Source organism: Lonchura striata, chromosome 13 (assembly GCF_046129695.1).
Source record: "Lonchura striata isolate bLonStr1 chromosome 13, bLonStr1.mat, whole genome shotgun sequence".
In the NCBI taxonomy this organism is placed as follows: Eukaryota; Metazoa; Chordata; class Aves; order Passeriformes; family Estrildidae; genus Lonchura; species Lonchura striata.
The window spans coordinates 9,775,389-10,033,441 of record NC_134615.1 but is presented as its reverse complement, the minus strand read 5'-3'; the positions used below and the strand labels follow the sequence as shown (position 1 = coordinate 10,033,441).

At 40.8% G+C, this 258,053-nt stretch overlaps 9 protein-coding genes across 17 annotated transcripts; 5 read left to right on the top strand and 4 right to left on the bottom strand.

The window, feature by feature from the left end:
- The first annotated feature begins 15,382 nt into the window (after positions 1-15,382).
- Positions 15,383-26,485, top strand: DNAJA2 (DnaJ heat shock protein family (Hsp40) member A2). The gene is made up of 9 exons (XM_021540332.2): positions 15,383-15,559; positions 18,242-18,301; positions 19,233-19,453; positions 20,758-20,838; positions 21,160-21,293; positions 22,484-22,680; positions 23,964-24,108; positions 24,283-24,410; positions 24,870-26,485. Exons 1-9 carry the CDS (start codon positions 15,482-15,484, stop codon positions 25,056-25,058), a joined length of 1,233 nt encoding a protein of 410 aa, XP_021396007.1. The 5' UTR covers positions 15,383-15,481; the 3' UTR covers positions 25,059-26,485.
- A 712-nt stretch (positions 26,486-27,197) lies between these two features.
- On the bottom strand, positions 27,198-33,693 carry CDCA8 (cell division cycle associated 8). The gene is made up of 10 exons (XM_021540345.2): positions 33,507-33,693; positions 33,119-33,247; positions 32,122-32,162; positions 31,712-31,772; positions 31,002-31,069; positions 30,254-30,321; positions 29,573-29,611; positions 28,388-28,520; positions 28,084-28,170; positions 27,198-27,355 (listed from the first exon to the last, which is right to left on the bottom strand). Exons 1-10 carry the CDS (start codon positions 33,664-33,666, stop codon positions 27,308-27,310), a joined length of 834 nt encoding a protein of 277 aa, XP_021396020.1. The 5' UTR covers positions 33,667-33,693; the 3' UTR covers positions 27,198-27,307.
- Positions 33,694-35,826: 2,133 nt separating this feature from the next.
- On the bottom strand, positions 35,827-61,934 carry GPT2 (glutamic--pyruvic transaminase 2). Its single transcript, XM_021540357.3, has 11 exons — positions 61,204-61,934; positions 51,472-51,561; positions 49,907-50,015; positions 46,206-46,339; positions 44,115-44,358; positions 43,321-43,400; positions 42,630-42,766; positions 41,773-41,947; positions 40,839-40,994; positions 39,772-39,884; positions 35,827-38,526 (listed from the first exon to the last, which is right to left on the bottom strand). The coding sequence occupies exons 1-11, from the start codon at positions 61,528-61,530 to the stop codon at positions 38,436-38,438; spliced, it is 1,656 nt and encodes a 551-aa protein (XP_021396032.2). The 5' UTR covers positions 61,531-61,934; the 3' UTR covers positions 35,827-38,435.
- Positions 61,935-68,357: 6,423 nt separating this feature from the next.
- On the top strand, positions 68,358-79,537 carry C13H16orf87 (chromosome 13 C16orf87 homolog). The gene is made up of 4 exons (XM_021540475.3): positions 68,358-68,501; positions 72,035-72,131; positions 73,386-73,568; positions 78,988-79,537. The coding sequence occupies exons 1-4, from the start codon at positions 68,436-68,438 to the stop codon at positions 79,104-79,106; spliced, it is 465 nt and encodes a 154-aa protein (XP_021396150.1). The 5' UTR covers positions 68,358-68,435; the 3' UTR covers positions 79,107-79,537.
- Positions 79,538-79,638: 101 nt separating this feature from the next.
- MYLK3 (myosin light chain kinase 3) lies at positions 79,639-123,819 on the top strand. Of its 8 annotated transcripts, XM_077786310.1 has the most exons (14): positions 94,022-94,628; positions 106,868-106,933; positions 107,863-107,953; positions 109,188-109,626; positions 111,672-112,216; positions 113,398-113,503; positions 114,542-114,635; positions 114,924-115,033; positions 115,670-115,811; positions 116,545-116,615; positions 118,053-118,181; positions 119,179-119,331; positions 121,094-121,226; positions 122,124-123,819. In XM_077786310.1, the coding sequence occupies exons 1-14, from the start codon at positions 94,449-94,451 to the stop codon at positions 122,193-122,195; spliced, it is 2,331 nt and encodes a 776-aa protein (XP_077642436.1). In that variant the 5' UTR covers positions 94,022-94,448; the 3' UTR covers positions 122,196-123,819. The 8 variants fall into 8 exon arrangements, with proteins under 8 accessions (XP_077642440.1, XP_077642436.1, XP_077642435.1 ...); XM_021540376.3 differs by lacking the exons at positions 94,022-94,628; positions 106,868-106,933 and adding an exon at positions 101,668-104,845; XM_077786314.1 differs by lacking the exons at positions 94,022-94,628; positions 106,868-106,933; positions 121,094-121,226; positions 122,124-123,819 and adding exons at positions 79,639-84,153; positions 90,956-91,076 and having other exon boundaries at positions 119,179-121,032.
- A 651-nt stretch (positions 123,820-124,470) lies between these two features.
- On the bottom strand, positions 124,471-130,341 carry ORC6 (origin recognition complex subunit 6). 2 transcript variants are annotated; one of them, XM_031505854.2, is made up of 7 exons: positions 130,266-130,341; positions 129,703-129,832; positions 128,761-128,924; positions 127,612-127,701; positions 126,405-126,517; positions 125,119-125,190; positions 124,471-124,773 (listed from the first exon to the last, which is right to left on the bottom strand). In XM_031505854.2, the coding sequence occupies exons 1-7, from the start codon at positions 130,328-130,330 to the stop codon at positions 124,607-124,609; spliced, it is 801 nt and encodes a 266-aa protein (XP_031361714.2). In that variant the 5' UTR covers positions 130,331-130,341; the 3' UTR covers positions 124,471-124,606. The 2 variants fall into 2 exon arrangements, with proteins under 2 accessions (XP_031361714.2, XP_031361715.2); XM_031505855.2 differs by having other exon boundaries at positions 125,119-125,187.
- Positions 130,342-130,467: 126 nt separating this feature from the next.
- Positions 130,468-154,787, top strand: VPS35 (VPS35 retromer complex component). Its single transcript, XM_021540485.3, has 17 exons — positions 130,468-130,524; positions 137,276-137,374; positions 138,723-138,819; positions 139,297-139,420; positions 140,886-141,068; positions 141,383-141,596; positions 142,313-142,396; positions 142,839-142,948; positions 145,943-146,039; positions 146,131-146,279; positions 146,763-146,970; positions 147,477-147,632; positions 149,262-149,384; positions 150,253-150,432; positions 151,588-151,827; positions 152,535-152,678; positions 153,901-154,787. Exons 1-17 carry the CDS (start codon positions 130,522-130,524, stop codon positions 154,078-154,080), a joined length of 2,391 nt encoding a protein of 796 aa, XP_021396160.1. The 5' UTR covers positions 130,468-130,521; the 3' UTR covers positions 154,081-154,787.
- Positions 154,788-155,806: 1,019 nt separating this feature from the next.
- On the bottom strand, positions 155,807-160,672 carry LOC110475975 (histamine H3 receptor). The gene is made up of 3 exons (XM_021540505.3): positions 160,447-160,672; positions 160,214-160,380; positions 155,807-158,114 (listed from the first exon to the last, which is right to left on the bottom strand). Exons 1-3 carry the CDS (start codon positions 160,670-160,672, stop codon positions 157,230-157,232), a joined length of 1,278 nt encoding a protein of 425 aa, XP_021396180.3. The 3' UTR covers positions 155,807-157,229.
- A 19,795-nt stretch (positions 160,673-180,467) lies between these two features.
- Positions 180,468-192,128, top strand: SHCBP1 (SHC binding and spindle associated 1). The gene is made up of 13 exons (XM_031505852.2): positions 180,468-180,561; positions 181,066-181,254; positions 181,752-181,867; positions 182,507-182,715; positions 183,506-183,598; positions 184,313-184,546; positions 184,653-184,818; positions 186,065-186,185; positions 189,134-189,265; positions 190,110-190,228; positions 190,937-191,023; positions 191,447-191,588; positions 191,809-192,128. Exons 1-13 carry the CDS (start codon positions 180,468-180,470, stop codon positions 192,126-192,128), a joined length of 2,022 nt encoding a protein of 673 aa, XP_031361712.2.
- Positions 192,129-258,053: the final 65,925 nt, after the last annotated feature.

The window sequence follows — 258,053 nt, the reverse complement described above, 5'->3', positions numbered from 1 at the left end:
CAATAAAGTAAGAGGTATTATTGGAGTCCCTAAGTCAACTAAAACATGATTTTGTTATGGAATATTTTTAACTGGAACTACTACTAATATAGTATTGCCCCAGATTCTGGCCTCAGGTACAAGGACTAATACAACAATGAAGCCAAAGATCCCCAAACTAATAAATAAAAGCAAGTGCAACAGCAGAGAGACATGTCCTGATTCGTCACTGTGAAAGCATACCTGAAAACTGAGAAGCTCCTTAAACAGTTTAAAAATTGGCTAATATTTATAAGGAATACAACTGTTTGACTGGGGAATATAAGACAAACAGAATCAAGCATGTCTGACTGACAGCACTGATAGAGTCCAAATTAAAATACTCATCAATGTAAGTGGATTGTAAATTATATGACAAGTTCAAATGCAAATTTTAATTAATTACCCAAATTTTATATATTTTAAGTCAGCCTTTAAGGATAGGCATTTTCTAGGAATTTCTTCATTTATTGGCATCATGGCAAACTGACCACAGGGACAGATAATATGGTGGGCTGATCTGGTGTACTGACCATCTAGGACATAAGAGCACCTTAGCACCTTTCAGTAGGCAGGCATGAGGTAACATGTTGAAAACAGTCTTGTGACAAAGAGGAAATAGGGATTACTCTTTACAGCTGTTATTCAGAGACTCTAGAAATTCAGTATGAAAAAAGTGAAGCATGGATCAATTCTTATTAGGTGCCTCTCCTTACAAGTGACCTGCTGATATCAAGTTAAAAATGCCTTAACCAGGTTATAAAGGTGAAGTTCAACTCTACAAAATACCAGTTTAAATCCCATGCACCACCTGGAGTTTACACAAAAATTTAAGAAGCACACAAATTTTGTGTCAAATTCCTGCTCAGGAATCAATTTTGCCTTAACATACAAAGCAAACTACAGTGAGAGAAAGGTTATAGCATAATATTTAAAAGAAAATATGACATTCAGAAAAAAGTAAATATCATCATAATCCCTATGGACTTCACCTCCTCACTAAGCTGAAAATGAATAGGATAGCTATCAGCTATCAGTTCACTCAAGAGGCATCTGCATAATACACTTGAAACAGATGCACAATTACACTTATTTTTATATGAAATCCAATTTTTCTACACAAAGAAGTTCTAAACACAATTCCAGATCACATCCATCTTTCTTTGTTGGAAGCATAAAGAAAGGAAAAAAAAACCAAAATTCTAGAACCATCTTCCTCCTAATACACCCTGCCAGAAGCACCAAGCCAGGAGGATCTTCAGATGGATTTGATTGCAATGATCCTTTAGATGCAATATTCAGGTGATCTTCAGATGCAAGATTGCAAGATTTCAGACATTTTTTTTCATTGCTCAGACTGACAACATGAAATGAAGGCAAAGAATCAACAAGCTAAGGAGCTACTTTAAATTACATTGAGTTTTGACTGCTAATACAATTGTACATGAAACCAGCTGAAGGCTTTTCACTAATGCAGGCAAAATTCAATACTGCAATATAGCAATAAGGGCCAAAGGGCAGGAGGAGGAATTAGTGGCCAGGCCATTATACTTCTCATACCTAATATAAAAATGTAAACCACTCAGTCCTCCCCCATTATTATCTCCAGCAAAAACTTAACCTGAACAGTATTAGTATAAATTTATATTAGCAGTATACTGGTTAGAGAGTATAAATTATTAGATTTATTTGTACTGGAAGGAAAATTGGAGCATATTAAGACAGAACAAATGCACATTATGTAAATCTTACTATCGATGGTGATACTGGGTCAGAGCGGAGAGTAAAGTAAACCTGGTTGTTCTGAAAAACAAGTTATTTATTACTTATGTAGATGTGTTTGGAATATTAGTGCATAAATACAAGCAGCTTAGTTTAATTGTTCAGGAGAACAGCAGATGCTAGGATTAAAATCCTAATTTACAAAACCAAAAAACCACATACAGGCACTCTGAGCATGCTCTTTAACTTTGGAAGACTTCATGAGCATACTACAGACTAGAAAAAAGATCCTCAATACTTACATAGTTATTTCTATTTTATACTCAATACTTGTCTCTCAGGATTAATACAGAATGTTCCTTTTCTAAAGGATGTCTAAACCATTTTGTAAGGGATGACTCCCTCCTCTATTGATCTCCTCTAGCCATATCACACTTCTTTTGATACAGCTCTGGCAACAGTAGGAGGAAACTATTATTTGATTTAGCTCATCTTGCTGCTTTGTTGTAGGCAGGCTCTGTGCCCTGTGTCAGCTCAGAACCAGCACTGAACTCTCCTTCTCCCCCTGTTAAGGCAGTGCTTGGCTCCCACAGAGCATTAGCCAAGATGCTTCCTGTCAGGAGCACTGAGCTGTTATTGCCCACATGTTCCCACACTTGACAGGAACAGGCAGTGTTGAAGGTAGAGTGTTTGTGAGCTGCAGCAATGCTGGAGGGCAGCTGGGCTCATTACTCACTTCTCCAGCTGGAAATAGAGTATTTATTGTTGTGAGACCTTACCCTACCAGGGCATCTCAGCCCCGAAATTATCAATAGATATACTCAGCCAAAGTCAGCTGCTCACTTAATTGTCAGTATGTCAGAACCATGTACTGTAATTTTATTACCTGAGCTAGAACAGCTTGGTTGATTAATTGTGATTGTTCCCGGGTTTAGCCAATAGAACTGAATGAATTAAAAGCCCCAAGGTTTCAGATTTTTTCCCCCTATATAAGACAAACAATTTTAAAGCTTAATAAGGCAACGACCACTTGGCAACACACAGACTGTTTTCCCACAAGCAGGTCAAAAACGCTCCTCTCTCCTGTTCAGTGAATCTAGTTAGGAAACCAGTTTGCACCACTACAACACCAGTTCTATGCTGAAATACCAAAGTAAAAAGCCACAAATCTTAGCTTCATTGTTATATAGGTTATAACTTATGAAAGAGCAAAGCTGAGCCTCTTAAAAGGATGCATTTTTAAAAGTCTGCCGTGAAACCTGACATCCCTTGAAATTATACCTAAGGTGATGCTAACCTACTTGCCTAGAAATAAAATTTTTCACAGCAGATTACTATTACAAATATATATACATATATGCACACATTATATAGTGAACTATATATGCATAACTCAGGAGGTTACCTTAAACATGCTGACATTATTAATCAGAAATAAGCAATATGGTTTCTACAGGATATTTTAAAATATTATTGGTATTGTTACTACATTCTTTTCTTAAAATGTACACACACAAAAAAAAACACCCTAGAATTTAACAATTTGCATCACCCTGTTTTGTCCTTCGACTTTTACTTTGCACTCTCTGGTTTCTGCCATCCAGTGACCTGAGAGCAGAGTGTTTTATCTCTGTTAAATGACAGACTACATTCCTACAGTCAAGAATACTACAGAAAAAGCTTCTCTCAGTCTCTTTTGTACTTTAAATAATGAAGTTTCCCCTTCAGCTTGTAATCAGAAGCTCCAGGAGTATTGCCAAATGTGTGTTTCTTGGATACCAGGCAAAGGCTTCCTGTCTACCATTTATTTCTTTAGTTTCATTTTCTGAGTCAAGATGAAGGCTCCAAAAAACATTCATTCACAATTTAAAGATTTGCAGAAAGGAAAAGGTTGTCTTCACTAACTCTTAGAAATCAGTAGGAAAACAGAAAATTTAATTTTGACTGTTTAAGTTCAAAATTCTTTTCTGATTAACTATTTCACGAAAAAGCACTGAAGTAACATTAAAAAGATCAAGGAGATACAGACCTTGTCATAATTTGGATACCTAGGAAATAATCTCCAAACTTATTAAAGGAGTGAATTTTCCTTCTTGTTTCCTCAAAAGTGAATGATTGGGAAGTAGAAAATTCACTTAACAAACAAGTTTGATTTCTACTGAAAGACAACACGGGGAGTTACAAATCCTAGCTATGATCCTGAGACACTCATGAGAGCTGGTTGCACTTCCCATGAAATGAAACAGAAAAGTGGCCGTGGTTGCCACTCTCCATGACACAGCACTTGCCTACACTGCCCTGTTAGTGCAAGATCTATTGCAAACATAAGCCATCCTCTGCTTTCAGTTTGTTGGCCATTTACAAATCTTTTTTTTTTACCCTTTTCTGCTGTTACCTGTAGGTTTCAAAATGTATTATTTTCCTTTCTTTTTGAAAGCATGACTTTATTCTTCTCACTATTATTTCTGTTACCAGGTCCAAACTGGAAACACTGGATTGTATTCAAATTGGTTTTCCCCATACTAAAATATAATCAACTTCAAGAGCTATTTTAACAGGAAATACGGACCAGATTTTGCTGAAAATTACAGTTTATTAAATTTACAGAAGTCCTATTACCAAAATTATACCAAATTTAATTTACTGTCAGTTTAGTAGATTGTGTTTCTAAGCCTCTATTTTCAAGTTACTATGGAAACAATTCCTGACACTTCTATCCTAACCGAAAATCTGAGATGAGTGATTTTAATGTAAAACGTTTAGTGCGCCGAAGTGAAGCTGAAGGGGGGTTAAGCAGGATTTTAGGCGTGAGCACGGCGGAGGCAGGTTCAGGTGGGAGCGGAGTCATTTCCCGAGCAAGAGCTCCCTCGAGCGGCCAGAGCGGCGGCGCGGGGGCTCCGCAGCGAGCCGGGCACACACGGGCCCAGCTCCCCACGAAAAAGCATTCCTTCAGTGAAAGGAGGCAATTAAGAGGGACAAGGAACACACAGGACAAAAGGAAGTTCATAACCTTAATTCTGAACCTTAAGAATTCAGCTCAGGTCAGCTGCATCTTCAACTGTCACAGACAAACAGAATATATATATATATATATTTTTAAAGTCACCAATGACTTTAGATTTGGAAAACTGCCACATTTTAAACACCAGGCTTTTCTCTCTTTCATTTTTTATTTCTTCAAGATTTGCTGATAAAAATGAGAAAGGAACAAGAATGTTCTGTAAATTGCATGCTTCAGTTTTAACTGGAAATTAAGTATGCCCATTTCATCTTACTTGAGGTGACTAATTTCTTTCCAGATAAAAAGAAGATTTCAAATTTCAAATTTATCTGAAGATACTCAAGATGAACCACTGTAATTGTTCTTCTAGGGTGCCTGCTTCTCTGGCAAGCATGGCAAAACAGGAAGACTTCAGCAAGGCACTGCTTTCAACAGTGCATTCGCACGGCACCAGGAGTAGCCACAATCCTTATCACAGATCCAGTCCATCTCTGCTTCGCCGCCACATGGGAAATTTCCGGCATGCAGGAAAAAAGCAAATAAGCCGCAAGAGAAACGAGTTTAAAGTCCTTTACCGCAGACTTTTCCTAGAGGGTGCTGCTAGCATGTAACACAGCACAAAGCACACCCTGATGACAGCCATCGTTTGGCACACGGTCTCAAAGAACTGTTCCCAGCTTTAATCAGAGAGGGTTGGAAAGCATTCCAGGGCGAGCTCTGGCCTTGAGAAAAGCCGGGGTTTCTCAAGCCTCTGACCTCTAGCTAAGAACTATTTTGTCAGTGACTGCCACCTCCAGTTCAACAGAGCTCAGCCACAGCCTGGCTGCGGGAGCTTCCCTGGCCGCGGCTGTGCGCAGGAAACCCGCCGGGGGTGGGCGCAGACGGGCAGGGGGCTGCAGTGGGTGCCCCCTGGCAGAGATGAACAAAGGGCAACGAAGCATTTCTGACGTTTCTCTTGGAATTTTTTTTCACAGGCAGCAGGTGCCAAATTCCTACATTCCTTCATTCCTTACAGCGATGAGGGAGGGAAAAAAAAAAAAAAAAAAAAAAAAAAAAAAAAAAAAAAGGAAGAAATTTCCAATACTTGTCTAATATGCTAAGTTGCATGTCCAAAATAATACAGACTATTTAAATGACATTTAAAGGTGGGAAAATTGAATACACAAAGGAAGATTCCCATCACAATACCCTTTTGTCTGGACTCTTCCTGTTTCCTGATAACTTTGCAAACCAGATCTTAGCTGGAGATGCAGCATTTAGCTCATGAAAGGAAGAACTACTGTGCCCTATTAGGAGCATTAAGCAAAGCATCACTGGGGCAAATTCTTTAGAATAACAACTTCATATCACAAATAATCTTAGCTGAGAACAAGGTAGTCTGACCTTTATTTTTGGGGAAGTTTGATTAGATGACCTTAAAACTCCCAGTCTTATATGTGAACCCTGTGATCAAGTCAGGAGAGCCATCTTTGAATATCTTAGGTATTACTGTTTCTCACAAACCCTTTCATTATCTTTTATTCAGGCCTTTTTTCCCCACTTCGAAATTAGAAAAAAAAAAAAAAAAGTCATTAAGTAACACAGGAAGAGATTGTATTTCTTCACCTTTCCCCCTTCCCAGACCTCTCAGAAGAAGTCAGAAATGAGTCATTATTCAAGAGGAGTACAATGATGATAACAAACTACAAAGAGTACAAAGGCAGCAGATGCATGAATAGACAATTCCTGCTTTTAATACAAGAAAGGATCTGCAAGTAAATTTTAATATTTCTCTCCCCTAAGTTCTGTATTATTCCTGCAGACTAAAGAGATTGATGGTAGCTGAAAGGCAAAAATCTCACTTTCAGATACTCTGTCCACATTATTAGTTCAGTGACAGATAAAAATACTATTCTGATTTTAACTTGTTATTCAAACATGTTTCAAATTGGAAAAGATCATACTCTCATTGGGTAAAGCTCCAGACTTGCACTTATGCTGAAATCAATGGTAAAAGTCAGATCAACTGGAACAAGTCTGAAGCTAAAATTATGAAATAACCTTTGGAACTACAACAAATAATGCAATAGGTATTGGTGCATGGTTAAACAAACTCATAAAAATCTCTTTATAAGGACAGATGTACCCTTTAGTACACAGCTCTGAAACAGAATTCTTGAACTAGTTAAGAATTACTGCTCCAGCTTGTAGAAGTGTTTCATGTTAGAAAAGTTCAAATGTGACAATCCTCTACATTTTGTCTATGCACAAAGATCTATCTTGTACATAAAACTTTTATCAGATGCACTTCTTCCAAAATAGCACATAACTCTAGACATCAACATTTTGGCTATATAAAGGACAAGAAAAAATGCAGATACCTTCCTAACTTAAGATGAAATATTATTCCTTGTTGTTTTGTAGTCTTTGCACTCACAAAAATAACTAGTGAAATATTTTGTGTAAACCAATTTATCTGTGACACAATGTAAACTGGGAAGTGTGTGTGCAAGAGAAAATGGAAATGTAGAAATCTGATATTCAGCAGTTTCTACTAAATTCCTTATGCATTTCCTAAGCACTGACTCTGTGTGTTGGTCTATTAATAATTTGACTTTTAGCTATAATAAAATTACAAATACAAGCTTAAAGCATAGATGAAAGAGTCACAATTCATCATCAACTGGAACTCAGTAACAGCTTTCAGGAATCTCTTTACCTGTTGAAGGACAAGACTGACAAAAGCTGGGCTGGCTTTGTTTAAGATGGTTTATGGGTAGGCTTATGAGCAGGTGTGGCTTCCTCTATAGAATAAATAAGTTATTCAGTGAACTGTTTCTACAGAATACTTCCATTATAGTTGACACATATCCTAGCCTCAAAATAAGAGGCACCTTTGCTGTCTCCTTTCTTCTCAAAAACTATGTTGTACAGCAGATAGAGCTTCAGAGGCAACTTATTACCTGCAGAAGCCATATTACTGTTGGTTTTGGGGTTTTGCTAAAGCATTCTTAAAATAAGTAAATATCAAACAACTGCTGTTTGTCCCCAGTCACCTTCTCTAACAGTTTCTTTCATCCTGGTTTAAATCTTTGTACAGCCTGTCCAGCATTACCTTACCACTACTCTCCACAGCCATTCCCCTCTCCTCCTCCTTTTAGAGGGCCTGGTTTACCTGTACTAGCTGCAACATACTTCTGGAAAATTAAAAAATATCTAAAGGTGTAGCAACAGGATCTTTACATTTATGTGACAGAAAAAACTCCTTGTTACTCTCCTTTTATTGAGAACAGGCCTTTCCATAAAGAACAGATATAATACAAAGTAATAAATGACAAAACGCTTTTTTTCACTGAGAATGTTTCCACCCATTACAGAAGCCAGGCCCTAAGAGAAGAGACTGTTAAAAGCAGATAGTTCAAAGAGATGCAAACTTTAACTGAATCCAAATTTTAAGCATGAAAACACAATACCTGCAGGAATTCCATCACCACAAAAACCTGTGCAAATCTGTGTTTGCATGCAGAGATGGTGGGGTTGCAGGTGTTTGTACCAAAGGTAGCCTTCATCTGAACAATGTCTGTTGTTCTAACTCCACACGGAGTTAAGTGCACACAACCAGCAGGGCTTCAGAGTAATACTTGTGAACAGTTCCTACAGCGTAAATGAACTTGAATTGTCAGTAAAATCAAAAGATTGCAGACTTCCAACTCAGGGACTTTCTGCACACTGGGAAAAAAAGAAAATTCTCATATAAAGTTGTGACTGAAGGAATAACACAGTTACACTACAAACCCTGGTAACTAAAAGGAACAAATAACAAGGCCACTTCTTACATCTCAGCTGTTACATTCACTGTCACACCCTAATCAGTTGAAACACTTTTTCCAAACACAAACCTTAATAAAAACATTTTTGTCTACTATCATTACAATAGCATTGAGATCTTTAGGAAAAGAAGGAAGCTGGACTTCATTCAGGATCTTATATAACAGCAAGACTGCAACAGGGCTGGCTGATCTTTTTTCAGCATTTATTTTTATAATTTTTCTCCAAAATCATGTTTCAGCAAAGATGCTTTGGTTTTTCTGGTTTTATATATAAACAGTGGGAAATAAACTTCTCACAAACATTCTCAAGTCTTAAGTTAGGATCTTTGAAAGGTATTAAGAAAAATTTCTAAAAAATCACTCCATTTTATTTAAGGTAAAACATTGATTCCTTACAGAAACTAATTTTCACAACACCTTTTTTCATTATTGATATCTATATAGCATACCTGTGTCACACCTCTGTTGCAGTAAGTTCTGCATTCCATAAAAATCCCTCAAAGTACAGATTTAGCACATCACAAACAGCAGACAAGCCAAACAATTATACAAGGTGAACCTGCCAAATAATACCAAAAATTATGATTAGAATAAAATAGTAGTGTGTTGATACTTATCCAGGATTAAGACACAGACACAGAAATGCACAGACTGTTCTCAAACATTGCCTAGTACAAAGCTTCCAGGGAAATCAGTGATAGGGGTTCCAATCAGCTGCAATTCAAATGGAGAAGGAAGGTCCTTGCAATGTCAATTTTTCAATGTGTATATGCATGCACACACTTTTTAGCTTTTTATATACATAGGTGTTTTTTTCTTTACTCATCCAGCTCTTATTACAGAATAAAATAACTATCCTTTTGAGCTTTTTCTTGAGCTTAGGAAAAAAAAGGTTTTCATCTTGCTAAAGACCATTATAAATTCAGCCTGATCATCTAATTTAGTACGTCATAACTTCAGCTCAGACCCCGTATGCCAAGCTGTGTTGAAACTTTCAATTTATCTTGCTCTGGCTCGCAGAGGAAGGTTTGTGACCAAAAGTTTATTAGGAAAAGATAAGGTTAATAAATTTAATTGGTATAGTTTTCTGATCACTCCCAGTCTTGAAAAAGTTCTATACATAACTCCTAACACTGTTCATCTCACAGAAATCTCTCACTGAGGAAGAAATTTAATCACTTTCCCCCCAATCCATGTCACTCTGTGATCCCCAACTCTACACCCAAAATTTCCAAAACCTAAATCCAAAATCAAAACACTCTACTTACAAAAAAAAAAAAAGGATTTGCCGCATGTCCTTCAGATGGAAAAAATCCAATAAAGCCCAAGTGCCTTGATAGCTTGGCTTTTAAAAATGCAGAACTCTTAAATTCTTCGAGCTAACTCAGAAAGAAAATCCCTTAAGCCGTCCCCTCCCTGCTCCTCCTTACAGATCCCCATAGTGCAGGCTTTTTAGCTTGTTTTGTACTACCTGCCAGTGTTCCCCTCCTCGCTGATGTCTGCTTTAATTTTGTAAGGAAAGCATTTTGTAATTTTGAAAGGCCCAGCACTTAGATAAAAAGTAAGTAACATTCTGATTTTTTCCTCAGTTATGCTCAGTTGGGGTTGCAGGCAAATGACAGACCAGGGAGACGGTGTTGGCATGAGATTCAGTTAACTGAACAAAATGTGTGAAATTACTGACATGACATTAAAAAATTCACTAGGAATTACAAATAACAGTATGAGGGGGTGCCAAAGTTACAGATAGTGCTGTGAGGGCAGCTGGGTGCCACAGGTGCTTAAGGAGGAGTTAGAGCAGAAACTGTCAGACAGCAGAGAGAATTGGAAGGGACTGCCAGGGACATTCCAGGGACTAAAGTCATGCAAGGTCACCACCTCGGGGTAACCATGTCAGTACCACCGTATAAGGCTGGGATTATCTAAGTAACCCAAATCTGAGTGCAGATGTAGCAAAACTGGGGCCAATGTGGAACAAGTCATTAGGGGTGGATTGTTTATCTGGGAGGAGCCTGCATTGGAAAAACAGAGGTGTAGTGACAGCAGAAAACAGAGCCAGGAAATGGCAAAAGGAACAATGTGTGCAGCTCATTCCTGGTGCTGCCCAGAGGTACTGTCAGGCAAAGCCCTGGCTTTCATCACCACGCCCAGGCAGGACAATGGGCCAGACCTGTTCTGACCATAGCAAAAGCTCCAGCCTGCCCCCCTGGTCAGGAGAACAGGGAGAGGCAGGCAGGGTGCTCTCCCTGATCAGGGAGGGAACAGCTGGCTGCCACTGCTGGTTGTGCCCTTTAGAGCTGCCCACTTCCTAACAGGCTCTTCAGAGTCCTAAAATTCTCTACAGATTTCATGTCCTTTGTTCTTTACTGGCTTGCTAAAAAGGTCCAGAAATCAGACAGTGGGCAGGATACACTAACTGCCTTATCTCATGAAAGCTAATACCAAAAACATTTCATAGAATGGCCATATAGTCTCAGCAATTTTTTTTTTTTTTTGCAGTGTAACTGCATTCTTTAACAGCATTAAACAGAACAACTTTTAAATATTTAAATCTGATCGTTTAGTAATAAAAAAGGAGTTAGTGATACCAAGTCATTCTTTCATGAACACATAAAATAACTTCATAAATAAGCCTGAACAGGGGTAATTTCATTTGCATAAAATAAAATTGATGTCGTTCCAATTTTTGAGTGATGAACATGATTGATATTATTTTATTTCTAAGAAATCATCATTAAATAGTCCATTTTAAAAAAGAAATTAAATTTGTTTTATACAAAGAATGAAAAAAAAAAAGGCCTGAAACAATAACTGAATTTGAATAGTCCTTTTTAGTGCCAATGTAAGGCTAAAACAATAGCCCAAAGAGCTGAGAAATGTGCAGTCTATTTAGAAACAAACATTCATATATCTACTGCTTTTTATCACATTGTGTGATAGTAATAACATTAGAACTAAATGAAAAGCTCTTATCTAAAAGAAGAATAAATACATTTTTTAAAATTAAAAATACATACAAAGAGAACAAAGAATGTGCAAGTGATACCAAAAGACGCAGGGGAGGACACATTTTTGGACTTCAAGGGAAGTCTCAATTTGAAGGTATTTTGAAAACAATTTAAATGTGAGATAAGGCCAGCTGTGTGTCTAATGCATTCTGTCAGTACAGCTCACAAGTCTATGGTAAAAGCAGTGTGCAGGAAGAAGCACCACCTTGCTCTTCATCTGCATTTGAATTTAATAAAAAGCTAATCATCCCAGCTTACAATTCTTTAGCTCCACTTAAAAATAAAATGTAAAGTTTCATCCCAGAGGAGTTTTCTTATTATTTATTGCTTAGTTTGATAGTGCGAGATATAAACCAGGCCTGTAGTTGTTGGAACTCAAAACGTCCCTCAGACATTTTTGGATGTTCTGGGCCCAGGTCAGAAGCATTTGAGACCTGGCAGGCAGATGGAAACAGCTGTGATTTTGGATTTGAATCATGGAACGATTTACCAACCTCACAGGAAGAACAAGAAGTCACAAAAGTTTAGATATTATAGTAGAAGTAGTCACAAAGTAAAGGGAAGAAGTTTTGAGTGCTGTACAGGAGGTTTTAGGTCTGTACATGTGGGTCAGAGGTTTTAAGATGGAGGGATTTGGGCCTGCCCTATCCTCCTTCTTTCTTCTTCCTTACCTCCATGTTCTTGGTGATGTTGGCACTCACAGATTGGTTTAGATTAGAAAGGCACCATTTAATATAGGTAATAGGCATTGGGGAAAAACTATAAACATTTAACATGTAATGTATCATATAAAAGAGAGCAGCAGTCCTGGGCAAGGGGAGAGAAGAAGCAGTCGGGGTCAGAGAGGATGTCAGGGTGTGTGTGTGCCTCTGTCTGAGCTGTGAGCAAACTGCAGCAGCTCAAGAAGAAAATCTTTTAGATAACTTACAATAAACTACCTTGAGACCGGACGACTGAAGACTACTGAGCCTTTTTTGGAAGCTCGGGTTGGAGGAGAGACTTTTCCACCACACGGAGACACCCCTGACCCGGGGTGAGCTCCAGCATGTAGCAACAAGACTGTTTTGGCAGGGAGGAAGAAAGTAGCAAACGCTGCCCTAAACCTTGGCCTGTGCTGCAGCTGATACCCCGAGCTCACCTCTCACCCCCACTGTCCAGCACCCCTGGCTCATGGACGGGGTGCCAACGTGGCCTCAAGATGCCAAGGGCCTTCAGAAGCCATTCAACTCCCAGGACAGGTAAGTCTGGGCTGAATCATACTTTCAGTGACCTTCCTCCCCATAGGCATAGATAAGAATGGCACCCCACTGGTTTGAGCAACTCACCTTCTTAGAGCTTTAGATTTTTATTTTTTTTAATTAAAAAAAACCAAACATAAATGCTATGGTATGCTAAACATTCCTTATATGTTAAATATTGCTTATATCAGTCCTTCTGATTCTGATTAACACCTAAAGAAACAAATCTGAGCTGTAAGGCAAAGAAGCAATCCTTCACACACTTCTTTCTTCCTACTTGACTGCCCACTAAAAAGAAAAACCTGTATGATAAAAAAAATCTTCTCTAGAAACATATCAATCTGTCAGCAAGCACAGTCTAAAATAGTCAAGCCATGTATGCACAGCAGACAGTTTTTAGAGTAGATTCATTTAGCCTTACCAAAATAAAAGATGAAACCAATTAAAGTAATGCACAGGTAAACCAAATCATTATGCCTTTCTGGCTCCAAAAGTTAAACCATGAAATTCCCAAAGGCTGTACAGGCAGCCTCCAAAAACACCAAAGAAAAATACCCATCCTGACAAGGGCTTTTCTTTCTGTGCATCTCTGAACCAGACTAATAATTACAGTCCATAGGATTGTTTCCCACCAACCATTCTCTGACCTGCCACTCTTTTTCTCCCTCCAAAACAAGTCTCCATTTCTTTTGAAACTCTTGACTGCTGCCACACCTGTAACCCCAGAGGCAGGTATTAACCATCATGTACTGAACCAGATCATTACAGGCCAAACAAACACATTGATGGAATTTAGGGCCCAAAAACACCCGCCCAACAAGCAGCAGAGAAGCCACCAGCAGACAGTACTTCCCGATCCAGCCCCAGGATTGTGCAACCACAGGCTGTCAAGATGAAGGGTGCCCCTACAAAGAGGGAAGAAGCCTTCAGGCACTCAGATCTGTTCCCCTTAGGCAAGGGACCTATTCAAATCTCTATGCCACAAGCACAACAATCTTTTGAAAGGGCCTTTTCTGTGTTCTCTCACATGTCAGACCAGTAATCTGTTCCCAGCAGCCTCTCCTCAGGACTCAGCCTTGCTCACCTCTTCCTCAGGGAGCATCCTCTCTGAGGCACAGCCTGGGTTAACCAAGACAGAAACCAAGAAGCCAGTTTTGGGGTTTGCCCTCATACAGACCCCATGCTATCACCCTTAGGATGCACCTGCCACAGCTCTTAGAGCCTTCCAGCAGCCCCTGCCTAACAAGGGGGTAACAACAAAGAGACTACAGCCAAGGAAGGGCTCTCCTAGCCCAGCTTTAAGAGACAAACATCTAATTAAACACAACCCAGCTTTTTATTTGCCTGCAAAGAGTGATGCCCAGCTGGGGCCTTGGGGTTGGTGCACTTTGTGAGTCACTCCGGGCCTCACACAGTAACTAGTGCTTCAAATCCCAGCAGTGGAGCAAAGCACAAAACCAGAGCAGATGGGTACCAGTGCTATTTCTAACCACTAAGCAATATGTCCCTGAAGGAACACCCACTAGTGCCTGAGGGCAGGTAGCAGCTTGGTGTGTGGGTGCCCCATGCACCTCCGTGACAGGCTTGGGGAGGCAGGAGCTGGGGTCCTGGGGGACATGGGTGCACAGACAGTGGTGTTTCACGTTCAAAATTCCAGGCCACAAACAAGTGTTGGCATTTCAGGCTCAACAAGACCAAGTGCCAGTCCCACCCTTTGGCCACAATAATAGTTTGCAGCACTCCAGGCTGGGGCAGAGTGGCTGGGGAGTGTTTGGTGTAAAAGGACCTGGAGGTGCTTGTCAACAAAGGATGACCGTGAGCCAGCTGTGCCCAGGTGGCCAGGAATGCCAATGGCCCCTGGCCTGTATCAGGAATAGTGTGGCCAGCAGGAGCAGGACAGGGATTGTCCCAGCGCACTGGGCACTGGTGAGGCCAAACCTCAAGGGTTGTGTCCAGGTCTGGGCCACTCGATTCTGGAAGGACATTGAGGAGCTGAAGCGAGTCCAGAGAAGAGAAAATGGAGCTGGGGAAGAATCTGGGGTACAGGTCTGATGGGGAGCAGCTGAGGGAGCTGGGGGGCTCAGCCTGGAGAAAGGAAGCTCGGGAGTGAACTTAACACTCAACAACTCGCTGAAAGGAGGGTGCAGCTAGGTGGGGCTCGGGCTCTTTTCCCAGGCAGTAAGTGACAGGATGAGAGAATAGTCTTAAGCTGCACTGAGAGACGGTCAGGTTGGACATAAGGTAGTAATTTTTTCACAGAAGGAGTGGTTAGATATTGGAACGTGCTGCCCAGGGAGGTGTTGGAGTCACCGTCCCCGGGGGTGTTTAAGAAAAGACTGGACGGGCACTCAGTCTGGTTGACATGGAAGGGTTCAGTCATGCTTGGACCGGACGATGCCAGAGGTTTCCGCAGGCCCGCAGACCCTGCGCAGGGACAGGCGGGGGGCGGAGGACGGCGCTCCCGCCCCGCTCCCGCCCGGCAGCGCCCCCTGCCGCGCCGCGCCGGAACTGGGTCAGCGGCGCCGCGGGGGCGGGGCCGCGCGCCTCGCGCGGCGCGGCGCGGTGACGCAGCGCGTGCGCGGTGACGTCGCGGCCGGTCCGTGTCCGTGTCCTGCCGCCGGTCTCGGCCCTGCCCGCGCCGCCCTCGGCCCGCCCGGCCCCGCTCGGTCCCGCCGCCGCCCCGCCATGGCCAACGTGGCCGACACGAAGCTCTACGACATCCTGGGCGTGCCGCCCGGCGCCTCCGACAATGAACTCAAGAAGGTGCGGCGGAGGGGCGGAGGCCGGGCGGCGGGGGGAGGTGGGCCCGGCCGGGCAGGGCCCCGCGGGCGGGCGGCGAGGGCAGCGGGGCCGAACGGGGCGCGGGGGCGGCCCGCGGGCGGCGGGGCCGAGGCTGCGGCGCGGTGCCCGGTAGGCCGCGCCCGGGGCCGAGCGGCCGGAGGAGGCCGCGGGCAGGGCACGGGCCCGGCGGAGGAGGCGGCGGCGGGGCCCGGCCGCGCTCGCTGCCTCCTGTCCCGGCGCGTCCCGCGTGGGCTCCGGGCGCGGGCGGGACGCGGCTCGTCCCGCCCCCGCGGCACCGCGCCGTGCGCGGCCGCCGGGGCTTTTTGGGGCTGGGAATCCCTGCGGGTCGATCCTCGCCGGTGCCATTGTCTGCTCCACGTGCAGGCCTTGGGAGGACTCGGTTTCGCTCATAGATGCGCTTCCTCCCAGGCCGAAAGCGGCAAGGCGAGGTAAACAAAGAGGGGATGTGAAAACTTGGAGCCGGGTCATCGCTATAGCAATCTTGCAATGTAGAAAGCACCTTTTTTTTCTTTTTTTTTTTTTTTTCTTTTTTTTTTCTTTTTTTTTTTTTCTTTTTTTTTTTTTTTTGTGTGTGGAGGCCTTAATGACCGTTTACACGTGAGGGAGGAGAATGAACCAGACGGTTCACTAGCAGAGGCTTCCGCGGGTGGGTGGTGCTGGCACCAACAACTGCGCCTTACCCGTCATGCACGCGGCAGCCTAATTTGTGCAGGGATAGGCAATTGCAGTGTTGAAATTGTGCTGGAGATGGAGGGCAGGCAGTGAGAAGGTTGTGTTTCGTATACAGCACTGTCCACCAGAATATTTTATTTTATTACAAAGTTCGCTTAAAGCTATGTGTGTCCTCTAAGAATGCAAATCAGAGCAGTTTTCTGCTGGGATAGCCTGCACCACCCAGTATTAATTACCACATATTAGACTAATCATGGAATGTAAATTTTCCAACTGTCTGCAACACCAAGGAGTTCCTGTATATCTTATTGTCATTGAGAGGTTTCATTGGTCCATTGAAATCTGCTATTTTAACATGTATAGCAGTATAGAAAAACTGAAAATAAATCTTGGTCTCAAGGGGCTGAGAGAACAGGCTTTTACAGTGGCTAAATTAACTTTTACTGAAGTTATATATATTCCCAGTGTAGACTTTGATTATGGATTTGGTTCAGATACAATAGTGATGTCTTCTTTTAGGGCCATGGCTAATTGTAAGAGTTGCTCTCGGAAAAGATGGGTGGGGCTTTCTCTTTTTAAAGATCACCATTACAAGCTCCTTTTTTCCTGATTAGATAATGTTACTTAGGTTATTGGTTAGTGGTGTTTTGGTTTTTATCTTGGTTGTAGTACTTAAAATATATGGGGAACATCCATTATAGCATAGAATGCACAGGTCTGTGGAACATTACACTTTGTTCCTGATGGGTGATTTGTCCAGTAAGATGCATGAGTTTTGCTTTTTACACTTATTGTGCTTTAGAATATTAGGCTTGTAACATCAACATTGTTTTTATTTCCCTAGTTCTTTATCATGTCTTGGTTGCATGCAGTGTACAGAGTGTTTCAAGGTAAAATCAGTAATGAGAAATAACTGTATGGATATAAAAAAGGGAAATTCGTTAGTTGAGAAGTTGTGATTTCTGTAAAGCTTTGTGCGTAAAACTCTTTAACATTGTATTTCTAGAGAGTTAGTTTAGGTGCTCAGTTACTCAGAAATAAAGTGTTTGAATAATCCTCTCCAAGAATTAATACTTCAATTTTTTGCTGTTGCATCACTGTAGTTCTTTCAGTAGGTGCAATTTCAAAAATAAAAAACTATATACAATGTAACTTGTTAATATCTGTCCCCTGATTGCTTCTGAGGGGTGTTGAGGTGGAGTAGAGGAAGGGTTGAAGTTTTCACTGTCATTAGCTCCAGTGGGAGAAGTCTCTGCCTGCTGTGTTGCTTGCTTCGATTCTCTCGAGAATAAACAGAACAGATGAAGGGCTGCTGAAGAACCAGTGATGGTCCAGAGTGTCAAAGTGCTGGTCAGAAAAAAAGCAGTTTGGAAAGTCCCTTCTGGGGATTTGGCTGTACTCCTACTGATTTACAACAATTAACTTAAATAAAAGCAGTGCTGTGTACATTTCTGTAGATGTAACTCATATGCTGAGCTTAAGGTGAGGTGAACTCTTCCATTAGTGACAGGTAGGGAAGAAGGAAAATTATTGTTGTGAGGAGTGGTTGTAGGGTTGAATGGGAAGCTGAGGCAGCCATTTTGTTGTTGCTGTACTGCTGTGGTCGAGGGCAAAGACAAACGAGTTCAAATTTACTGTTGTGGTGTGTAGGGTTTGAGTGGGTTCTAAAAAGTAAGTCATTTTAATGAAAGTCAAATGGGATTCTCCCTCTAAGTTAATGAAGATAAGCAGGAAAACTAGTTCTAGCTATTGTGTGCCACAGCTGTGTGTGAATGCAAGTCTGGTTAATGTATGCATGTAGCAATGTTACAATTTTTTAGGTCATATCAATGTATGAATGACTTTGAGACACTACAATATTTCCACTTTACTTTATTAGGATTTTCTTTCTTTCTGGGGACATTATTTGAGTTTCTTAGAAAAGAACTGATTAATGGCAATTTTAAATAATTTTCTACCTCTTTCAACTAGGCATACAGAAAACTGGCCAAGGAATACCATCCTGATAAGAATCCAAATGCAGGGGACAAAGTAAGAAAGACTCATCTTTTTTTTTTTTTTTTAATACCTTATGCTTGCTTTTATAGTAGCACCTAAGGAACTGAATACAGGTGTTGGGGGCTTGCTGTTTAAGTTGTTAATCAATACTGTGAAAGGGAGTATTGTCTGGTCAACTTCTCCCCCATGTCAAAATGTGCCAGTGTACCTCATGACAAAATGCAGCAGTTGGCTCAAATTGGTTGAGAAGGTAATGCTGAGGGAAAAATTGCTTCTCATTTGCTGACTTAATGTCAGCTGGCATTGGCATCTGTGTAGGAATTTGAAAATGATTGTTAATTTTTCAAGTTTTTCCAACATAGAAAAACATATGTGTGGAGATTCTTAAACCTGCTGCAGCATAAAACAAATTGCTTATGTGGGAAGATTGAATTAGATTTGTTATGCTAAAAGTAATTTAAAAATCATCAATTAAGTTGACTCAGCTGGTTATCTTTAACCAAATTGAAGTTTGATGGCTGCTTAGAGGTGAGCAGAGATGACTGTGAAAAGATGCTAAATATATTAATATGCCTTTCAGTAAGCTACTTAATTGTTTGTGTATTTTAAGTGCCCAGCATCTTGAATTCTTTGCTTTTAGTATGTAACTGTTGGGTATCTTGCCTTTTGACTTCTGCAATATTGTGTACTTGGGATTTTTTTCAGTTGGATTTTTTTATTTGTAATAAATCTGTATTATGCTAGTAAAGAACAAAGCCAACCAAGTTTTGCAGTAAAATGTCTTATTTTATGGTAGGATGTAACAAAACCAAATCTAAAGTATTGCTATGTTAAAATGAGGATGGAAAAGTATTTCATTGTGTACCTTAATTGCTAGGTCTTCATGCAGGGAGAGAAACTTATAAAATGCTGCCTTGAAGTTCTAAATTATCATGCATTGTTTTGCCTCTGTTTCCTTTTCTAGTTCAAAGAAATAAGCTTTGCCTATGAAGTATTGTCAAATCCTGAGAAACGTGAGCTGTATGATAGATATGGAGAGCAGGGGCTCCGGGAAGGGAGTGGAAGCAGTGGCATGGACGATATTTTCTCCCATATCTTTGGTGGTGGATTGTTCAATTTCATGGGTGGCCAGAGTAGAAGTCGCAATGGTAGAAGAAGAGGAGAAGATATGGTGCATCCACTCAAGTGAGTACCTTGAACTTTGTGCTTTGTAGCTTGTACTTTGAAGCTTTCCTGACCATAGAAACTGCTGGTTTCTGTTCTTGATACACTTCTCAGCTGAGATCCTCTGAAGTGTGCACACTACTCTTCAGAGCTGCATGTTGTATGTTGAGCAGGGGCCAGTCATCTGGAGTTACTTTCCTTGGTTGGTTAATCTAGAAACTACCACATACTTTGCCAGGTTATTTGAATTATGTACTTTGTTAGCTTTATTTTCTTTGTTTTGCTCCTTAATTATGTTTGGTAGTTCTAATCTGGAAAAGCCTTCAACAGCCAAGTATTACTCACCAGGCAGATTCTGGTCTGTGGAGGTGCTCTGGAAAGACTTGAATTCATAGGGCAGTGCCAGCTGGAACTATGGTTGAACCTTATAATTAATGGAAAAGTGTGTGTGGTGGCTTTGGTTTTGGTTTTGTTTATTTATTCAAAACTGTTCTTGAATATCACATCTGTATTTTAGAGATCTCTTCTTGCAGTCATGGCTGGCTTTTTGCCTGCTGAGCAGGTCTCTTCTAAGAACTTCAGTTAAGCAACATCTTTCCTGTGGTTGGCAAACTGCTTGGTGAAGTCTATTTAGCTTCACATGCTTGCTTGTTTAGTAGCTAATACTCTATGGTGTATTATTAATGAGCTTTGATTTTATTGTTTTTTGTAAATACTGGTGCCAGGCAACCTGTTCTCAGTATAACTCAATACACTGAGTTGAAATTTCTATCCACTAACAAGCCCTTTTAGGAGAAACACTAAAAAGTTAAGTGGCCTTGGGGACATGCTAACCCCTCCCCAGTAAACTCTCTTGTGTAGAAAACCCAATACACTAGTAAGTACTCTATATGTGTTCTTATGTGTTTATGCAATAGACAACATAATTGTTTGGAGTGTTTACAGAGGCTTGTTTCTCACCTGCTCGGTAGAATTAAAATTACTAATTAATTATGACTGTATAATAGCACAAAATTCTAGATAACCTTGTTTCCTATTGAGAAACATAACCAATCCTATCTGGTTTATTCTGATTAAATTACAGCTTTTCTCTTAAACTATGTTCATATTTACAAGTGTATATTGATATGTATGAAATTTTTTTCAGTAACTCTTTGGGGAAGCCAAAATGGTGCTTAAAATCTTATTTTGATAGCAGATTTAGTCTTGTTAGTAATAACTAGTTAGGTTGTTTTTAATTTTTTATTTGCCCTGGGCAAGTATTTTAATTGCATGGGAAATTAAGTTGTTAAATGATAACCCAGGAGAAATACTTTATTTTATAGAGTCTCTTTAGAAGATCTCTATAATGGAAAGACAACTAAACTACAACTTAGCAAGAATGTCCTTTGTAGTGCATGTAACGGGTAAGTATGTTTGTATTTTTGAGTTCTCTGGTTGCTTTGTCGGCAGACAGTGTAATGAAGGATCTCCTGTGTCAGATCTTTATCAGTATTTGACTTACTGGAGCCTGCTTTCAGACCAGCAAATTGTTGAACTTGAATGATGCTGTTAATGGAGCTGGAACTATTCAAGGGCTTTGTGTGGGGGAAGGGTGGGAGAGCAGAGAACCTAACTGTAATTGGCAGTGCATTTGGGCATGTAGGCATGCTAACCTACTGCTGGAGGGGGTTTCTGGGTTCTTTTTAAGAACTTCCTTTTCATGCAACTGGTGCTTTGTGCTGCAGGCAGGGAGGGAAGGCTGGCTCCGTTCAGAAGTGCAACGCCTGCCGGGGCCGGGGCGTGCGCATCATGATCCGGCAGCTGGCCCCGGGGATGGTGCAGCAGATGCAGTCCGTGTGCTCCGACTGCAATGGAGAAGGTAGGCCAGGCTCTGTTCTGTTACTAAATGTGCTTGCTTGCACCCAGCCTCCCGCTCAAATCTCAGGAGGAACTTATCCAGGACACTTCTGCCCTTACCCAGTCAGCTGCATCTCACTCTGGTGGCAGCATGGAGAAATTGTTTCACTCAGAACAGCAGCGACATTTACAGTGTTTAATGTACTGAAAAGCAGCCTAGAAGTTCAAGCAGTAGGGATTGATTACCTTTAAGAACACTTAGATGTGAATATTACTTACTGCTGTTACTCTTCTGTTAAAGTAAAAACCTGAGATGTTGCTGTTTTAGGAGCTATTTGTCTTTTTGCACCTCCTGATATCCAAGGACAGTCGTAGGTTAAAATGGGAACCTAAAGTTGAATTTTTAACTTCTTCAGATTAAGATGATATCTTTGCCTGTTTAGGGGTAGCAAGTTCAGCACTTCACATGATTTCTTTTTATGTATTCTGCAGTTGGCAGAATAATAACATCACCTTGTGAATGATTTTACTTGTCACAACACTCAAGCTACAAAGAGTTGTAGTTTGTGACTTGTCAAAACATTTAATAAATGATGTTGTCTTTAACAGTTCATATGCCTAACCTACATATTTTGTAGTTTCAACTTCATCATATTGTTATGCTTTCTTTCACAGAAAGGTGGTTTAAGGTGAGAAGCTTAATATTTTAAGCCCTTTGCATCTGCTCGTGGCACTTAGTACTGAAATCTTACAGTCCATGTGCCCTAGTTCTTTGGTTACTGTGTATAGAGACAAGAGCTCACTGGAAAAACAAAGGTGAGGTAGAACAGAACATAGAAGCCATTTTGGATTGTCACCCTTCAGTTTGCTGGAAACAGTAATTGCCTTTGTAGGGGTGAATCTGATGTGACAGGCTCTCTTCCCCATTTTTGTATGCAAGCATCTATAGATCTCCTGGCATTTACTTAGGACTATCTTGTGGGGATATTCTGGGAGATGAGGCAGTCAGGGAACTTTTTTATTTTTCTTCCTTCCCCGTGTCTCAGCTAGAGTAAATGAAGCCTGGATTTCCTCTTGTGAGGAATTCATAAAGCAACATTGCAGTCACTACTTGTGTTGCAGAAATTCTTCGGCTTGCTTTCAAATAGTTTTTCCTAGGAATTGGATGTGACTGTGTCAAAATCTCTGAACTCAAAATCTGTCTCTGTTTAGGTGAAGTAATTAATGAAAAAGACCGCTGTAAAAAATGTGAAGGGAAGAAGGTGATCAAAGAGGTAAAAATACTTGAAGTCCATGTAGATAAAGGCATGAAACATGGGCAAAGAATTACATTCAGTGGAGAAGCAGATCAGGCTCCCGGCGTGGAACCAGGCGATATTGTCCTTTTACTCCAAGAGAAGGAGAATGAGGTAATGCTTTTGAGTTTATCTTTTAAATGCTTTTTATTCCAGTTGTTAATATTTAAGTTATATGGATGACCATTCATTTAAAGTAATTGATACAGTTGCAGCTCTGGGAGAGATGGGGAATAGCTTTTAATAGATTTATATGTGTAACACAGCTTTCATCCTGAGCCAGAAAAAACTGGGCAAGGTCTTAGCCAGGGGACAGGCAGCTTTGTGGTGCCTCCTAATGCCAGCAAGAGGTAGTTTCTCATATAAGCGCCAATTGACTTCAGTGCAGCAGATGCAGTGAGGAGCCATTCAGGATGTTAACTTTAATCTGCTTTGCTCGTGACACTATACAGAATTCTATGTGTGGCTTTTTTCCATGTCTTGTGACATGGTAGGGAACTCCCAGATGGTACTTTCTGTGTGTGCTGCTGTGGTTCTGGAAATGACACAAATCAGTGATGTTGCTGATTCACTTAACAAAATAAACATTATTTTATATTAGTTCGGTAAGACTTATGTTTAGTGTAGTCTGGACTATATAAACTGCACATTGGAAGTAAATACTGCAATTTATCTTCTCCTGTTAAAACTCATGTGGGGCAGAGTTGAGGTGACTGCTCCTTCTTTAATTCCAATAGCTAGAATGAAATAAGGAATAGTTCATGTGTTTCACTCGAGTAGTTTTCTGTTGTGACAGAGTAGCATGGGGTACAACTTTAAACTACAGTCATATATTAAGGATGTAATGTTGGTTATCTGCTAATTAGGTAACAGACTGCTAATCTGCCAGTCTGTCCTAGTCAGTAAAACTAGATAGCCTTTGTTCTTAAAATTTCTCTTGAGACCCATGGGTCTGCCGGTGGACAAATTTTAAGATTTACTCTGGTTAAGAATCCTGAGTTATGTGGCCTAAAGATCTCTTCTGACAGCTGTGGACTAAGTGATTGAAGTCCTGCTGTAGGTCAAGAGTTGAAAAACAAAGATGTGGTTTATATACTCCAGTGCAGGTGAAACTGTGTCAAACTGTTGTCAGTTTTGTTTATAGGTTGATCATGTGGAAGATGTTGGGGCTGCTGTACAGGCCTGGTTTCATTTGAATCTTACCTTGGCTTATTTTAGATGACACTTGGTCAGGTACAAACATACCAAGCATCTGAATTAATAGAATCAGGTTCACTTCATAGAAAGGCTTTTGTTCTGATATTGAATTTGAAGGATAAATAATAATGAACTCTCAATAATGAGTCTGGTGGAGTTGTGATTCTAGTACTAGAAAGGATATCTCCTTTGTTTCCCAGATGTTCCAGCGGGATGTGAATGACTTGCATATGACACACAAGATTGGACTTGTTGAAGCACTGTGTGGATTTCAGTTCACATTTAAGCACCTTGATGGACGTCAGATTGTGGTTAAATATCCTCCTGGAAAAGTAATTGAACCAGGTAGGCTTGACCTGAGAAGGATTTCTTTGATTATGCTTTTGTGATTCTTCAGCACTTAATCCCACCCTTGTTCTTCTGTTAACTGAACGTAGGCTGGGAAAACAGAGCTGTATGGAGAGAGAATGACTCTGCAATAGCACTTTGCTGATTACTGTGCTTCTCTTTGAATTCCAGGTTGTGTTCGTGTAGTCAGAGGTGAAGGAATGCCACAGTATCGCAATCCTTTCGAGAAAGGGGATCTCTATATTAAATTTGATGTTCAGTTTCCTGAAAATAACTGGATTAGCCCAGAGAAGCTTTCAGTAAGTAGTTGTTCAAGCATAAATGTGGTGTTTTGCTTGACAGAGTGTACAAAAGAGCCTATGTTGTACTTCATGGGCTTACTCTCAGTGCTTAAATTCAGATACAAGTGAAGTTCTTTTAACCTTTTTTATGGGCCATGTGATACTTGGAAATACCCCTTGAAATGTGAAGCTGTATTAAGCACTGTGCAGATGGTACACAGAGAGGGCAGGAGGAGAATCTTTCTGTTGCTGTGTGATAAGTTTATGGAGTGCACCTGTATTTACTGATTGCACTTTTGGTTGATGATATGCAGAGCTGTTGGTTTTCTTGAAGTGGTGTCTTCTAATTGATACAAATACTTCTAAATGACTTTGCTGTTCAGGGCTTTCATCAGCATAAACTTAGTTATGGGAAACCAGTCACTTTATTTAGGTCTTCTAGATGCAATACTGAATGCATTTCTTTTTTTGGGGCAGGAACTTGAAGATCTTCTGCCAGCTAGACCAGAATTTCCCAATGTAATTGGTGATGCAGAAGAGGTAGATCTTCAAGAATTTGATACCACTCGTGGTTCAGGTGGTGGCCAGAGACGTGAAGCTTATAATGATAGTTCTGATGAAGAAAGCAGCCATCATGGACCTGGGGTACAGTGTGCCCACCAGTAAACATTTGTCTAAAAAGTTGCACAAGGATTTTCTTTCAAATTTTGCCTGACTTGTTTTCAACAATCCAGCTGGATTGTATAAGTAATCCAGATGAACCAATGGACATCTATTGCTGTATGTGTAACTTTTAAATTGGTCTATAGTATCTACAGAGTGTAATTTAAACTAACCACAAGCTTACATCTTCATTTTGACTGTGTAGCAGAATAAAGCACTTGAAAGGAAGACAAGACTCCTTTTCACATGGGTTTTAAGTTTGTCCTCGTATCTGTGCTTGATTTTTACCAGTTTTGTGTAGATTTTAAGTTTCATATTTTAAATTCAAATTCTACATTGTAAAGTTTGTGTACAATTTGTCCTGAGGCTTGGTATTTGGCTGCACCTGCATAAGCTGCTACAAGTAGAATCAAGAATTTCATAGCCTGTATCTATCATCTAGATGCATGGTAATTGGGCTTTGCACATAATGGGTTTAGAGCTGACTGGGAACAATGAAAGACTAAATTAGAAGTGGTTGTAAGTTTTTTTTTCTACCATCTTGTGAACGGTTTCTGAAATGAAATAAAAGCAGTTGGTGTATAATATATTTCTTTTGCCTTGAAACTCTTACTTTTCCAGTGGCTTTAACTAGTCTGTGTATGAAGAGACTATGTAGGTGATAGATATTTTATAAACAGGGAGGCTGAAGCTGCCTTAAGACTAGGTGAAGGTGAGATAACAATTGCGTGCCAGATTCAAGTCTCTTAGTGAAATGAGAGATGACTAAATGGGCACAGGGAAGGCTGCAGCCATGTCCCCTTTGTGTGAAGATTACACAAGGATATCTGAATTCAGTCTAAAGAAAACAAACCCCTTAAATGGGGAATGATTAAATTTTGAAATAATGGTGTCTTTCTCTTAGCCTTTGAATTCTGTTCAAGGTCTGATTCAGCCTCACTTCCTAGAGAAATGTTTCCAGGTTAAAAAAAGAATTGTTTAACCTGGAAACATAAGAAATGTAGATGGTTTTGTTACTTTTCTAGTAGTTTGCACTTTGGTTTAAGTATGAAGATATAAAAATCTCCAGCTGCAGTTCTATTTACTATTAATTGGCAAAAATGCCAGAGCAAAGCAAAAATGTGACCTTAACTAAGGAACTGTTGTGCATGAACAGTGTTGGGTTGGTAAGCTGCCTCTATAGCAAAGTTTCTCTCCTGTTTAAGTGAGAAAGTTGAAGCTCTACTTTTCTTTACAAATCTGAAGTGTGACTTGTTTAGTTATTTTTCTGATAGTTGTTGACACTTTATTGATGAGGTTGGAGGGACAAACTCCAAGGATTTCAATGTGCTTGGGTAGGCATTGGCATTTGAATGTTGCTGAACATCCTTGTTATAGACTCTAAAAATGAAGCAAAAATAAATACTGTTTGATCTGTATTTCAGTACTGACTTATGATGTGGCCTTCTCTAGTGAGTCTTTTATTTTCATTTATTAACACTTGGGGTTGCTTTTTTGTGAAGCCATGGTTACATGCTGATCCTTTGTCCTGACTGATGTCACAAAGGAGTTAGTCCTTGTAACCTGCAATGCTTAAATAATTACAATGCCTGTCTTCTGCTTGTAAGTCCTTGCAAAACAGTAATGCTCTAAACCTTTAATCCCCATTCAGATTCTTGTTTTGAAGGGGAAGAGAGGAAGGGATTCACAGTAACTTTTCAGATAGCTGAAGTGAAGGGGTGGAGGAAGAACTGATCACTGTAGGGTAGTTCTGCTTCAGTCCTCAGCTGGCATTAATTTGGGCTCCTGCCAGCAGCACCTGATAACAAATTCTAATTTTACCTGTCATCTTGCACATGTCACACACAAGAGTGGAAATAAATTTTATTCCCGTGTTAGATTCATATATGCTAGCACATATCTAAAGTTATTAAAGTGTCTTAAGTCTGTTCAAAAATTTAGTGCCTTGTATTTCAGTTTGTGAGTTGATATTAGAGAAACTATTTCCTACATGCAGTCTCTTACTGTTCATTTTGCTGTGAACTTAGTTAAAATCCAACCTAAGCCTTTTATAAAGAAAAAGTAGCATTTTCTTCTGCTTTGGTATCCTGCATAACAGGAATTTCTAAGACACATCACATGATATAAAAGCTTATAAAAATATTTACTGGGCAGTATAAAGCTTTATTAAGACATAATAGACGTGATTTCAACAGTTTGGAGGCAGCAGGCCAGAGCAGTCACCAATGTTCTGTGGTCACAAGACAGTTCCATTAACTTGGTTTAGGTGTTACCTTTCCACACAGTACAGTCAGCTCACTCTGAGGGGGGGAAAATTCATTTTAGCTCAAGCAACCCAAAAGAACTTGGACGAAAAGTCTCTACTCTTAAAGCAAGCAGTGAGCGCTGACTCCCCACTGTCTGCCTACAGAGGCAGAGCCGTAACAGAAACCACAGAACAGCTCCCAGACCTTTAGCTAGGCTCAGCTGCACTGGTCTCTATACCTGCACAACTGCAAACTGGTTAATATGTCTGGATAGATTTCCAACAATAGCCCAGGTACCCTCATCTTCAGGAGGGTTGGGCAGTATGTGCTATGAAGTTCTGTTCCACTTAATTTTGCTTCACAACCATTAAGGCAGTTCCTGTTCAACTGCAGCAGAGACCTAACAGCTGACTTAACTCAGCAAGGGAGACAGAATAATGGATTGTAAGAAGACTCAAGACTGAGCTGTAGCTTTGTGAATGAGAGATAAGAGAATGGCAGTTTGCTCACATGGCAGGACAGCCACCAGAGCACTGCAGAAGGAAGAGTTTATGCTCTTGTGCCCCTCCAGCCTGTCACCAAACTGCACGTGCTTATTTAAGTGTAGTTACTTATACACGTGCTCCTTGTGCAGCAGTTCTCCCCTCCCTCCAACTGATGCCAACCAGTTTAGACTTAAACTCCAAAGAGTTGGAATTTGCATTCATGACAGGATCTGACATGAAACCCTGGGACCAGGTGTCTGAATACACAGATCTGTAAGTCTCCTAGTTCAAGCTTACCACCAGATTATGGATGTGCTGTACTGTATCCTGATTTAGGAGCTGCACATCAATATTACGGAGGTCTCCACCAGCTGTACAGAGTGTCTGCGAAGAGAAGCAATTATAAGGTTAAAAGATTTTTCTTGCATGCCCAGCTTCTCTGAAACTTACGTGTTCCCCTGTACATTGCAAAACTTTGGCAACCATTTTTCCTTCTGTTTAGCAGCATCTCATTGAGGAAAACAAGAGCTATCACTATCAGACTATTTGCACTGATCAACTACTGTAAGTTGAAAATGTTTGTTTAAAAAAAAAAAGATACCTGTCCATCAGCCAGGGGGATATTGACAAATGGAACACTTTTGTGTTGGGGTACCGATTTACTTCTTTTTAACATGCCTTGAACTCTTCCACTTGCAGGTAAAGTTCTTGAGACAGTCTGTTGTAATCCAGCACTAGAATACAAAGAAAGTGTTACTCAGAGGTTAACTTTCTATGCTCTGCTGGAAATTTTCAAGCATGAAGCAAATGCCAGTAGTAGGAAATACACCTAGGAGAGAGGCAGGCATGTTTAAATTTTTCCAGTTCTGCCAGGAGACTACCGAAATCTAAGCATGAGCAGCACTTACAGGCACTGCTGGGTAATGTTACGACCCTGCCACTGCAGTAACCTTGTAAGCCTGTGACACAAGATGACATTTTGGCTACTCAGTAATAAGAATATCCACTCTCCAATATCAGCAGTGAATGTTTACCGTTTTGGAAAGAGGAAACTTCGTGGCTCAGGGCTTAAGATAAGACATGTGCTGTATCTGTCTACTACAGAGGGACATATCAATAAATACCAAAGCTGCTCCCTCTCAGAGACACAGGGTGTGCCATATGCCATGCAGAATTCCTAAGTTTTCATTTTACGACAGTTATTATTTTACTTTAAAAATGTAAGATTTGGGTGTGATTGCATAGAAACAAGCCTCTGATATTTCTAGCAGGCCAAGGTGAAACTGAACCACTTACTGGTTTCAGGGCCCATTTAAGTTGCTCACCCCCTCACTTCAGCTTTTGCCAAAAGTGTAGTGTATGCAGAATGATGCTAACTAAAAATCTTGACTATTCAAGATGCCAATAACTGATTATCAGTGTATTTCATTGAGGGGTTTGTGAGGATTGGTTTATTTTTCTTTTAACAAAGTATTGGTGACATTTTAATCAAGGCTGGGCTCTGAGAACAAGTTTGAGATGTAAGTCTGTAAACAGTGAGTGAGAATAGCATTTATACTCTAAATGCTTTTTTTTTTTAAACTGACTTAGGCCATCAAATCCTGTGCCTCCATGATAATGTGAGTTAACACCCACACTCAAAGCAGGAGGTGTAACTTGTTTGGCACCCCTGCTGTCACATTTAGTGGCAGACCACAAAGATCTGCTACATCTAGACTGATAATAATATATAGTGTCTTGGTATTGAACAAAATTATTTATTAAAAGCATACTGAAAACCACTTACCTTTTAGCTACATTTGGAGTGGCTTTGAGATTTGTGGCACTGCAATGAAAACAAAGAGACTTGGCATCCTTCTGCAAGCTACACTAGCAGTAAACACTAAAAAAAGTAGTTACTGGCTTTGTGTTTTGTTGAGGGTTTTATTTTGTTGGTTTACTATTTTTATTTATTTCCTCCTCATCTACTTCTACTGTAAAGTTTTAGCTAGGATGAAAGTAGACAGAAGTGGAGAATCTGAAGTGCCCCGTGACAGGGATCTAGTGTGAAAAAGCCCTCCTGAGGTAAACGTGACATAGTGGGATCTAAAACCGTACAAGAACACAATAATAATTTATGTTACTGAGCAAGGGAGGGCTGCAATACCCACATTAGGTGTTTATTACAGAACAATTCAGTAGTACCAGCAGACCAAAGATGCTTTCCTTACATGCTCTCTTCCATTAGTATTGTTTGAGAATCTGTACTGCTCCCCTAAGTTCAGAACTGTGCACCATTATGCCTTCATCTGCTACAGGTGCTTTTTTGTTCAGGTTCACATCACCACAGTGCATCTTAGGTTATGGAAGAATCCTTATCAGATGTATTTCCATTGGGCTCAAATCTCAGCTACTATATTTGAAAATAATTGTGTTCGGCACTCAAAAATTCAGGTGAGTTAAATAAGCTATCAAAGATCAGTCTTACCTAGGATGAGAGTTCAGTTTGCCACTTAAACCAGAGGCCAGTGAAACCAGTGACCTGGTTTTGGAAATCTAAAAATTTATATATAAAACTGCAGTTAAAAGAGATGGCATTTGAAAGCAAAATTATAGGTATTTGCAGGAAACAATACTGTAAAAGTTTCTTGTTGAAAAAGGGTAGCTAATCCCCATGTGCTGCCTTTTATATATATTAAATACCAAATATACATTGTAAAAACAGTTTCATAATGACAAAACATACTTATTCCTACTGAAGAATCTTTTTTGTATTTGTTGTCATCTTGCTACATCAGTGTCTGGCTGAGGAGCTACACTGCCCAGACAGACTGAGGTGGCAAAACTAAAACACATGATTTGGTTTAGAGACAAGAACACACTACTCAGTTATAGAAAAGCATGGATTAAACATGAGGTTGATTTAAAAAATAAAGTTTCAACAAAATATGGTTCCTCAAACCATCAAGACTTACTTGCAAGTCAAGAGAGAATGACTATGCCAGTACTTGCCAGCTAGTGTGAATTAGTCATTAGAAGTGCAGACATCATATTTCATTATGAAAATAATTTACAGTTAGCCTTGCTTAATTTCAAAGATGTTATATTTAAAATAACTGACTTTTCCAACAGACAGCAGAGTACTGGCCTGCCTTGTCATGGATCTAGCAGGGCTTGTGGCCGCTCAAAACTGATTAAGTCCTTATGTTTTTTGAATAAAAACAGAATAAACTTACTTTTTTAGTTATTTTCTTTGCAGAACTGTGCTTGGTATCTTCATATTCAACAATTGTAGTTACCTTAACTATAAATGTATTAGAAGACAAGGAAAATAAAGAGCTCATGAAGAGCACAAAACACCACTTCAGCCTCGTGTTTGAAGCCTATTTTCCCCTGTGGACAGCTTTGGCCCTTCTGCTGTTTATGTCATTCACTTGGGACACAGGCCAAAGCAAACTCTGTGTGTTCATCACAGGCACTGGGACACACAGGACAGCTAAAAGACCCCAGATAATCCCTCAGCCCACAGACAAAACAGAATTACACCCCAGTGGTAGTATCCTCCTTATTGATATTTGGGGATATGAAGAAAAATGGTATTTTTCTTACAAAGCTTAATGGGCAGAATTAAGGAAAATCAAAGAAAAGAGGAGTGACTTTCCTAGCTCTCCTGCTGTACTGTAAAACCTTAAATCTGTCTCTTCTCACCATTTCCCCCGAGAAATACAAAGGACAGAAGCTCTTATCTCATGCTTTAAAGTACCTCTACAGCAACACAGCTCATGATCCTCCACACTGAATGCTAGGGGGTCTGTTATGCACTTTTCACTCTTGTATTCTTCAGGCTTAACATTCATTTTACAAATACTCAGTTCAAACCAGTTAACAAAAAAAAAAAAAAAAAGAAAGCAAGAATCACAGGATATATGTTAATGAGTTGACCTGCCTTTTTTGCTGTTGGTCCTCACCAGTTTGGGATTTGGTATGTCTTCTACAGAGCAGTCAGTCTAAAAAAAAATGTTTATCCAACAAGGGAAGGTCGTCAGATTTTTCCTAGTAGATGCATATTATATTACAAAAGGCAGTGAACTAAAAGGGCATGAAAGCAACTGACAGAAAGTGGGACTGGCTAAACATCAGTTGGTTTTTTTTGGAAACATCTGAGTTTCTGCCAGCAGGTGACCCTAAAACTTTAGGTAATGTGCATAACTGCACCGTGGCTGGCTGCCTAGTCTTTTCCTATCATCTTCTATTTAAACACACAGCCAAACAAAATAATTTGTCTGAAGTATTTACAGCAGGGAGAGAAGAAATCTATTCAGTAAAATATGATAAGATTTGAAAACACACACTTACCACTGCAGCAGCAAGAGCCACTTCCTCCCGTCCTTGCAAATCTGTAACTCAAGAAATGATAACTTATTTAGACACTATTACTGGCATAACTTTTATCTTCAGATTCTTATGGGCTCAGAAGCCAAACTAGTAGTTCAGGATTACAGTATCCTTAGGTCAGCATATGTGTTACATTTGAACAAGATTCCAGTCTTGTAGGACAGTCACTCCTACAAAACAACAATGAAAATCTGAGGCCATTTCAGTGTTTAATCCTTGAAAGAATCTTGAGTGTAGTCACAGAGTATCCCCCACATTCAAAGAACCACCACATGCACACATTGCACTGCAGACAGCTAATGGTCTTAGGCAGGAGATTCTCCAGAAGGACACCAAAATACATAATCAGGCTTACAGTAAACTCAAGTTCTTCAAGAAGTTCAGGTTTGATCTCTGTATGGCCCCTACAATTTCCAGCTGCAAGGTAGATTCCAGATACATCAGTTCTCACCAGAATATACATCTGATGCTGAGCGTACACATCTTAAACTTCTGCATCAATGGGAGTTAAAATTAAACTTGTTTGCTTATCATCACAGGTATATGATTAGATTAGAATGGCTCAGGAGAGTTCAAACTGACAAAGAGAAAGTAATCTCAGTGGCTAAGGATGAACAGATTCAGATGAACAAAAATGGTTGGTTTTACACACAGAAAACACTGGTTTTGTAATTATTTCTTGTCTCTTCAGACTTTAAGTAAGATTACCTAAGTGCACACGTAACAGTACTTTCCAGACTAGTCACCAACTAATTCTATACCCTGTGTTACACAGATCAATCTACTTGAACAGGAGTGCTCAGCGAGCCTCTGCTGGGTAACAGCACTGCTGATCTGCTTAAAATACAGGGCAGGCAAAGCAAACTTTTTCATGAAAGCCATCAGGTTCCCAGGTTTTCTCCCGCAGCCCCGGGCACACCTCTGCCCGCATGCCGAGCACAGGGCCGCGCACTCTCACCGAGCACATCTTTCCTTTTCATCTTCCTGACGGCAGCCGGCATCGTCAGCAGCTCCACGGCAAACGCCTTCTCCGCTGTCTGCAAAAGCGAATCCAGCTCTTTCTTCATCTCCTGGATGTGCTCCTTGGCTTTAAAACAAAACGCGCTTTTATTGCCGTGCGTGTTACATGTTTCCAAGTATAAGCACTGCAAGACCGCGCTATAAAGAAAGTTAAAACAGCGATTATTTATCCGCAGAAATGGAGCGGGGAGTCGGAGCGCCTGGAGCCTCCATCAGCCGCCAACCTGGGGCGCGGGGCAGCGGCCCTGCCCGAGGGCGCGACCCCGGCCGGGGCGCTGCCGGCCCGGGCCGCCGTTCCCTCCCAGCCCGGGCAGCCCCGGCCCTACCCTGCTGGTCGAAGTCGCTGAGGAAGAGCGCGATGCGCTGGTCCCTCTTCTTCTGGGAGAGCGCGGTGCGCTGCTCCCTGTCCCGGGGCAGCGCCCCGCGGTCCGGCTCCACGCCCGAGTCGCTGCTGCGCCGCCGGCACGGGCCCTTCCCCGGGGCCATGGCCGACAGCCGCGCCTGCCCTGCCCGCAGCCGCCGGAGCGGGGCCGGCCGGACACGCCCCGGGGCGGGGGACGGGGGACGGGGGACGGGGGACGAGGGACGAAGAGCCGAGCCCGCGGTCCCGGGCTCTGCCTGAATGGCGCGAACGCCTGAGGGGAGCGGGGTGGGACTGCCCCGTCTCGGAGGTGCCTCAGGCGCTGCCACCTGTGACAGGACGAGGAGGAACGGGTACAGATTGAAAGGGGGGAAACTGAGGTTAGATAATCGAGAGGAATTATTTACTCTGAGGGTGGTAAGACACTGGGCTCCAGGGAGGTTGTGGATGCCACAACCCTGGCAGTGCTCAAGGCCAGGCTGGATAAAGCCTTGAGCAACGTGTGGGAGCTGTCCGTGCCCAGGCGGGGGGGATGAAAAGGAAAGATGTGCTCGGTGAGAGTGCGCGGCCCTGTGCTCGGCATGCGGGCAGAGGTGTGCCCGGGGCTGCGGGAGAAAACCTGGGAACCTGATGGCTTTCATGAAAAGGTTTGCTTTGCCTGCCCTGTATTTTAAGCAGATCAGCAGTGCTGTTACCCAGCAGAGGCTCGCTGAGCACTCCTGTTCAAGTAGATTGATCTGCGTAACACAGGGTATAAGAATTAGTTGGTGACTAGTCTGGAAAGTACTGTTACGTGTGCACTTAGGAAATTTATTTAAAGTCTGAAGAGACAATAATTACAAGCTGACCTTTAAGGTCCATTCCAACCCCTCAACATTCCATGACTGTACGATTTAATGATCCTTACGCCCTGGCAGGAGCTGGACACACGTGAATTGCTGTTTTGTTCCCATTTTGGAGCTGCCTGGAGCAGGTGAGCATTTCCATCCCGGGGCTGTCACCGGGGCCGGGGTGCCCAGGGCTGGCCAGGCGGTGCCTGTGCTGCTGGGAAGCCTCCGTGCTCCCTCGGAGTCTCCCTGTCTCAGAGCTCAGCTTTGGGTTGAGCTGAAATACCGCTGTTCAGTGTGCAGAGCATGCAGGCTTTCAGAGCTAACCAAGGGAATAACCTGCTCTGTCCAGTGCAAATGGCCACAGCTTGTGCAAATTCTGATCAGGTGAAGACAGGAATCAATAAACACGTCGTAACAGGGAATTAGAAAGGCGTGGCTACATCAAGAATTGAATATATAAAAATGTTCAAATCCATATCATTAAAAATAGAATTCATTGAAGAAACTTATCTTGCATGTATCTAAATTAAAAAAAAAAAATCCCAGAGGTATGAGTATCTTGGTTTTCATACAAATTGGAGCAAGGGACTGTGTGCAAAAAGCCATTTAGATAATGCTTTAAAACACTAAAACACATTGCTTATATGGATGCTGCAAGCTCTCTGAAATTAGTAGCTTTTTCTGTATCATATGCATCTGGCATATCTCCTGAGCCAGATGGGACAGACTAAGTCACTCGTAAAGAGCTGTAAAAAATCTGATTGACAATTCATAATATAAGCATTTTATATCAGACCATGTTCTTGTTTATAAAACAAACAACATACTCCACTTCCCACATCACCCAAAAAAACTCTTCCAGACAAAAAGGTAAGTGTTTCTGTTCCAGAAAACACTCAAAATCCTGATATAAAGAAAATAATTTCCTGCTTTTAGTAGTTCTGGCATATCCATGTATGTTTACAGAAGCAGGACTAGTTTCCCTAAATTTTGTTTTCTTTGAAATTATCAAACACCACTAAAGTAATTCTGAGGTGTCACTGCAAAAAGTCCAGATAGTGTTGCTCTGTAAATTTAATCTCCTACAAGCCATGTAAGAAGTTTTTTAAAAAGGGAACTGACAACACCTCACCAAAGCTTTCAGGACACAGTTATCAGCCTCAGCTGCCTGGCTGATCCTCTCTGTGAAGAAAGAAGTCTGGCTTGCTTGACTCCTGGTTACAACTCCTTACTTATAGAATTAATTATGAGCATAAACTTGCCTAAGACCATCTCTATTTACATTCCTGCACTTGTAGGGAATAGTTTTGTGGTAATAAGTTGGAGTGATGCAGAAATTAATGATCTGGAACATGGGTATTAAATATTAGTAAATATTGGTTTGAACATGGGATTAAATGTGTCATAGTGCAATCCAGCTGGTGTTGCTCCAGTGACATAGAAAATAGAGAAATATTACAATTTTTTTAACATGTGCTTTATTATTTGGAAGTCTCATACATCTGAAGTTATAAGGAGCACCTGGAGGAAGATCAAACCTAGAAGCATGCATTTGAAAAGAAGAATTGTCTGTTATTAATGAAATATTTCAAAGACATGGAAAACAAGCCTTTTTGTCTTAGGTTTACAGGATTGTTCCACAAAAATGCACACTAACCTTATCACAATACATACAAATATTGTGGATGGACAATAGAAATCACCACCCTTCCATATGAGATGCATCAAGAATATATTGTTATCCCTTATAATGTCAGAAACAGAAAAGGCACCATAATAGAATGTTTAGAAAAAACTCAGTTTATGCCATTATATTTTGATTCAAAAGTGTAAGAATTACTGCCCCGACTTAAAACAAAAAGCCTTTCACACCTGTAAATTATCATTATAAACTTGTAAACCTTTACATTTTTTTCCAGAAGTATCAGGTGCAAATGCAAGGCAAATATAAAATCTATTGACTTATTAGATTACAAATACTACCCCATGAAAAAGCTGTAGTTACAAAAATATAAAAAATATTCTAACTCCCATTGTTAGATCTTAGTTTCAATCTACACTGCATTAAGAGTCCAAAACCAGATCTGATTTGGACACACTCCTAGGGTAGGAAAGTGCTGTTTGTCTTATCTTCACATCATTATTCTGACCTCCTCCCATGATTTTGCTTCCTGGGTTTCTTTTATTTATTAGTGCATATTAAGGATGCCAAGTGGTGAGTGCTGGCAGGTCGTGTTTTTCAATGGATGGTAGCAGCTTAAGTGCTCTCACTGTGCTCTCCCAGAAGCTCTGAGGAGAAAAATGTCATTTTTTCTCCAATCCTCCACTGTAGCTTTGCGTAGCAGCCATACCATTTTCATCCATAACCTGTGACCCCTGGCAGGTGATTGAGAGGAATAAATTCTTCTCACAGGCCTCAGTAAGGAGCTGAGAAGTTCAACCACTGCTAGTGCTGGGTCATAGACAGGGAATGCTGTGGCAAGGACAATTACTGGCAGCATCCCCTCTTCCTCACATGAGAAATTGGCACAGGTTTATCTGGATGCTGTTTCTCTAGCCCTTGGCTTTAGTAAGCTGGATCAGCACAGGGTGTTGGACCAGTTACAACAGCAGCCTCACAAAGTGCCAGAAGACATGAAAATGACTTTACTTCTAAATAATAAATGGCTAGATTCAATGTGATATTCTTGATGAATAAACTGTAACAGATGAGCCTAAGCCTGACAAATGCTAATGCTGTCACATCTGAATACTGAAAGCTCTGTTCCTTTAGCCCTTTATCAGAGCTAGCAGAAGGTGTCCAGCTTCCAGCTCTAGAGAAACAAAAGCTGTCCTTTGTTTTGCAGGGAAACTGGCAGGGATTAGTGGAGTCACTCAGCTGGACTCCTAGATAGCCACCTTGTTCAGCTGGGCTTTGAGAAACACTCAGGATCGTTCAGACAGCAGCAGGGCTGTGGAAGATTTAAGTGTCAGCTGTACTATCATTATCCTTTATGCTTGGTACAAGACTTTTTCCTTTAAATACCTTCCTCTTCGTTAGAAATCAGCCCCACATTTCTCCTGGTAATAACGTGTCAGTCTTTGCAAGTTCCAGCTGGATTTTGGCCAGCTCGAGGGGCTGTGTGATGTTTGCAAACAAATGCTCCCCACAGACAGAGCGGTTCTGAAAGGGCTGTGTTTTACCCTGCTTGAAAGGATTGACTGTACTCACATCTGCTTTGAGACACTAACTTTGTTCCATGTGTATAAAAGATGTGAGTTAATAGGAGACTCCTGGAGTTGTTATAGCAGGAAGTGTTCAGTGTTCTTATGCTGGGATCCTGGGATCATGTGTTGAATAGCACAGGAAGAAGAAGATTGTATTCCTTATTATGTTTCAGTTTCATAAAAATATGGTTCAGGCAGACACCACGTTCATTCCTCTGATCAAAACTGTATATTCCATTTCAGGAAATGGATTTCAGGCAGGATTTCTTTTCAGCAGAATTTCAAAGGTATCTGCACACATCTTCTAAAGATTTTTTTAAATAAGCACGCTGTCCCTCTATGATTGATCAGGTTTGGAGAACAATTCACACTTAACAATGAAAACAACAAAAATTAAATCAAGCAATACCTATAATGTAGGAGGTTTGATTTTTGTTTAGTAGAATTTTAAGATGTGAAACAAATTCCTATCTAAACAATTGAACTTGGCATTTCTGTTTTGTAAAAAAACCCACATGACAGTAGTAATTTTAATGAGCAATTCCCTTCCTCAACCTATTGAGTCAAAAGTTCACAAATGTAACTTTCAATCAAGGCACAAAAACATTTACTGACTCTTTCTTCTCACGATTTCTTACATTCTTCCCCTTCCCCTTAAAAAAAAACTTGGTGTAACAATGTCTTCTACACTAGACATAACTTTAATAGTCCAGTAAGTTGTAGCAGTATCTGAGTCTGGTTCTATCTATTTTAAATTTAGTTAAATTAGATAAACAGCACATTCTCAGCACATCATTGTTCATTGTCTGCATTCGCCTTGAAGGAGAGGGGATGAGGGGGGAAAAGCCACAGTAGTTTCATGCATATTTCTCAAGAAACTTTATGTGGAAATCTTTCACTTTCTCCAGTAGGATCTTCAGCTTCTCTACTGGAGGAAGAATGGTCATTCTGAAAAATAATATTTAAAGAAATAAAAATAAAAAAAAGATCCATATTATCTTCAGAACCAACTAAACTGTGATCTTTGCACAGATCTTGATTAATTTCAAGGCACAGCAACTAACATGTTAAGTTTAACATCTATTTTGATGTGATTCTCTCTTTCTTTGCATTATACTTTAATTGAACTATACTATTAAACTAGAGCAATTTGTTTCTACTGGTTAGAATACAGGAATTCAAGAACTGTTATTTTCTGTTGAGTGCTGTAGAAGACTAGCAGTAAGAAATAACACCAACTCAGTTTCCACCGTTGGGCATTTATGCCTAATTATACCCAGTTTTTTGAGCTTTAAGAGTTGTTAGTTATGAGTAAATGTACATTTTTTTTTTAATTGAAAACTGAGTTCAGAAGCATTAAAACAATCCAACATCCAATTCTGCAGGTTTTAGTCCCCCTTTTCCCTTCTTCTGCATACCCTGAAAATCTCACAGGGTGTGGATGCCAGGCTGTTTGCAGGACCCACAGAACACAACGGCTTTCCCACACTGGTGCAGGAATGGACTCTAGGTTTTTCCTGGAGCTGTATGTACCCAGGGATCTGACCCAGCTGGCTGTGCTGCACAACTGCCAAGGCTAAAGATACCCTCTGCTGTGTTGTTTCACACACAGAAACAGCACAGCAGAGGGTGATGAAGACTAAATTCCATGATAAATTCTAGCTATCAGTGGTTTGGCTGGAGCAAAGTTCTGTTTATTCGAAGCAAAAGCAACAGTTTTGGTATTAGAATATTTAGTTCATCATCTTGTTTTGGTAAAGTTATACAGAGTGTTTAAGGAACAGATTTATAGGGAAGATACTTTATTTTTAATGTAGTTTCGCCATATGGAAACACAGTTTAACCCCCTCCTCCCCCCAAAAGAATTCAGGGCAATTTGTGTAATTCCAGAACCAACTTTAAAATTAAAGTCTAAACTATTATTATTGTTTGTATTCCTGGAGAAGTCATTTCCAATGCCAGTATGTAAAAATAGAATAAAATTATGCCAGCAAGCTGTGAAAACACCATGAAAACTTATATATCTCATCTAGCAGACCAGGTCTTTGACCTTGCTGTCAGTTCACAGAAACTGTCCAGTGGAAACTGAGACAAACTTAAATAAAAATCCTTGTATTTAATCAGAAGAGATAGAACTGGGATGATACTTTGTTTACTACTGCTAATTTGCTTTTAAACAAACAGAAACTGTACCTGAAATGGTAGGTCCCTTCTCTCTGGCCAAATCCACTTCCAGGTACAACGCATATTCCAGTCTCTTCCAGAAGTTTCATGCAATAGAACATATCAGGTGCCATTTTATGAGCCTAAGGGAATGGATGCCTTGGAATTATTGAAGTCAAAATATTCCTAATATATAGAATTTAATGATTTAATGGGGCAGTTCACACTGAATTAAGTAACAGTACTTCATGGAAGAACAGGGCTGAAGAACTTACACAAAAACTCACTTCAAAAGAAAGGGTTTAGGTAATTTTGTTATTCCCCTTGACTTGCTTGTAACTTTTCTCAGAAGTCTGAAAGTTGTACTTGGAAAAATCTAAGGCACTGACATTTGATAAGATTAAATTAATTTGAGAACTGTGTGTTCCAGTTCTGTTGGCAGTTACTATTTTTTCCCCCCAGAATAATCTGCTCCCTAGGAAGTCCCCTGATTAATAACTATGAGATGTTCTTAAATATGTGCAGGTTATATACCTAATCAAAAAAGCAGCTGGAAAACAGCCCTATTTTTGTTCTCAGCTGTGCTAATAAAATTCTCTTTACAAAATGAATATTACTAATTAGGTTTCAGAGCTCTACTTAGGAACAGAAAGACTTATAATTTATTAACATAGGTTACTGTCCCAAAAGCAAAAGGGTGAAATCTGTAAGGAAACCTCCAGCTCTCTTTCCCATTCCTGGTGAATGGGGCTTAATGGGGCTTCTCTTGTAGGGTCAGTAGCACACTGCCACTCACACATGCTGGTCTGCTTAACCCAGGCATGGGCAGCAATTTGGAACTGCACAGGGTCAGCTCCTTGTGTGATTTAAACACCAATGTCCTTGGGGACACTCAACCTGGGAGCCTTAGCACTGGGATGAAATGATCTGCTCTGTTTTCCTCTCTTCGAATAAAGGCCGTGTTAAATTAAAGATCATACACAGCCCATGAAATACTACTTTTGTACTCCATCTCCGGAATCAAAGCTCATCTTTAGAAGTGGCAGGCACAGGTGAGAGGAGGTTAAAATGGATTGGGGTAAGAATGACTGACTGACCTTTGCTTCCTCAATGGCTTTGGAAGGAATAAAGATCCGAGGGAAAGCGTACATAGCTCCTTGAAGGGGGTTACAGTGAACTCCTGGGATCTTGTTAAACATGTCTTCTGTTAGTTTGGCTTTTTTGGCAAGATTGTTCAAAACAGATTCCTTCTCCTGTTTAAAAGGAAGGTGTTCAGTTGGACACATTTCAAGTGGCAATAAAAACACCAGGAGAAATGATAATGTTTCAAAAGGCCTTCCCTAAATGAAACACTGGTACGGCTGTGCTGAGCTGTTAGAGCAGACCACGTTCCAAATTCCAGTTGGGCTCTTAAAAACAGCAATGCAAAAAGGCTTTAGCAGGGTACACTTATAGTGTTGCAGACAGACAATAACCTGCAGAACTCTCTATCTGTGTGCCATGTTCTTACAGTCTCCTTCCTCAGCATCCACTCCTGGCATTTTTAAGAGACAATCTTATTTGAACCTTTGATTTGACTTGATAATGTAATATCTTAAGCCAGACTCAGCTTCACTTTTACAAGTGAGGAATTATATATATACTTCAATACTGATTTTCATGTTGTTCAGTATATAGAGACACTGGATATTTAAGAAAAAGATTGATTTTATAACTTTATTTAAACTTATATGTCTGTTTAGATTTTAGTAACATCAAATCCTATTTAGTAAACCTTTTGTCATATTAAACACAGGAAAAATGTTGAATTTATCAGCAAGAAAGCTGATTTGATAATGCCTACCTAGTATTTTTAAATGTCATACTGAGTTAATTTTCAATATACTGCATAGTTCTGTAAATTGGTGTTTATACCAGATTTTCCAAGGAGAAACGAAAGAAGACTCTTTGGTCTCTGTACAAAATTTGAGTTCTCAATACTTAGGATAGGTTTGGCAAATGCACAAAAGAACACAGCACGTTATTGCTGACCTTTATAAACTGTGCATAAGATTCTTCTCCAGGTACTGGAGGATTCACCACAATATCCATGGCTGCTTGTCCTGAGACTGGAGGACAAAGACGAACAGAAAGCAGCTTAACGAGCTGTCCTTTGATTTCTGGGTGCAAGTTTATGACCTCCATGTAACCTCCTCTGTAGCCACATCTGTGACAAAGTGAACAGAAGAGATTGGTTAACTTCAAGTCTATAAATACAACAAAACAATGAAAATGACTGCAGAAGTGGAAATACAACAGATGAGAATATCACAATAGGAAAGATACAGCTTGTTGAAACAGCTGCCACACTGATAATGGTTTAAGATGGAGCTGCATGACATGTCATTAAGTCCTAGTATCCCATACAGAGATAAAGGGGGACATGCAGCTTCCCTGGTAGGCAAGTTAACAATTAACACGGATCTTTTATCTTCAGAACAAGAGCATATGGCTGTAGCAGCATACAATTAATCAAGAATTCTTTTTCTTCCATGTCCTCCTCCCCAAAACAACCAAACCCAAACATTTGTGATATCCCAGTGATTATTGAGCTCTTCCCTTGAATGTTGGAGGCCAATTTTCTTCTATCACAGGTCCAGATTGGGACTGTAGGATTTCACCTTTGTGGGACTGAGGCATTAGGTGTCTGAATACGCTAATTATTTGGTACTTTAAAAACCAATGAGTTAATCCATTACTCTGTGCTTGTTTTTCTTTTCTTAATAGTCTTTAATTAAAGTTAATAGAGGATTAATTATGGTGGATTACCTTCAGGTCAGTAATATGAAAGCGCTGTCCCACCAGATTAATGAGGAAGATGAAATAAAAAAAAACTAAATCAGACTTACTCGCCCATGTATCCCTTAGAGGTGGAGTGAAAAGAGGCCAGCTCAACATTGTTATAGTACTCGGGTCCCATCTCATACAGAATCTTTTTGAAAGAATGAAACTGGCATCCTTCAGAGTACACATTGTCCTGGTAAACCTGAACAGTCAGAAGACATTAATGTGCTCTGTTCCCCCAACTAAGGATAAAACACGGCCTTTTAGAGGCAGATCTGGACTGGAGAAACAGTCCTCACACTCAAAACTTCAAAGCTGTTAGAAGACACAAGGCTCTTTGTTAAGTATAGTTACTGTAATGATACTTTTTATCCGATGCCACCCCACTTAAAGGCTGGGCCTTTGGAGAACAGTGTGCTTCTTTGGATGACTTAACTTTCACTTGTATGTTTAAATTGATTTTCCTTCTGTTTCTTCCATTTGAAGTGCTCTGAGCACCATGTAGGTTTTTAGGTCTGTTCCAGCAAAGTTCTTCCTTGTGTCCCCTACACTTTCTCTCTAGTTCAAACCCAGATCAAGCCACCTGTTATATTGAACCTTTGACAATAAGAATCTTGTATGTCTCTTCATGTCTTAATATGATAACAGAGAGTCTGTTCCCTGTACTTAAAAATACCACTACCACACATGGAACAAAATTATACCTCATATGAGTACTCTTAGCAGTGCTTTTGAGAGAACACATTATTTCTTTACCTCATCAGCCAGAAGAAAAAGTTTTTCTTCCCAAGCAAAGTGTATCACATCTTCAATGCACTTTCTGTTTTGCACCTGTCCTGTAGTTTGATTTTTAAAGCAAGAAGAAAGTTAGTGGAGTGTACACATACAAATCTTTTCACCCACACCTACTTAGATTACCAACTTTTCAAGAAGATATCCCTCTTCTTTAGAGAAGTGCTATTGACCTTTAGAATTCAGTTGACTAAGTATGAAATTAAGGAGCATTTTTGGAAGCATTATGGTACAAGGTAACTTAGTCCATCTCAAGCAAGGACTTATTAAGAGTACTCTTTGTGATGATAGCTAATCATTGTAAATACTCCCATGCATGATGGTTAGAAGGGAGCTAGCCTCTCACCAATCAACCTCAATTACTCAAAAAGCTAAATTCTGAGGGAGGCTTGCCACTGAGCTCTGAGTTATTACAGTCATTGCCTCTCAGAAGCCAAGAGGCTACAGGTCATGCCAGAGGCAAGATCTTTTCTAAAGACCAAAAGTGACTGAAAGTCATTCCACAAGTCTGGAAAACTTCAGTGGAAGCAGAGGCTTCAAATGGGATCCAGTGAAGTGAATCTGCTCCCTCCTTTCTGGAGTTCCAGGACACTGAAAATGTGTTTCTAAAAGTAAAGCACACTGTCCTACTTAAAGCAGTGACCTCTGGAATTCAGCTTGATGTATTTGATATGTACTTAGGATTTGCCTGCAATGTCGAATGAAAAAGGAAAGAAAATGGTCTCAAAACCCCTTCATTAAACAAAATTCCTGCAGACCTGTGGGATTTCCAGGGTTGATGATGCAGAGGACTTTTGGATTGCAATATGCCTTAGCTTCATTCAAGGCACGGCGAAGTTCATTCACATTTAGAGCCCAGCAATTTTCTTCATCCAAATAGTAGTTCACCTGGATAGCATCCAGTTCAGAGATGGCTGCTGAGTATAAGGGATACTGGGGTATAGGAATCATCACTCCTGTTCGGGATTTGCCACCTCCTGAGATCAGGATCTTTAAAATTGCCTGGGGAAAAAGCAGGAATTAAAAAAATAAAAAGTGACACACCAGAATTAATAATATTCTCTGGAATAAGTTATTAAACTTCCTAAAAAAGTGTGGAGTTAAGGTGGATTTCTGTCCTACAAGCAAATACTCAAAAAGAGTTATTTCAAGTTGTTACTGAGTGAGGATGGTCTAAGCTTAATGGAATCCTCTCATGTCATAACTTCCAAAGATCATGCCTGATCAACTAGAAAATTTAGGAAAAACATTTTGAGCACAAGGCTAAAGGGCAAGTTGGAAACTGGAATATCAAGATCATGATTTTTTTGCTGTGCCCTATTGTAAGTAAAGAAGCTTTAGCTAGTTCTTGCTTATTGCTTTCCATTAATTTTATCTCATTAGCCACAAGAGACCAATAAATAAAACAAGAAATTAGAACTGGGGCCTGTGCAGATTCTCCCTTGGAACAGAGAAAGTTGTTTTACATCAGGAGCAATTACATTTTCATTTTCAAGTAACAGAACAGACCAAAGTCTGCATGTCTTGGGATGGAAATAAAGTCATATGTAGCTTATGCCCAGAAGATACAGGCAAAAGGTAATGTTTGTGCTAAAGTCAGTCCAGACAATTTCTTGTGCCCAGTGGCTGTGTAATGTGAAGGCTTTTTACATATGAATTAAATAAAACAGCACAAAAGGCGCAGAAGGCAGAGAGATTTCTTGCCTTTATAACCACGGGAGAATTCTGAAGTACAGGTGCAATCAAAGCAAGCATCCTTATCAGCATGTAATTGGCATCTAAATCCAAAAATATCTTTTCTCTCAGCAGCAGTATGCTTTCGTTTCTTTGTGGTTCTAGTACCAAATCTGCTGTTCTGTGCCTCTCATCACATACTCAGCTGCTAAGCTAATGATTTATAATCAACATAATTTTGTACCCACCACTAGTTTAAAAATACCAAGCATCCAAAACATATAATCAGGACCAAATGCATATTTAAAAACTCCTTAACACCCTCTCTCCCCTGAGGTGTGAAACAATAGTTATTTTATCTTTAGAAGAGCCAAAGAATGAAACTTGTTGTAGTGCTGGCTTTACATCAGTGGCGAAATCAAATTGTCATGGTGCAGATCAGATGTGCTGCGCTGCCATTCCTGACAAGCTGCCAGTGTCAGAAACTCTGGAAAGCCAATTGACTGCAGGCCTCTGGAGAGCTGCTCCTGCCAGATCGCTGTCACTCTGAGCTCTGCCACTAGATGTCCTTTAAAAAACCACTTTCACCAACACACTGTCAAAGGCTGCCTTCCTAAGAGCCACACTGCTGCAGTACTGTCAATGTGTCTGTGTAAAGGAGCAGTCTGACACACACTGGTATTCCCATCTTAACTGAGGACCATCTTTGAGCCTTGGTTGAACCCAAAACCTGAAGTTTTTCTCAAAGTAAAATACACAAAGAGAAATAAATCTTTGGGATTTTCACTGGCATTGATCTGCACTAGCAGAGTTTACTTGGAAGAAGAGCTGAGAGTTCTCACCTCTGAGGTTCACTCCCTCTTCCCTCTTCTACTGACTGATAGCCTCTAATCTTCAGTCTTTATGTGTACTTAACCACCGAGAACAACCATTATTTGGCCTTAATGCACTGAATTTTCTAAATTCATATTTAGGCACCTGTAGTTAATTTCATATTACCTCTACAGAAAGGGGTTCACTGCTTTGTTCACAGGATTGGATATTCACTGAATGTGGCTTCAATGTCTGCCAGATCAAATTCACAGGACTTTGTGAGACCAGAGGTTCAACAGGGATCTATCTGTATTTGTACCAAGTTTGTACCAAGAAGGGACAGGTTTCATTTTAGCACTTACAGAAATGCCATCGCTTGCCCCAGTGGTGAGGTAAATGTTATCTGGATCTGCAGGAACCCCTCCATCTCTTCTTTCAATATATGAAGCCACATCTTCACGAATGCAATTTATACCTTGACTGGCAGTGTAGGATCCTGTGAAAAATACAGAATGAGATGAGAATTGAGTGCAATGTACATCAGATTTTCTGTTACTAGCAAAACTCCTGAGTAGTATGGAGTAGTTTCTATATATGAGCCATATTTATTTGGATCCCCAGGATGGGTTTGCTTTTTTTTTTCCATGGAGTAGGAAAGGGAGCTAGTTTGTTTGTAGAGTAAAAGAATTAACTTGGAAGTAGACAAATACAATAAGCATCTCTTAAATACAGAAATAACATACTGGATTGGTAAAAAGAGTGATTTCAAGCCTATTTTGCAAACTGGGATGGCATTTTTACTATCTTTCAGTTGCTTTCTTTATGTTGGAAGCACTCCTGTATGTAAACAAACTCCTATTTAAGTAATGGGAACAAGGAACAGAGGTAGCATGTGCAATAGAAAGTAATTTCTTTTAATCCATGATTAATATAAAGGTTTTATTTGCAACATGAAAATAATGTATCATTTTCTCCCACAGTCTGAAATAAAAAAAAATCCTAAACTACTTCTATCCTTCTCCCACAGCATCTCCCACAACCACTTTTCAGCAGAAATGTCTAGAATCTCTCCAATATCATGTGCAATTTACAGAGCACAACTAATAACTGTAAATAAAATGAGATGTTAGATGACTGTGTGCATCACTGCTGAGACTGTGCAACAAACAAAGAGTAAAAATAAGCCTAGGTCAAACAAAGAGTAAAAATAAGCCTAGGTCAAGGTGAGGAATGAATTCAAGCTATGAAGCTGGAATGGACAAAGAAGTGACAAGTCTTCATCTATTTTAGCACACTGTCAGGAAGCTGCAGAATCTTCTTGCTTGTTGGGTGGAGTGGAATAATTATGCCTGACTTAACTCTTATCACTCAGTTATCTGCTAGTAGTCTGCCTGGTAGGACTTCTGTGAAAGCATGATTTAAAAAGACAGAGAGCCTTTGCAAGTACTGCAAAATTGCAGGGGACAAAATGGTGATTCAGGGCACAAAGTTCCCTGATGTCCTAAACATTCACTTTTACAGGACTAGAAGTTATACTGGGTCTGTACATGGGTGTTTGACCACAGCTGGGAGGATGTTGTTAAAGGAGGAGAACAAACCTAAGCTGTCCTTCTGTCTTGTGCTCCACTGGGTGCTGAGTCCTACCACTCTCAGGACATACAGAACATTTAATTGCACTGTACTTCTACACTTACTTGTACTCAGTTGATGGCTTTGACTAGAACCTGTGTTTGCACTGTGAGATGCAAATAAATAAACCCAAATCAAAAAGCTGCATATAGTACATATTTTTATATATAGCAGGATGTCTCAAATGCCTGGAAAGATATTCCAGTTATCCCACATGCAGAGTAAGTGGTGTCAGTAGAATCCCAGAGTGTCTGGACATAGAGAAGTTGAGGACACATCTGAGCCTTCATACATGGCCTGGGAGTAGCAAGACTCAAAACCATGAGTAGGGGTTTGCCAAATGGATGTTCATTGGAAGTGAGGGCATTCTAGTTCACTTCCAGAGAGAATTTCATATTCATATTAACTTCACAATTAATACCTTTAAATAGGCTGGTATAGATATGGCTGCAACATTTCAATGACTTTGACCATATGTAGTGATTCCACCTTTGTGTTGGATTGACAAATTTGTTGAAAAATAAGGTTTTGAACACAACACAGCGGGGCCAGTTTTTCATCTTTGCTTTTTCACAAGAAAGACAATTTCTCCTTCTCAGCCATGAAGAGAACAGCAGTAAGTTGTCAGACTACCAACAAAGGGATAGGGGTGACTTCCACTCAGCTGCATGTCCCTGTGCCTCTGGCTGTGTGTTTTGGGAGGCTGAGCAGAGGCTGATGAGCTCCAGAGACCAAGAGGAGGGGCTGACACACCATATTGGAGCCAGGGAGGGTGGAGAGGGGGTAGAAACCAGTACAGCACATCAGTAAAATCTACAGTGGTTTTAGTTGACAGGAATTTAGAGGTATAGTTGCTCTTGGCATAAATAATTTCAACATTAAAAACATTTAGACTCTAGTTATTTACAGAACCTCAATTTAGCCACTGAAATTAACAGTGTGTATTCAGAATTATCATCTTATTTGAATACTGCAATTGTTTAGGTCTATTTCAGAATCTATTGAGCTAACAGAAATTATGGGAAATGTGTGATCTTCTGAAAAAAAGGAACGTATTTCTGAAATAGTATGCAATACTGAATTCTTTACAACATGGAGCTGTGGTGTCCCATGCCACCATGCCCTTAAGGGGAAGGGAGCACCAAGGGGTCAAGACTCCATTCTGAGAATTCCTTCCACATCCCTAAATTTGTCATTCACTACAAAGAAATACTGAGTCAAAAGTCAAATGTAACCCCAGTAACTCCTATGTGCCAACAGTACCATGTGGATTTATTGTTCCAAAGTAAGACAGGAAATGGATCCACTGAGTTAGAGGACCTTCTCAGTTTCGATAATGTGCTTTTAATGGTCTACATTAAAAGACAAACCAGTACAAAATAGGTGAAGATAAAATACATTCTGTATTAGGCTGTGTTGTCAAGTTTGAAATACTGCTAATGCAATCACTGTTTATGTTTAATTTTATTATGTCTGGTTTATTTTATTAAGTTTCACAGCACCTACGCTTAAAATATACCAATGAAAATAGGCACTGCAATCACAAAGATTAAGAAATATGCCAATTACTGTAATAAGTCCTCTGAAATGTCACTGTTTGCCTACTTGAAAGAAAGTGTTCCAGATTCTTTGCTGCACCCAGCAGCTGTAGCAGTATCTGCAGAGTAGAAATTCTCATGGCACTTGTCAGGTACAGGTAGGCAGCACAGTCACTAGATGAGAAATAAATTGTCTCTTCCATTTCCTTTCTAATGAATATGCAAAGTTTGTACTTCTGTGGATATGACATGTACACACTTGTAGGAACAGTGTTTGAAGAACAGAGCTCTGTAGCTATTTCAAGAGTTATTTTACCTTGAAGAAATAGAGCTTTGACACTTCAGTTAAAACTATCTCATCAAGGTAAAAGACTTTCAGCAGTGTAGCTTTCCTTTTGCAGAGGATTATTACCTTGGTACCTGATTTTCTGATATCCCAGAAAACAAACTGAGGGCTGAAAATTAAGATCCAGAAGTGTGCACTGGATCAGCTGAGATGGACAGACATTGTTTGTTGACACCAGCATTACAGGGACAGTGGACTCCCTGGCAGAGAAAGAACTGGAGAAGGTAAAACTGTAAAACCCTCCACCCAGTCTTAGCAGGAGACAAAGAACCCTGGATTAAGAGATGTCATACCAACAGAACAGAGACTCATTAGTACTCTCTGCCACTTTCCTAGTACTAAACCCCCTCAGCATTCCATTTAGAGTTATGCCTAGATGTTACAGTGGCAAGGGCTCCATAGATGTATAACCCTCACCCTCTCCTCTGCAACAAGTCCCACCAAAAATTCACACCATTGGTCACCTGCAGGTCACAGTGCAAAGCTGCCCCCATCAGCTGCAGATATTGAAACCCCCTTTGCTCTTTCCAACACCAGGACAGAGCCTTACCTAAGCTGTTTCCTCCACAGCCCTGCAAGATCCGCCTGGCGCGCTTTTTGGCGTCTTCCGGAAAGCTCGGGCTGTCCAACAGGTTTGGGTATGTACACAGGGCCACTACCTGCAGTGCCAAGAACATGTCAATTGGCCACTTTGCAGTGGTTATTTTAAGTTGATGATATTATGTTAACTTCCCATGGAAATGAAGATCACAAGTACTGGCTAATTTAAAACACATGTTATTGATGAAGAGTTTGCAGTTGGTTTTTTTAAGTGTTGTTCTCATAGAAGAGAAAAAAATCTCATCAGGTTCCAAGTTAAGCTGATAAAAACAGTTCTAGAATTATTAACTATTTGTATTACAGACAGTGAAGATTCCAGGTCAGCTAAGCATAGTGCAAACACAGTGAAGCACAGTTAATTATTCCTGTGTTATCTCTAAGCAACTCTAGCCTCCACTAGCCCACTTTTATTGACAAGAAATCAAGACTTTAAATATGGAGCAGAACTGGGAAATACAATCAAATTTTGAAGTCATAGTGTCATGTTCTAATAATCCTTCCCCAAAATAACTTCTAGTTCTTACTGATTTGAATTAATGGGAAATATTTAATTAAAAACAGAAGTGGTCATAAAGAACATAGAAAAAGTAGAAACACAATCCAGCAGAATTAAGTTAATGAAGGAATGTAAGACACAAATAATTGAGATGTCTCTCTTGAGATCAGCTTAATTTATTCAGTCTCTCTCATTTTTATGCTTAAATTGTGTAATATGGATAGGCTGTTGTCATCTTGTGGGACAACGACAATGTTGTCCATATGTGCATACAGTCATGGGGAGAAAGGATTTCCCATTTTATTTAATATCATTGGAATAATTTGTAATGCATTTGAGTAATTTATAAGAAGTTCAGGTCTCCCTAGTCTGCTGCATAGCTTGATTTTACAATCTCATCACCTGGACCCTCAGTTTGATAAGGCTTCAGTTTGTCCTGGAACTCTGATTTTACATTATTATAGACAGAGGAGTTTACATGAGAGTGTGAGGGAGGCTCAGTAAATAAGATAATATTAATTTTAACCTTATTTGTGTTTTAGGAATAATATACAAATACTAATTCTGTTGTAATTTTCCTAAAAGTTACCCTACCAATTAGTTTGCCCAGAGGTCAAATGTACAAAATGAGACACAGTACAAGTAGCTGAACCCAGCTACGTGCAGATTTCAAAGTATTCTCTCAGATAAAGAAAGGCTTTTGTTTTTTTCTTTAAAGAGAACCACTTCCTTTCTTGAAGAGCATTATTGATAATGAATGTGCTGACTGATAACACAGAAGTGGCAGGAAAAAGTATGGGTGGGGAATGATATGGAAACTAAGGAAAGCTACTGTGTTAAAAGAGGACAACAAGCAAACAACAGGACTTTGGCTCAGAAATGAACATTTTAAATTCTTTACAAAAAACTATTTTAAGTCTAATTGCATTTAGGGAATCAATTATACTAATACCTATATCAGACAGCTTTAAGGCATTCTAATAAAAAAAGTGAATACTAATATTTGATAGTAGTCTTACCTGACGGAGGAAGGTGATTGGTCTCTGTCCCATTGCATGTGCATCTCCAATGTTGGCTTTAATCACTTCAGTAAAAGGTTTCTTGATTCCCTAGAAAGGGATCATTCAGAATGTTTTGTTAGGGTGTAGTAGAAGATTCTTTTTTAGCATCTGTCACGTGGCTGTAACAGTGTCTGATCTCAGAACTGATACAGTGTTTAATGTAAAGCTTAATGCATTTCTTATAGAATACTGCCAGTAAATCTTAAATGGTTTACAGAAATTTTGTTGACAGTGACATATTTTTAAATGATAGGTTGGCTTTTATTTTTCTGCTAGCTGCAAGTAGGAGACTGGCTTGGCTGGAAACTACATATTGAAGTGGAAAGGATGAAAAAAGGCACTTTGAATTGTCAATATTAGAGCAACTTCTTTGAGACACCTAAGGGAGGGATGGATCAGTCAAGAAGCTAAAAAGACTTGAGGATATTTGAGAAACCACCAACAAAAGAAACCTCGAGACCTTTAGTTTTTTGAGAGTAAAAATAGAAAAGATACTTATTGCTTATTTATTTTATACTTAGATTAAGTATTTCTTTTATGATGACCCCACTTTTCCATGTAGAGATGTTTCACAAAATATATTATAGTGAGGCTCTGCATGATAAACAGAAGTGCTAAATAATCACCATGAATATTTAAAAGCTTCCTAGTCTCCAAAATCTGAACAGACAGCCATTTTTCCTGTGAGAAGCTGAATACATCATGAGAACACAGGGAAAGAAGCTAATGAATGTTGATTAGCAATCACATCTCTTTAAAAAGCAAAATAAAATAAGGACATAAAAAAGGCAAGGCACTGCCTGGTTAAAAAAAACAGTAGTGGTTTAAACAAAAAAGATTAACTGAAAGGCCAATATTACAAGAAGAATAAGTGAGAGAAGCAATAATAAATTTAGAGTTGTTCTAATGTATATTTCAGAGATAGTAGGGAGGCATCCTAACAGTTACAGAATTGTCACATGGACTAAGGAACTGCAATATCAGACTGATTAGTTTTCTGTAGAAAATTACCCATAGCAACTTGCTCTGGGAATGGACTCAGAAAGCCTCTTCTTGGTCCATGTATTTACAGCCAGTTCCTGGATTTGGATATAGAATTTGTAGCTGGCAAGCCTTAACTAACTTCTGGTTTTCACCATGGACTATGGTATTGGACTTCAATGACAGACCAGAAGCCAGATGTGGAAATAAGAATAATGCAGGTAGTCACCAGGGATACAGATTCCCAGATATGCCAAGATTTGGAGGTTTAAGGCTGCACAATCCCCAGTACCTCACTGGATGGATCCAGTCCATCATTTATGGATGAGGCTTTGGAGGTTTTTTTCTTTTAAAATTAAATATGTGTTTAGAAATGGCATTAGGACCAGACAATTGGGCTTACATGATCCTGATTCAAAGGGTCAATTTTATATGGCCTTACATTTAGCAGCAATTGAGAAAAAAAGTTCACTTAAAATAATTGAAAGTGACACACTGAGTCCATCAAGTCATTTGCTTTTATGTTTGTTGACCTAAGTGAGTCCCTAAATTAAGAGCTGCATTTCAGCTCTAAATAAAAAATTAGAAATAGGGATGCCAGATAGATATTACATTTATCTTAAGCTGAAGTTTAGTAATTTATGAGTAATTCAAACAGCAAAAATGTTTTCTTTTCAAGCTACCTGGGGTCCCCTGACTGCACAACACTGTTTCATTCTAATTACAAATAAGTAGGAAAAGTGTATGCAGAACAAGAACAAATTCCATTTGCTTGAAATGAAGAAAAATTCCCACTTATTTTGGTTGCATTTGGTCCTTACAGCAAATTGAATTAGTTTCACTAGATTTTCAAAGTAATACAAATCTGTTAAGGAACATGGATGACACTTTCTTTGCCTAAAGTTAGGCAGTCTGAGATCACAGCAACATAAAATAGAAATACTCCAATTTATTAGATTAAACCCAAAACAAACCAACTCACTAATAATAGAAATACCTTACATTAGACTAATTACATTTTTTGCTCACAAATACTATTGTGCTGTGCAATTTAAAAAAGCTGCTTCTTTGGTTAGTGAAATGCTGAAAGGTGGCATTTCATAAAGTACTTATGGAGTTTTTATAGTGGTACAGCCTTTAAAACAAGGGTAACAGACCTTTTTGGTGTCTATGCCACATTTATCTTAAATAATGTTGGAGCTTATTAGCACTGATGCCATTTATATCTTTACTAGGGCCAAACTCAGTAGTTTTGCCATGACTGCAAATATAGAATCATCACCTACTCCACAAACTCCCTTTGCTTCTCAAATGATGGATCTGGAACAAATAGCAAACCATACAAATAGTTCTCTCACCATAAAATCTGGTTAGAGAAAGAATACTACATTTTCTGTGTGGTACACACAGTTCCCACATGGACTTAAAGACACATGGTTCTCTTGACTAATTTGTAATTCTTGGTCTCAGCTACAAGAGCTTTTGTCTTTTTTGTCTTTCAAAAGAGAAATGCTTTTAAATAACTGGAACCTTTTCCTTCCCTGACAACAAGTTAATATCAGCTTTACAGCTGTCTTCACAAGACTTGCTATATCCTCTCCTAGTGAAATCTATACAAAAATTGCTATGGCCACTTAGTATTTTTCTATTACTTGATTTCCAGTCTCTCTATGGAAAATAAAGGAGTATCAGACATTGTTCAGATTTAGTTTAGAACAAAAAGTTCCAAACAGATTCTTAAAAAAAATTCTAAAAAAGTTTTTTAGAACAAAAAGTCCCATCTTACCATTTCAAAAAGAAGGATCAGAAAACAACAACAGGCAAGAACAAGTGCCAAATGTTAATGGGTCAAAGTCTCAAAGCAAGGGTATCAGAAGCCAGCATCAAGGGGAGTCTAGACAGTGCCTGAGACTCTGCAGATGGGTCCAAAGCAGAATTCTGCTCAGACCCTTCAGACACAGCAGAATCAGTCACCTGCTACTTGTGTCAAGGTTTCTCCTGTGGTGATGGGTGTGGGTATCCAAGGGGAGGGTTATGCCAAATACTTTTTGGAAGGTCTGTGGAAAGATCTGTATGAAAGCAGGAAATGTGAATGTGATGTTGATAACCTCAATACCAAATTGCAGAGCAGCAGGAAAAGGGCTGCAACAGGTCATCGATTTATTTCACTGCAGAAGGCTAAGCAGTCTTCAACCACATCACCAACACACCTGAGCTGAGACAATTTATGTCCCTGCAAGCCAAGGAACACACAGGGGGACCAGGAACTGGGCACTGGAGTTGGTTTGCTCTCCTGTAGGGACACCCCAACACTTGCCAGTGTCTTATGGCCTCCCTCTCTCTGAGTGCAGGCAGGCCTGCAAGGTGTGCTCCAGCAGGCAAAACTTTGCAAAAGGGAAGATTGCATAACAGGAGCTCTAACAAACTTGTAAGCAGGAACTCCTAAGTTCCAGGCTGATTGTCCTGCCTTGTGAAGAGGGTATAAACCACATCAAGGAGGAGAAGAAATGCCCAGCCCTACAAAACAAGCTCTGTTCCAGCCTCCTGCCTTTGGCGGCACCTCACACTGTGCTCACAACATGATTCAGCTTCAGCTCGGAACAAGGCCAGGCTCCTGCCACTCCTCTGACAGTCTTAGCAAACAGATTCATGATAGTAGCCCTTTTTTAAAACTGTAGAAGCCATCTTTCACTTCCACATGGAAAAGAGATAATATAAAAACGTACTGTTTTCTAGTAGCCATCTTCTGGATAATTAAGGGATCTTAATGGAATAAAAGAATCTTCCAGGATTTGGAATATGCTCTTTCAAAATTACTTCCTTCAACTGTTACTTCTGTCTCTCTGCTCTTTTTAGAGGAAATGCATCTTTTAACAAACCTGATGAAACCTGAAGCAAGCCAGACACAATTATTCTAACAACTGTATCTAAATATCACACAAAGTTGGGAGAAGGCATTTTTATACATGAACTGGAATTCATTGGCACAAAGTCAACAGAAATCTTTATGCAGTTAACAGGTTTGGGGAAGTTTCCTCTTCCCTATACATCCCCAGAATCGCAGGAAACCCATCAGGAAAGGAGAACAGTATGAAATGATGGGCTGTTTCTCAAGGAGAGAGTCATGATGCAAGAAGTGTTGGGAGAATTGCTTGATCAAAGAAGCAATGTGATGCCAGAACATATCACCCCAAAGAACTACAATGAGGCAATGCCCTGCCAGCAGCTGCTTTGTCTCTTAGGAGTTTTAGTGTACCTGGAGGTTCCATTTACAAAGGTACCAACTGAGAGTGCTGGCAAACTGCAAAATACCACCGTGCCCAGAAAGAGTAAATAAGGGTACAAACTGACCTGACACTGTCTTTGTTAAATCTTCAGCAAATTTCAAAGGAAAACCATCACTCTGGAGAGAGCATGTGTGGATTTGGTAATGGCAATAGGAAAGAATTGAAAAGAGTTCCCTTGAGGAGGCCACAAAAAAAATGAGCTGCTTTTAATCCCAGAAGAGAGCAGTGGTATTCTAACTATTTCTGAATTTCATAATTTACCTGCTCCTGGCTGCTCCCAGTTGTTTCATTTTCATCGCCACTGCTTTGTGGCTCCTCTTGATGGTTATCAGGCAATAATATCACACTATGAAACACTGTACTATTTCCTTGAGACTGCTTTTGCTGTGACTTGCATAAACAAGCTCTACAATCAGAGCTGGCAAACCCAAACATTTCAGCATAGCTGAGATCTACACTGTAGTAGCCAAGTTACTTGCTTGCTTTTTTCTCTCCTCCTCTCAAGAGGCCAAGAAAGCACTGCCCAGAGGCCCTTAACTAATAGGGACCTGAAGACTTGAATTAGCATTCCAATCTTTTTATTAAAACAGCTCACAGCAGAAAAATAAATCTGACATGCTTACCACGGAGTAAGGCTTGGAGTTTGTATTATGCTTGTGTAATTCAAGCTGACATGGGCTGTTTTGGGGATGAAGGAGAAGGCAAATTCTGGATTTTGACTTAAAATGGCAGTGATTACTTGCATGCCCCCTCATATTACATGAGACAATTGGTGGGGCTGACCATTAATTGGCAGATCTGATTCTGAGATTACAAACAGGACTTGTCCTCAGGTAACTTTTGCCTGACACATTGATCGAAGTGGATTTGCATTCAAAATTTTTGCCATCCAAAATTTATGGATAAACCACTAGATTTCATAACTGAATTAAATGACAGAATTAAAATAATGTTCATTAGGAAGTGATTAGACATTAAGACCCTCTTAACTTGAAGAGTTATCGGAAAAGGTCTATTTAAGAATAAATTTTGCTAATGTATTCAACCAGAAAATATCAAAAACTGGATTCTGTGGGTGGTGAGCTAATGAACACATGATTTTGGTAATTGTGCTCTTGAAACCAGTTTTCTTTCACCTTCATCTGCAGTAGTTTTTGGCCTCTTAAAAACCATGGGTTTTACTACAGATTCACTTATGTATGCAACATGTACAGACAGCTGAGGAACAACAGTTCTGTCTTAATGAGGTCAGATGCTCTTGCCTGAAAGATACTTCCTTCGTGTGCACATAGTCACGTATTCAAAGAATTCAGAATTCAGAAAATTATAGGATGGCAATTTAAGCTTAACATCTTTCATTACTGGCTGTACCAGTCAATCTTGTATCTTTTTCTTGGCACGTTAAATTATATTTCTGCATGTCATTGTCTAAATTGTTCTTTATCTTTCCAAAACTCACAGGGACACAGTCAACTTGCATTTACAATTAAGGCTGGATTCTAAGTCAGATTTTTTCTATTAAATTTAAAAGTCTGATGAATTAGTGAGGGAAAAAAATAGCTCTACAGTATTTTAATCAAAATACTTTAGCAGAAGCTGCCTGAGATTTCAGCTACCTAAGTAGAAGGATTTTGGTAGTTTTATTGTCTAAATAACAATGTAGGTAGTGAAGAAGTGGCTTGAATAAACGTGAAACAGGAACCTATTTGCAATAGTTATGCAAATAAAAAGTGTGGGCACAGGAGATGAATGTACAACCCTTTTGCTGTAAAGCCAACAGAAAATAGGGGCTTCAGTGTATAGAAACTGTATAATGCCACTGAAGGCCCATGGCTCCAGGCCCAGGGTTGGGATGTGTTGCCCACCTGTGCTATCTGAAGGAAGTTCCTACATGCTACCAATATATCCCTGCACACCATCCCTCTACCCCTTTCCACCCTACAATTCTCTTTCAGTAGCTTGAAAGTTTGGAAGGACCTTGCGTGCCTTACACTGGGCCAGGCCCTGCTTCCAGTGTCACCTGAGCTGACCTGCACATCCTGAAATGCTGGTTAATAGGCACACACTTTGCAAGGAGATGTAAGGCAACTTAACCTAACACAGAACTTGGCATTGTGTAAAACCCAATCAGGAACTGGGGAGAAAAGGAGAGTATAAGTGAAATGTCAGAATAACAGATATAAAGGGATTTTCCATAGCAAGGGCAGTTAAAATTCACATGAATGCAAAGCAAGAAATCAGGTATGTGTCTTACCTGTGTAAACTTAAGTTAGTTTGTTATTACTGATTAGGTAAAGAGAGGGGCTCTCCTCAGAGCTTGCTTTATTCCTGCATTGAATTTGTATTCAGGAGCAAATTTCTAGTCTGAAATGTAGCTAAAGTCAGTACTTGACACAGTGGCCATTTGTTACCAAGTCTATACAAAGGTGGTAGAAAAAAGGTCTTGTTTGATTGATTCTATTTAGAGTGTAATCATTTATTTAAAAATGCCTGTGCTCTAGCTTGCTTTAAAAAGTTACCAGAAACACCAAGGAAAATGGTTGGAATCAGTTATTTCTGTCATCTTAGTAAGTCAGAATCAGCTGATTGCTACCAATAGCAAAGAGTAAAAGAAAAAGAGTTTTCACTTTCCAAGCATGACACAATTTCAAAATTAGGAAAAAAAGGCTTAGGAAAGTAATTAAATCACTGATTTTGCATTAAGATTTCCATCTTGAAAGACTTAATGCAGATCAAACCCCTGATTTTCCACCTAGATGAATACAGGACACAAGCCAACAAAACTTGTGAAATCCAGGTACAGCATGCCCCACCTGTATTGGGCAATCAATCTTAATCTGCTTGAATTTAGTATTTTACTTGTCATTCACATTGGCTTAGTCCCAGGCACGAGAGCTAAAGCTAATGCCCCACTTTTATTTGTTCTTTTAAGGAATATCCCTTCAGTTGTCCAGTCAGAGACTTCTTGAGCGACATTTTAGTTCTTATTTCTGTGTGCATTGTGGAGTTACAGCTCCTGTTGGGATCACTTGCAGTTAATACAGAGAAGCAGCAAGTGCCAGAGAGAATAACAGAGGAGCTGCTCTTTGGGACCTGAGACAGCAGAACAAATCTCAAGGAAAATGAAAGCTTACACTGTGCAAACAGCTTCAAGTAGCTGTTTTGTAGTCTCCATAACAGCTGTATGAGTATTAAAAAGTATGAAGAGTATCCAAATGGAACCAAGTCGAAACAGGGAAAGCCTTTATCACATCTGATTAGACAATTGGCTGCATTTAGGGTGCTTTTAGTTGAGAAACAAATTACCTAAAGGCATCTGAGCAGAACAGGACAAATGCAGATTTACTGCCATTGCTTCACCCCTGCCTGTTCTTGTTACCCCCAGCCACTGCAGTGCTTCCATCTCATACCAGGGAGCTTGTGCTCTCCTGCCTATGCAAAGCTCCTTCCCCATCAGATGTAGAAAAGTTGTTATGGGGCAATTCTTGCTATTAGTGAAGAGTGGCCATGGATCTAGAGATGTGGGGCATCTCCTTCCTCTTCTCTGAAGTGGCAACCACTTCAGCCTCTTCCCTTTATCCAGCAGTGTTAATTCTGCTGGCAGTGTTTGGCCTAACCCTGTGAGCTAAGGTTGAGAGGGATGGAAAAAACTTTACAACTTAATAAAAAGGAAACAAAGAAGTACTATTGATGTGTGAGCACACAGAATTAAATTTCAGACATGCACATGCAAAAAAGAGACAAATAGATAACCTACAATACTTTACTTATAAGGAACCTAGGTATTACTCAACACTGTGTACTTTAGCAGACAGCTTGATTAAACAAGAGAATGAATAACAGTATTTTTCTCAGAAAAGCAAAGAGAAATGAGTAACTTGAGATGTGTAGAAGCAAGTAAAGGATTTCTACAGAAGTTGATTACTGTTGTCTGTAGATACACTGTCTCAACTTTTGCAGTAATTTAGTCCTCTTTCCTTTCCAGCTGGGAGGTTTGTTTGCCTTGGTTGTGTTAAAGCATAGTCACCTCTAGGAATGTTGGTAGCCATTATCAATGGCAAACATTATTTCATGAGACTGGTTCCAGGAAAAAAAAAAAATTAAATGGAAAATGCCACATAAGTAGGCACAACACAAAACTGACATAAAAATCTTTTAATAAAGCAATTTCCAATGATTTGCTGTTATATTTTTTCAAAAGTGAACAGTAGATTATTCTTTCTGCCAGTGATTCAGCTGGTAACTGGAATAAGCAGAGAAGCTGGGAGGAGTTTGTGAAAGGCCTTTTATATTTGTTTTGTCAAGTAATATCTCCTGCTCTGTGATGTTAACTTGAAAACAAACATACTCAGTGAGAACACTGGAAGATTTTATACTCTGGAAAATGCATCCACTAGAGAACCTAGTTGCATAAACACAATGACACCTTTATAAACAAGTTTTAAGGCAAAAATCAAAACAGATGTTCCAAAATTAATTCTCCATCACTACTCTGAAGTTTTAATTTGAAATTCTAAAAACAAATAGTAATAATACGTTTGTATGTTTGAGTTAGACATAAATAGCTGATGCATATACTGCAGTGAGCTGAAAACATGCTAAGACAAGGGGAACCAGGTAACATTAAGAGTGAAGAATTAATCTCATGGTTAGAATTCCTCTAGCACGTTTTTGTTTAAAGCACTTTACATGAACTAAAAAAAAGGAGCACATTATGGATGATCTCCTTGGACGACCCAGAGCAGCGCTGGGTGAGGCTGCAGAGCAGCAGCTGGGAAAGCCGGGCCAGCTCACCTGTCAGGAGCCCGGTGCCTCCCTGCCCCGGCCAAGGCAGTCTCTAAAATCCTCATGAAGGACTTAAAGGCTCTATCAGTATGATGAAAGCTGGTCACGCACCCCCTTGTATAACACAAAGCACACGGGATTGCAGCAAAGGGTCAAAGTGGCGGGAGAAATGTAAACACTGCTTTATGGGGTGTCCCGTATCTGCCTCAGGCAGCCAGTGACACCAGATAAACAGCAGCCGGCCGGCGGGTTCCTTTGTTTGCGCCTCCCCGCCTCCCGTGGGAAGGGGCGCGGGGCCAGGGGCGCCGCAGCGCAGCGGGGCCGGGGCCGGCCCGGGCAGGGGATGAGGCGCAGAGCGCGTCCGGCCACGGCTCGGGGCAGCAGAGGGATGGGAAAACGCTGCCGTGCTCCGAGTTTTTAACTTGGTAGGAGGCACTGCAGCGGCACTCGTGGTGCCTCCCGCTTTCCCGAGGCTTCCACGGGGTCACGTCTCAGCCCCGCGGGATGTCACGTCCCCGCCGAGCCCCGCGACACCCCCAGCCGGGAGCGGCGGCGGAGCAGCGCCCGGGGCAGAGCCGGTGCGGCTCGGGGAGCGCGCCCTGCCCTGTCCTGCCCCGCCCCGCCGCCCCTGCCTCACCTTCCGCAGCTCCTTCTCGATCTCCCCGGCTTTCAGAACGATGGGGCCGCGCACCGCGTATTCCACCGCCTTCACCTGCGGGTTCATGGACTCCAGCGTCAGGATCTTCTCCCTGCTCGCCTTCTCGTTGATCTTCACGGCGGAGGCCTTGGCAGCGCTGCTCCAGCGCACCGACCCCTCCCGCCGGGGACCCCGCGGCTGCCGCCCGGCCGCCAGCGAAGCGGCGCCGCGCAGAGCCACGTCCGTCCTTCCGCCCCGGCAGCCCCCCGGCCCGCGGCCGCGCAGCCCTGCCGCAGCTTGCCTGGCAACCAAGACAAACCGATGCATGGTCGTTCGGGTAGCTCCCAAAACCAGACGAAGGATACAAGCGCTGGGGATCGGTGTATTTAGTAGTCGGAACCGGGCGCTAGTCAGATGCAAGCTAGCAGGAGGTGCGGTCAGGAGAAATGCCGAAGAGCTGGCACAGTTACACGTACACGCTCGATCTTCTCATATCCAGATCCCGCAAACTTAACTGCAATGGATACAACTGATCTTGCAGTGTTGCGATGCCACCACAGGAGCAGAAATAGAAATAGAAACCACCATTGCATCCAAATAACGCTGCAGCCCCCAGCCCCGACAGAAGTGCCCGCGCTAGTGCTCTGGAAGAGTCCCGGGCAAACCCATCCTTTTCCCAGCCGGCGCTGGCCCCGGCCCCGGGGCGTGCTAAGGTGTGATTGCACCAGCCGGGCTGCGGGCGCGCTGCCTGGCGGGGGCTGTAGTCCCGGCTGCGCCTGCCCACGGCATCAGGTGATGGGCAGAGAACTACCGCACCCAGAGGCCTCCCCGGGCCGCTCCCGCATTGTCTGCAGGGCGGGGCGCGCTCCCGCTGCTGGGGATGCGGGGGGAACCGGGGTCAGGGCAAGTCCTGGGGATTTTCCTAAGGGAATGGCAAAGCCAAGCGTCCTCGGTGCTAGGGAGCGCTTGGCTGCCGCTCGGAGCCCGCGGTGCTGCCGCCTGGCCGCGCACAGAGCGCTGCCTTTGTCTGGGTGTGCTTCTCTGTCAGGGTGTGAGAAGCGCAGCGTTGCCCACGCTGGCTCTCCGCTGTCCGTGGGGAAAAGCCTGCGCTGGGCTCGCAGCCCGGCGTGGCGCTGGTTGTGCGGCCGGGGTCGGTACCTGTTGCGGGGCTGCTGGAGAGCGGCTCTGGAGTCGGGCAGGTAGCGAGGCTGAAGGAGCGCCAGAGCCCCGTCCCTCACCCTGTCACTCTGCCAGGGGAGCATTTGCTCCTGATCCTTGCCTCCCGCAGGAACAAGCCGGTCCTCTTTCACAGTTTCCTCATTGTTTCCAGATGATGAAAATGTTTTTATCTCCCGGGTTCAGTTCAGCTTTCACAGCAAATGGCTGGAGGTCTGCCATGAAATACAACAGCAGTAGAATTCAGGAGAGAGGGGGTAAATGCTCTCTCCTTCTTGCTGCCCCTGGAGAGAAGAAGGCCCTTTTTACCCATCCTGGGTGCCCAGAAGAGCCCCCTTGTTTGTGCTCAGAGAGTGGAATAAGGGATCATTCACACAGGAATATTCCTATGACCTAACGTTACCTCTCTGAGTAGGAGCCTGGGCTGTAAATCAGCCTTATTTGTGAATTGTTTTTGTAGAACCTTCTTTTTACTTTCTCTTTTGCACTCAGAATATGGCAAACCAGATTCCTAATTTTAGATGCCTAAATTAGATGGTTTGAGACTTGGGTTCTGTTCTGTTTTGGTGTTTTCCTCGGCTGATGAAAAGCAAGGAAGCTGTTTTTGGTGTGTCTGATTTTATTTCATGTCATACAATTATGTCTTTAGCCTTCTTTCTATCTGTACTATTTCTTCTTTCTAACAAGCGTCTACTTGCCGTAATGTTTAGTTTCACTAGTAATTTGCTCCAGTCCTTATTCTAAGTGCAATATTTTGCAGCACTTTCTTTGTGCTAATTTAAAAATAATTCCTGCTTGAGGATTTTAGTCAATTCATAGTTAACAAAATAACAGAGATGGAATTTTTTTTTTTCTGCTGAAGGAACATTCTTGAGGTGGTGCAGAAAACTCATTTGTTTTTTGTTTCCAGTCATTGTACTGATTTTACTAAGAGCTTGTTTACTGTTCAGTTTGTGAAGGCCACGTTGAGTGTTTCTGGCCCTGCTTGTCCTCCCTCCAAAATTCTGCCCACAGAATGACCCAATGGAGTGCTCCGTTGGAAATTCAAGTTCCAAGAAGTCCATTTTTGTTTACTTGAAGCCACCGCAGCTGTTCCAGGATATCACATCTGATTTTTTTCTCATATTTTAAGCCTTTTTAACTTTTGAAGTGTCATGTTTTGGAGCCTGTAGGTTTTGACACTTTACTTTTAAAGTTGTCATCAGTCATGTATCTGGAAAGCCTAGTACTCTCTCAGTCTGGCAGTTCAATAATTAACAGTGTCATGGTCCCTTTTTTTAGGTTTGATAAAAAGTAGTTCAGAAGAAAATTTTTCAAGCTGTGGTAAGACATGTCAAGGTTGGATTTATCACAAAACCATATTGGATTTTATAGTAAGCTTTTATCAGATGACCTGAAATGTTCCAATTATTTTAAATTCTAATAATTGCATTCAGTTGATACAAGTAGACTTCCCAGGTATCTTAATTCAAGTGTATTTCATGGTTCCTTAGAACTCAAGGTTGAAATGCTATGCAGACTATTAAAAATCAGAGTTTGGATTGTAATTGGGAAATACTAATTTTGCTGTGGGAAGAGCACAATTTAACCTTTGCTCATGGTCCACATGCTGCTGTTCCACCCCCAGTCCGCCCCCCAGAAAGAGCTGGCCAGCAGAAAGTGTCCAGCAGCACTGCCCCCGAGGCTCCCATTGATCCCTCACAAGTAAAGGCACAGATCCCCTGACATCTCTGTCCCTGCACTGGTGACAATCCAAGCAGCCCTGAGACCTTGCTTGCAAATTCGGTAAGGCTGCTGGTTAGTGTGTAACACAGGGCAGCCTTGGATTGAGGCTCAACACCTGCAAATGCACTTGGCACCAGCCAAAATGTTTTTAGTAGAACATTGGAATAAATATATGCAAAACTGGAATTCAATAGTCTGGGTAATTTCTTAGAAATGCACACAGGAAATAAATGGGATGAAACAAAGCCTTTCCATTGTAAATGCAGCATAAAGTGGTTTTAGACAAAAGTATCTCTCTCTTTACACGTGGCAAATGTATCTCCAAAGGTTACTTTAATACAGATGCTTTCCTGAAAATAAATAGTGTAGGATGAACTTGCAATGTTGAGGCAAAATTGTTCCTAAATGAATATGCAAATCATATGAACACATGTTTCAGACAAACCAGATATTGAAGTGGACAGTGCTGCTTACCAAGGTTCTTTGATGTCCATGTTGTGTTCCACCTCTAGTCATAAAGAAACAAGTTGCTTTTCTTGCAGTTATGAGAAGCTAAAATAATGAATTTCATGTTGCTGGTTCCAAACTAGAGATACAGAACAGCAGCAAATGCATAAATACATGGAAAGGGAGATGGAGACGTGGAGAAATAAGGGCTATAAACAGAATAACAGCTGCTGTCACATGTTTCCATTCTGACAGACCTTCAACAAGCTGCTTTGCCATGAATAGTTGCATAGTTTAAACCCCATGATTACAATAATGACATGTGGTAACTGAGTATTCATTCTGCTGCTGCTGTTTCATTGAAAGAAAGACTCTGCATAGAAAACTGCTCTCAATAGCTTAAAATGCCAAAGTGTTTTTAATGATATTTGAGAATCTTTGAGCACACTAACTAAATGGAAACCACATTAGGAAAATTACGTTTATTCAGACAAAAAGAGAAAGGTTTTCTGTATTCTGTGTTGTACAAGTAAGGAGGGTGTTTTTTTTGTTTTGTTTTTTTTTTTTTTTACTGTGGACTACTGTTCATGATAGCAGTTCAGAATATAAGGAGCATCTTCAGACAAGTGACTGTTTCTACTATTCTCCAAACTAAACAAAAACTTTAAGATTTGGTGTAAAGTTCAGTGCAGTCCACTGCAAAAGTTAAGTGACTTCATACCTTAATGTTTAACAACTCTCTATCTCATGATAAAGAGGAAGAAAAAAAAGCCCAACCTCCTACCCAAAAACCAAAGTCACATGGAATGTGTAAATTAATCTATTGAATTCTCTTCACAAGAACTAACTGAAAAGATGCTCCATGAAAATAATGTAAGCTTTTGGTGAAACTATATTCATTGGTAGAAACCCAACTGAACACCATGTGGATTTTTATAAAGTTTCCCACAAAAAAGGCCTAATATGTGAGAATAAAATGTTAGAAGCCTTTTCTAAGGGAACAGTAGGTGCTACTGCTATTAGATAGTTTAAAGTATTGCTATTTTAAGAAAAGCTTCTTTTTAAAATCTGAGGCTGTGGCCTTTTTTTTCTCAGGCAAGCATTAATGTGCTCAGCTGAGCCTGAGGCAGGAGCCAGCCTAAGCCTGGGCTTCCTAACACCGAGAGGCATCAATGCTTAACAACATTGTGAATTGAAAAATGCTTTGTAATTGGGAAATACTCAATATTTAGCTGTACTTGGAGAACAAAGCCAACATTTGTGCCACTTAAATGTTGGTCTTGCCCAGATTCAGAGTAATGGGATCTCAAAGGACTTGTTAGGCACGACTCTGCCTATGAAAAGACTCAGAGGGGACTCAGATTATAGCTATCCTGAAATCTACTGGTGATACAGTAACATTATTAAATACTATAAACTATTGTTATTATCAAAATTACCAAAATCAGAATAAGAAAATAGGATTGAAGCTTGTCTGTATAACCAGTGAATTTTTTTATACAGTACTTTCTTCTTGCCAGTTGAATACTGTCCCATTACAACTTCAATTCTTTCATGGTAACATTGCAAATATTATAATTTAACTCTTCCTATTAGTTGTAATTTTGCTCTCATGCATCCTAATCTTGTATTTTAGATATAATTTAAGAATTCTCTAGATAGTACTTTGGCTGTGGAAAGAACAAAACCCCTGCTGACCATAGCTGACTAATTAGGAAGTTGTTACTTAACCAGGATGTGTTTTATAACCTTTTTCACACAAGGTTGCACAGCACTTTAGGAATTTAATTTCTCAGTTTGCTGTGTTTTGTCAGCACATTGGGGCTGACAAGAGCCCAAGGCTGTCAACTCTCCTAGGGGACACTACAGGAGAGTAGGATACTTCCAAATTGCCTGGAGTGCTGAGCAGAAATACAACTCAGGAGTGCTTCTCTCTCCCACTCTAAGGTGGATTGGGTGTGTGACTTGCTCCTACTTTAGAATTTTTGTTTCCTTGTAAAATTATAGTTGCACACCAAAATACTGCCATGTGCAGGCAGCTGATGTTCCAGGCAGTGGAAACATCTCAGGCCATTCAATTCAGCTGGAGCCTTTGGTGACAACAGCAAAGAAAAGGAGCTATCAGGTACTTAAAAACTCATGTGTAGCTTTTCATAAGATAGAAACATTGCATAATTTTCTTATTTTCAATTTTAAATTGGTGTAAAACACATCTTAAGTGAGGCTTGGTCTTGCAAAGTGCCTCGACTCTGTTAAGAGAGAAAGTAGCTGTACCCTTAAAACTATATTTCTTGTTTTTATCTCAGTGCTGGATTAAGCCTCTGAAATTATGTAAAAGAAATAGTTTTGGACTTTCAGAACACAAAAGTTATATGTTAAAAATTAGAATAACATGAAAAATACTGTATGGTAAATCAGTTTTCTAGCTAGGAACTGTCTTGTTTGCATTCAGTAAGGAAAACATTTTTGTTTTTATGGAGTAGTTGAACAGCTGACTATTTGCTCTATGAAGAAAAGCAGGGTATTGTCATAGATATCTGTGAGCTCTAGTCATTAATTTATTTACAATATACTGTTACTATACTCAGCAGAGCCCCCTGCTGTTATGAATCCTCCTCAAATACCTTTCTGTGTTTGGCTATGTCTGGACCTTATCAATTAAGGAAAAAAAATTAAAAATCCAAATGTAAGCTCAAGGTCCTGGTTGTTTGGATTTGTTCTGAATTCAGGAATTAAATCCGGATGTTGTGCCTACATAGAACATATTTGCATTTTGGCATCAGTCACAGTTTATATGAAAAATAAACCTGTCTTTGTTGTATCTCTGGAGAAACACCTGCGCCAATGGACTGGTATAGGCTGGAGAACAGGGAAACAAATCCACCCTCTGAGTCATAACTGCAATACTGAGGAGGAAAGGAAAAGGGCAGACAAGGCAGTCTGGTACCCGAGCACACAGCCAGAAAACAACATTCACCTGGGAGCCCCAGTGCCCACAAGGACAGCAGGACGTGCCCGTGCCCTCTGCGGGAACCGGGCTCAGGGCAGAGACTGGTGGAAGGGGAAGAAAAACAATCAACAGCTTGTCCTGGCACAGGAGAGGACATTGCGAACACTGTTTGAGTCCTTATTCATCATGCTGTATTCATAGGTTGGAGAGGGCTGGTATGACAATCTGGAGGATACTCGCTAGGACATAAACGCAATTTATGTGTCAGAAATTAACTGAATAGCTGTTCCAATGGCTGTGGTCCTGGTCCTGATAGTGGCCTGGCAGTAGCACACTGTTGTCTGAGGGCATTGTACTCGAAAACATCCCGTTTGTGACGGAACCCTCCAAAAGGCACGGCCAGACACCCGGCTCTTGGACCAGCAGTGCAGCAGGCGATAAACACCCGCCTCTGCTGCGGGCTTGTCTTTTTCTGAACTGAGGCGGACACCGGAGAAGTGGTGTTTGGTGCTTCCTGACGGCAGGGACGTTTCTGTCAGCTCCCTCATTCCCGCTCCCCCCGCCGTTCCCGCTCCCCTCACAATTCCAGCCCCGGGGCCGTTCCCAGCGCGGCCGCCGGGGGGCTCCGAGCGCCGCCCACGCGCAGCCAATCCGGCGGCGTGGGCGGGGCCGGCGGCGCGCGCGCGCGGAGGTGGGCGGGGCTTGTTTTCTGGCGGGGGCGCGCGGGGCTCCTCCCGCTCCTCTCGCCGGCTCCTCACTCCCGCCCCTCACTCCAACCGCACCTCCTTCCCCCGCCCCTCCTCCTCTGGCCGCCCCCTCCCGCTCCTCTCGCCAGCTCCTCACTCCGCCTCCTTCCCCCCGCTCCTCCCGCCGGCTCCTCCCGGGGCGGGCGCTCCGCCGCGGCCGTGTCATCCCAGCCACGGCAGCAGCGAGCATGTCCTCCAGTAGGGCCAAGAAAGTGAAGATGGCCACCAAGTCCTGCCCCGAGTGCGACCAGCAGGTGAGCGGCTGCCGGCGGACGCTGGGCTGTGCAGGGGCGGGCTCGAGTCGGTGTTCGTGTGAACCAAATGGTTGTTGCCTTTGCAGCTTCTGCATGGAATGCGGGTTGAACGCCGCGTCCCTCCGGCAGGGTAGTGGAGTGGTTGTATTGTGCTGAGGGGTGTCTGCGCGACTGCAGAACCTCTTGTTTATGTGCTGGTGTTGTTCAGTAACTCTGTGATGTGTTAAAAACACAATGAACCGGGTGATGTATATAATGCAGTTTGTCCTTTGGATGACTGGTGAGCCCGGGTCTCGGCGGGAGAGGGCTCAGAGGTGTTGTTTTCTCCGGGGGTGGTCGGGGAGCAGCGAAATGGAGACCTTTGGTGCAATTGCTGCCCGGTCCCCGAGTGCCGCCCGAGATGCTGGTGTTGCGGGTTCCTGGCGTGCACAAAATGGAGCTGCTCGCACATACAGAGCTGTGCACCGCTGCCTTGCCGTGTCAGGAGCTTGTCTGGTTTGCTGGGAGTGATGTGAGTGCTGGAAGCAGCCGGTTCGTGCAGCCGAGCCCGAACAATGGCCCGGCGGTGCCGCGGGCTCGGCCGGGGGGCAGCGCCTGTCACAGGGACCCCGGTGCTGTGACCCCGAAAGTCACCCCTCTTCACTGCTTTAGCCACACCTGGAAAAACATAAACAGCCTCATATCATTTTTCTCTGCTTGCAGAGCTTTAGAAAAAAAATGGCATTTTTTGTTCTGACTTGCATAGTTTTTGCAGTATTGCTGCTCATCCTGGCACGGTTGGGAGCGCTGAGCTGTGTGTGGGCGTCCTTTCATGTTTTAACCAACAGAGCAACCGCTGCAAATGCACGTTAAGCACGTCACTGAAATGCTATTTCTGAGAAAGAAATCGTGTGCCAAGTTCTGGTTATTCAGTTGGTGAAAGGAGAAACGAAAACGAGGGAGAAATCATACACGAGAGTGGTGGTGTTTTTCTTTTGTTTTCTTTTTTTTTTATAAATGTAGTGAATGTCAAACTACCAACAATAAGTAAGGAAGCACTGTAGGATTTTTTAAGCTGACGTGAAAACTGTCACTTTGTTCTGCACTTACATGCATATCATGTATTTTAATTTTTGTCAATGTAGATTTTCTGTTAGGAGCTCTTCCATGGCTTCCATGGATTTTATGTGCTTATATGTCCTGCCCTGGCACACATTGCTCATAGGACCTTGTTTTCCACTGCCAAATATTTGAGAGGGAGCAAGGAACTAAGGCCAACAGTACAAGTCAACCCTTTGCAGATTTTGAGGAAACTCATATAATCCTTCTCTGACTGTGTCCAATGCTGGTGTTTCTTAAATGCTTCCATGAGCAAGGGCTTAGCATTTTTTTCTGATTTTTTCAGTAGAAGTGACATTAATGGAAATATTTAGACAGCCACAATTATTGGAGCAAAATATTGAGTTACACTTCTTAGACTTCAAAACATTTTTCTGTTGTAATTTAGATAATAAATTTCAGTATTTTCACAATCAAAGCACAGTTCCATTAAACTAGGGAGCCTGAAGTACTTGTAGGCAATCTGAGGAAACAATAATCACTTTTTAATTTAGCATCAGGTAAAATGTCTTCTATGAGAAAAATTCCCTTTTTATTAGGAAAATGATGAACAATGTGAAATAGTGTTTAGGACTCTTTTGCCTTAATTATGATGCAGGATGTTATCAGTGTGGATCTTCAAAGGATAACTGATAGGTTTCAGTGATAAGCCCCTTCCTCCAGGCCCCTTCACCCTCAAGTGCTGCACACCCCTACGTGATAAACCTGTAACACGAGAACAGTATTGTTCTGTTAAATAGACTTGAGTTCGTTGAAAAATACTAAAATACTGACCCTGTTCCAATCCCCTTGGGTGGCTTTGCCAAAGTTTTGTGGTTTTTTGTTTTGTTGTTTTTTTTTTTTTTTTAGGCCAAGCCTGGAAAGGTAATTATTGGTGAGACCCAAGTGTTCAGAAATGGATTTAACTGGAATTCTGTATCACTTTAAGAACACACACAAATTATCAGTGAGATAGGGGGGCTTTAGTACTTCTACACTGGCATATGAACCAGGAGACAAATGTGCACACAAGTCTGCTAAATTCTGGCCTTTAAAGTTCAAGAAAGCTCTATTGGACTCGTTTTTATCACATCAGTGTCTCCATAAAGGGAGTTAAAATTTCTAGTTCTGCAAAACCCATGTCAAAAAGTCTATCTGCAAGCTTTTTGTAGGATGAAATGCAGGAGTTCAGATGTGCTACAGAAAGCAAAATAACTTGTTTATTTTGAGTAGCAGTTAAGTTCCCCTGTACAAATTCACATACTAATTTGGCAGGGGTTTTTGAGTCAGTGGAACTTTGGAACTTGGTTCTTCCTCATGTCTGGTTAAATTGAGGGGGCAGTTGTGGTTCTGTGCTCCTGTTTGTTCCAGTGGGTATTGGCAAACTTGTAGTGACCTGTCTTAAAGAATTACATTTGAGAAATTGCCTCTTTTTTCCCCTCACTATCATGCTTCAGCATGACTCCACTGTAATGTGTGTTACTTAATCTCTTCCAGATCTCTGCCTAAACTTGCTTTGATTTGTGTTTTCAGTCTTAAACCTAATCAAAGCAACATGGTGTATTGCTTAGTACTCTAAAAGATCTTAAAAGATCTTGGCACTAAGGTAACGAATTTTGTAATTTATCAGGTTTTTTTTTTAATTGCACTGAGTGGATTTTTGTTATTTTTCATATTAAATATGGCATTTCTTGTTTTACATTGTCATTTTCTGGGGGAAGCATACTGCTGCTGTCTGCTTAGCTGATCAGAGGCACTGTATTCTCTCAAACTCCTGGGCCTGCAGTCAGTTCTTGCCTGCCTGGGCTGGGTTATTTGCATTTTCAATTAAAGAGGTCCTTCTGTACCCACCCGGCCTTGTTGCCTTGTCTGCAGCGCTGGAGCAGAGCGGGCTACAGATGCATCTGTTTTGCTTCAGGCTCTATTGTGCCTCTAAAGCTGCTCCTCTCTAAAGGAGCTGCTTTCAAATGCTGCTGGAAGTGAACGCATTCACAATGTACTGATGGTTTTAACTCATAATTATTTTTTTTACAAGTATATAGAGGAAGCAAAACTGGAAATGTCTGACTGATTTGCGTACCGATATTTGAGAGCTCTGAAAAGAAACTGTAATTCTGTTTTAATTCAGCCTTCTTTTAATGCTCTCTACTTTCCCCCACCCCCTTCCTGTCAGTATGGGGAAAAGAAGTGCAAAGCAGTCGCAACAGCTGTACATTTCAAGCTTGATTTTTAACAGCTGCATAAAGAAAAGGCTTTAAAGAAAGGTGAGTGATTTACAGCAGAATTTAGCTTTATGTTTAAATACAGTAACAGGACAGGCTGTAGTTTGCAGTACAGACTGAGTTTAAAGAGTTATCTCTGAGGACAAAATGTGAGTTAGTGTATTTTTTTCTTCATGGGACAGGAATTTTGTCATAATTTGAAATTTCTGAAAAATTTGTCTTTTGTTTTCCCAGGTTCCTGTTGCATGTAAATCATGTCCCTGTGGCTACATATTTATCAGTCGAAAACTCTTGCATGCTAAACGTGCTGAGAGATCACCACCCATCACAGGTAATAATTGCAGAGGAGAGAAGAAGGGAGCAACAGTTCTTTCCCCTTATTTCCTGGAGACAAAAGATAGTGGGTTTTATTTCTCTGTGTAAATTGACTGTTGTCAGTTCACTTTCCTTCAATTTGTGCATGGTAGACTTTGAATATGTTAATTTTTCTGGAATTATGGGGAGAGGAGGAAAGCTGGTGTTTTCAGGCTTCCTTTGTCCTCATGATGTTAGCATTTATTCTGTGTATATTCCAGCTGCACACATTGAGCACTATGTAAAATAACCCCTTACAGAATGCTTTGTGTTAATCCTGTTTTGAAGCTAAAATGTGTAGAGGTCCCAAAAGGATCTGATTTCAGAGCACATGCTGATTGAAGCTGGATTTTCTGAAAATAAAAATTGGTCATAATGTTTTATCTAAAACTGGGTGGATCTTGATTCTCTCTCCATGATTAAATTAAATAGTGTTTTTTTTGTGCCTGCCTTATGTGTCTTTTGTTGATGGACACAGTAAGAAGTCAGTTGAATGTGCTTTCTGGCATGAATAGCATTCTCCTTGTGTTCATTTATATCGCTTCCTCCAGTGCTAGGAATTAAGTCAGACAAAGAGCCTGACAGGGGAATATATGTATTTAAAAAACCCCAAAAAACCTGACCCAAACCCAACAAATATCTGATCTATAACAGCTATTTTTTAAAATTATCTACCAGATCTCCACAATGGAAGTCAGCCATTTGATGTTTTGTGTCAATGTTTTGAAGGATAGCTGTAGATTACCACTTGTAGGAATTAGGTGACATTATGCAGACAACTGAACTTTCAATGTGTTGGAAGTTAAGAAATGTCTCCGGTAGATTGAAAGTGTTGATCAATTTTCTTTCCTCCTCCTTCTTTTTTGATAAAGTAATTACCAAATGAAGCTGAAGGCCATCATCTGGTTGTATAATTCAGTTTTGCACAGAGGAAATGCACCAGGGGAGGCAAAATGGAAACATGCTGCTGGAAGGCAGCTCTTGAAAGTGCTTTTTACTGTGAGTGTGACCAGCACTGGCAAAGGTTGTCCAAGAGGTTGTGGAGTCTCCATCCTTGGAGGTACTCAAAAGCCTTCTGGAGATGGTCCTGTGCAGCTGGCTCTGTAAAGGTATAGGCATCTAAACACGTGAAAAGAAAAGGTTGATTGGGTGGGGTAAGCATTAAGAGTGAATTAAGAACTAAGGTGGTGAAAACAATCCTGGATCATGCCGTTTCTGTTCATTTGCACAGAAAACAAGAATGAGGCCAAAAGGAGGCGGACAGAGAGAGTTAAGCGAGAGAAGATCAATTCTGCAGTAAATAAAGACTTAGAAAACCGAAAAAGATCCAGGTCTAACAGCCATTCAGACCATAGCAGACGAGGAAGAGGAAGACCTAAGAGTGCCTCAGCGAAAAAGCACGAGGAAGAAAGAGGTATGAGAGCTGGAGAAATCTGTTTGTTGGATTTTTCTATTTGTATCTTTTTTAATTAGCAAACCTTTACACCGTTCAAACCATTTAAGTAGAGTAGTTTAGCCAGTACTTGATACCTTAATGTTGGGAAGGGACTAATTTGCATATGTAGAGACCTCTGGTTTTATGTTTCAGTGTCTGATGAAACTAACTACAAAGATCTAAATCTGTATTTTTAGCCACTGTATCAAGTTTCAACATGTAGGTTGAAAGCTATTGGACTGAAGTGTTAAGTAGGTGTTGTTTGGTTTTTGTTGAGGTGCTGCTGCTCTGTATCACAAGGAGAAACCATATAATGATATCTGTTGTCAGAGAGGGGATTAGGATGACTGGATTACTTAAAAAGTTTCTGGAAAGCTTTTGGAGGGCTAAAGTAAAAAGGGCATCTTGAATCACTACTATGACCTGAATTTTTGTCCCGTGTTTCTGGAGGAAAGAATGATTCCTTGTCTGTTAAAGTTCCTTGGTGCCCTGTTGTTTTAATCATTTTACAATAAACAGGCTGTTACATAGCTCGAGTATTTCTAGAACCTCTCAAGAATGTAACTGTCGCTTAGGGTTCCTCTTGTTTTAAGTGCATTTTCTAGCTGTGTTTTTTGAGATAGTAATTTTAGACCTGAGTTATTATGAATCCAAAACTTAGCATGGGCTTCAGAAGGTTGGAAGGCACATAAAAGCGGAATGACAATACTTCATACAAATATTCAGCAGATATTGTTCCCAAAACTCCTGAAATCTTGAAGTATATCAGTGGCATAATTCAGAAATGCAATTATTTATTCCTTTCCACCTTACAAAAAAAAAAAAAAAAAAAAAAAAAAAAGCATGTTAATCCATGTTGAAAATTCCTTCAATTTGACTTCTTAAAACCAAGTTTGCTATCTCTGCTGTTTAATATAAATCTGTTTCTTAAAAAATCCAAGTATAAATTTGGATTTCATTGGGTTTTTAGTGCTTTCAATGTGGGAGGAGGAGGTGGAATTTAATTTCTGTATATTTTCCAGATGGCAATTGTTTTACTGAAGTAGAAATGCAGTTTGTAGTATCTAATCTCTCCACTACTGCATATGCCTTATTGATGTGTGTAGCTTCCCTATTTGTTACTGACCCAAGCTGGATTGTCTGGTAGCTTTAGGATCCTTTCTAGGCATTTAAGTGCCAGTCTAGCTCACAAACAGCTTAAAATTCCACTGAGCTGGTTGGATTGCCCTTTAAAAGTGAATCTTCTTTTCTGTCCCCTGACGAAGAGGAAAGCAACCTAAGCAACCAAAGGAAAAGATCCGTTTTCTTAAGACATGTTTTATAGTTTTCAAAAAGCGAGAATTTGACAATGGGAGAGATATTAAGAGAACATGTTTTCCTATCTAAAACTAGGGTGAATGTTTCTAACCTTTTGCTGCAAACTCCAAAGTGTGACAATACTGCAGTGCTTGGAGGTAGAAGACACAATATCTGGATATAGTGGGATCTTGGCATAAGTGTGTGTGTGTGGTGTCCCTTTTCTTAGTGTTTCCTTAAAGTTGAATCTTACTTCATAAGATTGCCTTCATCTTCTTGTGCTGTTTTTACCGTTCCTTTTCCTTGATCTTTTTTCTTGTTTTGATGGCTGTTTCTTCCTCAGCCTCCTGTGTAGGGATTTGGCTCACACCCATTTGTCATTGTCTTTGCCCCAGTGTAGCTCATCTTATTGTTCAGGAGTAAGTAGGCTTAGAATATGTTTTTTTACTTCTGGTTATGTCAGGTTGTAATGTGTGTAGACCACTGTGCTGATTGTCAGGCAGATTAAAAAAAAATTTACGTAAAAGGCTGCCATGGCTATAAAAATAAATTCAGCAGGGAGATAATCTTTTTGTAAGTAATTACTAAAACAAGTTAACATTGACCTCTTCCTTTTCAAGTTCCTTACAAAATTGAAACTACTGTATGTGGAGTAATTAGTGGGAATTTTAGAAATATTATTCCTTTACCACATGTGCTCCTTGATAGTGTTGTTTGTGTATATTAAGGAACTCTATTTCTACTACAGTTAAGGTGTTTTTTGTGTGAGTGGTTGCTAGTCCTTGTAGCAGTCTGTGTGTGTTGAAAGTCAGCTCTGGAGTGCAAGATGTCATGATCCTATTTCCTTGCCTGTTGTGTGTCTTGAGGATATTTTGGGTACGTGTTACTTGCCACTAGAGGTTGTGCTTTTACCCCAAAGACTTGAAAAGAAGCCCCTGCTTGCATGGTTTAGATAGTTGGTTCCTAATGCATTTGTAGATGGAAAAACAGGCAGACAGAAAACACCTCGTTTGTATTAACATGGAAGAGCAGATTATCTGTACATTTGAAGACCATCCAGCTGTGAAGATTTCTTTCCTAAAGACCCCGATGACATCTGTGGCTCTGCTTCCTTGCTTGTCATGCAATTCCATACACAGTGTGCTTGTTCCCAGTTATGTCTGTGCCTTTGACTGGTTCTTTTGTGTCCTTCGTGACTGGCTCACATTAGAACAAAGAGCTGCAGCAATTAAGAATAGAATAAGCAAAAAGGCTTTTTAAAACAAGCTATTTTCCCTGCAGATTTAGCAAGAAGGAATGGAGGGGGAGGAAAGAGGAAGCAGATGTAGATTGAGGGGATATGGCAGTACTGGGACCCAGAAAATTATGCTATCACATGTTTCAGAGCCATGTGATGACCCTGGAAAATAGGAACTCCTCTCTGCAGCCTTGGCTTGTCAAAATTGTAATTTAATTTCTTTGTCAGATGTACTACAATGTATTTTGAAAATACAAGCACTCAATAATAATTTGATTTGGTTGTGGAGGTGTGTTCTTTCTTTTACTCTGTGGGGCTGTGACACACAGCTAGACTGATTCCCAGGTTGCCTTGTTATCTGGGTAAAAACTCTGATTGTATTAAAGCAAACAAAAACCTTTATATGCTAGAGGAAGTGGTAGTGGTTGTTCTGAAAAAGGTTACCAGCAAGTAAGTCTCAGTAAGAGTAGTAGACTTGCTAAAGCAGACTTGTTACTTAGCAGGCCAAATCTTCATAAAGATACATACATACATTTCAGTATCCTAATAAAACTTAAGCTGAATACATTTTCATGATGCAAGTTTTCTTTTTCCTGTAATTTCCAGCTGCTTTACTCACACATTTGCTTGCCCAGTGTGCGTATTTGAAGTAACTTGCTATCTTGAAAAATTAATCCATAAAAATTTTGTGAAGGGGGAGGTCCATATGTGAGTTATACATAATCGATGTTTTAAGGGCTGCAGTATAAGGGGGTTGCAGGAGATCTGGGGATACAAGAGATGTGATCCAGAAAAACTATTTTTGCCTAAATAGCCTCTTAGCTCTATAGCAAACCCCCTATTTTTTAATGTCTTAACTGTCTTGTACAAGCACAATACTATTTTTCTTTTGCTCATAATAGAGAAATTAGTCAAAACTACTCAGATAAGACTGAAGTGGAAAGTTTTCAGAGTGTGTGTGGAAGCTGTTGTATCCTAGGAGTAGTGTAGGATAAAATGTCATGCAGGTGTGAGCTCTTCACTTATTACTAATGAGAACTACAATTGCCCTGAGAGTGCATGAAGCCTGCACACCTGTTAATCCCTCATACTCTTTGATACCAAGATTTCACTAAGCTGAAGCCTCAGAGTGATGCTGATCTGGGAGGATGGGGAGGAGGGGAAACTAAGAAGTCCACAGTCTGTTAACAGCAACCAGGGTGTGGTGCAGGGGGAGTATTTTTAATTTTGCTGGATGCTGATTTGTTCAAGTTGTGGCTGGATTCGTTTGGATCAGGAAGTATGAAACAAAGGGTGGGGCATAGATATGAAAATAGAAAAGGTTAATGTGGAATAACCAGTGTGTGTAGTGTCTGTACTCAGAACTACTCCCAGCATTGTTAATTTTTAAATGGTGAGAGGGAGGAAGTGTACATACAGAAGCTGATTTGTCTTAAACTGTGGGGTAGGAGTGGTAGCAAAACTCACTTTCAAATCCATTTCAAGCTCAATACTCTAGAGGTTATTGCCTTGCATAGCCAGGAAGTCAGCAAAAAGCTGATTTCTGGTGTTTCTGTGTCAGTATTAAATCAAAACACAGTGGTAAAGGATTTTGGAGCTTCTCCCACTCAGTTGTTGAACAATTTGATTTCACACGGAAGGCAGTGTGCTGGAGTTCTCTCCATAGCTATAACACAAATGTGAAGCCAAATCTAAAGCCATTGTTATGAGTGTGAAACCATTGAAGGGTAATTGTGTGGGTAAGTGGAGATAGGATCTGCTGGGATTTTTGTTCCTGATTGTGCTTTCTGTAAGTTTACAGTACTGCTTTTTCTTTGGCTTCCCCATGCTAGTTTAGGTGTCTTGGTGGAGCAGTTGCCAGAGTGTGGACACTGTGACTGTGTGTTAGTGAGACAGAGGGGTCTCTCAAGTGAGCTTTGTGTTGTAATTGGAAATTAGTCCAGGCCACATGGAACCTGGATTAGAGATGGAGTTCCACAGCTGAAAGCTCTGCATGTATTTCTCTCTTCCTTCTGTCTACAAGCCTGGTCTTCTGCTGACAAAATAGGTTTTTTGTTGGCTTTATTTTCTTAACCATTTGTGTGGCTAGCTAAACTGGGAGAGAACTAGTCAGGATCTGGAGGAGGTGGTATTTATGCAAGTGGTATTGCTCAAATTTTATGAATTTTTGTAGCATAACTTAGTTTATTTGAGCGTTGCAGTATGGAAACTTTTTGATGGCTTCCTGTTGTGTGTCTGTGGCATTCAAGCAAGCCAACATCAGCAAAGGGGACTCATGGGCTTTTACTTGCTCAATGAGGTGTGTTAGCATTGTTCTACAGCTGGGATAAGATGGAAAGTCTGCAGTGTAGAAAGTCCAGAAATATGCACAATGATAAATTTGGAGCCTGACTGCATCCAAGTATCAAAGGCTCTTTGGCCTTTGACCCTGTCGTTAAACTCTAGGATTTCTTTCATGTAGTTGTAAAGTAAGGGGGCAAATCTTGTGTTTAATGAGGATATTGTGAAATAACTTTGTTTTCTTGGATGGGAGGTGGTCATAGAAAAAACCCAAACCACTAAAACCAAAAAAACCCTGAAGGAACACTTGAATACTTGATTATCTTTATGTTAACAATTCATTCTCCCTTCAGTTTTTAAAGAAGAGAAATTCAGTCATGCTTTTGGCTGACTCATCCTGTGGCTCTTCCAGCACCTTTATGTGCATCTGTTCCTTCCTCCTCTTTCTCACTCCCTCTGTGCATAGGAGTCGATTGTCTAACTTAAATTCCAGTACTTCACATAATTTATTAATTTCTGTGTAACTTGCATTAACTTGAAATAATGGAAAAGGCTTCTAATAGTGACTTTTTTTTTCTTCTACAGAGAAACAAGAAAAAGAAGTTGACATGTATGCTAACCTTTCAGATGAAAAGGCCTTCGTATTTTCAGTGGCCTTGGCGGAAATAAACAGAAAAATTATCAATCAAAGACTTATTCTCTAACTCGTGAGCACAATCTGATGCAGTTTTATGCAGGATGGCTAGCAGATTTCCAAGGTGCCATGGACTCTCGGAAAGTATGTTGTCTGCACCAACAAGGACCATAGCATTTCCTGTTAAAAATTCTACTCCTGTTCTTGGAAATCAAATTCTGTCTCTACAAATCAGAAAGAAAGTGGTCACAAGATTGTGCTGTGAAAAATCAGAAAGCAGATATGTTTCACGACTTGAAGACAAATGCTAGACAAATGCACAGAGAGACTGCACCCATTCCAGAGCACTTCTTTTGAATTTGCTGCCAGAAATGCAATATTTTAAATATTTTCAGAAATAAATGATTTTCCTTTAAAATTATATATTTCAGATTTTTCAGCTATATTGCAGTTTACGTATGTACAGTTCACATAACTTTTTAATAAATTGATATTCCAATATTTTATTGAATGGAGAATTAAGTACATTTGTGGTACTCAGGGTGTGTTGGTTTAATCCTTTTACAAATATGGTATTCATGCTAGGTATGACTTCAGTTTTACATTTTTTAATAGGTGTGATATGCTTCTGGTAGGAAAAAAATAAAAGTGGTTTAATTTGGGAGTATTATTTTGTTAGACAAAGAATTATTGCTAGAAAAAAAAAATAATTCTTGCTCCATAGAGTTGTTTTTTAAAAATCATGTACTTAGGGGGTCAGACTCCTGAGGTTTGAGAGCCAAGAACTTGTTCTGTAACAATTAATTGCTGAGTATCTGCCTTGTCCAGCTGGTAAGTTCTTGTCCCATACTTTTTCTTGGCTCATTACTTACTGGAGAGGGAGAGGAGACATCAGAAATGTAGATCTGCAGTTGGCATTCTGTGACTGGTATTTCCCAAACATGATGTGGTACTTCCTTTTACTCCCCATAGCTTTTTTTGACTGTCTTTTAAAAGTAAAATTCTTACTGGTATTGTGTTTGGATTGTTGACTATAAATGCCAAAGCAAAGTCTACCTGAGTGTGCAAAAATGAGCTGTTTTGATATAAATAGTTCTGGGGAAGACATTCAACAAAGTAGTCTTTCTTAAAGTGGTATAGTGGTTAGTCAACTAAAACTCTTCCTTTAATAACTATATAGGGACTTTATTTTACCAAGAAAAAACCCCAAAGCCTCAAGCTGTGTGAAATCCTGAGGGAGGAAGTGTAGGAGATAATTACATTCACAGAATCTGACACACTGGGGTTTAGTCACCTTTCATTTGCTGTATTCTAGGAGGGGGAATGCAACTAAATGTCTTTTTCTTCAGTATTACTGGTGGTTTTTCATATGACATTGAGTAATGAGAATTGCCTAATGAGGTTCAGCTATAGAACTGATCTCTGGGTGGAAGCCAAGATGTTTATTAATCAAGCTGGACTATCAAATACTGGCTGTTTATTAGTTACTGATTAACAGAAGGAGCTGTGATAGCTTCAAGTTAAGCCACAAGACACTGATCAAATGCAAACTCTGTAAGTGAAAGCAGGAAGCATGGAAAGGTTTTTTCACTCCTTAACTCCTAAGGAATAATTTGCATCCTTGTTAACACTGGATAAGAGAGATGGTGTGCAGATGTGGTTAAGCCACTAAAACACATTTGTCTTTATTCCAGTAAATGAGAAATTGCAAATACAAGATCTACTTCTCTGCATCATTGAACTTGTGCTTCCCAGAACTGTGGCCTGTCACAGATACCAGTAGTAAGGACAGATGAGTCTTAAGGATAGAGAATACATTTACATGGTAAGTTACAAGTCCCAGTGACAAAAGGGAAGTTCTGACTTAAGGGTGTGGTCAGGCTGGTGTTGCTTGTGATGCTGGAATGAGATGTGCTGTGTTAGGAAGGGAGAGAGGGAGCTGCCAAGGCAGTCTCTTTGGTTTCTGACCTGCTTTCCTACAGGTTTCTGTCTCTTTCTGCTCCTGCACATGGAATTGATTACCGTCACAGGACCAAAATTAATGTTGGATGTTACAAAACTGTAAATTAATTTCTACATTTAGATTGGTGCCTTTTCTAATCAGTACTTTTGAAAAACACATTTGTACCTCTCAAATGTGCAAGGCCATTTATTCTCCTTCATTGGTGGAGGTTCTCCTGAAACAGTGGTTGAGTTCTATTTCGTTATTTCTTCTCTTTGTATTCCCGAGGTCACTTCTGTCATCTCTTTCCCACGTATCCTCAGGCTACTTTTCTTCCCCTGATGGCTTCCAGTTTCTTTGAGAAAGCTGTGATGGAAGCAGGTGGCCTTGAAAACACTCTGGGGAGGGAATGGGTCTCTGCCAGGGGATCTGGCAAAGCAGGAAACCTGACTTTCTCTTCCCACCAACCAGAAACAAGCCATTCTTTCCTGTATAGACAGGACATTTCGGCCTCTTCCAAAAGCCCTGGTAACTGTGGTGTGCCAAGACAGATTTCTTGGAACATATTCAGTAACTGAACTGGAAAGTGTCTGCTTTGTACAAAATAGGCATCAACATGATGGATCTCAAGAGCTCTTTCTTTTGTGTGCTAGAGATGATCCATGGATGAGACACTGGCAAATCACTAGATTATAATTGTAAATTGCATTTGTTCTCAGTTTATGAAAGTAAAATAAAGCCAGTGACAGCTGAATGATGAAAGTAAAATTCTATGTACTGCAGCTCTGACTTGCTTGGAAGCTGCATGGTTTATGAGAAGCAAGAATAAATATGGTAAGGCTTCAGGAAGTTGCTTACGTGAAGGTTTTCTTGTTACTAGTTTCAGTGTAAGATTTTAGGCTCTGCTTTTGACTGTCATTGTGGTTCAGGCTGACTTCATTTATTTCACTTCATTTTTTGTAGCCTGCAGCCTCACATGGAGAAATACTCTTTCAGAAAAATTGAATTAGGCTGCAGTTTTTTAATGAAAAAAAAGATAAAGTGCAGTACCACTGCACCTCTGTACATGTTGACTTGCCTGAGTGGATAAACTGTCGTGAACCAAATAATTTAGGATTGTATTGGGAACTGTCTGTTTGTAAACCACCTTTTAACAAATTCTGCTTTCTGCCACTTCTTAGCCATTTTTTCCCTAAAGATCTATGCTTCCAGTGTTTATAACTTTGTGTAATAACATGTCTGACCATCAAGTGGTCTCACAGTTCAGATTTTGGCTTGAGATTTCTCTGCATTTCCTCTGCTCTGCTCCTAGATGGCAGCCGTATTCTAAACAGCTCGCTGGTGTTCAGGCATTCTCACCATGGAGACCAGGAAAAGGGAGTGTTTATATTTCAGTGAAAGCAACCTGAAAGATCATTTTTCTTTAGAACATCACTCCTACCTAACAAGGGAAATTAAGATCCTGCTAATGGGTATTACAGGCTGTCTGCACTGAAACATTGCTTCATCAGTTGTGTGGGACATCAGTTCTGGAGGTGTGAGGATTGGTGGAGTTGGATAATTTGTCAGGACCAGAGAATTCTGAACTTTAAATTGGCAATCAAATAGAAAATGGTTTAAGGAAACCCTTCAGCTCTCCTGGAAGTCCCCTGAAAGTTTTCTTTGGTGAAATTTTACAAACATCGTTTAATGGTCCAGTTACTTTTATTCTGAGACTGCTATGGTTGATTTAAAAAAGGTGAAATTGGGACAAGGTATTGAGGAATACTTTGCAGATTATCATTGTCCTGTGGCTGGGCAGGGTTTATTGAGAAAGAAACTGAAAATGACATACTGGATTTGAATATCAATTTCCAAAGAAGGTCTTTAAGTTGGTTTTATGTAGTGCTTTTTTTTTTTTTTTTTCTTTTGTAGTTTTTTTACATTTTGGGGTGTTTTAGAGTGAAACCGTGATCACGTAGGCTATTAGCAGCTCTGTGTCTATTCCTTGTATCTTGGACTATACTATGAAGGATGTTTAGCATCTTACTGCCTAGCAGGACATGGTGCTTGGCTTCTGATAATCTTTTAAGGTATTGACAACCTGTGATTAAACAGTGTGAGCAGAAAGCTGTGTTAAGCCACAGTTTAGTTTGGGCCTGTTTGAGAAGGATCCTGTGTGTGCATGAACAGCTGCAGGTGTGTTGTACCCCCTGGGTGTTCTGTGCAAGTGCTTTTGCTTGCATGGGGAGTGTGTGTTCCCAGCAAATCTCATGGTACTCTGCACCTCCAGTGCTTAGATTTCATCATGGACTAGTCTTGGGAAGCAGGACTCTTCCAGGAGAATTGGCCTGGAAGGTTGTTCAGCTGTCAGTGGGTGTTTGGTCTGCAGGACCTGGACTACTTGTAGCAGGTGCTGGGCTCTCAGTACCAACTGTTCCACTCCACAGATCTCCTGTGCCTCGCTTCCTGCTTGTTATGGAAATACAGAGAGCCAGTGTTAACAACCAATGCTTTCAGGTGAGTCTAAAAGCAATTTGTCCTTCAAAGTATTGACAGTGCTGTCAGTGTTTTTGTAGTAGGCTTCTCATTAATTTCGCTGTGGGTTCTGGCAGATAACCTCTGGCAAATGTAACTGCAGCATTCCAAGGCATTGCTTTCCCCTGTTATTTGCCTACGCTTTAAGGAGGTTGCCACTTTGATTGCAGTGGTGGTAGGACAGCTCTAATATATAATTGAATAATTTTATTTCCTCTTTTTTTAGGTTACTACTTTCAAAACAGGTTACAGAATTTTAAGTCTGGTTGTCCCAATGTTATAAATGATTAAGCAAGCTGTTTGGTTGAGATAAAGATCAGTTTTTCTGCATTATGACAGATCAGACACTGTGTGATTTCCACAGATACTGTGAGTTCATAATGAAATATACTATAGTGTTTGGGGTTTTTTTTTCCCTTCACTTACTTTAAAATGGTTTCTGACACTGCCAGCTGTTGGTTGGGATGTGCCATCTAAGTAAGAGGCAAGGAATTGATTACGCAGGAGGCAATGAAACTAGATAAATCTCTGTATTTTTTTTTTTTTCTGCAGAAGAAAACCTAAACCTGCTTTCACCAATGTTATTTAAAATTTCAAGCCCAGAACATGGTTCACATGAATCATGTGGTGTCATCATGCAGCATTTCCCCAGGAAAAGGTCAGGTACCTCTTCTTCATCTTCCCCTCAGTCTCCCACATAAGCTGCATTTTTTGGTGCTTCTTAATATTTTGTATGTCAAACCTGAGCTCTGTCTTAGTTTATTGCCTTTGGTCTTCTACTAATTGTTATTTCTCTCAATTACAACTTACTAATTTTATTAATCAGAGTTAAGAATTAAATACTATTTTTAATCCTGGACAGTGTTAAGGACTATAAAATGCTGTTAAGAGCAGTGAGTGTTCCAAATACCAGGAGTACAAATATTAATTGTCTGGCAGCTTACCAAGTTTCTGTGGGGTTTTTTTGTCTTGGGAAAAAACAACTTATGAATATTTAATGGAAAATACCATGCTAATAAAGAGAAATCTTCGGACTGAGGTCAGAGTTGCTTTATTTGGAGAAGTTGTGGAGCAAAACGTGTGTCTGGCTGTGTGAGCAGGTGTAGTGATGGAAGATTGGAGTGGTGGAGTTAGAGGCTCTGCTGTGGAGTTGCTCTGGGCCCCAGCTCCTGGTTCTCAGCAGCCCCAGAGAAGTGTTTCAGGATCAGTGAACTCGCTGGAGCAAGAGGTGACCCAGGAGTTCTGGTTTGCAGTAAAATGAATAAATGATTTTTTTAGCACAGCAGTGTGTAGTGTATTTGAAAGTAATGCTTGTTGTAGAAGTTTACTTCTTTGGCAAATAAAAAATTCTGATGTGTTAAAGGACATTTTTAAGGAATGGCATACAGTTTATTAGCAGCAGAGTTCAGGGATATTTAGCTCTAGACTTGTCATGACCTGCATGAGAGTGCAGGAGGTGTGAAATCTGTGAAACCACACTCAGTGTCGTGGAGGTGGTATGGGTTTTGTTGTACAGTCAGAGGAAAGGCATGAGTGTAAGAAACTCTGGAATAGAACAGTTGTTTATTTTGCATGAGCCTCTCAGCTAGGGACTATTAAAACTGTGAAACATTGATGTGTAGCTCAGGTGAATGAAGTTAGAATAAGGCTCAATTTGTTTTAAGTTCACCGAGGAACTGTGGACTGAGGCTTAAGGTAAAAGTGGTTTCACTGTAGCTTTCTGAAATGGTGGAGGACAAAGACTGTTTCCTGTCATCTTAGAAAACTAACAAAGATCTCTGTTCTTCAGGACAGAGCAATTCCAAAGGAAAAGTGGTGCAGGAACTAGGAAATGCTTAAGACAGAGGTATATTGAGTCTTTGCCAAGTACTGATTCAGAGCCTGATTCTGAGGTAGTTTTACCTCTGATTGTGTTACAAAAAAGAAACTAAACTAGAAACTATAAAAAATGTGTATATAAATTGCACAACTAGAATTCCTTATTAAACTGTGTGAACAGATGTATCTTAAGGTTAGAAGATGAGCATTAGAATTTAAGATTTTTTTACAATGGCAGGTCTTGACATCTAATGAAAGGTTTTCAAAGAGGTACTTTTAAAACAAACTTTTTATTTAGCTGAATGATCACAATTACTATCTATAACACAAAGAGGAATGTTTTGAAAATAATACCTCAAAGCAGCATATAATGGGCTGAGTGGAAATTGAGCAAGAAGCCTAATTTAGATAAATACTAATAGCTGCATTCTGAAATACAGCCTGAGTGTTCTGATGGGGAGAAGTGTCCTGCAGCGTTAGGATTACTCATGAGTCTGGTCATCTCCAGATCTATTTTTCTTTCATTGTTGCTCACACCCATTTTAAGAAGACTGGGAGTCTCATCCAAAATATTTAGCTTACATTTCTTGACGCTGAGCGAATTCCAAACGTGGCAGCTGTGGTGCTGTTGCTTACAACAGTGGCAGGGCAGGCTCTGGCACAGTTACTTAGCAACAGGGAAGCTCACGTTTGCTTACAGCTCCTGCGTGTGCATCTAAATGTAGTTCTGGAAAAAACTAAAAGGTTAAAGGACTTTGGAAGGGGAAACAGACACTTGAACAATTCATACTGTTCAGTGGTTGAGACTGATGGCGACAGTACATAGGAAAATTATTCTCAAGATATTTTGTCTTTTAAAATCTTTATTAGACTGTTAATATGTTGCAAAAAATTGAAATCAAAATGAACAGAACCCTACTCCTACCAACTACAGAAAGATCAAAAATAAAAATACATCAAATGGTAAAGAGCAGGAGGATGTGCTTGTTTTGAATGCCTGTGTTAAAAATGCATTCCTTGGAAATAAGACAATTCATTATTTGAACATTGGGAATCTGAGGAAGTAATAAAAATTATGTTTTGTGAGACTAACAGATGGGTTGAGATTATATTAGATTAATTACTACTGATTGTTGATTGTTGCTTGTCAGTTCACAAGTGCTTTTTAGCTGATCAAGCTGTGAAATCTTAATGGGTTTTTGACAGCTTGCACTCTGTGACTGCAGTAATACTCAAAAGCACAGTGACTTAAAAGGGCAGTGTCAGACTGTTCTTGGATTGTGTTATGATTACAGTAATCTCAGTTTCTGGGGTTTCAGGCATGCAGTTTTCCTTATTAGCCAGCACTGGAGCTGCAGTGGGGTTTCCTTATATAGCAAAGGCAGGAAGGTGATTGCAATTCACTCCAGACGTGAGGGGGAGGCAGGGACCAGAGAGAGCAAGCCTGGGGTGGAGAGGGTAGGAAAAAGGCTGGATTTGGCTAGAGGATGGAGAAAGGTCTGATGGTGGGAATGAATAATGAGTGTGTTCAGGCTGTTGGGGAGAGGGATGTGGAAATCTGCAGGATATCACTGAAGGAAGCAGTGCACTGCTTCAGCCTTTGGGAGCTGGGAGGAGGAGCAGGGCAGTTTGGAGAACAAGGAGAGTGACTGGAGAGGTGCTGAATTTACAAGAAGTAATGATACTGCTATTCCATCTGCTCCCAGAGTTGTGCAGTTCCTTTTCCTTCCTAGAAATTAAGTGGTTGCAAAAAGGAATTCTCCAGAGGCTGTGTTCTTTTGTTCCTGTGTTTGGTCTTCCCCATCTGTACTCTTACTTACGAGTTTACTGGACTTTTCTGTGGGAAACAGATTCAGACATGATATGGAAGGTGAACACGATCTCGCCACCACTGGGAGTGGGATTGAGAGTGTTAGTCCTTGCTTTTCAAAGCTGAGTCAAAATGGGGAAGCATCTTGTGAAGGAAGTTTTTAAGGGCTAGAATGAACCTGGTTAGGGGACAGTGATTTAAAAGATAGGGGAAGAAAGTCATCAATCCAGGCTGCCAAAGTTAAAGTCCAGCTAAAATATTTACCTTTGAATTTAAAATTCAATCTAGAAGATTCTATAATTCTGATTGCCACATGTATATTCATGTGCTTCATGTGTACTGTACGGGGCTTACTCACTTAAATGATGTCTGCCCTGGTTAATGGACCATTAAACGAGAGGCTGTAATTACCACCTCTCTGGCTGCCTCAGAGCGGGCAAGAGAATATGTGTTAATTCTTTATAAAAATGACGGGATAGTGCATCTGCAGAATAGGAGCTTGATAAAAATCTCTCACCCATGCAGGTGACAGCCTACTCATCCCCTGGAGAGTCTGCTCCTGTCCCTGCTGAAGGTTTTTTAGAAGGCAAGTAGAAGAATGCTGTAAAATAACTTTATTTCCAGTTACCTCTCCATGTTTCAAACTAACAGGCTGTTGAACATGAAATCTGTGCTGCAGCAACTTTTACCTTTTGTGAAGGTAAAATGAGAAAAGTTTGGTTTTAGTTTTGCTGTTGATTCCTTCGGTAGTGGAGATGAAGGATGCAGGTGCTGTCAGGTTGACCTGTGTAACAAGGCTTGGGGTTTCACAGAAGGAGTCTGCTACCCAAAAATTGGACCCCATCCTTACAGAGAAGGCTTCAATCTCTTCTCTTTTGGACCTTTCTTCTGACCATCAAAGCCAAGTTTGCTGTGTACTATGATAGCTCTCAATGCAAAATCATCTACATCACCCATCCATGTTTGCCAGGAGACAAAGTACATGGAGAGTAACTTTGTCTTTTAATTTGGTTTTTTTAATGGTAGTTGTAGCTATTTTCAAGTCTTCCCTTGGTAAGTTGCCCTTTGTGAGTTTATTCAGCTGCAGACATTATATGCACTTGCTTTAACAATTGGAACAAAAGCAGAATATTGACAGAATTAAAATTTGCTGGCAGTTGTATTTGTGCTTTGCAGACAGGATTCGTTGTAGTGCAAATCTTTGTGGGCTAATGAAGTTAAGGCAGGGCTTTAGATAGTATTCTTTTCAACAAAAGCAGCTTGCCTAAAACTGTCTCTGCTAGTGTTTTCCTTCTGAAACAATGAGACCGAATGCTGCAGGTTTAAAAATGGAATATAATTTATGAGGCATCAAGCCATGGGTATGAGTCCTTGTGTAACTGGAATTTAAAGTCTAAAATGAATATTAATGAGGTGGGAAGGGCTGCAGACCTGTCCTTTAATACTAATCCATTGTGAGTGGAGCAGCTCTAGCAATGAGCTGATACTGGCACAGGGACAATCAGGAATTGACTGCTCTTAGAAAATGCCTCATCAGTCAAAGTCTTCACAGGCTCCTGAATACTTGTCCTGATCAGATACAGAGAGGCACCTGGACATTTGTGGTGTCAGTGCCCTGCCTGCTGATCTCCTGTGTGCATTTCCCTGGGGACACTCCTGTGCTGGTTTCAGCTCTAGCTCATGGTGTGGATGGAAGCGTAATGGAAGGGTAAGTTACCAGTGAGTTTGGAAGTACCTTTGGAAGAGAACTGGGAACCTTCAGGCTGATGTTTAGGGGATAGTCATGGTGACTTAGACTGGGTGACATCAGTGTTAGAAGCTCCCTGTCCTTGATTATTAATGACAAGGTTTTCAAATACTTAAGTGATTTCATAACTCTTAAGTGTGTGTAAAAGAAATGTGCCAAGTGAGAAAAGCTTTCCCTCATTTTCAGGAAGGAAGATACTTTGTATTAACCATTTGATCCAAGTAATGTTTAGATTATAAATTCCCTGAAAATGGGATGTTTGTGGACCAGTGCACCTCCTCCTAATTGACAGAAACTGGTGCTGGGAGATGAGCGAGGTCACCTCAAAAATGCTGAGCCCCTTCATTTTACTCTGTAGTTAGGGCAGGAATTGGCAAATCTGTCAGTCACTGGCTGGAGAAGCCAGTTATAATAAACCTCTTTGCCTCTTTCCTTGTCTTGGACTGTGCTCCAATGTGCTGCTAACATCTCTAGTTTGAGAGAGGAGTTTTGGAGTGAAAGTGTAGCAAATTTGAAGAGTTCCTCTAAAAGATGAAGTACTAACCTTGATTTCATTTGTTGTATGTTATGTGCATGAATTTTGGTAAAGTTCTACATTTATTCTATAAGTAAATGGTATCTTGTGACACCTACAAAGCCTATACTCAGAGTGATGGCTTTCCTTGCCTCTAGCTCAAGGGCAAGGCACCAAGATCTGTATTTCTTTATATGTAAAATCCATTAGACTTTACTCAGGTACTAAAGATAATGCAGCCCTGTGTCCATTGCCACAGAAATACATGTAACTTTGTGAAAAGTGGAGTATTTCCTTGTCAGGGATTGAAAGTTACATAGTTTCTACTAAATTGTTGCCTTTTAATACTCACAGAATCACACAGTTCAGATTTTGTATTGTAAGATTGTAAATTAAACTGAGGGAGAGAGAAGCGCTAAATTAATTATTTTTCAGAACCTAAATGGCAAAAAGAGCAGTCAGTGAAACTCATCATAATAATTATATTCTTAATATTAATTAATGCAAATACTGCAGGAAGGTGTTGTTTTACACTATGGTTCTGTATTTAGATCTGCTAATGGAAGGCTGCAGGCTGAGCATTGCTCATTCCAGAGTTCTTGCCAAAGTTTCTAAAGGATTCTCTTTGTCATGCAAGCCTTCCCCTGTGGCACAGTGCTTGCATGCTGTACATGCCTCTGCTACCACATGAAGTAATAGTGTCTCTTTACTAAATCTAGAGTAACTGCATGGTTATTTGTGCTATTGGAAGAAGTCACAAATATATAAAAATACTTCTTTCCCTCCTTTGGGTCTAGGATCATTTAAGCCCTGCACCTCTTGAGCAGTTCTAATATTTCTTCTTTTCTTAGGTACTGGAGTGGGGGTCTTTAATTCCCACAATCAGTTACATGGTAATAAAAAAGCTGAAGGCAATGTTCAAGAGCTTGGTGCCCATGTGGATGGTCTCCTGTTCCACTGAGAGTGGCTGGGTGCTGTTCCCAGTGCCAGGAATGCTGCTGGAGGTGCTGCCACAAGGCCAGCAGCATCCCTGGCCTGTCCATGAGAATGGCTCAGTAGGGCAGGGCTTTACACCATGAGCCACTGTGTCCCTCTGCCACTGCATGCACCAAGCTGATGGGTCTTAAAAGTCTTGGGGCAGTTTTGACCTAGAATTTATGGTTTACCTCTGCCCTTTAAAAGGACAGAATGGTACTAATAGATCTTAAAGCTGTGAAAATATTCTGTAAGACAGGGAAAGTTTAACTGTGTTTTACAGGTGGAAAGGCCAAGGCACAGAGATTGAGTTAGGAATTACCCAGGGGTCTGGCAGTTGAGACTGGTCTCATCTCTGGAGTCCAGCCTCAGTTTGCCTATGTCCCTTTAGCAGGATGTTACACTACTAGCATCTCTAGAGCTGTGTTCAAGTCACCCCAGGCCATGCCTGTTCTGTACTTGTTTGTTAAATAGCCTAAAAAACATTCCCTGCCAGGCCGTAAAGCAAGCACAGGCATCTCCTCCCTGGCTTTTGATCACTCGCCTGTTTCTGGTTTTGTCTGTACTAACGTTGGTTTCATTTCATTTTTTAACAGCATATTTGTTATTTTGCTGTACAAACCCAGCTGGAAACACACCACTTGCTGCTGTGAGAGGGGCAGCCAGCTCTGTACCCCCACGTCTGGACCTGAGTTCTCTTAGATCATAATGCTAAAGGTACAGTATCTTATCTCCATCACTGGCCTGATTGTTTCAGGGGAGGGTGCCTGTGCACCCATCCTGTGGTGGAACAGGCTCCTGTTGGGATTGCAGCAGTGAAGATGTGGCTCATGCCAGGCCCTGCTCCTGCTGCCTGAGGTGCTTGTCCACCTGCTCAAAGGCAGGGCTGTAGTGAGAGGCTGTCATTTTGTGTGCCTGTGCCTGATGGATTCGTCTTAATGCTAGATCACTTGCAGCTTGTAATCAGAGATAATTCTATTACAGCTTGTTGGCTGAGTGGGAGAAGAAGGCACAGATTAAAACTGAAAGCAGATTTGCTTCTACTTCTCTAGAACTAATTTCATTCTTAGGTCATCCAGCATCTTGGTATCTGTTCTGTTTGTGTATTTATCCTCCATGGACACAAACTTACAGGTAAGACCTCTGTTAAAGCATATCTTACACAGGGCAAAGTAAAAAGGAATTCATTGGCTGAGAACTAAATGCATGAGGAACATCATTTGGGTGCATTGTGGCTGTGTATTTAACTGTGTAGGTAGAAATAAAACATCCTAGGTCTAGGGGTTTCACAAATATGCCTACATGGACTTCATGGCAACATACACTTGTGCAAGTCAGGTATTCTAGAGGTTCTGTGTGCATAGCATCAGATGTAGAAACAGTGCTTAAGGCATAATAGGTATGTGAATTCTGATGGAGAATGAACCCTCCTGAATGGTCATTTTTATGTCCATTCATTGTTCCCTCTATTCATGTAATTAAGAAATTGGACATGCAAGAAATTCTCACATGTGTTATATTCATGTTGTGTTGAAGCCAATATCCTGGAGCAGTTGCCAGTGTCACTGAAAAATAGAATAGCACTTGGATAAATTACTGTCTTGTCACTACTTGGCTGAAGCCAACGTGCTATCCTTAAGTTACAGCTACAGCAAAGTAAAATTGGATTAAAATAAGCAAAGGAACAAAGAAAAGCAAAGAAGGGACTGTTCAGTGGCTCCAGAGGTCTGGCTGTCGTCTTGTACTGTTTCCATGCCCTGGAGTATCTGTTATCAGTGGTTCAGGAAGTGAACTGCTGGGATGTGGATAGAACTTAGTACTGCTGATAAGGCAGTGAAATGATTGAAATGCCTGGTGTAGTGTCAGATAAGATGAAATGCCTGGTTTATCACACAAGCAGAATTCTAGCAAGATCCAGGGAGGCTGTGCAGCTTTATTCAGTGAAAGGCTGCAGTCTACCAGGGTGACCACCAGACAAGACAAACAGAATGGGGACTTTATATCAAGAATCTGCCCTGCACAGATCCCTACGTTTGAGCATGGGAGGATTTTGTGTTTCAGATTACATAAAGAGATTTACGGTAAGGGACCCCTTAGTGCTTTATTGTGAGCCTGGTTTGAAACAGGAAACTTTCTGGATGGCACAGAATTGGTTTCTGTGCCTTTTGTAACATGCTGTATGTGTTTGACATTCTTGGCCAGGTTGTGCAGCCTGTTGGCTTGCAAAACACCTGCCAGCATCAAGGAGGTGTTTCTGAAATGATGAGTGCAAGCTTTACCATTGTAAATAAATTTACTTTTCATGGGAGCCTTGGCACATTAAAACTTCTATTGTGACTAGAATATTGGTTGTATTGGATTGCAGACTGACATTCAAATTACGTAGAGGCTGGCTGTTAGTGCTTTTTGCTTGGCTTGCCATATGTCTGTGAGTTTTAGGACTGTGACTCTGTTGGGCAGGCTGACCCTGAGGTGATTTAGTGAGCAGCCAAGTTCTGCATGAGCCCATCTGACCTGCTAAAAGCAGTGCAATCACCTTGAGTGGTGGCACTCAGTGCCTCAAAGGGTGCTCTGGGGTAGTCCTGGAAAGCTGTGAGATCAGAACCCCACAGTGCACAGGTCTGAGGAGCAAAGCAAGAGAGAGCTCTCCCCAGAGCTGAAGCCCTGGTGGACAGAGCACAGACCCTGTAAGCACAGAGAGCCGTGGAGAGGAGAATGGGAATCTGCTTTTCTGCCTTTGTAAGCTACTCATTAAAACCCACTGTGTTTTCAAGCTGCCTCTGAAGTTCAGTTTCAGTTGCTACCATGGTAAAAGCCTAGGAAAAGTATTTGTTTTCAGCAGCCTGTTTGCATTTACTTAATTTTTGAGCTGCTGAAAAGACTAGTAGCAGAAAATGTACTTAAGCAACTTTGAAAAGAATTCCATGGACATATAATAATGCTCAAGGAATTAAAAAAAATGTAGGAGTTGCATTTTAATTAGAATAGATCAGGTTGTTGTGAGTTTTTTGAAACTGTTCTCTTTCAAAATTTTGAAGAAAGGATTTCCTCATTTGTTTTGTTCAATAATAGCTGTAATGGCTTTTCTTAAAGAGCTTGTATTCATAATAATCTTTGTGTTTTAAAGAGCCAGTGGAGGAATTAAACTAAATCAATAGCAATAAACTGAATTCTGGCTCAGTTGAAAAAAGGAAAAAAAAATTACTGATTTCAATAAGTAGGATATTGTTCCAAAGCCTTAAATTCCTCTAATGTAACAACATATAGTGGATTTAATAGCCAGGTGTATGATGATTTTTTAAATCATATCTAATATAAGAAACAGGCTCGGTTGACCAGACACAGTTCATATCCCCATGACTGCATGTTTTGTTGTCTATTTATGGCAACATAGCAGAAAAATATTTTGGTCTATTCATTTGAATATACTACTCATCTGTTGTTCTCGTTGAAGAAGTAATGATGTGTTTAAATTGTTCATGTTCAGCTTTTTAAGTAATAAATAGCCTGAAATACGTGAGATTTTTCTCTTGGATTTTGCTGAAGGAGTGCAAGTGAAAGATATTTTCAGGACTACAGAAGGTGACCCTAGAAACATAAAAACAAATGAGCCAGGATTTTTTTGACTAGTCATGTCCTGGGGGCAAATAAGTCAGTACTGCAGTTATCTGTCTCCGTGGCATTCTGTGGCTTGGCTCTGTGCAGATCAGAGTTAGTGTTTTGCAATGAAGACTATAATGAGATTCAGAATATCTTGTTTCTCTGTAATTGATCTGTTGGGTGACTGAGTAATTATTTCATATTCATTACTTCAATTTCCTTTTCTGTAAAATAGTGATAATGGTACTTCTCTTCTGGAAATACATTAAGGTCCACAGGTGAAAGTTACCTTAAGATTTATTTTGATTTATTGGTTTTCCTTGTCCTCAGTGCCTAACAGTCAAAACCAACTTTGTTTTGGATGTCTCGCATTGGATTACATCACTTTGGCCAGTTTACCAAACTCATTATGTTTATCTCTTGGAAAATCATCCTTTGTTTTGTTCACAAAGCTAGTACTCAAATTCATGGAGCACTGCAAAGGGAAGGATGCTTTTGGAGGAGGGGACTGTCAGAAAGCACATAAGGATGAATAGTCTTGGACCACATGTGCAATTCTTACTAAAGCTGGTGAGAACTGCTCTAATGTGTAAGTTTAATATTAACCCTAGGAAGAGCTCTCTTTTCCAGGTGTCAGCCTACAGGTCAGGTTTGAGCCTGTCCCAGCAGGTGAGTACAGTCCTGATGTCAGTGCTTGCAGGAGGAATCTGTTCTTTGTGTGTTTCTGGGCTGGAGTCTGCTGGTGCAGTTCCTGAGGCTCTGCCTGCTGCTCTCAAACAAGGGGCTGGCTCAGCTGACTGGGCTTTTGGAAGGACTCATAACCCCAGGCAGCTCTGCAACAGTGCCCTGCATGTTTTACAGATAGATTGGAAATCTATTATTGCTCAGAGATACAGTGGAGGGGGGAGTTAGTCTCAAGCAATAAGATGAGACATTTTTTTTCTCTGAAATTAATTGGTCTCTTAGGAGAGGCAATGACAGGAGTATTCTGACATGTGCCTGAAGATCAAGGCACTTGTACTTCCTTCAGGCTTTTCCTTTCTGGAGCTTTGATGTTCACCTACATCAATCCTTTTAACTTTAGTGGTGCTGCTGTCTTTCTTCTGATTTGCTGGACTCGGTTTATTTTTTATCCTCTTTTAAGACACAGCCACTTAATGAGATACTCGAAGTCACCTAGTCATTCCTATAAGTTAATCTTGATGCTTCTCTGCTCATTCAAGTTTGTGACTAGGGGTATGTGTCCCACTCTGGGGTTTTTCTGGAGGGGCTAACATCTTGCTGCTTTTGCTGCTCAGACTAATTTTTCTGAGTCCTATGTAGAGTTATTTAGACCTCCTCAGATGCTGTTGGTTCACATCCTGAGCTTTGTGTTCTTGCACAATTACCTTTAATTTCTTTAAACAGTTGTCTCCTGTTTTGTGGAGTTGGTGCTTGGACTGCAGAGCTGCTGATGGAGATCAGACCTTGGCAGCTGCAGTTCAGGCTCCTGCTTACCTGGGGGTCACTCCTCTCTCCTCAGCAGAGCAGCTCTGGGCAGTCCATGTACTGCAGGACCCAAACAGCCCTCCTGGGGTCCAGGTTCTTGGCAGGCTGTGTGCACACTGCTGTGGAGAGCTCACAGAGGCAGACAGACTGAAATAAATGGTTGGAATTGGTAAACCGTTCTGAAGGATTGGGATTTTTAGAAAAATACATGATTGAAGAATTTCTGACCATCTCAGTTGCTAACACTGTCCACCCAGGCTTTGTGGGAACTCAAGAGGAAGATGTCATGTGTTTCAATTTAAATTTTGTACCATAGTGGTCTGCAGGCTAAATATACTCTATTGAGTATCCTTTCAGACAGTTCATATCCCAGAAACTAAAGTAGTAAACTATATATAGTCTCTGACATTACAAACCAGGTTTGTTTTCACCTTCTCCGTGGCTGAATTGAGATAGCAGGAGCTAACAGGTCCTCCTGCTGTTGTCTTCTATATTTGTGGCTCACCTTTCACTCTCTCATTTGTGTCCTTGTTTTGTTGTTTAGGCTTGAGCAGCCCATGTGCTTTGTGGCTCACCTATTTTAGGCATACTTCTGATTTCAGGTCCTGAATGCTTCCCTTCAGAGACCTGATTCCTTCCAGCACTGTCATTGCACGATAGATACAGTGTGGGGCTGGACAGAGTTGAAAAAAAATGTCCTTTTTCTATCAATAGCTCTGTTCTGGATGTTTTCTTGGTGGGTTCCTGTTCCCAGTTTCAGCTGAAATCCCCAGTGTGGGAAGCTTCAGGGTTCTGGTTAATTCTCAGCACCCCTTTAGGAATCAGCACAGCTTAATTTGCATCTTCCTTAACCTGTCTTGCTACAAAAAGAAAATAGTTTGCTACAGATTTCATGACTGACTGACCTGCTTGTTTCTGGGTTTGCTTTATGCAAAATTGTCAGGTTTAGGTCCAGAAAACTTCGGCACAGGCTACCAAATGGCTGTGGGTCATCCCACCGTGTGAGGCAATTGTCACCATGGGCAGCAGGGATGGCTTGGCTTGGCAAGCAGCTGCCAGTCATTGCTGTGGGACACTGAACTGCTTTTGGGGCACTTTTATCTGTTTTATGGTCAGTGCAGAATCCACTCTTCAGTTTATGCAAACTTTGTCAGAATTTGTGGTGGAACAAGAACATGAGACCCCTATATTTCACCATTTTCAGGATATTATGCAGGGACTTTTGCCAGCTGTAATTTGCTTACCTCTCTGCAGAACATGGCAGCAGTATTTTCTAGCATCCAGCCCTCTGTTTTAACTCCTCTCCTAATTTCTTGCACTGAGGAGATCTTGATGCACTGTTACTGGATTTCTGGCTGGCACTGCCCTGCTACCCATTAGTGACAAGTGCTCTTGGTATCAGCTAATATGAAATCCAAACCATTTATATCCTGGATCTTTTATCAGCTCTGTTATTTGCTTGCTTTCCTCTGAGTGATTTTGGCTTTGTGGTGCCAGGCCTTGGGGCTGTTTTTGTGGTCCAGCACTGATAATCAGTGTGTCTGTTTACACTACAGCTGTCTCTGCAATGCAGCTGGAGATTAATTTGTCACTGATCTAACAGCAGAATTCCAATCAATGATTTATTTGTTTTAATTCAGGAGCCTCTTATGAGTGCAGAGAAATGTCTGTGTGGTTGAGGAAAATGAATGCTCTGGGGTCTGTTGACTGCTGATTTAAGGTGGCGAGGTGGTTCAGAAGCAAAACTTCCTGAGTCCTGATAGAAGCTCTGCAGAGAAGCACTGGGGGGTACTTGCTGTTTTGGGAGTGGAAATGGCTGTACCAAATGTATTCTGTTCTTACTGGATATCTGTGCTGGGATACTAGTCCTTGATGGACAGATGGATCACTCTGCTTAATCATACCACTGGAGCCCTAATTCAAGGCTTCTAATTCACACCCAACTTTTTAGAGAGATAAAGTTAAAAAATTACCTTCTCATTCCCTGCTCTGAAAAACTTGATTCCTGTTGTTAGTTGCTTTCTACAATTCCACTGGCATGTGGTATAATGTTTCTTTAGGGAAGCTTTTCTGTAGATCACATTCTTTTTTTTGTTTCCTGTATACTTCTCCCAGCCTGATAACAACTTTTGTAAGTTTAGCTGGAGATGTTTTTCACAGCTGAGATGGATGCAGCAATTTCTCTGCTTTTTGCCAGACATTGAAACATTCACCTAAAGGACAGCAAGTGGCTTTTATGTGAGCTTTGATTACTCAGAAGAGTTTGCAAAACCACTGCTTTTTGTAAACCAGTTCTTTTATTCTGAATCTTTTCAAAGCAGTTTGTGTCAAGACTGATGGTTATTAAACCTGAACTGATGGTTATTTGTGAATGTATTTGTGATGGTATTTGTGAATCATGTCAAAGCAAAGTGTCAGAGATCTAAATCAGCAGGTGAATATAGCACATAACAGACTTCATTATAGGGCAGATAAATTCTAAAATTAATGATCTAAAATTTTGTTAACGTGGTTTGGGTTTTAGTGAGAAATACCAATGTCAAAAAGTTCCTAAAAAATCCCCCCACTGTTAAATTCCTGTAAAGAGCATTATCAGCAAGGAGCAGCGAGTACAGTGTGTTGTACCACAGCTGGGGGCTGTCAGGTGGGAACGTGGGTGAGAGAAACAAATCAGGGACTGAGACCCAGCTTCCACAAGGCCTGACATGATGGCAGGAACTGCTTCTGTAAACTCCACCTGGGAGGAGTTTCTGAGAGTGTGGCAGTAGCCAAGGGATGCTGAGTCCAGTTGGCTGGTGCTGGAGGCTGCCTCTTGCAAGGCTGCCTGTGAACACTTCTGTCTCTTAATTCTGGTGCAATCCAGCATGATTTGAGTGTGTTTTACCTGTCAAACACCTAAACCACTGCACTGTAAAATTGTGCTCTAGGTGCTCATACCTCAGTCAGGATCCATGAAGGGGGGCTGGAGCACAGAGGTCTTGCCTTTCAACCTTGGGAATGTAAGTGGAGGAGCAAAGAAAATAGCATGATGTATTCTTACAACAATTGTCAGTCATGGTGGTGAGAAAGGTGAAGGTGGAAATGATAGTTACAAGTTAACAAGATAGTTCAATTCTGAGTGTGCATTTTTGTTGTATCTTTTCAGACTTGAAATTAAAACGATCTTCTGAAATAGGAAGGGAACAGAAATGCAGCAAGTGCAGTTAGGGGATTTGCATCTTCTCAAACAAAAGCATGTTGCTGGCAAAGTACAGGCTTTTCTGAGGGATTTGATTTGAAGCCACTCAAATTTCAAGTCAGCAAGAACAATTGTGCTGGTTTGAATGTGTTTTGGAGCAAACTCTGGATTATGTAAGTTTGTTTTCAGAAAAGTTGACTGTCTAGAAATAACTCTTATGCAACAGGTCTGTTCCCTATGTGTGTATCCTAAGAGCCCCATCTCATCACTTCAGTGAGGAGAATTTGCTTTTCCTGGTTTTATTCCTGTTGGCATTCCTGCACAGCCAGGGCCACTCTCCTGTTGTGGCAGATCCCCACTGACACAGAATTACTTGTACCTGAGCAAACTGCCATTGACACAAGAGCTTTTGGCAAGTGTCAAGAGGGCCTCAGGGCTCTCTGCTGAGCTCCCTGTGGTACTGAGAGAGCATCTTAAACGTGAGAGGCTTCTTGAATCTGAGAGAAGCTTTTGTGGCTGACCCTTAAAATCAGCAGGCTTTATGAGGAACTGACTACATTAGATATAAACCCACTGAAATTCAGAGGAAGCAGGAACAACATGACTTCTTTGTTCAGTTTCCAGAGGAGAGGTCTTTGTTGGAGAGTGTGGAGGAGTGCGAGGGTGAATCCTTACCACCACACTGAGGAAACATTCTCAGTTAGCACTCCCCTGCTCCAAGTTAGTTAAATAGCTTAATAGCTGCTGTAAAAGAAAGTAAATTGAAAGGATGAAAATTTCAAGTAAAAAGCTTTTAAATGTAGTTTCTATGAGTAACAGACTTGGTGGTGAGGAATAAGCTCTGGGGTCAAGTGAGTGAATGTGGATAGACAGCAGGTGCCCTGTTGGCATCCTGAGAGGCAGAGTAACCTGCTGCAAGGACTGTGGGCAAATGGTAAACAGTGTTATCTAGAAATCTCATCACTTTGATGTAAATGAAATGTCATAATTGATCTGTTCAGCTCTCTGCTGTCAGCTGCCTGAGTGAGATGCATTACAATAGTGCACATGATATCAGGCTCAGTAACCTATCCTTAGCCCTGCTGCTGCCTGGAGACATCCTTAGATTCAGTTGTCTGGAAAATAATGAAATGGAAGTGGGGAAGGAAGTCAGGACTTGCAAGGGTATTTCCTAACTGACCGTGTTAGCATTTTTCTCTCATTAAAGACATGGAAACCCCAAGTTTCCACAGTGATTGTTGGGTGTACCTGGCACCAGAGGTATGTTGTGACAGTGGCAATATTGAGTTGTCCTTGCCAGGGTCACTTGGGCGTACCAACAGTGTTCCATAGATCCTTTTACTGGGCAGGTGGATTTCAACCAGCAGGGCATGACTGATGCATTAACTGTGGGGTTCTTAGGTTCTAAAGCAGGTGTGGTCCAGTTCCCAGAGTGATCTGGTCCCAGCAGGAAGGCTAGGTGGATTTATCCAGGCTGTATGGCACATCTTGCCTTTGGAAGTTATTCCTCTGAATTAGAGCCAATATCTCTGTTGTGTTTGCTGTTGTTAGAATTGGTCTGTTGCTGCAGCATTACCCTGTGGACATAATAAAATCACCTTTTATGCTGTTCATGAGAAACTAGGTTTAGTATTTCAAAAATTTAGGTACCCTGAAAAGGTTACCATTTAATTTGATGGAGAGAAAACTAGGAAATGTATGTTAATGAGCTGCAGCAATTAGATGTAGATTAAGTAGATTTCCATTATAACTTGAAAAAGCTGACATCTGGTTTCTAAATATGTAAAAAAATATTTGTAAAAAAATTTACTTTTTTTTTCTTGCCTGAGCAGTGTTTATCAGATGTAGCCAGACTGCTTTGAGCTTATTTGCTTTGGTTTTTCCGTTTGTAATCTCCTGATGTTTTGCCACATTGCATTCTCCATCTCCTTGGAACTCCATTGCACTGCAAACTTTTCCCAAAGCCTTTAAGTTCTATATTTAGCTTTGGCTTTTTATAGGCCATATAAAAAGTTATTTTTTCATTTTCTTATGTATTGTCAGCCATCTCCAGTTTTACAATGTTGTTGGAAGCAATGCAACAATCTAATGAGATGATCTGTTTGAGCAGCTGGTTTTAACCTCTGTGACATTTCTCATTTGGAGTATAAGTCTCTGGTTTCACTTCAGCACATGGTGTAGATTTTAATATTTTGTTTTCTATTCACTCTGTTATTGAGGATTTTTTCCTTCCTTTGGGTCAGACCTTGCAAGGAGGAATTGTAAACTAAACTGCCATGTGATAGATTTTCTGTGTTGAATCTGAATTTTTCTCTTGTTTTCTGACATCTCTCTCTCCAGCTGGGAGTGTGTGAAAGGTGTGAGCCAAAGAGGAATAAACTCTTCTCCCCCTTGAGAATAGAATTCTCTTTGGCATCACTGGTTCAAGGTCACTTGTAGCTGTGTTTCTCCAGGATGCATGTTCCTTTTCTCTGCATTCCTGAGATACCTGATACCTTGGAGGTGTTTTAAAGGGATCAGGAAAGTTCATTTCAGTCCAGCAGACAGAGGAATCCTGCACTCTCCAGATCCCAGTGCTCATTTTTTGTTACCTGGAAGAAATTGGAGACCAATTGTCATCAGAAAGTGTGTTCAAGTTATGTCCAGACAATGTTGGAGTCTTGTGGGTCACCAGTTTTGGCAATGGCAGCAGGGGTGACTGGACATGACTGTGCTCTCTGCAGGAGTGCTGCAGCATCCCCTGGTATCTGTTGTTCCTACAGCACTCTGTAAATTTGGGGGCTGAAGATGAAGCACCCTGTGTTGTGGTATCTAAATGCAAAATGTCCTTGTAAGCAACAGCACCTCACAAAGCAAAAGTGACTTTGAGAGGCTGTGGCACTTGTCACAACAGCTGTGCTTTTTGTGGCGTCAGGCATTTTAGGATTTTTCCCTTATTTTTTGGTAACTGTTGAAAGACTTGGGACTAGCAATGGAAATAAATACTCTCTGCAGGCTGCTCAAGCACTGGGCACTGAACCAATGTTCTGAACAATTGTCTGCTTTTGTAATTCAAAGCAAAAGGAATAAAAGGGGTTTTGCCAGTATTTGAGCATATTATCATCCTGAAGGCAAGACAAGCTATTAGACTTGCCAGAGCCATTTTTTATGGTTGTGTGTTTGTCAGCAGTGCAAAAGGGGAGGGAGTGGAGGAGAAAATGGAAAGAATAAAGAATAGCTGACCTTAACTTTGTTACACATGTTTAAAACTTTTTTACTTTGGTGCAAATGAGTTTCCCTCCATATCCTTCATCCCAGCTGTAACTTTGCAGTTGTTTATGGATGGACAGTTTGATGTAAGTAGTATTATAAGTCAAACAACTGTATCAGAGTAGGAGGCAGTTATGGCTGTACCTGCCCTGTTCCTCAGACAACACTGTCAAGGAATATTTGCTGCATATTTTTAGCAAGAATTCTCTGTAGAGCATTATTTCAAACATCTCTGTGCTCTGTGTGAGCAGTTGGGTGGTGAAATTCCATGTGGCTGAAATACACAGAGCATGTGGCTGAATCCAGAGGAGAAATTGATGGGAGTTTTTTTTTTTTTGAGCCCCACTTTTTGATTTACACAGCATTTATCACAGTCCATTGTACGTGAGGAGGATTAAATCAGCAATTACATGAATAATGACACTAGATAGTAACAACTGGGCAGCAATCACGCTTTTTCTCTCAGTTGTTAAATAACTAAGACAGCAGTTCAAGGTTTTGCAGGACTCCTGTTTGGCCCCAGGCACAGCCAGTTGTGCTCCTGGTTGTACTTGCATTGTTTCCTGGCCTGTGCTGTGCCTGGAGTAGCTTCAGTTCTGTGTGTGCAGCTGGGGATGGCTTTCTGTGGCCGAGCTTCCTTGTTGAAGTATTTGCTGCAAGTTGTCTGACTTTAAATACAACACTCTAATGACTCTACCACTTCCTTCTTGTACCTAACAGGACAGCATTCAGCAGGTACTCTTGATTTAGTGAATTATGTTGGTTGTTTTTATTTTTTGTCATCAAGCATGAAAGAATTCCTTGGAGTCATTTGGCTAAAAACTCTTGATTCTTTAACTGCAGTAGTAGAGTTGCAAGGCATTTATTGCCCATGTCCTACACCTTCAAGACAGAGCTGTATATTTTACTGTGTTGTATGGGATATCACAAAACTTACACCATTCTATCCCAGACCACTGTGAAAACACCAGTCACTTTAAAATACCTTTTTGGTCAGGAGAAGTGACTAAGTGCTAGGTTTTCTTCTAAGGTCATTGCTTGGTATTCAAACTCTTCTGTGAAGGTGATGAACAGTCCAAGTCTCACAGCTTTGGCTGTGTTTGGTAAAGCTGATTATTTGCCTCTAAACGTCACAGAACCCCAGGGTGGCTATAATTATATGATGGCCATATAGTTATATGGTCGAATTTTTTTTTAACTGTAAATAAAAATTCTCATCTTACAGAAGTGACAAGGATTAAACATTGTCTTGAGAGGGTAACTTTAATGCTGCTGCTACTCTGAGGGAAGGGTTTTAATGTCTAGAATGTCCTATGTCATACAGGAAATTCACTTTGAGTGACATTTTCTTTCCATATGCCCTTTACAAAAAAATGAGGAAGGGACTGGAGGCTGAGGGGTGCTGGATATCCCAAAGGCTTTGCTGTGGTTCCATTGTTCCTCCTCCCTGCTCTATGCTCATCAATGTGACAGTGTCACAGCTGGTGTGGGACAAAGTGCTCTCTCCTGATGCCACAGTTCATCCTCTGTGGCAAAGAACTGACTCCCCTTCTGTGTGGTATTGTAAGGGTACATTCATTAATGTTTCTAAAGCATTCAGAGCTGTGGCAGTGGAGCCTGTGCAGTGTGAAGTGACTTTTTCTGTTCTCTGTGACTGCAATTTGTATATTAGATATGCTGTGATTCAGAAGTGAAAATCAAGTCAATAACAAATCCTTTAAGATTTGTAATTTAATAATTTAATTGCTAATAGACTAATTCTGTGCTGTGTCTTTGTAATGATAATTTTTTTTTTTACTTGGTTCTTTTTTATAACCTGGGAGAAAGATTTAATTTTAGAAGTTTCAGTTGACAAAGACATGCTGGTGCTAGATAGGTATTTCAGGTCATTGTCATTGTATTCTATTTTTAAATTTAAGTACCAGCCAACTGAAAGAGCACCCTGTATCTATGCTGGGTGTTCTGCATCCGTGCTACAGAGCTGAATTCTTCCAAGCTTCAGCACAAGGCCAGACAGTTTATTTTTATTTTTTTTTTCCTGTTTAATGAAGGGAAATGTTCTAGCACCTTTTCATTATCACAGAACTAAAATTGGTCATGAAAACAATCCCCCTCCCTCCAGAGGCCTGCGCAGGCATTGGCCATTGTTAAGATGCTTGCCTATCAACAGCCACTCAAGAAAGAATTTTAAATGGTTTTGTGACGTCAAGGATGCACAAAAAAACACAGTCTGGTGCCAAATTGCCTCCATCATTGAAAGCACACAGTAAGAAGTAGATAACACGGAAATAAATCTTTTGTGCAGTAGCTATCTCACTATAGGCTCTAGCGGCTCCAGTAAGTGAGCGTGTCTGGTATAGGAATAGCTGAAGAAGATGAACTTTCAGAGCCTCATTTTCTAATTTATGATTCATGCAAAGCCAGCCTAATCTGTCTGACTTCCTGCTGTCTGGACACAATGTCTGCAGGGAGCTTGGACCTCGCAGAGGGAAACGCCCTGACAAAGTTTCAGCCTGCAAAAGTGAACACTTTAAGTACGGTGGACAAAAAACTGTATCTCTTGAACGAAAAGGTGGACAAACTGTTGCATTTCCAAGAAGACCTGACAGGCAAACTGCAGCGAGTGGACAGAGGCATTGCTGGTGTAGAAAATGGCATGAACAAGCTGACAGTATCCCGAGCAGCTCCTGCTGACACAGAGGCATTGCAGAAAGGCCCGAAGGAACCGGAGAGCGCTGCCCAGGCTGACGTGCAGAGCATGTGCTCAGAAGTCTTGAATTTGATGAGAGCTGCCCAGCTAGATGCCTCCAAGCATAAGGAGAGGCTGGCAAAGATAGAGAAAAGGGTTGATACACTGGATAAAGTTATTACATTTGTGGGAGAAGTATTAAAAAATTCTAAAGTTGTGGATTTCATTCTTAAGGGCATTGTGCCCTGGAAGAAGGGGAGTCTGCTGGAAATCCCTGTTGAGGTTGGTTTAGTTTTACTGTTCTTCATTTCACTTTATGACATAACAGGTCTTTAGGCTCTCCTGTCAATCTCTTGCATTATGTTGAATTCAAGTTTTCCTTTCTGTATTGCTGGTACAGGTTACTGCTGGGAACTTTGAATTGCAAGACTCTTAAGGCAGGGAGCAAGCTCAAAATAGTGTCTGAGGTTTCTGAAGGGTGCTGGGCAATCCTGTAATGGCTGTGAGAAGGAAATTGCTACTGGAAAGGAAAATTCAGTTTCTACCTGTGCTCAAGGCTCAGCAATGTCACCCAAATCAGTGACTAAATTGAGGCCCTAGTGAAAAGTATGAGTAGCATACTAGAAGCTTTTGGGGTTTGTTTGAGAGAAGCTTCTCTTTCCTTGTTTGTTCACACAGCACCAGTTCCTGAGACCTGTGCTGAGTTATGGTCATGTTACTGAGCAGATTTACACATCCTTAGACATCTTAGCTGTCTTCAGCTACGTTTTTGTGATGCAGCTGTGACTTCATCAACTCCATCAACATCATTTACTCCTGAAATCAAGTAGTTCTTGTGTTTGCAAGTTCCCAGACTTCAGTTCCCAAGCATTTCTTAATTATTGTGGACAGTGAGTGAGGAATAGGCAAGACCAGTACTTAGCTGATACGGTGTTTTAAAGTAGATCAACCTTGTTTTTTAACAGTGACAGACATCTGGAATTAGTTCTAGGTAATGGGAGTTTCTGTTTTTCACTGTGGCTTCTACCCCACCATGGGAATGAAAGAGAGGAAAACTGCAAGAGCTGGAATATGTTTATTCATTACAAATCTCCATGTATGTAGATATGTGATTACAGTAAGGAGAATTTAGCTCAAATGAAAATGTCCGTTGGTATTTTCCACCAAAGCTGTAAAATCCTTTGATGGGAAGATACATCTAACCCATTAGAAGAACAGGGCAATGCTTGATGGCAATGTACCTTTCCAAGCTTTCAGTGCTCTCCTGGTCTCCCTTTCTTAAGTGCCAGAGGCTGACAAGTGAGTTGGGCTGTTAGGAGACAGAGGAGTTTATTAAGTGCTTCCATTAGTGTTGAGAACAATAAATAATGCATTAGTTATCAACCTTAAATCTGAATAGAGATAAAGCTCATACTTGCAGTTCCAGCTTCAGTTCTACAGGTTTTTGGAGAAATGGGAAATTCTGATGTGTTTTTTGTAAAGCTGTGTTATTGCAGTCACTGCCTGCACTCGCTGCAAAATGCCTGGAGACAGATACTGTCCTTTGCTTGATTTTGTGGATAGGTGGATAGAGATTGAGGTGAAATGTCTTGCTAGTGACAGCCTGGTGGAGTGGGAGGGGGTGGAGTTCTGTGTCCCAGGCTCTAACACGTGCCTTGGTTGGAGAACAGTCAGGGTGTAGTGGGTGAGCACCTTTATGGCAAACTCCAGTTTTGCAATACGACCATCATTGTCCCCCTATTTTGTCTCTGGTCATGAACACTTTTTGAAATTGGAGCATGAGGTCAGTTATAAGACCTTAAGTCTGTGCTTTGATCACAGACTGCTGAGTGATACCTGAACTAGGCTCGAGTTAGATTGTGTGTACGTGACCTGGCTGGGAAACGTGGAGCAAAGCACAGGTGAACCAATTACCTTGTGCTGAGCCAGGGCCTGACTTGGTCTGGTTTTTGCAGCCTGTTGTGTGCCAGCAGCTCAGACATGTCCAAAGAGCTGCACAGTTGCAGGGGGAGCACAGAAAAAGAACTTGCTGCCTGCTTGTTCCTGTTTTCCAGCCTTTGCTCTTTGTACCAGAGCTCTACTTATCAGGGGCTGGGCTGGGAGCGGGGAGGTCGTGTTTGCATTTCTGGGTGAAGCTGTTTGTGGCAGCATTCCAGGCATGCCTTGGGAATGCTTATGGAAGAAGTTTTGTGAGGTTGGAGTTAACAAAAAACTATTGAGCTTCCTAGGTTCCAAACCTCTAACTTCTTACTTAAAAACACCAGCATTAAACTGTCACTTACCCAAGGCTTTCTTTGCATGTAGGATTGTGCCAGAATAATGTTCACCCTGGTCATTGTTGCAGGTTTGCTTAGAGCTGTAATAAAAAGGGTAATGATTTTTTCCTACTTTTACTCTTTGGGTGCCTTGATTTTTTTGGAATGGGGAGGTGGGGAGGCTCTGTTCAATCTGTAGGGCTGGTGCATGAAATCCTTAACTGCTTTTACTAACAGGTGAAGGGCTGATGTGCAGATGTCTTCTAATCAGTTACCTGCAGAAATACTTTGTGTTGCTTATTTGCTTGTACAAATCAGGATAGGAGGCTAGATCATCACTAGATTTTTAACTGTATACCAGCCACAGGAAATATTATGCCTTTTCCTAATTTTGTGTAATGCTTTTTGCTACATAGAAGTCAGTTGTAATTTGATTTCACATGTATTGCTGTGTGAAGTGTTTAGTGGTCCTGCTACAAAATATCCCTCCTCTCCAAGTAATTGGGAGAGAAGCACTGCTTAAAGATAAAAATCTGCTTCTGTTTTTAATCATTCCAAATGTGACATGTGAAATGTCAAGTACATGCACAAGAGTTGATATAAAACTAGACATTATTTTTTGGTATCACCTCTTATTGGGTCAAATAATTAGACAAATATGTTTTGACAAATATATTTAGAAACATTGTTTTTTGTTCTGTCACCAGCCAAAAAGCAACAGAAATACAGCATCATTTCTTTTTCTACTGTCTCATATTTCACATGTCATACTTTTTTTTATCAATGTGAGTAAAGATGACAGGAGGCAAAAACCCCGACAAGTGAAAATTTTGGAAAGCAGTGAGCTAATGTATTAATCTGTTATGTTGTTTTAAAAGGATGCCTGCCTGCAAAGGCAGGGAGAGACTGGAGGAAGGAAGTAAACACAGCACTGACTAATAATTCAGAAGAGGTGTAACTGTCCATTTTTCAAAGTCTGAACCTAGTGGGAAATAGACACTGTTAGCTGTAACTGTAATTTCTGTGTTGCCCTGTCATTTTTAGGCCAAAGATAAGTCTGAGGAGAGTGGTGCAAAACCTAAGCATGTGCTTAGTAACAGAGGAACCCAGACTGAAAGCAAGAAGCCTCTGGAAGGTATGTATCACTCCAGGCATGCTGCAAGCGTTGACTCCAGAATGTGCAGCAGACTAACTGGAAATTAATAGCCTGCTGTTTCCTACTACCTGAATTACTTAGATGTAATTCAGTAACTTTGCCCTCAGTATACTGAAGTAGAATTGTTCTCACCACCTTCACAAGATTATTTATCCCCAGGATCAAGCACTACAAAAGGCTAAAAGACACAGAAATTAAAAGGAACACTTCTGTTTAGCTGAGGTTTTTTGAGTTGGGTTTCAGTGAGCTGAATTCAGAGAGCAGAGCTTGTTTGGAGATACTGTGAAGATAGTGGCCCTATCACATAGCAAACCCAGTAAGTTCTTTTCCATTAATACCTCTGAAGCAGCCCTCCCTCTTCCCCCTCTCTGAAAAAGGGACGTGTTGACACTGGAATATCTTTTTTTGATCAGCAAGCTTCACTGGTGTGTCAGGGCCAGATTCCTATTTAGGGTGCATCTGTCAGGGCATTGCCCTGTTGCATCCACTGTCAGTGCCTGTGGCGTTGCAGCAGGGTGAACATGATGTTGAGCAGGCCCTGTCATGCTGCTGTCTTCACAAATTGTCAGTGAATCCCTTGCCTTATGGGCAGTCCCCTTCTTAGCTTCATGGCTTTGGAAGTGACTAAAACAAAGCAAATGGTCACAATTCTGACTCAAAAGCTACACAGAGTTGTGAGCTAACCTTGGCTGCTGGTGATCTGGGCATGCTGAATGTTAATAACCACAGCCACTGTCATGGGAAGGCAGTGGAGAACCTTTTAGTCCTTTTGTGGAAACTGCAAGTGGGCTCTGTCCTGTGCCTCAGAGTCCTGCTGGATGTGTCTCTACCCCTCTAACTGGGGAGAAGGCTGTAGTGGGATCAGGAGGGTCCTGCAGGACCTGCAATGCCTTAAACTACCTGTTATATTTGCCCACAGAGTGATTTCAGATTTTAGATACGATGAACTTGAGCCTTACAGGTTTTTTGTTTCCTTTAAGGAATCCAAGTCCAATCTGTGGCACTGCTGGAAAGGCACCAGAACAGGTGAATCTCTGAGCATTAGTAGTAGTTTGAGCCTGATGGTGTAAGGATTTTAAACCTTTTGGGGAATTCTTGCTATCTTTTCAGGTGTAACTCTGTAGGTTATTTTGAGAGGTGTGTTGCTTTATTCCTCCTTTGTTTTGCCATCACTTTTGCCAAAGATTATTTATTAATGGATTATTTTATTCAGAGACAAAAAGCGTGAAAAAGCTGGATGAAAACAAGGGAGCATGTGAGAAGGTGAACACTTCCAGTGCTGTAGCCCACAAAGCTGACTCCAAACCCCAGCTTAAAGACAGGACAGCACAGCAGCAAGGGGTAGAAGGTGCTGGCAAAACACAGAGCTCTAAGAGCTGTCCACAGCAAAAGGACATCGATGTCAAAGCTGTGAATCAACACAATGGTCTTCCCTTCGTACATCAAGATCATGCAGACAACCAAAATGCTCCTGCTAAAGCACAGAAGGTGGACAGAGCCCCAGGCCTTGATGAGTGCCACAGGCAGCTTGTTCATCAGAAAGCTGGGAAGAATGAAAACAAAGCTCCAGCATTGGGTGCAGCATCCCGGGAAGCTGTGCCCTCCACATCCCGGGCCGTGTCTGACACGGGCTGTGAAGTGACACATACCAGGTAATGGCCTTGTGGTGGCTTTCTGTGGGACCTGAAACCTTTCTAGGTGTTACAAGGGAGAAAAGCAAAGCCAGGCCATTAAAGGAGACAGTTCCTGCATGGTGGGACCTTACAGGGGTTAAGGCAGAAGGCACAGGTGTAAAGTTCTGTGCAGCCCAGGGCTCAGATGGACAGAGGGGTTTGAGGCATCAGCACTTCTGTGTGCTGACATAGAAAGGTGACCACACAGAGGAGCTCAGGTGGTTATAAACCACTCACTCAAACCACTCACTCCCAGATCCTTGGTTTCTATAGCTATGGGGATGAAAGGAATTTGAGATATTTATTAGTGTATGTCAAAACAAGAACTTGTGTTTGTTGTTTTCAGTGTTTTGGTCACCTAAAGATTGTTCATGTATTATTCTCTATCGGACTAATATGTTCCTCATATAGGTGTTTCCTAGTCCATTTTCTTCTGGATTATTTATCTAGTATTTATTTTAATCCCATTTATTTAAAATTTGAAAAGGCCACACAACAGAAAACAACAAAACCCACAACCAAAAAACCCCTCCCAACTAAACCCAAACGAATGGAACTTCTGTGGCAGATTTTAACTGCCAGTACTTCTCTGTCTGGGTGGGTGGCTGTAAAGTGGTTTATATGTGTCTATGTGGGGGTGACAGACACTCATCCATACACACCCACAAATGTATGTATGACTTGGGGTGGGGAATTTCTCCATTGTTCATGTGTACAAATTTGGTGTTTGAGCCCCAGATTTTGATTTGGGGATGAGGGAGGCCAGCAGGTAAGTGGAAGGCAGAAGCTGGAGTAAACCCCACAGGCAGTTGCAGCCCAGGGCATTGTCATGGTTTGGAGTGTGAAGTCACATGAGGGTGGTAAACACCTCTCTAAAATGGATGTGACTTTTAATAAAGTTTGTAAACCCACACAGAGGCATCAGAGGAACATTGTGTTCCCCAGTTTGGAGAAATGCCCGAGAGTCCCACTGTGTTCAGGCTTGTCTAGATAGCAGAGGAAGTGTTTACTCAGAGCTGGTTTCAGCTGCTCTCACAGCTCACACCAGAGCAGCTTAGATCCAGCACAGCACCAGGGTGTTAAAGTGCAGAAAAATGAGACATTTCAGACTCTTGTTTTACAAAAGCAGAAACATTTTCTTCTGTAACATCTTTTGTAATGAGGTTGCTCCACCAAAAGAGGCAATTATCTTTGTGAAAATGAGGTGTGTTCTCTCCCAGACATCAGAAGCTGTCTTCATTTGCCATTGTATAAAATCTGCTTTACAGCTTCACAAGTTTCAGTTCAGCCTCACTAAAATCAGACTGCTCGTGACAGTTGGAGCTGTAACAGTTGACTCAAACATTATCACTCAAATATCTTTAATGGAGTTTAGGAGCACAGAGAATTGGTTCTAACCTGTATTCTTTTTAGGCAGCACAAGAGGGGAAAAAATCATTAAACTTTTCCAATAGTTAAAATGCCAAGGAAAATAGTACTGATGGAGTGAGAGAGTTTGTCAAAGTTTGATTTTTAAGAGAAGGCTGTGGAAAGAATGCTATCCATCAGAAGACCCAAACACAGATGGCTGAGTGTGCAGGTCAGCCAGCTGAAAGAGGATACAAACCATCAGATTTGTGGAGGCATATGAGCAGCCAGCCATTTAGCTAATCAGCCTGTAATTTGTGAAGGCAATCACTATCCTCGCTCTGCCCAGATGATGATGTTTTATTAGACCAACCATAATAATTGCAAAAAGTGGGTAAGTTTTCAAATGTGGGATTAACTCTTTGCAGGGTGAGGCATTTTGTTCAGCAGAAGGGCAGACATGTAGAGAGATGAGGACACAGAGAAAGAACCAGCATGCTTTTTGGAGCTCTCCCCTTAGTGTTCATGGGTTGTTCCCAGCAAGATTGGTGCAGTTAGGTCTTATCCATACTATAGAAGTGTTCAGGTTCGGAAAAGTACAGATTTTTCTTCCCGAAAATTACAAAATCCAGCTGGCCACCTGCATCAATATCAAATGTCTCCTGTTTGCTCTCCAGGATATCCATCAGTGTACATATGACTGACATGAAAGAAAAGATTGAGATGGCCAAGGAGGGAAATGTAAGTGACAGCAGAGGTAAAAGTTCCAAAGTGAAATCCACATCAGCAGACTTGAAAGGAGTCAAGCCTGACAAATTAAAACTTCAACAGGGTCCTAAAAACATCAGCTCCAAGCCAAATTCAGAAGTTAAAGGGGACAATAAGCAAAATGAACTTGCACCTCAAACAGGGAAGCAAAAGCCATTCCTGAGCAAACCCAAACCAGGTGAAAAAGCTGAAGAGAAATCAGAATTAAAATGCGAGCCCATAACCTCACAGAATACCTCTGCAAAGGAGCCTGTGAAAGATGCAGGGGTAAAAGTGAAAATTCATCAAGAAACAGCAAAAGCAGAAAAATCCCCAACAGATACCAAGTCTGAGAGGAGGGAATCTGAGACTGCAGGGGGAAGCAGACACGATGCTCAGTGTACAGGAGTGGCACCAGAGAAGACCAAGTCTCTGGCAGCTGGCAGAGCTCTTCCCACTCTAGGAGAAATCATTGGTAAGTTGCTCAGAGTTACTCCTGAAACTTGTGTGTTGAGGATTTTGTGCTATTCCTGCCTGTTGTGTAGACAATAAGAGCAGGAGCAGTGCTCAGTGGAACACCCATGTCTTACACTTCAAGGGCATTTTGTATTGAGTACCTTTGACTATGTGACTAACAATTCACAGATTCTTTTAATAGTAACTTTCCTTTTAAAGTGTGTTTTGGGGAAAAAATAATTTGAAATAAAATAGCATGAAGTGTAGGTGTGATGAGAAGTGCGAGAATTTTGAAAAAAATAATTTTGTTTACATGAAGCATTTGTCCCTTCAGATAAGAGTGTGCAAACCAAGCACACTTTAGCAATTGAGCACAGAAAAGTACTGCAGGAAATGTTTCTTGTTGTGGCCTGTTGTGTTATTGGCCATGGATCTCTTGGTTCCTGAGGGAACACTTGGGTGCTTTGTCTCAGAGAATGCTTTGTTTCTCTCCTGGCAGCACATGTGTGTGTACATTCCAGAATGTACAGACATGGGCAGATGACCTGACTGCTCTGGCATGCTGAGCAGGGGCTGGAGATGAGTTGAATACATGTTAAATTGCAGCCTGAGATACCTGGAGATTAATTATAAAATTGCTTTTACTGGGGGACATAAAAAATGGGTTTGATGAAGCTTTACCCTAGAAAGCCTTGGATATTAAGTGATCACAGTTAACTAATTTAGCTTACCACAAACAGACTAAACTTAGTAGTTGTAATGCTAATAATTTTAGATTTAATTTGGAAATTGTCTGCAAAATTCTTGCTGCTAAGAGGAGCCTCATGATTTTATCAATCACTGTCCTCATTCCTCAGTGCTGTGTATTTCTGCTGGTTTTTCTGGCTGTCACATAACAAAAGATGTGTAATTTTTTTCAAACTTTCGGGTAGTAATTTCTGGTGGCCCTTTCTGTTAATGCATAAACGAAGATGTTGTTCTCCTAAAGGTGTCCAGTGGGTTAACTCCATTAAAAAACCAGAGTGGAGGTTCAGGAGGTGGGATGCTGATCTCAGTTCTGGGACTGTGTTCCTTGTCTGTAAAAGGCATTTAGGAGGGAAAGCCCCTCACATCCTGTGGGGTGAAATCCGTGGTGTGAGGAGGTGGAAGAGGGCAGTGATGAGTGCAGACATGTCAGTGAGCAGCCTGTCTCCCCTGCAGATGACAGCCCCTCTCCTCCAGCTCCCTTTGAGCACCGCATCGTGAGCGTCAAGCAGGCGGAGGTGACCACGAGCTACTCCGTGTGTCGTCACGAGGTGCTGGGGGGGTAAGTGTGGCTGTCCCCACTGTGCTGTGCTGCTGGGGAAAGGCAGCGAGCTGCAGGCTCTGCAGCTGGCCCCAAGGTGTGTGTGTGATGGACAGACTGCAGCCAGAGGGGGTGGGTTCATCCTGGAGCCCTTTGGGTGATCACAGCTGCTCCTGCATCAAGGATGTCCCTTAGATGGCTGGTTTCTGCCCCAGCCCCATTTTCAGATGCCTCATTGCCATCCTGGTGACTGTTTTTTTAATTTGTTTTAATAATCATGGCCTCAGTGTTGTGAGAAGAACCTGCAACCTTAAGGCAGGCAGATTCAGAGCATTTGAAAAGTCAGCAAAGCCTATTAGGTCAGGCAGCTTCCAAAATATTTTTTTTTTTCTGTGCTGAGCTGCAATTACAGAAAACTAAGGAAAAGTTATAATTATTTTTACCTTATGTTTAGTTTTCACTCATAGGAAGTCTGCAGCTGCTTCAGCTTTTGTATTCTAGTATCCTTACTTATGTGACAAGAAGGCTTGATTTACACATTGATCCACATACAAATATGGCTTAATAAGTATAAGCAATATGATGCAACAGCAGGGAAGATGGTGCTTAGGACTCATCCCAAGGGGCATTAACATATCTGTGTGGCATGGAGGAGAATTTACAGAACGCCAGAAATGCAGGCTGTGGAGTGGCTACAGTTACTGGTCTTATGGTCATTTAAAAAGTTCTGGGATCAGGACAGAAATACCCTTGTTAATAGACCCACTAACATATCCCTGAAGGACAGCAAGGGGGTCCAGTTACAGAAGGGAGCCAGAGCATGGCCAGGCCATCATGCCTCAGCAGGACCAACGGGGCTTAATATTTTAATGTAAGCACTGAACAACTGGCTGGAAAGATAAAACTAATCCTTCATAAGCTGAGAGAAAGAGGAGCTCTGTGCTGCTGGCCACCCGACTCTGTTCACTTTGTACTGGGTTATTTTTGCTCATGATAAGAATAGTTCCAGGAGAGGATTCAGTGCTGAACAGCTTTCCCATCTTTTCTTTGGATCCACAGGGGGCGTTTTGGGCAAGTCCACAAGTGCACGGAAATATCGACGGGGCTCAACCTGGCAGCCAAAATCATAAAAGTGAAAGGAGCCAAAGAGAAGGTAACCACACTGCTGGGAGCTCTGGCCCTGCCCTCCCTGCCAGGGCCAGCATCCCTGCCCTGAGCTGCCCTGTGAGGAGCAGCTCATCCTTGGGTACCATCAAATACTGCAAAATCTTGAACTTGCTGTGACTCTTCATCATCTCCTGTTTTCATTATTAAACCCACAATCCCCTTGAGATTTGTGCTGTAGCTGTTGTTGGGCTTTATAAATAGTTCTGTTTTGGTATGTTGAAATTCAAGGAGTCTATTTTTCTCATTTTTTGTTACTTTGTTATTTTTTTTTCAGGAGGAAGTAAAAAATGAAATTAACATCATGAACCAGTTAAATCACGTGAATCTGATCCAGCTTTATGATGCTTTTGAAGCCAAAAATAATATCACTTTGATAATGGAATAGTAAGTTTAAATCATCTCAGGAATTGTCAGGTGTTGGGGTTTTCTCAGGTCACTAAAGCAAATAGGGAATGATAATTCTGAGCTGTAAAGAAGTGAATGGTTTCCCAGCCTAAGAGAGAGTTGATCTCATTTTCAGAAGGAAAAAACAATGTTTTAAAGGTAATTTCTTCAGGTTAAAAGCTTGTCAGAGCTTCACCTCTGAGTAATTTTTTTTTTCTGTGCAGAATTAAGTTCAGTTGTCAGCTCATGTGAAACAGCTTTCAGTTTGAGAAGTTCCATTTAGTAAATTTTGTAGGTTGAAGACTTATTTTCCCATGACTAGTAAGATGAGAGAATAGCAGACACTTTAGTACTCCCTGTAGGTTCTCCAGGTCCCACAGGATCACTAGGTCATGTGGGTTTGGGTTTGACATGTGTCCCCCCAAATACTAGTGCCAACTTTCCCGTTTTTGAATTTAGATTGAAACTTAATTTCAAGAGCAATAAGTCTCTTGAAGTCACTGAGGCTGCTGATACACTTTGTATTGGATGTTTTGTTAGGACCCTCAGTTACAGAGCCTAATTCCCAACCTGAAAATAAATCAGGCTAATGCAAGATTTTAGGGGTTTTAACGCTTTCCTGTGTGGAAATTTCAGTCTTGATGGTGGGGAATTATTTGACCGGATCACAGATGAAAATTACCATCTGACAGAGCTGGATGCCATCCTGTTCACCAAACAGATTTGTGAAGGAGTCCACTACTTGCACCAGCATTACATTCTCCACTTAGATCTGAAGGTCAGTTGTTTGTGCTCTCTGTGCTTTAGTGGTGCTGCTTTAGGCACCACAGCGTCTCTGATTACTGAGGAGTAATTTCCTATTTCATGGACTCACCTCGTAAAGGAATAGAATTAATAGCTGCAATGAATGGAGCTTTAGAGATTGATTACTTTTTTCCAATGTCTGTTCAGTAGCTTGCTTGGAATCATCAGGATCCCTGGGCTTTTGCCTGTCTTAAATGAGAAATTTTTCATTCTCTGTAGCATTAAACAATCCCTTTTTATCATGGATGAAAAAAACCCCATCCAAAACCTCCTTGGCTAGAAAAGCCCACAGTCTTCCCTCTATTTCCCCTACCCTTTTTTAACAGTGTACAAATACCTGTTCAGTCATCTTCTATAGTTTGTACTTTTTACTGCCTGGAACCAACCTGCAGCAAAATTGCAATGTTTTCCTAATGGTCCCTTAATAATGGATATTTTTAAACAGAAATACAGACTTTTTTTCCTGCCTGTTTATTTAGCACCTTACGTTTAATGACATTAAACCAGGCTGGCTCATAGGCAGTTCTGCAGCTGGACCAAATCAACTCCCACATCCCACCTTGAAAAACATTCTCACTGGGAAAATAATAATTTTGGGTGCATTTGATCTGTTTTTTGTGGCATTTTATGGAGGGAATTTTATACTATCTTTTGCTAGATATCTCTCTCAAACATTTAACTCAAAATGCCCTCTTCTCTTTTTGTAGCCTGAAAACATCCTATGTGTAAATCACACAGGAAACCAGATTAAAATTATTGACTTTGGATTAGCAAGGAGGTAAGAAAGTTCAGTTATGAATTATTTTAAAAAACAAAACCAAATCAAAATCACCAAATCATATCTCTGATATGTTTCTGGTAGTTCTTTGGTGGGGGGTTGTGTTTTGATGGCTCTGTAATAATTCTGTGTGAATGAGTTAAGCATTATGCTTTTGCAGGCATGAGCTTTCTGCTGTGTGCATTAATTATCTAATTACTTTTTCAAATAACATTTCTCTTGGATAAAGCTTTACTACTGTTCTAATTATCTCAAAATTATTCCCCATGTAGAGCTTTTACTCTAGGGACTCTGTGAAGGCTCCCAGAGACTTCTTGACTGCAGGGTTTCATGGTGCAGGTTCTAATTGTAGAAATTATCTGCTAAACTCTCTAAGTAGCTACACTGATTGAAGGAAAAAAAAAGGAAAAAGAGCATATTTGAGCCATCCCATGTGAAACAGGAAACCTTCAGAAAAATAGACTTTTCTGCATTCTTTTACTTTGCTTGCATGAGTTTAAAGAAAAGCAGTGAGAGCGTAGGTCAATTGCCTTAGAATAAAAAGGAGTTATTTCTATTATTAGGACAATAAGAACAATAATATTTCTGTAATTATTTTCTAAACCCTTTAAGATTTTCCTTCAGCTAAAAGCTGGTACATTCATGCTTATATATATTTATGTGCTTGTATATAAGTGTCTGTTCAAGGACTTTGTCTCCATAAAATGCTTGTGAAAGAAAAATATATACATTGAATTTGGTTTTTTTTTGGGCTGGTTTTTAATTTGGTTGGGTAAAGATACAAGCTGCTACTGAAGCAGTTTTGGGAATAAAATCATCCGGGAGAAAGAGATTTCCTAGCAATGCTGTAGTGGTTTGTTCTGTCTGAACACAGATGTGAGTCCAGCTGCTGTCAGTGGCAATTGTTACTGATTCAGTTTTGTAACCTTTCCCTGTTTTGCAGTAGCAGAAAGAATGGTAATTTCCCCCTATATGGGGATCACTGTTACTTGGTCCCAAGCCCAAATAATCCTCTTCAGTCCCACCTCACTTACATTGTGTTCATATCTGTGATGCAGATGCTCACCCTGAGCTGTAGCTGGGGACATCCCACTGATCAAATTCTCTCCAAATCTTGTATAGTCAAAACTGCTTCATTTGTTTAATGGATTTTGGACAACATCTGCTGGAAACATCCTCTGCTACCTGGCAGAGGGTACAGCTGCTCCCACTCTTTGTGGGAGCCCTTTGCAGGGTTTAGTGTCCTTGTTCTTCCTGCTGGCTTTGCTCTGGCAGAGGGACAATGATGGAATATTCCCCTGGGCTCACCCCAGTGCTGCCCTGGCTGCCGGGCACTCGGCTCTGCCCCCCTGCCACGCTCCCAAAAGCTGTGCCTTGCTCTTCCCTTGGTGGGATCAGCTCCCCAGCTCCTGACTCGTGGCTCTTTTCCTGGTACAGGTACAAACCCTGTGAGAAGCTGAAGGTGAATTTTGGGACTCCAGAGTTCCTGGCTCCCGAAGTGGTGAACTATGACTTTGTTTCCTTCCCCACGGACATGTGGAGCGTGGGTGTCATCACATACATGCTGTGAGTGCTCCAGGGGCCCTGCAGGGCAGGCTGCAGCAGCCTCTGAGCCCATCTGGCTGTGACCACTCCTTGTGAATTCTGTTAAACCCCCAGCTTTCCATGCAGAGGTACCTCTCTGTGTCCAAAATTCTAAACAACAAATGAGCCCTTTGATAAATGTGTAAATGTTCTTCTCCCTTATTATTATAGCAAAGTAATATAAATGGGTCAGGTATTTTTTTTTTTACTCTGAAAAGTTGCCCGAATATGTGAGAATTTTAATTTTGATTGTGATTTTGAGGACTTGAATTAACTTTTAAATTTGTAATCAGATAATTTTATAATCTTAGACTTGGTGTGCATCTGCTCAGGAGAACTAATATTGTCTGTTGGGCCATGGGTCTAAGAAATGACCTATCATGAATAGGCCTAAAGATTTCTCTGATATCTGTCTGTCCAAAGTCTCTACCTTCTGATGAGCTTGTTTTGCATTCCAGAATCTTTCACAGACGTTTTCCGTGAACTGGATAAATTTCTGGTTTAAATTTGTATGTTATCCAAAACCCAACCGTATGAAGTAATAAATGATGGAAGCAATAAAGATGGGCTTAGAGACTAACTGTAAAAAGTAATTTATTGCTCAGAATTCTGTTTAATTGAAGCCACATAAGGATATGGGCCCCAATTTGGGAAAGCTCTTGAGTCCCTCTAGCTTTCCTGTCTGGGAAAGCAATGAAGAATGTAACTAAATCCTCACTGAATCCATTCCTTGGGGATCTGTTAATGGTGCTCCCTGACCTGAGTGAACTGCTAGGGGGTAACACTAAATTACAACATTTAATTGCCCCTAACTGTTGCCTTGTCATAGCAGAGACTGAGAAGTGGAATCCTCCATAGCTGAGAGCTTTTCCCTACATAAGATAGCAGCAGTTAAAAAGCAGAGGATTCATACAAGGAAAAACACACCCTGCACCTGCTAACTGCTCTTCTCCCCCCACCCCATCTTTCTTTTTTTAAGGCTTAGTGGCCTGTCCCCATTCCTGGGAGAGACTGATGCTAAGACAATGAATTATGTAGTCAATTGCAGCTGGGATTTTGATGCAGAAGCATTTGAACAGCTCTCAGAGGACGCCAAAGACTTTATTTCCAGACTGCTTGTGAAGGAGAAAAGGTACCTGGGTCTGATTGTGAGAACAGTGGCACCAATGATATTAAATTCTTATCAGCCAATTGTTTGGATTGCAGCCAACAATGAGAACTTACTATGTGACTTTTTTGTGTGCTGGCTCTGGGCTTGCTGGGCAGTTCCTCAGCAATTCAGAAGTCCCTGTTTTAAAGGAAAATGTCTGTGTACCCTGACTGAGGAAAGTTGCTTTTCACAGTAGCATCAATGCAGGCAGAACACAGGAAATCTGTAAGGATTTGCAGTATAGAAATCTCTCTCTAAAGATTTTGCTTCTCTGAGCAAAAACTATTTCTATTGTTAGTTTGGACTGTCACAGGCCTTGACAGAAATTGCAAAAATGCCTCTTGAATGCCATGGAGGATAAATGGAAGCTGCAGCTGTGAAAATATGCATTGTTCTTTTCTAAAGTGGTCTGCAGGCTTTTGGGAGACATTGGGGAGCATTTGGGACTCAACTCTGCTTGTGGCTTCTCATTCTTGGCTCTGCTGGGATAAAAAGTGATTGCACATGTGAAACAGTGCAGAGAATGAGGATCAAACTGATGTCAGACCATGGCTGGGGAGTTGGCTGCGTACAGAAATTTTTCTCTTGCTGAGTAGTGATACAAAACTAATCAAATCAGGAAATGATGCATACAGTAAAACAGATTGTGTTTGAGGGGAATTGAAAGGAGTGCTTAGAATATTAACAACTTCCAGATCATTACCTAAATCAGACAAATCAGTTCTAGTACTAATTCCATTTTGAACAATAGGTTACTATGAAAAACAAAGAATTAGCTGAAATTTAGCATATTGCCAGCAAGAGAGATCTAAGGATTTTTAGTCAGATTGTAATGATGATTTGGTGTGAGACTGTAAACTTTTGAGTCTTCAATTTTTCTGTGCAATAGGATTAGGGTATCCAGAGGGACCCTCTGCAAAATCTGGCTAGAAGTTGTGAATTAAATGAGTATGTGAGAGAAGAGTGTTGTCAGTGAGTTGCAGAGAGCAGTGATTAGCTGGCCCAGTTGTTCACAAGGTGTGTGGCAACCTCTGCTCTCCTGCAGCCCAGGCACCTTTGCCCTGCTGGGACAGTGGGTCTGGCCTTGGGCAGGATCTGCAGCCCCCTCTCCTGACTGCTGAAATTGGGGTGAGCAGGCAGGAGCTTCCTTTTCATCAGCTCAGTGACAGCTCAGACAGAGCTCAGGAGTTAGACATAAGCTTTTGATTGGAAAAAAAAACAAAGTAAACTTTCTTCCCCAACATCTCTACCTCAAGATTTCCTCTCTTATCATATATTTCCCAAACCTTTTAGGATAGGCCGTGGTATTTGGGCCCATTGTTGGATGTCAGGATATTAAGTATGCTTAGCTTGATCCAAGTTTAGGGTGAATAGACAATTGTGCTTTTTAAATATGAGGTACAGAATATGCTTTTTAAATATGAGGCACAGCTTGTGCAGTCAAGACAGACAGATAACACCACAAATGTTACTTTTCTGTTAGCAAAGTTCTGAATTTGCATAATAAAGCGATGCATTACCCATGAACTTAAGCACAGCTCAGGCGCTGCACTGCAGAGCCAGCAGCAGTCCTTCATCCCGCTCACCCCTCCTGCTGGAGAGTGCAGGATGCTGGTAGGATCACGGGCATTTGCTCTGGTGTTCATCCACTTGAGGCAGTTTCTCCATCCCTAACAAAGAGGAGCACAGGGCCCTAGGAGGGGAGCAGAGGGGTTTGGCTTCTCACGGAGATCCCTCCCTGCAGCTGCCGGATGAGCGCCACGCAGTGCCTGAAGCACGAGTGGCTCAACAACCTCCCTGCCAAGGCCCAGAAGTGCCAGCGCCGCCTGAAGTCCCAGCTGCTGCTGCAGAGCTACATGGCCCACAGGACATGGAAGGTAAATAAAGCTGCTGCCACAGGGATCAGCACAGCACAGGCACAGCCATTCCCTCCTCCTGGTGCCCACAGGCTGCTCGGTTGTAAGAACCAGCTGTGAAGTCTGTTTGTACCTGTAAAGGAAGCGTTTTGTCCTGCTTCTATCTCTAGCAAGTTCGGTTTCAATTTTCGCACTGATTGGTGTTTAGAAGTTGTTTGCATCTTTCTTTCTGCATGTTCAAAAACTTCAGATGCAACTTTGTATTAAAAGTTCATTATCTTTATACTGTTTCCAGTGCTAACAGTTGCATTGATTTCTTGTCACTAAGGAGTAGGGATATAATTTAAGGCAGTTTGTGCCTCCCACTGCAAAATAGAAGTGTGGGAGAGAGGAAAAAAAAACTAGGCTTAAACCCATTGAGAGAATACTTCAGGATCTTACTGATAACCCCAGGCTCCTTCTGAACTAAGTTTTTATGAAGTGATAGGTAGTAATTTGTGTTTGAGTCTCTATTTGATTGTAGATAATTGATCCTAAAAGGTGAACATGGCAATCTCGTTAGAAAGAAGCCTGTGGAATTGTGAGGCAAATTCAGTGAGGACCATTTCCTTCCCTTCTGTCACTGGGGAGTTGCATTTCCTTGCCAAGGAGTTAAACCAGAGGCTTACACTTTTTTCAGTCCTGCAATGCTTGAGGCAAACTTCTGCATTTAAAAGATGACAAAATCTAAAGACCCATCACTGTTCAATTCATAGTAACACTGAAGAACCTCACAGTGCTGTGTTGGAACCACTGCCCACACAAGCTGGGGGTCACTAGAGGAAAATGGGTTTACCAGGAAGAGAAATCCCTGTCAGCTGCAGAAAAATTCCTTTGCTTGATTGCACTCACGCTTGGACCGTTCTGTTCTATTCACAGAAACACTTCTATGTGGTGGCTGCTGCTAACAGGCTGAAGAGATTTCAGAGTATGTCTGTCAAGCTTTCATGAGCTTGTGTGAAACCTCCACCACTCCTGGAGATGGACTTGAGATCATGGAAGGAGGACTCAGTGTCTCCGAACATTTCTATCCCTCTTTTATAATGTAATGTTTTGGGACTGTCTTCCTCAATTATTTTGTGTGTTAGTGCTGTGGTTCCAGAAGAGCCTTAAGGAAGAAACACAAGATTTCTAAAAGCAGAAGCTACTTGGTTTGTTTTTACAAGTTTTTAGTTGTTCTATACAGTGGTGGAAAAACGTGGCTGTCACTGGGGCTGACTTCTTGCTGAAGGCTTTGATTCTGCAGAGTATTGATGGTGTGTTTATAGCAGAAAACCCCTGGCAGTTTTCTGCTCTCTCACACCAAGCATAGGATCTCTAAAGACTTTCTTCCAGACTGATGTTTCTGAGCTACCAGTTTTAGGGAACTACCACACAGTGGCACAACTTGTCCCTCAGGTGTTTGTTACTTAAAACAAAAGATACAGACATTGTTTTCTTCTGTATTTCTTTTCAAAAGGTAATTTCCCCACAACATGAAGATGCTTCAGTGCAACTCCAGCTTGGGTGGTTTTGGTTTGTTGTTTTATTATTCTATGCTCTCCTTTAAAAAATAGTCACTGCATAGTTAGGAACTATGAGGAACCTTGGTTTGAAGTAACTTAAGTCAATCCATTGCTGCTGTTTCTTAGGGCAAGTTGAATTGAGCTGAACCGATTGAACTTCTGGAAGGAGAGGTGTGAAACTGCCATGCATACAAATCACCTAATGACTGTTGGGTCTGTGTAAAAAGATCTCATGTTGTAGAGAAAAGAGGAGAGTTCCAGGGATTTAATGTTTTTAAAAATTATAAGTGCTTTTCATTGTCTATGACTGCAGCATTTAAGTTGCTAAGTTTTAATTTGAGGATTTGTTTCTCCTCTCTGGAAATTTTAATGCAGTATGAGAAGCTGGTATGGTGTGACATGCAAAACAGGTTTCATTTCTAATAGTTTCAGTGACAGGGAGACAGTGTGTTGCCAGACTCTGCCTTCAGTCCAGTTAGGAGGTTGAAGCCCTTTGAAACCCTTTTTTCTCCCCTCACTTAGCTCTTGAACATTAAACTTTTCCTTCACAATATTAACTTATTTTGGATTTTAAACTCTTTTCTTATGCATAAAGTGGGAGTCACTTACAGTCTCTCAGATAAAAGTACAACATTATTTATTAAACCAGTGATTTCCTCTTCTGGATTCTGCAAAACTGTGTGAACTGGATGGGCTTTTGGGAAAAACAGAGATTAGTATTACTAAAAGTAGCTTTCCAGCAAAGGCATCTGTAAAGTTCCTTTGAACTTTATGGACTTTCACACCCCTTGAATTTGCAGAAGTGTTGGTTGCTAATGATAAGGTTTGTAAGACTGCCTTACTCTGGTCTAGCTATCTTTTCCACTCAAGTGCTTCTCACTTTGCATAGTCCTGACTTCTGCAGCATTTCCAGAATTGGGGCAGAGAAGAATCTTGATAATTTATCACCTTCTATGAAGGCCCACTTTTGTTCATGTTTTCCTTCCACAGTGTTTCTGCATGCTGAATGTCGTTGTATTCATTGGTCTGTATATTTCTGAATTAATACTAATAAATTTCATGAAAGTGGAACAAGAGTATTCATCAACATTGGTTTAAGCCCTGCTGCCAAGCAAACCTGAAAGTATTTCTGAGTGGGTCCAGAGATACAAGCCAGAAAGAAAACATGCATGAGAAATGGAACAAAGACTTCTTCTCTAAGCTTATGACTGTGAGACATAAAAAAAAATCTATTATCCAGTCAACATCCTTTTCCTCTGGATATCTTCATTCTTAAGGCACAGGCATCTCCTCCATGTTTCTTATTTTGTATTCCAAGTACCTGTGCCAGCCAAGAAATGTCATAATGCAAAGCTTTTCCTTCCAGTACTTATTGTTTCTTGGAGTATTTGGGACCCTACAAAAGCACAAGAGATTTCATTCCTATACCTGTGAAAATAATCAGATTCATTGACTGAACAATATTTATTTAAAAAAGCCCAAAAAATTAAAAAAATGAAGGCTTTATTTCTCTGCTGACTTTGCAGTTTAACAAGGCACTATTAGTCCCCTTCCTCTTATTTTACTGATTGCTTCTAGGCAGGAGCCCAAGGCCCTGTAACTTATAACTTATTTACACTTAAAGTAGCATTAGAATGTTACCTGCTTCTCACAGCAAGAGAATGAAGCTATTCTACCCCTAATGCCACAGCCTGGTGAGCACACACACACTTCCTGTAAAATCCCATCACGCCGTGGTGTCATTTATTAAAAAAAACATTCTTAAATACTTAAAACCTAAATAAAATCAGCTGTCTGCCAGGCAGCCACCATTCACATGCTACTGGATCTCTTGTTAAAGCAGAAGGAGAGTTAAAATTAAGAGCAAGCAGCAGTTACATTACTGGCTGGTGTTACAGAGTCAGTACTCCTTGTCTCTTGTGCCTTAGCAGCATTTTCCAGGATTTTCTTTTTCCATTCCTCATAGTCCTGATTTGTTTCAGTCTTTAGCTGTTTACATGGGAGTTCCTCGTCCTCTTCAGAGCCTGTGAGGAAACAAGAAATCCCATGAGAGGCCATCATGGGCAGCATGCTGCTGGGGTAACAGGTAGTGAGCAATCAGCAGGAGGGGGCTGTCCCTGTGCTATCCAATCCTGCGGGTACTGCTGTCCTCACCTGCTGGGACAGTCACCTCTGCACCTCTGTGTCTGAACACAGCAGCTGTCCTTCTTTCTACTGGGACTACTCAGTGGGAGCTCCTCTGTCCTGCCACCTGGCTCTGTGTGCTTCCACAGTTTGCAGGATTGAGAGCTGCTGTGTGCTGGAGCATCGTGGCCATCACACAACTCATCCAGTGAGGTAATTTTCACTCACAGCTGAACACAACTTACCATCTTCCTGCTCACACTGCTCCAGGGTGCTCTGCAAGCTGTCAGGTGTCTCTGCAGCCAGTGGAACATCTTCTAAAAAAACAAGAAAGTTGTTTTGCTTTTGAATGGTATTTGGAGCTCCAAGGATGTTGACAGCAGTGCCACCTTCCACAAGTACTATTGTCCAGTCAGAGCAGTTCCCTGGTCCAGACTGATGCTCAAGCTCTAGAAGTGGTGCCAACACTTCAAGTATGGCATGGACTGACTGGCTGCTTTAATTAGCAGGCTGCTAATTAGCAGCAAACTGCTGCTGCATTGGTAACCACAATGATGCACCATGTTGATTGCCCCAAACCACACTTCTACCCTTCTAGGTCCCTCAGGCAGGATTATCAATTATTTCTTTCCCTTCTATTCCATTCCCACTATTTTCATAGATAACCACAACAGGCTGTGCAGTTATACAGATGCACAGTCTTCCCTGAATTCTTCAGGAAGTTCCCAGTTGTCTTTAGTTGCTTTAGCACTGGTCTAATGCTTGGGTTTTTATAGGGCACATGCCTAGGAGAAAGTAGGAGCTTTTGGGGTACATTTAGGCAGCATGTTGCAGAAATCATCAGGCTATGAAGAGACAGTGAGAGGATAACTTTCAGTGGGAAAGTAAAAATTGAAAGCTTGGGAAAAGAAAAAGGAGAAAGAGGAGGCAGCAGAAATACAAGGACATTAGGGCACATATTGTATTTCAGGCTTTCTCCCCCATAAAAGGAACAGAGAGAGCTGCAGGCTCAACAATGGGCAAGAAATATTCCTGACATCTGTATGAGGAGGGGTGGTGCCAGGGAATGGCTGAGTTGGTACCAGAACAGCAAGGCTTAAGCTTGTTGATCTTGCAGTGGGGGAAAGCGCAGGAGTGAGTCAGCCTGAGAAGATGTTTGTGATAATCTGTGTGCCAGGTTACCATGTTAACAGGATGCAGAAACCAGGCAAGAGGGAGGAATCCAAGATAGGTCAGGTAGTATGGGAGAAGCAAGGAATGAATTGCAGCAGCAGAGGCTGTAAAGAGCAGTGAGCATTTGAGAAGAGAGGAGAATATTATTTTTGCCCTTGCCACTTTTCCCTGGTTTGTTCTTGCTAAAATACTGCAACTTCTCCAGAAGCAAGGACGGGGAATAGAACTGGGCTGCAGGAAACACGTTAGAATGTAATGGATGGGCAGATTTGGCTGAAATCACCAATGGAACAGCATGGGGCACTGTGAGGCCATGGGATGGGTGTGCTGTTTTGCAGGGACAAAGCCAAAAACTTACTACTGAGTTGCTGGCTTATCTTCTCCAGCTGATTGCAGAGCCGGTCAAATATTGTTTTTTTCACTCCAGATGTAGCCACCATTTTCGTTTTGTCCACTTTTAGCTTCAAACACCTACAAGAGAAAGTTATCTCTGTACAAAGCAACACTCCAGCAACTATCACTTAGGTGAGGTGATAAATTACTGTACCAACACTGCCTGTGAGAATGAGAAAGGCAGACCTTTTAGTCCCACCTATCCTTGTCTCACTCAGAAATAAATCTGGTTAAAAAATAGACCCTTATGTCACTATAGGACATGTGAAAGCACAACGCGAGCCACCTGCTATTTGCAAGGTAAGGAAGAAAGTTTATTCTCCGACTCCGACTACTTTCCCAAAGGTGACACTGGATTGGAGAGTGAATGGGCCACCTCTCAAAAGACATTGGACAAACCACTAGTACATCAAGTTTCTCCACCCCCATAAAAGAATGTAAACAATATGTTGTTTACAGAAATTGTGTGGGAAAGTTCTCCAACAGAATGTAAACTCAGAAGGCTTTAGAAAATCTTAAGAATCAGGGCGACACCCCTACACTCTTCAGTCAACACAGCTCAACTGAAACTCAGGATGAGTTGAACTTACATATGGAATTGTTTTAGGAAAAGGTAACTTTTCAGATTTTCAGAGAAATCAAGACAAAATGCCACTACAACAAAAAGCTGAATGTGAATCTTTGTCAAGAAAGCCCTTGTCAGGAGCTGTGCAAATAAACAGCACCTGTACTGCTGAATAAGACTGTCACAAGGTGTAATCTTTGCATACAAGCAAATTCTTCCCAAATGCTGGCTGAGTCACACACCTCTCTTAGCTGACATGGGCCTACAGCTATCAGAGCCATCTCCCAGATGCTACAGCATCCTCAGGATATGATGGTGTAGCTCTTGCAGTTTTTCCTGCTTCAGAATTGCTGCTTCTTGGTGCTCAGAAGCCCTTATTGTACCTTGAGCAGCATTTCACCAAAAGCCATGTAAGTTTTTGCTCTGTGCAGTGCACATCAAAGACTTCACTATGAGGAAAGGTCTGGTTTGCTCCAGCTGTCTCCCTTTGCAGGAGCAGGGCAGCAGGATATGCTAAGCAACACCCTGAATGAATGAGCTGCTGGCACTGGCTGGTGTCTCAGCAGGCATTTCCTTTCAGCCTGCAGGTCTCCCAGGCTGCACTCACCTGCAGGCAGTGCACAGAGCAGCTGTCAGAAACAGGGGTTTGGAGAAATCCAGGTCTGCTCGCTGTGCTTCCGAGAGGCTGCACTCATACCTGGGGAACACAAGGGACACCTGAGCATTTGCCTCACAGGAAGCTCTCAAATCCATCTGTCACACCTTGAACAGGTCTGTTGGACCACCTGGGCCTCTGCAACCCAGTCAAGCAGAAACAGCTGCTACTGCTGAGAGAAGCAAAACACATGAGGGAAAAAATGAGGCTGGGATGACCTTCTCTTCTGGAATTAGAGGTATTTTAAACTGGGGATCTGGATCGAAGCATATCAGTAAAATCTACTTCTTGTGCTCCTGATCAACACAGCACTTTTAGCTCTCCCTAACATCTTAAAATTTACAGTGAGGTGCTTTCCAGGCATCCTACAATAGAAGGCAGCATTACAGTTTCTTTGATTCCTGGAATATGTATGTTACAGATAAATGGAAAATGACAAAGTAGATGCACAGCACTGAAAAATGTAATTTTTTATTGTCCACCTGCCCCAGGCTATTTTTTCCCAGTTTGTATTAAGTGCCACCAAGCAGGCACAGCCTTTGTGCACTGACCTAACAGCATTAAACCTGTGCTATCAGGATGACAGCACTGCAGAGCAGAGCTCTTCTGGGACTGCTCTGCTTAAAGCAGCTCATACAGAATGGAACACTTCAGTTATCTCTACTGAATTTCCCCTGAAATGTTCTACCTATTGGTGTTACAGGTAGAGTACTGTGCATTTTAGGAGATGTGTATCCCCAAAAGGGAGGATTTATTTCTACTAAGCATTACTTCTGAACTGTGCCATGATCAGCAGTTAAATGGATGACAGTGTGATGCTATGGGCAAATATAGAGATTAAGAGTCCTATATTTTTTTTACACTACTCCCAGCTGAAAAATTCCTAGTTGAACAATCAGTTGCTGAGATTCACAGACTAAATCTTTCTAACAGGTATTCTAAAAAGTGGCCCAGCTCATGGCTGGATTCTCAGTGCTGAGAACTCATCTCAGTGCTCCAATGAGGAGATATCTGGCCCTTCCAAATATCAAACTCTTTACACACCTAAGGAGCTAAGAACCTTACTTGTGGTTCCCAGTGTGCCCACAAGAGCTTCCTCACCTCTGCAGGATCTCTGAAGCCATGTTCACTGCCTCTGAGCAGCAGAACTGCACAGCCAAGTCTCGCATCCCCAGCTTTTGGTTCACCCCTAGCAAACACTCCAAAGACTTCATGGAGCTCTGGTAGGTGGTCTTGTTCAAACCAGAGAGTTTAACACAATAGCTCTGTCAAGAAGACAAAGACAAGCCCCAAGAATTAGCAAGGGTCTTTTCTGACATCTTAATCAGGCAACCAACACAAGCACTAAGTTCAGCTGCTACATTAAACAAATTTGTGCAGTGAATAATGTATGTTTTGACTGCACATAGATTATCCACATAGGAATGCCACATCTTTTAATGCAGTGATATTTTTAGGCTGTTTCACTGGAAGTGAGGTTTGACATTTCCACATATGACATGGCCTCTTCATTACTACAGGGTAATTAATGGCAAAATTACCAAAGTCTGGGTTGAAGACATGAGCAACACCTTCATGGAGTCAGGTTCACTTAAATCCTTCCCTGCTGTAAATGGACAATCAAATAGGTTGTACCAGGCATTATTTTGACAGCTCAGTGCTATTCACCTGGCAGAATTACAAGTGGAGGTTTACAGATACCCCTACAGTGAGAAGTTTCTTAGAGCAGCTGCTTTCTTCCCACAGTAAAAGAGACAGACCTTAAATTTAACATCCTTGTTGGTAATCTATTTGCTATTACAAGAGTTGAAATTAAATTGCCATTATACCAAAGCAAGCTTAATTTGTGATGGGACTGTGATGGTGATCTCAATTTTCACTGTTTCAAACTGAACTAGGAATGGTCTAACACAGCAAACTGCAGGATTGAGAGGAAAATTAGTTACTGTTTCCCATTCCTGCTCCCAACACACACCACAGAACAGTGGTTCTGTGGAGTCAGGCGGAACGCACCGGCCAGCCAAGTCACACGCTCTGTCTTACTCTGTCAACTGGTTGTTTCATGAAACTCGCCGCCAGGTCCAGGCACATCACAGCACTGCTCGTCGCCGTCATCTGAGCCATTAACCCCGTGCACTTCACCTGCGACAGCCGCAGGTACTCCTCAGCTTTTCTGCAAAACACCCAGAACACAAAGCCCTCGTCAAAGCCACAGCTAGGAGACAGAACGTCCCACAGGACGGGACCCGGGGTTCCGCAGTGGGGCTGCAGCTCGGCCGCAGGGCCCGGGGCGCTGCCGGGGCACCGCCGCCCTTGCAGTGCTGCCGTGATGCTGTGCAGCGGCGGCAGCTTCGCACCGCAGGGCCGCCGGTGCTTCACCGAGCCCCGGGGCTCCAGCACCGCCGGCAGAGCTGGGTCGGGCCGCCGGTGCTTCACCGAGCCCCGGGGCTCCAGCACCGCCGGCAGAGCTGGGTCGGGCCGCCGGTGCTTCACCGAGCCCCGGGGCTCCAGCACCGCCGGCAGAGCTGGGTCGGGCCGCCGGTGCTTCACCGAGCCCCGGGGCTCCAGCACCGCCGGCAGAGCTGGGTCGGGCCCCCCGGCCGCACCTGAGCAGGGCGGGCTCGGCCAGGCCCAGCCGCGCCGCCATGGCCCGCACGGCCCCGCGCTCCATCGCCCGCCGCGCCTGCCGCGCGCGCCGCCCATTGGCCGCCCGCGCCGCCAATCACCGCCCGCTCCGCCAATGGGCGTGCAGCGCGGCGCTTCCTCGGCGCGGGCCAATGGGCGGTGCGCGGCGGCGGGGCGGGGCGGGGCGGCGCAGTCACATGACGGGGCGGCGCTGGCGGGGGCGGCGGCGGCGCGACCATGGTGAGGGCAGCGGCCGCGGGCGGCGCGGGGCCCCCGCCGCGGGCGGGCCGGGGACGGGGGACGGGCCCGGCCCGGGCAGCGCCCGGAGCGGCCACGCCGGGCCTGGCCGGGCCTGGCCGGGCCCGGGGCTGCAGCGGGCGCGGAGGCCGCGCGGTCCGGGCGGGCGGGGCTGCGGCGCGGGCCGGGCCCGCTGTGCCGGCGGCAGCGCTGCCCGCGGCCTGGGCCGGGTCCCCGCCGCGCCGCCCGCTCGCTCCTCGGGCCGCGGCGGAAGGCGGTGTTTTACCGGGAATCGCGGCCGTCCCGGCGGTCGGCTCCGCTCTCTTCGGCCGTGCTGCCCGCGTTAAACCCGGGCTTGTGGCATTGCCGGTTGTGTGTGCGTGTGCCGTGGCTGTCCGCTTTGCCTGCGCTCCGGTCCCTTCTAGCCCTCCAGGACCGCTGCCGTAGGCTTCCCGAGTAAAGTTCCTTTCTCTCCCGGCAGAAGAGGTGGTTGTGCATTGGTGGGCGCAGCTCCTTGGCGCTCTTTGCCGCAGATGTTGGAGATGTTGGTGTTTGTTATCAGGGAGGCGAGGGGCAGCCCCTTCTCCCAGGCAGTTAGCCGTACGACAGGAGGGCATGGCCTTAAGATGTGCCCGGGGGAGGTTCAGGTTGGACATTTGGAGGAATTCATTCACAAAGTGAATGTCTAGGGTGACTAGACATTGGAATGGACTCCCCCCGGAGGAGGTGGGGTCGCGGTCCCAGAAGGTGTTTAAGGAAAGACTGGACATTGGACATGGTACTCAATGCCATGGTCTGGCTGACAAGGTGGTGGTTGATCTTTCCAACCTCATTCATTCTGTGAAACCTGAAATTTTCACATGGAAATAATGTATACTGAGAAATACTTTTCAATCTTAAATGAAAATAAGGGGACAGGCAAGTTTCCTGCTAAAACCCAAATACCTTTAATTTGCCTTCAGTGGTGTGCAATATTCAATAAAATTTTAAGCAGCACTTGCTGTAACCACTGCAATGTGTAATTAGCCTAAGTGTGGCGTGTGAGCAGTACTAACAGTATATAGATAGTGGGACAGAAGATAACTGAATGCTTTATAAACAGGGGATTGCTAAGTTCTTAGGCTCTTGGAACAGACTTTTTTAAAAAGTTGTATTTATGTTGATCTCTGTATCTTTGAGGCTGGGCAAAACCTGAACTGTTACTTGAAAGGGGAATGTGAAATACTGAATTGGGTGAATGAGAAATGCTAAATCTATATAGCCACCAGTCTCTGTCCCCCACACAAATATTTTGTAATAGTCAATTATTCAGCAATGAAACTACTTTTCTTTGCCTGTCATTTCCACATGAACTGGCCAGACATTGTCTGGTCTCATGGCTTCTTTCTAAGAATAGCTGTTGTCAGGTGATTCAGAAAAAATAAAGTTACAGATGTTGAACATGGGATAATCACAGGTGTTAAACATGGGATAATTCCCTCTACCAAATTAGGCTCCCCTGTGATTTCCTGTGGCCGAGCTTGGTTTAAACCTTGAAGCTGAATGCATAAGTACCTTTAACATGACTTGTTTTAAGAGGGCTCTGGCTGCTTTTGATCATACCCTGAATAAAAAGTCCATCTCTTTAATACTTAATAGTGTCTTGTGGCTTCCTGTAGCAGTAAGCACCAGCTTCAACACGTGAAAAATGCTTTCATCTCTCTGAGCTCCTGTACTGTGAGATAGAAGTTCTGGAGCCTACAGTGTTGCAGAGAAATGCTTCCTGCATGGTATAAAATGTTTATGCTTTGGGTTTGTTTTTTTTGGGGGGGAGTAGTTCCCTCATTATGCTAACCAGCAGGGCACTGTGTGCAGCCAGGCTTCAGCTGTAGGCTGGCAGTGCCTTGATGTGCTGCTGTAGCTCAGCCCTCCTGTGTCTGGGGCAGCCTCGCCTGAAGTGTCTCAGCAGTGATGTGTTGGCAGTGGTGTCAGTAGCAATGGGAGGAGGCAGGAAAGCCTCCTTGGGTAAATGCCACTTGTGGTGTTCAGTAGAGGCAGTGAGCAAACAGGAGGAAGTGCCATGTGGAACAGGCTGTAAGCACATCAGTTAACTCAAGAAAAGGACTTGAGGAGATTAGATGAAAATGCACCTCAGAATGGAATGGAAGCACAACCATTATTAATACTCTGCATGCAGCTTGAGGCACCTGTGTGTCAGAACATGAGCTTTTAGACTTGACAAGCTCCCTGGAACTCTGCTCTCTTTCAGTACTGTGTCATTCTTGAGTACTCCAAGGTACCAGGTTTTTAAGTGAAATAAGTCAGCACATTGGTTATTATTTTGGGCCCTCTCTGGAGTGCAGCTCAGTGTCAAATACAGAACTAAAAATGAATCTATGGAGCTGGTGTTAGAAAATGAGTAAATCTTGCACAATAGGTGCAATATTTGGTTTGTATGTTCAGGAGGAATTGCTGTTATGAAGATAGTCATGATCTAGAATAATGTTTGCTGCTGCAGTAATGCACTTCCCTAATAGTTATCTGCAGGATAACTTGTATAACTATTCTGGTCAGCCAGTTTCAAGGTGTTTTGGGTTTAAAAAAATGGTTTTCCAAGGCAACTTACAGTTTAGTTTACTAGCCTTTATTAAAAAAAAAAAAAAAAAGCCAAAAAAACAAAACTTGAAAGGAACGAAAAGTACACCAAAAAAACCCACACCAAAAGCTAGCTTTCCTCACCCCCTCCCCCCACCAAATTAATCTGCTGGGAGTTTTGGCTTCCATAACTTGCATGTTACCCTGTTAGCCCTGTGTTCAAAGCTAGCAAAAGGCTTTTGTCTCCTGTGCAGAAGCTGCTGGTACACCTGGGGAGGCAGTTCTCTGTCCCTTCTCCATTGCTCCTTGCTTCCTTGTTGCCTCAGAGGAGAAAATGAGTAAAGCAAAACTCTTCACATCAGCTGTCCGTTTTTCTACAATGTTGGCAGCGTATCTAGTGTGGGTATAGCTCAGACATTTCTAAAGTGTAAATAGCTGCATAATTGAAGCTATAAATTGCTTCTCTTGTGCTCAGGCAGGGGTTTGTACCTTATTATACATGTAGTTGACAAGGCATGATATTCTGTACTGCTGCTTTTGCCTGGGGTCAAAGTGTCTTCCTCTTCAAAAGCTGATGTTCAAGATTGTTTTTGTAGATGGACCTAGGACTCCACAGTTGCTTTTTTGATAAAATGACACTTGAAAAAACAGTCTTATGTTACTAGGTTGGTAATTTAAGTGTAAGATACAGAACATAAACAGCTTTATTCGATATGGAATCTGACAGAACTGTGTTCCGATTCTGTGTGTGTCCTGCTGGGTGTCACTACTAGGCTTTTGCTCTATGTTCTCTTTCCTTCATTTGCTTTTTACCACCACATCCTCAAATTTCAGGCATTTGTTAGTAGGATATGTGTGTCTTGATGTGATCTTGTGTATCACTTGATAATAACCAGGTTATGTTTGGGAGCCCTTGCAGTTCTGGAGTTGAAAGCAGCTTGCCTTCTGAAGTTGGAAGAAAAGGGTAAGCTGATACATATTCAGACTTGAGAAAGTAAGAGTTGGAACTTGTTCACTAGTGCTGCTGTTAAGATGTTTTGTATTCCTGCAGAAATGAAGCTGCTACAAGCAACCCCTCAAGTGACACAGCTGCTCCTGTGGTAGGCTTTTGACAGCAGTGGAGGTTATTGTGCTACCCGTGCCACAGTAGATGCTGCAGTTGTCTTTTCTTCAGACATGAAGTATAGTGCCCTTGTAGTAATTTAGTCTGATCACCTTCTCAGTCTTTAAATCAGCACACATACAAACTTTCCTCTCTTAATTCTCCTTATCTTGGAGAGATATGGAAGAAATAAATTAATATATTGTGTGAATATGAAAATGCTTCTGTTGATGAATTCAGTACTTAGTCCCAGTGTTGAATACAGTGTGGGACCTGGCTGTTCAAATTTAGAGCGGAAGTGGAAGTATTCTCTGTCTTCTGTTAGTGCAGACAGTTTGGTGTGCAGCTGACACTAAATGAATGGAGCTCCCAACTTTTCCCCAACTGCTGCTAAACTACAGTGGCTAAAGATCTCTAAGATACAAGTGTATCTGCTGGGCTCATAGCTGGTATCATGAAAAGGATAGTTCAGAATTTGTAGCTGTGATTCTACAACCAATGTGTTTGCACACCCAAAGTAAGGAAGCCAGTGCACATGGATTCAGCCAAATACTTCTTGGGGTTATATGTATATGTTTCAGTAATGCTTTGGCTTGGTGTTGCTGTTAAAAAACCTTCTTTTCACAGCCCTGCTTTTAGTGTTTTATGTGGCTCTAGGCTGAACGGGGTGAATGGTAATCTATTAATCAGCTGGGCTTGTCTTACAGATTTTTTGATGGTTTACAGCCTAAACTGCTCTCCCAGCACTGACTAGCCTTGTGAACAGCTGAGGATGGAAAAGCAGGGTTGGTGGCTGTGTAAACTTAATGCCCATCAGTGCAAAGGGGCTTAAGAAATTGTGGTCACTGTTGATATTGCTGTATTGTTCCTAGCTGTGCTTTAATAGAGATTTGATATGGTCAGAGCATATGGCATTCAGCTCAATAGTGATTTATTTTCTCTAAAGCTCTGCTATGGATTCAGGGCACTGTTAAGTGTAACCAATGTTCTGGCATAGACATAATTCAGAAAGTCTGTTATGTGATGTTCTGATATTGATTACTGCACACTAGTCCCTGCACTGTAATGTTATGTTCCTTAAAAGTCTGATCTGCCATTGAATAATTGAAGCTTAGCAATTACAGCAAACTTCTGCTGGCAGAACATACTTGTTTCACAGTTTGAGGTTGTCTAAGGGTTTGTAGCTATTGAATTGCTTGGGAAATAGGTTCATCTAACCACGGTTGCTGCTTTTTCCATATGCTTAAATCATTTTTAGAAGACCTGGACATTTATTAATTATATATAGAGAGAGCTTTGTAAGAGGTGGAGTCACTAATTAGCAGAGATGGATTTTTCTGCTGACTAAATACACTTCTTAATTAGTTATTGTGCATAGTTGGAATATTACTGAGGCACACAGACTCACAGAAGTGTTGGTTGGCAGGAACCTTTTTCTCATATAACATCCTTGAAGCAGCTGTGTCACCAGTGTTGGATCAGACCAGCCTTGGTTTTGTCCAGCTGGGTAATTGAGGAGCTTCAAGAGCAGAATTTTGTTAGGACATGATCAAGGCAGGAACACTATTGCAGAGCATTCTGTTTTCTGTATGTGGGAAAGGATAGTGGGGAGATTTCAACTGCAGAGCAAGAAGCCTGTTAAATATGGGAAATAACAGAGGTGTGAAATGCTCTATTACCATTAAATTGGTGTTAAACTAAAACTTCCCTGCTTTAATAAAGGCCTCAATTTTAATCTGTCTTCAACAGATACTTCTGGGGACTCCTCATATGGGGCATGTGGGAGTTAGTACTGAAGATAGAGTTTTTAAAAACATTAGGGTGATGGAATTCATGGCCATGAATTCATGGCCCTTCCAGCTTGTTTCTGAAATGTAGTTAAAAGGAGACCAGGGACCTTCTGAGCACAGTGGATGAAGGGAACAAGTATAAATAGCTGAGAATTTACTGAAGGTGAAGGCTCAGAGAACCTGCTGTGCAAATGATTGTGCTTGGTATTTGTCATGACTAAAGAAGATGTAGCTGAAAATACCACATCAGTGCATTTGTCTCCAGCAGTATTTCAGAGGCCATCTGAAAACAAGCTGCAAGACTGAGAGAGGTGGAGATGCTCTAATGAGATGAAGGCTGGTCCTGAACAAGAGGTGGATGGCACTGTTTCCTTGTAAAGCCTTAGGGGGAAGGCTGGGTGCAGGTGGGGACAGCAGTAGGGGTTCTGATCTAAGTTTGGACATCTTAGCAAATATCTTAAAGATGCTTGTAGAAATTGATCTCATTATTGTGGTAGAGGGAGGGTAGAAGCTGTAGTAGGAGAAGGCCAGTTATAAGTGGATTGAGGGGAAGTATAAGGATGTAAGCAATAGATTTATTTAATATATTAGGCAAATGCAGTATGAACCTTGGAAAGTCAAAAGATAGTGAAAGTTTCAGTTGAAGGTATAGAATGTGTCTCTCTGAGGGGAAACAAGAGTATCACTCTGACAATGTGACTGGGACAAGGACACATGAATTGTTGTTTCTCTTCAGCTTTCTGATCCAATCTGCGAGTAGCTTCTACCTTCTGGAATGCAGTAACTGTACTTTATCCTTTGCTTATCAGAAACTTGTCCTGAATGGAATGGCATGGCTCAGATAGCAGTTGAGAACTTGTGACTTGTGAGCACAGAAAGCATCTGTGCAGTTGCAGTGTGTGGTCTGGGCACTGCTTTGAAGCTCTGTGGGCAGAAGTAACAACAGTGCTTCCCCTCAGCATAGTTGTGTCTCTGCATTCTCTTGGAGCTTTTCTTTTCAGATACTTGCACTGGGTTCTTGACCTCTAAATGTTGGAAAGGAAAAGTTGGCCCTGCTCTGCCCCTGTGGCTTTGCTGTGGTGCTTGCAGGCTGCCTGTAACCTCTCTTCAGGTTTTTGCAGGGCACTTGAGCTTTCTCCATTACATGTCACACAGCTATTTCTGACAACCACTCAGTGGTCCCACTGCAGCGTCACTTGCAGTGCATTCTGAAGTGTGGGAGTCCAGTTTTAGTCAAGTTATAAGCAGCTTCATTGAATTCTTTGTTTGGGTTTTTTTTTTCCTCCAGCCAACAACACAGCAATCTCCTCAGGATGAGCAGGAAAAACTCCTGGATGAAGCCATTCAGGCTGTGAAGGTGCAGTCGTTCCAGATGAAGAGATGCTTGGTAAGAATGTGACTTTAAAAGGCAATGAAGCTTCTTGTCTGCTAGGAATAAAACAGTAAATCAATACCAATCTCTAGTGCTATGAGGAAAATTAACCCTTTATGTATCTTTGTGCCAGAGACTTTGCCAATAAATGAGGCAACTGCTCATTGAGAGTGAGCCTTGGGTATTTCTTTGAATGTGTCTTCCTGATTTTGCTCCAGTATTTGACAAGATAAGTTAAAAGTCTACCTTTATAATTTATATGCTTGCATTTAAATAAACCTAAAATGAACTTTATTATGAGATCATTGTTTATGTCCACCATTCTGCTGTTCTTTTTCGTGTAGCCTTTTCTTGGTGTGACAGACTGAGAGGCTGCTGATGAATTTCCTGCTGCATAGGATCAATTTTGTACTGATTAACTGTAGACAGATGTGTGAATTCTTCTGTGACTGGAAAGCACCACAGGCTAGTGTTGTGCTGAGATTTTTGTCTGGGAATTGTAGCCAATTCAGGCAGATTATGTAATCACACGTAGCATTCTTGGGTTTGAGAAGCCTCAGCTTTTATTTGGAGAAACTGCTTCAAGTTGCAATGAAAACTTAAATATTCCCATATGTTTTCATGTGGCTAGCCAAGCTAACTTTGTTTGCAGCCAAATGACAGTAGCAAGAAGTGTAACACTTCTTCCAGTTTTGTGCTCAGTGGAATGCTTTGGAAATCTTTAAGTAGCTGCAGCTGTGCTTTTCACTGCTCTCTGTGATTAAGTGGCAGTATAAATACACTGAGTGGATCACACTAGCAGTTCTTTTTGTTCTCCCTCAAAACGTACTGCTACTCTTATGATGGGTTGCTCAAGTCTGTATAAGTGGTAGATTAGAGGTTTGTGGTTGTATCCTTTGATGCCAGGTGATTAAATGCACCAGAAGTGTAAGTTAGATGCAGACTAGCAAGGGGTGGCTTTCAGTGAGGTGTTCTTTATGGGTGAGAAGGAGGGGAAGGTGATGATGGCTGTGTGTATTGTCTGTCTCCTAGAGGTTTCTAGGAGATCTGTGAGATCTGTGCAAAACAACAGACCAGATTTGGAGGCGGGAAACACGTTCTATTTTGCTTGCTGGATAGAATCTGAGTGTTGGGTGGAGATTGCTGCATAGATTTTAGATTTTTCTACCATTAGCATTGCAATTTATTACTGTAGCTCTGTCTTCAGATGCATATTCTTATCACCTCAGGTAAAATGCTCACTTAGCATGGGTGGTGTAGTATAAGCTCGATATTAAACCACTTGAGTTTTTCTTCATAGATAAAAAATCCTGCAGTTGCCTAGTATCATTTCTAACAGACTTTTCTCTTTCCTCCTCTGAAGGACAAAAACAAGCTCATGGATGCTCTGAAACATGCTTCCAACATGCTTGGGGAGCTGCGGACTTCTATGTTATCTCCAAAGAGCTATTATGAGCTCTGTATCCTTTCAAGAGGAAACTAATAGTTGAAATATATTTGGAATCAGATATTCATCTGCTTTTTTTGGTACAATGTATCTTGTATTAAATACTTACTAGCACTTTTCTCCTCAGTGTTCAATTATGTGTATGTATTATAGGTTAATATACACTTTACTCACTCTTTAGTTTTTCTCCCTGGTGTAAAACAGGTCTTTCATATCTTCCTCTGGGAAGTTTCAGGAGTCTAATTCTAAAAACAATATCAGCTCTGTAAAATGCTTCTTTTATTCCCTTTTCTAATATGCTAAAAATTGATCAAAGGTTTGAGGTTAATTTTGCACATTTATCCCAATCATGATTACTGTTCAGAAGTACTGCCTGCTTAGGCATATTTGTATTTGGTTCAGCATTTTTCTTCCTAGGTGTGAATGAACAAGTTACTATGGAAATACGTTGTAGACAGTCTCACTTACAATCCTTAACTATGAGGACAAGACATGGCAATTTCTGATGAGCTACACTATTTGGAAGTCTACCTGACAGATGAATTTGCCAAAGGCAGGAAAGTGGCAGACCTTTATGAGCTAGTACAGTATGCTGGAAATATCATTCCAAGACTGTAAGTGTGTAGATGTTGGTGTGTGGCTTTGTTTGCTTTTTCTTTTTTAAACTGAATAGTTATCCAGCTCTGGGTGCAGGCAGTGATTGGCTTCTCAATCAGTTTACAGTGGTCAATAGTATTTCTGCCTATCTGGAGTGGATTACTGTGAAACTTCTGAGATTAGGCCACGAGTGCAGATGCAGAATGTCAGTTCTTCCTGTCAGTTTGTTAATTTTGCACATGACCAAGATGAAAGCACTTCAGTCTTGGCATGAAGTTGGCTTTTGGGTAAAGAGCTGGTCAGTGGAAGATAACCAAGTACTACATTCTGATCAGTGGGATGGACTATGCATGTATTAACTGTTCCACTTACCTGAGGATCTAGGTCTTGCCTTCTCCCACACAGTAGTTGCTTCATAACCTTCTGCCTTTTTAGAGAATAAGAAGGGTGAGAAGGAAGCTGAAAGTTTGTAATAGTCTTTGTGGTGTTTTGTTGTTTTTTTTTTGTTTTGTTTTGTTTTGTTTTTTTTGGTTTTTTTTTTTTTTTTTTTTTTGCAAAGTGGTAGCTTGCCAGAAATTATACTTGAAGGCTTGTGAGGCTTATATTTAAATATGTGACTGTTGAGCTGCAGTACATCTTTGACATAATCAGTTTTGGGATTTAGGTTTTGCTTGGTACTCAAGGTTTTCATTCCTGACCTTCTGTTCATGCCAGGAAGATGCTCTGGGCACATCAGGCTGTGTCTTCATGTAATTTCTGGAGCTTGGCTGATGGCTATCACAGTGTCCTCACCTCTGTGTGTAACCATCAGAATTGTCTTCCTGCCTGCTTGTAGCCTCTGGCTCTCCATGATGAGACTTGTGGTGCTTTCATGGAGGTCCTGTGCTTGGGACAGGCAGGGAGGAGCAGGCAGGGAGGGGTGAGGCCTCTAAACTGAATACCTGTAGGTTCTGAGTATTGTAGTTTTTTTCTTCTAAGCTGAAGGGGAGTCCAAATATACTGAAGCAGCAATCTTCTGCATCTCACATATTCCTGCTGCTTGTTACCTTAGCAGAGGTGCTGAGGGAATGAGTACAAAGCCAGTAGTTCCTATCTTGCCAGACTACAGTGTGAGAGAGGTTAAACTACTTCCCCATCATAGGTTGCTTATCTATGTGTGTCAGAACTGTGTTCAGTTTAGTGGGATGGTGGAAGTATAAACGAGCTGTTCTGAGAGCATTCAAAACTTTGTGAACATTTACACATTCAGTATATCAAGCATTGTAATGAGGTCTAGTGGCTGTTCAGACTTGCTGTGCTCTCTAGCAGATGAGAATATGAGTTGAAAGCTGACTAAATATCCTAAATTATGGGACCTAGGTGATAATTTTACTGCTTTTTTTGTGTTTTGGTAATCCTGCCATAATGGCCAAAAGGAACTATTGCCTTTCAGTGTGATGTTGTTTCTTTTTGATTTATTGTTTGATTCTGTGCCTTTTGCAGGTATCTGCTGATAACAGTAGGTGTTGTCTATGTCAAGTCATTTCCACAGTCCAGAAAAGATATTTTGAAAGACCTGGTGGAGATGTGCCGTGGAGTGCAGCATCCTCTTAGAGGCCTCTTCCTTAGAAACTATCTCCTGCAGTGTACCAGGAATATCTTACCAGATGAAGGCGAGCAAGCAGAGTAAGAAGGATGGACTATAATTTGATAAAATTATTGTTAATAGAGCCTATTTAAATTTTGTGTGACTTACTTCAGATTTGAGAGAAGTAGATATACTAGAATTCCACAGACTTGACAGGTGTTTTGTCTATTAAGAATTCCCTTCTAACATTAAAGTTCCTCACAAGTGAGGATATGAACCTTTCTTATGAACCTTTCTTATGAACCCAGAAATGGCACCCTCTAACCTTATAAAAACTTGTGTGTTCACCAGTGGCTGGAAGGATGAATCCCTCTGACAAACTTTTCTGTTCTTAACCTCTTATCAATTGCAGTGAAGAAACCACTGGAGACATCAGTGACTCGATGGATTTTGTGCTGCTGAACTTTGCTGAGATGAACAAGCTCTGGGTGCGAATGCAGCACCAGGGCCACAGCCGGGACAGAGAGAAGAGGGAGCGAGAGAGGCAGGAGCTGAGGATCCTCGTGGGAACAAACCTGGTTCGCCTCAGTCAGCTGGAAGGGGTTAATGTGGAGAGATACAAGCAGGTGGGATGGCTGTCCATCCTTTCTGACTTCTGCCAGCTCTTTCCAAACTAAACTAGTCTGGACTTCTCTTTGCTGCTCAAACTCCTCATACGAGGAAAATTTGTGAATACTGGTATACAACGTGTTCTCAGGCCAACGACATGTTTCTCACATTCTCCTGTAACATTCTGTCTGTGACAGTGACAAGAAATTCTAAACCTTTCCTTCTTGATTCCCATTTTCCTTGCAGAATAGTGGGTTAGTCTAAGGGATGTGTACACATCCAGTGTTCTGGGATAGACTTCACAAGTTGTGAGGCTGGGCTTACCAAAGCATTCAAGAAAGCTGTTACTATGTGAAATGACAGTGAAGGAAATGTATTATTTAAAAGTCTGTCCCTTGTAAGTTCTACCATACAGCTGCTAAAAGCAGCTTGGAGTCGTGCTGCTTAGACCCTGGGCATATGCCAGCAAAGTCAGTAGCACTGACTTACGAAATCAAAACTTTCATAATGTATGAAAGGGATAGACTTCTGAGATCAGTAGGTTTTTTTGGTTTTTTTTTTCTCTGAAGGATGGAACTGCAGAAAAATGGGACTTCTTATCAGAAAGTCTTTATGTAGAGAATCACCTGAGAGCTGTTAGAAATTCTGTTCTGCTTGGATTAAATGGATGTATGAATATAAACTTAGAAGGTAATTGTAAAATCACTGCAAGACCTTTTCTCCCCTATTACAGATTGTTCTGCCTGGAATACTGGAGCAAGTTGTGAACTGTAGAGATGCTTTAGCTCAGGAGTACCTCATGGAGTGCATCATACAGGTGAGCTGCTTAAGTTCAATTGCAGTGATGGGACACAAGGACACTTCTGTACACGTAGTCAGGTTCAGGTAGCTTTCACATCTTCCTCATGGACTGGAAAACTTATTCACTGGGACTTGTACACAGTGGCTTGTCCTTTATTTTTTACCAGATGGGCAGAGTGGAGATGGGTCCATTTTGTGCCCCTTCTGTTGCAGTAGCTTGTAAGCATCTTAGCAGTAGTGCCTGTGTTATGAGTTGTAATAGAGAGGTGGGCCCTTTAGTTACCTGTTTGTTTTATATCTCTTGCTTCATGCATTTACCCACTCATGGTCAGTTTTTTAGGCCAGAGTGTATTTACTGTGTGGCTATCTGCTTTAGAATTATTCTGTTGCATTTTTCTTCTATGTAACAATGGGCAAATTCAGTTTATAACTTGATGACTATTGATCTAAAACTTCAGGTTTTCCCAGATGAATTTCACCTCCAAACCCTGAACCCATTTCTCAGAGCCTGTGCTGAGCTGCACCAAAATGTGAATGTGAAAAATATAATTATTGCTTTAATTGACAGGTGAGTGATCAAGGGGGTGGAACTTGACTCAAAATTAAGTTTGTGTTGTGCACAAGCAGATGATAATTCTTCTATCATTTGAATATGTTTAATTTTTGATATCACTTCACTGTTTCCATGTCTTTCTATCAGCTGTAATTAAAGCTGTGAAGAATATTATTTCTGTAGCTTCTACTCTCTGGACTCTGCTTTTACAGCTTCCAATGAAACCTGCTTTATGAACTGATTAAGACTTGTAAACAGATTAAGCCAGGAAGCAGCCCATTTAGTATTGAGCAGTTTCATGCTTCAGAACTGAAGTGACAGCAGTGCCCTGCTTTGACAACCACATCACTCATAGGTACCTCTTGGAATCTTGAAGATCCTAATGGCTAAATCATCTGTCAGGAATACTTCACCTTGCAGGGTCAGAGATCAGAGAACATAAAAATGCTTCTTCAGAACAGAACTAGTAGAAAATGGAACTACCTTCTTAATTCTTACCTTGACATTTTCCCTCAAAAGCATGTTTTTCATGTGGAGATACTGCTTAAAACTGCTTGCACTGAGTTCAGATTTGGGGGAGAAATCATAGACTTCTTTGTGTTGGAAAAGACTTTTAAGGTCAAACTGTAGTTTTCATTTGTACCCTGAAAGGAAACAGATTTGCAGTGAGCACCTGCACTTTCTTACTGCAGAAAGGAAGTGCACTTGCATGGTTTGTCTCAGGCTGTAGAAAAATCTTGTCCTTTGCATTTGCATCCAGACATGTACCTTCATACATCTGGTCCATGCACCAATGTATGGACTTGAGTTAGCACAGGCATCTTAGATCCTCCTGGCATTCAGCATTGGGTAGAATTGCTGTATCCTCTCTTAGTGCCTGGAGAGGACTTGTGTGTATTGGGTATGACCAGTACAACTTAGGATCTTGAATTTTTTATTTACCAAGTCTGTAGTTTGTCTTCTCCAAGTTATGTCAGATTTATATGTTCAAGACTGTGTTTTTTTTGGAATCTTTCAGTGTTTGTGCATTTGGCAAGAGATACTGTGCTGTCTTTGCTGCCTTCATACAGGGATATTCACAGGAGTTTTTTAGTTTCCCACACTTAGATGCTGTGGCTCAGATTTTTTGTAATTTTGTTAGCTTAAAATAAACCTCCAAAACTGTAAACCCCAAATACCACAAACCCCCCAAATCCCAAAAAATGTTGCCTGTAACTGATTTCTGAGACTATCTTGATTACTTTTAAGAGAGGTCACAGGATATTTTGTTAGGCTCTTACACTGGAGTGTGGCAGTGCCATTCTTGTGAGAAGGCTTTCCTTGTGTAGCTTTTGCTGTCCTGTTAAACTCGGTATCACCTCCACAGTAAGGTTTTTGTGTTGTTACTGTTACAAACACAAGTAAGTGACTGACCAGCAGTGACCCTCTGTCCTCCCAGCCTTACCACTGCTCAGGTTTGTTGGGCCACTGAAGGCTTCCAGAGCTCTCTCTTTGGGATGTGGGACAAGGGCAGAAAGGTGATTGTTATCTTTGTAGTATGGCAGCTTGGGATTTTGACTGTAATGTTCCTGCCAGTGTTGGAGCATATGAATGATCTGTTCTTGGAATCCATGCATGTAGGGAGGATGTTGCTCTTGTGTTTGGGTTGGAGTCAGTAGCAGCAATGGCCAGGAGCTTCAGTGTTGTAGTTGAGATATTAGGCTGCCCTGCTTAGGTTGTGCCTCTTGGCATTTCTCATCTTTGTTTCAGCTGGCATTGGCTAATTGAATCTGAACATCAATGACTGCTGAAGAAATGTGTGAAAATTTTATCCTTATTCCCATGGGGCTTTCCTGCTGAAGCAATCTCATCAGATAGTCTTGCTGCTTTGGGATCTTAGTTGCCTTACTAAACCATTCATGACTTTTAATTATGCTACCATCTGCCTGCAGCTTGTTCATACCTTGTAGCATTGCTGGCTTTACACTGTGCTATTGCCAAGGAAAGCTGCCTTGTGCCTCTAAGAAAAGGCAGTGATTGTTTCTGGCTTTAGAAAGTCTGCTTCTTATCACCCTAATCAAATATAAGAATAGTTCAATGGCTTATTTTTCCTGGCAGTGAAGTTTTTTTTGCCTCCTGGGCTTTTCTTATGTGTCTCTTTATTTCAGGTTCAGAATCAAAATTGGGAAACCCTGCAGAAAGAATTCTTAAAAAATTAATGCAATGCCTTTTCCTAAATATTGTTGTAGTTCTTTTTCTAATTCAGAATATAATAATCTCAATAATTAGAAAGTCAAGATAGCAGTACTGAGCTTCTTAAGCTTCAACTCTGGTAAGGTGAATAGTGGTGCTTTCTATCCTGTATCTCATTTTTGTAGAAATGGTGCTTGGCATGACTTTCTCCTCTTACAGATAAAAATAGCTCTCACCATCTCCTGAATGCTTGCTGGATGGCAATTTCTGTTCCCAACCCCCAAAACCTAATATTCTTCACTTCTCCAGTCTTCTTAAGTTCACTTTGTCTTTTGTTCTCTGCAAATAGTGTAAGTTACAAATATGTTGGTTGGTCTTTAGTGACAAAGAATAGTTAAGTCAGCATATTACTTCTGTGTGTGGTTTTTTTTTTTCTGGAGGCTGTTTTGTGGAGGATGCTATTGGGAGTCTAATTTCAGTAATGTCACTGATTGAATAAATGCAGGATATTTACTCTTCCATCAGCCTACTCTATACCTCTTTATCTGTTTGAAAAAACAGAGCACTTGCTTCTAGCTGAAGAACATCAATTAGGAAATGTCCTTCCTGTTCCTTCTTCACCTTGCCTTTTCTGTCAGCACTCTTTTCCAGGACTGATAGTTACCAGGCTCAGTTGCTCATATGGCTTCTGACTTCCATTAATTTATTTTTTGCTTGTAATAGAGCTTCCAAATATACCTAAAGGACATGCTTTTTCTGTCAGTCCCTCTTTCTGCTCTGTATTTGAGGAGTGGAAAAGCTATCCTGACCAAGCTGCTTTCCTTGCTCTGTCACCAGGTTAGCTTTATTTGCACATCGTGAAGATGGACCTGGTATCCCAGCAGACATCAAACTGTTTGATATCTTTTCACAGCAGGTTGCAACTGTTATACAGGTATGTTGGATATCCCTGGATGCAGTTTTGGGGTTGGTTTTTTGCAAAGTTCTGTGCTTTAGTATCAACTTCGTGCTGTCTTAAATTTCAGTCTCGGCAGGATATGCCCTCAGAGGATGTGGTGTCTTTGCAAGTTTCTCTCATTAACCTGGCTATGAAATGCTACCCAGACCGTGTGGACTATGTTGACAAGGTGTTGGAGACTACTGTGGAAATATTCAACAAACTTAATCTGGAACAGTAAGTGCCTCTTGCATTTCCTTTGGCATGGCAATTAATACCCTAAAATCAGGCCTTCTGTGTTTCATCATGTTTGGTGAGATAGCAGAGTCATGCTCTGGGTGTGTAAGGTCACTGCTTCTGGACTGAGCTGCAGCAGCCCTGATAAACTCCTGACTAACCAGGACTTGCTCCCCTGTGCATAAGTTGTGCTGTCCATCCACACTACATGTGTGCCTTTTGTAGGCATCCCTTACAGCACTCTGGAGTTCTGCTATTGTTGTGTTTGCAGCAACACTCTGCTTCTGCTGGTAGCAACTTAAAACATGCATGTCCCAAAGAGCAAGATCTGACTTATTTTGGTACTCATTTCCTTTCTCCCTAGCACCAAGTTGCTTGGTGGTTGTTGTATACCTCAGAATTGATACTCTGAAGCAGATTTTAAACCTGTCTACATGTGTGAGCTGTTGATTAATTGTATTTTTTGTATGTATTTTCTTTTAGTATTGCAACAAGCAGTGCTGTTTCAAAGGAGCTGACTAGACTTTTGAAAATCCCAGTTGATACTTACAACAATATCCTGACAGTTCTGAAACTAAAACATTTTCACCCACTCTTTGAATACTTTGATTACGAGTCCAGGAAGAGCATGAGTTGTTACGTGCTTAGCAATGTATTGGATTATAACACAGAAATTGTGTCCCAAGAACAGGTATGATATAAGTTTATTTGAAAATCTAGGTATTTAAATGATTGTTCAAAGACCTGAAAACACACTTAGTGACTTCATGCAGGCCGTGCTTGGTTTCCAAGCCTGCATGCCCCTGCTTCCCCTGGCACAGGCCTTGTACCACTTGGTAATTCTTCCTCCTTTGTTCTTAAATGTCTTTGAACATCTTACCTAACCTCATCCTAGAGGCTACTTCTGATTTACCACACCTCAGCCTAGACAGTAATCTCTTAGGTGTGAAAAAAGACCCTGAATCCCTTTAAAACTGGGTCTGCTATCTAAGAAGGCTGCATAGCCTTTGGAATCTGAATTTCTTCTGCACTGCTGTTCTGCCCTGTCCCACTTGTGCTGAGAGGGACTCTTCTTCAGGGTGTAAGGCACATATGTCAGAAGCATCACCACGATGGCTGTAAAGATGTTCCCAATTTCTGGCAGTTTATGCTTATAGACTACTGTAGTTTAAACAGAGCTTCTATTGCCTTTACCAGGTTGATGCTATCATGAATTTGGTGTCCACACTGATCCAGGATCAACCAGATCAGCCTGCTGAAGATCCTGACCCTGAGGACTTTGCGGATGAGCAGAGTCTTGTGGGAAGATTTATTCACTTGCTGCGTTCTGATGACCCCGACCAACAGTACCTGGTTGGTGACTGGTGCTTCTCAATGTCTGTGCTCTCTGAACTGTCACAGTTCTTGCATTACTGACTCTACAAGACTTGAGTAAAGCTGGGAGCTGGGGCATCACTGCTCTGGCTCTACAAACTCAGCAGAGAACATTATGTATGACACCTTTAGTGGTAGGATAATATGTTGTTTATTCAGAAAAAGCAGATGAGTACTTAAGCATTTGTTGATGGAAAATTTTCATCCCATGAGGTTGCAACTATCTGTATTGGTTTGTGGAACTCCTAATGTTCTGACAACTTCATATAACCGTTTATTGAAAACGCAGAGCAAGTGCTGTTTGGAGTGCTATGCTATTTGTGTATTTTGATACCAAGAGAATGCAAAAAACCTCAGAAAATACAGCTTAGTGTTTTTGGCCTTAGGAATTTTAATTTCTGTAAGGATGGAGTCTTCATACAGCATGTAGTATCCTGCAGCTTGGTTCCAAATGCTTTTCCTCACTGCTTGGTTCATCTGTAGCAGTAGATTTGACATGTCTTTGAAATTTGTGCATTATGGTACCTGTAATGGTTTGAGTTGATCTATGGCAGGTTAATGTAGTTCTGTTGTTAATTTGCTGTATCTGGCTTTAGGGAGGTCACTTCAAATAAACTATCTTGAGAAGTGTGTGTTGGAGTAGAGGGTCAGGGATATTCTGCCTGTGCTGGATCTGCTGGAGAAGCTGGCAGAAGCTGTGATGAAGTTGGATCTGCTACAGATGGCAGTTAGCTCATGTCAGAGTCAGGCCTGCTTAGGGACTACTGTGAAGTTACAGTTTGTGCCTGAAATAAAACACTGTATAAATAGTGAGAATAGAGCAACAGAATAAAGTGCAAGCTATACATAACACAACTAGCATTGATTTAGCTTGGCTTTAAGGTCTGGTATAAAAAACTAGCTTGAAGTGTAATGAAACTTCTGTAATGGAGAGAAGAATAACTTTACAGGAACTGCAGTCAGTTGTGTTTCAGGACTTTATTACTGGATTAAAGCAGAAAAGGTTTTTTTTTTCCTTATAGAGAACAAAGCTTCCCTCAAAGGAATGCTGGCACCAACGAAATTAATATTTCTACCCCAAAAGAATTTACATAGCTAGAGATGTTGAAGCTGTTTCTGCAAAGATTCTGTGTGTCAGTCTGTCTTTCTCATCTAGCAGTGCTTTGCTTTAATCATGCTGACCCCCTTTAAATGCCATCAAAGGACTTGTCACATTATCTTTTAGGTACAATTCTATGAGCTACTTAACACCTTTTACTAAAAATGCTTAATAGCTCCCTCAGCATCACAAATGCATGCATCAAATTTTTCTACAATACAACAGCAGCAGGAAAAATCCAAGGTTATAGGATTTTCACAGTATCTCACTTTAAATTATGCATTCTGTATGGAAGAGATATGAAATGCAAATTCAAACAGCTTAGTCCAAGTGTGTTAGCCAGAGTGGCTAACCAATGTGTAATGGGTGATTACAGACCTCTGTATATTCATGTTATTTACATGAAATCCACATCTAATCTAAAAATACGTTTAGGATGGGGCATTGTACTTCCCTTGAGTGCATGTTTGTATGAAGGATTCTCTGAGCTCACAGTGCTTCTGTTTTAGATCCTCAACACTGCCCGGAAGCACTTTGGGGCAGGGGGGAACCAACGCATTCGTTTCACGCTGCCGCCCTTGGTTTTTGCTGCCTACCAGCTTGCTTTTCGCTACAAAGAGAACTCCAAAGTGGTAAGTTCACCTCTAGCTTGTTCTTGTATGCTTGCTTGGCTTTATTTGCTTGAAAATGTATTTTGTCTGGCCGCATAAATATGCTCAGACTTGATACAGAAGGCTAGTTTTGTTTGGGTTTTTTCCCAAGGTTTGAATGCTTTATAATTTAATGAAGATTTTTATCAAGTCATAGGAAATTACTTTAGTACTTGAGAAGTGAAGAAGTAGAAATTGGCTAGTTTTGTTTATTCATTTAGGTGACTGATTATGTAACTTTACTAGAGACCAGAACTGATGGCATGAAACTGATTTAAATCTGAATATTGAAATGTATCAATTTCTAAATTGTAGCTTTGTTATTGTAATGTTTCTAAAACTAAAAAAAAGCACTTGCTTTAACTTGTACAGTAATAATAAAAGTGTACGTTAAAATAATGACTGATCCATTTTGGCTCTTAAATGTTTTCTGATTGAGATGGTTACCTTAAATATGTATTTCCTTTATTGTGGCTGTTATATTATGGGGAAATAAGGTTAAATATGTGTTAAAAAACTCTTCAAAATTTTCTTCCGCTTCTGATTGCTCTGAAGAGAAGTTTTTTCCCCTTGGCTAGCTAGGCTTCTGCTGGGTTTTGTGCTAAGCATAGCAGTTCAGTGTAGTCTTCTGAAGAAGCCTCTTATGAGCTGGTAGGAAAAGTAGATGTGAAATCTTTGTAAATTAAAGAAATACTTTGTGCTGATCCCCTGAAGCTAGCACTGTACTGCTGGAGTGACTGGAGTGGCATCAGAGGGCAACAGACTGGAGCACTTAGCAGATCTTAGTACAATTGAGATTCTCTTTTCCCTGTAGCTCTTGTTCAAGCCTTTACTTGCTTTCCTTGTTTAGGATGACAAATGGGAAAAGAAGTGCCAGAAGATCTTCTCATTTGCTCATCAGACCATCAGTGCTCTGATCAAAGCAGAGCTGGCAGAGCTGCCTCTCCGACTCTTCCTGCAGGGAGCATTGGCTGCAGGAGAGATTGGCTTTGAAAATCACGAAACTGTGGCATATGAGTTCATGTCCCAGGTGAGTGTCGCAACTGTTAGAGCTGGTGTCCTGTGCTGCCTTTAATTTGATTTGGGTAGGTTTGCTGGACACTGAACCATCTGGTGTGATTAAAACACCTGAAATGATGGACAGCTAATGCTACTAGGTAGAAACTCCTCATTTCATTCTTGCTTCCCAGGCTGCTGTGGAATTAAGCTCCATTGCTACTGATTTGAATACTCAGTCTGACAACAGTGGTATGTTGCAATGCTGCCTCCTGCTCGTGTAGTTGGCTCACTGGAGGAGTATAGTTTCTCAGCATAAAATGCTCCTTCACTGCTTCTGTCTCCAGCTCCTGATATCCAGCTGGTATTGCCCTGACCACAAGCACTCTTTGGAAGTTTTCTAAAATCTGCAGTGTTCACAACTGCTATGCTGGGTTTTGCCAATTAAAATCCTTGTATTGGAACCTATTATAAACTACTTTGAAAATCTGTTTGAACTTGTGACTTAGTCTTAAGCCTTATTTGTTGCAAAAACCTTCCCTTCCTACCCATCACAAAGAACCAATGTGTTCCATGTTATCCATGTTGTAGCTTTGTCCTAATTTTTCCTCTAATACTGCTACTAAATGCATGTTTTTAAACAGAGTTGCTGATAAGCTAGGTTTGCTCACTGTGTTGTATCAGTTACTGTTGTAGCACAGTTCTGACTATGAGAGCAGCATGGCAATTATATACTTTCCCTTAGAGATACTGTTCAAGATTTGTCTGTCCTCTGAAGATTCTTCATCCATGTAGCAGCAGTGCACGTGTTTTTCTTACCTACTCCGTCATCACTGACCTGCCATCAACTTCTGCTCTGCTATTTTGTGTATTTCAAAGAACCAAATCTTCTTCAAGGACTATTTCTGTTGAAGTTGTGTGTTTGAATAGGTGCTTGAAATGAGGAAAAGGTCTTCAGATTATATGTGGGATCACACTTGTTTGCTATGACCACTTGAATACTGTTTCATGTAAGACTTTTTTTGGACTGTGGATTTATTTGATTTTACACCCTCCATGAAAGATTTTTTTCCTGCCTGAAGCTTTTAACAAATGCAAAACTGGACAGTTTCTTGCTGTGTGAGTAGCAAGTGATTTTTTTTTTTTTTCTGATGTATTCTGATTGAGTCTTGCTTTCTCCCTTATCTAGGCCTTCTCTCTATATGAAGATGAAATCAGTGACTCAAAAGCACAACTGGCTGCAATCACCTTGATAATTGGGACATTTGAGAGGATGAAGTGCTTCAGTGAGGAGAACCATGAGCCTTTGAGGACTCAGTGTGCACTGGCAGCCTCCAAGCTCCTGAAGAAGCCAGACCAGTGCCGAGCTGTGAGCACTTGTGCCCATCTGTTCTGGTCTGGCCGAAACACTGACAAGAATGGAGAGGAGGTAAGAACAAAGTGACAGCAGTGGGAGAGACACATCCTGCCTCAGTAATAGTTATGCCTTCCTTCTGTAGGCACTTCTGAAATAGATATATTGGTGAAGTAGGTTTGAGTGAAATTTATTCTAATACATGAAACTTCTAAAACTCACTGGAGTATAACCTGCATAAATAAAAATAATGGAGAAAACTCTAATTAAGGGTGGAAGTACCAGGCAAGCTTTTGAGTGTTAGCTAGTTAAAGGCTAGTTGACTGGACTGCACTTTGCTTGTATTTATTATGCATCAATTTGCATGTGAACTACTAAACTTGCAAATTACAGATACAAGTTGTTGAAGTAAAGATAAAAAAAAAAAACTGTGTTCTTCAGGGCTTGTCACATAAGCTGTTGTCATTTTAAAGAGCAGTGTTTGAAACATATTTTCCAAAGTATGCATTATGGTGCATGCTACAAAATTGAGTTAATTGATCTCATAATTGTAGGCTTTCAACAACTGTTCATGCTACTGTGTGATTTGACAAAATCTAAAAATCTAATGTTGGTGGCAGTCAGGCAGGGTGGGCTTTCTGTGACATCTTGCTCTTTGCAGTCTGCGTAGTTTTGTGTTTCTGTGGCAGACCCCCAGGAAATTACTTGGGTGCCAAGGGAAGAGATACTGGAGCCCCCTAAGGTTCTTTTATTTCTTGTAACTTTGGTGTTTTTCCTTCTAGCTTCATGGAGGAAAAAGAGTGATGGAATGCCTAAAGAAGGCTCTGAAGATAGCAAATCAGTGCATGGACCCTTCTCTGCAAGTCCAGCTTTTCATAGAAATTCTGAATAGATATATCTATTTTTATGAAAAGGAAAATGAGGCGGTGAGTGGTAATCCATTCTCTGTTGCATCTGTTTTAAATAATGTTTCTTTAAGCTCTTCATTCAAACTTACAGCACAAATTCTCTTCAGCTTGCCCTGTAGTCTCATGAGAGTTCTTGTGATAAGAGGGGAGTCAATTCTTGATGAGCAAAAAAAAAGTATTTGTTCTCCTCACATTGGGGGAAAATGTTCGCTGTTCAGTTATGAATTTAAATATTGTGAGACTCATATACCTAAAATATTTTAGATTAAAATTTACTGGAACTGAGGTGAGAAAGCAGTAAGATTCTAGCTTTAGAGGTACCTCACTCAATGTGTACATAAAGGAAAGAAAATTCTTTACAGGTGTTCATGGTCACTGCTGACTCTGCCAGGTTGGTGTAAGCTTTAGTTTCACAAAATAGATATGACACCATATGTACTCAACTTAAATTGTGTGTGTATAATCTGAGTTAGTCACCTGATCCATTTTCTGTTAATAGATAAAGAAGAGTTATCCAGTTTGAAAAACCTGCTTGGGCCAGTAGACATCAGGGTCTTCTCTGATGTCTGCTCTCAATCAATGACATTAAAGAATACCCTGCAGTTCTAAAAGAATTCCTAAAGAAATCTGAGGGATTTGCTGAATTTCCAATAACTGAACTGGCTTCTCAGTATAGGGGTGCTCTAGTATAGGTGATGCTATATCTGATGGAGATGAAAATAAAGCTTTGAATTTCAAAGCACTTGGCAGATGTAAAAATATTCTCTGGGTACTCTGGTGGCCCTGCAGCACATTTTGTGTAGTGCTGAACTTCAGCCTGTAGGCAGCCATGACTTGTTATCTAAGAATAACTTTAAATCTGATATTGCCATCCTGACTTACTTCTATAAGAAACAATTATCTCACAGTGCACATACAATCTGATGGTGTGTGCCATTTGTTTGAAGATTTTTAAATTTGTATTGAATACACTGGAAAGCTGGAATAGTTACAAAGCTGTCGGGCTAATGACAAGTTTTTCACCTTTGCTGGGATGGGAGTGTTTCCACAGAACTGTGAAATTGGAAGGGTCCTGTGCAGAACCAGAGAAGGCAGTCCCCAACAGTTTGTCTGCATACAGTCTTTTCAGCATTTTGAGGGATTGTCCAAATACAAATAGCTTAAAGACAAGTCCATCAAATCTAATGTCTGTGCACTTGTACACGGGTGGTGTTGATGACTTCTGTTTTATGTTCTGTAGGTGACAATTCAGGTTTTGAATCAGCTTATACAGAAGATCAGAGAAGATCTTCCAAACCTTGAGTCTACTGAAGAAACAGAACAAATTAACAAACACTTTCACAACACACTGGAGCACTTGCGTCTGAGGAGGGAATCACCAGAATCTGAGGGGCCAATTTATGAAGGTCTTGTTCTTTAGAAAGACACTCACTGTACCTGTTTTCATTTACATACCATATTTTTTTTTAAGATAGGTTCCTAGGTTGTGCCTTTCAGAAATGTCAAGTTAACATTCATGTGTTCAGTCTGGCACTTCAAACACTTGTGTTGAGTACTCTAACAAATTTGGAAGGTTGGACCAGCAACTACAGGTTTCATCAGTTAGCATGGCTGAAACTTTTTTGAAATCCATGTGACATGGTAGGGCTCTTCATTTCTGATTTCTGTCTGTTCACTGTTGCTTCTGTAGCACTAGAGCTCTAAACTGGCAGTGACTGTCAGCTGAAACTGTGTCTGATCCTTACAGAGCATCAGATTTTTGGGATTATTGTATGTCAAATTCTGCTTGTGCTTTTCTTTTAATGCGAGTTAAGACTAAGTGTAATATTTTTCCCTAAAACTAGAATATATTAATGCATGTTTGGAGAGTTTTAAAGTACCATGTTCAAAAACAGAAGTTATATTTTGCATATTAAGGCTCTGTGACATTCAGTGAGGGCCAGTACTGTGCACAGGGCATATTTATCAAGATAATTTTGTTCCAAATAGTATAAAAAAAATAGAGAAATTTCAATCTATATAGATATGTATAACCTTCATTACTGTAAATTTAGGGGAAAATGCATTACACAAGTTTATTCAGTATCATGATTTTGCACCGGTGAAACAATAAAGTTGCTATTAACACCTGTTGTTTCATGTCTCTTCAGAGCCCACTTTGAACCCAAAGCTGATGTTAAACCTTCTGATAGAAGTGAAAGACCTTTGGTTTTGTAGGGACAGAAAAATGAGGCAGTTACCCTGGCTGAGCTGGGCAGCTGCTGGCATTTCTAATGTAAGAGTTTGTGATACAAACCCAGTGTTTCTCCACATGGTGCTGAGGTGATGTGTGCTCACATTTCAGAATGCTTTTATGACATACTTGGAGTGAGGAAGAGTCCTCCCGGATTCTGTGCCCAGGGAGTGACAATTGAATGACAGTGCTGTAGGAAACTGAGCAGTAGAGCATGGCCAGTGGCAGCTGCTGTGAAGCTGGTCCCATCCGTGGGTTAATGCCAGTGCTGAAAGTTTTGACCTGTCTGGTTTGCCCTGACTGAACATGGTGTTCTAAAGATAACATTGGAATTGCATTACTCCTTGAGTGACCCCTGTTTTCTGAAAATGTGTCCTGGCTTGATTGGTTATTAAACGAGACTTTGGTGGGATTGTTCAGTAATTTAGTGCTATCTGTTTTCTGAAAAAAGGCAAATACAGTCCTAGGAAGCAATTGCAGAGTAGACAATGATTAGATTGTTAATATACTGATTAATAAGTCTGGCTTGGAAGGGAGGAGGAATGAATGGGGAGATAATTTAAAGGCTTTACTTCCCCAGGTTTATAACTGATGCTAATTCAAAAATCTTCATGTGGCTCTGTATCTTTTGAAACTGTTCCTCATAGGAGAACTGTTAAGCTGGTTTGTTATAGCACATCTGTAGCAGAATGTGGTGATAATGTTCATGTGGATATGTTCATAGTGTAGGGATATGCCCTCCTAGTTTACAGTATTTGCTAACCATGTCTGTTTAGTCCTCAGTGTCAGTCCTTGTAACTTAGGACGTGTCTTTGAAATACCAGGTTTGTAGTTTCAACTGTAGTCAGCCAAATGTTGTAGACTGGTGCTTTTTCACCCTCTCCCACTTGTTAGGGCTAAACAGTTACAACTCTTCCACAAGTCTTAATTACTTTTATTGAAAGTTTACAAAGTAAATAATTTTACTGCCTGTAAACTTTAAGATCAGTTGTATTACCATGCATTTTGACTGTGGCAATGGACAATTAGAGCTGTTCAGTAATTATCACTTGTCAGCAAAGGAAAGCATCTGTTAGGTTATATAGTAAATGCTGGTGATGGTGGAACAAACTTGTATCATTAGTGATGCTCAGTGTGACACTTTGTGGGACAAATCTGCTCCTAACTCAGAATCAGTTGTGTGAGCTGCTCCTGTGGTACAGGCACAATGGCGGAGACTCTTGGGCAATAGCAAGGCTGTAAATTGCAACAGATTTGGAATCATGCCAGGCATGATGCATAACCTGGGAAATATCTCAACACTTCAAGGGATACCTCCTTGACCACTAGTGACTTGATGGGTGGAAAGATTCAGTGGGTTGGGTAGGGGAAAACAACACTTTTTTTTTTTTTTTTTTAATCTACCCAGAAGTAGTAAAGGTCCAACTGTAAATGTTTTAAAATTACTGGAAGGGAAGTTTACCTAAAGCTCTGTCATGGATCTCACAGACTACTTAGGCTTACTGTCCTTACAGCAAAGCACAGAGTAATACCCTCAGCCTTGTAAGGAGTAGAGTTTTGACCTCAGTAGATTCCTGCCCATGCAGGATCCTGGTGGGGGGCAGGAAGTCACTGCTGAGGAAAGGAGCTCCTAGTGAAGCTCCTCTAATGTGTAAGCTACCAATTCTTGTATCCCCTATTACAAAGCTCAAAACCCTTTTATACTTCTGTTCCTGGACTTCGTTCTACTAAATATTCCACTCTCTTCTATTTCTATCACCTTTTACCTCAAATCAGTGCTCCTTTACCTGATGCAGTTGCTCACCTTCTCTGGTAACATCACTGTTGTGTTGCCTCCTGTCCCATGCTTTTCCTGTATTTTCATCTTTGGTCATGCCTTGTCTGGCTTTCCACTAAGTGAAGGGGGGGGAAAGCATCCTAGACTTAACAACTGAGACCCTTGATGTCTTGAAGTGGGTTTGGGGTAAGATACAACAGATCCAAGATTAATGCTTTATGAAAGTCCAGCAATATTTACAGTTATTAAAAGTGACAGAGCCTGAACTCTAATTATTAGCCAGGAAGGTTATTTTTTGTTTTCAGCACTTCAACACTAGTGCATGATTACCAGAAAATACACTGTTGGTGTAATTTCCCAAAGACCTTTGAAAAGTGACCTTTCTTTTCATTGCCGTGATTTTACCAGCTACATGGATGACTGTATTTCTACATATTCATAAATATCTACACTTGTGCCTACTTACCAGTATTCCATAAATATTTGCAGGTATTGCAATACTTGCTTTTTGGTGCTCCCACCAAATACAAGATACACTAATTTTCAGCCTTCTGACTTTTCACATCAAAACGTCAGGATGGATTTTGGCCTTTTGGGGACACAGGAGTTTTATGAAGGCTTTCCTAAAGCTCATGTGACAGAGTGGGTAAAGAACAGGGTTAATGGCCGAGTTCACCCAGAGGAGCCAGAATGAGATCTCATAGAGGGAATAGTGCACACAGTGCCCGTGGCAGGCTGCCCTGATGATCATCAGGAGTGTGTATGGAGCCCAGCACAACCCAAACACACAGACAATAACTGCTAAAGACTTTGCTACTCTTTTATCCCGGGAAAGTCTAAATCTGTTTATCATAATGTTAGCAACATCCACTTTGCTGCTGGGGTGGCAAAGGCTTTCTGTTGCTTTGAAGAAGCCATTCCTGGGAGACCTGGTCTTTACATCCACCTGGAGGGGTGGAAGGTCAAGACTGGCACTCAGATTTGATGGCTGATTGCCAAGCTCAGGCGAGGCCTGAAGCCTTGGAGCCTTTCTTGGGGGAAGAAGGCTGCTTGCTCTCTTCTCATGTTTGTCTCTGTTAGCTGGCTTTACAAAAAACACAGTGTGTTCCCTTTTTCCCCCCTGGAAATTAATTTCACAGTCTTGACCAGGTGAAAGGTTTTCATTTCGGAGCAATGTGCGTTTCCTGATGTTAAGGTAAATACTTAAGTTAAAGTACATAACAGTGATGAAAGGTGTAAAGAATTCAACAGTAGAGGCAATCATTAGGAAATACCAGTTGTAGAAGAATTCTGCATGACATTCTCTTTCAGGGAGGATGCTCTTTTGGGCAATGTGCTCCCAACTGAGAATGGCTGGCCCGTAGAGGAGAAAAGCAGCAATCCATACAGTCATCATCTTCAATACTGCATTTCTGGTCATCCCTTGCTGAGCCCTGTAGCTGACCTGAGGGACAAAAGTCACACACATTACACATCTGTGTGACTGCTTTGGAGCATGGCCCTCTCTGTCACTTGTGAGGGCTGGTGAGAAACTGGTTTTGGGATGAGGGTTTTTAGATCAAGCTTACTGGTATCACAGAAGTGTTACTTCTGAAATATGCCTTTCAAGAAACCTTATTAAGGTGATTGGATAAGTTCTGAGAACATGCATCAGATCTTAAAAGCTTGAGAACCAAGTCTCCTTCAAAGCAAATAACCACTGCTCTTCCTAGAATTGGCTGTCACCAGTTGTTTCATATTTAATTGTATTAGCTGTGATACCTGTTCACAAAATGGTTAAAAACGTTTATTTGACCCTTTATTTGGAATTTTGAAATATGTAGAAGGGTTTGATTTCACAGAATATAATGCAAGTTCTTTTGTTTCTACTTTGTAGAGAGATTATTTTACTTAATGTGAAAATCACACAAAAAATTTACAACAACTTCTGTTTGATATACTTAATGTTGTTCTTTCATGAAGTACTTAAAGAATTCCTGTTTGCAGTTAAGGCGTATAGATGGAGTGTTGTGGTCTGCAAAGTGCTTTACAGAAGAAAAACTGATTTCTGTTATTTGGAAAATAGAGAAGCCAAGGTGCAGAAATAATGTGTCAGTAAGCCATATTGGCAGTGGAATTAAACAGAATCTTAAAGTCAAGATCAGCTTCTCTATTTCTGATTCCCTGGAATGTTTGTCCCTTGAGGACAAATACTCATGTAATGGCTTGGAATTCACCCTTCACATCTCCACGGTGCAGCCACACAGCCTTTGGAATAGGAATTTCTTAAATTCTGTACAGGGTTCATGTTTACTGCCCCCATCTGTGGGCCTTGATTTCCACAGTTCTGGTAGAGGAGCCACAGAGCTGAGGAAACCTGAGTGAGTCTGAACTTGGTCTGATTTTGCAGTCCTTAACAAAGCTATGAATGATTTCAGGAGCAGTCTTAGAGGAAGTCACCATTTTCATTGAGATGGAGAATAATTTGGAACTTCAGATAGTCCTGTTTATATGTTCTCATACTGGCCTAACACAACAGTAATTTTCTGTACTCTTGCTTGGGGAGGGATTTTTATATGAGGGATTAATTAGAAGTATTTTCAAGTGGATGCTTATTTTCATTTTATTATGACCAGTTTCCATTTCTGTTTCTGAAACCGTCTAGTTTATATATTTATACTATGTGCATAGTCATGAGAGATTGGTTTATGAAAGAAAAATTCATGGCTAATTCAGAACCTAGAAAATAAAGGAATTCTGAGTGTTGACTGTTAAAGAATTAATTTGTTCATTTCTCCCTCTTCAAAAAGAAGTTGGTAAAACTGCTGAATTGATTCTGCAGTTTCTCTTTGTACTTTTTGTGATTGAAATGAGCAACAAGCCTAAGTGAACACTTCAAGAAAATGTGGGTGGAACTTAACCAAGAAGCATGTGTAGAAGTGTGAAACCTATTAACAGGTAAAAGGTGTTATTTTGACACTGTCTAAAATACTTTGAGGCATTATGGTCTAGGTGAAAATTAAGTGCAAAGTCTAATCTTCCTTTTTTAATAGGTGGCATGCTGTAGACACGATTTGAGTTATATAGAAATGGCATTTCCATCCTCTGCGAGATGTTAAATTATAATCTGCCACTTTTGACCCACACAGCTGTACACAGCCAGTTCGGTACCCACTGCAAGCAGGTCTCTGCCTGCCAGCGGGGGCATGGCTGTGTCCCGAGGGAGCAGCTCTGCTTCAGCCGGGTAATACTTCTAAAGATTATTCAAGATGCAGCTGGGGAGGAAATAAGTGCACCTTGTTCCCTCTGCAAACACAGCCTGTGCCATTTCTAAAGCAGAGTGTCTCTTCCACTGTAAAAGTGAGAAGGAAATGCATTTTCTGGCAAAGCCGATCACTCCCAGAACTATTTCCAGAGAAATAGTTCTGAGAGAAGCTTGCCCCTGTCTCATGCGCTGTTCGGGAGAGGTTCAAGGGCGTTAAAAGCCCTAAGCACACCCCCCTGCCTGGAAGGGCAGCCCTGGAGCCCCTGCCGCCCCGCTGGCACCCCCTGCCCAGCCCTTACCGCTCTGGTGACACAGATGAACCTGTCGAAGCTGATCAGGACGATGTTGAAGACGGAGGCGGTGCACACCAGGTAGTCTACCACCAGCCACAGCTTACACAAGCCCCTGCCGAGCCTCCACTCGCCCGTCAGCACGTAGGGGATGTAGAGGGGGATGCAGAAGCCGCCTGCGGACAGAGCTCGGCGGTGACACGGGCGGAGCCACCCCCGCCCCGCGGCGCCCCGGCACTCACCCACCAGCAGGTCGGCGACGGCCAGGTTCAGGAAGAAGAAGTTTCCCTGCGTGCGGAGGCTCCGGTCCACCACGAACGCCAGAATGACCAGGGCATTGCCCAGCACCGTGGCCAGCACCAGCAGCCCCATGAGCGCGGCCAGCAGCGCGGCCGTGCCGGCGGGGAAGGGCCCGCCCGCCGCACAGGCGCTGCCGGACAGGTTCAGCCACGGCCCGTCCCGGCCCATGGTGCGGCACAGAGCCCGCGGCGCTGCCCGCAGCCGGGCTCGGCTGCGGCACCGCCCTGCGAGGGGCAGCCCTGCCCTGCCCTTCCCGCCCAGCCCAGCCCAGCCCAGCCCAGCCCGCTGCTGGGGGCGGCGCCGGTTCGGCAAAACTTCCCGGGCTGCGGTGGCGGCGCTGGGCAGGGGGAGTGCGCCACAAGTGCCAGCCCACAGCTGAAGCCCGGGGCTCCGGGGCTGGGCAGGGGGAGTGCGCCAGAAGTGCCAGCCCACAGCTGAAGCCCGGGGCTCCGGGGCTGGGTGTGAGGTCCCAGCGCCTCTCCCGGTCTCTCCCGGTCTGTCCCGGTCTGTCCCGGCCCTTGGCAGCCGCTGCCGGCCAGGCTGCTTTGCCTGCCCTGCTCCCCCCGCCGTACCTCGGCGCATCCCCGCGGCCCGCGGCGCTCCCGGTGGTCTCTGCTCGCTGCCATGCCGGGCGGGCTGTGCCCTCTCGCCCTCAGGGCATCCATCCTGTGCCTCTGCCGAGCTCTGCCCCAGCCTCTCCCTCCGGGACAGCTCACAAGGGCTCGCTGCCCTGCCTGGCTGCTCCTCCCCACAAAATAAAACCAAACCCAGGAGCAGCCAGGAAAGGGTCTGGGGCTCCCTCAGCCTCCGGCACGATGGCTGAGGCGGCCCGGGGCGCAGGACGGGACACAGTGACCCCTGAGAGAGCTGCTCAGGCTGCTGAGCTTTGTTGGCTGGGAGGGTAATTCAGAAGAGGAAATGCAGCTTTACCTCTGCTCTCCTGATTTAGCCCACTGGATCTTCATCTTCTTTAAAATACCTGACCACTGAGGGATGGGCTTTGCCCCCCTTTCCATGAGAGTTCCGTGGTGGCTGAGAGCACTTGGGGATTTGCTGCCTTCGGTAGGGGCCCTTTATCACTAAAAGACAACAGAACTTGCTCAAAACCAATGCATAATCTTCCCTTAATTCAGCCAATGTTTCACATGTGGTAAGCTCCTCTTTTATAAAAGATTTGCATAAATCAGCCGTTTGAAATAAGTTTAGAAGCAATCACAGCAGCTTTCTAAAGAGAACTATTCCAATGGGCATCAGGTAAGACAAGAAGAGCAGCTGAATAACTTCTCTCTTTATTTGTCTGGGGTGAAGCATGTGTTCTCAGGGTAATGGTGGGCTGGCTTTTTCCTCAGGGGGAAAGATAAAACCTTTGTCAATGCTAGAAGTACAAATTCCGGGCCAGTTAATCTCTGTAAATCAGGAGCTCCACTGAGGATAGTTTGCAATTTAAACTGCTTATGACACGGCCAGTCCAGAGACAGAAACGGCATCTGCATATCTAATATGTGTGAGGAAAATACTCCTTTTACATGTCCCCATATCATTTTCTCCCTAAAGCAAATAAGCAAAGCCATGCAAAACAAACATGAAAGGAACAATGGAGCTTGTGATTATTATTAAACCCTAGTTTGGGGACTCTTTTTCTCTACTCTTTGCACCTCAGTGGCAGTTTTCCATTCACTTCAGTTTGTATAAGATCAAGCTTGTGATATTAACTGCTTTCTGATTGTGTTGTGGTATATAAAAGATAAAGAGTCAGCCAAGAGACTCCAAAGAGAAAAAAAAAAAAAAATCTCAAGCACCAGGAAAATATGGGAGGATTTATTCTTTCATGAATAATTGCTATATTCTTTAGCTGTTCTAATGTAAAGTAATTTTACAGCAGCTCAGTGAGTTTGCAGCATGTACACTTGTGTTCTTTATGTGAAGTAGTGTTTGTAGTGTTTTACCTCCTGGCAGATTTTGAGATGTTCAGTAAGTCCTATAATTGTCTTTACTGCCTTTTAATGCTCCTTTATTATTGCTGCTTTGTCAGGGGATGATGTCTTAACAAAACTCTGTTCCTGAAAACATGAACTATCAATCCATAACTCTGCATTTTGGAGACTTGTTGTTGAAGACTGTGCTAGTGCTATCCAGAGACCTTGCAGACAGCAGATACAAGTGTGCATTAGGTGGGCAGCACTCAGAACAGCAGGTCTTGAAATCCAGCCTTCAAGAATTTTCTTGCTCTAAAAAAATGTAAATTATTAGAGTTAGTAAAGGGAAATGACAATAGCCCAAGAAAGTGGAAGAGGTAGTGTTGTTTTTCAAGGCATATCAATACTGATGTGTTCTGAAATTTTAACTTATTTTCCCCTGTGATTTCCTGATAATTGTTTTCACTTCCAAATACATAATTCAGTAACTTCTGAGAGCTGTCTGAATCATGCCATTTCCCATGACTCGAGCATATGTGGGTGAGTATATCCAGAGCAATGACAGAAAAACAGAATGATTTTCCCGCATGGCAGACAGATAACACTTTTCCCAGAACAGGCCAAAATCAGGTTCCAAAAATACTTTGGAAACCACATGGAGAGAAGGTACACTCCAGCTGGCTGTCGTGCTGAAGACCTCTGCTGGTATTTTCTTACAGTTAAGTAAGGTAATAAATATATTTTCGTTTGGTCTTTGCCTGCATCTGAACCCAAAGTTAAATCATTGTGCCCTTTCCAAATAGCACAGTGTACATAATGGTCTTGTTGTTCTTTACAGAGAGACTTTCACATGTGGGGCAGTTTTCCTGGTATGCCACATGCTCTCTGGTACCAAAGCTTTACTGAAGCTAAAGGGCAATTGTTGCACACTTCAAGAGTGGGATACCTTAGCTGGAACCTTCACTTGTTTAAAATAAACTATACATTAGTAGTTTTGCAAATCTTGACAAAATATTTACTTGTTAATAGCCTCATTTTATGTTTAGAGGTTGTTGTCAACTATCCTTTTGCTATGAGTGATTGGTATTTTGGCTAAGAAAAAAGAATGATTTTTAGACTCTCTGAGAAAATGCCTATAAGGCTTTACCACTTGGGAAATCAAATGTTGTTGTTGGAGCTGATCCTAGTTAAATGAATGGGGGAAATTAAATTCTGCCATGAGCATTTCCTATTGGGTTTATACCCTTTGCCAGCCAGGGCTTTTCTTGCCTATTGATTCCCTTCATTTTTTTAATGTTTTGTAGAAATCTTCCTGAATATGATGCAGTTCACATTTTCTTCTTGTTCCCACGCATGCAGAGAAAAGTCAACTGTTTGATCAGTGCCAATGGAAGGGCATCTGCTTCAGAGTTCACAGTGCTACCTGCCATTTACCAAGGAGGAACTTTCTTTTCTTCAGTAAAGAAACATCCACTAGACCTCAGTCCTGTGAGGGATGTGGCTGTGGGATCTCTGGTGTGGATGTCAGTAGCAGCAGCTGCTGTAGTTATCCCAGCCTGGCTTTAAGGCACTTCCAAGGGAATGGCTCTGGCTCAAACAGAGCAGACTGCAACCTTTTCTTGCTGAGAGGCATCATCACCTGCTCAGACATCAATAAACTGGTTTCCATCCTCTGCTAGTGTGACTTGCTGCTTAAGGAAACCCCCTTGTTCTCACATGTGACAAAGAGGCAGAGCCAGGGAGGGGAGAGGGGCCAGGCTGGGGTGAGTGGGGTCTGCTCTGTGTTGTGCAGTTCAGGGGAGGCCATGATTTCCCACTCCATGGGAATTCATCCAAACATCACGAGCCTGAGGTCCCCTCAATGTCTGGCTTCATTGTTTGAATAACAATTTGTCAAGAAGTAAGTCTTGTGAGTTTGATGAATACAGACGAGAGATTTGAAATATGATTTAACTCATGGACTTGGAAAATTAGGCTGCAATAAATAGAAATAGTCATCCCATAGGCAATTGCATTAAGGTTACACCAGAATTTTATTAGCACTGAGAAGCATGGTAACAAAATACAAGCACTACAAGTACTTTTATTTCCTTTTTCTCCTTTTGGATTCCTTCAGCAGTTTCACCTGTTATTCCTGGTACCCTGTATTACCAGTTCAGCAGTCTGGCATGTTTGGCATTGGTGTGTTTCCCATCCTGGATACTTCATGGATCAGTATTTCACTTAGGAAATTTCATTTACGTTGCCAGCATCAAAGGATGTCATCTCGATTTTGTCTCTTGGCTGAAAGTACATTACAGAGAACCAAATGTTCTCTGATTACACTCAATGAGGGCTGGACAGACTTCCAAAAATATCTCTTAACCTTGTATTGGTGATGAGAGCATTGCAAAAAACAGAGGTACCCAGACTGTGGCTTATTTCACATTTTTAGTTCCTTCTTCCTTAATCCTCAGAAAAGTTATTTTCCCCCTGGCACATCACCTTTTTCGTTTGCACTGATAATGTCCAGATACACAATCCTGCTAATCTGGCAGTTCTAGAGTGATACTCAAGTTCTAGGCACACAGTGTTTCTGGCAGTTGAATGTATTTACACGACACTTCTTTTCCACCAGTAGATGGCATTCCCCAGGAATAAGCTGGAAGGATGGTTGTTTTCTCTATCTCCTGCTGGTCCAGCATTCCCCAGGAATAAGCTGGAAGCACATCTACTCTCTGTATCTCCCCTGGCACCAGCCAGGAAGGCATTTTCATGGCAAGCTGACCATAAGCACAGACTCACTGTGTTCTCCCCAGCATCACTAAACATGCATTGTATCAGAATCACTGGGCATAGTGGATACTGAAAATTAATGGAAATTCTGACCCTAAATTTATCCTTTGAGGGTAATTACACATAAACCTGCAAATTTATTCTCAAGAATTCCCTGTACTGCAAATCCTTGGAGACTAGGAGTGTTGTGGGGAAGTTTAATTTAATTCTGGGGAAGTAATCATTATATGATTGCTTTGTTTTCATGCTCTTTTCCCAGCAAAGCTTTCTGTGGGAGACAGGATTTAAGTCACTGGGCCTGATCTGGTTTGAATATTCCTATATTAGCCCTTGGTTTTCAAAATCTCAGCCTTGTCATAACCAGAGACAGATGATGAATTCATGCATCAAAGGGAAACATAATGAGGGCTTTGCTCTTGAAAGCAACCTGCATCTAGCAGGACAATGCAAGATTAAATAACAAATGAACATCAGTTCTGAAAACATTCATAAGCGACTAAATTGAGATACCTGATGTGTTGGAGGACAGGATATCAAAAACATTTTTATAAAATTAAAAAGAGAGTATCAGAATTAGCCATTTGTGTTGGAAGGCAGTGCACAGACCTGGCCTGATGTCAGACCATTCAAAGCTGAAAAGGCAACATGTTTGAGTTACACAGGTGAAATTTGGTTATATTACAATGTGCCTGAGGCTCATATTTCCTTCTGTGAAGTGGCAGAGGTACAACCATTTAGCCCTCTCTTCATTCACATGTTCAGGATGGAAACTGAAAGACTGAGGAGAAAACTGAGCTTGAGCTCCCCAAATCTCTAGAGGTGCTGCAGTGACAGCTATTGCAGGGAGAGTGGGGAAAGAGGGAATTGCAGCCTGGTTATTTGCACGCCTTCTTTGGTTTTTGATGAATAACCCCTGGCCTTTTTTTTTATTCCCCTGGAGAATGCTCTAATTGTAGAATTCCAGCATATACACATTCCTTGCAGTGAAGACTTTGCCATCTAAAATTGAGAAAGGAAGTAATTAAAATCTGTTTATCTGAGAATTTTATTTTGGCTAGCTTTTGTGGCTTCCCTTTCAGTGTGCTGATTATTTGTGGACCTTTTATTGAAATGCCACATACACCAGAAGCACCTCACTCTGTGTAGTGGTGGGACTGTTACATGGGAGAAAAGCATCTGAGATACACCAGGAGTACACAGGAGGTGTTAAAACATAAATGTAATTGTAGAGGCTTTCAAGGTAAAGCAGTCTTGTCTTGAGGGGAAAAAACACAATTTTCTGAAAGGGTGCTATTCAAGAGAACTACAAGCTGGTATCTATGGAAACTTAAAAACTACTCTGGAGAGAGAGCTGAGGAATGGCAGGATAATTAGCATTAAATACCTCTTAATGACAAACATTCGAGTTGACTGTCTCACAGGAGACTTGCAAACTTTGAAAGAAATGCTTGATCATAAGGATACTCTTCCACCATCAGAATAGCAGAGAGGGCTGTAATTTATCAGCCCACAGAGGATACTCTGAAGCCATGGGCTGGCTGTGTGGGAGAATGTCAGGGAGGAGATAAAGATCACATCAGAGGTGAAGCCTGGAAAACTCAGCTCATGAAATGTATAATATATGAAGGCTCAGTTCACAGTGTGCTGTGAACCAGAGACTGGCACAGGGTGACAATTAAAGAATGAACTGTCAGATCATGAAGACTTCATTAGCAGATGGTAACTGACAGCAGAATAATAGGGGACTTTAATGGGTAATAACATTTCTTCTAGGTACATCTGTAATGATAAAAATGCCCTTTTCTTGCTAATACCAGGACCTGGTAATTATCATCAGGGTATTGTCTTGCCTTCAGATTTGCACTGTATTTTATAGTCATTGAACCAGCCTTCAATGCCACTTTAGGGTTGGGAATTTCATCCTCTTTTTTCTTCCTTTTGCTGTGTGTTAATATTAACACTTTGATTTAACTTGTGATTTCATGTATATTTCCTTTCATGTTCCAAGTGACCTCATCTTGTTTATGAAAAAAAAAATGTTTTCTCCCTAAGCCTTTCAAAAAAGTTTTGACCTTTCAATCAAGAAATTAAAGGATTTTAATGTGTGTGTATTTATTATATCCGACTCATTAAAAAATAGCTTCTGACATTGCTCTGCATTTTTGTAGCTTTCAAATCATCACCTCAACAAACTTGTGTACGCTGTCTATGAGTCAAAACCCAAATTTCAGTGGAATATTTATTTGATCCTGACCATGAAAAATTTAAGAGATGTTCAGAAGAAGAAAGTGATCTGGGATTCATAGAAATCAATAAGACTCCTCTGTGTTTTTCATTCATCTTCACATCCCAGTCTGAATTTTCAGTGAATTACATGTCTTTTCATTTGCTGCTCTGCAGGGGCATTGGTGTAAATTAGCAGATTCCACTGAGATTATAGAGTACATGCCTCCCAGGGTTAATCATGACACCAGTGTTTGGGGTCTGTGCTTCCCAAAGACTATCCAGAGTGACCTTGGCTTTGAACACTGAAACCTGAATTTGATGCCTGAAGTTACTGTCAGTACTCACCCACCCATGTCTGTCTGATGGGACACAGTGTAGATCCATCAAATTAATTTTTCATCTTGCTTGTAAGAAGGATGATGAAAAATCTGCTGTATTAAAATTTGATACTCATCCTTTGATGATGAGTTCAGTTTTATTATTTGTACAAAGAATGTAATTGAAATGGAGTGGAAACACAGGTGCTGCACTTCTAGCTATGTGGTGAACTTGTCATCTCATCATAGAGATTAATGAGTTTTCTTCCACCACATCAACCTTCAGATTTTCTCTGATGCAGCAATAGCTTTATTTATTCCATGGACAGGGTGAAGAATTTTTGTGAAAATTTCAAGGTGAAAAAGGTATAACATTTCTCAGATACTCAAAGGTGTTTGGCCCTACATTGATCATGGCTGATCCATTCTGGTTTTTCTGAGAGGTGACACTATGGTAAATGAGAAATATCACAATTGCTAATGATAGATATTATTGGCATTTTTCTCTTCATCACCTGTTTAGTTTTCAAGGGCTCGTAACAGTTAGAATCAAGCTCTGGTGCATCTGTTCAGGCTGTGACCACCCTTTTGAGTCCAGCCTTAATGGGAACACTTAAACAATAATTAACACTTAACAAGAGGTTATTGGCTAAGAAGGATCTACTCCATAAGAAAAAGCTTCCATTGCCTTCCTATGAAATACATCAACACCTGTGGAAGTTTGCTGTGTGTCTCTTCTGCACTTTTTGGTTTGTTGGGTTTTATTGGTTTTTTCCCTGCTAGGATTCTCTTTAGTCATCATGCAGAGGTTGTGGCTGCACAGAAACTTTTCTTAGAAGCAGAGATGCACAATGGATGGGATTCTTGGCAATCATAAGGTCAGTGGAATAAAACCAACCAAGGTGTCATCTTAAAATATTTTTCTACATAGTCAGCTGTGACAAGAAACTAAGAAAAATAAGGGTTGTTTTGTTTCCTGTGGTCATAGTCTTTGCTTTAACTAAGGCTCACAATTTGATATGCCGGTAGCAGCTTCATTTTCTTATTCAAAATGTCATATAGACTTTGCTCCTAAGGCAGTGTCAGGAGGGATGCTCCCTGAACAGCTGTGTTTTTCTCAGCTGCAGAGGCAGCAGAATGGCATGTTCATCACCACATCCTGAGCAGTCTCCTGTTCCAGTTTGCTAACAAGGCTACCTAAAACCAGCAGAGCTGCTTCCTGCTTTAAATGAAGCAGCTGCCTGTTCCAGATGCTGCTTCTGTGGGCTCTGTCTCCATCTGCTTTGGTTGCAACAAAACTTTTGTGTTTTTGAAGGATCTGCTTCTATCCCCAGATAACCAGACCAGGATCCCTCTTAAAAACCAACAGACTATGCAAAGAAATAATTTGGGCAAGGTTTCCTGTTTCTAAGCTGGTATTTGCACTTTTAAATGCTGTTATACTAGAAGTTTATGGCTCTGCAGTAGCTGTTAAGGGTGTTAAGCCTTCAAGAAGGGTCATGCTGAGTAGCTGCTTTGCAGTGGTGCCTATATAATTTAGATCAAAGTTACAAGGTGCCTATATAGCTTGAGTTAGGAGATATCTATATAACCTGGTATCTATATAACCTAAATCATGACTTTTTATATATCTCTATAATCTGATACCTATCTAACCTGAATAATAGCTTTTTATACCTATATAACAGATATAAATAACTTTTTATACAATGCAATGGCTAGTATATGATTAACTAGTTGCTTAAGCTGAATGGACAAAAAAAGAAGAAAAAAACTCAACAGGTGGATAGCTTAGAGATAGATAACTATAGTACTAATGAAAAACAGGCAAGTGCAAAGCCAATTAGCCACAAAAAAAAGAATTTTGTCCAGTTAAGACCAGAAAAACCAAGGAACACCATAGCTGTGAATGCTCTGAAGAAAAAGTTGAAAAGTTCAGATGTCAAGGAGATTTTGGAAGCCTTCATCAAAGACCCCCTGGTGATCCCCAAATTGGGGAGGCACAAGTGCAGTGCAAAAGAACTGTCCAATGACCATCAGATCATACCATGTGAATTAGTTCTGGTGTGTATGTGATGATGTTGTAGTGACTTAGTGACACTAGACAAAGGTGGGTGAGTTAGGTGGAGACATCCCCCTCACCACTGGTGCTGCAATAAACAAATACCTGCTCTGCAGACTCCAGTATGTGGGGATTTATTTCCAGCCTAGCTTTTGGGCATCAGGAGGGAGATGCTTTAGAAGAAAGCAGTGGTACCAGGCTGCTTTCTTATTTTAGAGTAAGATTATAATTAATAATATAATATAATATAATATAATATAATATAATATAATATAACATAATATAATATAATATAATATAATATAATATAATATAATATAATATAATATAAATTACATTTGTTATTTATGTCCATGGCCCCAGAAAGCTTAAATGAATAATGTAATGAGTAAAGTAAAAAAAACTTACCATATATCTACCATGTTTAGGCTAACCTGATTTCCCTATAAGTCAGTCCCTTTTCTACTCACAGGTAAAGTATTTGCTGTATTTTTCTTTCTAGTACCTAGGAGAGGGGTTTTGTATCACTTGTGCTTTTTTTGGGTGCAGCTATAATCTGGTCTGTTACTGATTTCATGCTGTCTTTTCCTAGACTCAGTAAGATTTCTCCATGCATGTTTATGTGCATAGATAAAGACACACCTGAAATGCATTTTCTGTCTTTTCTTAAAATTCATTGCTTTTGCTTGGATTTCTGCTACTGTTTTGGTCTTTCACCCCCCATTTTTATGCTTTATCCTTGAGTTTTGTCCTGGCTAAGGAAGTTTCTGGAGGACTTTTTGGTTTCCATTCAGGTTCGATATAAGTGGCATTGCAGTGTGATTCGCACTGAAAATAACCAGCCTTGTCCTGGCCTTTTATTAAGAGTTCCTGGTTTTTATCTTTCCCAAGTATGTATCAATTCTGGCAAGGAGCTATGACAAGTTATTTTTACCAGGCTAACTGGACAAGTGATGAGTACAGTAACTCCTTTCAATCTTTCCAGTGCAATATCTGGTTCATTTCATTTTGATCTATTAAAAAATTTGAAAAGCCAGGCCATGTGTTGGTATTAGCAGAGTTCTAGAAAGAACAATGTTTAATAAACTCAAGGAAATAGCTACAGGTCAGGATGGATGAGGCATATAGAATTAAATGTATGTAAATATGGGATATTCCATTTGAGACCAGGTTTGTTTGATACAGCTAGAGAAAACCAGTTGCTGTTATCTTCCTATTATCAGTAGCAGAGCTCTGAATAAAAATATTGTCTCTCCTAGCCCCTCTCAGCCTTATCTTCTCAGAGGTGAAAGATCTGCCTCAGTTTGGGTGTTAACTCCTGGAGAGCAACACCTTTTTGTGATACAGGGAATTAGGACTGTGCCATTTCTTGGCAGCTTTTGAGAGGAGTCTGTCTGCTGCCTTGTCAAAAGCAAGATCTCTCACTGGGCACGTTTGTTAGAAGCATATTGATGATATATTCCTGTGAAGGCTTTTCAGGTCATCAGCTGTATTTCAGTGCCTGCTCACTCCTCCAGACTTCAGCAGGAAAACAAGAGCTGGTGTGTCACACAGGGAGCTGTGGTAGGGATGACTGAGGTACTGTTGCCACTGACAACATGGGAACCTCACATTTTTGTACTTGAGAGGGAGTTAATGAATGGAAGGAATCTGGGATGAAAAAGTCAGTGACAAGCACGTGCTGAGGTGTGGTGACAAGTACTGCAGAATGCTTGATACCACGAAAAGGATGTTAGTAAAAGATGCTTTTTACGGACAGATATCTGTCTAGCAGGAGGATGCATATTTAGTGAGTTACTGAGTGAGCTGCTGAGATAGGAGACAGGCATGAACAAAGTCAGCCTTTATTCATCAGCACCATCATGAACACACAAGAAATAGTTTTCATCCCCTGGAATACCACACTGCCAGGCACTTCCCACCCAGCTGGGCACATCCATGCTTCCCTGTGCCACTAGCTCCTGGAGAAGGTGCTGAGTATACCACAGCAGTACTGCCTGTGAGCTGGGGGAATTGGACCACCCTCCACTGCCCGTGCTTTAATGCAGCTTTACTTGGATTTTTATTGCTTGCTTCCACCAAGCTTTGTTCCAGCCACAGGTGGGGCCACTGTCCTACCATGGATGGGGCTGAGCTTTCTCCCTCAGGAACACTCTGCTTATAAATTGCCCTTTATTTCAAACAGCATAACAGCTATTCTGTACAGAGAACAAGGATATAAGAGGAGGGGGTCTAAAAGGATGTAGTAAAAGAAAAAGCAATAAAATATAACTAAGAGCTCTACCAATCTAATAATTATTATTTATATTGTTATTTTCATACAGGTAATTTTTCATACAGGTTATTTTCATACAAGTAATTTTGTCATATATTGGTATTTAAGTGGAGTTGCCTTTGTATTAGCAAGAGAAGAAGTTGTGTTTAAAGTACTTAGTGGGGGTATGAGTGGAACACCACTCATGTTGGTGTTTGATTTTCCTGCTGTAGCTCCAGAAGTTGTAACTAAAAGGCCACAGCAGTGTCAGTCATTGCCCAGCTTGTGGAAGTCGTGGTGCTGAACTGGTTTTCTTGCAGTGCTGCTCAGGGTTCCCCGAGCACAGCCCTGCTGGTCCCTGTGGGGACAGGGGGAAATGGGTGCCTGGTGCTGTGGGAAATCAGCTCCTCTGTGCAAACGGGATGGTCCAGACCCCACAGTGGGGGAGAGGATGGGCCCACCCTGGATCTGAGCCTTTGTGCCTTCCCTGTGAGCAGTTCTGCACACTGCTGGGGAGGCTGAGAGTGGGACTGAGCCCGTGGAGATCTGCTGCCCATACAGTGGCACCTACAGAACGCTGTGTTTAAAAGGGACCTGCAAAATTCCTGCCTTTGCACCTTGAGAAATACTTTAGACTATTTGCACATGCTGGATATTTCCTATGTGTTTTTCCTGTGTTGGAAAGCAAGGAGGGAGGCTGGCAAGGGAGAGAGCTCATGAGCAGCAGTCCTGTTTTAAGGACAATCTCTGGTTAGTTTGTGAAGGCGCCTGACTGCACAGACAGAGCAATGGATTCTCATCATCACACACTGCTTTGCTTTGCTCCAACCAAAAAGATTTATCTAAAGAAAGAACATAAAAACAACATTAAGAACTTGGAATTTATTTAATTTAACTTTATTTTATTTTTAGCTGGCCAAGATCCATTTTCCATCTCAGTGGAATATATTCTATATTACAGACACCATTGCAGAGTGGGGATATGTACAAATACTTTTAAGGTGTATAATTTTATTTTTAAATAAATAGGGATCAATTTTTGAAGGGTAAGATTTGCAGCTAATAAAGGGTCACCAGAGAGGAAATTCATTTAGATAAAGCCAAAGGGTTTTTTCAGAAGAAAAATAGTACTTTATTTTACACTACTTAATAATTATTTTATTTATTTATTTGGGTATAATTTAAGGATAGTGTATATCTAGATCAAAATGCATCTTTTCATTGTCATATTTGAATTAAAACATTTCACTAAATAACCAAAATCTGTTTTGGAAAAAAAAAAAAAAAGCTCATTTTTTCACATAAGCTAAATTAACAAGAGGTTAATTGAATGGATTGCAGTTGTTTGGAATCACTGGGTCACATACTCTATTGTTTTATAAACCACAGACCTTAGAATGTACCCTAGTACCTACTTTACTGAGTAGAAAACCTGTATTTTGTCTGAAATATTTCTTTACTGAAAGGCCTTCAGCATATTTTTAAATTCCCAAGTATCTTCAGCATTCTGTTAGAAGTAGAATTGACTTTATCATTTAAGCGTGTATGTAGTTATGTGTTCTGTCATTACTGGAGCATGTAGTAGGATCATTGCAATTGTGCACAAATTGCTAAGGAGATTGCAGAAAACCAAATCAACACCAGAAAAGCAAATCCACAGGTCCAGTGTACTCTGCATTCTCTCTGCTGGCTTCTCCTGCCTAGGCTGAAGTGTCTGTGTCCTCACTGCTCTGCCTGGGGCTGCAGGGAGCACACTGACACAGCTCCAGCTTCCCGACTGCCATCTGCTCAGACAGAAACCACTGACAAGTTGACAAGTGTTTGTCAGAAATCACTTCAGGCTAATTCATCTCTTCTCTGACACACTTGAGTAACTAATTTTTAAGATCTAAATCCGTCATTACTACACATTAGTTGTCAAGATAACAACACAGCTGTCCTCTGGAAAAAAGAACCTAAAGTACTTGAACTATCACAAAAATACAGGAGAATTGCCTTTAAATGGCCATGTTCAACATTTTAACTGAGATGAAAGGAAGCGCAGATCAAAACAACATATCCCATCTCCAGCAGCTGCATTCTGTTACATCATTAGTAAATTTAATTTTGTTTTGTTTACAATGAATGAAGAGGTGCAATGATCATACAAAATCACTAGTTCAAGTGATTTTCATTCTCTTCAATCGTGTCTTCTTCCTGACATAATTGTGCCTAACAATTTGTTGCATTCTGCATCTGGTGTTATCATGATTTCATCTTTACATTTAATCACTGCATCTTAGCTATTCTTTCAAAGATGTGGTCAGCAGCTGTAGAGGGGCAGGAAGTTGAGGAGTCAGTAATGGCAATGATGCCAGTGAAAATTTTGACAGTAATAAGGCAAAAACAGCATTCACTCTGTTATACAGTGCTAAATGCCTGATACATGAATCTCACAGCATTAGTCATAAAGCTGAAACCTGTTTAGTTTCTGGTTCTGCCCAAAGCCTCTATTTATTTCCATCAATTCTTAATTTCAATTTTAACATCTGTTGGAAAAATCTGCCTGCCTATTGTTTCTCTCCAAACAAAGAGAACATTTTGTTGTGGGCTGTGTTCCTATTGTACTCGCAGTCAGTTGAGGAACACCTTGCAGGAGCCTTGTTTTATGCTTCTGGTGCTCCTGACAATTTTGAGGCATCTCAAAAAGAGCTTCCTGGCTCTTTTAAGACCTTTCCCCAGAGACATGAGTATTTGAAGAAGGGTCCTTCTCGGTCCCAGGGGAACATGGTCAATAGCTCTTCTGTTGAGGGTGAGTCTTAGTCAAGCATTCTGCGTGAACTTGAATTTTCATCATTATGTAGAGTCCTGTGTAAATCAATGGCTGAATTTAAAGGTCCCTCAGGTGAGAGCATGGCTGAGGTGCAGATATGTCTCAGTATGTGTAAAATAATGGAAAGGAAAAAGGAGGAAAAAATAACCCCCCACCTATGCTGTATTGTGTTTTTATATTTCTGTAATGGTTTGCCCCTCCAGCCCCCATTTTCTCCCAGACAATGCTTGGTCACTTCCCTCTCCCCTCCCTGGTACCTTGTCCATCACTCGTCTCCACATCCCATTCTTCCAGAATCTTCTACCCTGGGTGTCGAGGGATTGGATGAGGGCCTGGGGTCCCTCCCTTAATTTTCCCCCACTGTTTTTTGTGTCTGTCTATCCTTCCACCTTCCACTCCCCCAAATCCCCCCATTGGTCAATGGGCATTCCCTTTCCTTCTTACCGCCCCGGTATTTAAGATGTTGGAAGAACCTCATGGGCACTTTTGGCTGCTGGATTCAGAGGTCCCTGGAGTTTGGATTAGAACTGTTTCCCCAGCCTTGAGTCGATTCCCTTATTACCTCCTCGGATGCTGCCTCTCCTCCAAACAAGGCAGGCAGTGTCACTTTCTGCCTCAGCCGCTCCCCGACTCCCCCCGAGTCACAGAGCAGTGACCCCGCAGCCCACCGTGCCTCTGCTGGGCAGGGGAGGCTGGAGGCCTGCAGCTTAGCACAGCAGCACACCTGTATTGGATCAGTTCTCAGCTGTGCCCCGTTCTGCTGAAGCATTTTCTCAGAATCACAGGATGGGTAAATTGGAATGGACCACTGGAGGGCATTAATCCAATCTCCCTGCTCTAAGCGGGATCTTCTAGAATGTTCCTTTTTCTGCTCTTCAGTGGATCTTGAAGACAGAATTGCAGTATCCTTTTCAATGAGTAAAAGGGCTAAAGTCTATTTTACCACATCCTTGATAGGAGGACACAAGTGTTGCATTCCAACTTGTGAAACTGTGAGTTCTTTTAAAAATAGATGGCCAAGAACGAAACTAAGCCAAATGAGGCAAGCATTGTGTCTGAGAACCATTTATTGGCAACAAAAGAGAAAAATTAAAAGGAGTTACCCTACTAAAGAGGGCTAGAGCAGACCGAGCAAGAGGAAGAAAAATGGGAGAGACAAAAAGAGGGCATTCCCAGCAGAGGCTGGCTGTGCCGTGATGTCCCGAGGCGGGACAGTGCATGTGCCAGCCTGGGCCAGCGGAGCCTGCACAGGGCGGTGCCGGGATCACGGGGTGATCAGGCTGGGCAGGCTGGGCACAGAGACACAGCAGGCTGGGCGCTGCTCAGCGACACAGGACACACGCAGGGTGAGCAACAGCAAGGGCAGGAGAGCCAAAGGACTGGGGCCAGGGCAAAAAGCTTAAGATTTAAAAAGCCCTGACTCAAAAACAAGTTTTGGCAAGCAAGTCTCAAAAATGCCCCTTGAATCAATCACCAAGCCTCAGAAGCAAAATCCCAGCCCCTATCCAAAAGCCCACACTCGAAAAGCAGGTTCAAAAAGGCTCCTAAGAGTCAAAAGGCAAAGGACGGAACAGCCCCCAAGGCTGTTCATTTTTATGCAGTTATTTTTATGGCCTTGTCTCCTCCCAAAGTCTGCCTGCTGACAGGAGTGCGTTGGCCCAGGCCAATGTCCCACTGCAGTCCATTGGCAGAGACCTTTTGCCATGGACTGCTGAGTGTCTCTGTAGTACAGTGCCTCTGGGATTCTCCTGCTGACACATGAACTGGCTGCCAGGCAAAGCTCCCCAGAGACAGGGCTTTCCTCTGTCCTCTCCTCGGTGCCTCCTGGACATGGCACACGTGCACCCCCTCCTCATGTGCCTCTGACAGCCATTGTTGAGGCATAATAAACCTAAACAGGCTCCTCACAACAAGGTTCAGTTTGCAAGGTCAGTCTGCTGAAACTTGCATTTCTGAAAATTAGGTGGTTGGCAGTACCAGGCATGTTTGTGGTTAAGAAAAGCACAATGTCCAGCAGGCAAAGCAGTAAGAATTTTGGAATCAGTAAAGTGAATTGCAAGAGAAGAATGGTCTGTTAACATGAAAATCCAAATAAGCAATGCAGTTATTGGGTTTTTTAAAATATAAAGTCGCTGTTAGAACAATCCTAAAGCCACCCAGTATATTCCTGAAGAAGCCAATATTGAGAAGATTCTGAAAATAATTGAGAACAGGTTTGAAAAATTCAATTGCTTTCCTGGAAAGAATCAATGCATTTAGGTTTACAGTGGTTTAAATTTATACTGCTACAAAAGAAAATCTAAAGACTGAAGAGATACCTGTCAAAGAACACCAGTTACCTAACACAACCTGTAATGAGTCAACTAATTAACAGCAATCTACAGGTATGTGACACCATTCATCCCCTGCCATAAAAGTGGTTTGCAAATGCATTACTGAAACATGTGCAGTAAAAAATATTATCTGCATTTTCCAGCACAGAAATGGAGGCTTAGAAAGACTACAGTGATTGCCATGGCAACAAAGAAAATGTGTGCCAAAACGAGAAAGGTACACAGGAATGTTTTGCTGTCTTATGTAGTGGTCTCCTTCTAGTTTTTTTTTGTTTTGTGCATACTTGCTTCTTTCCCATCGCTGTCACATCTCTGCTGGCTTGGCTCAGCTGCTTATTCCGCACATTTCATAAACATTTTCTGATTTGCAAGCTTTATATTAACTAACAATTTTTGTCATTGCATGTAATTAAATAATTTGATATTTTGATTTGGTTTGTAGTTTAAGGTTGCCTAGTACTAAGACATGGTTAAGAAGATACTATTTTAAGACATCTTAAAGCAGAAATAGTTTCTACTCTCAAATGAGATATGTGTATGTCTACAAAAGAGAATTAGTACCAGCAGCAAATTAGAATGAAGATTTTTTTTTTTTTTTTTTTTTTTTGATCAGGACACTGGCTAAAACACTCCTATTTTTCTTCAGGTTTTTAACTCTGGGTCAGATTTTCAGTTGTCATGAACAGACATTGCTCCAGGGAAATCCATGGCACATTCTCTGATTGAGAATGACCAAGTGAGTTTGTTATCCTACATATACTCCTGTAGATGGGGTTTTTTTTGTAAACCCACATATGGAAGGCAGGGATATCCTGGCCCTGTTGGCTGCATGCTCTTACCTGTAATAACTGGAGCCACCAGGCTGCACCGTGGAGAGCTGAGGCTCCTCTTACCTAGTGAGGTGTGTTAGAACCAGGCTTTGAGCCATCACAGCCTCACTGATGCCTTTGTGGCAGCTGCATTGGAAATTCTGTGATCTGTGATATGTCTGGGGACACCCAGAGGAGCCAAATCCCACATGTGGGGTTTGTTTTACCATTGAGCTTCTTCAGTTAAAGTTACTGAAATACCAAAAGACAATTATCTTTTAGCAGTAAGACACTAGTTCCTTTCTGCATTTCTTTAGGCTTATATAGCTGCACATGTATTCATTTCTGTAAAGCAATTAATGATCTTCTGTGATTTTCAAACCCTATTTCCTGTGTCAAGTTGTGAAGTGGAAGCCTATTTCAGATTTTTAAAAGACAAAGTTCTGCATATGAGCATCCCTCACTGTTTTAGCATTTCAAGGGATACAGCAGGTGAAAAAATCTATTTGGGCTCCAAGATAAGACTGGGGATTTTAGAAACATCTCAGTGATCCATCCCTTTCACAGGAGCAACAGCAGTGAGATTTCATTCAGAAGTGTGAGAGCTGAGAACAGAGTGTGAGGGCAAGCACTTTCTCTTCCTCCTCTCAAACTCAGGAGTGTCATTGTTCCATGTAAGATACTGCCAGTCCTCTGGACTTCACACAGACCTGGTCAGTCTTACAGGGGAAAAAAAATAAGCTTGGGAAAGAGTGCAAAATAGAGTAGCTGAGGTAAAAGGAAAGTGTGCTGTGCAAAAGGAGACGGTGAATTGCTAAATGAGGTTCAGAAGAGCACTAATTCATGCTCAATAATAAATTGGATGGATAAACATTGTAGGGAGAAAAATAACTGAGCTCAGGAAAATAACTGATTGTCTGGACTCTGCATGGACATGCTAGCTGAAAAGTGGAAGGTTTCCAACAATAAGAGGACTGTTTCTATTTCCAGTATGATGGGAAGGAAACCACCTGCAGAGGAGTTTTTTGACCAAATGGAGCTTAGTATGTTGATGACACTTGGCAGCAGCAATCAGTGGCTCTGGAAATCAATGGCCAGGGTTGTGTTTCTTTGAAGTAAAGCAGCACTTTACAAGGACTGGGGATAATTAACCAAACAGTGTGTAAGTTTTATATAATGGAACACAATCTGCCCCCAGCTATTTTGTAAACAAAACAAATAGGGGTAAATGGGTTGTCTGATCTCAACATTGTGCCTGTTTCACTGTGGTGAGGAAGAATAGATCTTCCCACTGTACGCCCTGAGGAGTCCCTGAATTCATTGTACCTATTTAGAGGAAAAAGAATCGAAACATCTAAATATGGGAACCTCCATAGCCATAATTTTACGGTTGTATAGTTGCTCATCCACCAACATCTCCAAGTTTCTCCCCAGGAATAGCCTCAGTCCATTCTCTGCCCAGCCTGTACCTGGGCAGAACCTTTTGTTCAAATGCATGAGGTTGGCCAAGAGGCCCCTTTCAACCTGTGAAAATCCCACTGGTTGGCATCCCTTCCTTCCACTTAAAACATGCCAATTTAAAGACACTATTTACAAACACACTCTGCTTTGAAAGCTTGACCTTGCCAATAACCTTTTGGGAAGGATTCAGATGTTCAACTGTAGTTTTGTAACCAATAGTGATAGATGACAACTGTATGTGTATGGTTAAACACCCATGCCCGGTATAATGGTTAAATTCTGGCAACATTCAACAGAATCCTCTTGGGGACTAAACCATTCTCTGCTTGGGGTTTCGATGGCAGGGCTGGTTTCAGCGGCCCACGGGAGCTCCTGCCGCGGTCATGTCGGGTGGCTCGGGCCGGCGCTGCGGGACGCGCGGCGCTCGGCGGCGGGCGGAGCCGCCCCGCCGGCGGTCCAAGGCAGCCCTCTGCCGGCCGCTGCTCTTCCGGAGCAGCTGCTTCGGCTCCCCCGCATCAGTCACCGCTCCCAACACGCGGAGTGGCCTCGGGAGAGGCGCCGGGGCGTGAAACAGACTGGGGTTGTGCATTCTGATCAGGGGCTTTCTGTGTACGAACCGGCCAGGGCTGGAGTTCGTTCATTTGTTGCTGATTTTTCTTTTTTCTTTTTTTTTTTTTCTTTTTTGAGGGTGCTGATTGTTGGGTGCTTTCACATTTTTTGCGGCTTAGCCGCTCCTTCTCTCCTGGCGCTGTGCATCCGCTCCCGGCAGGGCTGACAGCGGGGAGGTCCCGCCCGGCCCCGGAGCGGCCCGGCTCCGCGCGCCAACGGCCGCCGCTGCGACAGCCAATCAGAGCGGGGCGCTGCCTGCCGACGGCCAATCAGAGCGGGGCGCTGCCTGCCGACGGCCAATCAGAGCGGGGCGCTGCCGCCGAGAGCCAATGAGGGCGCGGCGCTGGCGGCCGGCAGATGCGCGGGCGGTTTGAAGCCGAGCGGGAGGAATGGCGGAGCTGCGGCCGCCGGGACCGCGGGGGGACGGCCGGGACTCGCCGGCGGCAGGCACCGGCCCTGGGGACCGCCCCGAGCAGACCGAGGGTACGGACGGCGTGTGCCTGCGGGCAGGGAGGGCGCGGGCAGCGGGCAGGGCCGGGCAGCGGGCAGGGCCGGGCAGCCCTCGCCCCGCGCTCGGGCGGTGCCCGAGGTGCCCTACACGCTGCGGACACGAGGGCGGCCGGCTCGGGCTGTGCTGTCCGCGCTGCTCCGCCGGGGCCCGGATCCCCCATGCAGGGTAAGCCCGCTTGGCCGCACGTCCCTGGCACCGGGCTGGAAACGAGGGGAGGGATGTCTCTGGAAATCAGCACTAAAATGTGGCGTAGTTTTCTTTTTGTTAATCGTGAAGTTCTAGTGTGTTTCTCAGTGCCTACCACGGCGCTGAAATGGGCGCCCAGGAACGTATGTGGGTTTGAAACGCTTCAGCAGGGCTAAGTTAAGGCGTGCTGTAGGAGCAGACTCGTGATAGACCTGGAGCTGAACAGGAGCAGGAGTGAGTGAGTGAGTGCTCGAAGTGACAGGGGTTTGCTTTACCCCTCCTCTTCGCAGGTCTGCAGCGGGAAGATGCCGAGAGTGATTGGAGTGCTGACTCCTGGAGTGACTATGGCAGTCGTGACAAACCAGGGACTGCTTTGGGAAGGACGGTGCCAGACGGGAACGTGCTTTTCCCAGATATTTTCCACACCAATCATCTTTTGTTTTATGACCGATTCAGCGCTTACCAGGATTATATCTTGTGTAAGTAATTTTTTCATAGGAAAGTAAGGCAGACTTGGGTTTCTTGTAGTAACTTTAAACAATTCAGTTTAAGTGGAGTTAATTGTATGTCTTAAGCCGTGAGATGACTTTAATAAAGGAGGAAAAGATAGAGTGTCCTGCCATCACTTATGCTGTAACCTCAGCTGCTCTAGCTGGTGAACCAGGAGGCAGTAATTTTGATATAAGTAAATAAACTATGAATGATGGAAAGGCAGAACTGTCAGTAAGCTGTGGATCGTGTACCTTGTTTTAGCTATCTTCCTAATTTTTTTTGTGTATTGTAAATCTCTTTAAGATAAGGCACAGGTTATGTGTTTAATACTGTTGTATTTAATATTCTGTTATCGTGAGCATAGTATAATGCAGTCCAACTTAGAGGCGGTAGAGGAACATTTCAATTGTGTTGACTTTCATTTTCCAGTGATCTGGAGTTTTCTTCCACTCCTTGCATAAACAGTGTCTTCAATTTCTTTTAGCTGACTGCAAAGCTTCTGAGGTGAAGCAGTTCATAGCTGAGTACCTGGAGAAGGTCCTTGAGCCCTCTGGCTGGCAGGCGATCTGGCGCACTAACGTGTTTGAGGTCCTCCTTAGGGTGAGTGGGTTGCTGCTGCTGCTCAGGCATTTGTCTCCACTTAACATCATTTACCTCTCTAACAGACTTCTAAGTCTCTCAATGTCCAGGTCGTATGTCTGTCTTGCAAACCTTGGATATTTAAACTTGCGGTACCATCACATGGTTGAGGAGGGAAAAAGTTTGTGACCCCCTCAGCTCTTTTCTGCCCAGTTAGTGACAGAATGGCTTTCACTGGCCCAGACTGTCTCTGGATTGTTTGTGTCCTGTGGGCACTTTGAAAAATGAACCTCAAAGGAGTCCCAAAGGGCTGTGAAATACTGATTTGAGTCTGAGGATATCACTTCTGCCATTTTTTAAAAACACCAACACAAAAAGAAAGGGAGGGGTGGAAGCAACTTAATGGCCTTCTTATGAGTATTATGAGGGATTTGAATGAAGTTTTGGATGTGGAAAAGGCACTTTAGCTGTGGGGCTGTGAGAAGCTTAACTCTGGGTTATCACTTCAGCTGATGAGATGGCCTTGGCTGTATGGTACCGTTTCTGTTGGTTTGTGTGGGGTCAGTGGGGACCCGGCATGGCCCTGGCTGAGGCACATCACGTTCCCCTCCCTCAGCTGATCCGGGCTTCTGAGGGATTCAGAGCTGTTTGTTCCCACAGGTGGTTGATGTGAATTTCCCAGCCCTGAAGGCAGTTGTGCAGCTCAGTGAGCCCTTCCTGTGCGAGTCCCAGGACAGCAGCTTTACCCTGGAGTGCATGCAGGAGCTCCTGGAGCTGAAGGAACATCAGATCCTGCTGCAGGAGCTGTGGGTTGTATATGATGAGTCAGGAGAGTTTGACCAGACAGCACTAGCCATAGAGCATGTCAGGTAGGACAACTGCACCCTGCTGGTACCCAGTGGGTTCTGTCCTGAATTCTTGGGCCATACTGGCAGCTCCACAAGCCAAGCTTTCCAAAGTAAATCTGATGACTGGTGCTCTGAGGAGACTGCTTTCCCTCTCTCTTTTTCACCACAGAGTTCCTTGGACTGTATCACCTGTTGACTAGTATACTGTTCTTTCTCCTCAATAACATTTTGGTGGATTTTTCTCTTTTTTTTTTTTTTTTTTTTTTTTTGTCCCATTCATTTTTCTGCATTTTGCCTCTTCCCTTAAATTTGCTCTTTATTCTTTAGGTGTCTCTTCACATATTATTTTTTTTCTTCTTTATTATCTGTCTCTTTTCCACCTCCTTTTCTTTCAGGCACTACATGCTGTTTGAAATCTCTACAAATAAGCTGTAGGACTGGACAAAAAAACTGATATAGGAGGAATGACCTACATTGTAAGAAAGAAAGATTAGCTGAGGGGTGATTGGCCAAAACCAAGTAACCAGAAAGCCTCAGAATCTGAAGAGTGTCAGTCTTGCTTTTCAAAACCAGGTTTTGGCTGGTTTCACTCCTTTTTGAGAAAGTAGAACACAGGTTATTATGAATTCTGAGCTTAGACACACAGAATAGAACTCTATGATGACTTTGTATGTACTGAGCAGTGTATGGGACAGTAATATGAATTTCTAGTGAGAGGTGATGCTTTGAGGTGAATTTTCAAATTGGTTACATTGTGTTTCCAGTGCTTTGACTCTTCTCTCCTGTGTGGTTTGACACTTTCCTTCCAAAGGTTTTTCTACCAGTACATCTGGAGGACCTGGGACGAGGAAGAGGAGGATGAGTTTGATTACTTTGTGCGATGTGTTGAGCCCCGACTGAGACTGTGAGTGCAGCACCTTTGCTGTTCTTAGGGCAGAACCACTGCAATGTGTCAAGTGGGAGGAGTGACTCTATTAGGTGTAAAAAACCCCTGTTGACTTGTAAGCCAAAGCAAGTTTGTTTTAACAGCATTCACTCTCTGCTGGTCAAAATCTTGTATGGAAAGAGAACACAGCTGAGGCTGCCACTTGATTTCTGAGCCTTGGAGTCCCATCAGATGGTTCCCCAGACCCAACAATAGTCACACTCATACAAGTTGTAAACCTAATAAAAGCTGGTATGAGATGCTCCATTTTTTACCTCTGGACATAAAATGAAAACCATAACTGAGCTGAATGTAAAAGAAAACTTGTAAATTGATCATTCTCCAGGAGGCATGTGTGTGAATATTTCTCAGTTATTCTAATAAGGGCTTAGATACTGCCTTCTAAATTGTTACTCTTTTTTATGGTTGTGCTTATGACCTTTTTTTTTTAAGGGTGAGTTTTTAATAGTAGACAGTCTTTCAAGCTGTGCGGGCAGCTGTTTAGAAAGTAAAATATTTGTGTTTGTTCTGATTTTTCTGGTTTTGCTGCTTCAAATAAAATGGAGCAGTGTTGATGTAGACTGCAGAGAACCTTGACTCAAGTATCTGAGGCAGAATTTTCTCCAGTCTTATGTTTGGTCTTTGAGGATTGTGAATGTGCCATGCTGACCTCTTGCTCTGAATTAATTGCAGGCACTATGACATCCTGGAACAGCGGGTGCCTTCTGGGCTGGTAGTTGATTACCAGAACTTGTTATCTCAGTGTGAAGAGCTTTATGACAAGTTTTTAAATGTGAGGAACAGCATCTCAGGCAATGATTCGGACTCAGAAGCAGGAAACGTTTCCATGGTGGAAGGACTAAAATTGTATGACAAAGTGGAGCACATAAAACAAAGGCTAAAACTAATTGAGACTCCTCTGCTGAGGTAACTGGTGGGTTTGTGCAGGGAGGAGCCTCCCAAAGGGAATCACATAGCTGAGAGGAGGTGGGTACTGAAGGAAGAGCTGTTGGCTCTCTTGCTTTTGTTGCAGGTACGTGTTTGGTTACCAAAAATACGGCAGCCTCCAGGCTAAAGGACCAAGATCAGCGGGTGCCAAGGTCATTCATGTTGTGCCCTGGACCATGACAGCAAATCTGCTCCAGCTGTTGACAAGAGACAAACTTTGCCCAGAATCTTCTGAAGCCTTAGAAGTACAGGTGCAGTAGCAGGAATTATCCATCTGCTAATAGTTTTTCCTCTCAAGAAACAATGTGGAAGGATAAGTTAATTTACCCTGTGCAAGATACTACATTTGCAAGATATTCCAGTGGTGGGATTGTTTTGTCAGTTCAAAAAAAAACCAAACCACTGTAATTTAAATAGAGTGGTCAAATTGTGTTAAAATTTCTTTTAATTCATTTGTGCCTGTTGAATACTCTATACAACGGCTTCCTGTGTGTAGGAAATGAGATGAACCTGTAATAACTGTATAATGGGACACTGTAAGGCATGACATTTTTTAAATGCCCATATCTCTTGATGCTGTTGATAATGATCTAGGGTTTGAAGGAGGAAGCATTGTTTTTCTTGCTTTGGTACTGTGTAGGAAATACATTTATTTTAGGAGCAGCCATGTTTAGTTTTAACAAATTCAGACAAGACTTGTTACTTCAGCAGTTAAAAAGAGGCTGAATTCCTTGGACACAAATGAAATGGTTTGCTGTATTCTGATCATGTTCATGAATTACAGATTGCCAGAATGGAGCCCTGGGGAAAGTCCTGGAGTAACTTCTAAGCTATAAATCTGACTTTCTGACTTAGCAACTGAAAAAGTGCTCTTATTAGGCTTACCCTGGAATTTGCTAGGAAGCAATAAATGTGTAGCTTTTATTTACTATTTGTCATCCTTCAGTATGGAATCCCTCAGTAATGTTTGTGAAGGATATCGGCCTGCTCTCTTTATCAAGGGAAAGGATCATATGGACACTATTTACCACTGTGGCATTTGAACTCTGGGGGTGACTCGTACCAGGGGCAAACACAGGAGTAATCAGACTAGCTCTAATATACTTGCCGAATTGTTTGCTTTTTACTTTCTTTACCTTCTGTCATTTATTTCTTCATGGCAAATCATTCAGGCACAATTGAAGTGTTGGCCTGGAACCAAGGCCAGAGTGAAGTTTGCTATGGGGTACATGTGCCCTTTCATCTGTGTGTGCCCCAGTTTTCTTCTGGGGTGAATGGGTGTGACACAAACATCAAAATCATGTGTTAAGGCTGGTTTTGTCTGCAGAGTGCTACAATTCTTGAATTCAGAGTAGAAATTTTGTATTAGTGCCATTGAAAAGGTTTCTTTAAAGCAAAAGCAGCAACATTTAATTGAAAGCAAACTCTACAGGCATAAATGCATCCATTTTATAGCAGTCTTTGGGAGCTGATTGTGGTTTTTTTTGTCTTTTGCAGTTTCACCGTGATCCACTAGCAGCTGTAAATGCCTGTTATGAAGGAGAGAGAGTCATCATCTGTCCTGGCCATTATTTTGTTGATGGCATGTTCTCCATTGCTGATTCAGTAGAGCTCGAAGGTAGAAGGTTTGCTAGCCTAAAGGTCCTTAAACAAATAAATGGAATGCCTTAAACTAGCTCTGTGTAAGGATTTACTCTTTGCAGAGTTTACCCAGGAGCATTTGCTTTTTACTTCAAAGTATTCCTGTTTCTGCTGTAGAGCTGCGCCTAATGCAGGGTGGGGTGAGCTGTTTAATTAGCTGTAGTGCAGATAAACTGCAGATTTTGCTGATTAATAGCAAATTAATAATTTCCTCCTATTTGTCTGCATAAATGGTGATTATATAGGTAATAGAGAGGATTCAGCAGAAGCCTAAGGGTCTTGATGGCTGTAATAGTGGAAACAGAAGTAATTCTGAGAGGCTTCTACTAACTTAGGAGCACTTGAGAAATGTTCTTGTTCTTCTCTGAGTGTCTGAAAGTGCCTCAGGGGCAGCCTCTGAGCCCCAGTGCTGGTGCAGCCCCAGGGAGTGCAGGGGGAAGGAGCCAGGAGTGCTGTTAGGATTTACTGATGGCACTTGGAGCATGTGGGTGATGGGGGAGCAGGGGCTGCCAGCCTGGCTATGCAGTTTGTGAAACACGTGGGTGGAGGAGGGAACTTTTGATTAACACATCTTTTTTTCTGCAGAAAAAGACACAACAGATGTGATTTTGGGGGTTTTCTTGCAAAATATTTGTGTTTTGAATACTTCTGCTTTGCCTAGGATATGTTGCTGTCTCTCCCTCGCCATTCTTGATTTCTCAGTGTATCCCTTTGCTTTAGGCAGGCACACACTGTTGCAGTGCTACAGTCTGTTTGTCACTGGGCCTTTTGCAGCTTTCAGATGTTTAGTTGCATTTTTATCTTGTCAAAGCTTAATGAGAAGAAGGCTGAGAGTTTAATTTCCTGCTGTTCTGGACTTTGTTTTTCTTGCCCTTCTTGTTTTATGAGTCATTTTCTTTCTTGCCCATCTCCTGTGTGTGTTTGATTTATACAGACACACATTGTGATTACCAGTGCACCTGCAGGACAAGGGACATGGATAAAGTGCTTTATTTATCTCAAGAATGACATTGTTCTAAAATTGTGTGTGGTGCTATTTATTGCTTTTCTAGCTTTGAGGAAACTGAAATACAAATGGTACAGGTAGCACACATTAAAGGATGAGCTGCTCTATTTTAAGAAGCAAGGCATATAAATGTATTTTTGGTACAAGCCATGCTCTGAATAACAAGTACTTGTCAGGTATTTAATCTTCTTATAAGGACTCCTGTTAGATAAGGTATTATACCAGTAGGAGCAGCCAAGAGCATTTGAAGTAGGAGCATCAAGACAAACTCTGTTGGCACTAATCTGAGTAGCTGGCTGGTTTGGTGGCTTTTTTGGGATGGAGGGGTGACTCATGAAAGATATGTCACTTTGCTCAGTAGAGCTTCTATTTTTTCCCAGCTACTGTGCAGTCAGTACTGAGTTTGAAAGTATGAAGATCAGTAAATCGGGAATAAATAAAAACTTGCAGGAACTAAATAAGGTTAAAGCAGTAACAGCTGCACGAAGTCATGATAAAGATAACTTCCATGCCTGACAAGAAGGTGTTGCAGAGGCACCTAAGAACTTCCCTTCTGCTTGTGCCATAGTTGTTGCAGCTGGCTGGGAACATGTGTGTGCTCAGTGGCAGAGGATGACAGTGGCCTTTGGCTGCTGTGGAGTCCCTTGGCTCAGGCAGGGCCACATTCCTGCTGGGGAGTGAGCACCACTGGGCAGCAGCAGGTGAATCTTTATTCTAGAGCTGCTGCTTCAGAGGTGAAGTGTAAAGCAGGCTAAAGGCACTGTTAGAAAACTGCAGGCACTCTGCAGGACAATCACTCCTAAAACTCCTGCTTTGGATAATAACATCTTTCTGTAGTGGTGAGAAGTTAAATTTTTGCTGTCCTGTGTTGCTCTCTTCTTACCTGCTGGCACTGCCCCATGCCACTTCCTCTTCCGGGGTGACCATAAATCAGTAGCAGTGGGAACAGATTTCTAGGTAGTATCATGTGTTGAAGCATCAATCACTTAACTTTGGGTTAAATGGCCTGTCTTTAAAACTTTCTGCCAACTCTTGTTCAAAGCTTTTTATTTTCATTTTGGTTTTAACCTTTCTACTTGCATGTGGCACTGTTTATTTATTTATGTACTTAGTTAAAAGCTGGCATCCTGCTTGGGCACTTCTTATCCGTTTGTGCTTTCAGAAAATGATGGAACGTGTGCTGCTGTAATGGATGTGGCATTATTGCTTTCCTTATCATGATTCTTGTCAGTGACAAGCAATAAAAGCTTTACATGCTCATAAATTTTCCTGTAAGTGCTTAAATGCTGACAACTGTGGATGGTTTAGTAAATCAATGTTGGCATGTGCTTGTGAAAGCTGCTTTTTAAACTGAATTAATCTGGAAGCCTGTGCAACACAGGAGCACTGTGAATTTTCCCCCAAATTCCATGTAAATAGGGAAGCTGAATGAAGCATGCTAACAATATTAAGCCCTTCGCATTTTTTTTCCTCTTGTTGTGGTGTGACTGCTTTTTCCCTCTGTGTTATTGGAAACCTCTGCCTGCTGTAGTGAACTTCTCTCCTTTGAGAGCAGACTGAGGATGCCTGTGTGTCCTCAATTTCTGCATCCCCTCTGCTCTGTTGGCAACTTTTGGGAGTGAGAACTTTGGCCTTGGCAAATGTGAACTCAACTACCCATTTGTTCAACTTTCTCAGATAACTTTGCATTTTGTTGTGTGCCATTCAAGTAAGATAACTTTTGAGTTTAGTTTGGAGTCCATGTACCTTGGCACAGAGGGGATGTAAGGTGTAGCCTGGCCACTTGTTGAAAATCCTATTCAAGGTATTAAAGCATCAAACTTTAAACTTCTGTCATTGATTTAAATGTCTGTTATGTACTGAGCACCTCATTGTAACCAGATATTCTCTGAGCTTGTATCTCTCACCTCTGCTCTTAGGCTATGGCCTGCCAGATGATGTTGTGATAGAAAAACAAGGGAAAGGAGACAACTTCTTTAACTGTACAGGAGCCAATATAAAGATCTCCAATTTGAAGTTAGTGCAGCATGATGCTGTGGAGGGGATTTTAAGTAAGTGTAAAAGCATCTTGACATTTTTGTGAGTCTTTCATAATTAGTGTTAAAATTAAATCTGGGACCTGGTGTTGCAGTTTAACAAAATATCCTAGAGAGGAGCCCTATGAGTATACTTATTGATTCTTTTCCCTCTTTTTTTTAACTTACTTATAATATGGAAATCACAGTAACTTCCATTTGTTCTTTCAAGCTATTGTGGCTCTTATGCTTTATTCTTCTACTGGGATAAGATCAGTAATTTGATCTTGTTCTGCTGTTAAGGCAGCCTGACTCTGAGTGCAGCACAGCCTGTGTCAGGCTGCCTGGAAATGGAAACAATTCTTTGCACATAAGAGCCCCCACGGCAATATTCAGCTGTAGCTGACCCCAGCCAGTGCTCCACTGAGGAGCAGCCCATGCTGTAGGAGTGCTGTAGAACTTTGTTTCCTCACCTTCAAACTGACACTCAACTGAGTCCAAGTTGTATCCAAGGAGGTTATTGGCTGTGGCCTTGTCTTTGCAGAAGATGCTGACTAATATTTCTACTTGACTGACATTTTGGTTTTAAACATGTTAAAATGTTTATTAACACTTGTGTGGATGTATTTAATAAAAAAAGAAAAAAAAAGAAGTCAACCTGTAAGACATCTCTGACCAGTGCTCCCTTGTAGCAGTGTCCCTGCTTAGACCAGAAAACCAGTATGAGTTCAAAGCACACATGAGCAAATTGGTGAATTGAACTTGAAGTGGATAAACTGAAAATATCACACTGCAAAGCTGCTGCAAGGCTGTCTGTCTGTAGGAGGGGTTTGTTTTGCAGAACTGGTTCATCCAGCAGTAATTGTTTCTGTGTATGTAGATGTTCATCATGGAAAAACCACACTGGAGAATTGTGTGTTACAGTGTGAGACCACTGGAATAACAGTAAGGACATCAGCTGAGCTACTGATGAAAAACTCAGATCTCTATGGGGCAAAGGTACACACTCATTTTTTACTTTGGCTTATTTCCTAATTTAAAATAAAGCTTTTTCTTTGGAAATAATGCAGTCAATCACAGGGTGGCTTCTCTTACTCTGGACAGAAGCTTTACAAATTTGTTTTGGACAGCTACATGTTACTGAATCAAGATTGGTCCCAGGGGTCTTGTAGCCCCTTATCAAATCTAGTGAAATGTCTCAGGTTGATTTGTGTGTAATGATAGCAAAGTGCTGCAGTAACAGGGGACATCTGTGAAATAATCATTGCTGCATGGCTGATTCATATCCAGTACTTTTATAGTGATTTTCTGGTTTCTCTGCCCATAGCTAGTTTTCTCATTTCCATTTGGACACCTTTGATTCTTACAGAGGGATAATAAACACAAAAATGGACTCTGGTACTCTTTGGATATTTTGAAGAATGATGGAGCTTGAGGTATTGAGAGGGATGACTAAAGCACAAGCAAGTAAGGCAAGGCTGTTCAGCTACTCTTCAGCAGGCCTTCATGGACTGGTGCCCCATGCTGTGGGGTCTCAGCCTTCAGTAATGCTGCTCGAGATGGGTAACAAAGCTATGCAGCTGGAGGGGTAACAGTTTTGCATTGTGCAGACTGGTAGATGAGCACAAAGTTGTGCCATGGAGTGGTCAAGTTCGATGGTAAATGTGCCCAGACTACTTGTGAACTGCTACCAACTGTATCTTGCAGGGTGCTGGTGTGGAGATCTATCCAGGGAGTGCGTGTACCCTGCTGCACAACGGGATCCACCACTGCAAGGAGGGAATACTGGTCAAGGTCAGTCCCAGTCACAAGGTGCTGGTTTGCCAAAAGCTAATCACTGCTACAATTAGTGCCAGTAGCTTTGGGTTGGCTCAGAGCCCTGCTGTGCTGTGCTGAACTCTTACCTGTTGCACATGATGCTTGCCTTGCACTTGCTTGATCCTTGCTGGATGAACCAGTTCTGCAAAGACAAACCCCTCCTACAGACAGACAGCCTTCCAGCAGCTTTGCAGTACGATATTTTCGTTTTTATTCACTCCAGTAATTACCTGGTTTTATTTCTTACCTGCTGGAAGGAGAAAATGCCTTTTGCACTGTCTCCTCTGTAGGCAGATAATCCTGCTCTATCTAATACAGAGGACTGGTTCTACCTAAAACTAGAATATTTTTGTGTCCCTGTAGCTGGACATGACATGTTAGATTTCTTTTGTTTTGTAGAATTTCTTAGATGAAGATTATGAGGCTCCCAGGATAACCATGGTTAATAATATGATCCACAATAATGAAGGATATGGTGTGGTCCTGGTGAGACCAGTGATGCCCTCTGAAATGAAGGATGCTCCAGCACAGGGAATGAAAGGTACTTTGCTTTTCTTAGAAGAAACTCCTGAAACTACTAAGTCTAGTATACCCCGGTTTTTTGATTACCTACTTCATAACATTAAACTTTGTGGCTGTCATGAAGTACCAAAGAGTGGGATGAGTTGACAATGTTATGATTGAAGAAAATTAATTCTAGGATTTTTTAATGATGTGTCTGCTTTGCATGACTGTTGATCACATTCTGTTTCCTGCCTTAGGGTGTACACAACTTGCCCAGGTAGGTGATGAGACAGCCTGTGGAGAGAGCTCCAGGCAAGAACAACCTGGATGTGTAACTGATGAGTTGGAGCTTTATAAGCAAGCTGAGGCTTCTGAACAAACTGAAAACAACTCTGAAATTGCAAATGTACTTGGGGCTACTTCTGCAAAGAAGAGACGGATACACAAGAAAAGACTGAGTCAACTGCAATTTACAGAAGCTGATGACAACTTAATGTCACAGGAAATGTTTGTTTCTGTTGAGGGCAATCAATTCAAATGGAATGGCAAAGGAAGTTTTGGTATCTTCTTTTTCTGACTGTCTTGACTCCTGCTGCCATTGCAGTAGCATTTGTACAGTTATTGGTAAGGTCACATGCCAAGAGTTGTGCTATGGTGCTATGCTTTTATTACCCAAGTGTAATCCCTATTAAAGACTATGCCTGAAAACTCACTTGGTTCTTCTGTCCATCTTCTCCACACCTTAAATCTCCTGAGTTAGCTACCTTTGTGATGGACATGTAGTACTTCTTTCCCTTGCACTTCATTTTAAGCCTGGCTGAACTCTAGACAATGTCTTACCTCTGTTTTTAAAATCAGCTTTTATCACCAACGGGCTGAATGGTTCAGGTTGGAGGGCCCAAAGTGGGTCATCTGGTCCTACCTCCCTGCTCCAGCAGGGCTTGGCACAGAGTTATGTCCAGGATTGTTTTGGAATGTCCCCAGTGAGGAAGACTCCATACTGTCCATGGGAAATCTGTGCTCAGTCACTGCACAGGAAAGTTCTTCCCCATGTTCAGGTGGAACATCCTGGGCATCAGTTCCTGCCTGTTCCTCTCGTTCCATTGCTGTGCCCCATGGAGCAGAGCCTGGTCCGTGCTCTGACACCTCCCTTTGGACACTGACAGACAGGGATGAGGTCTCTTCTCTAGGATGAGCTGGCCCCATTCCCTCAGCCTTTCCTCACCAGCACCGGAGTCACCCTCAGCCGGCCCCACTCCAGCAGCTCCACGTCTCTCTGGTACTGAGGAGCCCAGAGCTGGGCACAGCACTGCAGGTGACCCTCAGCAGGGCTGAGCAGAGGGGCAGGGTCACCTCCCTGACCTGCTCCAGACAGGATCCCACTGGCCTTATCTGCAGCTACAGTTTGTAGTAATTGGGAGTGTAATTGGGCTGAGCTTCATCCCTAATAGGCTACAGCTGTGAGCAGCAGGTGAGCAGCACTGACAGCAGTGAGCCATGGAGTGCCCAGGGGCACTGAGCAATCCCAAAGGGCACAGAGGGCTCACAGGGGCACTGCATCAACATGAGGGGATAAAAGTTTGAGCTAAAGAACAAGGAGGGCAGATTCTTGCAGCCTTCTGAAGTGACGTGATGTTATTCTGCATGGGCAGACAGCTGAAGCCTTCTGGTCTGTAAGGTGTTACTCTGTTTGGGGGAAGGTTTAAAGCATTCTGGAATTGTATGGTGATAACTGTGTATTGTGGCCATCTCAACTGTGACATGTGCTGTGATACTTATGATCACAAGGACCTGGTGCTGGCTGTGGACCAGGGTCCCCAGGACCTTCAGCTGCTTTTCTGTGCCTGCTTGTAGTTGATCATGCCTGGCTGCTGTGGTTGGGTCCTGCTGTGTGTAGATGCACCCGTGTGTTTTGTGCTCTGCAAACTGCACTTGAGTCACTCCCACAGTAGGATGCACTTGTTTAATTGTTGGTAAATCACTGGGTGATCTTAGCCTACTCTAATAAGGCCTTAATTGCTCAGCACAAAATTAAAACCTGGAAGCAGCAGTATAACCAAGTACCACTTTACTTGAGAGCCCAAACAGTCTTAGAGCTTTTCTTCAAAGGGTTGTTTTAAAATCTGCCCTTTGGTCAACTGTTTTTCTCCAGGTTGGGTGTGCTTGTTTAATAGTGTGAAGGATGTTTTTCACGGGTATTTTTCACGTTAGCACATTCTTGGTCTTCACAAAGTCACCTGTGCATCTTTTTATAAGGAATATAAATTCATTGACAAGAAACTGAGGTTGAGAGAAATACATCAGATTAAAGCTAGTGTTTGGCTGGCAGAGTACCTTGGAAATGGCTGATGCTCATACAAGGTTGTATGGTAAAAAAGTAATATTTGAGATAGGGTCCAGGATTGTGGCAACATTCTAAGATCATGCAGCATCTGAATAACAAACACTACAGTTTCATGGACCAGCTGCTGTTTAGAATTACAAAGCAGCCTGGGAGAGTGTGCCATCCTTTCCCTGCTTCTGGGTCTTGGTGTTTTGAGGGCAGACAGAACTCTTGATTACTTTTGTCTTTTTAAGTATGGAAGAAACTCTTCTTTTTTCCACTTGTTGGAAATATAGGAAGAAACAGCAGAAACCTTTTGGCCTTAAGGTGGGATGACAGGAGGTGTGAAAGCCTTTGTCTTGCATCTCACCACTTTTCTGGTCTTTGAAGTCATTCCCTTCTGCTCCCTGGTTGGTGGGAGCAAACTGTGAACCACGACTGCCTCAAGTACCCCCTGTTCAGATACGTCTGTTTTGTGTTCCATTTCCATTCCTGGGGCAGGTTTCATAGATTATCATAGTTTTCTTTTTGGCATTGTATGATGTAGTAATTGCTTTTCAGTTGTGAAGCTTTGCATTTTCTTTTGGACATGAAAATACAAGCCTGTAATTATCTCATGGCAGATAGATGCTTGATGATGTTAATGAGAATAACTAAATTCAGAGAGAGCAGCTGCACTAGCCAGATTTAAGTTGCTATTTCAGTGTATCCATTTATGCATGGACATTTCATTATGGTTTTATTCTGCCTTTTTAGCCATGTATACCAGGCTAACTCCTGCTGCATAGTGAAGTCATACAATATATTAATCTCTTGGACTTTTAAAATTGTAATTTCTTTCAAAGCAATAAACTGCTGAAACCCCCACACAGATGAACAATGGCTTTGTTTTTTCCATTAAGTATATGAAGTCCTTGTATCTTTACTCCTAATGAAAAATCAATTTCATCATTTCGTTGTAAGGTAACTTTGAATCATTTCTACTGTTTGAGGATGATACTCTGCAGTTTTCAATTTAAGCGTCATCTGTGTTTATGTTCCTTCCCTGACTGAGAGTAATTTCAACAAGCCAATAATTATTTTGGTAGTGCTGTTTTAGAATTTTCTTTGACTCTATTGCTATATTAGTGGGAAAACTTGTTGGAGACTTCTCTAACATTATGGGGAAATTGTAGTAAAGGCACAAAGGAAATCCTCACTCTGATAACTGTATATTGTAGCACATAAAAAGCTGTGCTAGGCACCTTGATGAGACCAATTAATATGTGTAAGACCCCTCTGTTATTGTGAAATCCACCATTTCTCATCCCAGCCTAGTTCCAGGACTAGCTATGTGGAAAGCAGTTTCTGAATCCACCTTGAATTTTGTTTCATGTGATCTTTGGATACTTAGAATACAATTCCATTATGGGTTGGAGAGCCATTTTAATTTGAACTATATCTTACAGGAACATACTGCCTTACTTTTGCTACTGCAGTAATGCTGTTTCCACAAAACTTTGTATAAAATTGCTAGTTCTGTTTTCCTCTCTGCTGGCTGTTGGTCTTTATCAGAAGCAGCAGTCTGGCCTGACCACGTTGCTTTTTGAAAATGTGATTGCAATAGAATTAACTACCTGAACTATTTAAGAGCATGGGTCTTGGACAACACCAGTAAAATGTTTTAGAAGCTACATCAGAAGTAGAGAATGAATGATTGTTTTATTTCTACAACAACTCTACATCATCCAGTGATGTAAAGAAGACTAGATCGTTAATAGCCATTAAGCTTCTAACCTGGGAAATGTGTCAGTAAGTGAGAAAAAAAGATCAGTGGAATAAAGGCCTTAGGAAACCAGTTATGCCACCAAATGTTCAGAGAAATAAAGTAGCAAGGTGAACTTTCTTGAAGACAAAATGGTTTAAAGTGAACTTATCTGACTTTGCATTAAGAGAGTTTGATTTAAATTTATACTAAATCCATTACTGTAATGTCAGATTATGTGGAGAGTTAAAAATAAAGCTTAGCCTGCTATAAATAATTCTTTATTCTAAATTCTGAAATGCTTCAGCCAAAAGTAGGAAGAAATGAACACAGAGCAACTGGCCTATCTTACCAGAATGCTGTACATGTTTTACTTTGTGCTACTCATGCCTTTCTTTTGGAAGACCTTATTTTCAAATGTGTTAATAAGGGGTTTGGAATTAACACAGACTAGCATCATAACTTCTCTTGCTTCAGTGTTTTCAAATCCAAAAGAAAATAGTGTTTTGGAGTGCATTAATCACATCCTGGGGGTAAGGGGGTGAAATGCTGTACTCTCATTAGCTGTGCTGCTTTGTAACATGCAGTATTTTAAATCTTTATAAATGATGAAAAGAGGTTAATGCTGCATTTCAGGTGTAGGGAAATAGCTGTGACTTTCCTATTTTGTGTTTTCTTAGTTTAGCAGGGAGGTCTAGATCTTTTGAGTATAGTCCATTTAACAAGAAATTCAACATTTTTAAAGGAGAAACAAAATATCCATATGGGGCTTCAACTTTCAGATTATCTCCCCCGACCAAATAGGCATAGCTGGCTATTAGACATTCTGAAGACATTCTGAAGGTTTTATTCCAGATTGCAGATGTCCCTCTAATAGGACTTTTCTCTCAGTCTATTTGATTGTATAAAAATATTTGTAATTTTGGAAAATATTTACTCGGTAAGAGAAACAACATCTAGATGTTTTACAAGTGAATTTAGTGTTGTCTGATATGCTTGACTGACAGCCCTAAGGACAGAATGCTCCATTTGGTGTCCCAGAACAGACACATCATAGAGTAACAATGTGCCAGAACTGTTAAAAATTCAGAGTGAAAATTCAGTCTCTTGCTGTATTCATGGTGGTGCCATGTATTCCATCTGTTCTGCTAATGCAGGCAGTAAAGCACACATCTCTCCTATGATACAGTGAGATAAGGCAGAGATTTTACTAAGGCAGAGATCTGTCTGCATGTAAAATATAATTACATGAACAATTCATATAGTCTAGGTCTAAGATTTCTGCCAAGCACTTACTGCAGCTGGTTACTATAGAAACAGGCAAAGGAGGCTGGTTTAAATTTGTTACTTCGCTCTGTGTGTGGCTTTCTATTTTCTTATATTTTGTTTTAGATGGGAAACATGCCAATGTAATGTCTCTACACAAAGAGTTTAAAGCTTGTGTAAGCCAGTCCCATGGGGAGTACAGCACTTTTCCCTTGTGTAAATCACTTGTTTGTGGGAGTGCTCTGCCTCAGTCCTCTCAGTTTCTCAGTCATTTTTGTGTGTAAGAATATATATTGTCAGAAGCCCTGCTACTGTGTACTTGCTCCTTCCCTCCTGGAACACATCTATTAGTTTTTATTAAAAAAACAAAACAAAACGAACCCACCAAAAAACAAAAACCTGTGCTAAATCAAGGTGAACACACCAGGAAAAGTGGGTGGACATAAAAAGTGCCTGTAAAACTCAACAGTTTCATATATCAACACACAGTTAGGGCTTTCAACTTAAGGCACAGAGGAGAAAGTCACAGCAGCTTCATTGACTGAAATAGTACAGCTAAAGGAGAGCAGTGAGTAAAGGGTAGGGCAAGTGTCAGTGGAGAAAAAGGATGAACATGGGTGAAGGAGAATTGTGCTTTTACACTGAGCCTTCTTCCTTGGGAAATACTCAGTTACTGAAAACCAGCAGTTCACAGGAAGGAAAAGAACTTCACAAGTGACTTTTCAAAGCTGTTCTGGGCTTTCCACCAAAGCAAAGGTGATTTTGGGCAGGTAAGTTGATCAATCTTTGTAGCCTGAACTGTTACTATAAAATATGGAGTGCACAATGAGTGCAGGTGTCCTTGTGTGCAGGGGAGCTTGGCATAAGCTGGAAGCAGTCACATCCCTGTGGTCCAGGCACCTCCTGGCTCTATTTGAGAGGATTTACTGTAACTGACCCAGCCATACCTTCTTTGGTCTATGTGGTTCTGCTCCTCACCTGCTAGAAGTGAAAAACACTGCCAAAACTGAGAATTCATGTAGATATCTCGCCTGCATGCAGTGCAATGCAAAGTAGTTTAGTTGTGTAATTTAAAGCTACATTTACTGCACATCCAGTCATATGTGATCTTTCTGATAGGAGATTTTGTGGAAAGTTTCAATTTCTTGCCATCTCTAACAAGTCCCTCCTGTACCTACAACAGGGAGTAGATGCTGCAGAAGCCTTGAGGTCTGTATGGTCTTAACTTCCTCCTTCATTTAATCATAGTACATTAGATTTATTTAAAATTATTATGGTTATCTGGTTAGAAAAAAATCCATCCTGGATATACAGAATGTTAACTCAAAGAAGGTTATTCTGCAGTATTTGTGCCCTAGCAGATGTCTCTCTTTGATAAATGCTGCAATCAGTGCAAAGAATAGGGAGTTATATCCTTTCATGCTGAAATGTGCATAGAAATCTTTTCCATTTTATTAAAAAAAAAAGTTTTTGGGTTTAAAAAAAATCCAGCTCTACCCTGTGATTCAGAAGACTGGCAGGTGAAAGCTGCTTCCTGATGACCTCACTCATTCAGAAAAAGAACAGGAGTAATTTTCTTCTTCAACAGAAAATCTAACATATGCCTAAAATTCATCTTGTGATTATGATAAATTAGCAATACTTACATGAACAGTTCCTTTGTTCAGGAGATAGGGTGCATAAATCTGCAGGAGCTGGCAGAGTGCAGCTCAGCCTGGCAGCAGTGGCACAGCTCCATGGCACTGCTCTGCAGGAGCACACAGCAATTCTCCCAGAAATTATTTTGTGTGCAGGACACATCTACCTAACAAAACCACAAATCTGTGCCTCTGGATCTTGCTTGCCATCTCTATTCCAGATCATCCATTTGGTTTTGTTTTGGTGGGTTTTTTCAACTAAGCTGGGCAGATAGAAAATTGTCATGTTTTCTGTCAAATTGCAGAGAAAAGTTCTGTACAGAATCTTGAGCTATTACTGTTATTCATTAGCCATACTGACAGTAAACCAACTATTCCTTCTTTAATTTCTATCATCTGGACAGTTTGTAGTTTTAAGCAAGTATTTTGCTTCTTATAATATCTTTATTTGGGTTTTCTAGTAGAGTCCTGTGAAGAATTCTGTCACAGGCCTTTCGTGAGCCTGAACAGGTCCTGCCAGTGGTTTTTGTGTGGTTACTCTGCTAAAGTTCATGTGCCTGATGGTGGCCTGCAGGGAGCATGGCTTATCCCTTATCCCTGCTGCTTGTGTCTGTCAGAAATTGTCATCCTAATTTTGGGGTTTGTTATGGAACCTTTTTATTGAAAATAGACAAATTTGAAAAAAGTATTTGCTTCCAGTTTAACGTGAGCAGGTACTATATCACTGGTGTATGGCTGTCCTGGCTGTGCTGTCACTCTGATATGAGTCCAGGTGACTTTAACCATGGCATTTATTTTGATGCATTATCAACTCTGTACCAGTCAAATTCAATACCTGCCTTTCTGCAGAATTAATCATCAAAGATTCTTTTTCTGAAGAAAGTAGTGGTTGCAAAACAATTTTTAAGACATAATTTTTTAGTTCTAAAAGATAATAGACTTCCTCAGATACTGAAGCATAGAAAGAATATATAATTTCCTGGGAGAAATTATTATCTTTCACTCCAATTATTATTCTATTCACTCCAATTATTATTATTATATTTCACTCCCAAATTATTTGGGAGTGAAAATCTGTCTCAAAGCTGGGCCAAATCTTCATGTAGAAATTGGATTCTAGATAAAAAAGCGTATTTCTTAAGGAAGCTTTGACAAACATTCCACTGCTTAGATGTGCTTGAATAACCATTCTGGTTTGTTTTGGTAATTCCTGGGGATTCATGTCTGGGAACGTTAAGAGCCAACCATGCTCATTTTGCCTTAGCCTTGGATTCATTCATGCCTTTGATGCTTTTATCCAGGAATGTCTTTGGAGGGTTTAAATAGCCTGAGCTCTGTGAGTCACTGGTGGAGAAATGGAAATGAGCAAATGAATACTTAAAAAACTTGTAGCAGCAAGGATTTTTAAATTGCATTAATTTCACAGGTATTGATTGCTGACAGCTACTGCAATACTCATCAACCTGTTCTATAATGACTATTCACAATGGAGCAAGGTTGTTTATTTCACTTACAGTAACCTAGGAACCAGTGCTTTGCATCCATCTGCTTTTTGTGGGCACAGATTATTTTACAGAAAATTTGTTGGTTTTTATGTAATAAGTTGTACGAGTTCTATTCATCTGCTTCCTTGTGCTGGAAATCTTTTTCTTGACCATGACTTTTCATCAAAACAGAATAAAACCCTTTTCCAAAATTAAGAAATGTATTTTTGAAAGTCCTGTACTTTAATAATTTATGTGTGCTCACATTTTTTTTCTTAGAATGTAGTGAAAAATGTTGTGCTCTAATATGAGAGTTTATCATGTTTTCATTCTCAATATCACACATCTCTTTTGTTTTATGTGTTTGGATATGTTTAGAAACAAAATTCAGATTGAACAGTAGTTAAGAAATTTCAAATTTATTGCTCTCTGTACAACCATATTTTTCAGTAGATGCAACTGTGGTCATTCTTAGGCAGAAGGACACCCAAGGATTACTTTGTGCTGTAGTTTGAACTATTCAATGAGATAGCACACATGAAATACATGAGAGGGGGTAAAAATGTGGGTCTTTTAGCACAGAAGTATTTTTAGTCGCTAATTTTTATTATATTGTTAAAAACTGCAATGCATTAAATGATGACAGTGATACATGGTGATGCCACTGGTAATGTTTAATATGAGTTTTTTTTGCACTGGATACTTAAAGCCTCTTTCTGTGGACAGTTAATCTGCATTAGCTGTGCTTATGAAAAGAGGATCAGTTGAAGAACTGTCTATTTTAATTGTAATCAATTTAGGAAAGCTTAGGGAACCATATAGGGGAGACCTCCATCATAACTTGAGCTGCAGGTGTACAAAAGAAACACAAGCTAACACCAAAAAAATCAGAGAGCTGACCTCTTCTGCAGGAGGTTATAAAGTAAACATGATTTAGAATGAGCAGCTTTGGGTTAGAGCCCCGATATCCAGCCAGGCATAACAGATAACAGGAGATTTATGGGATGGCTGACACTGCCCAGGGTCTCTTGCACATCTGGGTCCTTTGGGGCAGTGCCAAACATTCCCACTCTGCAGCTGCTGTGCTTTGGCTCCAGCCACTGGGAGCACCTGCACACCTCTCTGGATGGGCTCTGGGATGTGCCCGTGGTGGCACAGGAGGAATTTGTGCCACTGCACCAGCACAGAGAGCAGCTTACAGTGGCACAAATTCCTTCTCAGCCTCCTCCTGCCTTGGGCTCTTGGGAGCTGCTTTCCCTTTCCTGGGCAGAGAAACACATGTGCATCATCATCATCATCATCATCATCATCATCATCATCATCATCGAGCTGGGTTCTGCTGACAGGGGGTCTGTGCCCCCTCAGGGTGGGCTGTGGGAAAGAGAAAATGCTTTGATTCTCCCTGCTCTGTGCCAAATGCTGATTCCTGGGCTCCACTGCTCCTCCAGGCCCTGGCCCAGCACCAGCAGCTGTCCCAGATGTTACAAACATTTTGGTAGCTGCTGTTTCCAGCTGAGAGCTGTAAGAATGCTGGATTAGGTAGGGACTCGGTGCCAGGAACCTCTGGGGTGAAATGGTTTTGCACATGCATCCTTTTCTGTGCCTTGTGAAACCACCTCAGTCCTGGCAAGCAGAAATACACAGTCTGAGCCACTGGTTATAAGATGGAACCAGATGAACTTTTTTTTTTTTTTTTTTTTAATATAACACACTCCAATTCAGCAGGTAATTTCTATTTGTCTTATATATTTTTGTGTCCAGGCTGCTCTATTATTACCTTTTACTTATACTATTTTTCTTACAGCTGAACATAACCATGAGCCTCTGGTAAAGGTACTACAACCATTTTCTTCAGTTAGCAAAGGACATAATTGTCTCCAGTAAGATTTAAGCTTGTTCTTTAAAGCTTAAGTGTTCTCCTAAACTGCTGTCTGCCTGATAGCAATCAGAAATGGATATTCATTCCATCGATTCACTACCTTCAGAAGGATGAGCTTTCTCTCATTTCAGAGTAAGACTATTTATGAAGCAATTTAATAAAAGATATGGATAAAGAGCAGACCATAAAGCTGGAATTTCTTCAGTTACTTTGGTAAAGCAGCTGACATTATATTCTTTCCATTTTAACTGATCTAACCATTTCCTTCTGTACTAGTGTAAAAAATGCACATACCACTCAGTCATGAATCTTTGGAGAGTCCCCTTAGCTGTTGCAATGCTGTTGTTCTTCACTGAAGTTCTGAAAAAACAGGTTATTTGTGCTAACAAAGTGTTTGCAAATCCATGCACTGTCTCATTGAAACTTTCCACTTGTATAAATGCTGTTTATATTTCCATAATTCTAGATCTGCATTTTTTATGATTTTTTTTTTTTTGTGTTGTATACTATTTGCTTCCCTCAGTAAAAGCCAACACAGTCTTTTCTTGTTGTCTTTGATGGGACTCCTCTTGTTAAATAAGGACATTCAGCTGGAAATAACTATCTGCATGCATTGGGCATATGAAAAGCTTTCCTAAGATTTGTCAGAACCATAAAGCACCAGTGTAAAAATTGACTGATGTCTGAAAGTCCATCTCTTGATTTCCAAGTGCTTAAGATTTCGGTTGCCTGTGGCTGGTGGTGTCTCTGGCAGCAGACATGGCTTGGCTTCTTTGGTGTGTGGTTTTCTGCACTTTGGGCAGTTGAACACTCCAGCAGCAGGACAGAGTAGAGTGAAGATGCAGGGAAAGCTCCTTTTGTATTTGAAACAAATCAGAAAGCAAACATCTTTAGAAAACATGCTTGGATTTGAAATGCAATGCTCCTGAAATACCAGCACACGCTTCAAGCTTTCAAATTGCTGCCAAAGTGCAATCTGTCACAAAGTATTACAATATCTACTACAAATACTTTCAGAGAAAGAAGTTGAAACAGAATTGGAGAATTCTTCTTGTACTATTAATGTGTTGGGTCAAGTGTTGGTATGGAAAGTTCACCTTGGTATCACTTTCCCATCTAGAAGGAATATATAACCAGTAGGACATAGACTGCTGGGAGGGGAGTAAGAGGGAATTGTCTACATGAGCAGAACGGGTTGGAGAGAATGCAATTAATTGTAGGTGTGGTCATATATTAGAAGTTTCTCCTGGTTCTGTGCACCAATCAAAGATAACCTGAAATTATTAAGTATAGTCATATACACAGAATGGGATGTCAGAAAGGGAGGCAGGAATGTTTATACACAGGAGACACTGGAAATTGCCACTGGAGGAGAGAGGAGTAGTTGTGGGTTTATAGGAACAGCTCCTCTCCAGCAAGAAGAGATGTTGCTGTGACCCAGGCCTGTCCACACAATGTTGCCAAAGCAGAAGGTGGCAGATGGCCTCACCTGGCTTCCCTTGCCATGCAGGCATGCCGAGCCAGACTGCAACTGGGAAAATGTCCTTGGAGAAGAAGACTCTACTTTGTGTCTGAGGCTTCATTTGGGGCGCTGTGTTCTGTTGCTGCAGCCCTGAGAAGCAGACTGGAGGCAGGTCCCACAAGGCTTGCTTTGCCACGGGGAGGCTCCCTGCTCCATTCCTGATGCCCAGGGGAGAGCATTTACCTTTGCCAGTTTAGTTGTCTGACAGCTGTTAAGGAGCTCTGTGTGCAGTTAACCAGCTTGTGACTTTGGTTAAGAGTCTCCACTGAGTCTCAGCGAGATGAGCAAGATGCTAAGGGTATTTATGAGCAATTCCCCTTCCCACAGTGTTCCACTTTGCATGTATGCAATGCAGCCTCACTGTGTAAAGTGAATTATTCCTACGTGGCCATGCAGGTGAGAAAGGCAGCAGCTCCTTAGAGGGGGACCCTGTGCCAAGGGTGGCTTGTGCTGCCTGATGTGGGGAACAAAGCCCACAGGTGATTTATCACAGCCTGGGCTGCAGGCACAGGTTGGCACAGCTGGGGGGAAATCCCAAGCACCCCTCAATGTTTGGGGTCACCAGGCACCAGGTCCTGCTCACAGCTGAGGTCCCGACAGGTCGGTGCTGCCACAGAGAGCAGAGTGGAGCTCCTGCATCCCAGCTGGGAGGGAAACCAGTGCTGCTCCACCCCCACCCAGGGCATGGAGCCCCTGGATCCCAACCCCTGGGACACCCCTGAGCCACCCCAACCCCACCCAGCCCCTGGATCCCAACCCCTGGGACACCCCTGAGCCACCCCAACCCCACCCAGCCCCTGTGTCCCAATCCTGGGGACACCCCTGTGCTCCCCCAGCCCCACCCAGCCCCTGTGTCCCAATCCTGGGGACACCCCTGTGCCCCCCCAGCCCCACCCAGCTCCTGGATCCCAACCCCTGGGACACCCCTGTGCCCCTCCAACCCCACCCAGCTCCTGGATCCCAATCCTGGGGACACCCCTGAGCCCCCCCAGCCCCACCCAGCCCCTGTGTCTCAACCCAGGGCATGGAGCTCCTCACCCCAGGGCTCTTCAGGTGCTGAGGGGGTTGGTGGTGGTTGCCCCATGGCAAAAAGAAAAGCTGCCTCATTTTCTATTTCTATTTTTACATACCTTTTTTCCTATGGAAGGATTGTCTCAGAGGTCACCCGAGGGCACTCCAGATGGCACTGGTTCTTCAGCTGGTGTTTGGAGTTAGCAGATTTCATCTGCATGGACAATTCCCTGAATTACCGGGGGTTTTTGTTGTGTTTTTCAACAAATGTAAATAAATTAAACACAGCATCGTGAGAAGGAAATAGATCTTCTGGTATAAAGCTGTCCTAATTGAGGTCTGGGGATTTTGGGAGCAGCAGCATTTACTTTTGGGTTTAAATAAGGTAATTAAGAAGGATGTGTGTGTGATAATGTGGTTGGCAGTCACAGAAGGGAGCTAGAAACAAAGGATTGTTTATTTCTTGTCTATAGAATTTTGTAATCAGCTTTGACTACTTTTACTAGTGAGCCCTAAGGTAGAATGAAGCTTTCCCCTTACATTTTCTGTAACCATTAAGCTTCTCTTCTGAGGTGCCTAGGAGACATTGACATAAATGCAGCAGCAGTTTGGTGCATAAGCAGCATGTTTGGGTGTTCCTTGGAAATGGTGATATTTCCCATGGCTTTTGGCCACTGCTTTGGGATGTTTCCAGAAGAGGAAAACATACTTGAAGGAGTGACTCCAGTGTGGTGTGGGCACAGCTCAGAGGTTAGCTGAAGATGCACAAATCCCCCTCACCAGCAGTTTCCACTTCTCCATGTAACATTTAAGCCAGAGAGTTGTTCCAAAGCCTGCTGCCATTAGTGAAAGTACATTAAACACAGCAGCCAGGGAGCTACACCTGCAGAGTAAATATAGAAGTGCAAATTTTCTGCAAAACACTTTACATATCAGGTTGATAGACTGAGAAAAACATAACAATTCCTGAGCAGTCTGGCCACTTATTTTTCACCTTTTCAGACTATTTTATAGATTAGGGAACTTTTAGTTGAGACTGTGATTTTTTTTTGGTATCCAAGTGTAAACTTCTATGTCTTTTATAGCTCCATATTACATAAATGTGTAGCTGGTACAGTTAAAAATCATTCTAATAGATAATAACTCTTAGAGTTATTCAATGAAATGAGCTCACAATATTGCTAATTTTCCTAGCTGGCATAAACCTGCAATTTAGGTTAAGTATTTTTCTAAAGATGAACACTGTATTTTAGTATCTCTTGTTTTCTTGCTCATGTGTTTGGTAAATAACACCCTTTTATGACTAAACTATGTTTCTCTTTTTATAAACAGCTTAACTGTGGAAATCTGTGGGTCTGACACGCGACAAATATTTCCCATAAGACACCTATGAATATATTTTTGTGATTGTTTTAGTGAATAATTATTTGGCCAATGTTAGGATTTCTGTTTGGAGCTGAGTGTTGTCATTGGACACGGAAGCTTGGCGAGTTTAAGAGAGAAAAAGGAGCTAATTTTATTTCTGACTTTGTAATATATAGAATTCAAAAAGCAACAGTGGATTGGAGGATGCAGTTGTTACCTCTCTAACCACAGTGGTCAAACTAAGAGTCTGTTAATTCTCTCTTCCTACAAAAATGAATGCAAAACAATTATTATTTACGTGAACAGTGTATGAGAAGTCTAGTAACTAGAACTAGTAACTAGAGCCCTAGCTATGTAAACTTTAAAACCTTTAAAAGAACTATAAAAAAAACCCACTTTTAAAAATCAGGGCAGCAGCTGAGTTTTGGGATCCATAGCCACTAGAAGGCACTCTGGTATAAAAGTTCCCTTCGCTGCCTCCGAGCCCCGCTGTGAGGAGGGACAAAATATCGGGAAGCGCGAGTGGCTTTGGGCGGCTTCTCTGGGGAGCGCCGGGCTCGCTCTCATTGGGGTGTCACTGTCCCTGCAGGGTGTCACTGTCCTGCAGTGTCACTGTCGTGCAGTGTCACTGTCCCAGCAGGGTGGCACTGTCCCCGGCAGTGTCACTGTCCCTACAGTGTCACTGTCCCAGCAGGGTGGCACTGTCCTGGCAGTGTCACTGTCCCGGCAGGGTGTCACTGTCCTGCAGTGTCACTGTCCCTGCAGTGTCACTGTCCCTACAGTGTCACTGTCCCAGCAGGGTGGCACTGTCCTGCAGTGTCACTGTCCTGCAGTGTCACTGTCCCTGCAGGGTGTCACTGTCCTGCAGTGTCACTGTCCCAGCAGGGTGTCACTGTCCCGGCAGTGTCACTGTCCCTGCAGTGTCACTGTCCCTGCAGTGTCACTGTCCCGGCAGGGTGTCACTGTCCTGCAGTGTCACTGTCCCAGCAGGGTGGCACTGTCCCTGCAGTGTCACTGTCCCCGGCAGGGTGGCACTGTCCCGGCACTGTCACTGTCCTGGCAGGGTGGCACTGTCCCTGCACTGTCACTGTCCCGGCAGGGTGTCCCTGCCCTGCAGTGTCACTGTCCCTGCAGTGTCACTGTCCCCGGCAGGGTGTCCCTGCCCTGCAGTGTCACTGTCCCTGCAGTGTCACTGTCCCCAGCAGGGTGGCACTGTCCCTGCAGGGTGTCACTGTCCCGGCAGGGTGTCACTGTCCCGGCAGTGTCACTGTCCCGGCAGTGTCACTGTCCCTGCAGGGTGTCACTGTCCCGGCAGTGTCACTGTCCCGGCAGGGTGTCCCTGCCCTGCAGTGTCACTGTCCCTGCAGTGTCACTGTCCCCGGCAGGGTGTCACTGTCCCGGCAGTGTCACTGTCCCTGCCCTGCAGCGGGTGCGGGTCCCTGCCGCTGCTTCGGCCGGAGCACAGGCGGCAGCGGCTCACGCTCGGTGCTCTGCCCGGCTCTGTCCCGGCACCCTGCTGGCCCTGCTGCCGGGGGCATGTGTAACCCCAGCCCGGTGTGTCCCGGCTCTCTGCTGCCGGGGGCATGTGTAACCCCAGCCCGGTGTGTCCCGGCTCTCTGCTGCCAGTGGGATGTGCCACTCCCAGCACCGGGGGCTGGGGGGCTGGAGCGGAGCTGGCCCCGCGCAGCGCTGCATGCACAGCTGGACACATCTGGGAACGGGAATGGGCCGGGCCAGTAACGCCAGTGTTTGGTGTGGAGAGGGCTGGCACTTGGAGATCACTTCTGGTCGGTCATGCTAGGAGATATTTCCATTTGGAAAATGGAATGTGGAGTTTGGAAAACAATAGTTTTCAAGATGAAATGCCATGAAAAGAAGTGGTACAATATTCAACATAAATTTTCCCTTTCCCTTTCCCTTTCCCTTTCCCTTTCCCTTTCCCTTTCCCTTTCCCTTTCCCTTTCCCTTTCCCTTTCCCTTTCCCTTTCCCTTTCCCTTTCCCTCTCCTTTCCCCTTTCCCCTTTCCCTTCCGCTTCCGCTTCCCCTTTCCCCCAAACTTCTCAAATTCAATATTGGAACAATTTCAGTCCCAATACTTTTGGAAGGTGTTCTATGAAATTATGCACCTCTGATACTTGCAATAGTTACTGAATAGATATGCAGGGCTATATATCCTGCTCAGAAAAGGCACCTCTCTGGGGAGAAAACACCTAACTAGTGAAATTCAGTGTGTGTCAGAATGAAAATTGATAGTCACTATAGCTAAATGTTGGATGTCAAGTTCTGAAACGTCAGAAATGTTTTTAATCTCATTTAAATACTATATTATTTTGAAAAATATGCTTATTTTCCCTTATTTTCATTAAAAGTTTGCATTTTGACAAAGAAAACACATAATTAGCAAAATGTAAATAATTTACTAGATTGTAGTAGAAAATCAGGAGATCTTGAACTTGAGCTGTTAGTGCCTTTCATCAGCCGTGCTTCTCTTCTTTTTCCTCATATGTGATCTTTTCTGAAGATTTTTTTTCTTCTCCTACACCCTCACCTTCCCCTTCCTGAGTCTCATTAAAGCCCTGTCAGGGAGGACAGAGGGAAAAATCTCTTCTAAAAGATTTATGGCTCATATTCTTTTTTCTTACTACTTCTGCTACGTAACTGAATCATGATTAGTTGTTGAGGCTGGACCATTGGTCCCTCTGAGGTTACCCTTTCCTAGACCTATGTGAAGAGATAAACCTCACTGCTGTCAATTTCAATAACATAATTTTACAGATTAGGAGTCTTCAAAAATGTTAATTCTATGCTAATTTTTTTTTTATTTCATGCAGACTAGTTTCAGAAAAAGTTAATGTTGCTGCTTTGGGGGAATATGTCACATTTCACTGCTTTTTGACATAAATTTTTCTGAGTTGTAGGAAAAGAGATTTGCAAAGATGTACCATAAGGTGCTCCTTATATAAGTGAATCTAGAAAGGCAGATCTCTCTGTGATCATCAATTAATTAGACATAATACTAATTTATATAATCTAGTTCTAAATACATTATCCACAACCAATTCTGTTGCTGTCATTTCCATTTAATTCCTAGGAACCCTTACTGAGATGGAATAAAGTTGAAATCAACACTTGTGGAAATGTAGGACTGTGTAGAATGTACTAACATTTCAAATTAAAACCTCACAGGATATGCTTTTTTTTTTAACCAAAAATCCCTAGTGCAGAATATGGTTACCATTAAATCCAAAGAATAAAATAATTTAGTCTTAGGCAAGAGATAAAAAAAAATGCTTTTATGCCAGCATGAAGAATCCAAATGGTGAAATTTTTGGGAAACTCTTTACTAGTTTTTATTTTTATTCAGTGATTGCAGACAGGCTCTGGGACATTTGATGGATTTCCGGCATCAGAGCAGCCAGAGAGATGAGGTAACTTTGTCAGGGTGGGGCCTTGTCCCTGGAAGCCTGAACTTTGTTAAAACTCTTCCTTTCTTGCCCTAAGAACAAGTGAATTCTGCCTGGGAGGGGTGATAGTTCTGCCATTTAGTGCAGGGAAGTAAATCTTTAAACTATGGTCATTTGTAACTAAATCGTATCTAGAGGAATGCTACACATAGCATTTATTTTGTTTGATTTGTTTTTTAAATCACAAAAACCTGTTGATTCTCAGGAATTTGTCTGTCAGCTGAGACCATCACCTGAAGACTGTTCACATTTTTCTAAAACAATCAGGATTCTAGCAGCACTCCAGGACTTTTCAGCCCAGCAGATGTGAAGATGTTTTTGTTGTCCTGGAACTCTGCCCCCACTTCCCCAAAGAGGCAGGAACTGTGAACTTCTGTTACTGGCAGCAAATTATGGGGATAGCTCCAGATTAAAAGGAAACTATTTAGGCCCATACATTGCATTTTCTTTTCTTCTCTTTTGTTTCTTCCACCTCTTCATGTATTCTGCAGAAGCAGCAAGTTCTAAGTAGCTCTAGGAATATGGTACTTTTTTTTTTGTTTTGTTTAGTTTTTTTCCTCCAAATTTAAGCAAAAAAAAATTATTTTCTTCCAATTCCCAAATTAGTATTTTCCATAGAGAATTTTTTCAGCCATTCAAAATAATGTATGATTTTGAGACTTAATTCTTTTGAGCAATGCTTATTTCTGAAGAGTAACTTGAAACAGCAGAGAATCTTTCTACAGCCTCCTAAACCTGTAGTGTTTGTGTGCTCTGCTGAGGAGCAGATATTTGTTAAGACTTTCTGCATTAAGAGCTGCAGTCCTGTTAAGCCTGAAAGCCAGACCATGCAATCTCCATGATTTGTTCAAGCATAACCATCCTGCTGCTCTGGCAGTTTATATTCCACCTCTTGAGAGCTGCATAATAGCTGATATCTAGAAATAAATGTAACAGGTGTGTACTTACAGTGCAGCTGGCATTGGTGAAAAATACCTGGGCTTTCAACTTTCAGGAAATTGGATCTTCATACAAGTGAACTGATACCATTAAAATTTGTGCCTGAATGTCTTCATCTCTCTGACCCATAGTTACAAGGACACTGAAATGTAATATTTTATAAGGAATACTCATAGTCTGGAAATTTGTAAAAGTTTTTCCTTGGAGGAACAGATCTGCCTAGTGTAGCTATATAAAATAATTTATATAAATACCATCACTCTCATGTAGTAATATGCATAAATATCCTTTGAATTTTGCTGTATCTAATTTTGTGTGGAAAGCTCCAACCAAAGGTTCTGGTAAAAACCCTTGTGCTAACCCTGGGTACAAAATTAGCCCAAATCCTGGCTCTGACTCTGGTTTTACACAATTTCCTGATATCTTTAGGAAAACTTAATCTTTCCCATCTCCTCTAAGTATCATACTACAAGTGTTTCTGCTGCTGTTTTTTGGGTGTTTTTCTGACAGAATCCAAAAAACCCAAACCAGTCTTAGAAAGTCAAGCTCTTGTTGCTATTAAAATCTTGGGAAGGAATATAGAAATCCTTCAATTGTGAAGACAAAGATCTGAGTTACTGTGATTAAGATAAGGATACAATCTTTTTATAAATCAGCTTGTTCTTAATTTTTTTTTGTAGTGGATGCTGGTATATGATGAGTAAGAAGAAGTAAGAATACACACTTGCTTCTATTCATTGTTTCTGTGAAGTAATGATCATACACATTTTTCTACTTTTTCCTAGGTTAGGCCAGAGGTTTTTCCTCAAGCTCTTTTATCTTTAGAGGGTTGTTGCATGATCTTCAGCATAATATGATTACAGAGACTTATTTATTATATATCCAGTGATTCTTATTCAGACCTACTGGCTGTCATGGACAATCTGAAATGTGAATGCATAGTAAAAATGATATTTTTATAAGCATAGGCTGCTGATGGTGGCAGACTTCATGGTGACCAGGTGCAAGCCCTGTTTCCATTCTCTTTTGTCATGGCTCTTATTTTTGAAGTAAATTATTGTTTTATTTTAAAAAGCTCTCTACACAGCAGGATAACTGCATTCTCTTCCTCTTTGTCCACACATTTTTCCCCTGCTAAGAGGTCAAGCCTTGCAGAAGAAAAATTGGCACATGAAGCATCCCATTGACCTCTACACCAAACAAAACTCCCTCGTACACTTAATCTCTTATATTGATGGACAGTCATGGTTACAAGTAGAAGATGCCCATCATTTCTTCTTTCTTCCTGGCAGAGAGAATGAATCATATTGCAGGGATAATGAACCATTTAATGACTTGTGTGTTGATTTATCAGATGGTGCTGGAGAGGCCAGTTTAAGAGTATAAAGCCATAAGTCAGTGTTGCACATGGCCCGTGAGGCTGCTTGGCTCCCTTACTGTGAATTGCTGGGTTAATCAAGCCATCATTAGGGTGTGCAAGCAGTGGAGTGCCTCCTTTTCATTCTGGTGTGGCATTTCTTCAAAATAGGAATCTATTTTTTTTCCCCAGGTTTTGAAACAGTTTAATGTGATAAAATTGGCATTTTTGACTTTCGTAGTGAGGAAGTTTCATCCTGGGCTAAAGAAATATATTAATAGTGAGCATGGGGAAGCCTGTGTGTTCCTGATGTTTTCTGGACAGGTAATAATTAATAACTGTTCTCTGAATGAGGTTGTTCAACCATTTTGTCTCTTATCATGCAATAGTTTAATCTTCATTTCATTTCCAGGCTTGCTTTGGACTGTCACATGAAATACTGTAAAATAACCTCTTACAGATGAGTTACAGAAAACCTGATATCCAGGTGCTCTTGTACACTGTTACAGAGGAAAATTAAGTTTAACTTGGTTTGTTTTGGAAAAAAAAAATCAATGTTGCCTGCTATATAATTGTATTTTATCTTCAGGAGCTTATTGATTGTGGTGGGGAGTTTTGTTTGCCTCACTGTTGGTGCCAATGCTTTTTTTGTTCTGTTTTGGGTTTGGAGTTTTTGTAGAGCTCAAATTAAGCTGCTTAATGATTTCCCCAAGTCCCCTTCTGGAAGATCCGTTCCTTATTTCCCTTTTTGTTTTTCCAGTGTTCTGGCACTACCTTTGTCTTTCTTGGATTCTCAGAGAATACAACTAGATTTCTTGGCAAATGAAATATTTTAGGATGAAATCCATTTGGTCTAACAAATTTAAAAAAGTGAAACTAGTCCATGTGCTGTAACCTTGCCTGTTCTTACTATCTGACTTTTTTCTCTGAAGGCTTCCATGAAATAAATGTTTCAGCTGAGCTCCTGAAAACATTGATCAGATTCTGTTCAGACTTAAAATTTCTACATCACAGCTGTTTCACTCTGCAGAACATTTTGCAAAAATAGGTTAACTCTTGGCCTTTCCTCAAAAGTGTTTAGCACTTCTGAATAAACTCTTGTGCTTGCCAAGGCAAGTAATTCCATGTATTTCCTGTTGTCCTTGCACTCTTTGCCTGTTGGTAAGGAGAAATGTGCTATGGGGTTCAAAGTCCCTCCAGTGCCTCCAGTCCTGAGGTGTGTATGTTGATTATCAATAATTAGTTCCTGTACCCTTCCAGTGTGTCTGACCCATTCCAGTCTCTTCTGCAAATGCTTAAATCTACTTATTTATTCACCAAATGCAGTCAGGGTAATATAGAATGCCAGATCTGTGCAAGGAAATTTCTCAGCTAAATTTTTGTTCTTTGGTATTCACACAAGTCCTGCACTGTGCAATCTCACAGTTCTTTGAATAATTAATCGTTTATGTTTTCTCTGTGCTGATTGTTTTGAGCTATCCCCAGTTCTTGAACTGAGATTTGGAGGATGCCCAACTCAGCAGCCCTTACCCATGTATTGTGCAGCTGGGAGGTGCACATGGTGCAATGGTCTCTAGCAAGAGTTTCTTCAAGTAGAAGCTGACAAGTGACATGAATTCAGAGTAAGCCAAAAGTGGTAAAGTTTGGTTGTGTGAAGTTACTGCTTTTATTAAGCTGACTCTCAGTTTTCACCCATCACCAATGTCTCCTGAATTTTGAGGGAGCATTCTAAGGAAAGTGTGTTTGTTCAAAGTCAGTCTTGGGTGATTTCTTGTTATCTTTGTCAACATTTCAGTTCATTGTGCTGTCATTTCAGCAGATTGGCATTGTTTGAAAACTCCACGCTATGAATTTTCTATTTAGCTCCTACTGATAAAGACTGCGGGGTTGGATTATTTTTTGCTGTGTGTGTGCTAAATTTGTGCTATTTACCAGAACCCCAGATATGCTCTTTGTACACTGAGCAAAGGAACTGTGTAGAAACCAGGGGCCCAAGAATCTAGATTAGAATACATACATAGAATATTACCATTGCCTATACACTAAAAACAACCCAATAAACAAACAAACAAACAAAAAACCCCCCAAAACAAAAACAAAAAACCCTCAAAACCCAACAACAACAAAAAAGGAGTGCCTGCCAGAATTAATTCTATGAAAAGAAAAATCTCTTAAATTAGTAGTATAGGACTGACTTCTAGCTACATGGATCTCAGAACTATGACTGTCATGGCAGTTGAAATTGAAGGGATTTTAAATTTAAGAGATAAGTAGCAGTGATGAGGGATTTTTTCCAGAAGGAGAAAAGAAATTGATATTCATTTTTCCTTAAACTTTCCTTTTCAGTAAACTTCTGAATTTTCCATTCAATATGCAAAAGCAAACAACATATAGCAGAGCCCAGAATTGCTATATTTACTGCACAATATATTCAAGTTGTAGCACCTTTTATGGTACCTGATTAAAGCTGTGACTATTTCATTCCATTAGAGGGGCAGTATGGCACTTTCCCCCAAAACTCTCTTTCTTTTCAGCTGCTTTGGCTGCAGAGAACATACTGGTGGCAATACAGATGGACCCAGCACCAGGGCCTGCATGCACAGCAGCACAATGCATGAGCATATGTGTGTTTTTCTGCTCCTTGCTCACTGTAAATAGTGTACAAAGAACATAATCCATCAGATATGGTTGCTGATTACTGTTCAGCCTGCTTGGCACAACCACACTGCACTAGATTTCTTGTCTGAGGGCAGATTAAAGGTATTAATAACAACCTGATTGCAGAGGATTTGTAGCAAGCAGCTTTGAAATCAAATGATATAAAGGGTAGTGCCTATGACAAACTGTAGATGTGCTGTGAATCCCAACATGAAGCTCATAAAAAAGCTGTTGAAATTCTAAAGTGGGCAGACTTGCACACAGACAAGAGCTTGCAGCATCCAATCAGTTTAAGAGCACAAATATATTATTCTTCAGGTTGAAGGGCTGGGTCTATTACAAACAGTAAGGGTTTTCAGATGCAGTGTTTTACAGGGTTTCAGTAATGAAATGGATCACTTTAATCTTAACCAAGGAACTGCCAGCCTTTATAACAACACAATATTCCTAAAAAGTGCTCAGCAGTCTAATGAGAGCAGCTCCTATTTGAGCAGTGCTGAAGTTCCAGTGAATATTCAGTGTCTTGTTCTATAAAGCTCAAACTTTTGAAGCTGCAAATGATAAATGAGGCTCACTTGCCTCTCTTCATTTTAGAAATGCATCTGGAAGTTTAACCTGCATCTCTAGCAGGTTGAACATTTTGAGGGTTAAGTGGTTATGGACAATCTCTGGCATGGGCTAAAATGTATTTGGGAATGTGTCTGCTGTTTGAAATAAATTTGGTACAGCACAAATTACAACAGGTTCTGATTTGGGAATTAATGTAAGATGTGCTACCTTGAGACATGTAATTTAAATGGGGTACCTAGGAAATTAAAATACTTTTGGGGGGTTAGATCAAGTTTAGTACTTCAATCTCAGGTCAAAATCTTAGCCCTTTTACCCTTATTTAGTGCACTTTGCTTTAATAAATGAAAATGCAGAAGCACTCATGAAGATGCTTGTTTTAGCTGCAATAAATACAAGGAGAGCAGCCTATTATTTAACTGAACCTTGTTTTTGTGCAGCTAGTACTTCTTTTTTCCAAGTGCTGAAAATATATTGCTTCTGTCAGTATTGGGATACATGCTGCACATAGATCCTGTGGGGTTTCTGGATTTTTCTTTTTTTCTGCCCTGCTGTCTGAGTTCATCTCAGAATGACAGAGCACACAATTCACTAACCCAGCACGATTGTTTGAAAAGAGCTTGTTTAAAAAGGCACTTGACAGTCCTGTGAAACTCAGGGAGAAAGTTCTATTCAATAGGATAATGTTAAAAAATAATTTTTATGTCAAGTTTTAGGAAAGATGCCATTTTTCTACTAAAGGTTTATTTCTTCTGATGCTTAGCTTTCTGTGACACATGCAAGATGTTGAATTTTCACCAGATCCAGTTGGACTTGTGCACATGGAGTAGAGATTCACTAATTAAGTGACATATCAATGTCAGATAATTTTCACTCATTAGTGTAATTTGGAGGGGAGCCCTCAAAAACCCCAAAACTCAAAAAAAAAAAAAAAAAAGTATCAGAAAATCCCTTCAGAGTGTTATTTGTTCATGCATACTGTAATTTGGTTGTTGAAAGCTGGGAGATCAAGGGCACAGATTTCTGGTGAGAAATCCTCATGGAAAGTCTGCCCTCCTGTAACATGTGGGTGATGAAAGAATTTTGGCCCACCTGTAAGGGCAGCCTTGGCCCCTTGGGATGAAATGAAAACCAATGGTCAGTGATTGCAGAAAGAACCCTGCTTGTGGGTCATAAATAAAGAGTGGTGGGCTCTGGGTTGTAAAGCCACCTGTCAGCTGGCAGCAGAAAGTAAATGAAGTTTGGAAGTTTAGAACAGCTTCAGGTGTTTAAGCAATACCTGTTGTGACTTGTTTGTCTACTTTGTCTTGGTTTCAAATTGTTTTTAATTTCAAGCTATTTCTGGCTGTAAAGGCCATGCAAGTGCAGCTAGGAAGGTGCAGAATGGGTTATACTACCCTTAGTTCCAAGCAGGAATGCCAATATTAAATTTAATTATTTGGTATAGGTCAAATGTCAGAATAGCTCCAGATTGTACTTTGCTGTTTATATATTAGTGCATAAAATGGCTGTGGAGGGGATCTGTCTGTGTGGCCAGGGGCAGCTGTGGGATGCTTGAGCTCTCAGCAGCTGGTCACAAGGCTTTTTTCAGTGCTTCTGCTTCTCATGAGTAACATTGTTTTGTTGACATTGAAAGACAACTGCAGATATGTTGGCCTTTCATTCCTGTCCTGTGATATCTGTAATCATTAGAATGCTGATGGCTTCTCTTTGTGGCTTCCCCTGATGGCCCACAGTGGTGCATGGAAATGGTTTTAGCTGGAATAAATGAGTTGGATGAGAGGGAGAGGGACTGAGTTCACATCCTGCCCCATTTTTCTTTAAATGAGTTATTTTTGTTCCAGGTCTCACTGAGCTGACTTTGCTCACTAGATGATGTTGATGATCATCAGTAGCTTAAACATGGGCCAGGTGCCTGAGGATTTTGTGACTTTGGGTCAGTTGCCTGTTAATTATTTAACCACTTGTAGCTGAAGAAGTGTAGATCTGCAGTAGATAGCATATTTGGTGTAAAATCCTGATTCAGCAAAACTCTAAAAAATCTGGGAAGTTGAAAAAAGCATTGAAAACTTTAGCATCTGCTGCCTGTGGCAGTTTTGAGGGAGAAATCTTACTTGCTGAAATGTTTCAGAAGCAATTCCATTGATTTGCATCCTACCTGCCAGTGGCAGTGCAGGCTGGGCTGGGAATGACTGCACTCCATCAAATGCTAGTTAGTACAAATACTCTTTGAAAAGCATAGTGAAATGCTGGCCACATGAATCCTTTAGAAGTGAAATAAATATTTCAAGTCCAATAAAATTAGAGATTTGGAAAAAGCAAAAATTGTTTATGTACCTTTTAAGTAGTGTGGAAGGGTGAATAGGGAATATAACTTTCATGTAGTTCAATTCCTTAAATGCCTGTTCTTTGAAAATACCCAACATAATGTAGATTAAGGCAAAGCCAATAAATGTTTTTAAATTTTCCTGATATCCAAGGATTTTTATGTCTTCTGAAACATTAACATCACCACTGGATAAATGGGCTAGGTGTTCCTTTATGTTAAGGAAAAACTACCTCATTAAAAGGGCCAGACAAATGGTGGAAAATGTGCTCAATCCCCATTTTCAGTATGCTAAAGTGCTGTTGTTGCCTCAACAAAAATACTGGTACTGAATTAAATGCATGTGGAAATATTGTGTTATTCAGCAGGGTGGTGTGATGGGGTAATTGAGCTGTTCTTGGTGAATGTGAATTAGCTGTGGCTGGATGTGCCATTGTATAGCAGCGAGGAAATAACTTCCTTTTTCATGATTGGTTTGCTTCTGCCCTTGAAAAAATGGGAGCCTTAAGGACTGAGAGCTAACAACAGGAAGAGGTATGAATACCCAGGGAGCTAAGGGTAACATGGCAGCCTGATGTAAAAATTTAATGAGCTTTCTTTTGACACTGTGATTTGTTTTAGCAAATTTTTCTAGGGAGCAAGGCCAGGAGCCATATGTAAATGAGCTTTTCTTGAGATTGTGCTTGCCAGACAGCTGCAGGGAGTGTTAGGGTGATGAAATGATGCTGCACATAATGGGGTTAATGAAGATTACAAGTTACTTCCTTCAGGGAAGTGTACTCTGTTCATTTTTTTCTTTTGTTTTAAGCAAGCTTAGCCTGAAAGTCAGAAGTTTAAGTGTTTAAAATGTTGTGAAGTCTAAGTGGAGTTTGAGGCAAGGCAGCACAAATTGCAGGTGGCTAATTAGCTATTGTGATCTCACGTGAGTGCTTGTACTTCTCTCAGTGCGCAGTTCTCATTTCTGAATATTTTGCCATTCAGAAAAGCTATGGAGCTTCTCCCTAGGCCTGTGCACACCTTTGCAATAGTTAAATACAACACTTAGAAAAGACAATACCAAAATTGTTGAGCTGTTATTTAGGTGTGGAAAGACTTCTGCAAATGAAATTATTTAAATATTTAGATTAATGAACAGCTGTGGTAAAAAAAAAGAAACCAACCAACCAATCAAACAAAACCCTTCTGATATGTTTACTCAGGAAAGGAAATAGATGTGAGAAAAGCCTGTCTTAGTATAAAGGTAAGTACTTCATGTACTTCCTATCAGAGAAGACTTAAAAAGCTGTTACCTCATGAAAATGAAATTTTCTATATACTTCTCTGTCATATAGTAAAGTTAGATTTTGAGAAGAGCCAAAGGCAGAAATCTTCAGTGCTTTATAGAAGTTTTAAAGGAAAACCAGGAGGAGGTGGCATATTTTTTTTGTCACACTGGGAGAACTGTGGCCTGGATTTTCAGTTACCCAGGACCTAGAGTCCAGATAATTTTAAATTTTATTTAATGTATCATAGAAGGGGAAGAACTGTGTGGTTATTTTGCAGAAAAATGTATCCCAGTCTGTTATTGTCAAGTCCGGTGCTCCACTGGATTCAGGGATACACTATAAAAAAACTGCTCCTGTTTTTATTTTCAGTTGTATTAAATCACTTTGGGGTAAAATTACCTTTATTTCTACCTTTTCCTGTCTGATTGTCCTCTTAATAAATATATTTGAAGTCCGTTAGCAAGTGTTAATATTGGTTACCTTGTCTGTTCCCAGTCAAATAAGGAAGGTTACACAGCATTGGGAATAATTACTTTTCCTTCAAGTTAACAAACTTGTTATGTGTTTGGTTTTATATTTATTAAGCAAAAATCCTAGCACATGCTTGAAAGAGGATGCTTCTCCTACCAATACCTTTGAGGTTTTTGTTCACCTGGGGGTTTATGCCTCATATATTTCAGTATTTGAAAAGATGGCGCCCAAGGAACAAAGTTGTTTTTTATTGTTGTTTATAGATATTATTGCGTGGAAAAGATTATCCTGAAATGTTCATTTAAAGCAAATCAAATAGGACTACATGTGTTTGCCTATTACGGCTTGTTTTAATGTTCTTAAATTATTTTCCAAGGCATTTCTTACAAATCCCTTAGTGCTGTGCTTATGTACATGGTTTTGGGAAGCAGATGACACAGGCTGTAGTGCTGGACAGGCTGAAGCAGAGCCAGGATGAAGAGAGAAAATGTTTGTTTCGTTTTAAATGAGGCACAGTCCACGAAAGGCACTAGCACAGTGACAGGATAGACAAATATCCATCCTTTGTAGTCATGGCCTCAGAACAGAGAGTTAGCAATGCCCAAATGAAACAAGAGAATGCCCTTGACTCAACCTTTGCTGAAGACAGGGAGTGCTTGTAATTATTCCTGACAAAGGCTAGCAAAATGGTTTACTTCTAAAACAAAGACATGTTCTGAGGCACTCAGTGCATAACCTCACAAGCTGTATCACAAAATAGAGGGGGAAAACTTAAACTTCTTAAACTCTGACTCCCAAACTGTGTTTGCTGGAAGGGCACATTCCCCTCCGGACAAGGGCCTGAGCTCAAGTCTCAGATACAATTGGAAGAAGTTAGAGGTGAATAACCAATTAATTCCAGGAATAAAGTAAGTACTTCAGGAGTGCCAAGGAATTTTTTTTCCCGGAGCTGCCAACTAAAAGCTCATTCTCTTGCTCTGTCCCTCTGCTGAGGCCTTGCTGGTAAAAGGAATTTGTGCAGCCTGCTGGGCAGGGCTTGTGCTGGGCTTTGGTGTGGCCACTGCAGGCACTCAGAGTGTCACCACAGGTTAAAACTGGAAAGTGAGGGGCAAAGGGCTGACAGGAAAGTCAGTCCTCTCAAAGTTCAGCAAAGGGAAGTGCAAAGTCCTGCCCATGGGAAGGGCTGACTCCATTTCTTGGACAGCCTGGGAGCTGGGCAGCTGGAAGCAGCTCTGCCAAAAAGCACCTGGGGGCCCTGGTGGGTGACAAATGGGAGTCAGCAATGCAGCCTTGCAGCCAGAAAGGGCCAGCAGTGTCCTGGAAGAGCTGTCAGATGATAGAAGGACACGATAATTTGGATCTCGAAGCAAGGTTCTGTTCTTAAGGCTCTTTAGTTTCAATCTGTCTTCTATTACAGCACGTTTCATTTGCAAATCTGTGCTTTTCTGCTGCCTTGAGCCACATTTTCGCTGTTCTGCCCTCTCAGTCTATGTTTTTCATTTAATTTTCCTCTTATCTGCTTTTCTGCTCCATTTCATAATTTACCTTGTTCATCCTTATCATAACTCAAATTTAGCTATTTGCAGCAGAAGTATTCTGACCCTTTCTTTCAACTGGCTTATCCAATGGTTGTTATTGTTTCTGTAAGAGAGGTTGAGTATTTCTAATACAGTTCAGTTGATTTATTTAATAAAGAATCACAAAAGCAGGTTCCTTGGAGCACAGCAGGAATCAAACTGGTTATAATGCCAAGCCTTTACTCAGGAAAAATAATGTGCCTCTTTATTGGGTGCTAAAAGTACTTGTTCAGGTTTTTCTTCTTTGCTACTTTTTTGTAGTTTCTTCAGCAGAAAGGCACACTCCCACAATTATCTGCTGAAACCCCAAGATTAGCTGTGGATGTATCCCAGTGTGGTAATCCATGTCTGTGTTGATAGTGTAGTGTTAGTCTTCCTTTAAAAAGGTATACATGCTAATGTTTAGATGCTGGAATAATTTTAGGGAATAGTCTATGATGCATAAATATTTAGTCATTCTCCAGTCCAGGCTGGATATCTTTCTGTGAGTGTGAGGGCAAGAAATTCTAACTGGCACATGCAGCTATTTCAGAATGCAGTTGACCGTTATTATGCCAGACTAGGCAGAAAAGATAAAAAATGTAGTTTACTGGGACTGTTACCTCTTAGTATATGTGTACAAAAATGATATATTTTGTACTGTGAAATGTAAAATTTAGTCCCAAGAACTCTTCTGCTTTATCAAAATAAAGTTTATTGCTGTCTTGCAGTTTGACAGAACATAATAATACATTTTATTATATGTACTTGTAATCCTTTGATTGAAAGAAACCTTTATTCCAAACTCATCCTTTTTGATGTCATGTGAAGATGATTTTGGTTACAGTACATTATTATTTTGTGCTGTTGGCTTTTGTCTCTATTGTTTTCCTATTGCATTGAAGACTTTTGTGATAAGGATTCTTGATGCATGTCAAGATCTGAGAGGGATGTTGAAATGGAGACCTAAGACTTTTTTGTAGACAGAGTAATAAATGCAAGTCCATATTTTTATCTAATCTAGCTGAATTATTGATATGAATGAACTTGGAAAGGATTCTCTGCTTGTTTTGGTTTCTGTGGTGTAATGAACATGCATGAAATTTCATCAGCACATTTTCTTACCTTTATAAAAATTACAGAATATGAGCTACTCAGAGCAGGAGAGAATATTTCCTTACAGCATTACCTCATCTTCCACAAGGGTTTAGTGCATTTAGCATTGCATCTGCCAAACAATATTACACACAAACCTTTAATTAATTTGAGGATCAGCCCTGTATTTTTTGATATCTTTGGTTTATGGGACACTTGCACCTTTGTGTAGCAAAGATTATTGGTTTTTTATACATGACAAACTGAGGAATGTGGATGTGCTGCTGTGCACTGTTTATATCATATAGAAAGTCTGGTGCAGACAGAATGTGAAACTTTAATCACAGCTTTGTGCCTTGGTGACTGTATTATCATTTCTCTGACTTTACTGTGGGGGAAATTTACTTAACTGCCTCTACTATTCCTGTCCTGCACTCTTTTATCTTGATATAACTCTTGACAGTTGTACATAGTTTAATGGAGTTCCCTTCACCAGTTTGTACTATCATAGAATTGATGCCATCAGTAAATACTAAGTTTTCATGTAGATCATCTATTTCTGCCCTTTGCAAAAGGTGAGGCAGGTAATTTGTAGATGAAGAGAATCTGATTAGTGTTGGAGATCCTGTATACCTCGTGGGGCTGCTTTCTGGTCCTGTACATTGTGGCTGGCAAGAGTTGAATATCAATAAACTTTGCACTGTAAGACAGTTCCTCACCTTTCCGGTAGAATCAAAGTTGCACTCTGTTTCTACCTGTTGATTCTAGAAACTAGAACGAGTTAGTGTTCGTTACTGTGTCTTGTATAGAAATTTTCATTTTAGACTGTGCCCTATGTAAAGGTTGGGAAGAAATCTATTGATTCTTCTTTGGTGTATAAGAAGAAAAGATAAATATTATTATACATAGTTAAAGTGACATAAGTATAATACATACATTTAATTTCGTTTCTAATTCTCTTTCCCATTCACCCCATATTTACAAAAATCCACTTCTCATTTAGGCTACCATTTAAAAATTACAATGTCTCTAGAACACATCTAGGGAATGACCTTTCTTCACTGGAAATGCTCTAAAATTAACTTTTCATAGACTGTAAGTAGCACTCCAGAGACAGGTTCTTTAATGTACTGGTTATTGCTTTCAAACGACTCTTAATTGCCTAAATTAATAATGAATTTTTTTTCCTTTGGTTCTTATAAGGGACAAATGAATTTGAATCACTCTCTAAAGATTTGAATCACTGGACATATTCTGATTACTTTCTACATTCATGATGAAATTTAAAGATGGAAAAACATAAAAGCAAGGTCACCTTCAGAGTGTTTTCTGTTTGTGAGAAAATCAAAGGGAAGTGACACAAACTCCACTTAACTGTTTTTAGGAAAGAATAGAAACTTCAAGAACAGAGGAACTTAGGTCAGCTCTGAATGGCACAAGTGTCTGCAAAGGCAGTGTGGTAGCTTCTGTCTTGCTTAATGAAAAAAATATTTTTATTCACCTTAAAATATTGGTGTAATAACACTGTTTAAAAAACTGAGGCCAATGCAAAAAGATTACTGACCTGATCTGAGAACAGAGGAGAGGGTAAGCCTGTTTTGTGAGACCTATTTATATATTTTAGGAATATTCAAGTAAAGCAGATATAAAATTTTCCCTTTTTTTTTTTTTTTCCTAGCTGTAAACTTTATCCATTAATATGAAAATCTTTATTATGGGATATACATGGGTATTCCATCTGGCAGCTCAGAAGAAGACAGAAAATTAGTCAGGAACTTTATTAATCACTTGGGAATCAGCTGAGTATGTAATTAGCCCAGAACAGCTTTTTCAAATGTTGCCTATAAGATATGGTAAATCCATTCCAGCTCAATAAATTAGCCTTGTTTGCAAACTTGAACTTCCAAAAGCAGCACATTCAGAATACTGATATACCAACAACTTGATAAAAAGCTCTTTTCTGCTGGGTATCAGTGATTTGGGTCCTCAGTGGCAGAACTCAAATTAAAAGGGAAGTGTGGGAACTTAAAAGATGGAGAAATTGCATTTTGGGCAGCCTCAGGTGCTGCTGTGAGGGAAGGGAACATTCAGGGTCGTGCTGGTGGCTTGGCTCTCATGGTACATGGATTCTCAGACAGTACCTGCCACTGATAGAAAAAGCTGAAATTATCTCCTGTCCTGTTTTACTTATGTCTATGGGAATAATTGCTGTGAAATAATGGAGCCAAGTAAATAACTACAGCCACTGCAAGGAATGGTTTCTTTAAGGGTTTCCCCTCTATTGCATTAGGGCTGCTACTTCAATATTAATGTTAAATAATATTCTTAAACAAAGCAGATGTACCTTTAATGATTAATTCAAAGAAAATTAACTGAGGTAGGAAGACTGAGTAGAATCTGGTAGCCAGTTTCTTAAAATTTCCTGTGTAAAGGAGCTTAATATGGGTCTAAGTTGCTTTTTTTTGTTTGTTTGTTTGGTTTTTTAAATATAAATGTATAGCATACTGTGAAAGTGATGGTTTCATTCTGAGTTTATTGTTTTGAGGGGAATTCAGCTTCATTTTATGTAGGGTTTTCCCTGGAAGAATGCATGACTTGACATTTTAATGCTAATGTTCTTCTCTTAATATCTTCTCTGTTTTGCTTTTTTAAAGCCTGGCTGGCAGTTTCAGCAATCCCAATGCAGTGTATTTTCATGAGACAGGGATGCAGGGGTTTGGTTTGTAGACCTATAATTTCCTGTTAGGAGCCATTTACTAGCCCCACTTTACACTGATCCATGGCAGGAATGCTACATGGAATTATGGCAAACAGCTGCTGTGGAAGTGCTCAGGGTACTCCAGCTTTGCAGCCAAGAGAAGCCTGCATTTTGCAAAGACTTAGAGAATTTATTAATCAAAAAAGTAATATCACAAGTTTGTTATGTATAAAGTAGAGAGTTGCCTTTTAATTGCTTAAATTTTAACATGGTGGATTTCAGGGTATCTTGAAATGCCTGTATAACTGGAGATGAAAATTCTCTGCTAGCATGGCAGAGTGTGCATCACACTCCTCCCAAACTTCCTCTCTTAATGTTTGGGATTTCTACAAGTAGAAGAGAAATCTTAAAGATTATACAAATGTTTGGATATGGCTGAGTCTTCAGTGGGCTTTCAGTGCTGTGCATGATTTTTCATACTTTTAATCTATATGTATGTATTTACTGGGCTCTTTCTATGCAAGCTGTGAGATGATGAAAAAGTTTTATTATAGAAGGAAATTTCTAGGAAATAGCTGAAATTTTTCAGTCACTATTATATAAACTGATGAGATTGACAAGTATTGCATGTTGCAGTACTTGGCATAGCATAGTAGGTCAGAGATTATTTCAGTTCTCTTCCTATTATTTGGACCCATTGAGCCATAGTTCCAATGTCTGTCTGTGAGTGGAGAGCCCAAAGTGGCACTTTTTCTCTGATAATTACCAAATCTGAATTCATTTCAGTATAAGGACATTTCCCAGAGCAAGATTTTTGATATGCTGTAGAAGATTAATCTCACTTTTAAGAGAAATATGTGTCTGTTATCTTAAAGAAACAAGCTGCCACAGCTGAGACTCTTTGTAATACCTCAGTAGGGCTGGACCCTGAAAAATGCTTGCAGTTCCCTGCAATTCTGAATCACAGAATGGTTTGGGTTGGAAGGGACCTTAAAGCCCATCCAGTGCCACCCCTGCCATGGCAGGGACCCCTTCCACCATCCCAGCTGCTCCAGCCCCAGTGTCCAGCCTGGCCTTGGGCACTGCCAGGGATCCAGGGGCAGCCACAGCTGCTCTGGGCACCTGGGCCAGAGCCTGCCCACCCTCCCAGGGAAAAATTTCTTCCTAAAATCTGTATCTCCCATGTTTATTTTGAGCCCATTACCCCCTGTCCCATCAGTGAGCACTACAGGAAGGTGTTAGTTAATCTTGTTGCAAAAGCAGCAGTGGGCAGCTGCTTGGTGTGGAGTGCTGCAGTTTGACTCTGCACACTTGTGTAGTTTTATTTACACTGCTCAGGAGGCAGCAGATAGTTCAGAGAGCTTCATTGCTTTTCATGGGGTTTGGCAATTCTCTATAAAAAGAGATCAGATCACCAGCAATTATAGCATGATGTGTTAGAAATCCCTCCATATAAAAGGTTGTGCAGCAATTTCACTGGGAACTTTTGGGTCCAAAATATATTCACAATCTTAAGAACACATTAAAGAGACCTTCAGATATTGTGGTCGTGTACTTCTGAGTTAACTTTTTAGTTCCCTGAATGTCTGTCAGAAAAATAACACCTGCTGAAATGATCAAGGGAATCTTGGGGAAAAAAAAGTTTTTAGATCTCTAAAGGCTGTTCTCTGTACTCCTGTAGACTGTGCAATCATACTAAAGTTAACAGTAATTGTTTCTGCATCTTTCTGTAATCTCACTTACATAAATGACAATTTTCCAGGAGCTCTGGGATTGATTTGACAATTGGGATCAAGTAACAATTTGGGATCAAGACCTGAACTGGAGCATAGTGCATCTTTTTATTTTTTTAAAAAAATACCTTTGGTAGAAGGGATCTATTTTTTTAAAATTGCATTTAAGAACAAACATACAGGCAGCATCAACAAAGCCTCTACCTGTGGATCTTTCCTTTTTAACAAGCTTTCTTCAGAATTACAACAATTGACACATCAGTTGATTTTAACAGTATTTTCAGCTTTCTACAATTTTGCAGAGATCCTAAAATGATACTGGAAATATTAATCTAGGAAGATGATATTCTGCCACTCTATTGGAGAGAGCTGATTTTCCACATACACATTTTTCCCTGTTTTGGTGCAATTGCTCTCGTGGCATAGCTGGAAAGGACATTACAGGTGAATGTGAAGAAACCCTCCTGGCATCTGTGACACACCACCCTTTACTCATCTCTGCAGCTCTGAGGAATTTAGCAAGCAGCTGATCTGCCCCAAGGTTTCAAATATGAGTTAAGTGGGTCAAAACTCAAAAGATTTGAAGTGGAACAATAATTTCCAAATAAATGTGTGGAGTATTTCTATCTATCACCATATTTTATTTTTTTTGTGACATTGTCTGTCCTATGATGTGTCTTTGGCGTTGAGTGTACTGTTCAAACTTAGGAAAATTAACTGCTTTTGTTATCTTACAAAATGCAAAAGCAAACCCCTTGGTATTAGAAGGAAACTCTGGACTTGCTGCAGCAGAGCCCTTCCAGGTGTGTTGAGCACATTGCAGGGTTTAGCAAATGGGATCTGCAGAGCACTTGCAGCTGGTGGAAACCACACAATTATCAAAAGCCATTTTGTGGTTCATTACCAGTTAGAGACCATTTTTGAAGGGATATGTGCAATATACAGCATTCTCTCAGAAGCCTATCACACAAAAAAAGGAAATCTGATTAAAACGGTATCAGAAGAAGCCCTGGGATGTTCTGTTCTAACTTGAAATCTTGTTAGACTATGGCAAGTTGAAGGCAGGGCAAATTTTATGCTTCAGCAACTCGTAAGGGTCTCTTTGACATTTTCAACCATAAATAATTAGTTCATGGTGATGATACTTCAGCTTCTCTTGCAGCAGAGTATTCTGAAGCAGAACAATCTGTTGGATGCAGATAAGCATTTACTGAAAGTCATTATAAGGTAATAGGAAATTGTTCAGAGACCTCCACTAAAGCTGAAGTTGAATAACCCCAGGAGCAAAACCTAGATACTAACGGCCCAATTACACCCACAACTTACAATTAATTACTATTTAATAATTTATAACTAAGAAAGATTATATAATGGTGTGTTTCACTGCTGGCTTACAGATCTGAAGTAAACTGTGTATAAACTGGGAGTATGTTGTTTTTCCAAACAGTCATGGCAAGTGGCATTATCTTCTTCTCAGTTTGGAAGCAGGTTTGCTTGGGTTATTTAGGTTTATTTAAGTTAGTGACAAATGCAATAAATGTTACTGATACTTTTATTTCTGCTGGCACAAGACAAGAAATCGCCTTGCTTCCTTAAAATGTTGATGAGGTTATTTGTGTAGGCTGTTTGCTAGTCAAACACCAGTGTTGTTATTTTTCCTGTTTTAAAATGGAAATTATTTTGGCCATAGAGCAAATGGACTTACACACTGGAGTGCAGTGAGTGACACAAAAGGAATCAGAAACATTTTCTGGCAAAAGTAGGTGATATAAAGATGAAAAGTTTCATCTGTTGCTTAGGAGAAAATGATGCCTTTCAGAAGGAGGGGAGACATAAAATGAATTTAATACTAGGAATAAAAATATACTGAAAAGGGATCTAAGTGAGATCTGAGAAAATATTTTGATAGAAAAATTTGAAGGAAAAAACCCCACTATTATATCTGTGTGCATAATGTAAAATGGTAGAAATAGTTGACAGATTTAAGATTCAAATTAGAAAAATCCTGTATTAAAAAATACAGAAGAAAAGCATTAGAGAAATGTCTGTGTTTCCCCTCATGTCAAATTATAGGGGACTTAACAGAAATACTTGTAAAATAGAAAAATTACCAACCTGAAGACAAGTATTTCTAGTATTCAATTTAGAAGTTATGTTTATTTGTTTTTATATGTTCTTCTCCAGCCTGTCTAAAGCCAGTAGAAAATAGTGAACATTTATAGGATGTTTTGATAATCAAAACCACATTGAGGAGTTAGGTTGATGTTGAAACAGATCAAGTGGTGCTTTAAAAAATGTTAACAATTAATGATCTGTTTATGAGCATTTAATTAATGTAGGCTGAATTCTAAGGTTTTCTTTATTGCTGTATTAGACAATCACCAGGTAAAATTTTACTGTAAGATTAATGTTATTTTTAAGATGATATATTTACAGACATTATTACAAATGAAGGCATCTGAGATAGAATTTGTAGAATTCTTTTGAATGGATTAATCATAATTTCTTTTCCTCCCCATAATTTTTCTTATTAAAAACACAATGTCCTGGCCTTTTAATGGCCAGTTTTGTTTGACTCACCAATGTATAAACACAAAAGACAACACAATAATATTCAATATTACTCCATTAACCTTCTAGATCTGCTGTTCACTAAGTCCAAGATTATATTAGCAAACAAAGTTCCTTACAGACTAATGCTGTTTTGTGTAATACTCCCTCTAACATATCCTTAATTTATGGCATTAATCATCAATGACAAAAATTTTAACCTTTTATGGCCTCCCTAAAATTAATGAAAATGAAGCTTCACAGCATGTCAAAGTATGTAGATTACTGCCATTGATGGCCAGTCTGCCAAACAAATGACTGTGTCTTTATGCTCCTTTGTGAGCTAAATTCTGTAAAAATTAGAAAAGTAATATATTTCCTACCTTAATCTATGGTAAATTCTTCAAATGGAATTCTCCATGGGAACTAAATGCTGGAATTTTCAATCTCATCTCTGATGTTAAAACCTTGTTTGTTGTTTTTGCTCTCCAAAGAGATGCTGTTAAATAGTGTGTCTCAAAAATGAGTTACTTAATTTACTTACATTACATTAAAGGACAAAATGAAATTGATGTAGTAAAATAAAATTCTTTTTCATTTTCTTGTCCTACTAGATTTATTAACAGGCTCTCTGGATGTGATTATAATTATCCCAATGTCATAAATGTTTTGTTGTGTTTTCTGCAATGCTGTTATTAAGTACCTTACAAAAAAAGGTTCACTCCTTTTGCATAAAAGTGGCCTATCCTTCACTGGGTGGGAGATTTCAGACACTCTTTGACTATTTACAGTAGCAAAAATTGAGAAAAGTGTGTGTGGAGAGTGGTGGAGATGATCCTCTATATACTAGAAATTAACTCATAAAAATATGAGTTTTCCTAGAGATGCAGAGTTATTTAAAGGACAGATGGGATGGAAAAACTGTTTGTGGCACTTTTGAGCAGCAATAAATGATGTGTTTGAAACTACTTAGATTTAAATTTTACTTTGTTCTGCAATTAAAATACTTTATTTCTGTATTCTCTGGAGAGCATAATGTCACAAATTCATTGTTCATTCTGACTGAAGAGTGAATCCTTTTTCCATGTCTCTGTCTTTTATTTATATTTATTTACTTACTTATCCTCAAATTCTTTTTCAGTGCACACTGCATGTCTGACTGAAAAGGGGTGGTCTCCCACTGCATGAAGCAGCATTCATTCTTCTGCAGATGCAGGTGTGGGCCAGGATAAAGCACGAGCCTGGAGACACAGAGGTGAGTGCTGCGTTAGGAAACAGCCTCACTAAAAAGAATTGCCTTGCAGGAGGAAATCCTGTTTTCCTGCCTGTCTGTGAGACTTCCTGTGGCATGTCACTGTGCCCTAACTTGGAATGAGATATTGCAGTGGGATTCACAGCCCAGTCTGTGTGCACGGGGCAGGATTGGCACTGCCTCAGTCTTATTGAAGGGACTTTGTGCTAGAAATTTCACAAACTATCAGTATGCTTAACTTGACATTTACTTAGCAGATGCTCCCTGGCTGAGTCACTGTTTGTGGGTGCTGAGCAGCATGTGGGCACAGGCTGTGTCCTGGAAGGTGAAAAAATGATGAACACCTCTGCTTTTCTGCAAATAAAAATTAAATAGATGAATGTGGAACTGATATTGGCTCACTTTGAAATCTCTGTGTAGGTTTAGCTTAGGCTGGCAACAGGTGTGGAGGTCTAATGAGAGCATTTATGTTATTTTCTGAAAAAAACACATCATATAATGTATGCTCCTGTAGGTGGGTATTTAGTTCTTGCAGTAATTTAAATTTCAGTATGTTCCCCTTTTTGGAATTGCTGTCTGTAGACTTCTGGGGGATCCTGAGAAAGAAAAGTGTCTTGGTAGCTAACCCTGGGCATATTTCTTTGTACATGATTCTGTAGGATAACCTTGAAGTGGCTGAACAATTTTCCTCAGGTCTGAGACTGAAATTTGGTCTCTTTTTGAAGTTCATTTCTTTGCTTCCACCACTATTAAGCCTTTATACACTAACACTGTGTGTAGGTTGAATGGGGAAGGCTTGAAGGAAACTTTTAATGCTCAATGTGTCTGCTATGAGTGGACACATGGAAAGTCATTCAGCCTCTTGAAACAAGCAGAACTATTTTATGCAGGAAAGGACTATGGAATCCAGCACTTGAAAACTGGGATGCTGTGCTTAGATAATTCTTCCACCCCCACTCTGGTCCCCATAAAATGCTGATTTACCTATCTTTGCCCAATTCAGCTTTGCCATTGCACTTGCCCCATTCATCTTGCTTGCAGGTGTGCTTTGTAATTTGTCCAGAGTGCTTCAGCATTAATGCTGGGGGCCCATGGCATGGAATCCTTTGGAATAAAACAGTGCCAGGAAAACAAAGTACGGGAACTTCTTTTCCATAATAAATTTATGATCAGTAGAAATGTTCTATTTCTCACTGTGGTTGAGTTGGTCAATTAATTGCATGTAAAGGTCATTCCCACCAAATGCTGAATGTATGAAGTGCATTATTCTTTAACAGAAGCAAGGTCACCTGCTCCATATGTTTGCTTTCATTGTTAATAATGCACACATTTTTCCTGAACTTTAAGCTAAATTAATGTAATCATGTGTGACAGGTGGTTTTCTGAGTGATAGGGAAGAGTTTAGGGAGTAGATTTTTAATATAATGAAGGCTCATATATAAGTTGAAAATTACAGCCTGGTAAGTAGGTTTATGCTGGTGAGAAGAGCTCACAAAACAAGCCAGCTGAGGGAACAAATTAATAATTAAAGTATTGAGATGTGAGAATATATTAAAAACATAGTTTAGGGCCCTGGAGGAAATGGGAACAGCTATTTTGGGTTTGTCTTTTCTTAAGGGACAATAATTCACAAGTGGAGGTCAGCTATTATTAGAGGAAATGCACAAAACCTGGTTGGCTTTTTAACTTTTCAGTATAAGTCCTTAAGTAACACATCTGTTACTGAAATATTTCAGGTCTGTCACTGAAATTATCTGAAAAAACATCTTATGTCAGAACGTGTCAGCAAGCATTGGTGGTAGATCTGGCTAAAAAGTGTTCAGTCATCTAAAGTAACCTAATTGAAACCAAAAAGAAATACACAGTTTTTTTTTCCAAAGTCTGGTGATCCATACAATTAAATGCAAGATGGAAATAATCCTACCATGCTTTACCTTACATAGCTTCAGTGATGGTGTCATAAGTTGCCAGTAAATTCTGCCAACTTTTATCCTCCTGGGAAGAACAAAATGTTTCCTGATTTTCACATTTCCTTCAGCTCCCAATAATAGGCTAGAAAGTCTCACGACTTTTTATTTTGTTCATCCCACACAAACATCTCTAAGGAGAAGAATTGCCCTATGTATATTCATCAGAAATCAATTGACATTTTCAGTATTAATCAACAATTTGCCATTTATGGGATAAGAAAAAAAATATTTGCCAGCTGTTCTGTGTGCTGATGGATGTGATTTGTCAATGGCTGGCTGAAAGAAGCCCTGTGTTACATGGGCATTGAGATGTTTGCTGCACTGTGTGTAAATGAACATGACAACTTCCATAAATGCAGCAAAGAAATACGGCAGCATATATGACAAAGATGTCCTAGTTAGATATAGCAGTTACACAGAGAGGCTGGTGCTTTTCTTTTGACAATTTGGAGGCCACTTCATAATAATTAATGAAGAAAAAAAAATTCACACATGGGTTACAGTAGCTCAGATATGAAGAGGAAATTGCTGGTTTATTTGAAGTATCCCAATACTTTAGATGTTGGCCATTTCTTTTCCAAGAGAAGGTTTACAGTGACAATTTATTTTAATTTTTGACTCACAGTTCTATAGTACATCATGAAGTTGGAGGGAAAAGAAAATGTCAGTTATCTGCTGGCTCTGGTTTAACTGTGGAAATGAAATACAGATTTCATCATCTGATACAAGTTTGGCTGTATAAATATCTATTTGTGTATATTTATATATGATTTTATATTTCAGTGGTAGTTCTACAGCTTGGAATATCAATGGTATGTCTTGTAGTCATGCAGTGATGACAGCACATTTTGTTTTTATAGCATAGGCTGATATTTTATTTATGTTTTATGCACAATAATGTAGCCAACATAATTAGACAGTAATTTGTGACTTCCAATGTAAACATTTTAGGAGCTATGTAGTCAGAAGCGATTGCTAATTAGAGAGCTGTTAGCTAAACATATATAATTGGGAACAGACTGACAGGCTATTGCAAGCAGCAGGCTATTTATAACTCCATGCTGTTCTTAAATTATATTTTGTTTAATGGACTTTGGACAGCACATAAAAGGAAGGTTTTGTGACTTGATCTGCACTTTAATTTCTTTAAATAAAATGAAACCTTGGAAATGTGAATGCCACACAGGCTAGCTGTGATAATTAAAAGCTATTATTAACTAGATGACTTTCTGGCTGAGCCATTTTCTAATTTCTTTAGGAGTGTGGACTCCCTGAAGAGAGTTATAAATTCAAGTATTACTTAATTATGCTTTTAACAATAAAGGGCACTTTAATCAGCAACCTCTCAAAAACCCCTCTCCTGTAGTCATTTATTCAAACAATGAAAAAGTCAAGAGACACTTATATTATAAAGTCTTCTAAAAGTACAATGTACCTGTTCACAGGGCCTAATTTATGTTATATTGGTTCCTATTGATCCTTACCCTCCAATATCAAAATAAAAGTATTATTTTAACTGCTTTTGGCCAGCAGAAATGATTTTACTACAAAGATTTTTGTTCATTTTAAAGAAAAACTCAAAAGATCTGAGCATCGCAGTCATGCTCATGGATCCACTAAAGGATGTGCTATATTTCATAAGCAGGAAAAGCTAAATCTACCCTGGAGACAATTTTAACACCGAATGGGAGGTTTTTACCTTGAATTTTGAGAGACAAATCTGATAGTTTCTCTTTAGGACAGCTGTCTTTGGAGGCTGGGAGAAGGACTTGGGGTGCTGGGGGGGGGGCTGGTGCTGGTGTTTGGGATTTCAGCCCTGGGCTGGCTCAGCTCAGGCAGGGGCACTGGGGGTGAGGTGGCTTTACTGGTCTTTAAATGTTGGAAGAAATTGTCCATGTATGGAGGAAATCCACTTGCACAGGGAAGAGCACTTTGCAGGACCCAAGGGAAGAGAGAATTCCTGTTCCACAGCCACCAGGGCAGTGCTGCTGCAGGAGTGAACTGAAACTAATATTGACAGAATACTTCAGACCAAATGGGGTCAAAAGAAAGGAATATTATCTTTAGTTTTCACATGTTTCGCTTCTGTGAGTAAATGTGCTCTGCAGACATGGAAAATAAAATGATTATAAAATGAAGACTTAATGATGAAACAGAGTAGGTTTCATTCAATTAAAATTGCTTTTTATTTGGGTTAATTTGTTTCAAAAGTCAAAAAACTCATGATAAAGTCTTTTTTTCTCATATTTATCATAAGTGTTGGTTCCATTGCATGTGAAGTACAGCTGTGTTGGTGTCCACAGTGAGAAATGAACCACCCTGATGTGGCACCAAGGGCAGAACCAGCAGAATGAGGGCACAGTGCTGTTGGGTGTCTCACAGCCTTGGTGTGATGTGCTCACAATGTTGAGAAGGTTGTGCATGCACAATGTGAGGAGCATGACCCAGCTCCTGTGGCAATGCCACCTCTGCCAGCAGCTGCCAGGACTATTTGTGTGTAAGGTGAAACTGTAGTCAAAGAGCAGCATTCCTCTAACTTTGGCTTTTCTGAGAGAAGAGAGCTAGTTCCAGTAAAATGTAAACCCCAGAGAGGTTTTTTCAGCATTTATGTGTAGTTTGGCTAAAATTGAAGGCTGAACCTATCAAATAAATGTTATATTTTAAGGATTCTGAAGCTAAAGATGAAATTCTGTCACACACTCAGAGAACATGCATAGACCAGGTGTAAAGCCTTGTTCTGTTGCTGCTAAAGCTTGGGGGAAGTTGATCTAATTGTAGGAAGGCACAGAGACCTCCCAAACCACAGCAGAACAGGGTAACATTTAAAGGTCCCTGTTGTTGTGTGACTGAAACTGCAGGGAGAATAGAAATGCTGCATTGAGGTCAATCAAGTGGTGCCTTGAGAGTGTCATGAGACTGCTTTGGGAGCTCTGGGTCCTACAGCACTGTGAGGTCTCAGCACAGTAACTGTGCAGGATAAAAAATTACAGATGATGTACAAAGAGATTCCCTTAATCAGAAAGATTCTTTGAATTCGTGAGCCTATGAAAAAATGAGTGGTAAATTTATGAGGCAGCTTTTATCAAGCTGCATACTAATGATAATTTTCAATCTATGGTGCATAAATTGGAAATGGGGAAAGGCTGAGGTTTTGTGACATTTTATTGAAAATATTCTCTCACATTTCTTAAGTCGCTTTCTGCCTTTTGGATATCTAAGGTGGCTTTGACCATAACTGTAGCTGCCCTCACTGAAGTTACAGAGATTTTTGAAAGTAAAATTTGAGTACAAAGTGTTCTAATATTGAATAAGTGGCTTCCAATTGAAAACCTAGGGAAAGAAAATAAGGGGGAAAGTTGACTCTCCTTCTTTTATGTTTTGACAATTTATTTTCTCTTTGATGGTCTCAATTCTCATTAAAGGCCTGTGGATTATTTAAGGTTTGCTTACTTCTGTGACTTATCCAAAGGTTTGGTGATTAATTCGAAGGTATCTGGTTTTTTTTTTTTTTTTTTTAATTAAAGATATCTTTGTTTTTTGATTAAAACCCACCCTGGACATGCTAGTTTCTAATTCACCATTTCCAATTAAGTAAGTTTTAACGTGCTAACAACAAACAAACACTAAGGGTAAATCATTAACAGAATTGTTTTTAAAAGGCAATTTCCATTTCTTAGACTGTGTTAGTGTTCTGACATTTCTGTGCTACATTGCATTGCATTTCTGTAAACCTTATTAACTTTTTCACAAGCAATTAATTATGAAAGCAATGGGAGTAATAAGACTTGGTTTTCAATTCATGGTTGGACTCTCATATAAAAAAGCAAATCAGCAAATGCTGATTAAAGTTTTTCCTGTGGTTGGGACATTCAGAACTCTCTCTCTGGTGTATAATGAGAGCAGGGCTCATATTGCAGCTTTTAATAAAACTTCTAAGGATGTAACTCCACAGATTCAGCTGTCAGCAGCACAGGTGAGCAGATGGGCAGATGAAGAAATGCTCTCAGAATTTCTGATTTTCCTTGGTCTCAGGCTAAAGCCACATCAAGGGGCAGGCAAAAGGAAAAAGCAGGAGTTGCACTGAGCAGTTTCTGCTGTGTGAAATACTGAAGCTCCTATTCTGAATGAGGATGCACAAATGAGACTTGTCTCAAGTTCCTGGGAGAAAACTGTTCTGGTGTGTATGGCTATTAAACAGAAATTTCCACAGAACATCCCACAAAACTGCAGCTTCACTAACTTCAATTTGTGATGGGAAAATTATCTACCATCTTTAAAGGTGGGTCCAAATGGGTCCATTTGAGCTAGCAAGGCATTTCTGACCACCTGAGTGATGACTGGATTATTAAAAAAAATACAAAAATCACAAATCCAGTTCTGCATCTGCATAAGGATATGATAAAGGGCAGGGCTGTGATTGCCAGTGAAAGGGCAGCTTTGCCTCGTGGCTCTGACTTCAGCTGGCAACATCTGTTCTCTCTTCAGATATTTCCGTTTTTTGAGTCACCTGTCTTCATTCTTGATTTTTGATACGATTTATCTTCATCTCTCCATTAACATTTCCCTATTCACCCACTAAACATAACTTTGTATTCTTGGAATCCTACCTGAGATGGCCTATTAAGCATTGTAATTAGTCATGAGTTCATTAATAAATCTGAACGAGCCAATTATGATGCATCTCTGAAACAGTGACTAGTTCTAGAAATGCAGCTATTAGAAACAAAAGATATGAATCATACAGATATTTTTTCCTTGCTGTTGTTCTATGTGCTTATTTCTATTATTGGAAAAGTGTTTAGTTTATTTTTAGTTGCAGCCTGCTCTTTATTTTGAGCCTGGTCCAGGTGGACTCAGGAGAATTTCTGTCAGTGTCTTTGTTGCTTGCTTATTAATTGCATTTGTACAGGCTAGAAGAGCATGCTGACCTGTTGGTACCAAAAACTTAGCTGAAGACAGCTGTTTAAAAAATTCAGATCACTTTTCTTATTCTAAAATTGTTTTAATAATAGAACTCATGTATTTCAGCTTACAGAAATGGCTCAATTATTGTCAGTCCTGTTTCATAGAACTATTTTCAGCTATTAGTTAAGTGTTTGCTTTGAAATAGATTTTGGCAAATATTGCAAACAATATGTGAAATTAAAAATTCTGGTAAACAGGAATTTGTCTCAAGGTATTTCTAATACCTGTGTGCTATTTAATCAAATTTATCCAGGAATAATTTTTAGTCAAGAAGGCATCCTGTCTTCTTGCAATGGGTTACTATACATTAAAATTTTGTAGATTTGGCTTAAGAACCATCAGAAATATGCAGAAAAAATTATAGGGTAAATACAATTTTATTTTCCACAAACACTAAGCAATCAAAGGCTCAGATAAGGAATTTCTTGGATTATTAAGGGCCTCGTGTTTATAACTAAGGAATCTCTGTGTGTAGTTTGATGCCTGAAGAAGAGTTTGATATTGGGAGACCTTAAATCAGTTCTATACTTCATAATTCATAAAAGTAGGAGAAGATCATAGCCTGGAGAAAGATTTGTATTTTATTTAGGAGGATAATGAGATTGATTCCTGTAGAGGGCAGAAGTCACAGAGTCAGTTTAGCTCTTGGAGCACAACATGTCAGCAGGTGCCCCTAAAACCTACCCAGAAACTCCCACACCGTGGAAATCCCCAGGGGTTTGGATAGCCCAGTCTTCATTTGTACTCTTACTTTGATTATTACTTTCCAGTTGCTGCTGAGATCTGACAGTCTATGCCAAATGCTGATTTGAGGGTGTTGCATATTGGAGCTGGGAATAGAAAAGCGGGGGGTGGGGTAGTGGCTTCGGAAATGAAATCAAATCACAGTTAAATAAAACAGGCAATTATGCAAAAGGAGGTGATAGTCAATGTAATTTTTACATGGAGGACCCAAGTACCTAAATTTGCCATTTTTAAAACAACATAAGAAGTTGTTGAGGGCTTTTTGACAAATGTGCATAGATGAGGTACTGTTCAGTCAGGAATGCAAGGAAATTTTGGAACAATAATTAACTTAAAGTGTGATGTTAGAACTTACAATTATTTTATTCTGTCTAGTATAAAACAGGCTATAGGGACATTGCAAAATGACTGTATTTCCTAAAAATTTTATTAATTAAGGTTAGAAGGGGAGTATTTTGTGGTTTTTGGAAGGACAACTGGCTTTTTAATTAATTAAAGATAAAAAGATAAAAGGATCAGAGGTGAAAATTGGCAATGAAAGGCACTTAAAATGACCCTTCATTTTGCCTCCTCTGCTCCTCATAGACTTTTTGGCATTTGGGAGATAAGAAATTAAATTTTTAAAAAAATAATTAAAATATTATTAATTTAATTTAACAGAATAGAAATACTTTTATTGGCCAGAATGGGAATTCCATAGAGAAGGTCAAGAGTTTGTTTCAAAAATAATTCTTAATCCTCAAAATGTTATCAATCATGTAAAAACAATTTTGAAGTGTTGTGTCTATCTGTTTCTCTAATCTCAAAAGGTTTTCATATATATATATATGGCTAGTTCTCTTTATTAGTGACTAAATATATTTTTGTATTTTGTTCAGTTTTTAATGAAAGTGAGAGGATATAACTGGAATGTGAGCTACTGTAAACCACAGTTTGATTCAATCAATCGATCTGATTTCAAAATTACCTGGGGATTCAGTTCAAATAATACAGCAGAGTAACTCCTGGGATTTGCTGTTACTTCCAGCCCCTCTCTTCCAGCTTCAGCTGAATTTGTTCTTGGAATTTGACTTGTTAAAGGTTTGCAAGTTTAACATTAAGCAGTGCCTCAAACTTTTTGGAGCAATCTGCTGTGCCTTTGGTTTAACAGGCTTAGCTAATTGGCACTGTTAGCCCCTACTTAAAATTTCTTGATATTAAGCTGTGCTTCCTTGAAAATGAAGTGTGATTTGGAATCCCTTGCCACCTGCTGGTGTGAGGATTTATTTGAATAACTAAGCTGTCCAGAATTTTAGTGGGATTTCTGAGTCTTAAATTTTGCAATCCACATGAAGAATAATTTACTAAATCCACAAAAAATCTTTTTTGGATGCCTTCATATAACTCAAGCTTTATTTAGAGTTTCTAGTTTCTCTCTTGAATCTCAATATTCTTTCAGTCTGGTGTGCAGCACTGAATATTCTGTGGAATTGAATATTTTCCTATAAATGGGTGATGAACTTGCCAATGCACTCATGAGTTGCATTGGTTGTGTGATTCCTGACTGTAGTGGTCTTCAAACCTTTTGATTATCAGCAAAAAATTTTGAGTGCTCACCCCCAGTACATGTATTTTTATTTGGACTCTGTTGCACCAAATTGCTCAGGATCTTCTTTTCTAACTGAACTTTGAGTGTTTTCAGGCATAGAGATCCAAACCACTCTGGAATTCTGTTCCAGGGCTTGATTGGTTTCATGGTGAAGAATTTTTCCATTCTATCGAATCAGAATTTTGTTTGCAGATTATGACTCCTGTGTTCTCTTGCTGCATCCTTCTGAGCCTGGCTGTGCCTGCTCTGTAAACCCTGACTGCCTGAGGTAATTGAAAGCTGCCATAGGATGCCCTGGGATGGGATTCCACTTGTCAGCCTGTGCAATTCCAGCCCCTCCTGGTGCTGTTCCAGGAGTTTTGCTGAGCCTCTGCTGGAGGGTGTCTCCTCCAGCATGAGCTCCGAAGCAGAGCCCGTGCTCAAGGCATGGCTTGGACGTGCTGGATGTGGGGGACAACCTGGGACAACCTTCTGGGCTGGGCAGGGTGGGCTGGCTGGGCTCCTGTCAGTGTGAAATCACTGCTTCACTTCTGCTGGGTTTGAAGGTGCTCCAAGTAGAGAAGGATGAAGTGTTGGAGCACTTCCCATTTATATAAAACCTGTGCTTGACTGAGCTTCTAAATATGCTGCTAACTGTAAACCTCTGAGCTCTTCGATATTTAAGATTAATCCCCAGCATGTTAATGTGAATCCTGTCAATGCCTTATTCATACAGGCTGCAGCTCTTCCTTTTTTAGTGACAGCAATTTAATTGAGCAACACTTTTGGTATTTTAAAATCCTAGGATCTGTATTGATTTGTATTATACATTTTAAACTAAGATTATACTGTTTGATTAAAACCATGAACTAGATAAAACACTGAACACTTTTTCTCTTAAGAGATTTCATTTTGCCTCTTGGTAGGAAAGGAAAACTAACATTGATCTGGAATATTTAATATCAGTATCATTATTAAAAGCAAAAAAAAATCCCTTTTCAGACCAAAAGGATAAAGGCTTTCTGTACTTGAAGTGAACATTAGGTGATATAAGATAATGGCTGGATAAAATAATAGGAAAGTAGCAAGTTGTGAAGAACAAATGGCTGGAGAGAGCAAATGTGGATCCAGGGAAGCAGCTGCATTCTGCTTTAGCATGATCATGCAGAAATAAAGTGTTGGTGTCTGTATCTTGCATAGGACTAAGGTTGGAACCTGTAAAAATACAGGCAGATGATTACTGTCCTTGAATTTAATATAGGCAATTAATTTTGACACAGGCAATCTACATAGAGATGTGATTATCTAATTTTTTTTCTGTGTTTATGGAAAATAATAAATTAATGATTCCAGCTGGAAAACTGCTTCCTGTCAGGTAAAACTGAAGTTTTGAACAATCCTTTTTGATACATATTGTGGCAAATAAATAGAAGGAAATTCATATTATGCACATGAAATAAATATTTCATTTTCTGTTCTTCTGGCAGCAGTTCATGACATGTAACTTTTTCAAATAATGTCATGATGCTTGATCCTGTGCTATAGTTGGTGGAAATGGCAACTGAAGGAATTAGTGAAGTCCTGGCAGAATTTACTGAAAACCTGACTTCAGCAAATTAAAGGGGTTTGACTGAGATTTAGGCACCACATGTGAGGAGAAGGAGGGAATTTGCATGCTTGCCCATATTTTTAGTTAGGGCAATCCTGCCCAAGTGATTGGCATATGAATTCTGCAGTGTGAATATTTTTCCATGTTCAGGTTACACAGAGCTCTTGGTGAACTTTACCACTTGCCCTTCCACTGCTGCCCTTTTTTTGTTATGAATTGTATTCACTTTTCTTGCGCTTAATGCTGACACTCATATGACATTATTTTGAGTGTGCTCTGAAATTCTGCTTTAATTTTCATGGTCAGTTCTCAGGTGGGACAACACTCCCTGTATCTACCTGCTCAGTTCTTACCTTCCCCTCTCTCAGTGCTGCTCCCTGGCACTCCACAGTCCACTGTCCTCACCTGCTGCTCTCAGGTCAGGCAGGTCAGAATCTTTATGGAGCTGTTATGTTTAGATGAAAAATAAGGGAATAGGGAGAAAGGCTCAGGCATTTCAAAAATAGGATTTAATAAATGCTAAGGCATTTAATCTGAGAAATTAAAAAAATAGAGAAAAGTAACTGATAAAATCAAACTTAACATGGCAACAGAAATTGTAGCTAGGAAGAATATTTTAATTATACTTTTCAACTGCTGTAACTTTATTTTTAAATATTGCATTTTAACTTCTATTTCTTGCATGATTAATCCTGTTCCTGATTAATTTGAAACACTCTGTCTGTGCTACTCCCACGTAATACTCCTGGAGGGATAATGTGCTTCAGGGACAAATGTTAACTGAATGTGCTGCATTATCTCTTCTTGGCATGGCAAACAAAGGAGAAAAAAAAATCATTTATTTCCAACTTCAGAAAGCAGCTTTAGGGGATCACAGTGGCAGTGCTTTGAATTCAGTGGAATGATTGTGGCAGCTTTTCCTCAGTTTTATCAGTAGACAGGAATGATGACACTTCTTCAGTAGACTTGGCAACATAAAACTTCTATGGAATCCATTTAAGTTGGAACAGCAATCCTGTTTATCTATGCAACATTCAGTTATCTTCTCTACCCTCTCCACTACTCATTCTAGAAAATGAATATATTGCTGGACTAACTAAACAATTATAGATACTTCTAGACTTTGACCTAAACTAATCTGATTTTGGAGATGCAATGATATATTTGAATGAGATTTTTAGAGAGCTTAGCACTGCTACAGGAATGACATATAGATCCAAGGCATTAAATTCTTCTGCTGCTTTATTTTCCTGGGAATGTGTCTGGTGACTGATAGCAGAGAATGGTATAAAGGTTCTCTGCAAGAGAAAAGAGGGGGAATGTGGAAGGCTCTTTAAATAGATCAGGAGACAAGTGAAATGACATTTGGATTCAATTATTACTGCATATTACTCCAGTTAATACTGCATTCATATGTTCTTTTCTCTGTGTGAGGTGTATATGCTTTTCTGTCTATCTGTTGTGACTGTGACTCGATGGGGGTGGAATTTCCAGTAACATTTTAAAAAGATCTGCATGCAAAAGAACAGATACAACCATGGTCTCCAGATGAGATACTTTGTTGTAAAAAAAATTCATTATTTTCCTAACTGCTAAATGAATGACTCTGTATTTGTTTTTTTTTTTTTTTTTTTTTTTTCCTGTCTGATTGTGCTGTATTTCCACACAAACATGTAGATCAACTGTTTGAGTATATAAAGACAAAAAATGCATCTCTTGTACCACATCCACAGTAAAGGATCTGCTGTCTATAGTCAAGTTGGCCTTAGGCTCAAGTAAAATTCTGATAAATGCTTTAGAAGTGCTTATAGCTGTATCTAGCTGGGCTGTCTAATTTAGCTGCTATCTAATTTGGCTGATAGTTATCTTACTGGGAACAGCTCTTAATGGAAAAACAGAATTATCTTTCCCCCCTTATAGACTTTAAAATTACCATTTCATTCAAAGAAATAATTTCTCAGTCTAGTTTAGGGAAAAAGTCTTCATCTGAGAATATTTCCTCCTGTAAACATACATAAGCATGTCCCTGATTTTTGTACTTAGTTGACTTTGAGTTGCAGGAGAACTGTCACAGTTGAGTTGTTGGGTCCATTTCAGGAAAAGTATACTTTGAATGAAGGAAACAATCTGGAAACAGAGTTTGGAAACTTCAGGCAAATCAATATTCCAGTTGTGCAAAGAATTGCTTTATGTGCACAAATGGAATGAACACACATGAAATGAACTGGCCAATGTGCACATGGAGTTTGGTCATGGTACTTGTAAATCAGACACTCAACTTGAACACAATAATACAATAAATATTGTATTACACCACCACCAGTGGTGTCACTGGGGAATTTTTTTTTGTTAGGAGCAGGCTGGAGTTTTGAAGTCTCTAAGAATACCTGCCTTAGAATTTCCTCCTTTATCTGCCAACACAGCCTTCCCTTCATTTGCTACTGAGCTGTGCATAATGCACAGCAGAACTCATTTGAAATGGCGCATGACAAAATCCTGTGTATGAAAATCATGTGTGCATAAGAACAGACTCAGGACAGATAATAATCTCTAATGTGAATAAATCTGTGAGCTCTTGTTGGGCCCCAAACTGCAACTAAAGCAGAGTCTTTTTCAAGAGACATTGTAAATTATGGCCATGTGAACTAAAAAAGCAGATAAGGCCACAGTGTTTGATGGTCAGCAGTTCCAAATCATCCCAGCACTGACAATTTGTAGTCTTTCAGCTCCTGTTCTGATACAGCCACACAAATTAAGATGGTTTCTGAAAGCTGCTTCTTACTGATTTAACTAAATACAACATAAGTAATGATTTCCACAAGCCCATTAAAGAGCTCAAAAAAAATTTATTTGGAATATTTTACAAAGGTAAGAGCTGGAATAGAATGTGTTTTTCCAGGGAAGAATATTTGCTAAGTTAACACATTCTGAGTCTCACTGCATCATCCATTGGTTGTTAAGCATTAGGGTGAAAGGCTCCTGTGATTTTTCACCATAGTTGAAGATTTTAAGCACTGCCAGCCTGTCACAAAGTGAGGATTTTAGGGGCACAACGAATGTACAATAAACCAAGTGATTTTTGCCTTGTTTTACCGTGTTGGTGCTAGGCTGCCTTTGGCAGTGTTTCAGATCAGCACCAGCTGTATTCTGCCCTGTCCATATTCCTTTTTATCACTAGATGAGTCTCCACTCTGGGTGTATACTCAGTCTGTATTATTCAGTGCATTTTGGCTCTTTTAACAATGCAAATTAAAACCAAGATGTTTGCCCTGCATCAATAATGAACTCTAGGTACACAGCTATACATTCTGTCCATGAGTTAATTCAGCTTCATTACACCATTGTTGTGAGGTTGCTTCAGTGTTATGTTGGTTAACTAAGCAAAAAATGTAACTCTATCAGCTGTCTTAAATATAAAGGAATATTTATGTGCAAATAAGATATTGCCTGTGTCTAAGTTTGGTCTTATTGATTTATCACAAAATACAGAAGCAATTTATAAAGGATGTGACTTGTGAATTCATGTATTTACAAAAATTTATTATTGGCTGTGGTTAGTGGTTGGTGCTTCTGTCATCTTCTTTACTATTTTTCTTCACATTTATTAATTTTTTCTCCTCAAATGCTATATTTAACCTTCAACTATAAATGCCAGACAAATTGGAGAGATGGTTCTGATAGTTGCATCCTTTTTTGTTCAGTTAAATTTACAACTTTGTACCCTTGCATTATTGACTGCTGCTGTGAGAGAGGATTCACTCAGGGTAGGGGTGGGCTTTTCCTTTGTACCCCAATTTAGAAAGAGAGATCTTATTTATCTTCCTAGCAGAGCTTCTTCAGGTATATGGGCAAATTGATCATATCCAGTAATCAAAGAGAGCTATTGACTTATGCTGCAGTTCTTGTTCCATTCGAAATTACAGATGGGCATTTTGTAGTGGAATCCTCATCTTATTAAAATAAAAAAAAAAAAAAAAGAAAATATTATGAACATTTGTGCTCAGGAGCCCTTTTAGTTCACTTTGACAAATAGCTCAGTTGGTCATTTTTAACAATGACATTATGCATGAAAAAGTAAAGTATTTTAAGATCACTTCTGGTGAATTATATAAGTAATGGCTATTGAGATATCAATCAGTCAAGGTGGAATTGTTGGAAGCCACTGAAGCAGGATTTCCAGGATGGTCTTCTCTCTCTTATTTTTACATGTGTTGTGAAAAATGGAATTTTTGGAGCAAGTGATTGATTGAGTTGGCTCAGATTTGATTAGGAGAACCATGTTTTTCCCTGGCCCCCTCATGTTCAGGTAAGGAGTGTCAGGCAGTTTCCCCAGCAGAGGACACTGTGTTTCTGCTGTTGGCTTTGTGGGGTTTTGTTTTGCCAAAGACCCATGGAAATAATTCAAGATATGATTTTGTACTTGGTATTCTGTATGGACACCATGACTGACATTACAATTATAGGTTTTTGCATTGTTTATGCTTCTCCAAAGGTGCATCTCAGTGCTCTGAAGCAGTGCCTGAAAAGATCTGTGCAAGGTTTTATTACAGTCTATAATTGTATTTACCCGTTCAGGCTTCCAAGCGTATTTTTCATAGCTCAAAGGCTGTTTGTTTTATTTGTAATTAAATAACTGATTAAATGAGTCTCCAAATCAGTTTTGTAAAGAATGTGATTTAACACAGTTCATGTGAAAGAAATAGACCATGCTCTGCTTTATATTTCTTTCCTTGATGTTCAAGGGCATGGCTTGTTATCCCCCTGCCTTCATTATTTACATAAAACACATTTCCTCCAAAGCAACAACTGAGCCAGCCCAGGTGTTTTTACAGTGTCCCTTGAGCTATGAAATCACAGACAAGCAGCTATCCCACCAGTGTGTTTTGTCAGAGGACACTTGGTTTGCAGCGTCCTGAGAACAGGAGCCTGTTTTGAAACAATGGAGGTTCAATTTCTTTTCAGTGATGTGAATTAATCTTGCTGAGTTGATTTAATGGGAGATCAGATATTTTCCATCAGCTGAGTATCTATGAATTAACTTAGAGCTTTCATAAAGGAAGTCATAATTGTATTATTTTAAGAACATCCTAAAGAGGCATAGGAGGGTCTGTTGAGTAGAATTGTTGAAACATAACAGATAGGATGAGAAGAAATAATTAATTGAAGAATGCTGCTTGTCAATTTTGTTTTTCTTTGCAATGTTTCTAACATTTGCTAGGGGGCAATTAAGATTTCATAATAACAAATATTTGGAACTGCTTGTTGCAGTCACAATGCAATTTAAGATGGCCAATTAGACACATAAAAAAGGAATATATGATGAGCTGTCAATTTGCAAGACAAATATAGAACTACAAATTGTTTCTTTTAAATACCTTGAAATGTTTTTACAAATTAGATCCATATAACTGTAGGTTTCTAATTATAAAATTATCACGATGAAAACCTGAGACATTTATTTATGCAGTTTATGGCTTGCTGTTTTTTGTAAATCCTGTTTGATCATTCAGTATATACTTGTGGACTTCAAAATGCTTAATAATGAAGACAGATGTCATTTATAGCCCCAGTAAATACACAGAGAAATAGAGTTCTGAAATTAATTATCCAAGGAGGTTTCTACAGCTGGTCAATAACAGGATGAGAGAACTTAAAATTTTCCTTTATTTCCAAAATGGAATCTGAAGAATTCTTCCTTTAAGTTTTAAAAGTTTTATTTATTTTTATTTAGTTTTATCCCCACCCCAAATAAATTAAAAATATCAAACTCTGCATACAAGCTTTATGTTGCTGGAACTTTTGAGTGATGATGATTTATGTACATTTTAGTGCATGTCCTAGGTAGATGAATTATATTGGATCTATGGAAGAAACTATTCACACAGGTACCAAGGAGTAGAGAAAGCAGAAAACTTCAGTAATGATTGTCTCATCAAATTTGGTGCATAAGATAATGAACATATTTTGTGTTCGACCAGTTTCTAAGGCTTCCTACACCACTTTTAAGAAGATATGTACTATGTTATGGATTAGATAAAACTTGTCTTCTGGCAATATCCACCTAAGTAGAAATAATTCTAAATACTCAATCTTGACATTTTCTTTTAATAAACTCTATTTATTGGAGATCTATTAACCGCATATAGATTATTTGCCACATAATGTTGAAATTTTTAAGTGTACTAATAATTTACATGTGTAAATGATTGCTGATGCTACTAAGGAAAAGATCTGATTTTTTTTCCAGCTACTGCTTTTTGTAGTAAATTATTTTTGAATGGTGGTCACTCAGATCTGAGATATAACTGTGATTTACCTTAATTTGAATTCCATTTTGGGAGTAAAAGATTTGTATTAAGTGCAGTCCTTCTCTATGTTTTGGTTGATTTGTTCTAGATTAGCCATTTAATGAGAATGGAGTGTGTTTGGAGAGCAATAATGCTGCTGTCAGTTTATAAAGTCTGCACAGGAGTGGAATGAAACCAGTTTGAGAGCTCTTTTAACAGGAATAGTGCTACTGTGAGCACATTTTCCTTAGATTAAAAACAATGGGTTGAGCATCAAATAAAAACACGCTATTATGGTTGCCAAGCAATTGGTTTATTGCTCTTCATTGAAACTCCTAAAAAAAGAAAAAAGCCCCCAAAGAAAGCTAAAACTGAATCCCCCAAAAACCCCAAACCAAAAACCAAATGCAGTCAAACAACAAAACCTTCACAGAGCCCTAGGCAACTTGAGATAACTTGACTGGTGCTGGTGAGGAAGGTGGGACTGATGTAACAAACCTGTGGTGAAGTGAAAGGGCTTTTTCTTCTTTTTTCCCCTCAAGTCCAGAGCTCCCTTCTGGTGTGAGAAGACCACAATAGGGTGTCTGTGTGGAGGTCTTTTCTGTGCTTTTATTTTAATTTCTTTTTGTTGAATGTAAGTTATAGTTAATCGTGGCAGAAAGAAATACCATGACTGCCTCAACAATCGCACATGGATATTGAAATAATTTTGACACACTGTTTTCTGACAATTTCTTTAAAAGTTTGACACTCTTAGCATATTTAGAAATATGACCCAAACATAGCAATTTAGTCCCAAAAAAAGACTGTGGCAGGTTGTACTGTGCTCATTTTTCCCAAGATAAACACATGAGTTCTGTGCAGCTGAGCTACTTCTAGTAGAACATTAATTTTTACTTTTTCTTAAAATTGCTTACAAATTCTAAATAAAATAAAAAGAAAGCTAAATAAATAAACAGACAAAACTTTTCTGATGACAAAAACTAAGTTTAAAAGTATTTTGTGAATTAAGTGAATTGCATCAAGTAAATAAAATGTATTCTACCCATTTAGTATAGATGTTCTGTCACCAAGATAAATGGAGTAGCTATTACAAGTATCTGTGTGGCTGAAATGCATAACAACATAATTACTTTGCCAGCAAAACGCTAACCTGCTTTAATCATTCTGTTCACAGAATAATGTAAAGTGATTTAGTAGGTAGAATGAATCCACTTACAAATTGTTTTATGGTCATAATGCAGTCCCTTTGTAGAATGTAAATTGATGATTATAATTTTATGGGCAAATGATTTTTCAATTAAAATGTCTTTTCACTGACAGAATGGGAATGTAACAAACTGCTCCAAATAAGAGTATGTCAGGGTGAAGGCGTATAGGGTTATCTAATGTCTCAACCAGAGCTTTAGCTGAAAGAACAGCTATGTTAAAAATGTGATTTGTTTTAGTCAAGTTTTTAATTTCTTTTCATTACATGTGCAAACTCTCCCTATTTGGTCCCATTTGCATAATAACCAGGGTAAAAATTTACCACATAAACAATATCTACTAATATTTCTTCTGTTCTCTTTGCCTCTCTTATATGCTAATAACTTAGGCTTTAATAAATATTTTCAACTAACAGTACCATTTTCTATATTACAGTAATTGCAATGTCTATAAGGATCAGAACAAATTGCTGCAGTACAGTCATCTTTAATTTTAAAATGTGATGAGGAAATGAACTATATTGCCCAGACTAACTAGATGAACTCCTATTCAGCATAGTAGGAGATGATTTGATTATTGCTATATTGCTGTTCTATTCTAAGGTGTTTATATAGAGCCTGTGTAATTTTATTAAGTAAAAATCACTCCAGCCGTTGATAGTGTCTGCTACTGCATATAAATATTTGTTTCTTTGGTGGTAGATCAGCCAAAGGAATGGTTGAATAATGACTCTTAAAGAGTTAACTCAGAAGTCTTTACAACAGAATCAAAGGCTCTGCATGTTTTCCATACAATCAGAGTCAGACCCCCTTGCAGAGCTGCCCCAGCCTGGCCAGCCCAGAGGAGGCACAGGAGGAGCAGGGGATGGAGCAGCTCTGCTGGGAGGAAAGGCTGGCACAGCTGGGATTGCTCACCTGGGGAGGAGAAGCTTTGGGGAGAGCTCAGTGTGGCCTTGCAGTGCATGAAAGGAGCCTGCAATGGAGAGAGACAATACACAAGGGATGGAGGGACAGGACACGGGGGAATGGCTTCACACTGGCAGGGAGCTTTAGATTAGGCAGTAGGAATAAATTCTTCTCTGGGAGGGTGATGAGTCCTGGTGGGCACAGGTTGCCCAGAGAAGCTGTGGCTGCCCCTGGAAGTGTCCAAGGCCAGGCTAAATGGGGGCTCTGAGCAACCTGGGGCAGTGGAAGGTGTCCCTGTCCCTGAGAGAGGACTGGAACAAGATGATCATTAAGGTTCCTTCCAATGCAAACTGTCCTGCAACTCTGAAAATTGAAACGGAATTTGTGTGGTGTTGTGTTTTGTAGCTGAGTTATTTGTGGAAAACATTTTGTTGTCTTTTAAGAATCATATAAATATTTTTTTACTAAGCTGCTCTGCAGCATTCAAGACACCAAGTTAATGACTCTAAACTTTGCAGTTTCCTGAGTGAACTGATGCAGTAGCTTGTCCTTGATGCTAAGGCAAGTAGGGAAGCTCAAATATCACTGTAAGATGCAATGCGCAGTTGTGTTACAAATATAATTAGCCCCAAACAGTTCTGTTGATTGGAGTTTAGAAATTTTTGATGAGCAGCATCAATATTTAGTAGTTGCAGAGATAAATATGTCTTGTGAGTTAGAACCAGCTACGAACAAAAATGAGCCCCAACGAGAACAATCACATGTGAGCAGCATTGTACCTTGGGAGTGCAGTTTAATGAAGGATAAAAACACAGATGGGTGTGTGATGTGTTGTTCAGTCTAAAATGGCCTCCTGAATGAAAATTTTAAATTTTGAAACCTATAGTAAAGGAGGTACCAAAAAAAAGGGGGCAGGTGAAGTCATCTGTAATGAATGTGAGTTATAGAGTGAAATCTGTCCGAGGTTTAACAGCCTCTTAATTCTTGTTTCCTATGGACTTTAATTTTTTTCTTTCAGACTTTTCTCACTCCATTTCTCCTCTGCATGAGCTCTGAGAGTTATAACCACCCTTTGAGCATCTCAGTTCAGCCTTCTGTTTCAAGCTCCACATGTAATGTTTAAGCTTTCCAAACCCTCACATATAATCTGATTGTTTCTGCACTTCCCAACAGTAATCTTCTCTCAGGCTGTTTTTTGCTGTCCCTTTTCTGTCATCACTTCCTTACAGAATGCTGCTGTTAACAGCATCTTCCTGACTCTACTGCTCTGATCATCACATGCCTTATTAAAAACAAATTTGTGCTTCCTTTTCATGATTGCTGCTGCTCCTTTTCTAATCTGATCTGTAATGCAAGATTCTGTTTTACAGTTTCATTTTAAAGGGATTAAGATAGATTGGTTAATTCCTTAATTCTGTCTCTAGTCCTTTCACACTGTACAATGCTCCAATGAAGGAGGAGTCCTTCACCTTCAGAGACAGTGTGTGCTCTCCCTGCATTCTGCTTACAGAGAGGGATGGGACAAGTTGCATTTGCATTACTGTGGGCTAAAACCTGTGCTATTTAGCTAACTCTGCCACCCCTTATTTTGCCAAACTTTTGATTCATGTGCCTGTTCTATCCTCAGATTTAAATATTACAATATTTGTAGTGAATGCCTTTAGAAATTTCTTCCATTTTTTTATTCTGTTTGGTTTTCATCATCATCACCTGTAACTGGGGCTAGTGACTCTCAGTTAACTTGGCTGAGTCTTACCAGACAGATCTTTTGGTGTTTTGTACAAAATGAGAAACCCCAAACCTCTTTTTGTTATTCATACCAGTTATCAATCACATGCTAACAATTTGAAAATTCTGAGAATATACATGTCAGAGTAGATTTTCAAGCCAGTCACACTTTACTGATCTCTTGGTTTTAGCAAAGAGCAGCTCCATTGTTAAAACCAGACATAATTTTAAAAGTATTTGTACGAGTGTAAAAAGGATTTTTTTTCTTCATTTCAGTAAGAACTATTTTTAAAAAAATTGAAAAAGTGAAGGCAATTCTCTCTTTTTCTGTTGTGTTTTGTTGGAGCATCTAAATGTTGAGTCCATGGCTGTGCCCTCATCACGTATCTCTCTGATATTTGAAGGTCCATTGATGCTTCTTGCTTATATTGAATGTAATAATTAATAAAGAAGAGAGCAGTCTTGGGATGCTAAATCTTTTCAGTTCATAAAGTTTATCTTATGATTCTGCATGGCCTAATTTCTGGAGAAAATAAGAAAAATATTTTGTCCAAGATGATTTCGCATTTAGATTTTTAATTTGTAGGGATTCTTAACTGCAATATCAAACAAATGATTTATAGGCCTTCAAAATTTTTAATCACTGTTTTGGGTTCTAATTAATTTTCTTTCTTTCTTTCTTTCTGATAAATGACTGTAACTTAGTAAATACCCTCACTCTGCTACTATTTCTGCCCTTTTTCATTTTAACTAGAAATGATTTGTCTTCATTTCTGCATCAGCAGCCAGGGTTCACTTTGATAGTATCTCTCTCATAACATTTTTCCAATAGGGATTGTAGCTGGAACCCTAACAAGAATAGCAATTTGAGAAATGTCTATAAATTCTCAAGGCTTTGTCATATTGGAAGGAATTTAGCTGTATGATATGGGCAGGAAAGATGCAGAATCAATAATAAAAAATAAGTAAGAAGCAGTGGGTGGTCTGAATTGATATCGACAAGCCAACAATACAAGCTGTTTGTGCTGATTACACTGACTGTAACTCTGGGAGGACTTTGATGCCAACTGATGGTTTTGTCATCTTCTGATAGTTTTGAAGTGCATCACCTTGGGGTGTCTCGTGTATTAGTTCCTTTTGTGACTGTAGGAAGGAGCTGTTCTGTTCCTGAAGCTGTAATTTTACCTGCAGATCTTTGCAAGATACAGAGATTCTTTTGTCCAAAAACCAAAGGAAAGAATGCAGATAAAATCATGCTATAATTACAATGTACTTGATGCCAATCATAAAGAACAACAACCCAAACAAAAAAAATAAGATTGTGTAATTCAAAAAATAAGAGGTAGTTTTGTTTGTTTGTTTTTTGTTAAGAGAAATGGCTACAAAGGAGGAACTACAAAGAGGAACACAGAAGGAAAAATAGTGTAGTAACCTTATAATACAATGGGAATATGTGCATAAACCTAGTAAAATAAATGGTTAGTCACCTTCATGATTTAATTAAACCTGGTTAAAACCAGTGTAACTTTGTGAGCTCTGGCTTGTTATTTTCATATTGGCAGGCATAGACCTAATTCAGGGGGAACTGGGTTTTGGTATTAAACAAGTTTTTTGTACTTTATAAGCATACTTAATTGAGAATAAATCTGCCACAGAAGAAGTGGGATGTACAATATTTGGACAGTAGGTTTATACGAGTGTTCTCTGCTGATGCTGTTTGATCCTAATGGACAAAATCTGCCCAGGTAACTTTGTAGGGCCTTAGACAATTCTGACTCCTAGCTGCACTTGTTTAAATTTTCTCAGAAGAATGCAGGAGGTGGGTTTTTCACTAGAAAAAAATGTGCTCTGAATTTAAATTAGAATTAAATTTTCATTGAAAATGCTATCAGGCTTACATAAATTGAATTTGCAGAGCAACAAAGTCAGTTTGAGTGGGATTTTGGGAATAGGCAGGGAATGTGCACCTGCAGCCTTTATGACATCATGATGGAAGGATGATTTCATACTTCTGATATTTTGCTCATCATCAGCATTTCTCTCAGGCCTGTTTCTGCTGAATCTTATATCCTATAGTTCTTGGTAAAGATAAACAGAAAACTGAATCAGAACTCATCTCTGTGGCAACTGTGCAATAACCATAATAAATCATGGCTTCATACAAATATGGTGACAGTCCTTTTTGACATTTACTTGTAGAAGAAGTTATCTGTGGTTCTTTGTATTGAAATAAAATCAGAAAAGTAATTTTTTGAGCTGAGAACAATATGAATTATGGCATATTTAAACAGTGTCACACTGGATCCTCTGTTAACATCTTGCATTGGGGGTAGCAGTAACGGTGTGAAGTTTTCCTTGGCTGGGTGCTGCTTATCTTCATTTGAAGAATATTTAATGAATTATCAATGTATGAGGGGAGAAACATGAGTCCATGACGGAGTAGAATGTCTTCCATATGAAAAATGGTTAAATAGGTAAGAACAGTTAATGGTGGAAAAGTAATGGCAGAGAAGGATGAGAAAAAGGCCAGTGATATAATGAGTAATACAGGGAAGGGAATGATTTTCCCCTGCCTTTCACAATAGGGCAACAGATGGCATCAATATTAAATTATCAGGAGTGTGTTCCAAGTAAATAAAAGGAGCACTTCTTCTCATAGAATGTAACCAAGTTCCAGAACTCACTGGATGAGATGTTATGGCTCCTTGCAGGACAGTTTAACACAAAGATATAGCTTCTGCCTCAGCCTGGGAGCTTTTGGGCTCTGAATTGCTGGAGAATGGCAAGACCAGGGCTAAGACAGATGGTGCAGAGCAGAAGGGATGAAGGAAGGTCATGGGGTCATCACATATCAGGATGTGGAAGAATAACTGCAAACGCAGTTGTGAATGTTCTTGAATATCAAGCCAGATTCATGACCAGAAGCTCTGGCTGACTCTCTACTGTACACATTTTCTTTTCCTAAATGATGTGAAGTGCTGGAAAACAGGGAAAAAACTACTCTCTGATTGATAGCCCTATATGTGCTACTTAGGGCATGGTGAGCCAGGTCTGGGAAAGGGACAGCTCCAGCTGGAGTCCATTTCCCACCCATAGGCAGTGGGGCAGAGTTTGGGATTTTTTATATGCTGCAGTGACTAGAAGGTCCGGATAATTCATCCAGGTTTCCTTTAGCAAAGGCTGGTTGGGAATGGTACCTGACACTACTATTATCTTTTCCTGTTTATTTATATGTTGAAATATTTGCTTGTAATTTAAAACATGAATATTTTTCCCTGTGATTTCATAATTGCTCATTTCAGTGCATTCTCTGTCTTGGCATTAGCTCTTTTTTTTTTTTTTTTTTTTTTTTTTTTTTTTTTTTTTAATAAACAGAAAGTATCACTGCAGTGAAATCTTCTATTAGCTATTTTCTAGAGTGATTTTAGTGCATTTGTTACACTGTTGCTATGGAAAGTTTAATGTAAAAATAGTAATAATAATGATAATCTTTCATGTAATAATAAAACAGAAGCAGAAAAGAGGGAAGAAAATAAGGACAACCTGAATAAATAGGGGGTTTGTGGCTCTCATAAAAAGTTGAAAATACTTTTTGAGAAAATGCTGACCTGAGAGGAGCTTGGAATTCCTGGGGAAATACACAGACTCTTTGTTTTATTGCACACGCATCTCTTGGGAAAGTGTTTGGTTCTTTCAGTAAGACCCCAGATATTTATAGAAAAAAAATCTGATAGAACATCATAGTAAAATATGGGGTTCTCAGCAACAATTAAAGTAAAATTTTCTGTTTATAACACACTAACACAAACAATAATGAAAATTCATTTTGGGAGGAGTATTGAATAATTTATTGTGTAATTTGATAGATCTTAAAAATTCACTATGGCAAATATCTAATTATATTTTTATTTCAAGTATAGCTTAAGATAGCAGGGCTGATCTTTTGATATTTCAAGTTACAAGGCTATTTCTCAGCTGAGATAATTAAGTTTAGCATATTGTAAGAATGATTATGGAGTGTTTAATTCTCAATTGTCATTAAAAGCTTCTTAGGGGATGCTTTTACTAAGGTCTCTGCTTCAGTTTGGATTTCAGAACAGCCAGTATCATTGTGCTTAAAAGTTATCAAAAAATAGGAAAGGATTGAGCTGACAAGGTAAAGATTGTTTCACTCTCTTAACAAAAACCCATAAACATTGGGATTTTAATTTTTGCTTTTCATATAAATAAAATAGGCTTTTCAGGGAGAATATATGCAAATGATTAATTTATAGATGTTAATCTAAATATCAGATGATATATTTTCTGTAGAAAAGTGTGTTTTAACTGAATTAAATGGATTTCTGATGAAATCTAAGATTAACTTAATATATTCTTACTCGTGGATTGTGTTTCAGGTATCTCTTCTGTTGATGGGTGAAGTCTAAGAGCTGTCAGTAATGTAAGAAAAGATGGACAATTGCTGGTGCTCTATTATATGTATTTTTTTGTTTACATATGTGCTATACTTGAGAAATAATTTTTGCCATAGCAGAGGTTAATAATGTATCTTATAGGGAGGTTATTTAAGCCTTGTAAATTAATTAGTTTGCCTTTCAGTGCATTATCTTCTACCTCATTCAGTTTTGTATTCTGATTACTCTGTTGCACTGTAGTTGTCCTTGATACTGAATTAAAAAAAAAAAATCCTAATTATTATTTTATAGCATCAAATAAAAAAAAAGTCAATGAATTGTCAGAATCCATTTTTGGACTAGCAAAATACTATGAATTTGAGTTAGGATTCTAAATAGAATAGTGGCTTTCAGCCCAACAGGAAGAAGATCAGTGTTAGTCAACTAACTGCTTTTAATGGTGAACATTTTTCAGAATTACAGTTCCAAAAGAAGGATTCCCATGACATTGTTGGCTTCTATGTAACCTTTTTTTCCTGAGTAAATTGTTCATCCATTTCTAGGTTAGAAATATAGTAATAGAGCATTTTTAATTGCAATGGAAAATAAATTGTAAATGCTATGAGATGGAGAGCATTTGATGTGTTTAATAATCTAAAGAAAAAAAAAGTCATCTTGTCCAATAAATTATGTGGTCCTCCCTTAAAAACTGTCTTTGGTTTTGCAAGGGGAAGAAGCAGCTGGTGCTGTGCACTCCTTAATTATGCAGCTAAACCTGGCCATCAGTGGTGGGGATCTGGATGACCTTCCCAAGTGATGACCCCTCCCAGGGCACAGAAAACATCTCTGGTTTGCTCTAAATGATCTGTGGACCTCTGAAAGTGTGAGTGAGAGTTCTTTGGGCAGTTCCCCTCCTTGCACTGCTCCCAGGAGGGCACATGGTGGTTTCTACCCATGCAGGTCCTTGGAGAAAGCAGCAAGGCTCCCCAGAACCATTCTGGTCCCCACTGAAAGCAGAGCAGGACTGCTCTAAGGCATTAGAAACACACACGTGTCACTGCTGGTGCTTCTGCTGCCTGTCTGCACAGATTTTGCTGGGCTAAACACCACCACACATCTTGGAAGTATCAGGTTTTCTAATTCTGTGTTTTTGGTACTGAAAGTTACAGATAAAGCTGAGCAGTAGCAAGTGGGACAGAAACAGCAGCAGCACAAGCAGAAAGGACAGAGGGATTATCCAGTGCCTGACTAGTCCGTGCTTGTAGAGGGAGAGTAATCAACCCGAATGTCAACATTTATTAATGCTGTTCACATCAAAATCTGTCAGGTGAGCACTACATGAGAGTCCCTGGCTTCAAAAAAGAAATATTGATTGAAATAAACAGCAATTGGAGTTCCAGCATCCTCACTCAATACACACCCAGCTTTGTGCTCTCTGAAGGCTGGCAAAATCAGGAAAGTACTTACAGAAATGTCAAATCATGATCTTCATCTGGTGAATACTTGTCTGTCTGATTTCTTCCATTTACTGTTAAAGTAATAATATCTTCAAATGGAAAAGTTGCTAAAATCCTAAGCTCAGACTCCTGCACGTGTACAATGTACTCGACATGCCTACAACACATGTATTACCATATGTGTTTTAGTGGCACTATGTAATGTATCAAATTGCTGTAAAATAATGTGATATCAAAAGCAAATATTTAGGCACTGGAAAAATCTTAAATGTGCAAAATTTTTAACATAAAGAGATGAAAGGTATTTTAAAATAAAATTATGGACTTCAATAGGGTTATGTGATTGCATCTTTGGCAGGGCTTTAGTGATCCAGTTACGTGGTCGGCTAAGAGAGACCAGTGCCTCAGGGAACATATATTTATGTTGAGAGGATGGAAGTTCCACAAAAACAGAAGGGTTTTAGAGCCATTGCCAGAACACTAGCACTGCTTACATTGCTCAGCCAGTACCCTACTCAGCCTTTCCTCCTTTCTCATTTCTGGTTTATGTCTTGGTCTTTACACGAGCCTCAAATGTAAGTGAAGATAAATTTAAGTATTACCTTTGCAAAGAATGGTAACTGCTTGAAGAACAATAATGCCAGCATTAAAGTTCCTAAAATGTGTATCCTCTTATTCTGTATTCAGTACCCCATAGAACTCTCCTACAATACATAGAGGAATTTAGTTGCTGAAATTGGAAGTCTCATGTTGTTATTTCAGGCTATTTTCCATTTAGCTTTTCATGCTTTTGCCATAACATGCACAGCTTTTGATGAAGTTTTGAGCCTTGTGGCTTTAATATCTCCAGGTGCTTGGATATCTGCATATGTCCATAGCAGGCAAGCATATGTTAAACTTTTATTATGACCAGAAAGATCTGAAGCACCAGTTTTATGCATTGCAGTTGAAAAGATGGAAGGCAGAGCTCAGAGGAGTTGCCATTGAACCATTGCTTGTCTTTACTGCCAAATTCCTCAGTAAGTATTGAATAGAACTAAGTGACTTGGTTGTCTTGGTTTGATTTTTATTTCTTTTCTTCTTCTTTTAATGCTGCTGATCTTGTCCAGTGTTGTAGAAGCTGTATAACACCCACACTGGAATATAAGGCAAATAGTAAAAAGAATTTTTTCCTTTTTTTTTAATGAGAATTGCAGAAGTTGTTAGACTTAACTTTAGCCCTCTTCTGCTTAGGGATGAGGGTTCTTAGCAGCTTTTGGAAAGCTCTTCTAAAAAAAATTTTTTTTCAAGTTTGGGTCAGTTACCATTTAGAAGTTGCTGTCTTTTTGAAATTCTGCTACAAATTATGTCTGAATTGAGAAAATGGTGGTGGCTGCCTGACAATGCTACCATTCATGCTACAGTTTGTGTAGAAATGTGGTCAGGCTCTATGGCAAATACAGCTCAGTTTTAAATTAGACCCAATCCTGAGTAACTTGGACTACTGGCTTGCAACCATGCCATGA

Excerpts from the sequence above, each read along its gene's own strand:
- DNAJA2 (XM_021540332.2), top strand. The coding sequence starts at position 15,482 with ATGGCCAACGTGGCCGACACGAAGCTCTACGACATCCTGGGCGTGCCG. Across the intron at positions 19,454-20,757 it reads GATATGGTGCATCCACTCAA|AGTCTCTTTAGAAGATCTCT; the intron begins GTGAGTACCTTG and ends TTTATTTTATAG. Across the intron at positions 21,294-22,483 it reads CTCCGACTGCAATGGAGAAG|GTGAAGTAATTAATGAAAAA; the intron begins GTAGGCCAGGCT and ends GTCTCTGTTTAG.
- SHCBP1 (XM_031505852.2), top strand. The coding sequence starts at position 180,468 with ATGGCGGAGCTGCGGCCGCCGGGACCGCGGGGGGACGGCCGGGACTCG. Across the intron at positions 183,599-184,312 it reads GTTGAGCCCCGACTGAGACT|GCACTATGACATCCTGGAAC; the intron begins GTGAGTGCAGCA and ends AATTAATTGCAG. Across the intron at positions 190,229-190,936 it reads CAGATCTCTATGGGGCAAAG|GGTGCTGGTGTGGAGATCTA; the intron begins GTACACACTCAT and ends TGTATCTTGCAG.
- C13H16orf87 (XM_021540475.3), top strand. The coding sequence starts at position 68,436 with ATGTCCTCCAGTAGGGCCAAGAAAGTGAAGATGGCCACCAAGTCCTGC. Across the intron at positions 72,132-73,385 it reads GAGATCACCACCCATCACAG|AAAACAAGAATGAGGCCAAA; the intron begins GTAATAATTGCA and ends TCATTTGCACAG. Across the intron at positions 73,569-78,987 it reads AAAGCACGAGGAAGAAAGAG|AGAAACAAGAAAAAGAAGTT; the intron begins GTATGAGAGCTG and ends TTTCTTCTACAG.
- ORC6 (XM_031505854.2), bottom strand. The coding sequence starts at position 130,330 with ATGGAGCGCGGGGCCGTGCGGGCCATGGCGGCGCGGCTGGGCCTGGCC. Across the intron at positions 126,518-127,611 it reads GCTCTGTGCACTGCCTGCAG|GTGTTTGAAGCTAAAAGTGG; the intron begins GTGAGTGCAGCC and ends TTTCTCTTGTAG. Across the intron at positions 125,191-126,404 it reads GATAAGCCAGCAACTCAGTA|AAGATGTTCCACTGGCTGCA; the intron begins GTAAGTTTTTGG and ends TTGTTTTTTTAG.
- GPT2 (XM_021540357.3), bottom strand. The coding sequence starts at position 61,530 with ATGCATCGGTTTGTCTTGGTTGCCAGGCAAGCTGCGGCAGGGCTGCGC. Across the intron at positions 43,401-44,114 it reads CAACCCTGGAAATCCCACAG|GACAGGTGCAAAACAGAAAG; the intron begins GTCTGCAGGAAT and ends ATCAAACTACAG. Across the intron at positions 38,527-39,771 it reads GAAGGGACCTACCATTTCAG|AATGACCATTCTTCCTCCAG; the intron begins GTACAGTTTCTG and ends ATTATTTTTCAG.
- CDCA8 (XM_021540345.2), bottom strand. The coding sequence starts at position 33,666 with ATGGCCCCGGGGAAGGGCCCGTGCCGGCGGCGCAGCAGCGACTCGGGC. Across the intron at positions 31,070-31,711 it reads GAGGACCAACAGCAAAAAAG|TTAAGGTAACTACAATTGTT; the intron begins GCAGGTCAACTC and ends ATACATTTATAG. Across the intron at positions 27,356-28,083 it reads AGCACATCCATAATCTGGTG|AGTGAGCTGACTGTACTGTG; the intron begins GTAAGCTTGAAC and ends TCCCCCCCTCAG.
- MYLK3 (XM_077786308.1), top strand. The coding sequence starts at position 104,333 with ATGTCTGCAGGGAGCTTGGACCTCGCAGAGGGAAACGCCCTGACAAAG. Across the intron at positions 109,627-111,671 it reads TGTGAAGTGACACATACCAG|GATATCCATCAGTGTACATA; the intron begins GTAATGGCCTTG and ends TTTGCTCTCCAG. Across the intron at positions 115,034-115,669 it reads ATCACTTTGATAATGGAATA|TCTTGATGGTGGGGAATTAT; the intron begins GTAAGTTTAAAT and ends TGGAAATTTCAG.
- VPS35 (XM_021540485.3), top strand. Across the intron at positions 141,069-141,382 it reads GATGAAGGCGAGCAAGCAGA|TGAAGAAACCACTGGAGACA; the intron begins GTAAGAAGGATG and ends TATCAATTGCAG. Across the intron at positions 147,633-149,261 it reads ACCCCGACCAACAGTACCTG|ATCCTCAACACTGCCCGGAA; the intron begins GTTGGTGACTGG and ends CTTCTGTTTTAG.
- LOC110475975 (XM_021540505.3), bottom strand. The coding sequence starts at position 160,672 with ATGGGCCGGGACGGGCCGTGGCTGAACCTGTCCGGCAGCGCCTGTGCG. Across the intron at positions 160,381-160,446 it reads CGTCGCCGACCTGCTGGTGG|GCGGCTTCTGCATCCCCCTC; the intron begins GTGAGTGCCGGG and ends CTCTGTCCGCAG. Across the intron at positions 158,115-160,213 it reads TCATCTGTGTCACCAGAGCG|GTCAGCTACAGGGCTCAGCA; the intron begins GTAAGGGCTGGG and ends TTTGTCCCTCAG.